The following is a 248,206-nucleotide window of genomic DNA, read 5'->3' as shown; positions in this document are numbered from 1 at the left end:
CCTTTCATCTACTAACTAAGCTTTCTAGTTAATTAGTTTCTTTGCATTACATTGCCAAATATATTTAGAGTGATATGAAGTATGTACCTCCAAATATTCTAATGTTTTCTAGAAGAGTGTGAGCATCATATTTCCATTACTTGCTGACACATATCTAAGTTTCCAAACATTTCACCGGCCCGAGTGGCCGAGCAGTTCTAGGCGCTACAGTCTGGAGCTGCGCAACCGATGCGGTCGCAGGTTCTAATTTTGCCTCAGGCATGGATGTGTGTGATGTCCTTAGGTTAGTTAGGTTTAAGTAGTTCTGAGTTCTAGGGGACTGATGACCTCAGAAGTTAAGTCCCATAGTGCTCAGAGTCATTTGAACCACTTTTTTTCCAAACCTTTCGTCACTTCTGATGTCCCTCCTTCTGAAAGAAATTTACTGCAAAAAAAAAGAAAGAAAATAGATGGTAGAGTCCAGCATTATGTTCTCTCAGTACACAGAAAAGAAAAAAAGAAAAAACGCTAGATAATACAACAAACTGAACTGTCTCTCATGGCTTTCATAAGTTCATGACATAAACTCAATTAAACCAGGTTCGTGTAGGGAAAACCAGCAGTGACAGTGAAACTGTGAATGAATGGCAATGGGAAATTGTCATTTTTATTGTAATCTGGTTATCAACAATTCTGAAAATACAGTAAATTGCATCAGGTTGAAAATATAGGAAGTGTATCTATAAATGTAATTACTCTTTCCATTTACATAACTGACTAAGCAACAAAAACAGTAAAAACTATGCATTTAAAAAAATCCTGATTCAACTCTTATAGCTCTAAAACAGTTCATCCAACTTAAAATATGCACAAAATCGTTTTATTGTAGGATTTTACGAGGAATACTGTTGTAGTTCTTCTGAAAATGAAGTATTTTGTACAACAGTTTAAAAAATGGAAGAAACTGACTTTTGGTAGGGGAAAAGATTGATGGACCTTCCTTTTGGGGTGGGGACTTTTTTGTTTCTTACTGCTACAAAGCATATATTTTCCAGAAGTTTCAAATTTTTTAAAATTATTTCCCACATTTGTTGTTTTTCACTAATTTGCCTCGGATAGTTGGAAATATAAGTACATGTGCAAAGTTGAACAGGAAAAAAGCATTGTGTGGACTACAGAACACCAAATTATAAGAGGTGGCAGGACCATGTTAAGGCACCTGTAAACGAGCAAACCTATTTCTTAAACTTGCTTTGTCTAGTTGTGGATTTGTCAAACAAACACATACATGTACAAACAAAATTTGTCAATTTAACCTCATCTTGAAGCAGATGCTGTTCATGTTCATATTTTGACAGTAGTGAGAATGGTCACAAATACAGACAAAGCAGTCATGGCATTGAATTTGGCACTTATTTATTCATTCATCCAAAAACGTTTCCAGACTGTGGCACATAGAACAAACAAAAACAAAACAGTAACATAATCAACACAGTAAAAATACAGTATTATTGCAGCAGATACATAAATTTTAGCTTTATCCACAAAAGAGCTTAGCTGCTTGCAGTAGCTGCGCTGCCTTGTTTCAAATCTCTTGTATCTCTAATGTTCTAAAACTTCTGCTATTGAATAGAAGCAATGTCCAATAACAATGCTCTTAGAGTTTTACAAAATAGTGTGAATGATGATGTGATTTTTATCTTATTTGGAAGACTATCGTAAATCTGTATATCACTGATTACTGTGGGAGCTTTGTAGGCTGATGTTCTTATTGACTGGACATTAAGCTTTTCCTTTTGTCTTGCATCATGCTCATATCTATTAAAATTTTCATTTAGGGTTTTTAATTTTTTCTAACATACTTACAGATTTCTAGTATGTACATACAGGAAAGTGGGAGGCCTGATGACTTTTGAAAGAGGGGTTTGCAAGAATATGTTTGTTGAGCATCTTACATTGCTCTTACAGACATTTTCTGGTTACAAAAATGTATGAACTTGACTGTGTATTATGCCAGAACATAATTCCATAAAGTAATGAAATAGAGCATAGTAGGCAATTTGGACAGTACTAAAACTTGCTTTAACTGAGAGTAATTGTGCACTACAGCATACTTTATTTAGTGTTCCATATTGTGTATGTTATTTGATGTTGTTTTGAATCCATATACCTAAAAATTTTGTTTCTTGAAAATATGAAGTTTTGTTGGAATTTATTGTCACATTGGAGTTGCATGCATCACCTTTTAAACAGAAATTTAGGAATATTGTTTATTTGGTGTTTATCAGTGCTTATTCACTTCAAACTATCTATTTAGCTGTGCTGCAGTTTTATTTACAGCTGATTGTAGCTGACTTGGGATATTTCATGTAATAATGATGCTTGAATCATCTGCAAAACAGCATTTGTTTGAGACTCAATGTTAAAAGTCTAAATCGTTTAAATATTGGAGATAGAGGTTTGGGCCGAGAATGGATCCCTGAGGGACTCCTTTTATTATTTTTTTTTAATTTCTGCATCTGAAAAAGATATCGCAATATTTCTCTTTAGATCATGTTTTATTTGTATCTTCAGTTTCCTTTTTGACAAAGACAATGTGAACCATTTTAGTGCCTCTAATGCCATATGCTTTTAGCTTGTGCAACAGTATGTTGAGGAGTAATATGTAAAAGCTTTACTTACACCTACAAAATGCCAGTGGCATTTTGCTTTTTGTCCATTGTCTGCAGGGCACTGTGCATAAAATCGTAGATGGCACTAGTTGTTGATTTATTTTTCTTAAATCCAAGCTGACTATCAGTGAGAATTTTCTTCTTCTCTAAAAATGTCATTAATTTATTAAAAATTACTTTTTCTATGATTTTACTAAAGCCTGATAATAAGGCAATTGGTCTATAGTTTTTCGTATTTTATTTGTCTCCTTTCTTATGTATTGGGACCATTGTAGCAACTGTTAAACAGTCTGGAAATGTGCCTGTCAGTAAAGATGAATTGACTGTATCTGCAACAGGCAGCAAAATATTTGTACTTTATGATGTAGTCAGAAATTCATCATTCTCTGATGAAATTTTATTAAGAGTCGATGCAACAGAAATGATTTCATCTGGAGTTATTTCACAAACATAGAATGAAAAGGAGCATGATTGCCCTTTGTTTTTCTGTTTCTTTCTAGTATCTTATCACTGATTATGCAATTATTTGTGATATCTGCATAATAATGCCTCAAAAGATTTGCGATGTGTTGGGGATCAGTTACATTCTTGTTCTCATTGTTCTGTAGGCGACTTGCCTACAACAAATAATTGCATAGCCATCCGGTATAATATGTTAATGGAAAAATATTTATTCGCAAAAACTCACAATGAGAAGAAACTAAAAAAACAACAGAGAAGTAACAATAACTAGGAGACTCTATAGTCTTACGTCACAGATAAAAAACAACACATGACAGAAAAAAACTCTCGCGCACTTTTGATATCACTTTGCACCAGACATGAAAAATATCACTGATGCACAACCCCCCATTAAAGTGCGGAGCCCCAGGGATATCTTGATACTTGAATTTTAATCGACGTCCAGCTCTGGTATGCATTGGGTGTCTCAGGGGTGGTGACGTTGTTGTTTGTGGTGGTGATTCACCTGTCTCGGACGATGTACTGAGCGGTGTTTCGGTATGCTCTGTGTCCGTCATGTGTTCATGCACAGGCATGGTGTCAGAGGTCGGAGAGGCTAAAATCCATGCGGGCTTGACACATTCAATCAATACCTTTGTCGGAACACCATTGTACATTATGTCCCCGGTATGCTTATTTCTACTCAGCACCTGAAATGAGCTCATATATGGTGGTTGTAAAGGCGATTTGACTGAGTCTGCCCGCAACATTATGTGAGAGCAATCGTATAAGTCTTTGTGTCCCAACACCATACGGTTGCCATGGCGAGAAGGTGGCGGGCAACGTATATTTGTGCAGTGACGTTTTAGCTGTTGCACCCAGTGTGTGAGGCCCTCTGATCCAGGTAGTGAGGTCTGTACTAAATAATCTGCGGGAATCCATAGCGGCTCGCCGTAAACCATCTCGGCAACTGACGCTTCAATATCGGGTTTGTGAGCTGTCCGCAGGCCTAACAACACTAATGGTAATGCCTCCGTCCATCTCTCTTGATAACACATCAGTGCTGCTTTGAGTGTTCTGTGCCATTGTTCGACCATACCATTGCTGGCAGGGTGATAGGTAGTTGTGTAGTGGCGTTGGAAACCGCACATTTTGGATAGCTCGAGGAACAACGTAGATTCGAACTGACGTCCTTGGTCAGTTGTGACATGAAGGGGGCATCCAAAATGGGCAACCCACGTACACAGAAACGTCTTCGAAGTAGTTTCGGCTGAAATATCGACTATTAGAGTTGCTTCTGCCCACCTTGTGCACCTATCTATGGCTGTAAACAAATATCTGTAACCCTCTGACTGTGGGAGAGGTCCAACCAGGTCCACGTGAACGTGTGCGAATCTAACAGAGGTACCTTGAAAATCTCCAATATCAGCACGCACATGTCGTCCTACTTTAATTTGTTGACAAGGAATGCAGGAACGTACCCAAAGGCGCGCGTCTCTTTTGATAGAAGGCCACACATAGCGGTCTGTCAGCAGCTTGATTGTAGCGTTGGCTCCTGGTTGCGACAGTGTGTGGACACTGTCGAATGCCGTCTTGCGCAATATTTCTGAAATGAATGGTCTTGGTCTGCCTTGAGAAATGTCGCACCACAGCTTCAGCTTGGAGTTAGGCACCAGAATTTCCTCGAACTTCAGACCTGTAGACGGATCGTTTAACAGCTGTCGAAGCTCTGCATCCTTGGTCTGTTCCACTGCAAGATGATCATAGTCTATAATTTCTGAAATCCCGCAAATACGTGAAAAATAGTCAGCCACTAAATTTTCTGCGCCTCTTAAATGGCGTATATCTGTCGTGAAATGACTTATGAACTCAATATAACGGAACTGTCTTGGTGAGCACTTATCACTGGTTTATCAGTAAACTCTTCCGGGCTAAGTTGCCGTGGTCGCTTTCACTTATCACTGGTGTTTTTAAAAGCCGATGTTATGGGTTTGTGGTCTGTAAACACAGTCACTGGTCTAGCCTCTATTTGTGGGCGGAAGTATCGAATTGCTTCGTAGGTCGCGAACAATTCTCTGTCATACGCCCTCCACTTCTGTTGTACAGTCTGTAACTTTTTAGAGAAAATCCGTAGTGGCTGCCATTGCCCTTCTACACGCTGGTGCAGCGCCGCCCTTATTGCTGACTGGCTCGCGTCTACAACAACAGCTATCTGTGCGTAGTGAACTGGGTGAGCGAGCAACACTGCTTTGCTGATGCTTGCTTGAAGATCATTAAATGCTTTGTCTATTTCTTGTGTCCATTTAATTATTCGTGGACCTTTGGCGTCGCGTCCCTTGACTGCATCAGTGAGTGGTGCTTGCACCGTAGCCGTTGCTGCAGATGACGTCTATAAAAATTTATTACTCCCATGTATCGTCGTAGCTCTTTGTAGTTTGTCGGTTTCGGAAGGGCCTGATATTCTCTGGCAGAGGCAATATATCTTCTGATGACACAGTATGGCCGAGGAAAGTGACTTGGTTCTTGTGCATGCCGCATTTATTTTCGTTTAAAACGACTCTGTAGTCGGATAGACGCTTGCGAAGTTGACACAGATGCTGTTCATGTGTTTGACTATCCGGAGAGAAAACCATGATGTCATCAAGATAAGCAAAGCAAAATGTTAATTCCTTTATTATTTCGTCGATAAAACGCTGCCAAATCTGTGCTGCGTTCTTAAGGCGAAAAAGGCATAAATAAAAACTCGAATAATCCAAATGGTGTAATCACTGCTGTCTTCTGAACATCTCATGGAACCATCGGGATCTGGTTGTATGCTTTCTTGCAATCGAAGACGCTAAAAATTTTCGCGCCGGCCAAAGCACATGTGAAGTCCTGTATATTAGGTACTGGGTATCTATCTGGAATGGTTCTTGAGTTTAATGCTCGCTAATCCCCACACGGTCTCCATGATCCATCTTTCTTACGTACTAAGTGTAGGAGTGAAGACCACGGACTGTCTGACCTGCGAATTATTCCCGACTGTAACATTTCCTCGAATATCGCCTTTGTTTCTGTCAATCGCTCTGGTGCGATTCTACATGCTCGTCGTGAAAGTGGTTGTCCTGGCCTGGTACGAATATAGTGAACCATACTATGTTTAACTTCTTTTGTCTGTCTTTCAGAACATCTCCGATTCTTCTCTTCGTCATGAAGGCCTAGCTCATCGGCTACAGAGTTGCCAATCGCCTGTAGCTCTCACAAGTTGTATGCCCTTTAGTGCTTGATATTGCTCTGTTGCCTGTCAGATTTAACATACGTATTCCTTGTAAATCGACCGCCAACTCTAAATGTGCCAGAAAATCAGCGCCCAAAACAGGTTCTGATATACCAGCTATCACAAAAGACCAGGTAAACTGTTTGGAAAAACCCACATCAGTCTTGCACACTTTACATCCGTACGTGTTAATCACCGAGTTATTCACTACCTTCAAACGTGGCTGTATGTCTTTTTCGTTGTGTGGTGCATGGCTGACAGGATGCGAACTAATGTCTGACCCGGTATCCACCAAAAACCTTGTACCCGTAAGTACGTCTGATACATACAATCTTTTCGAAGCAGGAGACATATGTATTGACGATTGCTGTCGCTGACATGAAAACACTGCACTGTTTCTGTACATACCTTGGTTGTCTGAGTAGGCGCACGGTGATGTACATCTTGTAGCATCTCTCCCAACACGTTTATGGTACCAACACACCTTACGCTCGTCCTCTTGTTGACTTCGTGTTTCACGCCCAGCCCAGTCTCTCTTGCGCGTAAAGATAACTTGTGGTCGCTGTAGCGTGCGTAGCTGCGTTCGCAAATCCTCTATTGCAGTTTTTAAATCTCTAATTTCGTTTCAACTTTTTGTTGTTTGTCGCGTTGCGACCGCGGCACAGTTTACTGTTATATCGTCAGTTTGGTCTTGTTGGTAATGGTAGTCATCGTATGTGGCATCTGTCGACGTCATTGCGACTGTTGCAGTAGGCTCGTGCGTCTCGTAGATTCTGTCTGCAGCGAGCAGCAGTTTGTCAACTGATCTTTCGTCGTAGGTAGCTAGTGTAGTTCTTACTTGCGTTGGTAGCTGTTGTTGCCATACGTGGAGTAACAGTCTATCAGAGACTGTCGAAATATCTACCAGGCTGCGTAAATGACGCCAGTATTCTGACAGGGTCCTATGTCCCCTTTCTCTTGGTACAGTACTTGTTTGACTCTGATGTCGACTGACTTCACACACCGAGAAATTAATTCTTCTTTCTGTCTACAGTATGCTCCTTCTGTAGGCGGGTTGACTATAATGTCAGATATCAAAGCTGAGGTCTGATGGTCCAAATTACTTATCATCAAGGTCAACTTCTCGTGACCACGGACTATTCTTTGTTGTAAAAATATATTTTCCATTACCGCGAACCATGTGTGTGGCTGAGAAGGCATGAATGGGGGCGCTCGTAATTGTAACCGTTGAGTTGGTGAAGCGTTGAAACCAGCGGGTAGTTCCATTGCTGTTACTTGCTGTGGTTGTCCTGCAGTATTCCCAGTTTCCAATGATGTTGCCTTGCTGGTGTGTGCCATGATTGTTGAACCAACGTCATTCCTTTGGTCCGGTATATGTTTGAAGTTCATATCTTTAGAAATATGCAACTGTGAAGTTTCTATCTCATTCTGAAACCTATGAATTTCTTCTGTTATCGAACCGTATCGTTTGGCGTCGGCGTTCATTGCTTTTGCAGTTAGTGTTCGACTTAGCTAACGAAAGGTTTACTGTTCCTTAATCGGAGGTCACCAATTATGTAGGCAACTTGCCTACAACAAATAATTACATAGCCGTCCGGTATAATGTGTTAACGAAAAAATATTTATTCACAAAAACTCACAATGAGAAGAAACTAAAAAAACAACAGAGCAGTAACAACAACTAGGAGACTCTATAGTCTTATGGCAAATATAAAAAAAACACCACATGACCAGAAAAAAACTCTCGTGCACTTTTGATATCACTTTGCACCAGACATGAAAAATATCACTGCCACAGTTCCAAGTTATATTTTCTATTTAGGGGGACACATTATCTGGGTAATTCTCTTCTCCTCGCACTTGAGATTTTGATACCTGTTATTATCAATCTCCTTTTTTTAGTTCTGCCTTTTATTACTCGTGTTTTGAGATGGAGTGTAATTTCAAAGTAATCGCTGAAGATGCTAGAGAACTTCTCGAACTTTTTGTTATGTCATCTATTGCTTCCCACCTTTCTACTAATAATAGGGAATTGAATGTTTCGGTATTATGTTTATTGAAACTTCTTGTTGTTACAATTCTTTTGTAGTTCTGGGTGGATAGCAAGTAGCTGTAGAAGGTAACAACTTGAGCTTCATAATCACAAAGCCTTGTACTCATACATTTTGCATTACACTTTCTGTTCACAAATATCTGATCTAGGGTAGTGGCAGTAGTTTTTGTGTCTGTTGATGGGGTTGCTACAATCTGTTTTAAGTTAAAGTACCTGTGAGGCTGAACAGTAGTTCTTTTCTTTTACTGGTTCCAAGAAAATCAGTGTAGAAGTCCTCACACAGCACTATTTACTTCTTGTCTAGATGGTGCCTGTTTCATATATATTTAAGCTTATTTTGGAATGACTCAAAATTTCCATTTGGGGAGTGATAAATACTTGCTACCACTGTATTTGCCTCACTGTCTTCATTAAGTGGCAGCTCAAAGTCCTTTTCTGTATTGAGACGTTGAAACTTATTAATAGATTCATATTTTAGACCTTGCTTGATGAAAATTACTGTACTTCTATTTTTATAACTTTTTATAAAGATATAATTTGCTAGTTTGTTCCCTGGTATAGAAAAGAGACAATTTGGTCAATATACAGAACGTAGATAAAGTGGAGTTCTGCATCTAGTAAAATCTATACATCTCTCTTTGATATTGAATGAATATTTTGATGACAAACCGAAGGATTTCTGTTGCTGCGATTGATTTTACTACCAGTACTGATTTTTGCATTAACATTCAAGTTCACTAAGGGCATTTTTGTTACATCACTAACCTCATTCTTGCTTGGTAAAGATTTGCCGATAAAAAAATCACCTGTATAGAAGCCTGGAGCCATCTTCTCAGTTGTTGTAGTCCGAATCTTTTCTTGCAATGAGATGCAGACCACTTGTGCATAAGACAGAGATGGTTGATGTTTTGGTGAAGAGAGAAGATGTGGAGATGGATCTGTTTTCTTTGATATTGTGTGCGTCAGCTACGATTTCTTGACGACACATCTGCTTATTTTTTCCACCACAAGCTGCTTCCCTAGTCCATTTTAGCACAGTAAGTGTGTAGTATGGAATCTACACCCTATATCACTGAGATCAACAACTTCTACATTTTCATACTGTATGCATATTTTCATGACTAATAAGTTTGCAGCAAACTTTAAAGTAGCATCAGTATATTATTATTATTTTCGATAATTCCCTCTTGAGAGAGCGATTGAACTTGAGTAGTCATGGTTTCTTTTTCTTTCTTCATATATATATATATACGTTCACTGTGTTCTCTCTTGCGTTCTTCCGACCATCTTTTTCCCATTCTGTTCTCCATATGTTCTTGTTTAAGTGTGAGTTTGTTTATGATGTTTGTAAACTGTTCTCTATTGTTTATGTTGTATTGTGTGATCCCCAGTTCTTTAATCTCTTCTTCTGCTTCAGTTATCCTCTTTGTCTTGTTTTTACTCTTGTTTACTATCTCAAAGATTTGTTTTGTGAGCCTGCTTTTATTCATCCTGCTGATATGTCCATAAAATTTTATCCTTCCCTTTCTAATGGTGTCGGTTATTGTTTCTAAGTCTTTGTAATCTCTCTAGTTGCCTTCTTCATCCAAATTCCTTCCCAAACCACAGGTCCATATACTTTCTTCAGAATTTTTCTTTCCTGCTTCTCAATCTCTCTCATCTTCGTATGACCATGAATCACTGTAGTTTCTGCAGCATAAAGTGCTTCTAGTGGTACTAATGTGTTGGAATGCCTTAGTTTCGCATTGACAGAAATATATTTCTTATTATAGTGATTCTAAGTGAGCTTATATGCTTTTTGTAATCTGGAGATTCTATCTTTATTGGCTATTGAGTTCAGTCCTGATGGTTGGTTTATCTCTCCCAGATATCTGAAGTGGGACTAATATGTTTGGAGCAAATTTTAACAGTAGCATCAGTATATATATATATATATACATATATATATATGTTGGAATTATGTAATACATTTATATCGGATATGAGAAAGTTCCAGAACATCGTTCTAGAATAAGTTATATCGAGTATGTTCGAGAAGTATCGATTGTGGTGACAGCTATATTTGTGTATATATGCGTGAGTGATGAGGCGCAATAGATAGTCTTCGTGTGTCTTTTGTAAAGTGAACATATGTATATTTTAATAAAGTATTTTATAAGTAAAAGTGTGAACGTGATTCAAAACATGGTAGCAGAGCGTGGTTATTGAAAAGAAAAGTAGAAGTTAAATATTATATTGTGGCCGTCGCGTGTTATTCAGAAAGTTCGACATGGCTGATATAACTATTCCTGTATTTGATGGCGAGGACTATGGGAACTGGAAGCAGCGGATAATCATGTACCTAAAAATGAAGAAATGCCATACAGTGACTACGAGGGCAAAAGTGAGCTCAGACAACGAAACGTGGGATGAAGAGGACTTGAAGGCTATCAACTATATTTATGGTGCAATCACAAATAAGCAACTAGAATTCGTGAGTGACAGAGAAAGTGCTTTCGAGATCATGAAGAAATTTGATGAATTATATTCGAAAGAGTCTACAGCCCTTGAAATATTATGCAGAAACAAGTTGGACAAATTGAGGTTAAGTGATTACAGTGATAGGGGGACATTTTTCAGTGCATTTGAAAAAACTGTAAATGAGCTGAAATCTGCAGGCGCTAAAGTAACGGAAAAGGAGAAGTTAAATTATTTGCTGCGAACGTTACCAGAGTCAATGAGCTATATTGGGGACTTAGTGGACGTCTTGAAGGAAGAGGACCAGACAGTTGAATACGTTAAAAGTAAGATTCAATTATTGAATGCAAAAACTGGAAATGAAGAGGTAAAATCAAATGCATTTCACACAGAAAGAAAATTGAATTCAAGAAATCAGGAGCAAGTATGTTATCGATGCGGCAAAGCAGGTCACTTCAAACGTGATTGTAACCAGGGAAGAACAAGTAACAGAGACACATGGCATCGTGAGTACATTTTCAAAGTAGCGACAGAGGTAATGGAAATATGCAGCGTGGAGGCTATAGCAATGTACAGCGTGGAAATTACGGCAACATGCAGTGTGGAGGTTATGGCAGCAGACATCGTGGTCGAGGAGAGCAGCATGGTTTTAGCAGCGGTCGGCATCACAGCAAGCAAGGTTACCATCAGAGTGATCATGGTATGAGTAGTTTTATAACAGAGGTTAATTCTATGATAGGTCCAAATAGAACAGTAGAGTCAAGTAACAACAATCAAATTCAAATCAATTGGTTATTAGACAGTGGCTGTACTGATCATGTTGTTAATAATGAGGAATATTTTTCTAAGAGTGTAACCTTAAAACAACCTATAAATGTAAAAATTGCTGATGGAAAAATTTTGCAAGCTACTAAAGTTGGTAATGTAATTAGTAATTTTCCTGTCTATGATCAAATGGTTCCAATTAATATGCGAGATGTTTTCTTTGTAAAAGACATAGACAAAAACTTGATCAGTTATGCCAAAACTACAGATAATCACAAAATTGTATCGGTAGGGAATAATGCTAAAATTTTTGATAAAGCTAATGGATTGATTGCGATTGCATGGAAAGAGAGTCGGTTGTATAAAATGAGTAGTACTATTAATAAAGGAGAAGTTAATGTTAATGTTATGAGTAAAGACAATAATATGACAACAAAGGAAAAATGGCACCGCATTTTGGGACATGTTAATTTCAATTATCTAAATACTTTATGTAAACATCAATTGTTAGATGGGGTTCCTTCAGAATTAGAATCAGAATTTATGAAATGTAAAATCTGTATCGAAAACAAAATGCATAATGTTCCTTTTAAAAATAATAGAACCAAAGCAAAAGAAATCTTAGAAATTGTTCACACAGATCTAAATGGGCCTCACTCAACTACTGGAATGCATGGGGAAAGATATTTTCTTTCTTTCATTGATGATTACAGCAAGGCAGCTCGTGTTTACACCATAAAATCTAAAGATCAAGTATACAATTGTTTTGTAGAATATATTAATGAAGTTGCGAATCTCACTGGGAAAACTGTTAAAAAGATAGGATGTGACAATGGGAAGGAATATTTAAATGAAAATGTCTATGAATTTGTGAGACAAAAAGGAATTGTATTGAATGCTTGTCCACCTTATGTGCATGAGCTTAATGGTACTGCTGAAAGGTATAACAGATCCAGCATGGACATGTCTCAGTGTCTGCTAGCCGAAGAGCGAGTAGACACGAGATTTTGGCCTGAAGTGGTTTGTGTAGCAGCGTACCTCAAAAACAGAACTTTAGCTAACACCATTGAAAAGAAAACTCCTTATGAGATATTACTGGGGAGAAGAGCTAATGTTAATCATTTGAAGTTGTATGGGAGTAGAGTATTTGTAAGAGTACCTGAGCAACTGAGGAAGTCGAAATGGTCTAGGAAAGGCGATTTGGGGGTTTTAATGGGTTATTGTGAAGTAGGCTACAGAGTGCTAATAAATACTAAGATAGTTGTTGCTCGACATGTGGACATTGTTGAAAGTGGTGTTAAATGTATTGGGTTTAAAGATTATGATTCAGTAAGTGAATATTCTAGTGATTCTGAACACGAAAGTATAGAAAATGAAACTGAACTAATAGAAAAACAGAAGGAAATTGAGAAAAATGAAAAGCTTTCTGATAATCATGAACCAGAGAAAGTACTTGAGTTGAGGAGATCATCTAGAGAAAGAAAACCAAAAATATTAAATGATTATGTTTACAGCAATTTTATTTATGTAAACTTTTGCAGTGCAAATATTCCGGAAAGCTTTGAGGAGGCGATTAACAGCGCCGAATCAAATTATTGGGAAAAAGCGATGAATAAGGAAATTGATTGTTTGAACAAAAACAAAACATGGGAATTAGTAGATAAACCAGTTGATAAAGAAGCCATTGATGTAAAGTGGGTTTTCACAAAGAAATCAGAAAGTGTTTACAAAGCAAGATTAGTTGTCAGGGGGTTTCAACAAAAAGAAGTCGTTGAGGATATTTATTCTCCAGTAACCAATATGCAAACATTAAAGATTTTGTTGTCATACTGTTGTCAAGAAGGTTTGGTTATAGAACAAATGGACGTGGAGACTGCGTTTCTAAATTGTAAAGTTTTATCTGAAGTTTATGTAAAGCAGCCAAGAGGATATGATGATGGTACGGATAGAGTCTGTAAATTGTATAAAGCATTGTATGGTTTGCGAGAAAGCTCACGAGCTTGGTACAATTGTCTTGACGAGTTTTTAAGAAGTCTAGGTTTTAAAAGGAGTAAATATGATTATTGTCTTTATGTATTGCGAGATGGAGATGTCTTGATTTATTTGATTATTTTTGTCGACGATTTGCTCATTTGCTGTGTGAGAAAAGAAAAAATTGTTAAGATTAAGAACTTATTGTCAAAACGATTTAATATGAAAGATTTAGGTGAGGTAAAAAGATATCTTGGCATCGATATTAATTATGATTGTGAAACAAGAGTTATGAGTTTGAGTCAAGAAAAATATATTGATTCGTTAGCTGCGAAATATAAAATCGAAGATTCGATCTTGTACAAAACTCCAATTGAAGTAAATTTAATGTTAGAACCACCGTATGAAGATTGTAATGTCGTTAGATATAGAAACTTGATAGGTGCACTCTTGTACGTAAGTTCGGGTACTAGACCAGATATTAGCTATAGTGTGAATTACTTGAGCAGATTCCAAAGTTGTTACAGTAGTACTCATTTTAAATATGCTTTGAGAATTTTGAAATATTTATATTTAACTAAAGATTTGAAATTAAACTATTGTAGGAGTGAAAGTGCTGAGATATTAGATTGTTTTGTGGATTCAGATTGGGCAGGTGATAGTATGGATAGAAAGTCAACTTCTGGTTATGTAATTAGATTATTTGGTAATGTTGTATTTTGGAAGTCCAGAAAACAAGCGAGTGTTACAAAGGCTTCAACTTTCGCAGAATATGTAGCATTGTCTGAAGCTGTAAGCGAGGTGAAACTTGTACATGATATTTTAGACATTTTTAATGTTAAATTTGAAAAACATATTGTCATATATGAAGATAATTCAGGAGCATTAAATATAGCGAAGTTTGGTAATTTTACAAAGAATTTAAAATACATAGAAGTGCATTACCATTTCGTGAATGAGTATTATTTACAGGGACTCATTGATATTGTTAAAGCAGATTCAAATGAAAATGTTGCAGATATATTCACAAAGTCGTTATGTAAAGAAAAATTCATTAAAATTAGGAATATGTTAAACATCGCGATATAAATGTAAGGAGGTGTGTTGGAATTATGTAATACATTTATATCGGATATGAGAAAGTTCCAGAACATCGTTCTAGAATAAGTTATATCGAGTATGTTCGAGAAGTATCGATTGTGGTGACAGCTATGTTTGTGTATATATGCGTGAGTGATGAGGCGCAATAGGTAGTCTTCGTGTGTCTTTTGTAAAGTGAATATATGTATATTTTAATAAAGTATTTTATAAGTAAAAGTGTGAACGTGATTCAAAACAATAGATATATGAAAAAATTATCTAATTAAAAACTAACTGCACTGCATTGCTAAATGGAGAATATCATGAACATAATACAAAAAGAAAAAAATGACTATCATAGAGATTTAGTTTGATTTTACCAGGGATGCAAAAACAACATTGGTCATGCTCCCCGCTGCCCACACCAAAACAGAGTTTATTGTGCCATAACGTTCCCTGTGTCTCTAGTAAAGCCAACCAATGCCTGTGAACAGTCCAAGGAGATCCTTTACCAGTGCTCTGCTAGACACAATTTCTTCAGGTCTGGTTGACCTGAATATTCTGTGTCTTTTAATCTCCAATGCCTCACATTTGAAGATCAAATGCTATGCGGTTTCCTTGTCCACATCACACATCCCACATTTGGGGTCTTGCCCCCATTGTATGCAGGTGTTTTTTGAAATTCCCTCGGCCTGTCAGTAGTCCAACCATGACTTTCATTTCTCTCCTGTTCAGTTCCAGGATTGAGAGACTTCTCTTAGAAGATAACTTTGGCATCGATGCCTTGCCATGTTCTTGCTTTTGGACCCTAGCCCAATATTCTACATGCTGTCTCCTTGTTCAGTCTCATAGTTTTATTTTGATCATCGCCTTGGTGATTGTGAGAACAGGTTCTGGTCCAATAAATGGTGTCATCGCCCCTATCCTGGACAACCTATCAGCTTGCTCATTACCACTAATCCCTGAGTGACCCACAACAGGATTACCCTATTGATTTTCCCTAGCTCCACAAGGACTCTGTAGCATTCTGCCTCGATCTTTGACCTTGTTGCAGCGGCTGCCAGTGCTTTCAGGGCTGTGTGACTGTCTGAATAAATGCAAATGCTATGTTCTCTGTAGCACCTCCACCAATTCTCCTCCACGCACACCCTGATAGCAGATATTTGTGCTTGAAATACAGTGGCCATCTTCCCTAGGGAGATTGCACTCTCCAGCCTTGGCTGCACTCCGGATACCCTGGCCCCAACACCTCGCTCTGTTTTCGAACCAGACTATGTCCCCTGTATGGTGTCGAAATTTGTTCTCCCAGAGCTATCTACTTCCAATTACTACATTGAAAGGCTTATTGAAGCAGCTGGGAGTTATTATATAGTCGGTCGGCATTTCCCTAACCATATCTACGTCTACCTCACTCAATATTCTAGTGTGAGATTCTGGATACCCCAGTGAGTTCCAGTTTTCGCCAGTCTTTAACCTGTGTGCTCCATCTGCTGCCTCCATCTTTACCCACAGGTGTAATGGGGGCAGGTCCAGCATGGTTTCCATCCCAGCAGAGGGTGTGCTGCTTATTCAGCCTGTAATGGCTAAGCAGGCCAATCTGCACATTATCAAGCTCCTTAGCAGCTACCTGCTTTTCTGCCTTTTTCCACTACACTGTAACCCCATAAGTGATCATAAGTCTTACTACCGCTGTGTATATCCCGTACATATTGTTTGAGTTAAGCCCCAGTTTTTACCACAAGCTCTTCTGTTACTAATTAGCGTACCTTTCGACTTGGAACAGGTGCTCCTTATGTGAGGGGTCCACGATAGTTTCTCATCCAGGGACACACCTAGATATTCCGCTATCGACTTCAGTGGTAGAGTTTCATTGAGAAGCTTGAGATTCCAATATGTGTGTTGGATCTGCTTCCTCGTAACAGTCTGACCCTTAGATCCTGTTTCCTTCACCAATTTTTCACAATGTTCAATGCTCCTTGTGCCATAGCTCTGACTGTATTTGAAAATTTGCCAAGTATTATCATGACAAGAGTGTCTGCGTATCCCTGGCAAAAGTACTACAATGAGTTCATTCATCACAACGCTCCACAGTAGTGGGGACAGAACCCCTTCTTGTGGACAGACTCTGGTGGTGTTGATTTCCACATTTTCTTGCATCTTCAGGAGGACAGACTAATTGGTCTCATATACTTGGCCTTGGCATGATCAATTCTCCCTGGCTTTGCAATGAAGACAACCTTCGCTGCCCTCCAAACGTTATGAATGATTCCTGCTACTAGGGTAATCCCAAATAACCTGCATAGGAATCTTATTAAGTTCACTCCTACTTGTTGCAGGAGCACTGGAAAAATTCCATCTGGGCCAGGTAACCTGAATGGTTGGAATGTTCCCGCCACCCATTGGATTTTACTATGTTCAACACATTCTCTGACAGATTCCTAGTTCTCCCTTTGAATACCTGAAAACCGATATCCCACAGGAATCTCGTCCTGGTCTATGTTGTCTGTCAGAGTACACTGAGTAAAATGAATCTTGAGGAGTAGTTCCAGTGTTTCATGTGCTGTCCTTGTATGATCCCCATTCTGTTTCCTTAAAGTTCCTCCTGGATTAGGTGGTATCCTAGTGAGGAGTTAGTGAAGTTTGGGCTGAACACCTGTATGCCTCTACCTCCTCACAGAATACCTTCCAGGACGCCTGCTTTGCTTGCTCAGTTGCAAGATTGTATTTGACAAGGGCCTCCCAATATTCTGCCCATTGTCCTTTCTTTCTCGCAAGGTTAAACAGTCTTCGTACCTGTTTCCTCTGTGATTCCATGTTGTTGCTCCACCAAGACACATTCCTATTCATGCACTTCTTGGTGACTGATCAGTTGTCATGGTATGAGGTCGTGATGGCAGAGGTCACTGGCTCTGCTACCTCCTCAAACTCCACTGGATTCCTTGTTGAGGTACTGACTTCTGATAGGTTTGAGTCGAGGTCCCTCCTATATGCCTCCCAATCTGTTTTCCTGGAATTCCTATGGGACGTGGTCTGTCTAATGCCCATTTCAATCTCGAACTTAATATACTTCGTAACTTAATATACATGTGGTCTGGTGAGGATGGCTCTAAAGTCACATGCCATTGTTTAACATAACTTCCCATCAAAGTGGAACCGCAGATAAAGTCAATTACCTCTTCCCTTCTTATATTCCCAAATGAAGGTTCTTTGCCCCTATCAGGTAGAGGGTATTCTAGAAGGTTCTCACCTCTACTGTTGGTGTCGGTGATGCCCCACACTAAACTGTGGGCATTAGCATTGCAACCAACCAATAGTTGGTCGCTCAGTTGTGCACAGACTTCTGTCAGTCTCCTCACCTCTTGAAAAGGAGGAGCACTCTCCTCATAAGGCAGGTATGCCAAGGCCATTACAAACTCCCTTGTGATACCATACTTACGTTGCCACATCCTGATGTACACTAAGTCCCTAGAATAAAAGTCCGCCATCGGCATGTAAGGGATTCCATTTTTTACATAAATGAATGTTCTGGAGTTTCTTATATTTCTAGTATATACCAGCTTACCTCCAGTGCCACTGAGACCTGATGCACCCCCTTTATATTAATAGGGTTCCTGAGTCAGGCCACGTCCACTTCTTGTCTTCCAAGAAGACGACACAGGACAGCAGTGGCCCCTTTACTGTGTTGCAGATTTATCTGCAGTATATTCAGTCTCCATCTTGCCACCATTGTCGCTTCCGATGTCTTTTATTACCCTGACGGCAACCTGTGTGAACTCCAAGAATAGTCTCAGGTCCTTCAGGCACTTCTCTCTGACTTCCACAACAAGGGTTTGGCTGTTTGGTACAACCTTCAGATTGATTACCTTCCAATCCTCTGTCGAGACTTTCCGGTTTTGAGGCGCTATTTTCTCACTCAGAGTCTCTGGAGAATCCTTTAGGAATTTTGGCACCCAGATTAATATCTTTGCGGTCTTGAAAAGCTCAGCCACTGTCTTTAACAGCAGCTTTGCATCCTCCTATGGTGATATTAGCGGCACCTTTTTCTTAAGCCAGTCCACTGTACCCACTCTCTCACTGACAAGGATGAGAGCTCCGTGATCCAGGTTGACTCTCTGGAATTTTGGTTTTGGACCAGTGTCCCCCCAATCTTACCAAAGAGAGCGATCTGCACGAGCTCCTCCTGCTGTGAGGTGATCTTGACCAGTGCATAGACTGCAGTACTATAGGTCTGTTTCCCTATTTACTGCCTTGGCTTTTTCTGCTTAAGCTCATACTGAGAAATGGGAGACATAGATTCCTCCGTTGTTCTCTTACTGCCTGCCCTCGATGTAGAAGGGGTTTGTACAATCCCTTCGCCATGGAACAGTCTTTTATTGGAGGTCTTGGGCTCAAGCCCTTTTAATTCCCTCCACTTTTGCTTAGGAAGTCATTCTTTTCCTTCCTTTAGCTTTTATTTTCTAAGAAGTTTCCTCCTCTGATCCAAGACAAATCTTTGATCTTAATCTGGTCCAACACCTTAATAACCATTCCCACTTCTTGAACAGCTCTGTTCAGCTGAGGGAATGTTTTCCATTGGTTCCAGCCCCAATGTTTGAGTGTCTCATATCTCAACTTGCTCCTTAGTATTGCTATTTTCTTTAGTGTCCATTTTGGTCTCACGAGAGTTGGAGATCTAATCGGTCAACACGACTGAAACCACATGCAGTGCAAGACTAATTACCCAGGAAGGTCGCCCGGTATCCCTGAAGCTCCATTCGTGACACATCTTTCCATGTGCCACACACCCATCAGCATGGGTCACATCACAATTTGGGTTGGGTACTGAGGAGTTGGGAAAAAACAAGGACTGCATGTAGGATGAAACGTCGTTGTGAAACACACTAAGTCAGGTCCATCTGCCAAGACCTTACTGACCATAGATTCCCACAGTTGGTATAGCCCTGAACTTCACACAAACGCACAAGCCTCCCCATCCACACTCACAGTGCTACTTCAAGGTGGTGTCCTGTGCAGAGGATAATAGAGAAAGAAGTGGACTAAAATTAACGGACAAAGAACCTATAAATGCTGGATGCATACTGTACAACAGTTTATCACAGTGTATAAAGATGAAAGAAAGTATGTCCCTTTTTAAAAGAAAATTAAAAAGCCATGTGATGAATATTTGTCCTTACAGTGTTAAAGAATATCTTCAAATAAAAAGTGTTCAAATGGTTCAAATGGCTCTGAGCACAATGGGACTTAACATCTGAGGTCATCAGTCCCCTAGAACTTAGAACTACTTAAACCTAACTAACCTAATGACATCACAAACATCCATACCCGAAGCAGGATTCGAACCTGCGACCGTAGTAGTCGCGCAGTTCCGGACTGAAGCGCCTAGAACCGCTTGGCCACCGCGGCCGGCTAAAAAGTGTAATAGCATGTCAATATACATTGCAAAGAGAAACTGCAGCAAATTTAAAAATGTATATAGAATGACTTTCAGTATATAGGGCATACAAAGTAATATTTCATGTCAGAACGTTGATGCTGCTGTCCTCTACTTTTTCTCTGTTTTTCTTGGCAGTGATGAGTGAAGACCAAGGAATTACAGAAAAATATTGGCTCCTTTTATAATGTACTTTATAATGTACTTTTATAATGTACTTTCAGTGACATTTTCTGTGAAAATTCTGTAATATATTACTCACAGATACACACACACATATATATATATATATATATATATATATATATATATTAGTTTTTTGTAACTAGGAAATATAAGTAACACTCAGATTTTATATATATATATATATATATATATATATATATATATATATCACTGTATTTTTGCTATTTGTATGTAAGCTTTATGCAAACATGAAGTAGCCAGTCTCATTATAAGAAATGATCCATGGACAAATAAAGAACAAGACCGAGAATGTATCTCTTTGTTTACACCCAATCACAAAGTTAAGTCACATTGGTGTGGAATAGCCATCAACAGGACATTTGTACGAGTTAGGTGTCCTTTTTTAATTCGCCAATGGCTTTAGAGGTATCTTTTTAAATACATCATTTGCTCCTCAAGATAACACAATAAAACCATTATGACTTAAATTACTGACCTCAGACAAGTGGGCGAGTTTCTCTATTTCAGACATTGGAGTACCAGGCTTCACAAATACTGTTGCTATTCCAACTGCTGATCCGAGTAGTAATTCCAAGTCCATGACTGTCAGCAAGGACAATAAATATTCTCTTAATATTTCATATTCTGACACATTGAGACAGTACATTGTTATGACTTTCAGAATATAAGGCAGATATCTGTGAATCTTCATTAAAAATTGTAGAATGGCATTTTTGTATGTCCTTTTTTTTGACCGATTTTAAAGTTCAATATTTTTCATAGTATTAAAAAATATATCCTGTTTTCTTTTTTCTCATCACTGTATATTTGAATTCTTTTTCTTACCGGAGCTATTTTCGAGATTAGTAACAGTACTGTTCATCTTGCCTGCTGAAATTACACTGCAATTTGTTGGGCTTTCTTGGTGAATAGTGTGCCTTTTTGGACAGTTGCGACTTTTCAGATTTCTCTTTCCACATTTGTACAGCTGTGTTTAAAGAAGAAGAAGAAGTAAGATTTGTTAAGGCCCTCGTAAAAGAGTAAACTTGTCTGTCAGTTTCACTATAGATGGATCAAGCATGCGGTAATTGCACCAAGAAAGCATGTCATTTTAACTTTACTTCGACGTTTTTCATGTATTATGTGTCTTGGAAGTAGGAGGAATTGCTACAAATGCAGGTAAAGCATTTCTAACATTGCTCCTGGCACTGTGTTTAAAGAAGAACAAAATGAAGAAAACAAGATGCTTTGCCAGGTTATTGTTTAAAATGAGAATGAAACATACACATGTTAGATTAATGGAAATGTTAAATTTACAATCTGATCGTTACATCAACGTTCTGTGGATGGGGAGTGAAACGTTTAAGAACTTATGCAAAGGTTTTTTTAATGTAAAGGTTTTCAAACCGAATAAATCAGCTATAGCGAAACATATAAATGAAACAGGACACAGTGTTACAATAGACAACGATCTCAAAGTACTACATAATTTAGAAAAGAGCTGGAAAATGAACATCTTGGAAGAAATGGAAATATTCATCTATGGCCATATGGGGAATAACGACATCCTGAATGAAATGACAGACTTCAAAAATTCACATTTCTTTTCCAATTTCACTACAGTACTCCTAGAATAAAAGATATATAACATGAAAGTCGTTTGACTCGGGCCCCAGCAATAGCTTAGAAGTATGTAAAATAAGTAGTTTATATCATGATGTGTTCAATAATATTGTAACAGGTGCTCAATTTGGAATGTATTTCGTCGACCTACACCTGTAACACGATAAAAAGACATGCAGAAGACTTGCAAACATCTGACACCACATAAACCACTTTGCCCTATAAAGGAAAAATCAGTGTTATTACCAGCAGAAGAACCAGTGTTGTCACCTCCAGAAGAAGAAGTTGTGACATCACCAGCTGAAGAAGAAGCACCACCTTCAGAGATCCTGCAGCCAAGATATGGGAGAGGAGAGAGAAGAAAGAAACAGCTAAAGGACCAGGATTTTGTATACAATGAAGCCAGCAGCAGCCGACCAATTCACAAGAGGCAACCACCTGCGAGAAGTCAGGATTTTTGTTGGCCCCAGATCAGCAACAGCACACCATAACAGACATGGGGATCAACAATCTGACAAGCACACCACTCGTAGGTAATGTAAAAAATATAAACTGTGATTCAAAGTCAAACTGTATCCAGATAAACAAAAAGGGAGATAATATGCTGACATTACTTCAAGTTAATATTTGTTGTATTAGAAATAAGATGTTAGAATTGGAACATTTCTGTAAGATTAAGAATGTTGATGTAATATGTGTATGTGAGCATTGGTTAGTTGCAAATGAGGTAGATATGTTTGTACCTCAAGGATACGTCACTGCAGACATAATGTGCAGAAAGCAGAGGCGAAATGGTGGGGCTGGGATCTTTATCAGAGATAATTTCAACTTTACAAAAATAGATGTATCATCTTACTGTACAGAGTTAGATGCAGAATTTAGTTGTATAAAAATGACTGATGAAAATCTAATAATTGTAAGCCTATACAGATCTCCCAATGGCAACATTGATACATTTTTTGAAAGATTTGAACTACTGGTTAGAAAAATACTAATGCATAAAACAAAGATTGCCATATGTGGTGATCTTAATATAGAAATGGTAAACACAAGTAATGAGCCCTCAAGAACTTTTCTTAATTTATTAAGGTCCCTTAATCTGTACTGTACCATCCAGTGTCCAACACGTAAAAATTCATGCATAGACAATATTATTGTGAATTTTCCCCGTGGCAGCTACACTGTTAGCCTTGCAAATGGGTGCTTTGCAGACCACGACCCATTGCTTCTCAATCTCTTTAGTAAGCAACCAAATTCCACTAGTGTGCACAATATGACATGGGTAAGAAGACAAAAAGAAGAATACATTATGTCATTTATTCGTATACTAGAGGATGCAAGTTGGGACTTTGTCTATAAGTGTTCATCTGAGAGGTCTGATGTTGAAACTACCTTTGAAAACTTCCTTAAAAATTATACAGAATTATGGTATTCATGCTCACCACTCATTAAAACCAACTCTTCTGGAACATATAAAAATAAAAAGCTGGAATGGTACACAGACGAACTGGTCCAGATAAGAAAAAACATGCTCGTACTATACACAGCATATAAAAATGCATGTAAACAAAGATCAGAGCAGGAGGGCACCTTTTATGCAGCATACCAAAAATGTAAAAAATTCTACAAACTTAAGCTGATACAGACAAAAAAGGCTGCTTATGAAGGGTACATAGAAGGTGCAACAAACAAGTGCAAGGCAGCATGGCAGATTGTAGCACAAGAAAATCCCACACGTCACACACATGAAACTCAGCTCACTCCAAGGGAACTAAATGACTACTTCATTAGCTCAATTAAAGAAATTGAAAGTAAGATAGAAAAAACAGATACATCTGCAAGCGATTTACTTAATGCCCTTCCACCAGTAGATCATGTCTTTAACTGGTATAGTATCACACCTGCTCAGATTAAAAGAACAGTCACAAAATTTTCAAATTCTAAAAGTATGGACTGCTACTGGCTCTCCAATTACATAGTAAAAAAAACTGTAGACTCGATCGCTAAACCATTGGCATTCATATTTAATAAATGTTTACAGTCAGGAGTGTTTCCCGACTCCCTCAAAATTTCCAAAGTTATTCCAGTGTTTAAAAAGGGTGACAAACATCTTCCTAAAAGTTATCGCCCAATCTCAATTGTGCCAATATTTTCTAAAGTATTTGAGTCACTTATGTACACTCAATTAAGTAGCTATTTTGAGACACACAACCTTTTGAGCAATAGTCAGTTCGGATTCCGACAGGGCAGAAATACCACTGCGGCCATCCTGGAAATTGTTGACCAGACATTAACAGCCTTTGAAGACCGGAATATGGTGTCACTGGTCTTGTGTGATCTGAGCAAAGCTTTTGACTGCATTCCCTTTGGCACCCTGGTTGCAAAACTAGAATTTTATGGTGTATGTAACCCAGCATTAGCAGTAATAGAGTCATATCTTCATAATAGAAGACAGTTCGTCTCAGTTAAAAATAATTACTCCCCTGTAGCAGCAGTTAGTACTGGTGTACCACAGGGCTCGGTTCTGGGACCCTTCTTCTTCATCATAGCCATCAATGACCTACCTCATCACATAAATAGTACTACCATATGCTATGCAGATGACACAACCCTCCTCACCTCACATCAGAACATCTCAGCTTTGGACAATAACACACAGGAATCACTCAAATCAGCCATCCACTGGTTCACATCCAATAAATTACTGTGTAACTCAGAGAAAACACAACAGCTTCTCTTAGGGTTACCCAAAACCATAGAAAACAAAACTGTAAAACTATTAGGAATGCATATTGATTCCAAACTTAATTGGGAAGAACACGTAAATCAGGTTTGCAAAAAGCTTTCAAGAGTCTCCTATCTCCTTTGGAAACTTAGGGACATGATTAGCATGAACTTTCTGAGAACAATGTACTGTGGACTCTTCCAGTCACATATTACATATGGCCTTCTCATATGGGGGCACAGCTCTCACAGTAACAAAATTTTGTTGATGCAGAAAAGAATGCTGCGCATAATGTGTAAAGTCGGTCCCACGGAGCACTGTCGTCCTCTCTTTATAAGGCTAAGACTGTTGACCATTGTAAACTTGTATATTTATATCTGTGTGTTACACATTAAAAACAATGGTATGGAAGGTGTTGTCAGGGAAGAAATTCATAACTACAACACTAGAAGGAAGGCAGATTATGATATACCAAGACACAGACTAACAAAAAGTAGTAACTCACACAAAGTGAATACCTTAAAAATATTCAACAAACTACCGCAATCTGCTCGGGACATGCCCACAAAAATTCTTAAACAAAATTTGTACAATTGGTTATCTGACAATCCATTTTATTCTATGCAAGAATATTATGATCTGAGTAGCACAGAGATAAACCTGTAATTGCATAATTAACTTAATTAACTACTATATATACTGTTACAAAATATTTCATATCTAATACCTTTGTATTTCAACTGTGTTAGGTAACTACTTTATTTGCCAGTGTTATGATGTGTTACGTAACTACTGTGTTTGCTACTACAATGTAACTCATTTTTGGTACCTTTGTATGTATCTGAAACAAGAATATGTATTAAGCATTGTAGTCACCTGCTTAAGGTTTATGTTATTTGTAAGTTACTCATATGCTAATTATATCTATGCCTTATATATAGTGTCTGGAATATTAATATTATTTTATGTACTGACGAAGCCTATTTCATCTTGCATGATCAATGGCTAAAGCCCGGTCCACACGCAACGATCTGTCTGCGCAGACATCGGCGCAGATGTCTGTACATGCAAAAGATCGCTGCAAATGTGGTGTGTTCACACGACACAAACCCCAATATACTACTCGCCCGCCATCTGTCGGTGTAGAAAAGAAATATCAGTGGCAAGCGACTACGCTTCCCGAAAACGTCAAAATTTAATTCAGTTAATTTGAAAAATAGAAATGGAGGAAGTTCTGTTGTGGTCTGTGTTCGCAACTTGTGTTGCAAAAAACATTCAGACCAACCGCAGGAAACAGAGAAAGCGGTCAAAATGGTGCAGACAGTGGCTGCTAAAGCGAAAGCAGTTTTGTCACGTAAATTTACTGCGAGAGTTGCAGGGCGAACCTGTTTTGTTTTACATAACCTCGTGTTCCATTTCCTCGCACATTGGCACTCCAATTTCATCTTCAGTTGTACTCCTGCTTGGTCTTGGCGTTTCTTGATCACTAAGAAAGCCAAGTAGATCAAAATACCATAACGTTGGCTGGTATACTTGATCTACTCCTACACCAGATCTTCTAGATTTCTGAACTTTGGATAACTCTTTTCGGTAAACAGTTCGCTGACAGACTAATTTACTTGACTTGCCTTCATGAACTCATCTTTCAGGAAAGCGTAAATAGCTTCACATGTGTTGGGTATTATTTCACTCAATGCTTGTTTCGATATTGCAGATGAAAATTCCAAATCATTGTAGCTCCTTCCTGTTGCTAGGAATCTTAATGTTACTGCCAGGCGTTCATGAGGAGAAATTTCCCTTCTCATACAAGTATTTTTCTCATAATATGAGGGGTTACATGCTTTAAGAGATAATTATAAGTTTCGACATCCATCCGCAAATAATTTCGCCAGTTCGCAACGAAATTATTTTTTTATTACCGTTTCTCTGTTCGCCGAGGCGCCAACTGCCCGCAATTTTTCAATTACAGCATTGTATGCTGCTGTCTTTTTGTCTCGGTCACTATATTCTTTACTTTTAATCTTCCACAAACATGGGTGGTTTCTGTATATTTTAATGAATTCACTTACAAACTCTCGAGAACACTGACGAGTATCAGCCATTTTAATGCCCTGTGTACACAAATACAAACACTAGACTGAGCAAACTGCTGTTTCGCGCCAGATTTGCGACGATCTCCTGTCCACACGCTCCAACTTGTCTGCGCAGATGTGATTTGAACCGACAGATTTGAGAGGTTTCGCTCAAACCTCCAACTCCAACTTCCAGGTTTGCACACACCTCAGGTTGGTGCAAATCTTCTGTTCACACGCAACGATCTGTCTGCGCAGATGTGATGTGCGCAGACATTTGCGCAGACAGATCGTTGCGTGTGGACGGGCTTTAATAAAGAATGACAATGAAAGATAGACAAATCGATAGTCAAATCGAAACCAGCTGTATTTCGACTGCCATCTTGTCCAGTGTCCACTGCACTACAGAACTGTTTGTGATCGTGTTTGAAAGTTACTGCTATGTTAGTGACAATTTGTGAACAGTGACCAAGAGAGCTACGGAAATGGAAACACCACAACACATCACAACGAGACTGCCACGCCAGAAGAACAAAGATGACCAAAGCATTTACGAAAAGACTATGTAACATCAGTATGACCTTATTGTAAAGTTGTTTTTGTAATTCTATTTAGCCTGAAACATGTCGCTAAATAAATAACACTAAAAAAACTTTACATGCTGCTTAAGACAGTCACGGTCTAAAAATAGTCAAAATGGTTTCAAATTCGTTTAATAACTTGTTTAGAGAGTCTTCGCCCTAACATTGAAAAATGAAATACAAGTATCTGAACACTTATTCTCTTCTTCTTGTCCCTCTAATGACACTTCATTAAAATACCACAATAATGGAACATATAGCCCACATCATCTGTAGAAAAACCAGAGAACTTGGATTTTTATTTCATTGCATTCCTTCTTGTATGTCATGCACAAAATATTGATTTTGTTAATAATTTCTTCCTGCATAATATACAGCTGGGAAAGATGCGATACTTTTACCGTTTTGATAATCGTCAGCGCTATTTTGTTTTTATCCTTGATCATAGTTGCAGAAATTCATCATATAGTAAAATAAATTGTAATAAAACAATTTTTCACTATATAGATATATATATGTGGCGAAACATCGACACAAACGACTTCCAACATTGTCAGAGATAATGAAAGGAATTTCTGAGTTGTCTCAACTTCGAATGAACAACTCTGTCGTAGAGTACAGCAATTAATTTATTAAGGATCTACACACTAGTGAGGAGCACAGATACATATACACTCAGCACACGCTGAAGGAAACTATCAGTACCTCTCAAAGAAGTTCATACAAAGTCATGTCACTGGAGTCACTTGATTAGTCGATATTGTGGTCATCTCAGCAGCTCCCCTCCCTTGAAATGCTGTAGAGGCTGCTGCTTGGGTCGCTGCTGCGTTGTGCCTCATCAGACTTCTGTCCTTGACGAGGGGTGTGACCAAAGTTGGCACACAGGAAGGCAGTGCTGTTAGAGTTTCAGAGAATGATGCCATCTCACTCCCTCCTTTTGCTGTGCACATGATAGCCTGATGCACTAGGAATCTCTGGGAATTTGTCTGACAGTTCAAGTGAGAAGTGGCGCAGCAGGTAGCAGGAGAGGGGTGTCTGCATCCCCCAACAGTGACGTTCCTTTAGATGAATCGGAGAGGGGTGTGACCACAAGGTGGTGTGGCATTGATGTCAGTACTGGTGGGTTGCACAGTAGTTCATATTGGGGAGGAGTGGTGAAGGCAGGTTTGAGTCTTTCTATTGATACAGTCTCAGCGCCCTCTCCCTTGCAGCTGATGAAATTGTTAGGTGCCCTCGAGAGCACTTCGTATGGACCACAGTATGGGGAAGTGAGAGGCAGCCAAATCACGTCATCATGCAGCCATACACGTGTTGAAGCGTGTAGTTCCTTGAAGATGAGCTGATCACTTAGATTATGGCATTGTGAGTTGCATTGGTGTAGATGACTGGCATGTTGCTCCAAATTTTTAAGAAAGTTCAGCTGGTCCCTAGGAATATGTGCTGGTGAAGGTGCGATATAGTCACAGGGCACCTGCAGTTGTTCACTGGAGACCTGTTGTGGTGGAGAGCAGGACAAATTTTATTTTAGTGCTGTCTGGAGGCCAAGCAGCGCCCACAGCAAAGCATTATTCCATGACTCTTTGTGGCACAGGACGATGGATTTGAGTGTTCTATGCATGCTTTCAACCATGTCATTGCTTGCAGGGTGATAACTTGTACTATGAAGATGAGTAGGTGGTTGGATAGCGATGCTTCAAACTGACAGCTGTGGCCAGTTGTGAAGGTGAGAGGAATTCCATGGCGAGAAAACCATAAGTTGGTCAGTACTGTGGCAATAGATTCAGTTGTGATGTCGGCACGAGGTGTGGTCTCAGGCCACCTCTTCTAACGATCAAAAATGCTTAGGCGGTAATGTTGAATGTCAATGTATGGTTTTGGGCCTCCCAGATGTAAGTGGATACAGACAAAGCACGTCGATGGTAGTGGCATGCACGGCATACACATGCTATGAGATTTTGTTTCATTGGCTTGCAAGGCAGGAATGGGCCCATGTACGACTGTTCATTTTGACCCCAGGCCAGACGACCTTGCTCATCACTAATTTGACCATTGCCTTCACACTGAAATGTGACATGTCGTGAATTTTGTTGAGGATCTCTCGATTGTGTTTCTGTGGCTTGAGCAAATGTAATTGGTTGCGACCATTGTCATACGACATGTCATATGAGCAACCATGAATCAGTAAACGCGCCAGACAAGGTGAGGCATAGTTTGCGCTGCAGACGTCTGATGAATTATAAGATGTCAGTGCACTGGCTATCTGCAATCTGTCGCCTGTCCACCATAGTAATACTTGCCACCACTCATGAGATGCAGCAAGTGACAGTGTTATTTTTGCCTTTGATGTGACAAATGTCAGTTGTGACTTGAGTCACGTAGTCTGCACGTCTAACTTGACATGGTGAGGCATGTTCCACTGGCTGCTGGAGAATGGACGTGAGAGGCTGATGATTAGCAAACACTCTAAAGTGTAGACCTTCTAATATAGGTCGGAAGTGTTTAACAGCATGGTGCATGGCCGGCAGTTCTCTGTCTGTTGCACTCCATTCTGTCTGTGCTTCTTTCAGACGCTTGGAGAAGAATTCTGAGGGTTGCCATGAACCACGTACTTATTGTAGTAACGCTGCACCAAATGATGTCTGACTGGCATCAACAAAGAGCACGATCAGCTCCCCAGGCTTTGGATGTGCGAGCAGTGAAGACTTTGATAGTGCAATTTTTAGATTTTCAAATTCTGCAGCTGCTTCTGCATTCCATGGAACCTTCCTGTTGCCAGAGTTATTTTTACTCAAGAGAAGTCGATCAAGAAGCTGTTGTGTAACTACATTTGGTAGATGACAAAGATAATAATTTATCATTCTGATGAATCGTCAAAGTTCTTTGCATGTTGTGAGGTGTGGCATATCTTCACTGGTAGGAACCTTTTCATGTAGTGGGAAAACTTGTATCCCAAAAAGGAAACTTCAGGTTTGGCGAATACACACTTATCGGTATTGATGACAATAGCACAGTCCTCAAGACATTGAAAGAGCTGATGAAGATTTTGAAAATGATCTTGCAGTGATTTGGAAAAAATCAAAATATCATCGACATAGCAGAAGATGGTTGACAGACAACATTAAAAATCTTGTGTAAAACATTGCCCTGCTTGTGTGCCATTACGTACTCCAAGTTGTACTGGCATAGTCCAAACGGTATTATGATGTCTATTTTCTTAATATTCTCTTTGGCCACCAGAATTTGGGAGAGTGGCTTGCCACAATCAATTACACTGAATACTGGCACATCACAAAGCGCATAGTTGGGGAATGCGTAATGGTCCTGCATGGTATGGAACTTAGAACTCGGTGGTCGCCACATAGCCTCCATCTACCATCTTTCTTTTTTTGCCATATGGAGTGGAGACCCCCATTCACCGTCTGACATGGATACAAGACTCTCTGCTAACATTTTGTTCCTTGCCTGTTGTGCTGCTCTGAATTTATCTGGTGGCAGGCGACGTGAATGGGAGACAATAGGTTGTCCAGGCATTGTTTTGATGAGATGCTGAGTGGTGTGTGAACGTTTTTCACATGCTTTGGCAGGGTCTGTCTGAGTGGGGAATTCACGCAATAACTGAGAACACTGGACATGGCATAGAGCTCATTGCCTCTCACAGACAGGGTATTGGAAGGAACAGTTTGCTTCTCACACTCCGCACATGTGTATGGTCTGAATTTAGTGCAGCAGAACATGGAGATCTTTGAGTTAGCCAAAGTGGGCTTAACACACTCATTACGAACCAGGGCAAGCGACGCGACAGGTGGAAAATTGCCAGTGTGCACTCTCACTAGACAGCCATCGAGTAAGTCCAGAATCGCCTTGTAAAAAAGTAGGAAATTATCGCCAATGATTGGACCACAACCATCAGCAAGAATGAACTTCCACGATGGACAAAAATCTAGGGAAATTTCTCGTTCACCATATGTGTTGATGCAGGTATTACTTGCTGCAGACGACATATGAGGAGTGGCTGAAGTTGGTTCAGAGCTCTGATGCCATGGGAAAACACTAATTTCTGAGGCAGAGTTGACTAGAAATATGTAACCAGTGATCCTGTCCTTGATAAAAAGTCTTCTGGAATGTTGTAGCCCTGCGACCACTGCATTGCTGCAATGTAGGGCACTGGCTGTGGTCAGGCGTGTTTTGTTTGGATGACGAGTGGGAACACCCACTAATGCACGTCGCTCACGTTTGGTTAAGAACACAGTGGAGAACATTTTTTGCATTAGCCCCAAACTTTTTGTGAAACAAACACCACATGGAAGAATCATCTGGTTATATTGAGCTCTTTGTGTCCCAGAAATTTGTTGGAGGACGTGAATTGATGTTGAATTTTATCACAGGTTCAAAAATGGTTCAAATGGCTCTGAGCACTATGGGACTTAACATCTATGGTCATCAGTCCCCTAGAACTTAGAACTACTTAAACCTAACTAACCTAAGGACGTCACACAACACCCAGTCATCACGAGCCAGAGAAAATTCCTGACCCCGCCAGGAATCGAACCCGGGAATCTGGGCGTGGGAAGCGAGAACGCTACCGCACGACGACGAGCTGCGGACTTATCACAGGTATCACTTGGTTGTTGTGCACATATTGTGGGCATCATGCGTCAGAGCTAGCTTTGTCTGTTCTCGTCATTCATGTTACAGGGCCACTAGTCTTTACACTGCAGATTATGCGCGGTCCAGTGCTCTCGGATGCACGCGATAATTGATCCAACGTACCTGTCTTCAAGGTAAGTAGCCATAGAGACCGCATTCTTAGCTCACTCTGAAAGTGGTGGATTGGTTTCAGCAGCTAATCCAGAGCATAACTTTACAGAAAGCTTGTTGAGCCATATGGGGTATAAAGCAGTCTCAATCAACAAGACTTTGTGTGCAAATGAATGTAATTCAAGTATCAGTTCTGAAGGCGTCAAATGCACATAGGTTTGGAATGAGAGCAAGTTTTTAAACCGTTCATGGAACAGTAGAGAATGATGTTCCATTTGCACCTGTTTCAGGTCAGCATAAGATTGTTGTTGTAGGATATGCTACACATTTTTGGAGCAATTAGGGTATAGTTGAGCTAACACTAATGCATACTTGTCAAACTCACTGTGCACTCAGTGTTTCATAAAATATTGCTTTCACTTGAATAAACCACAATTCACTGTTTGTCGACCAAAATGGCAGCACTTTCACATTATCAATCTTTGGCAGAGACGAAGCATGATGCAGGTACATGTTAGCGTGATTACTTATTTGCCCAGCTGTGGTCGAAATAGAAACTGTTGGCGTAAAAACTGGTGTATGTTCTTGCTTTACTGATGCCAGAAACAGCTCAAAAGTACCGATAGGATGCAACAGTAATGGATCTGACTCTGCTGTCACTGGTTTATCCATGTTCTAGTCGGTGGTCACCAATGTAGGAGTTAATGAAAGGAAGTTCTGAGTTATCTCAACTACGAATGAACAAACATAGCACAGAAAAAAAATTTATTAAGCTTCTAAAACACTTGTGAAGAGCAGAGATAAATTTAAAATTGAAATTTGTGTTAAGTTCCTATGGGACCCAACTACTGAAGTCATCGGTCCCTAGGCATACACACTACATAATCCTACTTAAACTAACTTAAGCTACGGGCAACACACACACATCCACGGCCAAGGGAGGCCTCAAACCTGCAACGTGGACAGCTGTGCAAACTGTGGCAAGGAGCCTCAGACGGCTCAGCTATCCCGTGCAGAGAGCACAGATACATATACACTCAAAACATCTTGAAGAAGCGATCAATACCTCTCAAAGAAGGTCATACACAGTCTTTTCACTGGGGTTTCGCAATCAGTCGATACTGTGCTCACCACACAATCTTGTCGAAATTTACGTCAATCAAAATTTTCACAAATACTTTAAAAACAGCCTATGCTTGACAAATACGTCAAACAGCACTGCACACTGTCAAATATTTGGCAAGCACAGTTAAGTTTGCCAAACTGCTTGCTTGTTTACTGGAGCCTTTACAATACAAAAACACATTACGGCAGTAGCGCTCTTAATGGTCTGACAGTGAACTTTGGGTATGAGAAAATATGGCATGAAAATGCGTATTCTTGCTTTGCAAAATAGCTGTATTAGACGGTAATATTTTTCTCTTGTATTTATGAGTAGTCTGGTGGTAAAGTGTGTGCCCAGAAGCGTTTTTGTGACCTTACAAAGAAATATACTCGAGAAACCGCAATGAAAATATAAGATTAACTTAGCACAGCTGGGGTACACAGTACATAAAATTTTGTAAATAACATTACAAGCGCCTACTGACTACAAAATTATTTATTTGCCAAATCCAAAATTGTAATTTGGACCGTTTAGCCATTACCAATTGAAGATAATTGCAATTTATCACTTGTCGAAATCTGAAAATCATCTGTAATTACATGACACAAAAGCTGGTTACATTGTATTGCATTGTAAGTATATTTCATATGCTGTGTTACTTTTGTTCACATCCGTTTTTGGTACTTTCTTACAATTAAAGGTGGCGATTGAAAATTCATTGAAGTGAGAGGATGTACTATTTAGTAGTAGTACTAGTAGAAGTAGTAGTTTTATTCATCTGTAGATCTCTTTTTACAAGGATATAGAACATGTCAAAGTATTTACAAGTTAAGACCAATTTAAAATAACCTAATTCGTATTCATATACAGTTACAAACTTTTAGTTAGAGACAATCATTAGATTTACTCCTGGTATCAATGCCTTTTTTTAAAAAAAACTTATTAAATAATGTAATGCCACAGTGTTCACTCATATCTCACTATCAGTCACTGCACACACTGTACACAAATAATGTAATGCCACAGTGTTCACTCATATCTCACTATCAGTCACTGCACACACTGTACACACATTGTTTCATAACACTTCACTCCCTACATGTACAAACACACACACACTGATGATCTCTGGGCCATTTTCTGTACCGCAACTTCCCATTTGCAATCCTGAAAAACTGAGTCAGCATCCCTCTACAATGAGAGAGATATTGAGTAAGGAAGAGGAAGAGTTGTTAGTGTTGTGCTATGCATAGCTTGGGGGTAAGTATTTCTAGAAAACGAAAAATGAAGGAAAAAACAGAGTGTGAAAGGTATTATGTGTAATGTTGCAAGTTTTATAACCATTATTGATATTTATTTGTATAACTTTTTTACCAAACCCCTACTCTGTTTTATCTAAGTAAACCATCACTGTATAAAATGTATAGCATAACAGGTACTATTTAGCTGCCTTTTTAAATAAGTGTATTTGTTTGCAATTTCTTTAATCTCTTTTGGTAATTTATTGTACAGTTTTATTCCCCTGTAGAAAATGCTGTTTTGAGTTTTATTTTTATTTTTTCTTGGTAATTGTAAGTTGAGTTTAGCTCATGACAGAATTTCATATTCACGTTGGTTCCCTTATACCCTTCATCCAAGATTTGTTTTGCTAGTTGTTTTGAAAAATCTTTTATTTTGATTTCTGATAGACATCGTTTGTATGCTTGTAGTTTAGGGACTGATTTGATGCCTGATTTTACTGTTGCTATTTGACAGAGATGGTCTAATAGTTCGAGATCTTTTACAGCTACATCACATTTTCCCCTGTCCATATTTGTGGCCACATGGTCAATTACTGATCCAGTCATTGTAGTAACCCTTGTTGCACTATTGACCAATAGGGATATGCTAAAACTTTGAAGGATATTTATGAGGGTGCTGCTGGATTCATTTATGATATTAGTGTTGACATTAATGTCCCCACATAGAATTATGTTGACCGTTGTATTTGAGACTTTAACTAGAACTTCTGTTAATTTATTGAAAAAAGTGTCCAAACTACCACTGGGAGATCTATACACACACAAAATGATTAATTTCTTGTTGATATCAAGCCCTGTTAATTCAATAGCTGATATTTCAAAGAGTTTGTCTTCACTTACTGTACTGTGGTTATGTCTTTATTTGGACGGTGTTCCATTTCTGATATAAATGCATGATCCTCCACCCCTTGCAGCAGTTCTACAGTAAGAGTATGCCCTTTTGTACAGTGATAATACTACATGTTGGATTTGTGTGTCTTTAGACTAGTGCTCAGTAACACAAACCAAGTGCAGTTCAGATATTGGAGCTCAACGTCTAATTGTTGTATTTTATTTTTTATTGATTGTATGTTTTGATGGAGAATTGTTAAGTCGGTGAAATGCCCCATGTTATTCTTCCCAGTTGTTTGTTTTTCTTTGTGACATCTTAGTCCATGAAACTGTCAGAAAAAAAGCCTGAACCTTGCAAAAGGTGGGGTAGAAGATTTTATTTTTTTAACTCATTCATATTGTTGGAAAGGTTAGAAAACCAAGTTATGCCAACAAAATTTCTCTCGGGAAAACTTTCTGCAGTCAAAAAACTTCGAAAATTTCGGACTTTTTTCAGTTTTTTCAAAATATCTCAGTTTCATTTGCTCCTATCGCTTTGACGTATGTTTTCTTTTTTAAAGAGCACAAAATTCTCTACAAACTTGATTCTTGCCATTTTTTTCTACTCCCAGTATCTAAGGCGCTACAGTGCGTCAAAAAATACCAATTTTTCAAATTTCGAGCAAAGGATAGTTGGTGACAATTTCCACGATGTAAAGTTCCGTAGAAAAGATAAAGTTGTGACTCTCCTTTCTATGTTCGATTCTGTAAAAGCTGGGAGCACTAAAATTACTCCTGTTGATCCTTTAACTCTTTTCCAAAGGATTTGTTTAATGAAACAAAATGAAGAAGAGTTAAAAGCCTTTCTGAAATATGAACTTGCTCCTTACCCAATGTCCCTATTCTCAGAAAAAGGCATGCAAAAAGGAACAAAATCTTCATTCTACAATGCCTTCGTTCCAGTGGAAGATGTGAAGTCAGGTGGACCGAGTAAATTTTTTGTCATTGATGGAGGGTACGTTATCCACAAAGTGACTTGGACTCGAAATGTTTGCTTCAAGTCAATTGCCCAAAGCTATGTTTCTTACCTGCAACGTCATTTTGGATCTCAATTTGCTATTGTATTTGATGGGTATCCATGTGAGGGAGACAAATGTAGCACAAAGAGTGCTGAGAGGCTTCGTAGGTCCAAACAACATTCCTCAGTTGACGTTGTGGTTGAATCAGAGATGGTGAACCAAGTCCCTGAGGACAAGTTCTTGTACAACGAACGAAACAAGATGCGTTTGATCACAATTTTTAAAATGGAATTTCTGGAGTGTAGCATTGAAGTGCACCAGACACAAGAAGATGCTGACATTATAATTGTAACATCTGCCATTTCAAGAACCAAAGATTTTGGAAGTGTTGTCATTGTAGAAGATGTTGACCTGCTTGTGCTCATGACCGGTTTGGGGCAAGGCATTGAAAACTTATTTTTCTTAAAACCAGAAAGTGGAAATGCAAAAGACAAGTGCTTTTCCACTGCATCTTACAAGTTTGACAGTGAATATATTCTGTTCACTCACGCCTTTAGCGGATGTGATACAACATCTGCTTTTTTTGTCAAGGAAAAATTAAGTGCTGCAATATTGTTGCGAAAAATGAACACCTAACCTCAGCGCTTTGCACGTTCAATAAACCACATGCTACCTGTGAAGAAATAATAACTGCAGGAGAACAGGTTACTATCGCATTGTGTAGTGGAGGTGTTAGCAGTTCCCACACTCTAGACCATTTGCGGTACCAGCTATTCGCCAAGTCTGCCACAAAAAGCAAACTGAATCTTGCATGGTTGCCACCTACACAAGATGCTGCCCAACATCATTCGTTGCGGACTTACCAACAAGTCCAAAGTTGGATGGGAAACTGGGAACCTCCTGAGAAATGGGGCTGGAATCACTGTGACAATGGTCCATTATCCGTTATAATGCGCCAAGATCCAGCACCTGAAGCACTTCTTCACATTGTTTCATGCTCATGCAAGCTGAACTGTGGCGGAGCGTGCTCCTGCAGAAAAGTGGGTTTGAAATATTCTTTAATTTGCAAGAAATGTATTGGGGTCAACTCTGAAAACGTGCCAAAATTTTTATATGAAGACAGTGAAGAAGATGTTATGGAGGATGTTGAGGAAACCGCTGACGAAACCAACGAACTTGCTGAGGCTGACTCGCTGTTTAAAGAAGAGGTCAATCTGGGATCAACTCTATGTACAGACCCTGAATCCGTAACTCAAGGCATTTCTGGTGACACTGAGGAACCTTGCCCATCAAAACGTTGGAAGTGATGCTCATATCTGTCTCAAGTGCGCTTAAGTGCAATATTACAAGTATTACACACCCAGAACTGTCAACATCTTTTAGTAACTGACAATGCATTTTAATTGTAATAAAGCTACTTATTTTTAATGTCAACTGTGTGGCTTTTATACACAAGAATAATTACCTACCTAATTAGGTTGCCTATTGCAGCTAATAATAGTTCAGTTTCCTGAGACAATTTATTTTGTATGCGTGTGTGTATGTGTGTGTGTGTGTGTTTATGTCTCTTAATGATGCATTTTTATATTTATAGTTTTACAAATACCAGGGCTGAGGTGGCCCATAGTGAACTTCAGGTAGTGATGTAAGAATCACAATAGTTGGGTGCCCAGCAATCCTCATGCTGCACACAGAGAAATTGAATACCTGAAAGTGAGGTGGTAAATTCCAACTTATAACATGATTTATAATGTATTTATACTACACAAACAGAAACTGAAAAAATAGTGTTCAAAAATAAGGTATCTTGCCACTATGCTCAAAATTTGAAAAATTGGTATTTTTTGAGGCGCTGTAGCGCCTTAGATATTGGGAGTAGAAAAAAATGGCAAGAATCAATTTTGTAGAGAATTTTGTGCTCTTTAAAAAGAAAATAGACGTTAAAGCGATAGGAGCAAATGAAACTGAGATATTTTGAAAAAACTGTAAAAAGTCCGAAATGGTCGAAGTTTTTTGACTGCAGAAAGTTTTCCCAAGCGAAATTTTGTTGGCAAAACTCGGTTTTCTAATCTTTCCAACCATATGAACGAGTTGAAAAAATAAACTCTTCTACCCCACCTTTTGCAAGGTATATCTACTATTTGACTGGACTATCTGGTATGTGTGATATCTGAAGTGTTGAAATCTGTCTTGTGAGTGACTGTTTCAGTATTTTTTAAACTGCTCGAGATACTCTTTAGGCAGGGGAATCTGTTGTCTGCATTTTTCCTTAAAAAGGCCTACTTTTCCTACCTACGACAACAGTTATTTGACCACGTGTGGCCCGAGATTCACCCACTATACTTTCATGAGTCAGCTGAATTTCGGGGAAATTTGGTCGCCGAGGGCAAGTACTTATTGCATTTGACACCACCTTGGGCGACTTACACGTCGGATGGGGATGAAATGATGATGAGGGCAACACAACACCGAGTCCCTGAGCAGAGAAAATCTCCTGCCTCAGCTGGGAATAGACTCCGGGCTCCTCGGCGTGGCATTCCGCTGCGATGACTGCTCAGCTAATGGGGGCGGACAGAATCATTCTGTAAGAAAATGTAATAAAACTGACTGCCAATTCTGCCAAAAGTTACTAACATAGTGCTCTCTATTACATGCGAGAAAGTGTGGAAAAAGGATGCAAACAAAATAAAGTAGAATAAAACCATTATATTTACAATGCATTTAATTCGAGCAGTTCAACATGGACACATAAGGGGCAACAAACATACATAAGTCCTAGAACACCATGCAATGAAACCAGCTTTTATTTTATATGAAATAAAGACAAATTTGGAAACATTTACTTCAACCAGTATCACAGATGCGAGACGAAATCAAGTAAAATCATCATCATCATCATCAGTTTTCTGCTATATTAGCAGGTCGTTTGCCTCTCCATTTTCTGTCATCGACTGCCTCCTTCTTAAGGCTGCTGTATGTTGTACCGTCCTTCACATCATCCAGCATCTGAGATCTCTTCCTTCCTTACTTTCTTTTCCCTTCAACATAACCTTCTAAAACTTCGTTCTTAATATATACCCAATCTAATTTCGTTTTCTTATTTTATTACATCTAGTAATCTCTCCCACTCTTCTCAGTACCTCTTCATTTTTTACTCTGTCCATCCAACTTATTCTTTCCATCCTCTGCCACGTCCACATCTCAGAAGCCTCCAGCCTTTTTCTATCTTTCTTCCCCAAAGTCCATGTTTCAGCGCCATAGAGAAGAACACTCCACACAAAACATTTTATGAGTCTTTTCCTGAGTTCTCTGTCCAGACTGCTGCAGAATATTCTCCTCTTCTTATAATATTCCCCTTTTGCCATTGCTATCCTTGTTTTAATTTCTATGCAGCACTTCCAGTCAGTGTCTATACCGCTTCCAAGATACTTAAAATTTTGCACCTGTTCTAATATTTCTCCATTCAACATAATTTTTATTTCTTTATTTCCTCCTAGTGCCAGTACTTTTGTTTTCTTTGTGTTAATTTTCATTCCACAATTTTTTCTGTTAAGTTCAATGGTGTCCACTAAATCCTGTAATTCTATTTCCCCTGTGGCTAGAAGGACTATGTCATCACCAAATCTCAAACACCCTACTTTTCTTCCTCTAATTTCTACTCCTTTGTCATCTAATGAGCATTGGTCAATCATATTTTCCAAGTAGAGGTTGAAAAGTATAGGTGATAGACAGCATCCTTGTCTTCCTCCTTTTCCTAGTCTGATCCAGTTTGTACTTTCTCCTTTCACTTTAACTGAGGCTTTCTAATTAAGATATAATGAGTTTACAAGTCTTCTGGTTTTCCAGTCCGCTCTCTTTTCCCTCATTATAGTCGCCAGCTTGTCCCAAGTGATATTGTCAAACGCCTTTTCTAGATCGATGGAGCACATATAGTGGTCTCTTCCTCTTTCAATAAACCTTTCTCCCAAGATTCGTAAGAGCCCTATTGCATCTCTGGTGCCCGTATTCCATCTAAAGCCAAACTGCTCCTCTCCAAGATTCTCCTCCATTACTTTTTCAAGTCTCTTATTAATTATTCTTAATATCACTTTGACTGCTTGTGAAATGACGCCGATTGTCCTGTGCACACTGCATTTCTTGGCTCCTTGTTTTTTCGCTAATGGAATCATTACTGTTATCAAAAAGTCCTCAGGCCATTCACCACTGTCATATATTTTATTACATAACCTCAATATTTCTCTTATTCCATCTTGGTTCAAGTATTTTAATATTTCTCCCGGTACATGAGCACGATATAGGTAAGGGGCGTTCAAAAAGTTTCTTTCCAAACGCAGTACAGTCCAAAATCAGTATACTAGCCAGGCAAAATAGCCTTGAGCATTGAAGCAAACATCTCACCATCGCACCAAGTTGAAGATACCTGTTTGTCTTAACAATGTGACCTGCTGTGTCAAGAAGTCTATTATTGTCTGTTGCACATAGTCGCGCGACAGGAATCGTCCACCCTTCAAGGCGTGTTTTTGGGAGCAGAGTTGTGATAATTCCATGTGGAATCTCGAGCGTCTCCCACTGGAGTTGGCGTAATTTCGATGTTATGATACTTGCAATCGACCAACATCTTATGTCGAACTGCAACTATCACAATACTTGGTGCACCATTCGTTTCTGACAGACATGCTACCCTATAGACTTTCTATATTCTCCGACTGGTGTCTACCAGTGTTTATTCTTCAGCAGACAAGAAAAAATAACAGGACTTTGGCTCTGTTTGGTCGCATTTAGTAATTATGTCTCCATAGTTCACGTTTCCGCATTTACCGCACGTACATTGGAAAGACACAAATGCCACAGTGGTGCCTTGCCTACATATTGGTGCATGTATACCTACATCAGAGTCGTTCCACGTGGCATATACACCTGCAGCAACAGCCTCAAACACTAACTTTTTGATTGCTCCTTATATTTACAGTGCAGTCCAAAGAGTACAGTACATACAACAAGTCACAATCAGAAACACAACTGAATGAAACTAACTGATGTTTACTACAAAACAAAATATGGAAGACTTCAAATCACCCAATAAGAAAACGGAGGATGAAAGAGTGATAAACCTGCAGTGCTCCTAGCGTCCCGGCAGCGAACCAGGGTCTCATTACCAGAAGTCCCTACATGAGTCTCACCCCTGCGCGGTAGTTGCACCATAAACTGCGTTTACATTGAGTTTAAAAACGTTTTTATGTTCACAACATTGTAGCATCAAAGTCAGCAACATCTTGGCAACAATATTCGTCATTCACTTTCCCATCTGCACTAGCAACAAACGTTTATCCTTCTGCATTTGCACTGTCTGCTATGCTGGATTGGCAGCAAACATTTGAGATTGTGTCTTAGCACTAAGAGCTATACTACGACAAATGAAGACAAATAATTAATTATATGTATTGCTGCATTAATAATACTCGACGACATAAGCAAATTGTAAAGGGTAAAGTTGAGAACGAGACTTATAATGAGCAGTTAAAATGCTAATGCAGAGGCGCTGCTTCCACAATCAAAGCTTCTGTGAGTCGATGGGTGGGGATGTCGCGTTCCAATTTAGGTTGATCAACCTATTGCTGGTTACGCCATGCGTCAGCCATTGACCCTGCTCCATATGCTTTGACGTCATCCTGGAACTCTGCTTTTCTGCAGCAGTCAGCACAGCCAGCAGAATTTAAACCCATGGGACTATTCCATCATCATTTGACATAGCTGGGCCATCTGACTACACACAGCATGCAACAGTCGTAAATGCACCTATGATGCTGCCGCTATGAACCATCACCCGCTGTATGAGTGCCTGAACCCTGGCACCCATGTTCAGCTGCTGCCACCATCATTCAGCCTGTGGTTCTATGTTCATAACACGAGCGGTCCCAGCGAGCAAGGCTGTCTGGTCCTGGCTACCGGTCGTCTCACTGGCGCTCCTCTATCCAGCCTCCCACTGCAGGTTCCCAGTGCTACACTGTGGTGGTAGCAGGGCCACCTGCAACCCTCTACAAGGAACACCTGCATGCTACATCCACAACAGCACGCTCAGACCTGAGGATCATCTCCTACTATCCACAGTCTGTCTGCTTCAGATGCACTGAACTGTGTCTGACTCTGATTGTCAATAAAGTGTTTTATCAACTGACTGACTGGATTCAACATCCACTCCTCCACCAACTTTCAGCAGGAAGCCAATCACTGACACCTTCCAGCAACAATACACTACAAGATGAGCTATAGTTGTTGTTCACAGACAAAAACATATGATATAAGATGTGGTGGGAATGAGATGCTAACTGACCTGAGTTTAGAAAACAGAGCTGGTTTTACTAGCTTCACTAGGATGTAAATTCTGATTTTGAAATTAAAATTCCTATTTCAAGGAAAGACACAAATTTCAATGAAAGACACAAGTTTTAGAAAAGCGATTCCTGGGAAGCAAAATCTTGCTGGTACTCATCATTTTATGGCAACAGGAGATTCTTATCAAAGCCATCTATATTAATATCTCACTACAAAATCAGCGATATCTGAAATATATCCTGCAGTTTGTGAAGCTTTGATTGAATGATTGTTGTTGTTGTTGTGGTCTTCAGTCCAGAGACTGGTTTGATGCAGCTCTCCATGCTACTCTATCCTGTGCAAGCTTCTTCATCTCCCAGTACCTACTGCAACCTACATCCTTTTGAATCTGTTTAGTGTATTCATCTCTTGGTCTCCCTCTACGATTTTTACCCCCCACGCTGCCCTCCAATACTAAATTGGTGATCCCTTGATGCTTCAGAATATGCCCTAGCAACCGATCCCTTCTTCTAGTCAAGTTGTGCCACAAATTTCTCTTCTCTCCAATTCTATTCAATATCTCCTCATTAGTTATGTGATCTACTCATCTAATCTTCAGCATTCTTCTGTAGCACCACATTTCGAAAGCTTCTATTCTCTTCTCGTCTAAACTATTTATAGTCCACTTTTGACACCCATACATTGCTACACTCCATACAAATATTTTCAGAAACAATTTCCTGACACTTAAATCTATATTCAATGACAACAAATTTCTCTTCTTCAGAAATGCATTCCTTGCCATTGCCAGTCTACATTTTATATCCTCTCTACTTCGACCATCATTAGCTATTTTGCTCCCCAAACAGCAAAACTCATTTACTGATTTAAGCATCCCATTTCCTAATCTGATTCCCTCAGCATCACCTGATTTAATTAGACTACATTCCATTATCCTCATTTTGCTTTTGTTGTGTTCATCTTACATCCTCCTTTCAAGACACTGTCCATTCCGTTCAGCTGTTCTTCTAGGTCCTTTGCTGTCTCCGACAGAATTACAATGTCATCGGCGAATCTTAAAGTTTTTATTTCTTCTCCATGGATTTTAATTCCTACTCCTAATTTTCTTTTGAATCCTTTACTGTTTGCTCAATACACAGATTGAATAACATTGGGGAGAGGCTACAACCCTGTCTCACTCCCTTCCCAACTACTGCTTCCCATTCATGCTCCTCGACTCTTATAACTGCCATCTGGTTTCTGTACAAATTGTAAATAGCCTTTCGCTCCCTGTATTTTACCCCTGCCACCTTCAGAACGTGAAAGAGAGTATTCCAGTCAACATTGTCAAACGCTTTCTCTAAGTCTACAAATGCTAGAAACGTAAGTTTGCCTTACCTTAATCTATTTTCTAAGATAAGTCGTAGGGTCAGTATTGCTTCACGTGTTACAACATTTCTATGGAATCCAAATTGATCTTCCACGAGGTCGCCTTCTACCAGTTTTTCCATTCATCTGTAAAGAATTCGTGTTAGTAATTTGCAGCCATGGCTTATTAAACTGATAATTTGGTAATTTTCACATCTGTCAACATCTGCTTTCATTGGGATTGGAATTATTGTATTCTTCTTGAAGTCTGAGGGTATTTCGCCTGTCTCATACATCTTGCTCAATAGATGCTAGACTTTCGTTAGGACTGGCTCTCCCAAGGCTGTCAGTAGTTCCAATGGAATGTTATCTACTCCCGGGGCCTTGCTTCGACTTAGGTCTTTCATTGCTCTGTCAAACTCTTCATGCAGTATCATATCTCTTATTTCGTCTTCATCTACACTCTCTTCCATTTCCATAATATTGTCCTCAAGAACATCGCCCTTGTGTAGACATTCTATATACTCCTTCCGCCTTTCTGCTTTCCTTTCTTTGCTTAAAACTGGGTTTCTATCTGAGCTCTTGATATTCATGCAAGTGGTTCTCTTTTCTCCAATTTTCCTCTGGGCAGTACCTATCTTACCCCTAGTGATATATGCCTCCACATCTTTACATACATGCTCTAGACATCCCTGCTTAGCTATTTTTCATTTCTCGTCTATCTCATTTTTGAGACGTTTGTATACCTTTGTACCTGCCTCATTTTTGTATTTTCTCCTTTCATCAATTAAATTCAATATCTCTTCTGTTACCCAAGGATTTCTATTAGCCTTCGTCTTTTTATCTGCTTGATCCTCTGCTACCTTCACTATTTCATCTCTCAAAGCTACCCATTCTTCTTCTACTGTATTTCTTTCCCCCATTCTTGTCAATCGTTCCCTAATAGTCTCCCTGAAACTCTCTACAGCCTCTGGTTCTTTCAGTTTATCCAGATCACATCTCTTCAAATTGCCCCCTTTTTGCAGAGATTGTGGTCGGAGTCCACATCTGGCCCTGGAAATGTCTTGCAATTTAAAACCTGGTTCCTAAATCTCTGACTTACCATTATATAATCCATCTGAAACCTTCCAGTATCTCCAGGCTACTTCCATGTATACAACCTTCTTTCATGATTGTTGAACCAAGTGTTAGCTATGATTAAGTTATGCTCTGTGTAAAATTCTACCAGGTGGCTTCCTCTTTTATTCCTTACTCCCATTCCATATTCACCTACTACGTTTCCTTCTCTTCCTTTTTCTACTATCGAATTCCAGTCACCCATGACTATTCAATTTTCGTCTCCCTTCACTATCTGAATAATTTCTTTTATCTCATCATACATTTCATCAATCTCGTCGTCATCTGCGGAGCTAGTTGACATATAAACGTGTACAACTGTGGTAGGTGTGGGCTTCGTATCTATCTTGGACACAATAATGCGTTCATTATGCTGTTTGTAGTAGCTTACCCGCATTCCTATTTTCCTATTCATTATTAAACCTACTCCTGCATTACCTCTGTATTCACCTCGCTAGAAGTCTTGTTCCTCTTGCCATCGAACTTCACTAATTCGCACTATATCTAACTTTAACCCATCCACTTTCCTTTTTAAATTTTCTAACCTACCTGCCTGATTAAGGGATCTGACATTCCATGTTCTGCTCCGTACAACGCTAGTTTTCTTTCTCCTGAGTAGTGCCCACCCGGAGATCCAAATGGGGGACTATTTTACCTCCAGAATATTTTACCCAAGAGGACGGCATCATCATTTAACTATACAGTAAAGCTGCATGGTCTTGGGAAAAATTACGGCTGTAGTTTCCCCTTGCTTTCAGCCGTTCACAGTACCAGCACAGCAAGGCCATTTTCGTTAGTGCTACAAGGCCAGATCAGTCAATCATCCAGACTGTTGCCCCTGCAACTACTGAAAAGGCTGCTGCCCCTCTTCAGGAACCACACGTTTGTTTGGCTTCGCAAAAGATACCCCTCCATTGTGGTTGCACCTACGGTATGGCTATCTGTATCGCTGAGGCACGCAAGCCTCCCCACCAACGGCAAGGTCCATGGTTCATGCAAAGGTAATTCAGTTACGTTAATAACACTGAAACGTATGTTTTATTGCCATAGATTTATTTTTATATATAGATTTCAATTATTCCAAATAATCATCGTTTTTAACAAACACTCCGATGTCACTAGCATTTCCAGCTAATGTGTCAAGGGAATTTGCACCTGATAATCTGCCTGCCACATCCAAGTTCATTACTGACTCTTCCTTTCTGTCAAAATTCACCTCTGCCTCAAATAGACAGTCATAATCTTTTTTTGTGACTGTCATGTAGTAGGGGGACAGTTCAAGCAATTTGCTGGTTATATATTTACCAAAGCCGCTTCATAAATCTTGTTGTCATTGCTGAGAAATATTCTGAACCATTTCTACTTCCTCGTTTACAGGGTTTATTTCACGGAGGCTTTGGGTGTAGAGTGCAGAGTCACATCGCTCCCAAAAAAGAATAAAATAAACAGTGCATCATGTAAGAAGTTCCAAAAACGTGTATTTAAAGGAATTCTGTGCCTTAAATTCAACCTTTGGTCACATGAAAAGTGTACCAAAGTATGTCTGAAATTCATTAGTGACAATATACAGTGGTCGTGTGCTGACTGTTTAGAACAAGAAATCGCGTGTTTGTCATCGGCAGTGAAGTCGAAAGATGATATTATAAAAGTGCTGGTAGGTGATATAGACGCTCTGAAAAGTGAAATACGACTACTGACAAAAGAAAACAAAGACCTGAAGCGTCAAGAAAATTGTGGTTGTACGAAAACACCAGTTGTTGTGGAGCATACACAAGAAAATGAACGAAACATGAATAATGGACAAAATCGCGAAAATTGAGTGATACACTTCCACAATCCTCAAAACAATGTGTAACAGTTTTGGAACAAGCCGAAGACATTAAATCAAGGAATAAACATAAATGGACAAAAGTGACATACAGCAAAAGAGTACACAAGCAGCACAGTAGTGAAATGAATCCTCTCAAAGAAGAGTTCATCGTTATTGGCAACAAAATGCTGAAAAACATCGAAGCACAAAAATTTATGTACATCCAGGAATCAAGCCTCAGCAAATGAATAAACATCTGAATAACTTATTAATCTCAGAAGAAACTTAAAGAGGCGAATCCAGTGGGAACTACAAAACTGTTCTCCTACATGTGGGGACAAATTCTCTTCGAAGCAGCAGCGAGGAAGAAATTGTTGGTGAGACAAGAAACATGATTTGAACGGTAAGAGACCTCTATGAAGCTTCTAGGATTGTAATAAGTGGCATAATATGCAGAAGGTCAGCGATCGAAATATACACAGCAAGAATAAATTCTTGTATTAAAGAGCATTGGAACAGGTTAAGAGCTGTATTTATAGATCCTAATAAATTATTGAGTAATAAATGTTTGGAGAAAGGTGGTTTACATCTTAACAGACTGGGTTCCAAAACACTCAGCAAAGTGTCTGCTGATACCTGTCAAATCAGAAGAAGCCAGGGAAACTAACAAGTGCTGGTGTGTACGACTTCCAACCAATAGTAAACATAAAATTATAAATAGAACTGAGTGTACATATATTATGCACTATAATGTAAATGGATTAAACACGGAATACTCTGGTGACACAGCTCTAAAATAGATGAGATTGAAATTTTTTTGACTCAGTTTAAAAATGTTAAAGGAATTTGATTAAATGAACACTGGCTTAGTGAAGGTACAATAAAAATCTTATGTAAAATTGAAAACTGTGGTATTTTAGAATCTATGCCTCCCTGGTGTGTGAATATCTTTTGTGTTGCTATGGGCAACTATGGACGCTATGATTTGTTTTATTCCATGTACTGAGCTCTTTATGTGTGCAAGTCATGTAGCTTGTTTAATGTAGTAATAAATTGTTCCAATCAGAAACCGCCAGTAAATTACTCTGCTAACAGGTTATGGTCCCAGAATTGTAAATCGGCGTAGTTTGTAAAAAAATTACGAGATCACCGACTCGGGAAAATTAGCAGTAGCTCGCGATAATTTGGAACGACGTAATCGCTAAAATCATGGTGCCAGTAAATACCAATTCATTGCCTACGATCGAAAAACTGATGGGAAGAGAAAACTACAGTACCTGGAAGTTCGCTATGCGAACATATTTAGAACACGAACAATTGTGGGGATGCGTCAGTGGCGAAGTACAAAATGCAACTAAAGTTTGTGCAGGAAGAGCCAAAATTATACTGTCCATCCATCCGTCGATATACGTTCACTTGCAAGACACATCTACAGCAAAAGAAGGGTGGGACAAGATAAAGCAAGTCTACAAAGATTCTGGTCTCTTCAGAAGGATAGTGTCATTAAAAACGTTACTGTCAGCCAGACTGGAGTATTGTTTGTCAGTAGAGGAATATGTGTCAAAGATAATTTCCACGTCACAAAAATTAAATGGATTGAATTTTTAAGTCAAAGAAGAATTAATTGGGTGTATTCTGCTTGCAGGATTACCAGACGAATATAAGCCTCTGGTTATGAGCTTAGAAAATTCAAATGTGCCGTTCACAGGAGACTTCACAAAAAATTATTTACAAGAAATAATCGATGAAGCTTGTAATAAACAATCGATTAGCAATGCTACTCTGCAAGTCAACAAGAAAAAGAGCGATGTAATATTCAAAAAGTGTACCAGGTGCTGTAACTGCAACAAGTACGGGCATCTGGCTAAAAACTGTCACAGCAAGAAGAAAAACGACGAAAAAACCTCGGCCAAGACAGCCACCTACCAGACGTTTCTCGCAACAGCAGATGAAGGTAAAGATACACGCACAGAATGGTACATAGACTCAGGTGCATCAGCGCACATTTTTAAATGTCCTTGTAATGAAAATAGTGTTAAAGCATTGACAGACTCGCGAGTTTTAATAGCAAATAATGAAAACTTACCAATAAAAGGTTGTAAGAGGTCCATGACTGAGGAAGTTACTGCTAGTGCACTCGCGCAGATGTAACTTCGATGGATTGCTCACGCGCCGCCTGCCATATGTAAGCTACAATAGAATCGCATACCAGAGAGCAGTATTGGCAGCAGTAGTAATAGTAGCAGCTCGCAGTCAGGCGGTTGGGTCAGGTCGCTCTTACAGAGCAGTTGTAGCTCACAGAGAGCACTTGTATCCTGTATGGAATTACCAAGGCCGGTCGTGGAGAACGATAGCGGTGCCTGAGTGATGTAGTATAAGGTAAAAACAAAAATTATTATTATTTATTGCCGTGCACATATGTAATTTGCAACAACTCATTTTCTACTATTGTTATATCAAAGTCACAAGTAAATAATTTTCAATAATTTTTCAATAATAATCTTTCTTATAAAGATAATTTTTGACAATCATTCGTCTGAATTTAAAGTTTTGACTAATTTCTCCTATCCATAGTCATACCAACTATCGTAAAGAAAAATCTGTTGTTTTTTTATACATAAAAACATACATGGCCAGCATTGCACTGGGCTGTGCTAGAAAAATTTCTTACAGGAGCAGAAATATACGCGTTATCTGGCGACATAATTGAGGTAAGAATCTTTGGTTTATTCAGAATGACTTTTCAGTGCCATGATGCAGCATTACTGATGTCTAGATTTTCCCATTGACATTCACAGTCAGTTAATTATTGAAAGGTTATATATGAGTCATATTTTCACTGGAAGGTTAGTCAGATTATTATTGCGAGGTTACCGAATTTATCTGTTGGATGTTACACTTGGCGACAGCCAGCCAGGATCGTATTTTTTGTGAATTTCTGAGAAGTAGTCAGTTATATATCTGCTCTTATTTACCTAATGGTAAATGTAGTTTGCATCTGGTCCAACTCAATAACTGATTTGTCATTCCATCTTTCACAGATCATCGGCAATTTATTGCTCTTTTTTGTTAATGTATTTGCCTTTTTTTGATTTTGTGCCTACCTATGACTTGTGAAAATGCCGCGAAAAACTGCCAACAGTACATCGTGATGCATAATGAGTGAAAAAGCCGAGTTGAATAATTTGATAACACTAGCGACACTCAGTGACATAATGATAATCGTCCAATTATAGATAATCAGTGTGTGCCGACCACCAGTAATGATTCTAATCTAAATTATGATCAAACAAATTCAGTTCTGTTCACAGTAAATTTAACTACAATTGATGACACGGCACGTTCTGTTACAATGAACGCTGCCTAGTTTGTCACACCTGATTTGCAATATTTACACAGTGTACAGATAAATGTTTCTAACGAAGATGAACAATGTAGTCAAAATACGTCAGATTTATTTGATTCCTATGTAGTGACCAACAGTGCACATTCAATTAGCAAACCTTTTCATGAATCAGACACTGATCAAATGGTTACAACAAACATGACACATGCAGATACATCATCACACAGCACAGAGAATAGAGTCGCTAATTTTGGCATGGATCAAGTTGTGGCGTTATTGCTACAACTTAGTGAAAAACAAGACAACCATTATAGACAACTTAATGAAAAACAAGACAGATCAATCAAACAATCTGATGAAAATTTCAAAGAGTTGAACGAAAAACACGACAGCCTTAATGAATCGAACAAAAAACTTAATGAAAGTCTCAAACAGTCGAATGAAAAACACAACAGGTCGATCAAACACATTAATGAGAACTTTAAACAGATTAATGAGCAGATTACAGCCGTTTCCGTGCAATGTCATGGTACCAAAGAACAGTTACGTGAAGAAATTAAGGCTTTTGCTAGGAATAGTAGTGAAGAAATTCGATCCGTTGCGTAAGAATTATGTAATACCCATGCAGCCACGACAAAATTACTTAGAAATGAAATCAGTGCAGTCGCTAAACAATGTTCAGAAAACGCAACTCAGTTACGTGACGAGTTTAAATTAATGTCAACAGAAATTTAATGCACTCTGGATGCGAAAGTATACAAGAAATTTGAACAACAGAACAGCCAAATTGACGAACGTTTTAATCACCATCTACAAAACAGTGAAACGCGTTACTGTAAATTCATACAGGAACACAACAAAGTAAAGAAACAAGTAACAGAAACAATTACTACACAGAGACAAGGAGACAAGCATAATGTCGCTAGGCAATGAAAACCTCGTAACTCAAATTGGTCAAATTTTACAGGAGAAACATAAAACTAATTATAGAAATCGCATGGGGACCTGATTAGTCAAGTGTAGTGGTTCATGCTACACAATATGGGTCTGGTCATTGGTAAATAAGACTTTATTATGCACTTCAAATTGTCTGCCGGTTTTTGGAGTTACAAGGTTTTCACAGTTATTTTTTTGGTAGTGTTGGAGACAAGGGGCATGTAACGAGTGCACAGTTAAGAATTGATTTGAATGAATGTTTAATTTGAATTAAAAAATACATACATTTTGCATTATTTCTGTATTATGAAACATCTGTAAGGATACATTGCTACAGATATAAAGTGAAACGAATAATTTTATATCGATCAAAATATTGGAATCTGGTTGTTAACAAATTACAATGTTAAAAAAACATAAAAACAATGTTGTTAGCTTTAGTTAAACTTTTATTACTGTAAAGATTATTGCAGTTTATTAACATTTATTATTGTTACTATTACTGCTACTATTACAATTACAGTCATAGGTGGCTGTTAACAAGTTTATTTTGGCTGCATTTTTTTAGGCACGGACATGTTCTCTCATTACAGATGTGAGGCAGTGTGTTATAAAATGAATGCACATCCTTAGGATTCTTTAGTTGTTGGAAATGCGTAAACTTTTCTGCACTGATCTTTAGTGGTAAACTGTAGAGAGGGGGCATTCTAAATGAGCTGGGTATGTTTGACATCTTTCTTGGAAGTGGTTCCCATGTATCGCTGAATTTCAATTAATATTCCATTTTTCCAGAGGGATCATACTTAAGACACCGGATATCAGTCACTGTTGGATCACCAGTTTTGGATCCTGGCCGACTAGACGAATACAATGAGAGTTTATCATAGGACTTGAAAAACGTGTGGTCCAAATAATTGACAACATAAGGTAGTACAAACTTCTACATAGCCAGCAGGAGTATAAATGTGTCTGTTTTTTAACTTCCTATCTATGGTGGAGTGCATTAGACTTGGCCACTGTTTCTATGTTTTGATACAGTGTATCGATACATGGAACTGTTTCAGTGTTTCGGAACGGCTGTGGTTCACTGTTTCGAAACAGTGGTGTTTCATTCCGCCCCTGTCTCGGATAACCGCACCAGATTCGATCTCGAGCCAGACACAGAAACTGTATCGTTGTTTCAAAATAAGGCTGTTTCAGTCCACCTGTGCTTGGAACGGACTAATTGTATCGAAACAGTGATGTTTCATTCTGCTCTGTGTCGTACGAGATTCGGGCCCGGCACAGGTACTGAAACACAACATAACAATTCATGAAACACTTTCAAGAGTGTCGAAATCTTTTTGACAAGCAATAGCATGAAGCTTAAGATATCCAAAAATAAAGCTTCGTTTCTAGCTGACTGTCCTATTACGAAATGGCGTAATATCTGCTTTATAAACACTAACCAAACAATAAAACAATGCATACTATTCACATTCAAAATAATAAATATGTGAAAATCATTCGATTAAATTACACTTTTTTTATAACATACGGTTCTCTTTTCATCTACAGTAATCATATTAAGAAACGCAAGTAAGTCTACAACATTTTGAATAAAAAAAGGCGCAGAGTGACAGTTATTAGGCATATACATAAATTTGATTTAGGTATAATTGCAAGCAATCTGTTTGACATATCACTGATAGTGTAATGGTGAACGGGAAGGGCTGGGAAGCATGGTGAATTTATAGTAACGGTTCGAAACACCTTGAAAGATAAAATTTTTTCTATTATATTTTGTTATTTATTCGAATTATTTGGCGTTATTTGTAAGTCTATAGTCACTCTGCCTATTATCCACAATGATTCGCTTTGTGTGCATGTAAATTAGCAGGATGGGTATATTACCCATACTAACAGAATGTGGGAATCCCAGTAGCGTATCCGTTGTTTCTGCAGTTTGCTCCCACCTCCAGTTCCGTTCGTGGTGGTTGTTCTGTCTTCAGCTATGGCTGTCCTCAGCCAATTGAAAAGTACGAAAGTCACACAACACGAAAGCACCGCATTTGCTGCAGGAAATACGAAACCGCCAAGACGCCCAAGTGTAGAGCTCTCGCACCTCATTTGTATTTATATGGACATACTTATACAGTAGAGATTCAAGATGATAAAATGTGCAGGTTTATTAGATTACAAACTGTTTCACTGTTTCGAAACAGCGTATCGAAACATTACATCATACTGTTTCATTTGTTTCGAAACAGTTACGTGTTTCAGTTTGCCCGTCTCTAGAGTGCATAGAATCACACTCCACTTGAGTGTGACCTTTCTCCACAAATTTTTGCACTATTGTAATGCCTTTCTGGTTGGTGAGATAAGCCAATGCATACTCATGACTGAGTTTCGATTTTGGTGCGTGCATCCGTCGCTATAGAAAATAGATTCTGAATCATTTTGGATGTAAGTTTCTATAAAATGCACGAGTATTTTTGCAAATTCCGAAGCTGTTAATCCACCTTCACTCTCGTGCCGAATGTAACAATAACCATCGTTACTTTTTAAATCATAGATGGTAAATTTGTGGACCTTTAGATTGCTTTTATAGTACAGTGCAGATGCTTTTAGTCTGGGAGAAAGCAGAAGTGCTTGAGGGTCCATAGTAAACACTCTAGCTGGTCCTAATTTATCACCATTTTTCGCTTCCCTTGCCTCAGTTTTTCGGGCCATATGCAAAGAGTATTCATTGTCTGAGAGATTGCCTGTCTGGTGATTACAACAAAGTTCGCACTGGTCCTTTTTAGGCGAAAATAAGTTAAGATTATTTTCGTTGAATACCTCACAGAACTGTTTATAAACAGCTGGGATTTGTCCTCTTTTCTTGCAAAATTCTATATATTCCCTATGTCGTTCTGATTTACTCAGCTAGTTAGATTCCAAGTAGAGTTTTGTGGAAGAACGACGGCAATAATGCAATTCCAGTTTCAGCAACTCTGCGAAAAAATATGATGCTGATTGTCCTCCACCTGAAACTTTCGTTGGGGTCTCCTGCATTTGAGGCCCTTCTGCAAGCGTTCTTCGTGATGCACTAGATGCCCATGTTCTGACGCTCCATTCACCTAAGCACAAAGTATTCAGAAACATAGTCTTGCAGATACTTTTTATCTGTCCTTCTACTACAAAATTGTAATATAGTGTGTTAGGTTGGTGAGATTTATTAGATTCTGAATTATTTCTGCATCTTTTAAATGGAACGTATTAGACATGGCTTCTAACAAACAATTTTCTTTCACCCCAAGACATATCCTGCCAGAAACAATTAAATATTAGCTGTCTCTGTTCTTCTGTAATATCCTTGCATTACCTGTTCCGATTTAAAGAAGAATGTTTACAAAAACATCGTGGTCTCATTTTCCTCCTACTTCTGCTCATTATTGGTTTCTTTTTTGCCTAACTCATCTTTTGGCATTCCTAAACAATCCTGTCCCCTCATATGTTTTTCTTTCTGCAAACTTTGAAGTGACTGATTGCTTTTCCTTTTATGGCGCTGCTCAGTACTTTTTACTACCACATCAACTTCATCATCATCGTCTTCCGTGCTGTTGTTACAGCTATGATCATTTTTGTTTTTATCTGGATCATACACATCACTACTGCCACTGGAGATATCATCCTCGATGCTGTGTTCGAAAACACTTTCAAACTCAGAAGTGGAATTCGCCTTTGTATTGGCTTCTTTTTCCGCATTATCTGTTGTGTAAACAATAATGTCATCAATAGTATTTAAATAATTTAATCACCTCAACTTTCAAGAAGGATCTTACTTGAAGTTACAACAATATACACTGTATGATAGCAAACTTGACTAATTACTTTTCTTTCTGACGCAATTGTGGCGGACTGTTGAGTGGAGCTATGTATGTTAATTTTAGTGATGAAGTGTGCTAGAAGTAAGAAACTTAGTAATATATGAAATGATGATGCTGATGAATGATGCTGATAAATAAAATAACGAATAATGAACTATTTTGCAGAGGATAATAAATGATGGTGTCTAGTTTTATGCAGAAAATGGTTATGAATAATGAAGTTTTTTTTTATTTTTTGCAGATGAGGATAATGACGAAGTTTAGGTAGTTATTTAAGTATTTGTTGTAGTTCTATTTGACAGTATGTCGTATATTGCATAGTATAATGACTGAATGTTTTGGAAATGGGCAGCTAGAGTAGATGCATGTTAAGCAGATATGTCATTACCTGTTAATTAGAAGTTTACCACTTTCCAGCATAATATACATTTCTTCTTGCAGCGCAACAATCCACTTTGTATTTTTTTCAAGGAGAAGCTTTTCATGACATTAAACTGATTTCTGAAATATGTCATTATGTTATATGCTACAAGCAGTTAGTTATGAAACTGTTCTAGTACTTGCATTTTTTTGCTACCCAGTTGTCTCTGTCATTGACGAATGTGATCACATATACTGTACTTGTTTGATAACCTTGCTACAGCTTACTCATGACGAATGATGTTAATAATCCTTATTTCCAGCTATAAGTCAAAAGCAAATATTTTCATGCCCCAGAAATTGAATATTGACCCCTACACAATGCGTTACTAACACAAAAAAGTATTTATTACTAGTCCCAATTACTACCGGTATACAACTAAATAATGCTACCAGTTTAAGATATATTTCTTGTGCTAAATATAATGCAAAATTTTCTGAGTTATTGATTCCATTATGTCTATGTATTATTGGACTAAACACCTTGAGTGCTAGTTCCAATGTCTTACATTTTAAATATGTCTTATGTCACTTGCTTGATATAAAATATAGTCTCTAGCAGCTTGTAGCTACACGCAGTATCCCCTGTTTTGCATGATGACTTGTGAATAATACTGAATAATGTTTTGTAAAACTACATAAGTGCTTTGTAAGTGGCCAATGAGTGCCAAAAATTAATGCAATGAGATGACTTCCGAATAATGTTTTGTAATACTCCATACGTGCTTTGTAACTGGCCAATGAGTGCCAACAATTACTGCAATGAGATGACTTCTTAATAATGTTCTGTAATACTCCATAAATGTTTTGTAACTAGCCAATAAGTGCCAATAATTGTTCAAATCAGATGACTCACTAGTGTAATTCTGAATGATGACTAGCATAAGACTTAATGTATCCTTCACCTTCTGACCTAGTTACCACTAATTACTGCGATATCCATATGTCCTGTCCATCCTCATGATCATGGAGCACGCTATTTGGTTTTTTTGCACTAGTTGTACATTGGTGTAAGAGTATGGATTCTACAAGAATGTGGTGTTGATATCAAGCAGTCCACCATCTTCAACGACAGAGATGTTATTATGGACCTACTGTTTGGTGTACCTAATGTACTACCAAAATGATAACATACAATATTAATACAACATTTCAGTGTCTTAGCTACACTGATAAATACTTCAAGGAAGAGAACTGCAGATTTTTTCACTTGGTGTTGTGCTTCTGTAGAAAGATATGAACTTTCAGTGCAGCTATGTGCAACCCATTGTGCTACAACCATGACACTATCCTTCCCATTCCTTTCCTAGTTCTTGTAAAAATGCTTAAGACTTATACAGTGTGTATGCAGTTTATTTCATATCTTAATGTGATCAGTTCATGTAAAGACGCTAAAGACTTCTACAGTGTGTGTGCACTTTACTTCACTTCTTAATATGTTCAGTTCTAGTAAAATTGCTAAAGACTTATACAGTGCGTATGCACTTCATTTCATCTCTTAATGTGATCAGTTCATGTAAAGATGCTAAAGCCTTCTACAGTGTGTGTGCACTTTATTTCATTCCTCAATGTGTTCAGTTCTTGTAAACTGCTAAAGACTTATACAGTGCGTGTGATATTTATTTCATTTCTTAATATATATATATATATATATATATATATATATACTCACCCTATATATATAGGGTGAGTCACCTAACGTTACCGCTGGATATATTTCGTAAACCACATCAAATACCGACGAATCGATTCCACAGACCGAACGTGAGGAGAGGGGCTAGTGTAATTGGTTAATACAAACCATAAAAAAATGCACGGAAGTATGTTTTTTAACACAAACCTACGTTTTTTTAAATGGAACCCCGTTAGTTTTGTTAGCACATCTGAACATATAAACAAATACGTAATCAGTGCCGTTTGTTGCATTGTAAAATGTTAATTACATCCGGAGATATTGTAACCTAAAATTGACGCTTGAAACCTCTGACGTTCAGTTGCGTGTTGTAACAAACACGGGCGACGGTCGGCGAGCAGCATCTGCAGGGACATGTTGACGATGACGACCGTGTTTACGAGTGTGGTTGTAGTGCACTGTAGTGGTTTGGTCTAGCTGTCGCAGTGTCCGCATGTAGCGCTTGCTGCTATTGTTATTCTGCATTCATCTCCGCACGCAGACCAACTGTAGTACACCGTGTTACCAGACGTCTGTGATAGTGTAGTGTTGTAGGAACTGTGACCATGGTGTATTCGAACTCTGAAAAGGCGGAGATGATACTCATCTATGGCGAGTGTCGACGAAATGCAGCTGAAGCCTGCAGGGTGTATGCAGAACGGTACCCGGACAGAGAGCATCCAACGTGCCGCACATTGCAAAACATCTACCGCCAACTGTATGCAACAGGTATGGTCGTAGCACGCAAACGGGTCCGTAACAGGCCCGTCACAGGAGAAGTGGCTGCAGTTGGTGTGTTAGCTGCTGTTGCCATGAACCCACACATGAGTGCACAGGACATTGCAAGAGCCGGCGGACTGAGTCAAAGTAGTGTCATGCGCATACTGCATCCTCACCGCTTTCACCCGTTTCGTGTGTCGCTACATCAGCAATTACAGGGTGATGACTTTAATCATCGAGTGCAATTCTATCAATAGACATTAACAGAGAATGCGTTGCAGCTCTACCTGTTTACCGATGAAGCGGGTTTCACAAACCACGGGGCAGTGAATCTACGGAACATGCATTACTGGTCCGTGGATAATCCTCGCTGGCTCAGACAGGTAGAGCGACAGCGACCGTGGTCTGTAAATGTATGGTGCGGAATCATTGGCGACCACCTCATTGGTCCTCACTTCATTGCAGGGGCCCAAACAGCTGCAACATACATCGCGTTTCTACAGAATGGTCAGCCAACGTTGCTCGTAAATGTCCCACTGGCAACGCGTCGACGTATGTGGTATCAGCATGATGGTGCACCTGCACATTCCGCAATTAACACTAGGCTGACCCTTGACAGGATGTTCGACGGGCGTTTCATAGAACGTGAAGGACGCATAAATTGGCCAGCCCGTTCTCCTGATCTTACACCTCTGGACTTATTTCTGTGGGATACGTTAAAGGAGAATGTGTACCGTGATGTGCCTACAACCCCAGAGGATATGAAACAACGTATTGTGGCAGCCTGCGGCGACATTACACCAGATGTACAGCGGCGTGTACGACATTCATTACGCCAGAGACTGCAATTGTGTGCAGCAAATGATGGCCACCACATTGAACATCAATTGGCCTGACATGTCGGGACACACTCTATTCCACTCCGTGATTGAAAACAGAAACCACGTGTGTACGTGTACCTCACCCCTAATGGTAATGTACATGTGCGTCAGTGAAAAAGACCAATAAAAAGTTGTTAGCATGTGGACGTAATGTGCTGTTCCAGTCTCTTCTGTACCTAAGATCCATCACCCTTCCCTTTGGATCCCTACGTAATTCGGTGCTCTCCGATACACACGATCGAACAGCGGAGGAGTGGTACTCAAGCGTCAACTTTAGGTTACAGTATCTCCGGATGTAATTAACATTTTACAATGCAACAAACGGCACTGATTACGTATTTGTTTATATGTTCAGATGTGCTAACAAACCTAACGTGGTTCCATTTAAAAAAACGTAGGTTTGTGTTAAAAAACATACTTCCGTGCATTTTTTTATGGTTTGTATTAACCAATTACAGTAGCCCGTCTCCTACCGTTCGGTCTGTGGAATCGATTCGTCGGTATTTGATGTGGTTTACGAAATATATCCAGCGGTAATGTTAGGTGACTCACCCTGTATATATATATATATATATATATATATATATATATGGAAGAGGTCCATGACTAAGGAATTTATTGCTAGCGCACTCGAGCAGATGTAACTTCGATGGACTGCACACGCGCTGCCTGCCATATGTAATTTCGCAGACCAGAGAGCAGTGTCAGCAGCAGTTGTGGTAGTAGCTCACAGTCGGGTGGTTGGGTCAGATCGCTCTTAAAGAGCAGTTGTCTAGTTGTATAGCTCACAGAGAGCACTTGTGTCCGGTATGGAATTACCCAGGCCAGTCGTGGAGAATGATGGCGGTGCCTGAGCGATGTAGTATAAGATAAAAGCAAAAATTATTATTATTTATTGCCATGCGCATATGTAATTTCCAACAACTCATTTTGTACTATTGTTTGATCAAAGTCACATGTAAATAATTTTCAATATTTTTTCAACAATAATCTTTCTTATAAAGATATTTTTGGCAATCATCCATCTGAATTTAAAGTTTTTACTAATTTCTCCTATCCATACTCATGCCAATTATCGTAAAGAAAAATGTAGTGGCCAGCATTGCACTGGATTCTGTATGTGCCTCACCTAAGCACAAATCTACTGTCTGTTAGTAAAATAGTAGAAAAAGGTCATTCGGTTTTATTTGACAAACAAGGTTGTCACATGCAAAAATACGGTTGCTAGTGCGTCATTAACAAGTGGAATGTACCGACTAGACCAAGCATATGATCGAAATTTTGAAGCAAAATCCGTATTGCACACAAATAGTCCATATTTGTGGCATAAAAGACTAGGTCATCTGCATTCTGAAGCTATGGATGCACTTTGTAACGGACTGGCTCGTGGAATACCATATAAGGGAACAATAAATACTCCCTGTGCAATTTGCTTAGAGGGAAAACAAACAAGACTTCCTTTTCCACAATCCGGCTCAAGAGCCACAGAAATTCTCGAGCTAGTTCACTGAGATTTGTGTGGGCCGATGGAAACTAGATCAATTGGAGGAGCCAAATACTTCCTTACTCTAATTGATGATTATTCCAGGAAAGTATTTGTATATTTCCTCAGAAAGAAACACCAAGTAGCACAACTGATACAAGACTTCAAAAATCTAGTAGAAAGGCAAACTGTAAAAAGGATCTGCACTCTACACACCGATAATGACACAGAATATGTGAATGATAATCTGATAACATTTTTCAGAAAGGAAGGAATCCGACATCAGACTACAGCGCCGCATACATCAGAACAAAACAGAGTGGATGAGCGTTACAACCATACAATAGTAAAAAAAGGAAGACGCCTGCTCTTTGAAGCAAATATGCCAAATAAATTCTGGGCAGAAGCAGTCTCCACTGCAGTTTATTTAATTAACAGACCCTCGACAAATGCAATAAAGAACAAGACCCCAGAGGAAGCTTGGACAAACAGAAGCCGAATCTTAAGCACCTTAGAATATTTGGAAGTAAGGTATATGCTCACGTTCCAAGAGCCAACAGACGGAAATGGGACAAAAAAGTGTTGAGTGTATTTTGGTAGGATACTGCGAAGGTTCAAAAGTGCACAGACTTTTTAACCTAACTGTCAGAGAATCATAAAAACGAGAGATGAGATTTTTGATGAAGATACTTCGAAACAGTGTAAAGAGGAACTGACTCAAAGGTAGGGTGACCAGCTGCAATTGTTTAAAAAGGAGGACATACAGCTTCAAAAAGGAGGAGAAAGGAAGAAAAAAGAGGACACATCAATGGGTCAACTGCAGATGAGGATACCACCCATCAGCTTTGGACATGACTGCCAGGAATTACCGGTCGAAGTATTACTTAATTGATACTGGTGGTCTGGTGGTGATTCCCAGAGAATATTTTTTTATTTTTAATTAAAAGCATTGATTGTGGTGACAGTGTGGCGTCAATTGTTTTGATATGTCAACAACACGGAATTGTTTACAAAGCGAGAAACGTAAGACCATTCACCTCCCTTCATTCGACGCATCACTACCAACATCTACAATTCAAGCAGCAGCTGACGAAATGTAAATTGCACTTTAACCTTCCGAATACAAATAAATTGAATGACTATGAAAAAATGAAATAAAACCATGACAGTTAATCTGTCGAGTTATTTCTTACCTTTATTGGCCACTGAGACGTACGTTCCAGCTCCACATATCTTACATTCCACTTTAAATTCATTTCTCCCTTTCTTGAAAGCCGGATATTTGCTGGAAAGGACATCAGAAAATGTACATTTTCGTTTAGGCATAGCCAAATATTTTATGTAACTCACTCGGTAAAAAATTATAGTCACAAATCACACGTGCATTACAGGAAGCCAAACCAACACAAAGCGAAGATACGAAACGAAAATTTTAAATAATGGATATTTTCATTCGCTTATAGGTCGATCAACGATAATATCGACGATCCTGGTGCCACCTACTAACACCGCCTTCGTGCATGTTCATCACGAAGGCTGTGGCAATAGTTAAAGTATTTAAGAAAACAGCAATAGAACAGGACGAATTGTAAATTTAACTGTATTACGCTCAACCTTGGGAAAAGCCGGACACTGTAAAAATCCGCCTGGAGCCCGGACAAAGAGCTAAAAAGTAGGACATGTCCGGATTAATCCGGACGTCTGGTCACCCTACTCAGAGGAACCAAGTCGACTGTTTCTGCTACTGACAGAGAAGAAACAAATGATGTAACTACAACTGAATTAGAAGAAATTGAACCTGAACCTGAGAGTGTAACATCAAGTAGTAGTTAAATACTAGCAGCATAACAAAGAAGTCCAAACGATCCAATTAATGATAATGAGCAATTACAGCAAATACAAAGGTCATTGAGAATTCCAAAGCCAAAGAAACTGCATGACTTAGTCACTTATCAGTCTAAAGAGTCAACTGACTCCGACCCTTTGACAGTAGAAGAAGCGATGATGTCAGACAACTCTGCAAACTGGCTGAAGGCAATACAAGATGAGTTACAATATCACAAAGAGAACAACACGTGGGAGTCCACATCTACATTATTACTCTGCAATTCACATTTAAGTGCTTGGCAGAGGGTTCATCGAACCACAATCACACTATCTCTCTACCATTCCACACCCGAACAGCGCGCGGGAAAAACAAACACCTAAACCTTTTTGTTCGAGTTTTGATTTCTCTTATTTTATTTTGATGATCATTCCTACCTATGTAGGTTGGGCTCAACAAAATATTTTCGCGTTCGGAAGAGAAAGTTGGTGACTGAAATATCGTAAATAGATCTCGCCGCGACGAAAAACGTCTTTGCTTTAATGACTTCCATCCCAACTCGCATATCATATCTGCCACACTCTCTCCCCTATTACGTGATAATACAAAACGAGCTGCCCTTTTTTGCACCCTTTCGACGTCCTCCGTCAATCCCACCTGGTAAGGATCCCACACCGCAAAGCAATATTCTAACAGAGGACGAACGAGTGTAGTGTAAGCTGTCTTTTTAGTGGACTTGTTGCATCTTCTAAGTGTCCTGCCAATTAAACGCAACCTTTGGCTCGCCTTCCCCACAATATTATCTAAGTGGTCTTTCCAACTGAAGTTGTTCATAATTTTAACACCCAGGTACTTAGTTGAATTGACAGCCTTGAGAATTGTACTATTTATCGAATTCCAACGGATTTCTTTTGGAACTCATGTGGATCACTTCACACTTTTCGTTATTTAGCGTCAACTGCCACCTGCCACACCATACAGTAATCTTTTCTAAATCGCTTTGCAACTGATACTGGTCTTCGGATGACTTTACTAGACGGTAAATTACAGCATCATCTGCGAACAACCTAAGAGAACTGCTCAGATTGTCACCCAGGTCATTTATATAGATCAGGAACAGCAGAGGTCCCAGGACGCTTCCCTGGGGAACACCTGATAGCACTTCAGTTTTACTCGATGATTTGCCGTCTATTACTACGAACTGCGACCTTCCTGACAGGAAATCACGAATCCAGTCGCAGAACTGAGACGATACCCCATAGGCCTGCAGCTTGATTAGAAGTCGCTTGTGAGGAATGGTGTCAAAATCTTTCCGGAAATCTAGAAATATGGAATCAACTTGAGATCCCCTGTCGATAGCGGTCATTACTTCATGCGAATAAAGAGCTAGCTGCGTTGCACAAGAACTATGTTTTCTGAAACCATGCTGATTACGTATCAATAGATCGTTCCCTTCGAGGTGATTCATAATGTTTGAATACAGTATATGCTCCAAAACCCTACTGCAAACCGACGTCAATGATATAGGTCTGTAGTTCGATGGATTACTCCTACTACCCTTCTTTAACGCTGGTATAGGTACAGATATATCGGTGAGCGAGCGCTTGTATATGATTGCTAAGTAGGGAGCTATTGTATCAGCGTAATCTGAAAGGAACCTAATCGGTATACAATCTGGACCTGAAGACTTGCCCATATCAAGCGATTTGAGTTGCTTCACAACCCCTAAGATATCTACTTCTAAGAAACTCATGCTAGCAGCTGTTCGTGTTTCAAATTCTGGAATATTCCATTCGTCTTCCCTGGTGAAGGAATTTCGGAAAACTCCGCTTTAGCGGCACAGTCGTCGGTAACAGTACCATCGGCACTGCGCAGCGAAGGTATTGACTGCGTCTTGCCGCTTGTGTACTTTACATACGACCAGAATTTCTTCAGATTTTCTGTCAAATTTCGAGACAATGTTTTGTTGTGGAACCTATTAAAGGCATCTCACATTGAAATCTGTGCCAAATTTCGCGCGTCGGTAAGTTTTAGCCAATCTTCAGGATTTCGCGTTCTTCTGAACTTTGCATGCTTTTTCCGTTGCCTCTGCAACAGCGTTCGGACCTGTTTTGTGTACCATGGGGGTTCAGTTCCATCTCTTACCAATTTATGAGGTATGAATCTCACAATTGCTGTTGCTACTATATCTTTGAATTTAAGCCACATCTCGTCTACATTTGCATAGTCAGTTCGGAAGGAATGGAGACTGTCTCTTAGGAAGGCTTCTAGTGACACTTTATCCGCTTTTGTAAACAAAATTATTTTGCGTTTGTTTCTGGTGGATTTGGAAGGAACAGTATTGAGCCGAGCTACAACGACCTTGTGATCACTAGTCCCTGTATCACTCATGATGCTCTCTATTAGCTCTGGATTGTTTGTGGCTAAGAGGTCAAGTGTGTTTTCGCAACCGTTTACAATTTGCGTGGGCTTGTGTACTAACTGCTCGAAATAATTTTCGGAGAAAGCATTTAGGACAATCCTGGAAGATGTTTTCTGCCTACCACCGGTTTGAACAAGTATTCTTGCCAACATATCGAGGGAAGGTTGAAGTCCCCACCAACTATAACAGTATGAGTGGGGTATTTATTTGTTACGAGACTCAAATTTTCTCTGAACTGTTCAGCAACTATATCATGAGAGTCTGGGGGTCGGTAGAAGGAGCCAATTATTAACTTAGTTCGGCTGTTAAGTATAACCTCCAACCATACCAATTTGCATGGAGTATCTACTTCGACTTCACTACAAGCTAAACCACTACTGACAGACACAAACACTCCAGCACCAATTCTGCCCAATCTATCCTTCCTGAACACCGTCTGAGACTTCGTAAAAATTTCTGCAGAACTTATTTCAGGCTTTAGCCAGTATTCTGTACCTACACTCCTGGAAATTGAAATAAGAACACCGTGAATTCACTGTCCCAGGAAGGGGAAACTTTATTGACACATTCCTGGGGTCAGATACATCACATGATCACACTGACAGAACCACAGGCACATAGACACAGGCAACAGAGCATGCACAATGTCGGCACTAGTACAGTGTATATCCACCTTTCGCAGCAATGCAGGCTGCTATTCTCCCATGGAGACGATCGTAGAGATGCTGGATGTAGTCCTGTGGAACGGCTTGCCATGCCATTTCCACCTGGCGCCTCAGTTGGACCAGCGTTCGTGCTGGACGTGCAGATCGCGTGAGACGACACTTCATCCAGTCCCAAACATGCTCAATGGGGGACAGATCCGGAGATCTTGCTGGCCAGGGTAGTTGACTTACACCTTCTAGAGCACGTTGGGTGGCACGGGATACATGCGGACGTGCATTGTCCTGTTGGAACAGCAAGTTCCCTTGCCGGTCTAGGAATGGTAGAACGATGGGTTCGATGACGGTTTGGATGTACCGTGCACTATTCAGTGTCCCCTCTACGATCACCAGTGGTGTACAGCCAGTGTAGGAGATCGCTCCCCACACCATGATGCCGGGTGTTGGCCCTGTGTGCCTCGGTCGTATGCAGTCCTGATTGTGGCGCTCACCTGCACGGCGCCAAACACGCATACGACCATCATTGGCACCAAGGCAGAAGCGACTCTCATCGCTGAAGACGACACGTCTCCATTCGTCCCTCCATTCACGCCTGTCGCGACACCACTAGAGGCAGGCTGCTCGATGTTGGGGCGTGAGCGGAAGACGGCCTAACGGTGTGCGGGACCGTAGCCCAGCTTCATGGAGACGGTTGCGAATGGTCCTCGCCGATACCCCAGGAGCAACAGTGTCCCTAATTTGCTGGGAAGTGGCGGTGCGGTCCCCTACGGCACTGCGTAGGATCCTACGGTCTTGGCGTGCATCCGTGCGTCGCTGCGGTCCGGTCCCAGGTCGACGGGCACGTGCACCTTCCGCCGACCACTGGCGACAACATCGATGTACTGTGGAGACCTCACGCCCCACGTGTTGAGCAATTCGGCGGTACGTCCACCCAGCCTCCCGCATGCCCACTATACGCCCTCGCTCAAAGTCCGTCAACTGCACATACGGTTCACGTCCACGCTGTCGCGGCATGCTACCAGTGTTAAAGACTGCGATGGAGCTCCGTATGCCATGGCAAACTGGCTGACACTGACGGCGGCAGTGCACAAATGCTGCGCAGCTAGCGCCATTCGACGGCCAACACCGCGGTTCCTGGTGTGTCCGCTGTGCCGTGCGTGTGATCATTGCTTGTACAGCCCTCTCGCAGTGTCCGGAGCAAGTATGGTGGGTCTGACACACTGGTGTCAATGTGTTCTTTTTTCCATTTCCAGGAGTGTATATCGATTTCAGCTTTTGTGCTTTCTATTAGCACTTGAAGCTCAGGGACTTTCCCAGCACAACTACAACAATTTACAACTACAATTCCGACTGTTCCTTGATCCAAGTATGTCCTGTATTTGCCATGCACCCTTTGAGATTGCAGCCCACCCCGTACTTTCCCGAGGCCTTCTAACCTAAAAAACCGCCCAGTCCACGTCACACAACCTCCGCTACCCGTGTAGCAGCCAGCTGAGTGTAGTGAACACCTGACCTATTCAGCGGAACCCGAAACCCCACCACCCTATGGCGCAAGTCAAGGAACCTGCAGCCAACACGGTCGCAAAACCGTCTGAGCCTCTGATTCAGACCCTCCACCCAGCTCTACACCGAAGGTCCGCAGTCGGTTCTTTCAACGATGCTGCACATCGTGAGCTCTGCCTTCATCTCGTAAGCAAGACCGGCAGCCTTCACCAAATCAGATAGCCGCTGGAATCCAGAGAGAATTTCCTCAGATCCAAAGCGACACACGTCATTAGTGCCGACATGTGCCACCACCTGCAGCTGGCTGCACCCTGTGCTCTTCATGGTATCCGGAAGGACCCTTTCCACATCAGGAATGATTCCACCCAGAATACACATGGAGTGCACACTGGATTTCTTCCCCTCCTTAGCCGCCATATCCCTAAGGGGCCCCATTACACGCCTAACATTGGAGCTCCCAATTGCCAATAAGTCCACCCTCTGTGATTGCCCGGACCTTGAAGGCTGAGAATCATCCTTTGAAACAGGGCAGGCAGCTGCGTCTATCTCAGCTAGAGACAGTACGTGAAACCTTTTTGTCAGACGCACTGGGGAGGCTTTCTGATCAGCCTCCGGGGACGTCTTTCGCTGCCTGCCACGCCTCGGAACGACCTCCCAATCAACCACAGGCGAGGGCTCAGCCCCACTGCGGGCAATCTGCTGATTTACCTTCAGATAAAAAGTCATTCAAAGCAAAATGGGTATTTAAAATAAATAAAGATATGAAAGGTCTCATTGTACACTACAACGCATGGCTAGTGATAGAAGGTTGTGCTCAGAAGCAAGGCCTGGACTATAATGAGACATATGCACCAGTCATAAGATATAACTCATTAAGGTATTTATTTACTATGGCTGCTGAATATGATCTTGACATTGATCACTTAGATGTTGTCACAGCTTTCTTACAAGTTGACATACATTATAAGATTCATGTGAAAATTCCAGAAGTGGATCCAGTTACAAAGACAGTGAAAGATACAGGTGTAAAAAGACTGAAAAAGGCAGTATATGGATTGAAGCAGGGTGGTTGCTACTGGAACTTGAAATTAGATGGTACATTTTTTAATCTCAACTTCAAAACGTCAACAGCTGATCCTTGTGTCTATTATAAAAACCAAGGTTCAGACATTTTAATAGTTGCTGATTATGTGGATGATATTTTCATTTTTACTAACAATTCACAAGACAGATTTGTTTTTAAAAACAAACTCAGACAAAAATTTAACCTGAAAGATCTTGGTGAAGTTACAAACTGTTTAGGCACCCGAATTACTAGGAACTGCAAAGAAGGTTATTTGTGGATGGGTCAGACACACTATGTGGACAAATTCTCAACAGATTTAATATGAAAGAGAGTATCCAATATGTACACCATTGGACAGTAATTAGATGCTTACTCACGATATGTGTCCGAAAACAGAACAAGAGCAAGAAGCTATGAAGAACATACACTATCCTGAAGCAATAGATAGTTTAATGTATGTTCAATTAGGAACAAAGCTGGACCTAGCCTTTCTGATATGAATTGTTAGCCGTTTTTGTAATAATCGAGGCATACCGCACTGGCAAGCAGTCAAAAGAATCTTCAGATGTCTAAAAGGTACTAAGGATATGAAACTTTTGTTTTCTAAATCAGAGGACTGCCACATAGTAGGTTACTGTAATGCAGATTGGGCCAGAGATTCTGAAGACAGAAAGTCAACAACTGGATATCTCTTTAAATCTCAAGGAGCAGTGATATCTCAGCAGAGTAAGAAACAGTCAACAGTGGCCTTATCTACAAGTGAGGCAGAATATATGACTCTGACCTCAGCATGTCAGGAGGCTCTATGGCTTCAAAGGCTACACAATGAAATATCACCAAACCCCAAAAGAGACTCTAACAAACTATTATGTGACAACAAGGCAGCAATTGATCTGTCTAAGACTAGTGGCTATAAGGTTTCAACCAAACATACAGATACAAGACACCACTTCACAAGGGAAAAAATAGAGTCAGCTCAAATTACTGTAGAGCACATACCTTCAGACCAAATGCTGGCAGATATGACAAAATCTCTGATGAAGGCATGCCATCATCTGCTGCTGCTGCAAGATTTTTGACTGAGAAAGTAGTTTTTTGTTGTGTGTGTGTGTGTGTATCTTTTTTTCAGTCGTAATTCTAGTGGGGATGTGGGATTTTAGAATCTATGCCTCCCTGGTGTGTGAATATCTTTTGTGTTGCTATGGGCAACCATGGACACTATGATTTGTTTTATTCCATGTATTGAGCTCTTTATGTGTGTAATTCATGTAGCTTGTTTAATGTATTAACAAATTGTTCCAGTCAGGAACCACCCATAAATTACCTTGCTAACAGAAACTTTAAGGTAGCTACCAGCTTTTGTAGGAAAAGAAAGTCACATGGAACTTCATGCATACTTATTCATTCAGATTTGGATTGCCATGTAAGAAGTAACTTTAAGTTTGAATGAAGAGTGTAGTTTTGAGGGTAGCTGTGTCGATTTAAGGAACCTATACGTTACTATAATCTCGATTTACAGAATCCCAGGGAAAGTCATAACTGAGCATTTCCTATTGAAGTTATTGCTAGAAGACCTTAGTTGATAAAAAGAAGAAAATTGTAATTGCTGCTGATTTCATCATCAGTGTGTTGAGTGGAAATGGAGAAGCATCACAATTCATTGACTCAATAAAAAAATTACGGTTTCAAATTAAATTTTTCAGAATGAACGAGGGAAAATGCTGTCAGGTACATGTATTGACAGTATTTGAATGAATTATATTTTTGAAGATGTACATCAATTTTGTTTAGATTTAGGCATTTCTGATCATTCACCACTATTCATTGAGTTGCCCAGATCAAGTAAGGAAGTTCTGTGTAAAAAGGTCAATGTAAAACAAAACTTTAATAAGGAAAACATGATTTCATTTCAACACAAGCTGAATGAGACAGAATGGCACTTTGACAAAAAATTTCAAGCACTGCAAGCTTTGAAGCATTCTTAAAAGTTTTTTAAATATTTTAGATCAAACATTTCCAACTAAAACTTGTTTTAATAAGGCGACAACAAAATTGAAATGGATCACTGTAGGTATAGAAATCTCCAGTGCTAAGAAAAGGCAGTACATAATGAACTGAGATATAATAAAAGTACTGATTTTTGCCATGGCAGCACAGCAAATGGCAAATAATAGTTTAATGAGAATAAATCGAAGGCAGTGTGGTTAGTTGTGAAATCTGAAGTAAGTAAGTTGTTTGGTTTCCAGAAAGGTTTTTCAACAGAAAATGCCATATATGCTTTCACCAGTCAAATTTTGAATGATCTGAATAACCGAACACCACCCATTGGGATTTTTTGTGATCTCTCAAAGGCTTTTGATTGTGTAAATCATGAAATTCTGCTAGACAAGCTCAAGTATTGTGGCATGAGTGGGACAGTGCACAAATGGTTTAATTCATACCTAACTGGAAGAGTGCAGAAAGTTGAAATAAGTAGTTCTCGTAACATGCAAAGATCAGCACATTCCTCAAACTGGGGAACTATCAAGAATGGGGTTCCACAAGGGTCAGTCTTGGGTCCTTTGTTGTTCTTATTATATATTAATGACTTGCCATTCTATATTCATGAAGAGGCAAAGTTAGTTCTCTTCGCTGATGATACAAGTATAGTAATCACACCTGAGAAACAAGAATTAACTGATGAAATTGTCAATACTGTCTTTCAGAAAATTACTAAGTGGTTCCTTGTAAACAGACTCTCACTGAATTTTGATAAGACACAGTACATACAGTTCCGTACAGTGAATGCTATGACGCCATTAATAAATATAGACCTTAATCAGAAGCATATAGCTAAGGTAGAATATTCCAAATTTTTAGGTATGTCCATTGATGAGAGAGTAAATTGGAAGAAACACATTGATGATCTGCTGAAACGTTTGAGTTCAGCTACTTATGCAATAAGGGTCATTGCAAATTTTGGTGATAAACATCTTAGTAAATTAGCTTACTACGCCTATTTTCACTCATTGCTTTCATATGGCATCATATTTTGGGGTAATTCATCACTGAGGAATAAAGTATTTATTGCACAAAAGCGTGTAATCAGAATAATAGCTAGAGTCCACCCAAGATCATCCTGCAGACATTTATTTAAGGATCTAGGGATATTCACAGTAGCTTCTCAGTATATATACTCTCTTATGAAATTTGTTATTAACAACCAAACCCAATTCAAAAGTAATAGCAGTGTGCATAACTACAATACTAGGAGAAAGGACGATTTTCACTATTCAAGATTAAACCTAACTTTGGCACAGAAAGGGGTGAATTATACTGGCACTAAAGTCTTTGGTCACTTACCAAGTAATATCAAAAGTCTGACAGATAACCAACAAGTATTTAAGAAGAAATTAAAAGAATTTCTGAATGACGACTCCTTCTACTCCATAGAGGAATTTTTAGATTTAAATTAAGAAAAAAAGAAAAAAACAAAAATATTAAAAAAATAAAGAAAACAAAAAACACAAAAATAAAGTTGTTATATTAACTTAAGTATGTTGTTAAATTAACCTAATTATGTCATGTATTGGAAAATTCGACTCGTTCCACATCATTACGAAATATCGTATTCATGATCCATGGAATTAGTATTAATCTAATCTAATCTCTAATCTAATCTATTAAAGCATCTAGTCATGAAATTTGCAAAATCAAGCTCGAAGATAAGGTATTGTGAATCCAGCTCAAATTTCAGAATGCTTCAATGGAATCGTCATTAATGTAGCGAAATCTGATGTCAGTGTTGCAGACTATGACAACAAAGTATATCCTTCCGGAATGCTTCACAAAAGTTAAAGCTGTGTCAGCAACAGAAGTAGAAAACTTTATTTTAACACTGGAAAACAAAAATTCTTCAGGTTGGGATGGGATAACTGCAAAAGTTCTCAAATTTGTGCGTAAAATAATAGGACACCCACTATATTTAATAATAAACCAGTCTTTTGATCTTGGATGTTTTCCAGAGGTGTTAACGTATGCAGAAGTAAAGCTGCTGTACAAAAAAGGGCCAAGAGAAGATATGAGAAATTATCGTCCCATATCTCTTCTCCCAGTCCTGTCAAAAGTATTCGAAAAAGCTGATGCCATTCGGATTCAAAGTTTTATTGAAAGATATGAGATTTTTTTGAAAACTCAGTTTGGCTTCCAACACGGAAAAAGCACTACATGTGCAATAAATAAGTTTGTTGATAAGATTTGCACGTCATTAGCCAACAAGAATAAAGTTGCAGGCATCTTTTGTGATGTGACAAAAGCTTTTGACTCAGTAAATCATGCACTTCATATCCACAAACTTGACAAGTATGAAATCAGGGGAAGTGCTTTACAGTGACTTACTTCATATCTGTGCAATAGGAGACACAGAATGGCTGTCTCTACAAATGCAGCGAATTACTTTTCCAAATGGAAGACAATAACACAAGGTGACCCTCAAGATTCTATCCTAGTACCTGTTTCGTTTCTATTCTACATTAATGACCTATGAATCAATAGAAATGCCCCATTTGTCTTATTTGCAGATGACATGACTGTGTGAATTGAAGAACAGGAGCCAGAAGCTATTCCTATCAGCATCATCAGTACAATAGATCACTTAGAAGCTTGGTTTCATCTCAATGGATTAACCCTAAGTATCCTAAAAGCCCATATGGTCCAGTTCTGAACAAAACAGTCAACACCATAGGAAATTAAAATAAATCACAAAAATCAAAATCTTGAAGAAGTGGATCCTGTGAAATTTTTAGAGTTGAATGCAGACAAGAATTTAAATTGGAATAAACATGCTGAATATCTATTAAGCGAGCTATGTAGCTAATGCCACTGACATGGACACAAGGAAAATTGCGTACCATAGCAACTTCCAGTCAGTTATAAGGTATAAGGTATGGTATTGGTTTTTGGGGAAATTTAAGCAACTTAATGTGCACGCTGAAATTAACAGAAAACAATTGTTAGAAACATGTGCACTGTACATCCAAGAAAATTATGTAGCCAATTATTTAAAAATCTGAAATTATTAACAGTGTCTTCCCTATATAACTGTGATATAATATAACAATTTAAAATTATGCCAGGAGAACTGCTTTGATCACACTTACAATAGTAGCAATAAAGAAAGTTTTATGCTGCCTGCTCATCGTATAAAATTATATGCTCAAACTCCCCAATATACGGGAATTAAAATTTTACAACACATTAAAAGCCAAGAACATTCTGATTATGAACCTACATCCACTGTAAAGAAAGCTGCACGAACTCTGCTTCGGCGATGCTACTACTCAGTTGAAGAATTCATGAATGATGAACTGAGTATTTGAGCAGGATGTAGTTTATCAGTTGTATTATTTTGTAAATATGTGACGATGTCTTTACACAAAAGTTACATTAAAATTTCAATCATTTTATCAACCATAGTTTTATATCAGTGAAACTGTATAAACCATATATTCACGTGTCTGCTGTACTTGTACTCTAATCAAATGAGTGGCTTATGTATGCTATGCTATGAGACGAATAAATTACAATTCACAGTTCACAATCTTCCACACCGCCTTTACCTCTATTTTTTGTGGAGGAGGCATATTTGCTGTTTCATCGGGGCGTGTAGCATCTTCTGTATTAAAAAAAAGGGTATCTTTCGCCACACCCAAAGTAAATTTACTTGTTTCAGATGCCGGCAACTGGATGCTCTATCTTCACCAAATCCTATCCTACTTTGTAAATGTTTTACAAATTTATATCTTATTACTGTGAAGTATGACATATGTCGAATACTACGTGTACGAACAAATAATTTTTGCTCGACATCGCTGCTGGTGCCAAGTAATGCACCTATATTTTCAAGGGGGTCATGCTCCAGTTTAGAATTATAATGACTGGAAAAGAGAACGCTTTACTGGCACGCCTCTGCCACACAGTGTGTGACAAGTTTGTAAATTTTGTTTCTTGTCCAAGGAACACGCACGCAACTGAAAACAATACGCAACACTACACAAAGTAAGACTGAGCATAAAAACAAACACAAACATTGCGGCGAATTGATATGTAGATTTTCCGAAAGCAGTGATTGACGGTGAAGTGTTGTTCTCTGTTGACGTCCATTGTGAATATGCCCGTCCTTTTTAGAGTATTTATTATTTATATTGCGTTTTAGACTACTGTTTCTAGTTCATTCCATTTAACACGTTCACTGCCACTGTAATTGGCCTTGCTTTGCCACGTAACCAATATTTTTCTTAATAGAATCTGAAAATATATTGCTAAAAGTAATATAACATGTATTTATTTTATAAGTACACAATCAAATTTACTCTCGTGAATCAAAGTTGTTTTGGGGCGCACTAAGGCGTCAGTGGCATATCAGGCCATATTCTGTAGCGGGTGGCCGTGGACGCGCCAATGCGTCTAGTGTATTGTTCCTGGTTAGTGTGACAGTTTAGGTTACTACAATTTCATTTTATATTCATAAATGAAACGAAACATCCTACTGACAAACGACATATTTATTGGACAAAAAATATAGTAGAAACATTCAAATACAAACACAAGATCTCGAAGAAACTTCTGAAATAAAATGTATGTCAAATCTAAGAAAAATACAATCTAGAGCTTTATCCATTACACTCTCAAACAAATAAAATAAATACAAAGTTTACGAATAGTACCGACACATAACTGTCGAAAAATAAATGAGCAACGAAAGTGCTATCTGCCTTTAGAGGTGGTGAATAACACAACAATTCAAACAATATCCTGCTTTATTTGGGCAATCTAGGCACTCGTAAATCGTGTCTGTTCGTTGTCCACGGCTGGCGCATGATCTGCACTTTTTTCGCGGTGTTTTTGATTTTCCATTTGATTCTCGTTTTACCACAACATGTTGGGGATTTCTGACTGGCCGTTCTACCTGCTTTCGTGGCAATAGTGCTCTTATAATACTGAGTCTAAATTCTTGGAGGGGCATTTTTGTGCCACAATATTTATTGTGTAGGGCATGTGCGTTTGTCAGTATCATTTCCACAACGTGGATAAAAAGTTTCTTGTACCAGCGTATGGTTTTGCGTTCCGAGAGGTAATATGATAACATCTGATCGTGCCGATCAACTCCCGCCATAAATTTATTGTAGTTTACAATGGCCAAGGGCTTAGATTTCTTCTCCTTTCGTTTGGTTTCAACCTCAACCATTTCATTTGTAAATGCATTAGAAATGTAGCAAACCTCCCTCTTATCACGCCACTTACCTATCATAACTCCTTCCGCAAATCTGGCAACGGCTTCACCTTTTCGTAGTTTTGCTTCCTGTATTTCCTTGGGTGTATCCTTCCTATTCGCCCTCAGAGTTCCCGTGCAGTGGGTCTTCTTATCCAGGAGCAGCTTTGCCAATGCGAAGCTGTTATAGTAATTGTCCATGTACACATGGTGACCAGCATTCAACTTTTCATCTAGTAAATGAAGAACAATTTTTTGCGCATGGCCTCTTCCTCCTAAATCGTCCAGCATGCCAGTGTATACCGCGAATTTTAGGACCATTCCAGTGGGAGTTGTCAAAATATATAGCTTTATGCCATATTTGTGCTTTTTGTTTTTGATGTATTGGCGGAAAAGTAATCGTCCACGCCAAAGGATCATTGATTCGTCCAGAGACAGTTCCCGTCCAGGGTAGTAAACTTGGCACATCCTTTCATTGAAAAAATTGATAACGGGACGTATTTTATACAACCTGTCGGATGGTGTTGGTTTGCCCTGTTTTGGATTTTCAGAAAAGTGTAATGCACGTAGTATTAGCAGAAAACGATTTCGTGAAATACTATCGGCAATTCCTTTCACGTTGAATAAAGCGTCCTTTTTCCAATAGTCCTGCAAATTCCTCATCTTTACATTTCCCATGTGCAGGAAAACTCCCAAGAACACTAACAATTCGCCAACAGTCACATCTTTCCAACAGTTTATTCGTGATTGTCCTTTGGTTCCCGCAGAAAGGAATAATTCAATCGCGTTTCGATTTGTTTCTTCTACAACTGTCAATAGAAATTCGTCCGTCAGCAAAAGACGAAAATAATCTAAGGGAGTGTTTTCCGTCGGTTGAATAAGCAGTCCCTCATTTTTTATAAATGGGCAATTTATCATTCCAACTGGCTCTCTTTCCCACGCAACAGTTGTATCAGCTGCGTTATCTCTTGTTACCACTCCTTCTGCCATTTCCCTGTCGCTAGGATTCACAGCCATTTCTACAGTCTCATCTAAAACAAACTCGGCTCCGTCAGACTCTTCACTGGATTCCACGCCGTCCTCCTCACTGGCCAGTTCCGTTTCCGAATCGCTTTCTTCTAATATTCGTAATAATTCCGCATCCGTTAGTTTTTGTACGTTTCTTGTGTCCTGTGTTTTACGTTTCTTAGGTTCTGAAGGGCCCGCCGTGTCACGATTGTCTTCCATTTTCAGTCCCACAACAGAGAAAAACTGTAGGGAAAACACACGAACCGCACCCGCAAAAATTGAAAACAATACGTTCTTAGAGTGCCTGCGCAATGAACCACACCGAATGGCTGTGCCCGACTAAACTGTGGCGCTGAGAAACAGCTGAGTGTCTCGCCGCGCAGGCGCGTCGACGGCATATGCACTAGTATCGGCCGGACGCGCTGGTGCGCCGATGGCAGTGAACGTGTTAAGAAACTTAAGAAATGAAATGGACAATATGTTATTAAATTTAATGCTCGTCGATTTTATTTCAACATGTGGATATTTCAGACTTGAGTAACAGGAAGCGGCAATTTTGTGAATAACAGGAAGGGGCAATTTTGTTTCGTAACAATTGTTGTTCCTGATTAGATAGGTGATGCTGAGAAGAAAGATAATGTAACGCTGTTCTGTGTGGTATTGTAGTGCCGTTGTATAGTGGTGTCGAAGATGTCTTGTGGAGGTGTGTACGAATATGTGGCTTGAATCAGCCTTCCTCTAGAATGTCTCACTAAATGGTACATATTCTTACTTCAGATTCACCTGGCGATGAACAGCGATGGGTTATACAAAATATGAACAGAACACATTCAGCATTTGATAATGGTAAGATCCATTTTCTAGAAGAAAGTAAATGTATCGGAAAACAATCCACGATCATCGTTTTGTTGTTCGTTTCTATGGCTTTTATAATTAAATTCGACCGTTCTTATTACAGAGAAATCGTAGTTATTTAGTCAATGGGTATTGTCGTCCAAGACTGTAAAAGACATTCATACAACAATCGCAAATAGTCCTATAAGGTCTGTATTAGCAGTAGGATCCGCATGGAAATTGTATTTCCCTATAAAATTAAATTTGAATAACATAGTCGAAAAAATTTCAGTAACGCTCTGCTGTGGCACGAAATCGTCACAATCAAGAAAAGTCATACTCCACTTAGGCATTTAAAGATTTTAACATGTAGTTTATCCTGTTGGCGAGGATCGCATTTAACGTCTTATGTCTCCATCTGTGCCATTACCACATTTGTGTATCGTAGGGACGTGGAAAAAATCGGTTGCAGGAAATAAGTTACAAAATAAGTGTTGTGCATCAGTGCCTGCATGAGTGCAGAGTAAATTTTCCGTACACCATAGGTAACCATAAATTCTCTGGGATGAAATAATTTTTTTGTTTCACCTATCAAATTTTATTATTGTGGCATTACTCGTCCCAAAAATGGGCAAGCAGTTTTATAAACCAATTGGTAATTACATAATCTTGCCCCCACCTCTCACTTCCTCATTAATCCCTGAATGTATTCCTGCAGATGCCCAGTCTTTAATTTTTTTGTTAATTTAATATTTTATAAATATCATGTATGGCAGATGTTTGACAATATTTTAGAGTACTGAGACAACTATTCTAGTTTGTTGTCCATATACTAACAAACTGTAAAAACAATTCTTTAATAAAGGATTTAACAGAGGTTTTGAATGTGTTTACATGATTGGTGCTCTTACCAATTTGTGTCAGATTATTGTAGAATGCTACACATGGATGATAAACACCCTTTTGACACAGAATTATGCTGAAAGAGTTTACATGAATATTTATCCATAAAGTAATATGGTACTCATGCACAGCAGTGTTCGGGGTGAAGATATTTTCCTTCATCATGTTTTTCATACAAGCAGCACAATTTCTAAATTGGAAATGCAGGTATGAGCAAGAATATTTAAATATCTAAAAAAGCCATCATGAACTTCTGTTGTTTGCTTTTTTTTTTTTTTTAGTATTCTGATTAGAGATTATGTGTAGTTTCCTGAATTTTGTTAAGGCATAAAGAGAGAGGCCCCAAAAGATAATAGCATGTCTTAACAGTGAATGTATCCAAGAAAATTATAGTTCCAGGAGCTGCATTGCTGGGTAGCACCCTGATTACATATGTTAGAAAGTTCTGAATTTAAGGGGTGATACGATATGTGAGAGTTTCATTTTAGATTTTCTCGTAGGGGTCTAGAAACTGTGACATTTTCTGTTTGCTGGTGGTTAATGTGAATTACTGGATTTTTACTTTTGGCTGGGTCTGAAAGTGTAAAGAAAAGGATTTTTGTAGATTTGAAATGAACCGGTTTCGATAGGGCCATCAGGAAACTTCATCTGTGATGAAACTGCAGAAGTGACAATATATTTTTTTTTCTTCAGTAAGCCAACTGGTATCTGGAAATAATACTGATTCTGTATTCTTTACACATGAGAGCATGTCAGTAATGTACACTAGAAAAAGGAATAGCCCTAAGACAGAGCTCAGTGGTGTACTAAGTGTCAGTAAGGATGGTTCTAAAAGGTAGTCTGTGCAGTGTTAGCATGCTTGTGTTTGACCTCTGTAATCTGTGATTGATTACTTAAGTAAGATTAAGTAAATTGTTTGGCACATCTCGCACATTATAATTGTCATGTTTGTTTAAGAGCACTGGATGATCTAAATCATCAAGAGCCTTTGTCACAAAATATCTGAAATTTAGCTATCAAACACTGGAAACTCCAGGATGGAATAACAATAATACTATGAAAAGGGTAGATTACTACTCACCACATAGAGGCATTGAGTTTGACAGGTACAATGAAAAGGGTACTAATCATTTAAAGCTTTTGGCCAAAAGGCCTTCTTTGGAAATAGAAAGGACACACACATTCACACAAGCACAACTCGCATGATGTGACGCCGCTGCCTCTGCCTCAGGTTGCTGTGGCCACAGCAGCTGGCAGCTGGACACAATGGGGGGGGGGGGCCTTGTGTGTGTGTGGGGGGGGGGGGGGGGGAGAAACAGAGAGAGAGAGCAAAAATGTCAACATCCAACCCAACTTAGACTTCGGGCTATGCTGCAGATCAGTCTGTCACCGCAATTTACATTTTAAAAACTTATGTAGACAGAAATGAAAAGGTTGTCAGGTTCTGTTCCCTTTCTGTTTGTGCGCATAAGACGGCTTTTGGCACGTTATGATAACATTACTGGGGAAGCTGACATAGGTGACCTTTGTGATTTAGTGAAGTCAATGAATGTGAATACAAAATAATTGTTATGATAGCAGATTTATATTTACCATAGACTGAGGTCTGTGCTTGGTATTGGTAATATTTGCTCCATATGTTCTGCATATCATTTTGAATATGTATGAATTCTGCTTTTTAATTGGTTCAGCAATGTTTAATTTCAGTATGATTTGTCATAGTTAACATTTGCTTCATGTTTAACTTTTCTTTATAAATAAAAAAATAACACATATTATAAAAATATGTTATGCATCATATTTGAAAAATGTAAGTGGGGCAAGGCGGGGGCAGCTCTTGCCCTATGTATGGCATATAGTAGTAGCCAACTCATTAAAAGCATGTCAAATAAACACTTGTAATGAAAATCAACCCCCTGCGGGTCCGGGAGTTAGAATAGGCCCAAGGTATTCCTGCCTGTTGTAAGAAGTGACTAAAAGGAGTCTCTCACATTTCGGCCTTTATGTGATGGTCCCCAGTAGGGTTTGACCTCCATTTTTCAAAATTTTTACTGAAGAGCGAGCCAATTGGGGAAAGGTGCTTTACACGGTGCATTGTGTCCATCATGCGCTGAGACCTGTCGCATCCTTCGTCGATGTGGATCTGCACGTCTGCTCATTCTCCAACTGTTGGGTGAGGCCACCCTCCAGGGTGCGTGTTTTTCCATCAACTGTGCAGTATCATTTTCTATGCTGACGATGATAATGGACTGCTTGGTTGCATCTGATAATCCAGCACGGTCCCTAGTCCATTGTGGTGGGGCTGCCATGTACCCTGTTGGTTGTAGCCCCCTGACCACACACGGATCACTCTGCTGATGCCTGTGCTGTTAACTCCCCACGTATGCTGAGGAGTAGATGCCCATCACCCTGGGACATCAGGACTCTCGGCAATGGCCATCCTGCCAGGTGGCCTTCGCTGCGGCTGGGTGGCGCCCATGGGGAGAGCCCCTGGTCGGAGTGGGTGGAATCAGGATGGATGACACGCGATGAAGCATAGTACATCATCTCTTGCTGGTGGTCAAACACCAGCAGTCTCTTAAGTGTTCACGGGCTCAGTTCAACGCACAGAAGTGTGACCCCAAATCGTTACCCTCCCTGGCCACACTATGGGAGGCTAAGGATGGCAGCGGCTCTTACTCACCCTGGTTCCTTATATATTCTAGAGCTGATGGGGAATCTTTCATGACGATCAAGCCTCTGTTTTTTGTTGAGCATTTAGAGGACAAGTTTGGGGAGATGGAGGGCTTGTCCAAAATGAGATCTGGGTCAGTCTTGATCAAAACAGCATCCTCTGCCCAGTCACGGGTGTTATTTGCGTGTGACAAGCTGGGGGATGTTTCTGTAATCATCACGCCCCATAGGAGCTTAAATGTGTTCCATGATATATTTCACAGGGACCTTCTTTTGCAGTCTGACAATGAACTGCATGCCAATTTAGATCAGCGAGGTGTACATTTCGTTTGGTGTGTCCACCGGGGTTTAAGGGATAATCAGCTTGCCACCGGTGCTTTCATCTTGGCCTTCAAGAGTGATACATTACCGAGATGGTCAAGGTGATGGTCTACTGCTGTGATGTAAAGCCCTATATCCCTCCCCCAATGCGGTGCTTTAAATGCTGGAACTTTGGCCATATGTCTTCCTGCTGTACTTCCAGCGTCACATGTCAAGATTGCGGATGCCCATCACATCCCAATACTCCATGTGCCCCACCTCCCATCTATATCAACTGTGGAGAGCACCATTCACCTTGCTCACCTGACTGCAGGATTCTCCAAAAAGAAAGGAAAATCATAAGAGTACAAGACCCTGGACCGACAGACCTACACTGAGGCTAAGGGTAAATTTGAACGCCTACATCCTGTATGTATGACATCGTCTTACGCCCCCGCTACAACAGTTCTAGCCCCATCTGCTCCGCCAACCCCAGTGACCTCTCAGAGCCGGAAGACTACACCTGCCCTCTTGATGGTGGGGGCACTTCCCTCCCTGTCGCTCTTTCACCACCTACTTTGGGAGCAACACCCCCCCCCCCCCCCAACCATCGGGGATATCAGTCCCCACTTTTGTGCTGGAGAAGCAAGTCTTCTCCGGCTCCTCTCGCTAGGAATGGGTCCCTTGGTTCACTCCCTTCCCAGGTTTCTGCTCGTGGGAAAGATGACACCTGCCAGTGGCTGAAGGGCCCCAAAAGCAGCTGGTCGCAGGGCTTCATGCTCATCCTCAGTCCTGAAAACTGAATCAGTGAAGTTCTCCCAGCCAGGGAAACCCAAGGGGCAGTGAGAGAAATCCAAAAAGATCCTCAAGACTGAGGGAATTGTGGTGGCACCCACACCACTGCTACCTACAAGCTCTGCGTCTGCGGGTGATGAGGAGATTATGGCGTCCACTGAGGACCTAGATCTTGCCGGGCCCTCAGACACAATGGATATAGACTGATCAGACAGTAAGTCGGTGGCAGCAGGTGACCCTGAGGCGTAAACTGCCTCATTGAATGTTCCATGCCTTCCCAGTCTCACAATGATGTCATCCTCCAGGGGAATTGCGGCAGTTTTTCCTGCCACCTGGCTGAGCTAAAGCAACTGTTGAGCTTCACACCTGCTTTCTGCATTGCCATCCAGGAAATCTGGTTCCTGGCAATAATCGAGTGTCATATGGAGTTTACGTTTATGTCCTAAACTCAGTTTCTAGTGAAACTGTGCCCCTTCAAACCCCTCTTGAAGCTGTGGCTGTCAGAATAAGGACGATGCAGGAAAGAACTGTCTGCGATGTATATCTTCTTCCAGATGGTGCAGTACCCCTGAATGTATTGGCTGCACTGATTGATCAACTCCCTAAACCTTTCCTACTTTTGGGAGATTTTAACGCCCATAACCCCTTGTGGGGTGGCACCGTGCTTACTGGCTGAGGCAGAGATGTCGAAACTTTCCTGTTTCAGTTCGACCTCTGCCTCTTAAATATTGGGGCCGTCACACATTTCAGTGTGGCTCATGGTAGTTACTCGGCCATTGATTTATCATTTTGCAGCCCAGAACGTCTCCCATCTATCCACTGGAGAGCACATGACGATCTTTGTGGTAGTGACCAATTCCCCATCTTCCTGTCACTGCCCCGGTGTCAGGCACACAGACGCCTGCCTAGATGGGCTTTAAACAAGGCGGACTGGGAAACTTTCAACTCAGCTGTCACCGTTGAATCTCCCCCACACGAGAACATCGATTTGGTTGTTGAGGAGGTGACAGCAACGATCCTTTCTGCAGCAGAAAACGTGATCCCTTGCTCTTTAGGGTGCCCCCGATGAAAGGCAGTCTCTTGATGGTCGCTGGAAGTCGCTGAAGCATTTAAGGAGCTTCAGCGAGCTCTACAGCGGCATAAGCGGCACCCGTCCCTGGAGCACCTCGTAGCCTTTAAATGGCTCCTTGCCTGCATTCACCAACTTACCAAACAACAGAAGCAGGAGTGTTGGGAGAGATACGTCTCGACCATTGGGTGCCATACATCATCTCCCCAAGCCTGGGCAAGGATCAAACATGTTTTCTGGTACTAGATCCCAACAATTGTTCCTGGTGCTAACATAAATGGCGTGTTATCTACTGATGTCTTTCCATCGCAGTGGTGGGAGAGCATCATCATTCTGGTGCTCAAACCCGGTAAAAAAACGCTTGATTTGGATAGCTATCAGTCCATCAGCCTCACCAATATTCTTTGTAAGCTGCTGAAACGTATGGTGTGTTGACGGTTGGTTTGGGTCCTGGAGTCAACATGGCCTACTGGCTCCATGTGAGGGCGGCTTCCGCCAGGGTCACTGTACCACTGATAATCTTGTGTCCCTCGAATCTGCCATCTGAATAGCCTTTTTCAGATGCCAGCACCCGGTTGCTGTCTTTTTTGATTTATGAAAAGCATATGGCGCGACCTGGTGACATCATATCCTTGCCACTTTATACGAGTGGGGTCTCAGAGGCGTGCTCCTGATTTTTATCCAAAATTTCCTGTTGCTTTGTACTTTCCGTGTCCAAGTAGGTGCCTCCCATGGTTCCCCCCCCTCCCCCCTCCCCATATCCAGGAGAATGGGGTCCGACAGGGCTCTGTATTGAGTGTATCGCTATTTTTAGTGGCCATTAATGGTCTAGCAGCAACTGTAGTGCCGTCCGTCTCACCTTTTCTGTATGCAGACGACTTCCGGATTTCGTACTACTCCACCAGTACTGGTGTTGATGAGCGGCGCGCACAGGGAGTCATCCACAAGACGCAGTCATGGGCGCTAGCCCACGGCTTTCAGTTTTTGGCCACAAAGTCGTGTGTTATGCACTTCTGTCGGCGTCGTACTGTTCATCCGGAACCAGAACTTTACCTTAATGATGATCCACTCACTGTAGTGGAGACCTGTCGATTCTTTGGACTGGTTTTCGACACCCGATTGACTTGGCTTCCTCACCTTCGTCAGCTTAAGCGTAAGAGCTGGCAGCACCTCAGTGCCCTCCGCTGCCTGAGCAACACCAACTAGGGTGCAGATTGCTCTACGGTGCTGCAGCTATGCAGAGCCCTTATTCAATCCTGCATTGACTATGGGAGTCTGGTTTATGGTTCGGTGGTGCCCTCAGCATTGCATTTACTCGAGCCAGTATACCACTGTGGCGTTTGCTTAGCGACGGGAGCTTTTAGGACAAGTCCGGTGACCAGCGTCCTGGTGTAGGCTGGAGTCCCTCCATTGCAGTTTAGGCATGCACAACTGCTGGCCAGTTACATTGCACACGTTTGTAGTACTCCTGCACATCCGAATTACCGTCTCCTTTTCCCACCCACGGCAGTTCACCTTCCACATCAGTGGCCCAGGTCAGGGCTTCCAGTAGCAGTTCGTGTCCGATCCCTTCTTTCTGAACTGGAGTCCTTGCCTTTACCAGCTATACTTGAGGTCCATTCACGTACACCTCCATGGTGTACACCCAGGCCGCGGCTTCACCTGGACCTTTCACATGGCCCTAAGGACCCAGCTAAACCTGCGGTTCTCCACTGCAACTTCCTCTCGATTCTTGACATATACCGAGGCCATGAAGTGGTTTACACTGATGGCTCGATGGCTGATGATCACGTCGGCTTCGCATATGTCCACGGATTACATATTGAACAGCATTCCTTGCCCGCTGGCTCCAGTGTTTTCACTGCATAGCTTGTGGCCCTATCTTGTGCACTTCAGTACATCCGTTCCTGTTCTGGTGAGTTGTTTCTTCTCTGTTCTGACTCACTGAGCTGCTTACAAGCTATCGACCAGTGCTACCCTCACCATCCTTTGATAGTGAACATCAATGAGTCTATCTGTGCCCTGGAACTGTCTGGCCGTTCAGTTTTGTTTGTGTGAACCCCAGGACTCGTTGGAATCCCAGGCAACGAACTTGCTGACAGGCTGGCCAAACAGGCTACATGGAAACTGCTCCTGGAGGTGGGCATCTCTGAAACTGAACTCCGTTCTGTCTTAAGCCGCAAGGTTTTTCGGCTTTGGGAGACGAAGTGGCATAACAGTATGCACAACAAACTGTGTGTCCTTAAGGAGATTGCGAATGTGTGGAAGTCTTCCCTGTGGGCTTCTCAGGGAATCAGTTGTCCTTTGTCGGCTCCGCATTGGCCATACATGGCTGACACATGGTTACTCCTCCATCGCGAAGACCCACCTCAGTGTCGCTGTGACTCCCAAATGACAGTCATCCACCTCTTGCTGGAGTGCCCACTTTTAGCTGCCATGCGGTGGACTTTTAACTTTCCCAGCACCATACCTTCGGTGTTGGGTGACAATGCCTCAACAGCAGCTTTAGTTTTATGTTTTATTCTTGAGGGTGGGTTTTATCATTTGATCTGAGTTTTAGCGTATGTTCTTTGTCCCTCTGTGTCCTCCACTCTAGGGCTTTTAGGGTGGAGGTTTCAATGTGTTGCAGAGTGGCTGGCTCCTCGTTTTTTATTCTCATGGTCAGCCAGCCATGGTACCCTGCTTTCTTTTTTTTAATCTCTTCTCCCTGTTTCTTGCATCTCTCTGTGGTTTTCTTGTCCTGTTTTGTCCATTGTAGTGTGTGTTGTCCTTCTTCCGTTCTTCTGTTTCTTCCTTTCTCCAGTTATTGTGCCGTACATCTTCTTTGTTTTCTTCTTTCCCTTGGGTAATTGTTCTACTGGGAGAAATGGACTGATGACCGCGCAGTTTGGTCTCGTTCCCCCCTTTTAAACCAACCGACCATGAGACTTGTACTCTCAGAGATTTGAATACTTGTTCAGGGCTGAAGTACATGGGTTATAGATATGAGCCCAGTCCTTGCATAGTCAACAGGGTGTTTTTATGCTTTTCTGCGGGTGCACGTTAGGCTGAACAATAGACAGTCCACTGTCAGTTGTGCGGCTTGAGTTATGTCGTAGTGTAAATTGTCATTGTGCTCTTCTGGGGAAAGTTTATGTAGTCACATGTAATTTGTTGGGTCAGTATGTGTTCTTTTTCAGTAAATGGTTCACAATTCTAGGTATGTTTTGTTGTGTCTTAAACAAATGTTCACTGGTGGTTTTTTTTTCTCTCTCCCCCCAATTAGTGTACTCTTTGTACATACCAGTGGTTCAGTACATTTCCTTTTCACTTTCTCAACACTTGTTAGTTGTGGAAGCGCACTAATCAAGTTAATACAATTTTGTGCTGTGCTTTTGCAAATTAAACTACTTTACATACTCATGACCTCTACACTGAAAAATGTCTCTGTTGCAGAGCACTACCTAGTAAGCTGTTCTGTAGACTTTTTCAGCATTTTAGGTATACAGCTTTAGGTATTTAGCTTTCAAAAAGATAATTTATGGGAGACCTCACTTGGTCTGCATACCAGTGATGGAGGAGGATATCATTTAGTTGGTGAAAATCTTGGAACTAGTGTGTGATGATTACTAGCTGTGGACAACAAGAGTCGTCCTCTTGTCTGAGTAGAACTTCATGAACAGTTTTTGTGTCTACCATCTTCAGTATCTCCAGGCTCTGCTGCCAAAAGACTGATATGGCAGATTGCAGTTTTGTCAATACCTCTTGCAAAAGTGTTGTGCAGGGTAACTCCTGCTTGGACTACAAGCAACTGAGCGTAACATCTTCACTTTTAATGGGTGTGTCACAAGCTATGCTATCTGGACCCTTCCCTTCACCACTAACTTCTCTGAACTATGCATATGGGAGTTATCCTTGCAGCACATCCTTTCTCCCGTTATCACCCATCCAGTCTCTAGTAACCCACTAGCCCATCGCCCTTCACCCAAGAGTCCCCATTCTCTGTTGTATCACCCTTTTCCTATTCACGTCCCCATGTCACCTTCAGCAGGCACTGCTCCACATCAGCTGCAACAATGGAGGAGGAGGAGGAGATTAGTGTTTAACGTTCCGTCGATAATGAGGTCATTAGAGACGGAGCGCAAGCTCGGGTGAGGGAAGGATGGGGAAGGAAATCGGCCATGCCCTTTCAAAGGAACCATCCCGGCATTTGCCTGAAGTGATTTAGGGAAATCATGGAAAACCTAAATCAGGATGGCCGTCCGACAATGTATTGTAGTTATGTACCTTACTGTTCAGCACATTATATTCTGGATTTAGTCACAAACATGATTGCTTGCAGGATGGTCGTAGAGTAGATGGTAAGTATTTTATATTTTTTGAAGACTTCTCTGCAAGACTCTCTCTTGTTTAACTTAACTACAACTTTTACTGCCACTTATGTAGTCTAAAAAGTCTGTCTGCATAGACTGCTGGTGCCATCCCTGGTCTTAATGTATTGGGTTGCTGCGTAAGTTTAATAAATACAGCAGATACACATAACAGAGACCTTAGTCATCAATAATATATTCTTCTTCACTATTTACAACAGTCTGTCAATGCTGGGATAACTTTTCTATCCCACAACTGTAGAAATCACTTGGCTTTGAAGCAAAGAACTTTTCAAACTGTGTTTGGAATGCTTTTAATCTGGAAAGAAAGTTCCTTATAGATTATTTGATAGAGAGTGGAACAGGTGAAAATGCAATGGCACAAGATCAGGAGAATAAGATGGGTGCAGAATGACTTCTCAACGCAACTTCTGCATAGTGTTTTTTGTCAGTTTAGCAGAATGCAGGTGGGCTTTATTGTGGCATAGTGTCACTTCACACGGTCTTCCTGGTTGTTGTTCTTGCATGAATCTACAAAATGTCCCAGCTGTTGACAGTAAATGCCAACAATTGTGGTTACATCTCAGAGAAGCAATTTGTAGTAAATTAAACCATTGCTGTTCCAGCAGATGTGTAACATTATCTTTTGTAGATCCCTACAGATCTTCGTATAGGGAATTGCTTGTTTGTTTGCGCTCAACTATTCCTTTCTTTTCCTTATGTTAGCGTAAAAGGCAACATTTCTAGTCACCAGCAATGATACAGGGTAGGAAAGGATGGTGTTGTCCATGATGATGAGCAAGCAGAGATGCACACATGGCCACCTGCTAATTTTTGTGTTTTTGGCGTAGAGCATGTGGTACCAACGCATCTGATTGTTGTGCCTTCCCTATTGCATGCAAATGTCGCATGATAGTGTGGAAAAATCATAGTTCATCACATTTACCAGTTCTTGAGTATATTGATGTGGATCATTGTGGATTAATTTGTTTAAACAATCTTCATCGAACACCGAAGGTCTTCCGGAACACGGGGACTCACTAATGTCAAAATGATCCTCCTTAATATGAGAGAACTATTTTCTTGCCGAGCCCTGTCCAATGGCATTATCCTCATATGTGGTGCAAATGTTTCTGGCTGCCTTTGCAGTTGTCACACCTCTATTGAACTCAAACAGAAGAATGTGTCGGAAATGTTCACATATCTGCACATGACTCTCCATTTTCAAGCATCCAGAGCTCCACTTACTATCTCCAAATGACAATATGTAAACTCAAATAGCAACAGTGAACTGCAAATATAAAGTGACAATTGATAAATAAACCCATAGCACGTGGAATAGCAACATGCAAAACAAAAGCTCTACCAACTTCGGCACCAACCTAATACTGTACTGAGATGTGGATTTATCAGTCCAAAATACACACTAATGGAAAAAAAAGTTGCGACACAAAGAAGGAGTTGTGCGACATGAACAGAAGTTGTTCGGCATATTTGTACATATGAAAGATGATATCTATAAATATCCTGCCAGTTGCATAAGAGTGGCACTTATAGTGTCTCTGTGGGGATGCAAATCAGATTTACTTTAAGTACAGGGTGTTCGGAAATTCCCATTATAAACTGTAGGACTTGTAGAGGGGAGTGAGTACATAATATTTTGAATAGGAACCCATGTCCAGCAATGGCAATGTACCATTTCTGTTCTATGCCTACAGTTACCATGACCACTGTGTCCAGTTGGTGCAGTGGTCAGCGCATCTGCCCAGTAAACAGGATGCCCAGTTTCAAATCCCAATCCAGCACAAATTTTCAACTTTCCTCATTGATTTAAATCAGTGCCCACTAGCAGCTAATGTCAGTCATTTATTTAGGTGGTGAGTAGTTGTAAGGCTACTCCTCTCATCATGTATTCTTCCCATTTATGCAGTAAAATGATATGATTGGTAATACCAAAACTATACTCATACCCAGAAAAGTGCCTGTTACTTTCTCCTTTTTTTCTGTTTGTTTAATATTTCATGTAAGAGAGTTGCTACTGTTGTTATGGTAGACTTTCTTTTTCCAAACCCATGCTAACAGATTATGTCTGCTGAAATATGCCTCGATGTGAATTAATATTACTTTCTCTAGCAGTTTGCCAAGATCTGAAGTTAGTGATATTTGTATGTAGGTTTTTTATGCTGGTAGAATTTCAGTGATTTTTCTCCATAGCAGAGGGAGGTAAGTATTAGGTGCATCATTGTTTTCTGCATTCCTTTAGCAGTTTAGGTGAACTGTCATCCCAGCTGTAAGACACTTTAGCTTGAAGATTTGATATGATTTTGTGGAGGTCTGTCTCATTACTGCCATGGATGAAAAGAGATTGGGTAGTGTTACTAATTTTAAAATTGGGTGCCCATTGTGAAATTTGGGTCATTTACTATATTATGGTTCTTTTATATGCTATTGTATTCACAGTATTATTATTTCCAACACCCTTTGTACAGCATTTCTTTTGCTGTTTTACTAACACAACTGGAGTTGCTTATTTGGCAGACTGATGTCGTGTTTTCTGCTGTTAGCCTGTGATTTTAGCCACAAATATAAAAATGATGTCAATAATACATTAGATTAGTTTCAAGTGACGTGGAGCAATACACATAACACTGGGTGACAAGACGAGGAGGGATACAAAGTTAAAATTTTACGAAGTAATGGCTACCCCTGATGTGAGAATTAAAACTCCCGGCGTACATATTGTTCCATGAAATTTTGGGCGAACTGCCGGATGTTTGTGACTTCCTGCCTCAATATTTTGGCGCAGAGTCTTCTGGCCATCTTCAGGTGGTACTGGCGAAAATGCACTGAGCTCTGGTATTTAACGCCCTGCTGGCACATGCGTGGTTGATTCACTTGGCGTTGCAGGTGCGCTACTTGAGCGCGTTCGACTCTGCTGTGCCGCATGCCCTCTGTGGTGAAAACTAGCCGCATCGATATCAATTTGATTGTGTTCCCGCAGTTCCATCACAGAACTACGCTGGGTACAGAGGTGACGAAATTTTTCAACGATTGGATTCCATGCCGAATTCAATTGAAATCCACTGACTCGATTAATAAGAGACTCCTTGTCAGACAGTCATATTTCCACGAATACATTAACAACAGAACTCCATAAGTTAGACATATGGGCCACAATTTTGGTCTCACATAATTCATTACATGACCAGTGGAAATACAGTGTTCGGCGATGGCAGATTTACAGGGCTGAAAGAACGAGTATGCCACTAATGTTCTACAATGCGATCCTACGCTGCAGGAAGGCAAAAGATTGCTTTCACTTTAAATTTTCTTAGTATTCTGCCTATTTGTGCTGAGATATTACCAATATATGGTAAATAGGCAGTCATTTTAAAGGCCTCTTCCTCTTCTTTGCTCTGTCACTTACAGGTCTGCAGTACAAGCTGCTAGTTGCCACCATCCGGCACAAACGATGGGTGTTTTGCCAATGGCAGATTTACAGGGCTGAAAGAACGAGTATGCCATTAATGTTCTACAATGCGATCCTATGCTGCAGGAAGGCAAAAGATTGCTTTCACTTTAAATTTTCTTAGTATTCTGCCTATTTGTGCTGAGATATTACCAATATATGGTAAATAGGCAGTCATTTTAAAGGCCTCTTCCTCTTCTTTGCTCTGTCACTTACAGGTCTGAAGTACAAGCTGCTAGTTGCCACCATCCGGCACAAACGATGGGTGTTTTGAAGACCTTAATTCACTGAGCCCACGTCATCTCTGACACCAATAGCTTGCAAATGGAACTGGAGCACCTGCAGAGTGATTCTGAAGAATGGGTATTCGTCCCGGCAAGTGGAGAGAGCAACATATTATACCTTTTAATTTATAACTATAAAGGTGCATAAATGGAAACAACATATCAATAGAGTGGGGAAAAAGACATTAATTAAACAATTAATCTATTGTAAACCAACAAGAAAAAGAGATGTTGGACTACTGGGGCATATATGGCTTCAGTCAAGATGGAACATGCTGTAAGCCTGCTCCATGGAAGTGAAAAAGGAGAAGAAGATTAACTTGTTTGAGTCATCAAGTATGTATTGAAGTTTTTAACAGTCCTTTGAAGTCATTGTGAGTGTCAGTAATGTTGGTTAAGAATAGGAATGGACCCAGTACTGAACTCAGTGTTCCTTGATTTGTATTTTATTTTTATGCTGTAATGCATTTGTTGAGTACGAGCTTGGTGACCTTGGGGTTCATGAGCTGGGTGCTGGTAAGCCCTGACAGTCCCCTTGTGACCATAAGCTTTGTGCACGCTTCAGTGACCACAATGCGGTGCGGCAGTGGAACATTGTGTGTCACAGGAAACAAGGATCTTGGCTTGACTGTCTGGATCACACAGATGGAATAAATCCCATAAAAAAAACCTCAATCTCAAGGTGTGCTGTGTGCTAATGAGATGTAGGGCTGTTGAGGTAGAACAGTCGTTAGTGGGCAACCTCAGGGGAACCTGCCGCACCTCAGTTGTATAAGGCTTACTCAGGCATACGGGGATCAGAGTGGACCCTTATTTCCCTAGCTGCCTTTGGGACCAAAGTAGATACTCCCAAATTTTTTCTCCTCCCAGCGGAAAGGGTGGGCCGCTGGAAGGTACTAACGCCCATTGTCACAAGAGGGCTCGTGTAGCCAGTTCTAACTTAGGAGTTCATTCCAGAAGTAGAGTAGTAACAGGATGCATGCTGGTCATCAGAATGTGTTTTTAGTAGTGAAATGAAAGGAGGGTAATTTTGAGAAGGTTTTGCTGTTCTATATACAAAAGTGTTGATAGGGAATCTGTGGATCCGTAAAATCAGTAAAGCGTTTGCGCAGTGGACACTGCTAGTGGAAACTTCAGATTCTGAGCAAGCCACTAACCTACAAAAAGCTAAATGCCTTGCGGAGTATGCAATAGACACTGAACTGCACAGTTTCGTGAAGTATAGCAAAGGTGTTGTGACATGCAGGAATCTAGTTGACATTTCCAAGGAGGAACTGCAATGTGAGTGGGCGCCAGAATGTGTAGTCGACGTGCAGAACAACATGAAGGTGGTGGATGGGTGACCATATCAAATACAACTCCTTTATATTGACATTCAGTAGCACGAGACTTCCTGAGCATGTTAAGGCAGGTTTACATTGTCTCAATGTGTGGCCTTATGTCCCCAATCCAATGTGCTGTTTCAAATGCCAGAGCTTTGGGCGTACCACTCTCTGATGTAATGGAGAAGCCACTTGCTGCAAAAGTCGAAAAGCCACCCAAGAAGGAGTTGGTTACTCATCTGTAGTGGAGTGTGTCAACTGCTCCAGGGTTCACCCTGTGTGGAGTAGGGACTGCAGCATCTTTCTTGAAGAAAGGGAGATGCAGGAAATAAAATCAACTAAACATATCTCATATGGAGAGGCCAAAAAGATCTATAAGGCCATGCAGCCCCCGACGTTTGCTATGCCCTTTGCATCTGTTCTTGAACAGCTGGTCCCTAAACCTCCACACAGGACTTCAGACAAGGCTGTGGTTGCCACTGTTGTGAAGCTCCCTGCCCCTCCAAAGGTTCAGCCTGGTCCGCCATCCAGTGCTGCTACTACCACGGCCGCAGTTGTGGCCCCAGAGCCCACTCAGGGCAAAAAATCGAAAACAAAGCGTCAACCACTGACAGAGTCAGGAAGTCAACTGTCCAATGGTCGAACTCAACCTCTCTTATGTCTCTCTTGATTCTAATTGACCTAATGGAACTTGATGTTGGACTGGCGCAGTCATGTCGCCCCAAAGTTAAGGCTCCTCTTAAGGTATGCTTCACTCCCAGACAGAAAGACAGGGTGAAAGTGCAACCCGTTTGATAAATGGCTCCCACTTTCCAGTGGAATCTTAATGGGTTCTGGACATTCGTGGAGGAATGGAAGCTCCTAGCCCAGGAATGCTTAGTATGCATGTTTTTGCAGGCAACACTTGAAAGTGTCTGGTGCCCCTATCCTGCAGTGCTATATGCTCTGTTGCAAAGATGGCTTGACAGGGGAAAGTGCCAAGGGTGGCATGTCTATGTTTGTAAACAATGCATACCACTCTTCTGCTCTCCCCCTAGCTACTGACCTGCAAGCAGTTGCAATTGAAATTCTAACGTGTCAGAGGATCACAGTCTGCTTGCTTTATTTACTTCCGTCTGATGCAGGAGACTCTTGAGACTCTCACAGATCTTATGGATCAACTCCCCTGCCCATATCTCCTCTCGGGAGACCCCAGTGCTCATCATGTCTTGTGGGGATCAACATCCATTTGCTCCCAGTGTCAGGTTCTGCAGGGTGTCATGACTTCTCAAGAGTTGTGCATCCTCAACACTGGTACTCCCACTCATTTCTGTGCTGCTACTGGGTCATTGTCAGCCATCACTACCCCCCCCCCCCCTCACTCTCTCTCTCTCTGTGTGTGTGTGTGTGTGTGTGTGTGTGTGTGTGTGTGTGTGCGTGTGCGTGTGTGCGCGCGCCTGCCTGCTTTCCAGCCCTTGCAGCCTCTGTTCTGTGGGAAGTCATTGATGACCTTCATCCCAGTGACCACGTCCCACTCTGCATTAATCTATTGGATAAAAGATTGCTTCAACAGAACTCATCAGAATGGATGGTCAGCAGGGCTAACTGAATGCTGTTCAGCCAGCTTTGAACATTGCGACAGTTTCCAGGAATGGAGGGACCACATCACATGAGTAATCCATCATGCTGCTGACTTGTCCATCCCTAAGTCCTCGGGTCATATTGGGAGGTGTCCTGTACCTTGGTCAACAGATGAGTGCTGTTCAGCAGTCTGGGACAGTGATGCATCTCTTCAACGATTTAAATGCTGTGCTACAGCAGCCTTTAGAGTCGCAAGAACCGAGGCTCAGCACTTAATTAAGGAGAGCAAGAAAAGATCAGTGCAATGTTCCTGCACTCTGTAAACTGTTCCACTTGTCCTATGAAAGTATGAGAAACTATCTGAAGGATTTCTGGTAAACACGGTCATTTACCAATAGCAGCAGTAGCGAAACAGGGGTGTCACCAAACAGTACCTGGAGATATTGCTCAGACGCTGGCACAGCATTTTGCAAAACTACTGCCAATGCCAGCCAGGATCCAGTATTTCATTGCTGTCATGCAACTGTAGAGAGGGGAAAACTGGACTTCAGATCCAACAACTCTGAGACAGCTACCCTTTTTCCATGTGGGAGCTGAAAATGGCGTTGTGTGAGACTCGTGATACTACAGCCGGTCACAACCAAATCAGGTACTGCACGCTTTGACATTTGCCTGCAGTATTGAAGGAAATCCTTCTCAAATGTTTTAATCTTATACGGCAGACAAGGAACTTCCCCAACTCCTGGAGAGAGACACTTTTGATTCCTCTTCTCAAACCAGGAAAGGGCCACACATGTCCCAGTAGTTATCGGAGTATCGCCTTAACGAACTGTGTAGGAAAGACCCTGGAGCAAATGGTTAACCGTCATGTGGTCTGGTTTTTAGAGACTAGGCAACTTCTCAGCCACTCTCGGCATGCATTCTGATTTTAGTCCACTATTGACAACCTGATCCTGCCAGAAATGGCTATTCAACAGGCATTGCTACGTAAACATCACTGTCTTGCCATATTCTTAGATATCAGTAAGGTGTATGATATTCTTTGGAGACACATTGCGGACAGGGCACATTTGCTCCAGTTTTATGGGGCTTCCGAGCATTCGCAGCTGGACTAGGGGTGCATGGTGTAAGGACTGGTGAGGCCACCTTATTTGAAGATCATTGACAGCTGGCCATGGGTGCTTATAGGACCAGTCCCATTCCCAGTCTCTGTGCTGAGGCTGGAGAACTGCCACTCACCAGCCGGCAACAGTTCCTCCAGCTCCTGCTTCACCTGGATACCATACGATTACTTGATGGCCTGCTTAACGCCTTTCCTCCAACTATCCATGAGCCACAATGCTGTTTGAGATCCGTGTGTAGTGTGTGCTGGAGTCACTCGGTGAGGAGCAAGAACAACCCCAAAATCAGGGTTTTAACCGTTTGCCGCCATGGTTATTGCAGAGGCCCAACGTCACTTTAGATTTAGTACAGTACAGGAGAGATTGCACTCCTGCTTCTGTTTTTAATGTGATATTTTCTGACATTTAATATGAGCACTGCAACTATGTAGCCGTTTTTACGGATGGGCCTAAACTGGTGGGACTCTGTTTTTTTTTTTGCTCTGTAGTTTGCCCGGATTTTGTCCTCAAGGTCTGACTGTGTCAAGAATTTATTGTCTTCAATGCAGAATTATATGCAATTCTTGTGGTCAGTGGAGCAGATGAGACTTTCTTGCAGTGTTAAATTTTCGTGTCTGTTCAGATCCTCTGAGTGCCGTTCAGTCTCTCCATTTGTACCCACCAGATAAAGTAATCCAGGATGCCCTCCTCCAACTACAACTACTGGGAAGGAGTGTCTTTCTGTTGGGTACCATGGCTCATGCGTATTGTAGGAAACGAAAGGGGTTGATCTAGCAGCCAAGGAGGTGTGTTGTGATGAGTAGGTATTTCGGAGTGCCATCTCCCTGCACGCTATCACCTCGCTGTTGAGGTACAAAGTCATGCATTGATGGGAAGGCGAGTGGCCGTAAATGACCGACAATAAGCTCCGTGTAGTTAAGTCCACAACTCGGCCATGGTGTACCTCCTTCCAGCCAGCGGGACGAGGTCCTTCTTACTCATCTTCGCATAGGCCACAGCCGTATGACACATGGCTTCTTACTTCAGCAAAATGACCCTCCAATATGTTGTGCTTGTGGCGTACAGATGACTGTACACCACATTTTATTGGACTGTGTTTTATTTTGCGATAGATCGGCCATGGTGGATTTGCCGATGTATCTGCCCTCCTGTTTAAGTAATGTTCAAACAAGTGTGGTTCAAGTTTTAAAGTTTAGTTAATTTTCCAGTATCTTTCTCAAGATTTTAGGGAGATGGTTTTAATTTGTTAATAGGGTGACTGGCTCACCCATATTTTTTGTAAGTAGTATGCCAGTGATGTTAACCTGTGCCTTTCTTATAGCTCCTTCCTCATTTTACTTGTGTTTTAATATCGTGTATAGTCAATTTTACTTTTTCGCCATTGTTTTAGCTCATGTGAGATAATGATTTTGTGGTCGATTCAAGTGCATGAGTGTGGACCAATTTTCGAGGTTTTTAGCCACATTCCTTTGTTTTGCAGTTGAGTGCCCATAAGCTCGAAAAACACACACACACACACACACACACACACACACACACACACACAAATCCACACAAGAGGAGTACTAGTTGAGTTTACCATGTAAGAATGTACGATACACACATTATTTAGTGGCTGTGGCAAGGTCACAGAATGTACTTGAAAATAATTCTTGTTTATCTCCGGCTTTAGTTCATATATACCTTTCCTGTTCATATATGCCTTTGTGGTAGCCAAACTGGGAGACAGTCTCCAAGTTTGGCTAAGAAAACTGAGCGCTTATTCTGTTGTGCAACGAACCGCAAAAAATTGGAAGAAGTGACATGGTTCTGCAATAAGAAATAAGTGGGTTAAGGATGGAAAAGGCCTGTTGCAGTTTAATAACAAATTCAGAAAATTCTGAGAAAATGGATTGTTGCAGTCTCAGTTGAAAGTAATGCCAAAATGTTGACAGGCAAAAGTTAGTAGAAATTCATATTGCTATATAAAAAGATCAACGAGTGAAACATCCTATAACCTTCAGTCATATTTTGGCAAAAGATTTTATCAAGAGATATAGAAAATTATAGTCCTATGTAAAATCACTGAATTGAAGGCTTAGACCAGCCTGTTGTGGCATTAGAAGAGAGAAAAAGGAAAGCTGAAGCTTTAACTCTCTCATTTAAAAAATCATTCACTCAGGAGTATTGTACAGACATACCATCGTTTGACCGCTGCACAAACTCCTGTGTGGGGAACATGGAAATAGGCATCCCTGGTTTTGAAAAGTAGCTGAAAGAGTTGAAAATAAATAAGTCATCAGGTCCGGATGGAATCCCAGTTTGGTTTTACAGAGTACTTCTAGGCATTGGTCCCAAACTTAGCTTTCATTTATTGTGAATCTGTTGCCTAGTGGAGTCCCAAGCAACTGAAAAAAAGTGCAGGTGACTCCTGTATGTAAGAAGAGCAAAGGAACAGATCTGAAAAAATTACAGATCAATATCTGTAAGATCGATTTGCAATACAATTCTTGAGCATATTGTAAGTTTGCTTAAGGGAGAATAGCTTGTATCCACAAATCTGGAAGAAAGGATAACAGACAAAAACAATATTCCTAGATCTCTGGAAAGTGTTTGACTCTTATTCTCAGATATTAGAGTGGCTCAAAGACATTTTAAAGAGTCCAGTATGTTGTGTATGATGAGTGTTCACAGGATGTAAAGTTATTGTTCAAGAGTGCCCCAGGGAAATGCAGTAGAGCTATACTTGTTTCCTGTACACTTAAACCATTCAACAGATAGTAAAGTCATATGACAAGAATGGCTGGGAGATCCCGAAGGGCAGATTCATCCTCCTAATTGGAAAGGTTTTTCCTGTCCTCTGCACCAACAGGCACCTCTCCTTCATGAAGTATGAGAGCTATGTGTGTAAGTTCATCTGTTAAGTGCAGATGACTAATAGTGTGTGTGTGTGTGTGTGTGTGTGTGTGTGTGTGTGTGTGTGGAGGGGGGGGGGCAGGTTGAAGATGATGAGAGGAGGGAGAGGGTGAAACCCAGTGTCAGCACATGTCCTCCTCCTCTTGAGGAGCACCAAGGGAGCTGCCGAGCATAATGTCCCCATCTGACGGATGGACCACCATCAACAGTGTTGCATGCCCTCACCCCATGAAAGACTGTGGAGAGGTTTAGAATTTAATCCAGGACATTGGCGCAAAGACTGATAATCAGAAACTTTGACTCCCCACCCCCACCCCCTTTCCCCTCTGTCATAAAGGTAAAGAGAAATTGTCAACAGTGTATCCAGACAGTCACCCATCCAAGTTTTGATCATGCTTGAAGCTTAATTTTGGTGGTCTGATGGGTACTGGTGTATCCACCTTGGCACAACCATTGACAAAGATAGGTGAGCTGGCCCTTCTGCTTACCAGGAATTCAACAAAATGGAACAGACGCAGTAGTTCCAAGTTAACACTAGGCTAGCATAAATTAGACTTCAGTTATAAATTAACAGACAGAAGCAGTCCTTGCAGGCCACTTTTGTAAAATGTGCTAATAAGTCATGACAAACCTACCCTGAGAAGTGTGGGAAATAATTTTATATTAATCTACATATGTATATTAGGACCAAAATAACTACTTTAAAAAATAAAAAACCACTGCTCCTCCTCTTATACAATGCTCTAGGAGCTAATGCAGCGCCTTTCAGTATGTTTGCCTTGGCTGGTTCAAATTCACCTGATTGACCTGAGGTTTAATGGCACACAGTGGCAGGTATGCGCAAATTTGCAGTTTTCCTAGACACAGTCCCACATCATGAAACATCTATGAACTCATAACGCCTAAAACAAATTCTAGTCCTAAATAAGAAGAAAAAAATTTGCCTAAAATCTAATACACTTGTACCAAAAAATACTGCCCCAATGGTTTAATTTTTAAACCACTCTTAAAAGCAGTAGTGCAAACTCAAGTTTACATCACAATAACTTTAGTTATACTTCATTCACTGTCAAAGATCTCCTCAATATAGTCACTATATTAAAAAAAAAAAAAAAATAAATAAATAAAAAGAAGTCACAATCTGTAGAAGTACCACTAGGTATCTCTGTCTTGCGGCATCATTGGTGGTTTCATGCTAAAGGCACTGGTACTTAAATAATAATAATAAAATGGTGGTTTCAGGCAAAAAATGCTGGTACTGAAAGGATTAGGTAATCTTAATTGTTTGTCAATACTGGGAGTGCTAATGTCGGTATGTCTCATTTGTGAGTCGGTACAGTAGTGAAACGTTCGTGTGGCAGTATTGTCATGCATAAATACATTTTTAAATGCAGAATTTCTATCTGCTGTTTTTTCACAAGCACCTGACTGATCCACAAAATATTGAATGGAAAACTGATCGTTTATTGACTTTACATATGACCACAATTTCCTAAGATTTTCTGATATATCTTTCACCAGGATATGACTGAAAATTATTGTAGACTTCATGTATGACCTTTCTTACAGAAGCACAAGTTGCTATTAAGTTATGTATAACAGTTTCGTTACAGTCTCTTTTATAGCAGGTGTTTGGAAGTCTCCGTTGTTGCAGCTTCTCTGAAACGTATTGTTAAAAAAGGGTGGAACCTTGACACATTGTATTACTTTATGTGGTACATACTTACCTAGACTGTAGTGTGTAATATCCTTCAGCTTTAACCAAGACTGTCCCACACTTGCCAATTCTGAACTAAAAGTTTCAGTTCTTCCTTTAATCAAGTTGGTGATAACTGTATATCAATTTGACCAAAAACAAATACTCCTAGGTTTCTTGGTGACCTGTCTGCCTTTGATAACCATTGTTCCTGTAACAGCATCCTGATTACTAATCCTCCCTCATTGGTGAAACCCTCTCAAAAATATTGAGTCTGTAACCAGGACATCTAAAATCATACCTGTGGGGCTTGTCGGACTAGTTGTTTGAAGCAGTTGTCAGACAATGTACAGGGTATCCCACTCAGACCTCCCTAATTTCAAAGACCCAGGAATAAGAACCACAAAAAACAAAACACAGTAGATACTACAATGAAATTCACCACATTCTAGAGAATCCCAAAGAATTTATTTATCATCAATACACCTCTACATGTGAACCTAGCACTTAGAATATTGAGTCTATATTCAATTTCTTGCCAAGTTCTTTGTAACATTTCCTCTGTTATTGTTGCAGTCTCATTACACATTAGTGATATGATGTCGCAGAATAGGAATATCATCCACTTTGGTCACATACATGTGCTCCTTCACGAATCCCCACATGAAGAAATCAAGCGGCATAATGTCGGGTGAACGTGGTAGTCAGGCAATGGGTCCTCCGTGTCCGATCCAATGACTGGGAAATTTCCTATCCAGGAACTTGCGAACAGCAGTTGACAAATGCGGCGGAGCCCCATCTTGTTGAAAAATGTTGTTGGGTTGCAAGTCTTGTCCAACAACCCTGTCTTGCATTAGCCCAGACCAGACATTTAGTTTAGGGCTATCATGAACATGTTCAATGACAACATGCAGATTTTGCGAACCCCAAATCTGAACATTGTGCCTATTAACCTTTCCTGATAGATGAAAGGTTGCCGCATCTGAAAATAAACATCTTTCCAGGAAGCTGGCATCCATATCAATACGTTGCAGCATATCCGCAGCAAATTGTTGTCGGCATGGTTTGTCGTTCGGCGTCAGATGTTGCAGAATTTACACTTTGTAAGCACACATACAAAGACGCTGGTGAACTACACAATGCATTGTTGATTGAGGTACATCAAGTTGCCTAAATGCTTGACAAGTTAACTGATGTAGGCTTCTGAGAAACGTTTGTCTGATGCTTCTGAGGAACGTTTGTCTGATGTCCTCCACTGCCTCTTCTGAAGCTCCGTAAGGTGCACTGCCAGAATGTTTCAGAACACTTCCTGTTGCCAGAAACTTCCTATACCATTTCTCAATTGTTTTCACATTGGGTGGACCACATTCATACACACGGTGATAATTTCTTTGCACAATAATCGGCGATTTTGTTTCTGCAAACCACACTGCTGCTTGTATGCGCTGCTTACTAGTGTTAAACATAATGCCGCAGAATGTTCCATCCGCACCCCCCCCCCCCCCCCCCCCCCACCCCCCACCCCCCGAACCTCAGGCTGCAAGGCGACTAACAAGGCGTTTTAGCTATTTGTCCATTCAGATAACCTCTGTGTTGCCGCACTTCGTAGGAACAATGTGTCGCTCTTGCATGGGCAGTGATCTTCTCTACATGGGGACAAACTCCATGAAATTAAACACCTCCCAATAGCTTGGACAACTTCCTCTAGCCCCTCTCATTGCAAGGAGATACTTTTAGCTAGGTTACATATTGGGCACTGTTGTTTGTCACCATGATTTGTTAAATGGAGACCCTGCACCACACTGTGCTTACTGCAACCAGTCGTTGACAGTGCACCATTTTCTGACCCAATGCCAATTTTATAACCGTTTACGCTTTAATGTATGTTTCCGATCTGAATTGTCAGAGATTCTAGTAGATACAACTCAAGCTGTAGATCACGTTTCATTTTTTATTCGACATAGTAATAAGGTGAAGGGAATTCAATTTTCAGATGTCTGATCAGTCTCCACAAAGGGGAAGTGATCGTTTTTAGGTGTTCCTCTACTCCTGTCGATTAGGCTCTGAGTGTTATCGCCTTCAAATTCATTCAGTGATTGACAGCTTTAAATTATGACACAGGCACTTATGACCTCAGCAGCAGCAACATCTACCTTGATGCCCCTTTCAAAAGACTCGCATTCGGGAGGACGACGGTTCAATCCCGCGTCTGGCCATCCTTATATACGTTTTCCGTGATTTCCCTAAATCGCTCCAGGCAAATGCTGGAATGGTTCCTTTGAAAGGGCACGTCCGACTTCCTTCCCTAATCTGATGAGGCTGATGACCTCGCTGTTTGGTCTCTTCCCCCAAACAACCCAACCCCCCCCCCCCCCCCCTTTCAAACTCTGTCTGGTGCTGGTTACACTGTATCATGTACAGAATGTCTCCATGACCTTCACAGTAGACACTCAACATCTGATGCTGTTCACATTCCTTATATACCCTACCAGGCCTGGTAACAACACTTAACATGAACAACACTAATAATTCATGGTGGCCATTCTCACAGAGGTTTGCAACCTTCTGATGGTGTGTTTGTGGGGGGGGGGGGGGGGGGTTGCACATGCGCCTGCACGCTTGGGTGTGGGCATGTTATATAGGTGCTGTTTATCTGCTACTAGCAGCTTAATGTTTACATGATTAAAGTTGCGTTTTTTAAAGGAAATGTCTGTTGCTGAATAAGGTGTGTTTTTATTTTCTTCTGAATTGGTACGGATTCCCAGTTTCTTGCTTCCTGTTTATGGAAGCTCACTGTTTATCTTACCATCAGTAAGTAAGTAAGTAAGTAAGCACAATGGGAGATGTTTCCAAGGGCATAACATGCTAAACTGATCTTGGTTAATTTATCCGTATGTTGACTACATTTTAATTTTTTATTCGGCTGGATCACAAGGAATTCAACACACTGGTTCATTCATTATATTACCATTAATGTCTACTTCAGGGTCTAAAAGGTTATTATTACTTTATTGAAATTGTGTAATAGAAGTCTCTGTGAGACCTAAAGCTGTTAGTTGTGAACCACTCTTGGGCGTGCTCAGTTATCATTGAGCTGTCTCTGCTAGGATTGAGTTTAAACCATCGATTAGTATGCTTGTATCATCAGCAAAATTACAGTCTTTGAATTTCGAGCCCAGTACTGATCCCTGTAACATTCGACATGTTATGTTCCCCCATTCTGAGGTGCTTTTCGTGTATGATACTGTCCGTTAATGAGATCCTATGTGCGCTCTCTCTCTCTCTCTCTCTCTCTCTCTCTCTCTCTCTCTCTCTCTCTTATGGAGGTAAGATTCCATCCATGCAAGAGGAATGCCATAATACTCTGTTCGCAAAGTAGAATTTTGTGATCCACACAACCAAAGGCTATGGTAATGTCACAGATTATACTAGCAAGATAATATTTCTTGTCTGCTCTGCTAGAATTTCATTTGTGAGGTCTTGTATTGCTCCCTGTTTGGAAAATACAATATGAAAGCCAAATTAAGATACAGTTAACAAGTTTTCTCAAATAATTTTGAAAAGAGTGGAAGGAGTGATACAGGTCTGTAATTAGAGATGTTTTGCTTACCTCTAGTTTTGTAGATGTGTGTTATTAAAGCATATTTAATATGCCCTCACTCCTTGATTACAAGAATAGTTTAACAGTAATTCTACCGATAGAGCAGAATAATTTAATTTTATGCTAGAAAGACCATCATAACCATCAGAATTACTACTTTTTTTATATAATTTCTTTACAAATTTTGTTTTTGAAAGTAATACTATCACTGGGGCTCGCAATGTTTGTGCAATTAAATGTAACACTTTCTATTTCTATCACAAGATACTGTAATCCCAGGAGTTATCCACCCATTAACTTTGCTTCTGTTCAGTTTTGCTCTTAAGAGTCTGTTATTCAGTAACACACATTTCATTTAATTTCCCAACAAACCTAATAAGTTTAGCCACTATCAAAGTACAGTTTAAGAAGAATGTTTAGGATCTTTTGGTAAACTCCACCAACAAATTTATTAGCATTATTGATTAGTATTTATATTTTTAAAAACAAAGATGATGTGACTTACCATACGAAAGCGCTGGCAGGTCGATAGAAAGACAAACAGACACATACATACACACAAAATTCAAGCTTTCGCAACAAACTGTTGCCTCATCAGGAAAGAGGGAAGGAGAGGGAAAGACGAAAGGAAGTGGGTTTTAAGGGAGAGGGTAAGGAGTCATTCCAATCCCGGGAGCGGAAAGACTTACCTTGGGAGGAAAAAAGGACGGGTATACACTCGCACACACACACATATCCATCCACACATATACAGACACAAGCAGACTGTTATTTCAAGTCAGTTATTCATTAAGGCATAATTTTTTGGGAAAATTCCACTAATACCAAAAGGGTACTATGTTTGCAAAAGAAAGTGATTAAGAACATGTGTATCACCAAACAAATGATATTGTTTGATCCACTGTTAAAAAAATGAAGTTACTATCTATTCCTTTCCTATACTTCTATGTGGTCTTAACGATCTGATATAAAAGCAAAGATAATTTTAAACTTCCCACACATTGTTTAATACTCTATGGCCAAATACTAGAGTATATTGGGTTAAAAATGTACAATAAACCAGAGACAGGAATATATTTCATGTGGAATGACTACTCTTTACTCTTAAAATCGAAAAGTACTATTACTGTATTGAACAAGTCGAAAAATGATGCAGTTCTCAGTTTGACCAAGGAAGTTTTGTAGAATGTGAAAACTATAGTGAGTATTGTGTAACTGTATCACAGTAGTGTATGTAAAATAATGTAAAACTTATGTATATCTTGACATGTCTCCTGTACAACAGACCAAATGTTTTTGAAAATTGTAAATAATGAGATGAATGAATCACAGTTCACATGTAATGTGAGTTCGATGTAATATTCAGTTTTTGCTTATCTTCAGTGCAGTAAAGTAAATGCAAGCAAACTTTGTAAACTTTTAGTTTTGTACTGATTAGATCTAATAGTCTATGAATTACTTAATATTACAAAGATTATTCATGTGTTAGTACCAGAGTTAGCTCAAACATTGACTGCTTCATCGTGAGATATTTGGGACAATGAAAATGTGGGAGCAAGAGACTGACCAGTGAAGTGCGTTGTTGCATGGAAGGTGCAGATAATCTTTTACAAACCATTTGTGGCAAGATGCTACAGCTGCAACAAGAGATTGAAGTATTAGAACAGTCGACGCTGAGAAATATGAGAAATGACAGTAAGACGGACACAACGAGATCACAAACTCCAGTGATAATTGCAGCACCACAAGCGCACACCCATGCCAAAAATTTTCTTGTGCTAATTCATTCGTGCCAACTGCACTGTGCCTGCAATTGGGGGCACCTTCATTCGGCATATGGTTTACGATCTTGGAAAACATTTTCTCACAACAACAGATCATAGAAGACCGTGAACAATTTACACTGTTTGGACCAAAAAGCGATGACAATACTTTCTGATGTGATTCTACATCCACCCCATCAACAAGCATACCTCACCCTGAAGACTTTGCTAATTACTCACTGCATAAAGTTACCTGACCAGAGGCTCTCACAAGTGCTGTATCTCTGGAGGCTTTTGCAAGCGATAGTGGACTCTAGCGTAATACTCCTCAGGGGCGCAGCATTTTTTTGCCGAGTACGGGCTGGGTGATCCCAGGGTTTCTGAGCTGGGGACTGGTAAGTGCCGCCAGCCCTCTGTCACCATAAGCTCTGGGCATGCTTCAATGACCACCCTGTGGTGCAGCAGTGGAGTGATATGTGTTTTGGAGAATAGGGCTCTTGGCTTCACCACGTGGAAGGTACACAGCTCTATAAAAACCTCTCAACCTCAGGGTGTGCTGTGTGCTGATGAGGTGAATGGCTGTTGAGGTAAAACACTCTTGCGGGCAACCTCTGGGACACTTGCAGCCTCCCCCCCCCCCTCCCCAATTGTATAAGGCTTGCTCAGGCATGCAGGGCTGTGCCTGGGTTGACAGTTGTTTTCCTAACGTCTTGTGGGATCCCTGTGGAATGGTCTCGTCAAACTACTACTCCTGACGGGACGGATGTACCGTAAGGTAGTACTTACACCCACTCATCAAAGAGAGCTCAGTTGGTCATTCCTCCCGAGAAGTCTCCAAATCATAGTAGTAACAGGGAATTAGTGTGCCATAACACTTTCATTGCAATCAAGCAAACATGGGGAACGTTTGAGGTCTCCCCTTTCTATATTCACAAGGCATTTGAAGGTATTGTTGGGTATCTAAAAAGTGTCGAACAACTTCGTAATGGAACACTTCTAGTTGAAACTGCTAATTCAACCAAAATATCTAAGCTCCTGGGATGTAAGGCCTTAGGTGACTACCCAGTCTAGTCTGCATAGCATAACACCCTTAACTTTAGTAAGGGCATGTTTACCTGCTCTGATATAATGAGGTGGACCCCACAGAGTTAAGTGAAGAATGGAAAAAGTGGGTGTTGAGAAGGAAGTGCAGAACTATATGAGGAGAGTCAATGGCAAATTGGAAAAATCTGCAACATTTATTCTAATGTTTAGTACCTCGGAATTACCTGAACATATTCTTGCAGGCTATATCCATCTTAAGGTTTGCCAGTTTGTTCCTAACCCAATGCGATGCTACAAATGTCAAAGATTTGGCCGTCCCACTACGGGATGTAATGGGAGGACTACGTGTGGCAATTGTGGAGGCTCAGCTCACGAATCAGGCAATTCTTGTACACTTTCTTTGAAATGTGTGAACTGCTCTGGAGATCAACCAATGTGGAGCAGAAAGTGTGAGGTTTACAACGAGGAAAGGAAAATTCGGGAGTTGAAAGTCAAGAGATGCATACCCTGTGGTGAAGCTAAAAAAAGCATTCAAAGCTATGCAACCTCTGGTTTTTGTTACTTCTTTTGCATCTGCCCTTAAGATACCAGTCGCCAAGTGTAATGCCTCCATACAAACTCAGACTACAGATTCAAGTATGAGCACATGCACTTGTTTGTGTACCTGTGGGGGAAATACTCCACTTGAAACTGAAGTTGTTTGGAAGCCGTCAGCAATGGGCTTACCACCTAAGCCACATACCACTACCCACCATCAGAAGCCACCCCCACAACCCACCTCCTCCCAGCAGTAAAGAAACAGTCCTTCGAAAAGTAGTTCCAAGTCCAAGAAAGTGGTAGTTAAACCTTCAGATCGGTGAGCTCTCTCCCTCTCTGATGGGGACTATGCTTTGGAGGATATGGAATTCAAATTGGAGAAACTAGAGAGATGGGAAATGGCTAACATTCCCCCTGACCTCCTCGGTAAATCACCGCCTTCGAGGGAGAAAGCAAAGAACAACCATTGCTAAACAGTGGCTTTCACAGGGACTTTTGTATTGCAGTGGAATTTAGATGGATGTCATTCGCATTTGGAAGAATTACAGCTCCTGGTCTAGGAGAAACTGTTTTGCATCTGCTTGCAAGAAACGCGTCTTAAAGTCACTTACACACCTGCATTAAGGAGTTATCACCCATACAGAAAGGATGACACTTCTGGAGGCAGCGCTTTGGTGGAGGGGCTGTTTTCATTGATGACAAATGCCACTCCTCTCCTGTTCCTCTTACCAAGGCGATGCAAGCAATTACTGTGAAAGTTCTTGCACCCTTTAATGTCACAGTGTGTTCTTTTTACCTTCCACCTAATGATGCTTTGGATGCAGACACACTGGCAGAACTCTTCTGGGCACTCCCATGCCCTTCCCTCCTTGTGGCAGATTTCAGTGCACACTATGTGCTGTGCGGCTCGGCTACTACTTGCTCCAGGGCGCGGATGATCGAGCGACTCGTACATTCTGAGAATATCTGAGGGTCAGACGGCACACTTTTCCACAGCTGCGTGGTCTTTTTCAGCCATTGACCTTTGTTTTTGTTCCGCAGCTATTGCAGACTCAGTTCAGTAGGAAGTGGCTCCAGATTTACATTCTAGTGACCACTTCCCAGTGTGGATCCATCTGCCGACTAGGCTGGTGGCTGACAGGAGACTACGCAGGTGGATGATACAAAAGACAAAGTTGTTGTAGTACAGTCGACAAGCTATGTTTGAACAAAAGGCTTGTGCACAGGAGGCGGTGGCCCATATCACTTGTAAGATCCAACAGGTTGCTGCAGAGTCCATCCTCCGGTGTCATACGACGGCCTGTACCTGGATGGAATGATGACTGTCGATTGGCAATCTAGGACAGAAGAACAGCTCTGTGGAACTTCAAATACTGTCCAACTACAGAAAACCTTCATGCTTCGGTTCTGCGAGAGCACATGCGAGGCGAGTGATAAAAAGAATGGAAGAGGGCTTCCTGAAGGGAATTCACGACTTCCCATTAATCGGTCCACTTCCACTGTACAAGTTGTTGTTGTTGTGGTCTTCAGTCCGGAGACTGGTTTGATGCACCTCTCCATGCTACTATCCTGTGCAAGCTTCTTCATCTCCCAGTAACTACTGCAACCTACATCCTTCTGAATCTGTTTAGTGTATTCATCTCTTGGTCTCCCTCTACAATTTTTACCCTCCACACTGCCCTCCAATACTAAATTGGTGATCCCTTGATGCCTCAGAATATGTCCTACTGACCGATCCCTTCTTCTAGTCAAGTTGTGCGACAAATTTCTCTTCTCCCCAATTCAATTGAATACCTCCTCATTAGTTATGTGATGTACCCATTTGTCTAAACTATTTATTGTCCACGTTTCACTTCCACACATGGCTACACTCCATACAACCATACAGATACTTTCAGAAAAGACTTCCTCACACTTAAATCTATATTCGAGGTTAACAAATTTCTCTTCTTCAGAAACTCTTTCCTTGCCATTGCCAGTCTACATTTTATATCCTCTCTACTTTGACCATCATCAGTTATTTTGCTCCCCAAGTAGCAAAACTCATTTACTACTTTAAGCATCTCATTTCCTAATCTAATTCCCTCAGCTTCACCCGATTTAATTCGACTACATTCCATTATCCTCGTTTTGCTTTTGTTGATGTTCATCTTATATCCTCCTTTCAAGACACTGTACATTTCGTTCAACTTCTCTTCCAAGTCCTTTGCTGTCTCTGACAGAATTACAATGTCGTCGGCGAACCTGAAAGTTTTTATTTCTTCTCCATGGATTTTGATTCCTACTCCAAATTTCTCTTTAGTTTCCTTTACTGCTTGCTCAATATAGAGATTGAATAACATCGGGGAGAAACTACAACTCTGTCTCACTCCCTTCCCAACTACTGCTTCCCATTCGTGCTCCTCGACTCTTATAACTGCCATCTAGTTTCTGTACAAATTATAAATAGCCTTTCGCTCCCTGTATTTTACCCCTGTCACCTTCAGAATTTGAAAGAGAGTATTCCAGTCAACATTGTAGACTTAGAGAAAGCTTTTGACAAATGCTAGAAACGTAGGTTTGCCTTTCCTTGATCTTTCTTCTAAGGTAAGTCGTAGGGTCAGTATTGACTCACGTGTTCCAATATTTCTATGGAATCCAAACTGATCTTCCCCCAGGTTGGCTTCTACTAGTTTTTCCATTCATCTGTAAAGAATTCGCGTTAGTATTTTGCAGCTGTGGCTTATTAAACTGATTGTTCGGTAATTTTCACATCTGTCAACACCTGCTTTCTTTGGGATTGGAATTATTATATTCTTCTTGAAGTCTGAGGATATTTCACCTGTCTCATACATCTTGCTCACCAGATCATATAGTTTTGTCAGGGCTTGCTCTCACAAGGCTATCAGTAGTTCTAATTGGATGTTGTCTACTCCCGTGGCCTTGTTTCGACTTAGGTCTTTCAGTGCTCTGTCAAACTCTTCACGCAGTACCGTATCTCCCATTTCATCTTCATCTACATCCTCATCCATTTCCATAATATTGTCCTCAAGAACATCGCCCTTGTATAGACCCTCTATATACTCCTTCCACCTTTCTGCTTTCCCTTCTTTGCTTAGAACTGGGTTTCCATCTGAACTTTTGATATTCAAGCAAGTGGTTCTCTTTTCTCCAAAGCTCTACTTAATTTTCCTGTAGGCAGTATCTATCTTACCCCTAGTTATATATGCCTCTATATCCTTACATATGTCCTCTAGCCATCCCTGCTTAGCTATTTTGCATTTCCTGTCTATCTCATTTTTGAGACGTTTGTATTCCTTTTTGCCTGCTTCGTTTACTGCATTTTTGTATTTTCTCCTTTCATCAATTAAATTCAATATATCTTCTGTTGCCCAAGGATTTCTATTAGCCCTCGTCTTTTTACCTACTCGATCCTCTGCTGCCTTCACTATTTCATCTGTCAAAGCTACCCATTCTTCTTCTACTGTATTTCTTTCCCCCATTCTTGTCAATTGTTCCCTAATGCTCTCTCTGAAACACTCTACAACCTCTGGTTCTGTCAGTTTATGCAAGTCCCATCTCCTTAAATTCCCACCTTTTTGCAGTTTCTTCAGTTTTAATCTACAGTTCATAACCAATAGATTGTGGTCAGAGTCCACATCTGGCCCTGGAAAAGTGTTACTGTTTAAAACCTGGTTCCTAAATCTCTGTCTTACCATTATATAATCTATCTGAAACCTTCCAGTGTCTCCAGGCTTCTTCCATGCATACAACCTTCTTTCATGATTCTTGAACCAATTGTTGGCTATGATTAAGTTATGCTCTGCGCAAAATTCTACCAGGTGGCTGCCTCTTTGATTCCTTGCCCCCATTCCGTATTCACCTACTATGTTTCCTTCTCTACCTTTTCCTAATATCAAATTCCAGTCACCCATGACTATAAAATTTTCATCTCCCTTCACTATCTGAATAATTTCTTTTATCTCATCATACATTTCATCAATCTCTTTGTCATCTGCGGAGCTAGTTGGCATATAAACTTGTACTACTGTGGTAGCTGTACAAGTTAGGGAATCAATAAGACAGATTTCAGGCAAGGGCAGTACATGTCCCAATACGGCCTTTTGAGTAGTGGGGTCTTGGTGCACACACCAGAAGACATGGCTTGGGTCTCAGCAGAACACTTCTTTACTGTTACATTCAGACAAGCTCCTACTTTTCAGGTGTTCTATAGAACTGCAGAGATGAGGAAGCTCAGTTTCTTCTCATGTAATGAGGAAATCTACAACCTTCTGTTCTTCATGTAGGAACTGGAATCAGCTTTGTCTACAGCCAGAGACACTTCTCCAGGACCTGATGAGATCCATTATGTCATGCTTTGTCATCTGTGCCAGGAATCAAAAGGACAGCTCCTCTCTTTTTTCAGTCAGATCTGGTTTGATGGACAGTACCCCACGACTTGGAAGAAGGCAATATTAATTCAGTTTTGGAAACAAGGCAAGGACCATAGTGCCCCTGACAGTTACTGGAGTGTAGCCCTTACCAGTTGTATGGATAAGACTCTTGAACGCATTGTCAACTGCAGCCTTGTCTGGCTGCTCGAATCCCAAAGTCACCTGAGCCACTTCCAGTTCGGTTTCAGGCACTACCATTCCACCCTTGACAACCTAATTCTACTGGAAATCATGATACAGGACTCCTCCTTACACCGGAACTGTTAGGCTTGTGTGCTTTTTGACCACGAAAAAGGATATGACACTACTTGGAGATACAACATCCTTTGCCAACTTCATAAATTGGGACTATGTGGATGCCTGCCACTTCTGATCCAATCCTTTCTTAAGGACCGGCGTTTTCGATATGTTGGCGATGCCTTGTCTGACTTATGTTCAAGAGAATGGGGTCCCCCAAGGCAGTGTCACATTGTCTGCCATTGCTATCAAAAGCATTTCCTCTACTGCCAGGAGCCCGTTAAAATGTTCTTTGTTTGTGGATGACTTTGCAAGCTTCTACTTTTTGAGCTTATAATGATGATGAGGCAGCTACAGCTGACCATTAGGAGGCTGGAAACCTGGGCCAGGAAAACTGGTTTTCGGTTCTCACCAGGGAAGACTACATGTGGCAGTTTTAACCATGCTCGGCAAAGTTTTAACCAACCAGTGTTCACAGTGGGGGAAAATATTTTATGTTTTCAAAAAACTGTGCGCTTTTTGGGTTTATTATTTGACTTGAAATTAACTTGGTTCCCACAACTGAAACACCTATGAAGAAAGGGCTTCCAGTCATTGAATATTTTGAAATGCCTTAGCGGAAAAATATGGGGAGCTGACAGTTACTTCCTCCTGCAGTTTTATAGGGTGTTTGTTTGATCCCTTTTAGATTATGGCAGCGTGGTATTATACGGATCAGCCCATCCTTCCTACCTCAAGATGTTAGATGCTGTCCACCATGAGGATATTCGAATATTGAGTGAAGCCTTTTGGACACAGCCCAGTTCCGAGTCTGTGCGCAGAGGCTGGTGAACCACCACTCTGGATATGACAATGTGTCATTTAGGCTCGACAAGCACTGAAAATCTCAGTGTCACCTCAGTCATTGACATTTAGTTTAGTGGTCTAAGCCACCTTTGAATGACTGTTCAGGAATCGGTCCCATGCGACCAAGCCATTTGGGATACATGCTACAGCATATTGTGGCAATGTGTGTCCTTGATTTAGGGCAACCCTCAGTCTTGATGGAGATCTGTCCACCATCCTTGCAGGTACTGATTCCAGTGTAACAAAGGTGGTGAAATTTTGTGAATTGTTAGGGCTCGTCCCTACATAGTTGGAGAATGGGGACAGACTTTAATAAGTTAGAAATTGCTCCACATGTGGGGACAGCCTTTGTCCCCACCCATGCGTGTAGTATGCTGACTTTTCGTCAGGGCACTGATGACCATGACGTCGAGTGCCCCTCACCTCAATATCATCATCATCTTGCATAATAACTAATGAGTTGTTGCTACATATCTGGCGACAACAGCTTCCGTCTCAAGTGGAGTTGACATTAATAGCATATGAAGGACAACTGTTGGATAAATTCGTGCAAGTAGCTGATAGAGCATATGCCACATTGGAGTCAACCACTGTGACATGCACAGCAGTGACGAATACGAGCGTCACGACAGGAGGTGACAAACACACATCGCAGTTTTTGGAGGAGCCAATGCTGAATTGTGCTGCCATATCTGGTTGACAATCACCTGACATTGCTGGGGAACACCGCGAATTAAGGACCTTATTGGGAAAAATTGTCACAGAGTTACAAAACTTGGAGTTATGTATGGACTCGGATAAGAGGATGCGGTCACCTCATTCATCCAACCTTCAGCCGTTAGACACCATTCAAGCTCAAACTACTATCGAAGGTATCTGCTGGTACCACAGACGTTTTGGTGCCCGTGCTACAAAGTGCACGAAACCATGTGAGTACCCAAATGCCAAGGGGAGTCTGAATTAAATGCCATGGGCTGTTGCACTCACAAATGATGTGCTGATGTAAGAAGAGTCGTATTGCAGCAACTTGCAAATGGACACATAGCAAAGGTAAAGCCCATGATGGCATGCTTACTACTATTCCAATGAGTCACGGCACAACATCGCATCGGTTGCACGTGATTGATAAGATTTCAGGCTTAAGATTTTTAGTAGACATTGGTTCAGAGGTCGGCACCCTTCAAGTCACGGACAGAGTTAAGACGACAATCCAGGACCCTTTAGCTGTGAATAACTCAGCATCAAAACATGTGGGCGCAAAGATATGATGGTAGACATGGGTTTTCCTACTCCATACAATTGGAGCTTCATCATGGTAGACATTATGCAATCTATATTAGGTGCTGATTTTCTGTCACACTTTGCGCTGGCTGTAGCTTTCGCAAATTCCTGCCTTATAAGTGGGACACACTATGACAGAGTAAAGGTAATTCAGAGAGGATCTGTGGACAATGTAATAGGAGTAATTAATGATGCAAGCAAACAGTCGATTCCTCATACGTCAGTGCAGCCAAGCAGTGTTAAGCATAATACGGTGCATTATATACCCATGACAACCAGTCCACCGGTTTCAGAATTCGTCCGTAGAATAGCTCCAGAAAGATTGGCTGAGACTAAGGTGATATTTGAAGATATTCTCCGTGCTGATATTATACGAAGGTCAGACAGCCCGTGGTCATCCCCGTTACACCTCGTACGCAAACAGGACAGCACATGGTGTCCCTGTGACGATTACTGTGGGCTGAACACATGAACTGTCCCAGATAAGTATCTGATACCTAAGACTCAGTGTTGCATGCCCACCCTGTTCTGAATGCACCATTGAATATTGTGGTTGACACCAGCCAGGTCGCAATTGGAGCAGCACTACACCAGGAGGTGAATGGACATTGGCAGGCTTTGAGCTTTTTCTAAGAAGCTACAGACAGACAGACAGAATGGAATGCTTACGATAGGGACTTACTGGTGATATATGAGAGAGTGAGACATTTTTGCCCTTGCATTGAAGCCCAATCAGTGACGATTTTCACAGATCATAAACCTGATAGGGACTTACTGGTGATATATGAGAGAGTGGGACATTTTGCCCTTGCATTGAAGCCCAATCAGTGACAATTTTCACAGATCATAAACCTATCATTTCAGCATTCCACAACATCAATGACAAAATGTTCGCCACAGTAGTTCTGACACACACACACACACACACACACACACACACACACACACACACACAGAGTTCGTCAGTCAATTCACTACAGACATACAACATATTAGAGGTGCAGAGAACATAGTTGCCAATTATTTTTCTCGGGCATGCAGCGTAGTCGGCATCTTAAATTATGATGACCTAGCCAAAGAACAAGACAGAGATAAAGAGTTGCAAGACTTACTAACAGATCAGCACACAGGATTGCCACTGGAACAAATAGAAGTACCAGGAAGCAAGATCAAAATATGGTGCAACTTATCACAACAGAGGCCACAGCCCTACATTATGCAGCAATTCCGCAAAGTTGTTTTTGACAGTGTCTACAACTAGCATACCCAGGTGCATACACCATTATCAAACTGCTAACGGAGCAGTTTGTGTAGCCATCGATTAAAAAGGATGCCAGGAATTGGAGTTGCTCATGCTTCCAATGCCAGCGTTGTAAAGTAGGTCGACACGTTCAAGCAGTGGTCGGAAATTCGGAAATTTTTCTGGTTTGCCGGCAAGGTTTGCTCACATTCACCTCAACATAGTGGGTCCACTACTGCCCTCAGAGGGTTATAAATATTGCTCATGGCAGTAGACAGATGCACAAGATGGGCAGAGGCTATACCAGTGACAGATGTAGCAGCCGAGACAGTAGCAAAGGCTTTTTGTTGCACATTGGTTAGCATGTTTTGGATGCCCCCTACATATTACAATAGATCAGGGTAGACAGTTCAAATCTAATCTGTTCAATGAACTGGCTAGATTGTGTGGATTCCAGCATCACTACACAACCAGTTATCACCCGGCAAGCAACGGGCTGGTGGAAAGGTGATACAGAACACTGAGGGCAGCCTTTATTTGTAACCAAGAGTGTTGAACAGTGGCGCTACTGCTAGTACTAGGGTTAAGGGCTACGTATAAGGTGGATATACGTGCTTCAGTGACGGAGATGGTGTACGGATAACCATTGCGAATTCCTGCAAACTATCTCACAGCTGTACCCCTAAAACCACAAACGGAGCTACTGCTGCCGGTACAGTGTATTCGTGACCATGGTTCATGGATGAGAGGGCCACCAGCATCTCGCCATGGTGAACATCCAGTGTTCGTGCACAAAGCATTGGCAGACTGCTCGCGTGTCATGTCATGCACAGACACCGTACGGGCTCCCCTACAACCTCCTTATACTGGGCCCTACCAAGTACTGCACCATAATGCCCATACTGTAGACGTCTCTACTATAGAAGAAATAAAAACTTGGAGGTTCGCTGATGACATTGTAATTCTGTCAGAGACGGCAAAGGACCTGGAAGAGCAGCTGAACTGAATGGACAGTGTCTTGAAAGGAGGATATAAGATGAACACCAACAAAAGTAAAATGAGGATAATGGAATGTAGTCGAATTAAGTCAAGTGATGGTGAGGGAATTAGATTAGGAAATGAGACACTTAAAGTACTAAATGAGTTTTGCGATTTGGGGAACAAAATAACCGATGATGGTCGAAGTAGAGAGGATATAAAATGTTGACTGGCAATGGCAAGGAAAGCGTTTCTGAAGAGAAATTTGTTAACATCGAGTATAGATCTAAGTGTCATGAAGTCGTTTCCGAAAGTTTTTATATGGAGTGTAGCCACGTATGGAAGTGAATCGTGGACGATAAATAGATTAGATGAGAAGAGAATAGAAGCTTTCGAAATGTGGTGCTACAGAAGAATGCTGAAGATTAGATGGGTAGATCACATAACTAATGAGGAGGTATTGAATAGAACTGGAGAGAAGAGAAATTTGTGGTACAACTTGACTAGAAGAAGGGATCGGTTGGTAGGGCATATTCTGAGGCATCAAGGGATCACCAATTTAGTATTGGAGGGCAGCGCGGAGGGTAAAAATCGTAGAGGGAGACCAAGAGATGAATACACTAAACAGATTCAGAAGGATGTAGGTTGCAGTAGGTACTGGGAGATGATGAACCTTTCACAGGATAGAATAGCGTGGAGAGCTGTACAAACCAGTCTCTGGACTGAAGACCGCACAACAACATAGACGTCTCGCAAAATGTAAAAACTGTCAGGGTACCCATTGAAAGGGTGAAATCAGCATGGATCTTACCATTGCCTAAGCACAAAAGGACTCCTCCAGTTCAGGATGATCAAGGGTCAGGCAAGCCAACACCCAGTCGAACTGAAGAGACAATGCCAAGATGCCAGAGGACTGCGTAACAACCAGTCACACTGACACAACAACTGGTCGTCCATACAAGAGCTGGATGAGAAGTCAAATTCATGTACCCCTAAATCCCATTTGCTCCACACTTTAAAGGGGGTAGGGGTCTGTGTGGGAACAAGAGACCAACCAGTGAAGTGCATTGTTTATTCCTTCGAAGAGTAGTTGATTTTGATGTTTATTCTTTGTTTTTGTTTTTTTGTTTAGATCTTTACTTCTGACTGTAATCCAAGTAAATAAATGTCTCTAAGTATATGTTGGTTTGATTTCTGGATTACAAAAACATTATAAGTAAGCTCACATTGGTAATACAGGTATTTCCAAGCCTTGTTATTATTGTTGAAGGGTATTGAGAAAGTTACAGCTTATTACATAACAGCCAAGACTAAATTTTGTACAGAAACATTAAAAGCTTTTAATGGGATGTTCCCAAACTGGAATCAACCCATGATGGACCTCTGCTAGGATTGTTGGCTAAGAACAATCGGGTCTTTTTGAGGACATTCCTACTGAGACTGGAACGTGTGATCATCATATAGTTAGTAACAATGATTATCAAGTCAAAAAGGTGTACTGAGACGAGTAGAATTGTCAACATGTTCACTGGAATGTATAGGATAGAAAAAAATGTAAGCAGTGAAACGGTCATTTGAAACATTTCTGCCAAGGGTTATGTTCAGGATGTATGGGTCAAGTTCAGATAACAGTTAAAGTCCTAGGAAGATATGTATGTGGTAGAATAATTAGAAGATACACATTTACACAATAAAGGAAACTTTTTGACACATATTGCCGATTGCTGCACAGCAAAGCTTAGAAATGCAGATAAACAAATGGTAATTGGAACATACTGGCTAACAAAGGGCTTATGAACAAAACTGTATGTCACTTTGTGTCAGAAGTGTTAACTATGATAAAATTTCTTAAGGCTATAATTGACAGAAAAATTAGTGACTATACATCTGTTAACAACATACAAACTGAAAAAGTAAAAGTAAAAAACTAATGGTAAGCAACTACATTCTATTTGTTTACCAAGGAAAATTGCCAGACAGCCGTATGTTTTGAGAAGCTATTTGATTTAGACAACCAATTTCGGCATCTCATTAATGCCATCATAGTTCCCTATGCACTCCATATATAGGCAATTAGCTCTACCGATACTTGCATAAATTCGTTTTAGGAGTGTTTACTTCAAAGACTTGACCACCAATGTGGTCAAACCTTCATAGTAAACAGTCCTAAAATGAATTCACGGAATCCGGATACTGATGGCTCCATTTATGCAAATATCATTACTTTTGATTGTCTATACCTGGAGTGCATAGGGGCCTGAAGATGGCATTATTGAGATGCTGAAAATGGTTGTCTAAATAAAATAACTTCTCAAAAAATGTGGCTATTTGGTGTTTTTCCTTGGTAAATATTTGATTAGCTGCTGTCCCTTATTCACAATTGATTAACGGAGACTTTACATTTGATCCCAATATGACTTTGTTAACAGTCAAAACCATAGTCCCACCTTAGATGTAATTCATTGTAAAAAAAATTATAATTGATGTATATAAATGGACAGTGTTTGCCTTAGAGGCAAAACATAGTTATTGTGTGCCTGTATGTATTAGTTTCTGATAAAAACTTACAATCCCATTGTAAAGTGGTATTAACTTTTAACACAAATAGCAAAATATAAATTCAGCTTTCAAAAATTTCTTCACAAAGAAAAATATTCCTCTCATCAGTACCAATCGTGTTGATCAATCCTGTGAGTTTGTTAAAATATCACAAGACCTTGTATTCAGCTCTATATTCAATTTATTAATAACACAACATTTTTGTGTTACTGGTACATTTCAGTCAGATAATTCATAATTTTTTTCCTAATTTCAAACAGAATGAACTACTTTGAAATAAATGGCCTATCCCACAACAATTGATGTGTATTATGTCTTCCTTCGCATGCTGTGTTGTTCTTTAGTGGATACAGGAGTGAAGAACTAACGCTGTGCATTACTTCGTTGCTGAAGTCGCAATGTCGGTTGCTAATAGTAGATCTGAAAGTAGAAATATGTACACATACATAAGATTTATGTATCTGTCACTTTTCAGTACAATGTCTATTCAGAAGATGATGAGCCGTGTCCACTATGAAATTCTGTAAATGTTATTCAACTGGCAAGCACACAAAATGGGGCCAGTGAATGAATGTTTGGACTTATGTACACTTGCTGCTGGAGCTTTGGAGAAGGCTTGCTTGCATCTCATTGAGAGTGGTATAACTGTTCGTGGCAGTGCCCTCATGCTGGGGTGATGGCTGTAGGAGATGCAGCAGCATAATTGATGGCGCACGTATTTGAAAGTGCCGCTGGCCTGATTGTGGCCAATATCGCAGTATGGATTTAATGAATACTGATCAGAGGGGGGAGGGCAAGCCCACACACATAAAATCTTAACATCAACAGTTGTTGCTGCTAAAACATGTTAATGAAATAGCAGCCATGTCAGAGGTAGTCAGTTTGAATCCTGGCTGTTGGAAGCAGTTCTTATCACTAGAATTAAGAGAAAGAGGGAAGAACTTGTGACTGGCAGTTCATGATCTCTGTGATGTGTAAAGAAAAAGACTCAATTTTTTAGATGCAGTATAGTGATGCCTCATGTAACAGCAGCTGTAAGTATCCCTCCAAAAAGTCTATTTGAATAACATTGTCGTATCACCGATTTTGAAAGTAATTCTCCATATTGGGCATAACAACTGTTAGTAGACTCAGTCGTAAAAATGGGAGTGACAAAATTGTTGCTTTAGTTCTTTATATACTTCACTGATTCAAAGCTGTGGCTGTCTTGGTTACATTTTTAATGAATAGATTTGTACGAAGAAATGACTGCAATTATTTCAGAACATAAGGGGTTGGAAAAGGCGAGGTCTAAACGTTCTACTTGAGGGTTGTGTCATAAGCCATCAATCCATAATGCCTTGAGTAGCAAGACAAGAAATTTCATGTTTTGCTGCACTTCATATTGTATAATGATTGTATTGACCTATGTCAGTGGTTCCCAACATTTCTGAGGCCATTCCCTATGAACAAGACTTGAGGTCAGCCTATATCCACAGCAATGCTTAGCATCTCAAATTTGTATTGGATGTGTCAAGCATCATTGTCAATTCGAAGAGCATCGAAACATCCTTTACAGCAATCCTGTGTTGGTAAAGTTCCACTTTGCATAGAAAATTGTCAACCTTATCTTGTATATAAAAACATTTGCAATCTGCCCTTGCAAGGTGAGGATAAGTTTATTTCTTCAAGAAAATCCACATAATATTCAAGTTGGGAAATAAATAAATAATCTGCTATTTTGGCTTGGTTGACAACTGAACAACAACCTGGTGAACAATGAGTGCCAACTGAGGTGATCGTTAGGTCAAACCAGTGGACATTTGGTGTCAAGGAGCTGGTTGCAGCATGATATGGTCATCTGTCGCTGCACATGTATCCCAAATAATATCTCATTGATTTGTTATTCAATTTGTGGCTTGTGCTGCATTGCTTCACCTAATGCTCTTATTTGAAATGTCTAGATATTTATTGGTTACTTATCTAATAATATTAATATATTAAAGAAGTAATGATAATAGAGACAATTGTTCAGAAAGAATTTTATTTTTTGATTAAATCATAGTAAACACTTTTTGTTTTTACCACTTAGAAAATTTAGCATTGCCCTCAGGTTGGGACTTACTAGTACGGATAGTTCATGTACCCTAGAAGTTATCATGTGGTATCCTCTAGCTATTGTGAATGTGGTTCTGAGGTGTTGCAGTAAGCCAAAATGTCTATCGGTGGCTAGGTATCGCTTGATGCCTCATGTAACAGCAGCTGTAAGTATCCCTCCAAAAAGTCTATTTTTGAATAACATTGTCGTCACACCAATTTTGAAAGTAATTCTTCATATTGGGCATTATATCAGTCCGAGACTGTGACTTTTATCATCCTCTTGAAATATTCAGAAATATAAAAGGTTCCATTTGGTTGTCAGCTGACGAGAACTGAGCTGTTGAACTATTCCATATACTTGTAAATAATGTAGTTTGCTTTAAGTGCAACTTTTACAGAGAATGCAATATTTTGGTTCCTTTGTAACTTTGGGTTCCCATGCAGTTTTAACATTACACTTGCTGTGTGGTTGAGACTCAAGCTATGTCTGAGGTAAAGATTCCACAAGATTGCTGGTAGTGTCAAAACCATTACATGGAATGGTTTCTGATATTAGCCCCCCCCCCCCCCCCCCCAAAAAAAAAAAAAAAAAAAAAAAAAAAGTTTGAATGCATCCCTATTTAGTATATTCTGTGATCTATTCCAGTACACCACTGTTAATGTAAGCCAATGCCTAGTAGCTGCTTATTGTGCTCTGTTGCAAAAACAGCTTTAATCTGTGGGTCATGTGTGCCTTCAGATGTCAAGAATGTTTGTTATGGCTCTAAATGCATGCTATGAAACATGGCATAAATCTATAAATTAATAAGTGCTACAGACACTTCCTTGTGTGTTGGAAACTCAGTTCCTTGGCTATGGATATATAACACCATAAACAAATGCTTATTCTGTGATTACAGAATAGATTGCATTTCCTGAATATTGTGGATTTCTGTAGGTATATGTGTATTGTTCGCACTATGATATGCTACCATAAAATGACTGCTTTCCAAACATTGCACAACATGTAGTTAAATACAAGCATTCACATTTTTCGTGTGACGCGAAGAAATTCATATAAGATTTTGTCCTTTATTTGGAACATGGAACCTTCTGAGGCAGATCTGGCAGGGAGCTTTTAATCAAGTTAATTTTTGTGGCATAGTCGTTTCATCATCTTCTTTCTAAGCTATTTTGTATCTCTGAACTATTGCCAGTTGGCCATCATGTGAAGGATTTGGAAACTTGTGACTGAGGAGAAGGGGCCGCTTGATATACTTTCATCACTTCTGTGTAGCAACATCTACACTGAAGCGCCAAAGAAACAGGTATAGACTTGCATATTGAAATACAGAGATATGGAAACAGGCAGAATATGGCACTGCAGTTGGCAGCACCTATTTAAGACAAGAACTATCTGACACAGTTGTTAGATTGGTTACTGTTGTTACAATGGCAGGTTATCAAGATTTAAGTGAGTTTGAACATGACTTTATAGTTGGTGCACTAGTGGCGGTACACAGCATCTTCGAGGTAGTGATGAAGTGGAGATTTTCCCACACGATCATTTCACGAGCGTACCATGAATATCAGGAATCTGGTAAAACATCAAATCTCTGACATTAGTGCGGCTAGAAAAAGATCCTGCAAGAACGGGACCAGTGATGACTGAAGAGAATCGTGCAATGTGACAGAAGTGCAACACTTCCACAAATTGCTGAAGATTTTGATGCTGGGCCATCAAGTGTCAGCTTGCAAACCATTCAATGAAACATCATCGATACGGGCTTTTGGAGCCGAAGGCCCACTCGTGTACCCCTGATGACTGCCCGACAGAAAGCTGTGTGTCTTGCCTGGGCCCATCAATGCGGACATTGGTCTGTTGATGACTGGAAACATGTTGTCTGGTCTGATGAGTCTCATTTCAAATTGTATTGAATTTGTACAGATATGGAGACAACCTCACGAATCTGTGGACCCTGTATGGCAATGGGGGACTGTTCAAGCTGGCGGAGGCTCTGTAATAGTGTGAGGCGTGTGCAGTTGGAGTGATGTGGGACCCCTGATATGTCTAGATACGACGCTGGCAGGTGACACAAATGTAAGCATCATACCTGATCACCTGCATCCATTCATGTCCATTATGCATTCCGAAGGACTTGGACAGTTGCAGCAGGACAATGCGACACCCCAAACATCCAGAATTGTTACAGAGTGGCTCCAGGAACACTCTTCTGAGTTTAAGTACATCTTTTGGCCACCCAACACCCCAGATATGAACATTGTTGAGCTTATCTGGGAAGCCTTAAATGTGCTGTTCAGAAGAGATCTCCACCCACTCGTACTCTTATGGATTTATAGACAGCCCTGCAGGCTTCATGGTGTCAATTCCTTCCAGCACTAATTCAGACATTAGTTGAGTCCATGCATTGTCTTGTAGTGGCACTTTTGCGTGCTCATGGGGGCTCTACATGATATTAGGCAGGTGTACCAATTTCTTTGGCTCTTCAGTGTATAACTGAGTAGATGTTGTAGTCATATTGCAAGGAGTGTAATGGTGCAGCATTAGCATTGCTGGCTGGCATGCCGAGTGTCTCCAGATTAAGACTAACAATCTGCAATTGTTTGTCATATAGTAACATCAGTTTTGGAACATTGATGAATTGCTTATGTTATTAATGTTTGTGTATTTTGGAAAATGTTATACTTCATTGACAACCCCGCTTTTGGCTGGTGACAGTATTTGGTGGCGACGGCTGGTGTTTCAGAAATCTACATCATGACTCCGACTAGGCAAATTGTTGAGCCTCCCAGTTTCCTGTCCAAAAGACAGCATCTGATTGCCTGGATTATGTCGTGATGACACTGTGGAAATGGCACAAACTGAGGTGGTGCTGTCTGTGTCCATAGCCCACATTTGCACACTCTATCCAGCATTGCTTGTTGTGCTGTCACTTGTGTCAGATGGTAAAGTACTAAAAGTCTTGCTCTGTGCTCTTTCTTTATCAAGTCTATCCTTCCATGCATTGTTAAATGTTTAGCTGGTGTCTCTATTGAAGTTTTCATCACAGCCTAATTTCCACTGCCCCTCTAAATCTCAGAATCCCAATAGTTCAAAATGTGGGCCAGAATTCTTGTGTGTTCAAACGTCTAATATTTATTTAATCGGCTGTGTTCAGCCACTACCAACTTTGCAGAATTCTTGTACATCAGATGATGGTAATGTTCAGCACAGCAGTTGGCAACAGTGTGTATAGATTGCCACACATAACTGCTGCCATACGTAACTGCTGCCACACTTGCAAGGAATTTTCTAAATCCCTGACACTGTCTGGCCAAGAATATCTTTAACTTGTTACAACGTTTCCTTTATTTTTCCTGGGTGGGTGGAACACTGTTCTGATTCCTTCTCTGAACAGGATTCTGCCTATCTTACTAGTTGTTGCACCACAGTACGGAAGCTGCACTGTGTGTTGGTCCTCGTGACTTTTTTGAACAGCTATACTGAACACCCTAATACATAGAGACAAGACTTTTTTGGATGAGGAGGGCCTTGGCTCTGAGATAAATGACCTGACAATAGTGTTCAGAAGGAATGGGTATACAGTTTGTGATATTAGCTCAAAGCTGCCAGGAGAACCAAGACTGAATGGTGTTCAACAAAACCTTGAGGACCATCACATAATGCAGCTTCCATTCTGCGGTGGAGCAACTAGTAAGGTAGGGATGGTCCTAAACAGGCAACCTCCGAGGAAAATTTAGGAAATGTTGTGACCTGTTAAAGATAATCATGTCCTGAGAGTGCTAGGGATTTATTATATTCCTTGCTAGTGTGGCAGTAGTTACATGGGGTAGTCTATATGGGCTGTTGCTGAATACTGCACTGAACATCAGTATCACCTGAAGTACAGAAATTTGGAAAAATCAGCGGTTGCTGAGCACGGCGTATTAAATAAATACAAGATTATATTTGAACCTATGGGAATTATGGCCCGCAAATTAAACTATAGAGATTCCTTGATTATAGAAGCAGTGGAAATTAGACTTTGTGATAAAAACTTATAGAGACACTGGCTATGCACTTAGCAAGGCACGTAAGTGTGGATTTGATAAAGAAAGGGCACAGAACAGAACTTCTCATTGTTTACGCCTCTAAACAAATGATGGAGCTGCAAGCAATGCTGGACAGAGTGCAAACATGATCTATGCACTTGGAGGGCTCCACCTCAGTTTGTGTCATTTCTGTGATATGATGACATATCCAGATGTCATCTGGGCATTAAAAGTGGGAGCCTAGCCAATTTCACGACAATTAGAAATAGCCACTGATGATCATGGTGGTGGTGGTGGTGGTGGTGGAAGTAACTATCAGAAGCCTGCAATTTTTTCCGAATTTGACACAAAAGTTTACCAAGAACTTTTTGTACAAGGGCTGTGTTGAAAAAGACTTACCAGCCATATTAATTTCTAGGAGGAGGATATAGCATGCAGTGACTGTCAGCTGGAGAAACTATGCATGATGCAGTCACACCTGCTAAGAAATCTGGCTTGTCTACAATGCTGTCATACCAAAGTTCGCAGCCATCAAACACCATATAAAAACTGTTGCAGTGTACAGAATTTTACAGAAGATGACTCATATGGCATTAAGGGACCATACATGCGAAGTACAAACTTGATGCCAACACTCGTTCCTTGTATGTTTGCCATATGTTTATGTCAATAGCTCTCTCACCATTGGACTGGAAATGGTTATATGTGACTTTGTCTGCACATCAACGAGCTAATTTGAGCAAGACAACAACAAAACAGTCAAATAAATTTGAGTGTCTTAACCAAGAACAAGGAGCTGTTGGGTCCAGCAGTATTCACCATAGTGTCATCAACTTCTCCAACAAGGAACAGGACGAAGCCGCCAACTCAGTACTGAGTAATGCCTGAATTTTGCTGCAGCTCCATGATTATTACTAATTGCCAATAATATCAGCAGAGTGGAACAAGCAGTGCAGCATCTTCCTCAGGAAGCAGCAGATGAGATAAGGCTTACTATTAGCCAGATTTTAGCAACAGCTAGACTACTTAGGTCCAACATTGACAGGGTGGAGAGACAAGGACTGAAACTCTTGGAGAGAGATGAATAATTAGTTGCCTTACTGACTGACAAGGAGAATGTTACAGTTACCCTCAACACAGTTGATTATCATAACAAAATGTGTGTATTGTGGGATGACCTCAGTGACCATATTCTTAAATTAGATGCAACATTGGCACTGAGCAGGAAGACAGGAGAGATATTAATGGATTCTTGTCTCTCTGAATAATTTGTGAAGAACTGGAGGCCAAGAGTATCCAGCCCACCCATGTAGTATGGTCTGACTAAAATACACGACAATTGTGTACCACTTTGAACAGTCATGAGTGCTCCTCTATGTACAGGGTGGCAAAGTACTTATCTAAATTAAGAGCACCAATAGTCAGCCACTGCAGACACAATATTAAAAATTCTCAAACGTGTGTAGATGTCATCAGGCAGATGAGAATATGCCCAAGTGAAATTGTGGTCAGCCTTGATGTGGTCTTCCTGGTTATGAAAGTAGCAGAAGAAACATTATGACTATTGGCTGCTCACTCCTCACCTGAAATCTTAGATAACATTATGCTGACACACCCTGATGACCAAGTATTTTTTGATCAGTGGAAATTATTATGAAATGACTGATAGAACAGTTACGGGTTCACCATTGTCACCAGCCATAGCACATTATTTCATGGGGTTTTTTGAAGAACAAGCATTGAATAGTGACCACCTCCATCCATTCTTCTTCTTCTTCACATATGTCGATGATACGTTTTTTAATCTCGCTACATGACTGTGAGGTGCTGCAGCATTTTACTGATCAGAGAAGTGAAATGCATCCATACATAAGAGTTGTGGCAGAGATGGGAAAGGACAGGAAGTTGTCCTTCTTAGATGTGTTGTTTGCATGGAAAGCAGATGGACAACTTGACCATTCAGTGTACCTAAAACTGATGCATACAGACATGTATCTCAATGGGAGCAGCTTTCACCATCCAGTTCTGAAGAGAGCTATGCTGGACACCATAATACACAGAACCAGGAATATTTTGGACAAGGAACACCTCAGCTCACAAATAAATCATATGACAATGGTTTTCAGAAGGAACGGGTATTCAGTCTGTGATATTAGGTCATCACGATCAAGAAAACTGAAATGCAATGCCGTTCAACAAAGCCGTGAGGACCAACACATAGCATGACTTCCATTCTACAGTGCAACAAATATTAAGATAGGGAGAGTCTTAAACAGGCAAGGAACCAGACTGGTCTTTTGCACATCCAGGAAAATAAAGGAAATGTTGCTACCTGTTGAAGATAATCTCAGTTTGAGAGTGCCAGGGATTTAGAATATTCCTCGAGGATGTGGCAGCAGTGACATGGGGCAGTCTGAACTGTTGCTGGTTGCAGTGTTGAACAGCAGCATCACCTTAAGTACAGGAATTTGGCAAAATCAGTTGCTGAGCACAGCCTGTTATACAAACACAAGATTATGTCTGAACATACAGGAATTCTGACAAGTGCTTTGGACTATTGGGATTCTGTGGTTGGAGAAGCAACAGAAATTAGACATTGCGATAAAAAATTAAATAGAGGACTTGGCTATGCACTTAGTAATGCATGGAAGTGTGCACTTGATTAAAAAACCACAGAGGGAAACTTCTTGTATTTTATGTGTGTATACAAGTGATGGAGGTGCAAGCAATGCTCGATAGTGTGGAAAACACAATCTATGGACATAGAGGGCACTACCTCAGTTCACGCCATTTCTGTGATGTCATCATGTAATAATCCAGCCAATCAGATGCCGTCCTTTGGGCGTAAAAGTGAAGGCCTCTGCAATTTCACGACAGTTGGATATAGTCCCTGATGATGATGGAGGTAGTAATCAGAAGCTTGGCATTTTATCCAAATTTGACACAGCGAATTTGATGAGAACTTCTCATCTGAGGACTTTGCCATGAAAGGCTTCAAAGCCGTACAAGGGAACTGTCAGTGACAGAACTCAGACCTTTGAATTTGTATCTTAAGCAGAATGTAGTTAACATTTTTCTCAGATGGGACTTCTTGCAGGCACCACAGACTGACATAGACTGTGGAAGGTCAGAGCTACAGGATGACTGACAAAGCTATTTCAACGAATACATATAACAAAGATTGCTTTGGGTGGTTATTTGCTGTTGCAGATGGTGTCCTGGCGAAATCAACGAGATGAATTTGTTGTCAATCTATATGTTCAGTTAAACTGTGAAACTTTTATCAGTTACAAAAAGCTCTCAGATTCACAAAAGAAATCTATATACCATTGGCAACAATAAACGTGTGGGTCAGGAGAACATTGAACTACTTACTGTCACGAGCAGCCACATATCATCCCTCAAAGTACTTGTGTAGGGTTAGCCGAACCAGTCCAGAAAGAGCATATCACTGCCATCAACAAAGAATTGTGCTCCACAACCACTGCAGACAACGCAATGGAGGAAGCTGCTATCCAACTGTCAACAGGATCTGACTTGGCTGAAGAACAACTTTAGTGAGTGTTAGCAGTTGTATACCAATTTTTGAATGCTTTCAGATCAGGAATGGCTAAAAGGCAGACGAAGAAGCCCATGGTAAAACACCATATCAACACTGTAGAACACCGAGCGAGATTGCACACTGGTTAGCACATTGGTTTCAAAACCATGTCTGGCCATCCTGATTTAGGCTTTCCTTGATTTCTGTAAATCGCTTTAGGCAAATGCTGGGATGGTTCCTCTGACAGGGCACAGTTTCCTTCTCCATCCTTCCCTAATCTGATGGGACCAATGACCTTGCTGTTTAGTCCCCTCCCCCAAATCAACCAACCAACCACTGTAGATCATCCACCTATTAGTGAGCACTCATATAGATGCCATTGGCAGAACAACGCATCATTCGAGAGGAAGTTGAGAAAAGGCTGCAAAATGATGACATTGAACCTGCAGAAAGTCCTTGGTTCTCATCTGTGGTCATTGTGAAAAAGAAGGATGGCACATGGTGTTTTGTCAACTACTGATGACAGAACAAAGTCATTTAGAAAGATGTCTAACTGTTGCCATGCAGTGGTGACACCCTATACGGTGCTGGAAAGGCACAAAGTATTTCTCTACTGTGGACATGAAGACAGGCTATTGGTAAATTGAGGTTGATAAAACTGACTGGGAAAATATAGCCCTTGCAACTCCTGATGGCATCTATGAGTTCAAAGTTCTGCCATTTGGACTATGTAACACCCCAGCCGCATCTAAGTGTACAATAGTCAACCTGCTTCAACAGCTTTCTGTCTGGATAACAGTGTCTTCTTCTTTTTTTTGTTTTTTTACATATACATTTGGAGAAGATCTGAGCTGCTTAACAATTATGGTGCAGTGTGTTCAGACCACAGGTCTCAACCAGAATCCAAAATATTGCTTCTCTGCTGCCCAAGAAATAAAAATATTTAATGCTGCTGGAGTTTGTCACAATTCAGAGACAACAGAAGCAGTCACAAATTTTCCAACTGCTCATCACATTCGTGATGTGAAAAGTGTGTTCAGAATGTGCTCGTACAACTGGAAAAAGCACATCCCTTGCAAGTACTGTGGCAGGGGGATGTAAGATTTTCTGGAATGAGGTATAAGAAAGATATTTCCTTGTTGTTGAGAAGGAGTTAATGTCTTTGTATAATTAAAATACTGCAACAGAACTTCATATCAACACTAGCAGTTACTGGATGGTGCAGTTGTAGTAAAATTCGGGAAGGTGCTGAAAATATGGTAGCTTATACCTCTAGAACACTCTTGAAGTCCAAGAACAACTAGTTGACAACTAAGAGAGGGTACCTTGGAGTTGTCTGAGTATCAACATGTTCCAGCCATATTTATTTGGCAAACAATTCACCATTGTAGTGAATCGTGATATTCTGTGCTGGCCTACTAGCCTGAAACATCCATTGGGTCAGCTGTCGAGATGAGCACTGAAGTTTCAGAAATATGAAATCACAGTGGTATACAAAAATGGATGTAAACACAAGGACACCAACTGCCTTTCTAGGAATGCCTTAGTGGAACACAACAATATGAATGAAATGTTAATCATCACTGCATAAATAACACTGTTGCTGAAAAGAGGTAAGATCCAATTGCCAAAAACCATAGAAGCCTCGAAGAATGAGGAGCAGACCAAAGGAGAATTCCATTTAATAAATGGAGCATTGTGGCATTGTGTAAGAGAGACTATGATCCAATGCGGTGGAAATGATTGTTCGTCATCCCAGCTCATTTGTGGCCAGGTATCCTGAAGTTCTTCCATGGCACTCCAACATCTGGTCACCTGGGATTTGTGAAGACTGTGGACAGAATCAGACACAGGTCCATTGGACAAGTCTCTACTGATCTGTTAGACCCTGTGTGAGCCACTGTAAGGAATGTCAGTGAAGAAGGCATTTGCCACAATTGCGTCTGGGGCATCTGGTAACAATTCTGCCTGCAGCAGTGCCATTCATCAAATTGGGATCTGACTCATGGGGAGGTTCCTGAAGTCATAAACTGGAATGTGTGCTGACTACCTTACTCGCTGTGCTATCACCGAAGCTGTGCCCATTGCTGAAATGAAAAAATGAGTGTATGGCATTAGTGGCCGGGAGTTCCCAGACGGGAAATTCAGCCACCAAGTGCAAGTCTTATTGAGTGCGACACCACATTGGGCAACTTGCGTGCCGACAATGGGGATGAAATGATGATGAGGACAGCACAACATCCAGTCCCTGAGGGGAGAAAATCTCCCTGCCCAGCCAGGAATTGAACCCGGGCCCCCGTGCGTGGCATTCCAACGCGCTGACCATTCAGCTATGCCCATTGCTGAAACTTTGGAAATTGTAAGGTTACTTGTCCAAAACATCATTTTTAAGCATGAAGCATCGTATGTGGTGATCTCTGATCATGGAAAAGTTTTCCGGTTGAAACTGTTATCAGAGATAATGTCAATGCTGTGACATCACCAACAGAATAACTGCCTACCACCTACAGAATGCTTTAATAAGATGTTGGGAGATATGCTCTCGAAGTACATAGATGTCAAACAGGGAGACTGGGATACAACAATGCTCATTGTGACATTTGCATACAACACAGCAAAGAAAGAGAGTACAGGGTTCATGCTGTTTTTTATGCTCGATGATCATGTGGACAAAACAACAGTGGATGATCTGTTTCCATTTCAACTGGATGATTGTCATGATGACTACACAAAACACCTCTTCATCAAGATTGTAGAAACAAGACATGTGGCTGGCATACAGATCCTGGATGCCCAGAAAAGACAGAGAGCACTAACACCAAGAACCAACCAATGAAGTACAGAATGGGGGACATCGTATGGGTGTTTTTTGCGTGTGTGAAAAGTGGGACCTTCACAAAAGTTATTAAAGCACTAATTTGGGTTGTATTATATCCTTTGTCACATATTGTATGTCATAAACAAAGTTGACAATGAAAATAGTCAATTACTGATGAAATTATTTAATATCCAATTAAGCAATATCCAAAAGGCAAAAGCACACACACATCATCCATGTCCTCCATAAGAAGCAGTACTACAGTACTGAGGTACAGATCAACAATGAAGACTTCTTGTTCAAGGAAACTGCATACTCACTTGGCAGTTATGATGCTTTTATGAGTGGGGCTACCTTTGTTGCTCATCATAGGCGATGTGACAACGTGACCAGAAAGCTAAGACCAGCCAGTGCTGTTATACAGAGAACCATTGACAAGATCAATATCAAGGACGAGGTAATTGGCTCCAGTGAGAACTTGTGAAGCAGCAGGTTCCTGTTCCTCCAGAAGGGGAAGCAATGCCATGAGCTGTGCTGCATGCAAGATGACCCAGTGGTTAGCGTCACTGGGTGGCGACCATCCACAATTGTTTATCATTTAGTTTTTATAGTTCTGGAAGATTCTTGAAATTTATTATGTTTGTATATTCTGGAAAACTCTTTGTCTATAAAAATAGCTGCACTGTCCATCCAAGAGTTCAGTTCTGTCCTGGCTGTATGTTGGTGTTCATAACAAACATGCTTCTAGTGCTAATTGTTACGCTTTTATTGCTAATTGTTATACTTCATTTGCAACCCTTCTTTCGGGTTTGGACTAGATTCTGGTTGCAGCGTGGCAGTAGGAATACACATGTACATGTATAGTAGTATAGTATAAAATGTGGTGGTGTTTCTCTTTTGAAAATTTCTGGGCAACAGAGCGGTGACTTGCAGCTTGGACTAGCGAGGGATATATCATGATGGGATGACGTACTAGGAGACATGTCACTTCAGGACAGCATACAGAGCGCTTGTTGACAACCACCACAGAAATTAACATCAGGAAATATCTTGGGAATTATGTTATAAGATGGCAGCTTTGCTTTAGTGCTCCCTGTGGAATCCATGACAGGGTGGCAAATCATAATGTCAGCATACTACATATAACACCCTAGTTTATGACATGCAAATCCGCATTCTCTGCTGTGGCCTTGTAACTCAGCTCCATACAGACTGCAAGGTTGACTGTCTTCTTTAGTTTACTGGATAATAAGGTGTGCATCTGCTATATAGACCTTTTAACTCAAACACTTACTAACTTTTCATCTGTTGCTATGAATTATGAAAAAGCTGGCAGAACTTATCTGTAGTCATTGGGTCTGGACTGTGTTGAAATGTTATTCAGCCTTCTCATCTGGAACTTGGGAGTGCACTCAGAGGTCATGAGATTTGCACGATGGTCTGTTTCTGTGGGAATGGCTGAAAGGTTTAAAATAAATTATTGTTCTTATCTTTCATAGTGCTGATCTCCAAGTTGAAAATTGTTGTGTATTTCCTCGACCCTCTGAAATGTTGTGTAGAGTATGTTCAGTATTCTCAGTTCCCCGTCAAATAAGAATAATACCTGTAAAATTTGTTGTATTTATTAACTGTTTGACTAATCTCCACTCAGTGTAATATATTGCACAATATCCGGTAGTATTGTAAAATAATTGTATGTACAGAGCATTTGACAATGATGCCCGTACATTAATACATCCACATTGCAAGTGACTTTTGCCTCAGAAATGCCCGAGGTCACCCATGTAACTACTACAATGTGACATCCTTAAACAGGTGCTAATCAGAAGCCAATGTTAGTGTTAAAATAGATCAGATGTTAATAATTCTTATGAACATATTATTCTTGTCTTGTGGATTTCAGTGTAGATTCATGTTTTTATAGTTTCAATCATTAGTAGTACAGATAATCTGACCAGAAAGTAGTTTTGGCACTTGCTAGGTGAAAGAATATTTGTAAGCTAGTTTTCTTAAAAATGTGGCTTTTTGAATGCTGTACAATTAATTTAACAGTGGAAATGTGAGTAGAATTTTGGCTTTAACCATGATACAAATCGGTTGTGTTGTGAAGTTAAAAATTAAGACACTATTTAAATATTACATGTTGCAATAAATTCTCAGTCCAGCAAGTTTGACAAAATGTGGAATGTTTTCCAGATTCTCCATTACCTAAACTTTCTAGTGAGATCTAAATTCTTATAAAGGTAAATACTTTTTAAAAAATTTTGTAAATTGTAAGTTTCATGAATTTCGATGTTGCTTTCATTATGTGATAATTTTGGAGTTATTTACAATTTGTGGTCAGTAATAGACTAGATTGAGAACTATTGTGTTATAAATTGCCTCACTATTTATTATTTTTGGATAATTGCATATGTTCAAACATGGTAGTAGTTTTGGCTTGTAAACTAACATTGCTATTGGAAGAAAATAATTCAGATGTAATGCAATTGAGTAAATATAAATATCCCAGGTAGTAGATTAGTAATTTTATTTCAATGGTAAGTGTTATTCGCTGAACTAGAATGTAAAAATATCTACTGAATGTACCGATTTCCATCACCTTGTGGTTTGGTCCTTGACAACAGACCCCTTTACAATGCGAATTGACCAATGCAAGGTGTAAAGTGTTACAGTGCAAAGCCATAGAATCTTCTTGGCCAGGAACTCCTTAAAGTTCTTTATTTACTTTCTGTGCTGTTGAGAAAGTAGCTGCATCTGCTGAATGAGCTGGTCAATGGCATCGGACAGTGACCGTTCCACGTTCACCCTGAGACACACATTAGTACCACAATTTCCATTGTATAAAGCTATGATGGACATTTGTGAGTCACTGATTCACCAATGCAATGAGGGATCCTGCAGCATCCTTTTGATGAACTATTTCCAGTCTTTTGACCAGCTATGACTATGTCATTAAATATTGTGTATGAATAATTCATGAAGATTTATTTTCGCATTTAGTTGTATATCATATCGTGATCTACGTTCAGTAACTAGTTTCAATCAGCACCAAACAAATATAACATTGCAACTGAACAAAAAAGTGCTGTGGGCCTGAAGGAACCTGTGCAGCCATCCAGTGACCCCGGTGTAAGATCCCAAAGGAGAACCCAGCAGAGGGATCGAGCATCATAGAATTTTGAAGAGAAATATGATGTGACCTAATGAATCAGGAGGTTTTACCACCAATGACAAGTCACAAAACCCTTCAGTCTTACAGAGAAGAAAAATGTTTATAGCACTGGGTGTCTCTCATGTATTTTTCCATTGTGGCTGTAACAGACACAGTGAAATGTAAACTCCGTAAACATTTTATAGACACATTGGAATAATTATTCTTTTGTTTTTAGTTGTTTAGCATTTCCATTGCAGCTGAAATTAAAAATTGTGTGTGCATTCATGGTAGTTGCATTTGTATGTTACTAAATAAATAATTATTTTTACTAGAACCCGCAACTGGTGATCCCGATGTGATCGTGAGTACACAAGAATCTCTCCAATCATTATTCAAATTTTACTGCAGTAATTTAGTTTTTTCATTGCAAACTTACCAGTAATGCCACTGGTATTGAAACATTGTGCATGGTGGTGGAAATGCCATGTTTGTGGTGAAAAATGTAAAGACGTGCTTTTTGTAAGTGGAGTCGCGATTTACTACCAAAAATATTAGCAACAAGGTGAAAAAGTATCATTGTTTTGGGGTATAACAATGTTATGAAAAGGAAAGTTGCTACCCACCATACAGCGGAGACACTGAGTCGCAGAGAGGCACATCGAAAAGACTGTCACAAATAAAACGATTGGCCAGCAAGGCCTTCATCAAAAATGGATGACAAACACACACTCATGCAAACGCAACTCACACACAAATGGCTGCAGTTTTTGGCATTTGAAGCCACACATCTGTGGCTTCAGATTTCATGTCCAAACCATTATCAGCTTCCCCATATAGACTTCAAAACATATCTTACCACAGAATTTGAAAAACCAGAGTCACGCGAAGTTAAAACATTACTAACTTAAGTGGAACTAGGAGACAAAAAGCCTTCTGCTTTGCTCCGAGAGAGCACTTGCGCAAGTAACTGTTGATATTTTTAAGAGCTTTCTTCAACAACTATGTACCAATGTGTGTTCTATACTAGTAGCTACTCAAAATGTAAATCTCAAAGCAGTGGCTTCTATGGCTGACAAAATCCTAGAGATCATGACCTCAGTCACTTTGTATATAGTGCTGAAACTGTTTTCCCCTTCTAGAAAGACAGCCTTCAGAACTAATGACAGAGATTAAGAAATTATGAACTGGAACATAATCGAGAAGCAGATGAAAATCACCACAGCAGCACAGAAACATCCCATGTGCTGCTATCATTATAAGTTCAAACAGAATGTCAAAAAATGTACACAACTATGTTCATTTATTTCTCAAAGGTCTGCTAACATGCTAACACACAAATGAAAAACTAGTATGCTATTTCATTTGGTATGGTGCAGAGTGAGGAGGTTGAATCATCTCAGATTGCAACACATAGCTTATATATTTATTGTGTCTATCAACATATCAGTGCATTCTCGTTTGGTAAGTTACAGCATCTTTGTTTAAACAAAGATTCTGTAACTTACCAAACAAAAGCATTGGAACGTTGATAGAAACAATAACAAACACAAACACACACACAAATTTCAAGCTTTCGCAACCCATGGTTGCTTCATCAGGAAAGAGGGAAGGAGAGGGAAAGACGAAAGGATGTGGGTTTTAAGGGAGAGGGTAAGGAGTCATTCCAATCCCGGGAGCAGAAAGACTTACCTTGGGGGGAAAAAGGGACAGGTATACACTTGCACACACACACACATATCCACCCGTGCATAACAGACACAAGCAGACATATGTAAAGGCAAAGGGTTTGGGTAGAGATGTCAGTCGAGGCGGAAGTACAGAGGCAAAGATGTTATTGAATGACAGGTGAGGTATGAGCGGCGGCAACTTGAAATTAGTGGAGGTTGAGGCCTGGTGGATAATGGTAAGAGAGGATATATTGAAGGGCAAGTTCCCATCTCCGGAGTTCTGATAGGTTGGTGTCAGTGGGAAGTATCCAGATAACCCGGACGGTGTAACACTGTGCCAAGATGTGCTGGCCGTGCACCAAGGCATGTTTAGCCACAGGGTGATCCTCATTACCAACAAACACTGTCTGCCTGTGTCCGTTCATGTGAATGGACAGTTTGTTGCTGGTCATTCCCACATAGAAAGCTTCACAGTGTAGGCATGTCAGTTGGTAAATCACGTGGGTGCTTTCACACGTGGCTCTGCCTTTGACCATGTACACCTTCCGGGTTACAGGACTGGAGTAGGTGGTGGTGGGAGGGTGCATGGGACAGGTTTTACACCGGGGGCAGTTACAAGGGTAGGAGCCAGAGAGTAGGGAAGGTAGTTTGGGGATTTCATAGGGATGAACCAAGAGGTTACGAAGGTTAGGTGGACGGCGGAAAGACACTCTTGGTGAAGTGGGGAGGATTTCGTGAAGAATGGATCTCATTTCAGGGCAGGATTTGAGGAAGTTGTATCCCTGCTGGAGAGCCACATTCAGAGTCTGATCCAGTCCCGGAAAGTATCCTGTCACAAGTGGGGCACTTTTGGGATTCTTCTGTGGGAGGTTCTGGGTTTGGGGGGATGACGAAGTGGCTCTGGTTATTTGCTTCTGTACCAGGTCGGGAGGGTAGTTGCGGGATGCGAAAGCTGTTTTCAGGTTGTTGGTGTAATGGCTCAGGGGTTCAGGACTGGAGCAGATTCGTTTGCCACGAAGACCTAGGCTGTAGGGAAGGGACCGTTTGATATTGAATGGGTGGCAGCTGTCATAATGGAGGTACTGTTGCTTGTTGGTGGGTTTGATGTGAACGGATGTGTGAAGCTGGCCATTGGACAGATGGAGGTCAACGTCGGGGAAAGTGGCATGGGATTTGGAGTAGGACCAGGTGAATCTGATGGAACCAAAGGAGTTGAGGTTGGAGAGGAAATTCTGGAGTTCTTCTTCACCGTGAGTCAAAAATCACAAAATCTTTCATAAATGGCAGCTGTATGCAGCGAATGGTTCTGTAATACAGGAATATAGTGAACTGACTGCTGCTTGATGTTAAGTTAAAAAGTTACTTTAATCACTAGTACAGTTTCTGCAGACATACCTATTGGCAATATAGTGTTTTTGATTGACCCTAACACAAATATCGAGCCATGCTAAAGAGATATATCAAACACTCTCACAACGAAACTTAATTAATTTTTCCCTAATATGCATCACTCTATCACAACAATGGTACTTTCAGTGCACGCTTGAGCCAGATACTTGTCACCAGAAAAGTTAATACAAGTAAAACTTCAGTTTCAAGGGATGATCAACCTTGACATATGTCATCCCTCTAAAAGCCACTGAATTCTAAAGGAAGACGGAACTTGGCATTCCTGTCGAGATTATAGAGCTTTAAATGCTGCCACAGTGCCAGACCACTATCAAATGCTTGATTTACAAGTTTTCAACTACCAACCCTCCGACAGAAAGATATTCATTAAATTGATTTTCCAAATTTTAACAACATTCTCTGACTTCTACCGTAATACATGCTATTTATAAGTTTTTGCAGGAAACATAAAACAATCTGCACTGTAAAGTATGAATGTATGATTACAGACATGTGACCAACAAAGATGAAACTTGCAGCTTTGATGTTTTAAAAAAAGCCTTTGATAGGTGACTTGTTTCCCTCCTTTAGCCCTCTTCCATACTGCAATATCTTTCACTTACACAAACAGAGGATATCAGCTGCTCTTGCTTCTTCCTGTTCACTAATGTACTGCAGTGTTGCCCCAGTCATATTGAGCCCTTCCATATGTGGGATGATATTTCTCCTGTCATCTAAGTTTATGTCTTCCTCTTGTGTTACATCCCTCTGCATCATCCTTTCCACAATATTATCATCATTTTGTTCATCAACTTCATTATTTGCCATCCATTCTGCATTGATAGCTTCACAGCCTGGTACTTTTTTGAGCAACAAAATGATATTGTTTCCACCTTTGACTTTGGTTTCTCACATGGATTAAAAGTTAAAATGTCCACCTTCATTGTCTAAAAGAATTTTCCAAGATCTGACATGTGATAAGTTCGGAATCTCTTCCCACAATTTGGCCAACCACCTTTTGACATCCAGCATGTCAATCCTCTTCAGAATGCTTACACGCTTACACAGTCTTCATTATTATCAAATGCTGATACCAATGCACTGAGAAGATGGCAGTGATACTTCTTCTTTAGCATTTCAAAGATGCCTTGGTCCATTGGCTGCCAAAGAGCAGTCACATCTGGTGGTAAACATAATGCTTTAGTATCTCTATTTATGAGTTTGTCACTGGCAAGATGTAAAGGCACGCCATCAAGAAGCAGTAGAGCTTTCCTCAGTAGATCATGATCTTTCAAATATTTCTCTGCAACGACTACGAAATTATTTTGCAACCAGGTTTGAAAGATTTCTGAATTCTTTCTTTTGATGAGTGTAATGTAGGGTACAGATTCCTTATTTTTCAGGTTTTTGAAAGCTCCAAGGTTCCATGATTTTTGTGTTAATGTAAACCAAACCTTGTGGTTTGCCAGTCGCATTATTGAAAGCCAACTCGTTCCTTGCTTTTCTTATATCCAGTAGCCCAGCTTCCTTTTTTGAAGCAAGCACTTTCATAAGAAGCATCTTGTAAGAGTAACCACTCTCACTGTAACCCTAAAACTGTTCACCGGAAATGTTGTCTTCATCGATGAACTGATAAAGATAGTTTTTAGACAATGGCACAGCCTCTTTGCGAGCAGATAAAGCCTCTCCTCTAATGTAATCTAGTGAATACTGAACTGTTTTTTTCACCAGTCCATCCATCAGTCACTAGCAGTAAATTCTAAATCTTCGTTTATTTGCCACTGACATTGCAATACTTTTTCCTGCTGTATTGGCCCAGTAATGGGCTAACCTTTTACTCTTAAATGTCCATGCCACAAAAAAAAAAAAGTTTCTTCAACTTCTTTATGCTTACCTTTCAACATCGCGTTATGTACTTTTATTCCAGCCCTCAAGTTGGGAAGAACACTGCTTGTCAATTTCTGCTTGATTTTTCTTCCAATCTGAAACAGTACTTTTTCCAATGGTTAACCCTAAAGCAATAGTTTTGGCTGTTACGCCAGAACCCAGTTATATTATGGCACATAATTTCTGACCCATGGTCATTACAAGGTTTTTTCATCTATCACCGATTTTGGACTCTTTAATTAAAACAGAAAGGACAGCATGAAAAAATGAACTTTTTGTTTGAAATGGAAAGGACTGCACAGAATAAAAGTTTAACAATGAACACACTTTGGATGTCTGATATGCAACTGTAGAAACAAAAAACACAGGGTTGCCAACAGAGCTGCTGTTTGCATGTGTCCATTGTTCTTTGTGAGTGCTTCCAAGTATAGGTTGTGGAAGAGTAGTTCCAGTACTTTATTCAGTAGTAACAATACAGTATGCACCTTATAATTGTGACCCAGACACACAAAACATTTTGAATGGTCACACAGCATTAGAGCCAGCTCTCGTTTGCTAAAACCTAGGAAAAGTACAGCATATACAATAAATTAATATTTATTTTATCATGGAGAAGCATTATTATGGTATTAGTTAAGTAGGATGGTTAGTACAGAGGCCAGATAGTCAAGAGCTGGATTGTTGAGCGTCTAATGTATGTGGTAGTCTCCTTTGCATGGTGCTAAATAAATAATTATATTTAGTAGAGCCCACACTGTCAACACAGACCTAACAATACATTTTGCAAACATTCCTCACAGATGACAATATGTTACAATTGTGCACACACTATCTGATCAGTAGGACTGATTGGATTACTACAAGTATTAAAGTGTCTTCAGAAAGAAAAAGAAAACTGTATGAGACAGCAAGAACTAGTAAAGATCCGGAAGTAGTTTTACACAATAAAAATTATTGTAACATACTGAGAAAAGTTGTAGGGAAATCAAGAAATATGTTAGAGAAGAAATTAACAACTCCAGTAATTTACAGAATTACAACACTGTCAGAATGAAACATAGCTATGCACTTTTAATTAATTTATCATATACAAAATACCTGATCTTGACTGTTGTAACAAAGTGCTGTCAAAACTGAAATCTAACAGACATATTTACTTAAGCTGGTCTAACAGTCCCTGTTAAGATGTTCATCCTGCTTTCCTGTGGTAAATGGATTATCTGACCATGATGCACAACTCATTAACTTACAAAACCTAACAGGGCGTACACTTCAGAAACCTTTAAGTGAAAGTGTGAGGGTGCTCAACCTGGTATCTATAGATCACTTCAGAGAAAGTTCAGGAAATGTAAACTGGGAAGATATATATAATGGGCCAAATGCTAATGATAAATGCAGCATATTCCCTTTTTCAATATTGTTTTCCAAAGATTATTACTAAATGTAACACCACAAACTTTTCGAAGAAACCTAGGATTACTACAGGTATTAAAAGTGTCTTCAGAAAGAAAAAGAAAACTGTATAAGACAGCAAGAACTAGTAAAGATCCAGAAGTAGTTTTACACTATAAAAATTATTGTAACATACTGAGAGAAGTTGTAAGGAAATCAAGAAATATGTATGTTAGAGAAGAAATTAACAACTCTAGCAATAAAATCAAATAAAAATGGAATGTTGTTAGAAGGGAGACAGAAAAAGTAACCACTGGGGTAGGTAGTATTACTGTTAAGGAGAATGAGACCATCTTAACCAACAGTACACAGGTAGCCAATGTATGTAACAATCACTTCTTAAGTGCAGGAGAAAAAATTGGTGAGAATAGTTCAAAAGTAAAGCCAGGCAGTACATGGAAGAGTCAGTTTTGATAAATTTTAGTCAGATTAAGTTTCATCTAACAACCTCTTGTGAAATAAGGAAAATTATTAAAGCTTTGAAAAATAAATGTTCTGTTGGAGTAGATGACATCTTTAACAAGTTATTAAAACAATGTGGAGCAATTACAGCTGATGTTTTAAGTGACATATGTAATGCATCACTGATGCAGAGTATTTTTCCAGACAGGTTAAAATATGCCATTGTCAGGCCCCTCTACAAAAAGGGGGAAACCACAGATGTCAATAGTTACCCGATGGGATACTTAGTAAATCACAGTTCAAATTTCAGAAATGCTGTTCCACTGAGACAGCAATATACAATTTCACTGTCCACATAATAGAGTCTTTAAATAGTAAAATGTCACCAGTAGGAATATTCTGTGACTCATCCAAAGCATTTGATTGTGTGAACCATGACATTATGTTAGAGAAATTACAATTCTGTGGTATAAATGGAACAGCAATTGAGTGGTTTAAGTCATATCTACAGAACAGGAAGCAAAAAGTCTCTACTAAAAAAAGAAACACGGAATGATACAGACAACTATGAGGACACATGTAAAAAGTTTGACATGTTCATGGAAATATTCTCCCATTATTTCAATATTTCTTTTCCAGTTAAAAACCAAACATTAAAAACTAGAAAAAGAAATGTTACATGGCTGACGAAAGGCATTAAAATATCATGTGCTGAAAAGAGGAGACTTTATGAAATCTCAAAAACACAACATGTTACAGAAGAATTTCTGGCGTATTTCAAGAATTATAAGAGAGTGCTTCACAAAGTCATAAAAGAAGCTAAAAAAACAACAAATGATCACCATATAAAAATTGCCAGGAACAACATGAAAGCCATGTGGAAGATAGTCAGAGAACAAGTAGGAAATGAGACCTCCCAAAATGTAAATCTCCAGGTAATCCAAGATGGCAAAAAAATTACAAATCCAGAAGAAGTAGCCAATGCTTTTAATACATACTTTGCAAATATTAGTGAAAAATTACTCTCTGACATAAAATCTTCAAATAAAAATCCTGCTACACCACCATCAAATCAAAATAGAAACTGCAACTCCCTATTTCTCACTCCAACCAACCGTAAGGAAATTATACTATCAATTAGAGAGTTAAAAACAAAATTTTCAACAGGTGTGGATGAGATTCCAGATTATGTCATTAAAAATGTGGGTGACCTCATTGCAATACCATTAGCCCACATTTTCAACAGTTCATTAACAAATGGAGTCTTTCCTTCCTGCTTAAAGACAGTGAAACTGAAACCACTGTTTGAAAAGGGTAAGAAAGAAGACATAGCCAATTATAGACCTATTGCCTTGCTATCTACATTTTTGAAAATACTAGAAAAATTTTTTCATAAGAGGTTGCTAGATTTTCTAGAAAAGTGCAAAATATTATCCACAACCCAACATGGCTTCCGGAAAGGCCGATCAACAGAAACAGCAATATATGAATTTCTGGGTGAAGTATTCGAAAAAATTGATAATGGACAAAAAGTAATTGGCATATGCCTTGTTCTGTCTAAGGCTTTTGACATCATGGACCACACTCTATTGCTGCAAAAGCTTGAAAGAATTGGTATCAGAGGTATGCCTAACAACTGGCTTAGATCATATCTTACTGACCGCAAGCAAGTAGTAGAAATACATTTTCACAAAGAAAATAAATCAACAAGACACTATTCTGATTATAAAGCAGTAAAATATGGAGTAACGCAGGGCTCGGTACTGGGCCCCATCCTATTTTTGATATATATATAAATGACCTAACATCAACCAACCAGTACCATAGCACTATCCAGTTTGCAGATGACACAAGCATATTAGCCAGTGGGAAGACTGCAGATATACTACAGACAAGACTGTCTGAGGCATTAACAAGTGTTGTAAACTGGTTCAACCAAAACAAACTAATAATAAATAAAAGTAAAACAGTAGCATTAAATTTTCATAATGTCAAGAGAAACACTGAAGAGGATATAAGAATTCAGATGTCAGACACAGATATTGCAAGTGTGCCTAATACAAAATTTCTGGGGGTCTGGCTACAGGATAATCTTAGATGGAAAACTCACATTGACAACATATTAAAGAAGCCAAGTACCATGTGTTATTTAATGAGAGTGCTAGAAAACTGCTGTCATAAGGACTGTCTAATGACAGTTTACTATTATAATATACATTCTGTCCTAAAATATGGGATCACTTTCTGGGGTAACTCGCTATCCTGCCTAAAACTCTTCAGGATGCAAAAAAGAATAGTGAGAATCATGGCTGGAATAAAAAGGAACAAACCATGTAGACCATTATTTAAAAGGATGGAGATTCTTCCCCTTCCATGTATTTTCCTATTTGAAAGTGCAATGTTTATAAAGAAATATACAATAACAAATCCTATTATCCTCCCCAAAAATGAAAATGTTCATCATCATAATACAAGACAGAAAACTGACTTTCATGTACTCCATACAAAAACCAGTTTGTGCCAAAAAGGAACATTACACCATGGAAAAATTATCTACAATAAATTGCCAAGAGAAATTAAAGTAAAGAATGATGTAAAAAATTTTAAAGCAACATTAAAAGAATATCTGTTGACACATTGCTTTTATAGCGTGGAAGAGTTTCTCCAAAATCCTTGAGAGTCTAAGTGATGATTATGCAAATACTGTAACCATTAATACTGGCCTATAAATACATTCAGATGTAATTCTCAAGTTTCTTATGGGGTTCAAGTATAAGTTGTATACCGACTTGCCCAGTGTATGAAGTAAAATTCTGTGAATGTAATTCTCTAGTGTACATGTCAATTCATAGTGTAGAAGAGTTCCTCAAAAATCCTTAGAGCTTAAGTGAGGATCATGCAAATACTGAAATCGTTAATATTGGCTTATACATGTATTCAGTTGTAAACTTCAAGTTTCTAATGTGGTTTAATTATAACTTACACATTGACTTGCCCAGTATATGAAGTGCTGTAAAATTTTGTGAACATAATTTTCTAGTTTCCAAAGTGTTTTAATTGTAACATCACTTTGACCTGTCCAATATCTGATGTGCTATACTGTACATGTAAGATTTACTGGACCAATAAATACAATACAATACAATACAATACCATATGCTTCAAGTAATTCAAAGGAGTTTGCCACTTCATCTAACTGGGGTGAAATTACATTAGGTGTTCCACAAGGTTCGATCATGGGTCCCCTCCTGCTCTTGATATATGTGAATGACCTCCCTCCTTATTTGAAACAAGATGCTGAACTGACACTGTTTGCTGATGATACAAGCATAATTATTAATCCAGTAAAAAAAAGTCCGATAGGAAATGATACAAATAACATCTTTGGAAAAGTTATTAATTGGTTTTCTGCGAATGGGCTTGCTCTGAACTTTGGAAAAACACAGTACATCCAATTTTCTGCTGCAAAAAGTATAATTCCTTCAATAAACATAACACATCAAAAGAAGTCAGTAGCCAGTGTAGAGCATACTAAGTTTTTGGGTGTACATATGGATGAGAATCTTAATTGGAAAAGCTATATTTTGGATCTCCTAAAACGACTAGGTTCAGTAACTTTTGCAATCAGAATAATTGCCAATTTTGGGGTTGTAGAAATTAGTAAGCTACCATACTTTGCATACTTCCACTCTCTGATGTCATACGGAATAATATTCTGGGGCAACTCAACACTTAGGCAAAAGATTTTCACTGCTCAAAAGAAAGCAGTTAGAATAATGTTTGAGGTTCATAGTCGCACATCTTGTAGGCATCTGTTTAGAAGGTTAGGAATTCTTACAACTGCTTCACAGTACATTTACTCAGTAATGAAATTTTTTCTCAACAACATGGACCAGTTTAGAATCAACAACGACATTCATGATTACAATACCAGAAAAAAGAAAGACCTACACTATCCTTTACTTAACCTATCTTTGGCACAGAAAGGGGTAAAATATACTGCTATAAAACTTTTTGATAAATTACTAGATGAGATAAAATGTGTGACAGACAGCAGTAATAGATTCAAAAACAAACTGAAATCATACCTCCTTGAAAACGCCTTCTATACCATAGATGAATTCTGGGATAGATAATAGAAATATTTAGGTATACACTATAAAAAAAAAAAAACTTGTTTCCTGTGCGCATTTTTGTACATCTGACACATTCCACATCATAACAGTTTTTCCGTGCTATTGATCAATGGAACACATAACTAACTAATTAACATCTATAGTGTAGAAGGAGTTGTCTACCAAAAAGTCTTTCTAACTCTGTTTAACTGTGCTTTATCAGAAACAAAGTTTTTAATGGTTACTGGCAATTTATTGAAAATTTTTGTTCCTGAATATTGGGCCCCTTTTTGGACCAAGTTAAGTGATTTTAGGTCTTTATGTAGGTTGTTCTTATTCCTAGTATTGATACTATGTATTGACCTATTGGTTAGAAATGCAACAAAGTTGATTAAGGAATAAATATACTGAGAAGCAGTGGTTAGAATACAAATTCGTTGAACGGTTTTCTAGATTATCTTAAATTTATTATCACAGATGAGTCTTATTACACGGTTTTGCATGCTAAACATTTTTCCTTGGTTTGACAAGTTATCCCAGAATATGATGCCGTATGACATAACAGAATGAAAGTAAGCAAAGTATGCAAGTTTTTTTATATATATATTTCCTACATCCGTCATCATTCTCACCGCTAACACTGACTTGTTTAGGCAATTCTGTGGTATGCCCTTCCCCAACTGAATCTATTATCAAATTGTAATCCCAGAAATTTTACACTGTCAACCTCTTCTATCTGCAGTCTTCATATGTTATACACATGCAGGAAAAAAATCTCTTACAGGTTTTGAACTGCATATAGTGGGTTGTTTCCAGATTTAATGACAGTGAATTAGCTTTAAACCATTTATTCAGATTCTTTATTAGTCTTTCAGCATTATTATGTGCAATAGCCTTTGTCAGTTCACTTAACCTTAATGTCAGTAAAAATTTGATTACCAGCCATTTCTAAGTCTGAACCGGTTACCGTGAGAGCTGTCGGGCATGGCCGGCACTTGGATGGGTCACCATCCAGGCCGCCATGTGCTGTTGCCATTTTTCGGGGTGCACTCAGTCTCGTGATGCCAACTGAGAAGCTACTCGATCGAATAGTGGCGGCTCCGGTCAAAGAAAACCATCGTAACAACCGGGAGAGCGGTGTGCTGACCACACGCCCCTCCTACCCGCATCCTCAACTGAAGATGACACGATGGTCGGATGGTCCCGATGGGCCACTTGTGGCCTGATGATGGAGTGCTTATGCTTCTAAGTCTGTACTTAACTTGCATCATCTCCAAACAAAACAAACTTAGCATCTGGTAATGTAACAGATGAAGGTCATTAATGTGCACAATAAAAAAACAACGGACACAAGATGGAACCTTGAGGGACACTACATGCCATTAATTCCCAATCAGATGAAGACTGACTGCTTACTGCACAGGTATTTCGCAACACTCTTTGTTTCCTGTTAGGTAAGTCTCAAACAATTTTGTAGCACTCCTGGTGACACTATAAAATTCTAATTTACTTAAGAGAACACTGTGATTCATGTGGTCAAAGGCTTTTGACAGGTCACAGAAAATGCCAGTAACCTCTAATTTGTTATCTAATGAATTAAATGTGTGGTGCCAATGAAATCGACACCAGCATCGATGCATCCATCTTTGAACTAAGCTAAGATTATCTTTGGCCTCTTCTGCCATGTTCAGTTCTTTGTGAGCCTTTGTATTTGGGTGACTAAATGAACCACTGCTATATGGGGTTGTTTGGTGTAACTAACCTGAACATCCTCCTCACTGGTGACCCCAACGTGATTTGAACATGCAACCTTCTGATGTGGAGTCAAAGTCAGGGTTGTAATTTTCGCCGTTTTACTGCCATGTTCAGTTCTTTGTGAGCCTTTGTATTTGGGTGACTAAATGAACCACTGCTATATGGGGTTGTTTGGTGTAACTAACCCGAACATCCTCCTCACTGGTGACCCCAACGTGATTTGAACATGCAACCTTCTGATGTGGAGTCAAAGTCAGGGTTGTAATTTTCGCCGTTTTACTGTGTCCGTGACGTCTGCATCAGTTATTTTTGTGTGTATTACATTGACACAGCATTCGAACAATGACTTCGGCCCAGCACCTAACACTGGATTTTGTGATTGACATGAATTGTGTTGCGGGTGATGTACACCTGCCAGGACTGCAACACGATCCCTCTCACTTGATGATTACGCCGATTTCGCTGGACGTTTTCGAGCCTGCAATGATAAGTGAGGTTAGGAGTGTGCATGACTCCGGCTATCAAACGCCTTTGTTCCCACCACATGTGCCCTCCCTCATCGACTGTGCAGTTACCTCTTACGGATCTCTGTGCAGTGCGAGACCAATGCCGATTTCTGCAAATGCTTCTTTGGACAACCTACCACCGCCACGACGATTTGCCATGCCGCATCTGTGCAGTACCACGCGGATACCTGCCACGTGGCCAGAACTGCTTCGTTCACAGGTCAACTTCCTCAGCATCTGACCACGCCTGCGCCTGCCTTGGTTCAGCATCAGCACATGCCTTCCTACTTCGATACCTCAGCCTGCAACAGAACCAATAACTTGTTATCTGTGCCTTACCTCCACCTTCGTCCCACTGCTACGCCTCAGTGTTTTGTGCCACGACATTCACCTTATCTACAAACTGTTTTGAGTGGAGTGACTATGAACAGTGAACATTCACACATTCCCTCCCACGTTCGACATAATTCCCCACACTGTGCTTCTGGACGGCCTGCACCTCCGCAGCCTCCATGCAACATAGGTGGCCCCGGCTCTGATCATACATCGAGCTTTCCGCGGACTAACATGCATTCTCAAGCTTTGAACTTTTTCTCACCTGTCGCCCCCGCGCCGGCTCCAGTTGAGCTTCCGCTACCGTTCTTGGCACATCTTGGTGCCTCATCCGTATCGGTCTTCCGCGACGCATCAATCTGAACACACCCGCAATGTGTTGAGCTTCCGCAACCGCAATTGACACTTTACGGTGTCTCACCTGGGCCGGCGTTCCACGTTGCGATGGATCGCGCTCAACCATAACGTGACACCTTCACGCTGCCACCCGAACAGCCGTCGTTGCCACATCCCCTGGAGGCACACTCTCCTGGAATACTACATCAACAACAGCTCATTTCAGGCAGTGCCCCGACGAACTCAGCTCAACCTGTTCTTCTGAACATTCTACAACGCTTACCGACGCTGCCGCCATTTAATCCCGACAGTGCTACAACCTGGTTCAAAATTGCGGACGAAGTGTTCGACCATTAAAAATTCGACGAGTCAACCAGGCTTCTGTGCCTTATCACCCACCTGCACGACCAGGAGGACTTGATTACTGACCTGGTCGACGCCCTGGATTCATCTAACCGGTACACTCTAGCTAAAAAGACAGAACTACGTCGGCTTGCATGCTCAACTGAGGCAGCAACACGGCAAGTGCTCCACGTTGAGCAACTAGGCAACGACAAACCATCCCAGCTGTGGAGATGGCTACGTGCCCTGGTCAGTGCCGATCTACTCTCTGACACAGCTCTCCTCGCCATCTGGTCAGATAAACTATCTCCTCACATCCGCTTTGGTCTGGCTAAGAAGTCTCCCGAACCTGTTGAGCTAAGAATGACAATTGCTGACAAGCTATATGATGCATCACTGCTCTATTTCGCCAGCCACTGCCTACCTGACAAGTCTCAGGTTCAGGCTCATCGCCCTGCGACCGGACGTGGCTGGGGCCGCACTGTGCCAACCATTCCGCTCATTCTGGGAAGCAGTAAACAAGCTACTTGGATGTCACCGTCTCCGCCCATGGTCACACCCCCTCCTGCAACCGAGCCTGCTGCGGCCACCGAACCTCGGCCACCGCCACTGGCAATGAATGTTCTGCAGGAAATGCAACCGCACTACCCATACTGTTACTTCCACACACGATTTGGTGAGGCGGCATGGAACTGCAAACCACCCTGCTACTTCCCAAACACCAATCGCAGGTACATCCAAGTGCCGCCCCCTGTGCACAACATGACAGGCACCCCCCAGTGCTCTATTCTGTCTGGGAACAACCGGATAATTGTGGACGACTTTACATTAAAGACATTTCGTTGGGATACCTTTTCCTAGTGGACACAGGCGCCGATGTTTCTCTGCTGCCTACGTCCTTAGCGTCGTCGAACATCCGCTTTCATCATACTTCACTGCAGGCCATGAATTCCACTAAACTACAATGCTCGGGTTCAACTTCCCACATCGTCTCACTCTCCGCAAACTGCAAACTCGAATGGACTTATTTAGTGTGCGAAATTGATGAACCTACACTAGGCATTTACTTCTTGTGACAACACAAACTTTCACCGGACCTAGTGTGAAACACCGTGTTTCATCACCCATCCAAGACTCACTTCCCCTCTGCTCCGATGAGGAAACTCCCCCGTGACACATTGGTCCGGGCTCATCTCATCCGTACACGCTCGTCTCCGTCCCTGAGAAAGTACAAACAATACTAAACCTACCCAGACCTTCGTCATTCAAAGAGCTTCCGACATCTACCTTGGGCTGCAGAGATTCAGGCTCCACTGACGGATGCCTTGCCAGGCACCAACACTTCTGGATCTCGACCCGTTCCATGGACCCCTGCTATGACTGACTCTTTCACTGCCCTCAAAAATTATCTTGCCGAGGCCTGCACCATCGCGCATCCTCATCCCAATGTGCAGCTTTTCATCACCACAGACACGAGCGATACTGCCATCGGAACTGTCCTTAGCCAGACAATCAACGGCCAAACTTCGCCTCTGTAGTTCTTCTCGTGCAAGCTCACCAATGCACAACGGAAATATTCCGTGTTTGACAGGGAGTTACTCGCGCTCTACAGAGTGATTAAGCATTTTAAGACTGACATTGAGGGACGCTCTTTCAATGTTTTAACAGATCACAAACCCCTGGCTGGGGCCATTAGAAACCCGCCAGCTAACCCGCCTCCTCACCGCTTTAGATACATGGACTTCATATCTCAGTTCACCACTGATGTCAGACACATAGAGGGTGCTGACAATATAGTTGCTGATTTCCTTTTACGAGTTGACGCCATCCATTAGCTGTTAGACCTCTCTGAATTGCCTAACCTCCAACCAGCTGACGAGAAAACACAAAACCTGATTTCAGACTCTACCTCTTCACTACACTTCGTCCGCACCACCTTCCCTGGCATTTCTGGCGAGATCTGGTGCGACGACAGTATGGGCATGTTACGCCCCCTCATCCCAACCACACTCCGTTGAGCTGTATTCAACGCATTGCATAATTTAGCCCACCCCGGTGTTCGTGCATCCGCCCGCCTCGTAGCGGAGTGCTTTGTGTTGAGAAATGTCAACAAGGACTACCAGCAATGGGCATGCTCCTGCGTCGTGTGCCAACGCTGCGAAGTACACAAGCACACTTCACCCCCCTTCGGCGCCTTTTTGATGCCTCCTGGGCGTTTCCAGCATATTCATATTGAAATTGTCAAGCCTCTCTCCCCCTCTAACGGCTTTTGTTATGTTCTCTCGTCTATCAACCAAACAACTCGCTGGGTCGAGGCTGTCCCCCTCCTCAATATTACAGCAGAAACTGGTGCTCGACCTTTCGTCGAGTCATGGGTATCGCGTTTCGGATGTCCTGCTATCATCACGACTGACCAGGGCAGACAATTTGAGTCAGTCTCTGTTCAACGGGATTTGTAACATTTGCGACATCTGGCGCATCCATACCACAGCATATTACCCGCAAAGTAACGGGCTAGTTGAGTGCTGGCACCGCATTTTCAAGGTGGCTCTTCAGTGCCACGACTCTCTCTGGACGGAGGCCCTTCCCCTTGTGCTATTCGGTGTTCGTGCGATCTATAAGGAAGGCCTCAAAGGCACAATAGCTGAGTTCGTATACGGCCAGAACATTGTTCTCCCTGCCGAACCTGTGAGCCCTTCTGCTTCTCTCCCTCAGTCTGACTTACCTTCCTTCGTGGACCGCATCGAATGCCACTTCTTCACCCTCCATACCCTCCGCCTGCCAGCCATTCTCGCCCTAAGGTTCACATCCCGAAATCTCTGGACAATTGTGAGTACGTCATGCTCCGAGGTGACACTGTCCGTGCTCCCTTTGAACCTCCATATACTGGCCTGTACCAAGTTCTCCGGCTCTCAGCCAACATCTATGACATCCAGATGAAATATTCAGCTGTTACTGTCTCTCTTAACAGACTTAAGCCTGCTCATATCGAGCCTTCTTCTACCCCCTTTCAGACCACGACCATGACACTCACTGTCGTGGCTCACGACGCTCCAACCACTCCCTCCACGTCGGACTGACACACTCGATTGAGTGACTTCCAGCTCTAATCATCAAGCTCTCCTCCGACCTCAACCTCTACTCTGGTTTCACGCACTCCGTTGAGTGACCACGTGCTCCCCACGTCGAGCTTACCTACGGTCACGCCCTCGCCGCCAGCACCTTCGCCGGTCCCTTCGACCTCTCCGCCGTCACCTGCCTCGCCCTGTCAAGGTTACTCATGCCCCCCCATCTTGAACGTGCCCTCACTCGAGGTGTTTGTGCCTGTCCCCCCCGGACATAATCCACATCTCAATACTACTGCGCGATTATACACTGTTAGTCCTGTGTTTCCCTTCATCCAGTGCTCATGACACAACCTCTGCCGTTCCCTACCACCGAGTGAAATGTGTTTCCCTCCCACCCGACGTCGACCTGGACAAGCTTTGTGTGTTCGCCACGCCCTCCAGAGACACTCGTGTGTTCACCACGCCCTCCGGAGACATAGTCATCATTGCTCTGTTCCACCCACAAACCGCCGGCTTACCTGTTGCCACACGACCAGCATGCCCAGTACGACGCCCGGCTTGCTTCAACGACTTCCAGGTTCGGTGGCCGAAGCTTCCTTCATGACATCTACCCACACAGCTCCCCAACGACGCTGTTGGGCTGACTGTGGTCCGGCTCCTGCGGACCACCCTTGCCGACACCTTAGTCGCGCCCCGCCCCCCCCCCCCACCCCAGCCTCTTAAGAGTACTCCGTACTGGGGCGGGGGGGGGGGGGGGAGGGGGGGGCAGCTATGTGGTGCCGATGAGGTCGACACCAGCATCGATATGCGTTCGTTTTTGGACTCTGAGCATCATCTTTGGACTCTGAGCATTGTCTTTGGGCTGTTCCGTCATGTTCAGTTCTTTGTGAGCCTTGCATGTGTTTAGGTGAATAAATGAACTACTGCAAAATGGGTGTTTTTTAGTGTAACCAAAGTGAACAATATCCTTTGCCCGGGCTATGATTACCTATTATATCCAGAAATGAGGGACATGCTACCCCAGATCCTGCCCACCCACTTTAAAGTGGTGTTTCGTCATTTCCTCAACCTCCACAACATTCTAATCCAGCCCCATGCCACTCCCAGTCCCAACCCCTTGCCACAAGAATCATTTCCTTATGGAAGACCCAGGTGCAAGGCCTGCCCAATCCATCCACCCAGTACTTCCAATTACAGTCCTTTCACATGCTTATCCTACCCCATCAGAGACCGGGCCAATTGTGAGAGCAGCCATATGTATACCACCTCTGCAGCAATCATTGTACAACTCTTTACCAATCAGCAGTTCACCAGGATGAATGGCCACTGCCAAACTGTGACCAAAAACAAAGTAGTTCACTACCTGTGCCATCTGGATCCTCTCCTCCACTACCAGCTTTTGTGAACTGCACAGATGGGAGTTATCCTTACAACAAATTCTCTGCTCCCGAAATTATCCTGGCCTCAACCTATGGTAACATACTGTCCCCACACCTTCTCCCCAACAGTTTCCAACCTTTCTGTCCTGCCACCTCCTCCCTATTCTCACCCCTCACCATCTTTGTGTGCCACTCTCTGCCAATGCACCTCACCTTTTTTAATTCTGTCCCCAACCCCCTTCCCCACCTCCCTGTCCAACAGCCTCCCAACACTTTGCCTGTTGGCAGTCTAGTCCCTGCACACTCTGCCATACAGTTGCATTCTGGTTCAAGCTGCCAGAGATGACAATCGTGTGTGTGTGTGTGTGTGTGTGTGTGTGTGTGTGTGTGTGCGTGTGTGGGTGAGGTGTGCTTGCTTGTGTGAATGAATGTGTGTGTGTGTTTCTCTTTCTTCATTATTACGAAAGGTCGCATTCATGATCTATCGAACAAGGATTAATGTATGTATGTATGAACGCTGTGGCTAAAAGCTAATGTGTAAGTGTCTTTGAATTGTGCCTGTCTGCAACTGAATGTGTCATCTTTACGGTAAGTAGCAGTCTATCTTTTCCTTTCATTCTTGATAGTCCAGCCTAAACTTTCCATTGTTTGATTTTGTAAATAAAGTATTTATGTGGTACAAGTGAGCAGTAATATTGTTGTGTACAGTAGATAACCACACGTGTTGCAGAGTCCCCTTTAAGGATTTTGCAATTCTTACACTAAAGTCTCAGCACATTTACTCCTTAATGATTTTTGTCACTGGTCATAAATATCAGTTTCAATTGAATTGTCAGGAGTGCCCAGTGTGATGGGACCACTGTTATTTGCTATATACATAAATGATCCGGCAGACAGTCTGTGCCTTTTTGCTGATGATGCTGTGGTGTATGGGAAGGTATCAAAATTTTGTGACTGTAGGAGGATACAGGATGAGGTAGACAAAATTTCTAGTTAGTGTGATGAATGGCAGCTATCTCTAAATGTAGAAAAATGTTGGTTAATGCAGATGAAAACAAACCTGTAATGTTAGGATACTGTATTAATAGTGTGCTGCCTGATGCAGTAGCGTTGATTAAATATCTAGGCGTAACATTGCAAAGCCATATGAAATAGATTGAGCATGTCAGGATTGTAGTAGGGAAGCCAAATTGTCAATTTCAGTTTATTGGGAAAATTTTAGGAAAGTGTGGTTAATCTGTAAATGAGACTGCTTATAGGACACTAGTGCAACACATTTTTGAGGACTATGCACAATGGATTAAAGGAAGACACTGAAGTAATTCAGAGATGGGAAACAACATGCAAGTAGTATGGAGATGCTTTGGGAATTAAAATTGGAATCATGGGAGGGAACGCAATGTTCTTTTCGAGGAACACTATTGAGAAATTTATAGAACTGGCATTTGACACTGACTGCAGACTGAATCTACTGTTGCCAGTATACACTTTGCGTAAGGACTGGGAAGATAAGATTAGAGAACTTGTATGGAGACACATAGACAGTTGTTTTTCCCTAGCTCTGTTTGTGAGTAGAGCAGGAAAGGAAATGACTTATAATGGTATAGGTTACCCTCTGCCGCACACCATACACTGGCTTAGAAGTATCTAGTAGATGTAGATGTAGATGAATTTTGGTTTGCACAGTGGTAATACAAGAACAAATAATTTTCTTGTAGACTTTGTTTCTTTGTTACACTTCAGAAGGAAGTTACATACTTTAGCACAAAGCTATTCAACAAGCTCCTATCTAACAAAGTGCAGGAAATTGGTAATCCTTACCAGTTTAAATAAAAGTTAAAAAAATATGTACATTATTTGTTATTCCTACAAATTGTATTGTTATTTAGATTCAAGGACTGGCTATTCCTGTTAGCTGCATGGCAAATAACAGTGCTCATTGCAGAGTTGCATGGTAAGCAATAGTGTACTGTAAACAGGCCTAAGTCGATGTACAGCATGTTTCACAATTCATGTTACACACTTCTAGAGGTTGTAGAGGGGCTTAGTAGATCAAGTTTTATGTAGGAACCCATTTTTCTTATGCAGTTTGCCTGTTATGCAGGCTAACCACATTCATGAATGATATGGTGACACAGTGTCAAGCGGTATCCTCTGTTTCCATCTGCTTTGTTTTCATGCTTCCTGATGATGCATCAGGTGACATTATGGTGACTAGTACTGCAGTAACATGGTGCCTGAGTACACATTCACAGAGTACAACAATACTTTGTTAATTTACCATGTTTGTCAGAGTAGAACAAAGGCTGCAGGAAAGTGGGAAATTCCCAAGTGATAGAGCAAAAATTGTGGTGCTCCAAGAACACAGTGCACTGTTGTATTGGAAGAGGAAGTGCTTCATCAAGTTGAAGGGAACTCGTTGATGAGTACTAGAGCCATTGCATGTCACTTAGATGTGTCTCACTCGTCTTTCTGTCATGTTCTGCATGAACGGCAGCTCCACCTATATTACCCTCAGAAGGTACACACTATGCTCCAGGCGGATTTTGTGCCATGTGTCAATTTCTGTACTTGGTTTTTACACCATTGTGTGGATTTTCTTCAGTTTCCAAGGCAAATTTTGTTTATTGATGAAGTGCATTTCAACAGGGAAGGTATTTTGAATGCTTGAAATAGCCATGTTTGTGATTAGAAGAACCCCAAAGTCACGTGTACGTAAAGATTTCAGCACACCTTCAGCATCAATGTCTGTGCAGGTATCTGCGATGATTGTGTGATTGGGCCATACATCCTTCCTCCCCCCATAAAGCGTGCCAAGTACTTGACATTCGTGCAACAAATGCTGGTGGAGTTTTTTGAAAATGTGCCGTTGGACATTCATTTTGAATTGTGGTTACAGCATGATGGTGCGGCAGTACATTTTTCAGTTCACATTCAAAACCATTGAATGTAGTGTACAGCGACAGGTGGATCGATCAAGGTGAGCATGCTTGGCCACCAAGATCCACAGACTTAACCCCTTTGGCAGCTGTTGTAATATCACCATAAATAGGAGGGAAATCTGTACATCTTAATTCCTTGTAACTTGGAAACTAACCATTTCCGGACGTGGGTTCGTATGTAAAACTTAATCTACTATGTCCCCCCTACAGCCTATAGAAGTGTGTAACATGAATTGTGGAACACCTTGCAGGTATGGATAAATATTTTCTTCAGAAGATACCAGTGTAATCAAGTAAATATAAGATACCAACTGAAGATAAAAATCAGCTATTGAATGCAATTGCACCAATTTTTTTTCAATATTGTGTCTTTTCTTTCGATTTACTAGCTTATGTTTAGCTGGCATAAGCACAAATAGTATTAAGTAGTGTAGTTATTATTTACATAATGTTCAGATTAAATTTTGAAGAGTTGTTTTGCGTTTGTTAATATATTAGTTGACTTATCCTTTTGCCTAGAAATTTCATCATCATCATCTTCTTCTTCTTCTTCTTCTTCTTCTTTCAGAGGTGTTAAATTTGGAATTCATGAGATATAGTTTTCATTTCAGATGGCGAGAAGACTTGGAAAGGACCATACTATTTCATTCAGACTGCTGATATTCAGTTTGGGCTGATTGACCGTTACATTTTGAAACTAACAAATCCAGGTTGGGAGAAAGAAATTGAATTAGCTGAAAAATCAGTAGAAAAAATCAATAGTCTGACACCTAAGCCAAAATTTGTTGTTATGTGTGGAGATTTGTGTGATGCTGTGCCAGGTATGTTTTAAGTATTTTTTGATAAACAGGAATTTATTTCTTGTTTCTTGAGTTTGGTTTTCTATCTGAGAGTAACATAAATTCAGTCAGAACTTATGAAGCCATATATAATTGTTTGAAACATTTTTTTTTTCTGTTTTCAATGTTCTGGGTGCAATGTACCTTCTGTTCATCAGAGTCCCATTAATGTATATGCAGGGTCTTCACAACTATTGTAAGAGAAGGAAGTATAATAGAAAAAAAACCGTGAACTGTACCATAAAATCTTCTCGGATTGACAGCCAAGTCAAGTGTTATTCTCTGGCAAAGTTTCAGTAAGTTTCTTACTTGCCATCTTCAGGCGAAGAAGATGGCAAGTAAGAAACTTGCTGAAACATTGCTGGAGAGAAATGCATTGACTCGAATGTCAGCCCGAGAAGATTTTATCATCAAGATTCGCTGAGAAAGTCTGCATTCCCATGAACTGCACATGGTTCACTGGATGACATGCATGGACATAAAGAAAGAAATTAAAAAATATTATTTTAATGGTTATAAAGTTAGCACAGTGTTAAAAAAACATGGTAAGACATGCGGACACACCAATAAGAATAAGGTCACTTTTAAATGGAAATGCAGTTAAGATAAAGTAAATTCTTTCTTTGGGCAATGATGAAAGAGATTAAACAAATGGTATTGTTGGAGACAATAAAAATAAGTTCATGTTTTCTTACTGCTATAGGGCCCGTCTGGCCGAGGGTGGGACTTAGTGGTGGGTTGGTGGGGCCCAGTGACAGACTGGTTGCTGAGAAGACACTTTATTGCTTTTAATTGCATTTGTTCATAATCAGTGAGAGTCGGACATCCCCATAATGATACGGCCGTCCAATGATGGTAAGCAGGCAGCTGGCCCCCACCCCAGACGGATGGCACTTGTGACGGCACCCGATGATGCTCACGTTGGCTCTAGGAAATGAGTCAGTGGTCTGTCAGTTGGCTGAGGCTCGTGACAGTGGCTTACTGCTTCTCCGCACTGTGTCAGTCCTCTGATGTTGAACACCTGTGCCCAAATGTGGTTCATGTCTTCCACAGTGATGAGGGATGACTGCTGTGCATGGTGCATGACGTGTTACCTCCTGACAGATGTCTGGCAGCAAGTGGTGTAGATGCAGGCCTGCTGTGCTGTAGCACCAAGCTCTCAGGGTTTACTTAGTGTGACAGGCTGCTGCCCTCTCCTGAACATGAACCCACGACTGCAAGTGGCGGAGCCCATTCGTCTGGTCATCTAGCGTCATCCAGGTGTTGTGGTAGTACTACTGGGCTCTGAATGCATCTGTCTCGAAATTCACAGTTATATATACTGCTCCGTAGAGCATTTGTTGCACTGTCGCCCGGCTCCCAGTCACATAGCTTGTAACATAGTTCTAGCCCTGATGTGGTGACACCGTCCTGCCCACTTTACTGCTGCACAGTGCTGGTTTTGCAGAGCACGGCTAGCCTATCTTGCAATCCTTTTGCACGCATTTTGCTGTAATGTACACATCACCACACTGTGCTTACCAGCCATCGATAGCTAACTCAACGCTCCATGGCAGCTTCTTACAAATTTAACGTGAGACTAGTTAGTGGCACTAGATGACCTGGTAATTATAAGAAATAGGAACAAGTCCAAATTAGTGCTTGATTAGATAGATAAAAAAGGGTCTCATATTTAATGAGGATGAGAAAATGGAGAACTTGTAGGCTTACCTTGAATACATGGAAAGCAACTTGCCGTCCATATGTTAGAGAAGGAGAATAAGATAAGCTTTGCTAGTCAATATATTACAAGAAAAGATAGAATGTTGATTGAGAAAGCGAGTAAGCTGGCCATAGTTTATAGTCCTAGCAAATGAAACAACTATGTGGAGTGTTACATAATATGTTCTGATGATAAGAATGGTTGAAAACAGACCTCCAGAAACAGAAAAAATTATTTTTTATGTGAGAAAGCGCAGAAATGTGTCTGCCTGGAAGTAAATGATTATTTTTATTCAAAAATGGAGTTACATTAGATCAGTACACTTTGTCCAACAGTTTTTTCTGGTGAGCAGATTCTATCTTAAAATGTGATTATGGGAAGTCTGCAGAATGCTTACCTACAGCTGTTAGAACCTGTTCATTGGACCCAAAACTTTTTCTATCAACAAATTTCTTCACTTGTGAGAATTAATCGAGATAAAAAGATCCCACATCTTGACTCAAGGGTGGATGTTCTGGTAATACATTCTTCATACTTGAAATCAAATCTGTATATGGAATATTTTGTCCAGGAGTTCCCTTTTGGAGAGTTTGGCTGCCTGGTGCAAGTTTTTGGTGACTTGAATATCAATGATGTACTGGACAACTCACAATCTGCAAGCGGAGAAAATCTCTGCCTCAGCAGGGAGTCTAACCTGGGCCCCTCGCATGGTTCTCAGGCATGTTGACCACTCAGCTGCAGAGGCGGGCACTTCATACCTAATAATTCATACTTAATTTCTAAGTTTTCCCATTACTATGATACATTTGTGGCTAGGTGCATTGTCCTGATGACATTTCAGTGTATTCCCATGTTCTTTTCCTTTTCATCACATTTGTTCCAGAGACTTACGTAGCATCTGTCACATATTACTTTGCCGTTTGCAGTGTATTCAGTAAGAAGAATCTTTTTGCATCTTGTAAAGTACTAACATAAAATTTCTAGCTGATAAAGATGACTTTGCTCCTTTTGGTGCAAGGCCACTAGCCACTAGCTTCCCTTCATTGCTTTATTGTTGTTTTATTCCTGGGACCAAGCAAAGGGGTGTATTGGTTAATACATTTCACTGGCATTTGGGAGTACATTGGTTCAAATCCCAGTATGAGCTCTCAGTTTTTGGCTTTCCATGATTTCCCTAAATTGCAGATGTCAAGATTGTTTCCTGTAAAAAACAAATCTGATTTTTACCTTTAGGGTAAGTCTTTAATGGCCATGAGATCAATGTGACATTAAAGTCTAATCTTTTTTTTTTTTTTTTTTTTTCATTTCTGGTGTGTAGTGGTGAACCCACTGCCTTACTCACAGCAAGAAATTGCTGAACAAAATCAGTTTGTTTCCAAAATGTTTATTTCGAAACTATCTGAACATTGCTGAGAGATTCAGTTTCACACTTTCTGTTGCTTATCGTTCAACAAATGAGCCGCAGATTTTTCATTAATATTTCTCATAGTTATTCTTTGTGTAAAATATATCACATGCTTTCTTTTGATGTGCCTTTATCATAAGCTGTTTCAGCCATTGTTTATTGCCAGTCGTCCAATACTGTGTTGTGTAGTGCGTTTTTCGGGTGTTTTCCTTCATGGTTGCAGTTTTGGTATGTTCTATACATGAATTAACTTCAAGAGAAGTATACCCATTTTTGAACTCTATGTACCCATTTCTTATCAGGTGAAAATGAAAGAACCTTGTAGGAGCTTATATTTGTGATAATCTTCCCAAAACAGAATTTTACTGTGGCACAGTATTCTGTTGAATCCGTTTGAATGAAACACACAACACAGTGTGAAAACAAAACTCTTCTGGAATTAAAGTTGACACTTCTGAATGATTTTCATGCAACAATATAACTACAAAAATCATTGATGTCAGTGCCATCTGTGTACCAGAAAGACATTTTCTTCTTGATCCTATTTATTTACTGTGTCAAGTGCATTGTATTTCCAGATGATCTCATCTGTGGTTTATAGATTAATGCAAAACAGACACTGAATTAGAAGGCAGAAGTTGTGCACATTTGAAAAGGGTTATGATAGAAATTTGATCACAGAGCTTCATTACCTCTCCCATTGAGCAGGCTGGTTGACACGAGATGTCTGTGTAAGAATTTACTTGTACAAATTTAGTTTATATTAAATAAATTCATTAAACTGACAGTATCTGCATCTATGATTGAACAGACTATGTATCAAACAATGGAGAGTCCAGGATGGAATTGTAATAATAATAATAATAATAATAATAATAATAATAATATGAAACAGATAGATTGCTACTCACCATATAAAGGAGATGCTACATCAAACACAGGCACAACAAAAAGAACGGCTGTACACTTTAGCCTGTGTGACTCTGTGTGCGTTTTCTATTCCAGAAGAAGGCCTTTTGGCCAAAAACTGAAATATACAGCAGTCTTTTTCATCGTGCCTGTCTGCGACTCTGTGTTTCCTCTTTGGTGAACAGCAATCTATCCTTTACATAATACAGCCTGTGTACCGTGTAAGAAGGCACTGAGTACGAGACAGGCACATTTAAAACTAGAGTGGGAAGCAGACTAAGCTGTAGGAAAATGTCTTTCTTCATATTTAGAAAAACACACACATACATACACACACAAAAATCACCTCTGTTGTCTCTGGGTACTGAGATCGAACTGCAGTGAGTAGCAGCCATGGCCGCATTGGGTTAGTGGCAGGTGCAGGAGAGATGTGGGGCATGGAGAGAGAAAGGATAGCAGGGAAAGGGTGGAGAAAAATGCTGTATTGCTGACTGCAGCAGTATGCATGGGATTTGGTGGGTGCAGCATCGGGAGGCTGTTGAGGGGGGGAGTGGAAAGGACTATGCAGGTGAGATTGTGTAGTTTAACTTTTGCCTTCAGAGCCAGTAGATATGAAGAAACAGTAATAGGTGTACACAGTGGGAGAAAAGAAAAAATGAAGAGAACTGTTGGAATAATATTGTCGATTTTTGTGACTGAATATGTCTTCTAATTAAAAGTGATATTTATTTAAGTAAGAGTACCATCCAGAAAGTTGTATTCATTTCCAAGAAAGGAACATAATAAATAATCTATGTTAACAGAAATTAATATTACACATTTGCATACATTGTTCAATACCTATATTTTGACAAGTATGCTAATTTTCTATTTGTGTGTATTCATATTTGCAGTTTTTGTATCTGGCTAACTTATTTATATTTGATGTTGTTATGGTTTTCATGCAACTAATTTATGTAGGTGGTGATCCTGATGTATACAAAAGGCAAATTGCAACCTTCAAAAGAATATTCAGCAAGCTGAACCCTGAAATACCTATGGTTTGTGTTTGTGGGAATCATGATGTTGGTGACCATCCTACTAAAGAAACAATGAAAATGTGAGTGTTATGTCATCACATGAATTCTAATGGCTATGTTTCATATAATGGAAAAAAGGTCTAATTTTATTTCCATTCACTGGAAACCATATTATGCAATGTGAAGCAACCACAAGCTGCAGTTATATCATGACACTTAATCAGAGTTATTGAAGGTATACCATGGGGTTGTTTTGTATTGTTTCTCTCAACATTTTTTTCTTCAGATTGCAGGTGCAGTGACCGTTTCTATAAAAAGGCTGCAAACTTGAAAAAATTATTAATTTTTCATCATTGTGATGTAAAATTCAGTCATCATTACTTCTGCTGATATAAATTTGTATTTTCCTTCACCAATATTACATTTCACTAAATGCAGCTAACTAAAAGGTGAACATACCTTTCCTGTAAAAACTTAAATAAATGAAACATGAAGGAAGCCGTTATTAAGACACAAGGAGCAGCTGCTGTGTGGCATCTTGAAGTGAATCTTCTTACATTCCTTGGCAGGCATAATAGTGACCAGCTTTGTGAGCCATAGCAGATGAACTTCAGATGGCTGCAGCACATACACGCTTCATATGAGAATAAACAACACCATCCCAGAAGCAATCCTTATAAAAGTAAAAATTAAATACATTAATAACTGCAGTGCATTAAAATACAAAACATGACATACATATTAACATTTTCTTTCCTTCATCATTACAAACTCTAGCAATGGACAGGACAAAGCAACAAAAGAACAGTTAAATGCAACTCAGATATTCTCTTTGTATGATGAGTAGCCATTTGGCCAGAGATGCATAAATCCAGCACATATTGTCATATCAGTCTTTGTGTGTATCTTAACTGCTATCAAAAGTTCAAATGATGTTTTCAGAATACTTCTGCGGTATGTTGACTGTCTGACACATTGAACTGATGGTACTACTTTATACCATTTGGTAGGGTTGTCAATACCAAGCATAGTGATGATTGTGGCTGGAATAGAGTTGATCCTCTCAATCTGTCCATTGGCTCTAGGGAATCCTTTGTTATTAAAATATTTTCACTTTTTTTCTGTCCTGCAGTACTCCTCAAATTCACGAAAATTAAAGCAAGTCTGTCTATTGGTAATTACTTGGACTGAATTTCTAAAATTAGGTTACTGTTACCCCAACTTACTAACTGCTTCTGCTGATTTTGTTGTCTTTACAGGATACCACCAGGTAAACGTGTTAAATGCAACAGTGATATTTACAATGTGGTTGTATCATTTGTGAGTTGATCAAAGGGGTCCAATGAAATCTTTATGATAAGTATTCTTCTGATCAAAAGTTTCTAGACACCTATTGGTGGAATTAAATATGGAGTATGTCTGTCCTTTGCTTTTATCACAGCTTGAACTCTGGTGGGGACACTTTCAGTGAGGAGTTTGAATGTCTGTGGAGGAATGGCAGCCCATTCGTTCTCAAGATCCAAAACGAGATGATGTTGCAAGCCGAGGTATGGAATGAAGCTGACATTCTGAAACATCCCAAAGATGTTCCGTTGGCTTTGAGTTGGGACTTTGGGTGGGCCAGTCTATTTGAGAAATGTTGTTGTCCACAAACCATTGTCTCACTGAAGCTACTTCATGACTGTGTTCATTTTCAAGCTGGTTCAAGCATTCATCATATATGATCTGTTTTATTACTGTACACAGTACACAATGCTGTAAAATGTGTTCACCTCCTTCTGCATTCAGTGTTTTCCCAAGTGCAATAAGAAGGCTGCACCCTAATCTTGAAAAACACATCAATACTGTGACACCATCTCCTCCTTACTTCAATATTGATGCCACACATGACGGCAGGTAATATTCTCCAGACATTAAACCCAAACCCTTCCATCAGATTACCTCAGATCGTAGAGTGATTCATCACTCTAAAACTCATTTTCAGTCATCCACCATCTAGTGGCATTGCTCTTTACACAATCTCAAGCACCGCTATAGAGTAGTGTGGCTTATGAGGAACGGCTTGACCTTTGTACCTCTTTTTTACTCCCAATGTACAGTCAGTGTGTTAGCTGAACTGTTGGTAGAACTTTGGAACTCACAAGTGATTACTTCCACTGATTTAATGTGATTTTTTTACAACCAACCTCTGTGATGCTGGACAGTCCTGTCTGCCAGGTCTTATGTTTACTGTGAGTGCTCCTTTGAATTTCCACTTCATAATCACATCACCAACCGTCGACCTGGACAGCTTTTGAAAGGTTGAAATGCCCCTGATGGGTTTGTTACTCAGGTTACATCCAATGACTTGCTGTTCAGGTTTCTCTACTGACCACGCAATGCACCATGCCTGCTTTTATCCACCTCTCTTGACATCTGGTGGTCAGTTCTGCATTACATAGGGGTGTCCAGATACTTTTGATCAGATAGTGTATATAATGACCTTCTTTCTTTGAATAAGAGGTGAACAAAACTTTCCTTCTTTCCTGATTTCTTACTCAAATTTAAACATTGTACACAATTGGAGATTACACTTTTCACCTTGTCAGTCAAATCTGCTATTTAAAAATTTGTTTTACATCCTCTTGACTTTGTTTAAGTCCTTTCTCATGTGCAAATTTGATGATTTCACATTGCAGAGTGCGTGGAACAGCTAAGTCTATTTTCCGTCATTGAATCTATGGTTTTATACACAATACTCTGCAAACAATGGACAATAAACAAAGTACCACTGGCATTCTTTTTAGACTTAAGTAAGGCGTTTGACAAACATAATGTTGGACAAGCTCAAAGTATATGGCATTAGAGGCACTGCACTAAAATGGTTCACATTGTACTTGACAAAAGGAAACAGAAAATACAAATAAAACATGAACTAATAGAAAACTTGAGGATAGATTTTTGCTCCAATCATCTTTCTCCTGTACATAAATGATTTGGACCTAAACATTGAATCAAATACAAATACTTTGCTTGCAGGTGACACAAGCATCCTAATTACAGGAAACATCCCAAATCAGCTACAAGCATCTGTAAATAAATCTACAGCATAGCTAAAAAGATGGTTTGAGGGGAATAAACTACCAATAAACACCAAAAACAACATTCCTAAATTTCTGTTTAAAAGGTGACAATGAATTCCAACAAAATTTCATGTTCTTTAGAAACAATGTTTTTAGGCATATGGCCTCAAAATTACTTCAAATGGCATACACATACAAACAAAATAATTGAAACACTGAATAAAATATGTTACAGTCTAAAATTGCTATCTGTTAAACCAAGTTTTAACACTGACCGAAGTGCCTACTTTGCTCAGTTCTGTAGCATCCTACTGTATGGAATTGTATTCTGGGGTACACTTAGTTCAGTCATTTTCCTAAACCAGAACAGAACTATATGAGCAGTGCAACATGCTGTAAGTATGTTAGACAGAAATTAAAACTTCCACAGTAAACATTGGTTTGTAAATTTACAGTACTTCCACATAAGGTAAAAATAATACCATCATTCACACTGTTTTGTAAAACCCTAAGGACATTCATATTAGATTACTGTTTCTATTCAGCAACAGAATTTTTAGAACATTTGAGATACAAGAGATTTGAAACAAGACAGTGCAGCTACTGCAAATAGTAAAAGCTCTTTTGTAGATACGGCTAAAATTTATGTATCTACTGAAAGAATACTGTGTTTTTACTGTGTTGTGTTACTGTTTTGTTTTGTGTTTGTTCTTTCAATCAGGAAAGGTTTTTTGCATGAATAAATAAATAAATAAACTTGGAAAGACTTCCATATCGCATTAAAAAGTTTTCATAAGGTCATTCTCTGAGAAGGATCTCGATTGCCGTGAAACCATAGTGCTTCTCTATTCTTGGACCTTCCTCATTCTAGCTATTAAACTATCAGCAAAAGCATGCAGGTGATTTACACAGTGTTTTACAGCATCTGTATGTTTTATCTGAGAACCAGATAGGTGTTTAGTGGTGTAGGAATACTGTCTGGGACTAAAGCCCACCTTACTGTTCTTAGCGACAGGTGTTTCTTATCCATGTTCTTTTGCAATGCAGCACAGACTGTTACAATTTTAAAATGTATTCCTAATAAATACACTGATAATTTCATTAAAGCATTAACAATAGCCAAGGCTTCAAGCTCATAACTACTGCATTTCTTGTCTTGAGATGGTGTTTTCTCCTCATGTAAGAGACTATGTGGAACTTGTCATCGTGTGGAGATTTTCTAATGACACAGTTCCACTGCTTTATTTGCTTACATGTATGTAGTTCAGTTTGAATGTTCACCTCTGCTCTTCCTAAAACTTATATTCCTGATTATTCCTCAGGAAATCACTCAGAGGTGTGGCAGTTATATAGAGTAATTTGAGATAATCTTTCTAAAATATCCTGTTAGTTACAGGAAACTTTGTTGTGCTGCAATATGGAAAATTTTGAACAGATTGAAGGTTTATCTGCGAAGTATTACTCTAGCATTGTGGTAGTGAATTCTATAATTCATCTCTAATATGAACCACACTGTACATAAGAATTTTGTTCCTTTGCTTAGCTCTTTGCAGTAAACAGTCCACAATGATTTTTGTTTATTTATTACTGTTTCCCCATTTGCCACAGGGAGAACTGCTCATTTTTTCTTTATTGAAGAATTTTAAGCAGCTGCCTTCTCATATCAATCGCTGTACTCCTTGGCTCTTACAAATTTTAATAAATTCAGCAGTGAACTCTCTAGAGCACTGGTGTGTGTCTGCCATTTTAAAATTTATTGTGCACAACAGATGAGAAATGTTAGACTAAACAAACAGGTGACTCAAACACATTTTGCATACCAGATTTGCAGTGATCTCCTGCCCACTTCCTACAATTTGTGTGTGCAGATGTGGTTTGTGCCCATAGAGTTGAGCAATTTTACCCAAATCTCCGAATCCAATTTACAGGTTTTCGTACATCTGATATCTGCAAAAAATCTCCTGTCCACATGCAATGATCTGTCTGCACAGATGTGATGATCACAGGCAGATTGTTGTTTGTGGATGGGCCTTAATTGTTCATTTCATATCTTGAAGTTCTTCATGCCAGACAAATGCATACTGGTCTACTGCACTGCTTAACAGCAATGAAAAGTTTCCTAATCTCTCTACAGCTTTGATAAAGCTCGGTGAAAGGATTTTATCTGTGCTGTCATAATTGTCCGTTTTTACGTAATCCTCTTCTTCTTGAGATAACAGGTTGTAATGGGAAGCCATTATAATAAGTGGTTCTCTGCTGCCATACATAGCATCATGATCATGCAGATGTCTTCATTGGTATGGCTCCCCATTTACATCTTCATCAAAAGTTCTCTCTCTTTGCTAATATAGTTCTGCCTACACAAACCACTTGCATTTCCTATCATTGCAATGTAGGTCCTTGACACACTGTTAAAAGACTAACTTAGCTGTAGATAGGCATGATAAATTAGAGTTCAGCAATAAAAACTTCAGTGGGCTAATTTATTAATCATAGACTGATCAGATTTAATCATTGACTTGGCGCAGTTTTTTTTAATGATTATTTGGATGTGCTCAATACCCTGATATCAGCTCTCCCATCTCTACATACATACGCACCTTAACAAAGCAGTTACTAACTTTACTTCCCTAAGAATTCTACTAAAATTACACAATATTGCTGTTAGACATCATCCATTGAGTTTTGCTTACACTCATTCATCACAATTCAGTATCAATGGAAAAAAATTACAGAAAGTGTTCTCATTATAATATTAATATGCCATTGCAGAACTGTTGTCCAGAAGTGATATACATTATTTGAAAAATTACTGTGCTTGTAATGCACATCACAATTTTTTGCAAAAAATGAAAATTTAAAAAAAGAAGTGATCCATTAATAAATAATATGTGGGGCACCATGATAGTATGTCACTTAAATGTCCATTCACTTTGACTTCCACACCTGGTCTTCGTGCAGTATAAACAAGCCAATGTGTAGTGTAGCAATGTGGGGCTCTTGCCTACAGGTATGAAACTTTGTTATGTAATAGAGGAAAGTAAACTCATGATTAATTAAATCACTTTTCAAATTAAATTTATACAAATCCTTGCTCTTACACAGAGTTTGTTTAGTTGACTGCAAATGGCATCCGTGAGTACTTCAGTGCAACATAGTGTGACTCTTTGGAACTATGTGCAATATTACCAATGTTTTTGGTACAAGGAACAGACAATAATTACAAATATTTATGGACTTTTTCAAGGCATGTAAGACAATAACATTACATTTGCAATACAAATCTATAACTCACTTCACTGAACCCTAACAGTAATTTTTGATCAAATATATATTATGCAAACTTGCTATTGATATAGCACTGTCAGTGAACATGAACTGGAGAGGTTTGTGAATTACCATGAAAGTAAATCAGCTGTCAGTAGGGGACCTAATGGAAACACTACAAACCAGAAAATAGCCAACAGATGTCACAGTATAACTATCACAGTATAACTATCACTACCATGTCTCATCTCTTTTTCAATTGTATTATTAGCTCTTATAGCATTTAAATCTGTGAACTTACATTTTATAAACATAGCCTGATTTGCAGCTGAGATGGAGAGAGAGTATCTGCAATATTCCAGCCAATCTGGTACTTTAGATGGGTGAAAACTGGTGAACTGATCTGTATTGCTAAATTACTAACATAGTGAATGTGCACATGATAAATAAGTAGATTTATTCATCTCATAACATACAACATCAAATCATTTTTGATTTGATGTATTGGAGACATATCAGGATTTTTGCATTATTTTATATACATTTCTGAGATACTGCTACACAGTTAGATACTACAAAATTCAGTATACAAAAGTAAGCATAAAATTTCCTTGTTCAAACTGTAAAATTGTCCTCAAAGGATTCTTCAATAGAATAATAACATTTTTCCACTAGACAGGTATAGACTAATATTTTCAGTGAATCTAACTCCATGTTAAATATATTACTGCCTTCTATTTTATTGTAAATTTTTAATCTCACATACTGTGGTGTTTGGGTGTAGAGTTTTAAATGGTGTTTTGGGACTTCAAAATTCTCTCTGTAGCGAGTGCTGTAGTTGTGGTCAAAACGGAGAGTTAACTGTATGTTGATTATTTTATATGAGAACAACAGTACCTCATATATGTAAAGGGAAGCAGGAGAAACTATTTTTAGATTTTTTAACAGTGGTTGACATGATTCCCATTGTTTGTAAACAAACATGTTTGTAATTTTTTTGTAATATGTTCTCCAGAAGATCCTGCATACTGATTAACTGATTCAGAGCAAAAGTGATAGACTGTCTTTCTGATTTCTGCTTGTGCCACCTGACAAAATATACACTTCAAAAGCTAGGCTGTTAAGTTTGTTTGCTAAGCAGTCTACGTGCACCTTCCAGTTTAAATTTGTATTGGTATTTTGGCCTATGCACTACACATGGTTTGCTTCTGTGACATCCTGATCATTGCATGTTACCTTTATTTCTCTTTGTTCTAACAATTTGGCTTCAAATTGCATCATTTTTGGTTTTACTTACAAGTTTCACTCCATTTTGATGGAAACAAGATTAAAGTTTCTCTAAAGAATGTATGACGCTTTCCGGAATTCTTTCAGGCTCCTCATTTTCATTTACACTGGGATGACAAAAGTCATGGGATAGTGATATGCACATGTGCAAATGGCATTAGTATTGTGTACATAAGGTATAAAAGGGTGCTGCGGTGGGGGAGCTATCATTTGTGTTCAGGTGTTTCAAGTAAAAAGGTTTCCGACTAGATTATGGCCGTACGATGGGAATGAACAAACTTTGAACGTGGAATGGTAGTTAGAGATAGGTGCATGGAACATTACATTTCAAAAATAATTAGGGAATTCAATATTTCATGATCCACAGTGTCAAGAGTGTTCCAAATATACCACATTTCAGGCATTACTTCTCACACGGTCAATGCAGTGGCTGACGGCCTTCCCTTAACAACCAAGAGCAGCGGTGTTTGTGTAGAGTTGTCAGTGCTAACAGTCAACCAGCACTGTGTGCTGTGTGAAATAACCACAGAAACCAAAGTGGAACATGTGACGAACATATCCATTAGGGCAATGCGATGAAATTGGCTGTTAATGGGCTATGGTAGCAGACGACTGATGCGAGTGCCTTTGCTAACAGCATGACATCACCTGCAGCACCTCTCCTCGGCATTTGATCATAGCGGTCAGACCCTAGACATCCAGAAACCTGTGGCCTGGTCAGATGAGTCCCAGTTTCAGTTAGTAAGAGCTGACAGTATTTGAGTGTGGTGCAGACCCCACAGAGCCATGGAGCATAGTTGTCAACAAGGCACTGTGCAAGCTGGTAGTGGCTCCATAATGGTGTGGGCTGTGTTTACATGGGTCCTCTGGATGTTGGGCTGCTTGGAGACTATTTATGGCCATTCATGGACTTCATGTTCTCAAACAACAGTGGAATTTTTATGGATGACAATGTTCTATGTCACTGGGCCACAATTAGTAGTGAGTGGTTCAAGAACATTCAGCAGGGGACAGGAAAAGACACCAGGTGCACTCAGTGTGTATGTTTGGGGGCCCCATTCAACATGTTGAAAAGGCTATTCTGGCAGGCATTGAGGGGACAGGATTCTGGCAGGCATTGAGGGGACAGGATGCAACCAGCTACAGATTGCGGTGCACGATGGAACAAATGATGCCTGTTGTCTGGGCTCCTAGATCATAGTTGAGTTATTCCAGTGACTGTCAGAGAAGATTGAGGCCAGCTTTGTGCATGGAGTTTCAACAAAGCTCACAAATTGCAGCGTTGTCCCCAGAACTGGTCGTGGCCTTTATTCTGAGTGGAATGGAAGGACTGAACCAGAGACTTCGAAGATTCTGTGACAAACTAGGCTGCTACTTCCCGGACTTGCCCAATAGGCTTGAGAACTGTAGGGTTCCCCGAAATAGGTCAGGTATGCACTACACTACTCAACTAGCAGACAGTGTGTTGGGTGCACACAAGAGTTTTTTAGATTAGGCAACTCTCCACTCAATCCAGATAATGATAGCTGTAGGAAAAGCGAAAGAAATGCCTTCCACAGGTGAGAGTATTAAAATCCTAATGGCATACTGCTGAAGCATTCACAACAAAGTGCCAGAGCTTGAAGTGCTCATGAAAAACGATGATGCTCACATAATACTAGTTACAGAAAGCTGGTTGAAACCTGAAATTGATAATAGTGAGAGTTTTGGGGAAAATTTAAGTGTACATTGAAAGGAGAGGCAAATGGGAAATGGAGGTGGTGTATTTGTCACAGTAGACAAGAAACTCAAATCCACTGAAGTAGAAATTGAAGCTGCATGAGAGCTTGTTTGGCCAAGATTCAGTACGAGGGGTGGGCATAAACTGATAGTTGGATTCTTCTATTGCCCACCAGACTCATCTCCTGATGTAACCGAAAACTTTAGAGAAAGTCTCAGTTCACTTGTACCTAAGTTCTTCAATCATACTTTAATCATTAGTGGAGACCGAAATCATCCAGCAATTACTGGGGAAAATTACAGTTTTGTTAGTGTGGGCGTGATAAGATATCCCGTGAAATCCCGTGAAACTTTACTAAATGCCTTCTCGGAAAACTATCTAGAATAGATAGTTAGGAACCCCACTCATATATTGGATCTAATGGCAACAAACAGATCTGATCTTTTTGAGGATGTCAACATCAAAACTGGTATCAGTGGCCATGACATGGTTGTGGCAACAATGATTACCAAAGTACAAAGGACAACTAAGCCAGTCAGAAAGATATATATGTTCAGTAACCTAGATAAGAAATAAATAGCGTTGAATCTCAATAAGGAACTTGAAACTTTCAGCACAGGACAGGAGCATGTAGAGGAACTCTGGCTCAGGTTTAAAAGAATAGTTGACCGTGCACTGGATAGTTATGTACCCAGTGGAACACTTCATAATGGTAGGGAATCTCCACGGTACACAGTCACTGTAAAGAAACTTCTAAAGACAGAGATTATTGCGTAATAGGTATAAAACAAAACTTAGTGCTATAGATAGAGAGATGCTGAATGAAATGCATATGGCTGTCAAGAGAGCAATGCGTGATGCCTTCAATGACTGTTGTAGCAGAATATTGTCAAGTATTTTTTCACAGAACCCAAAGAAATTCTGCTTGCATGTAAAGCCTGTTAGTGGCACCAAAGTTAGTGCCCAGTCCCTGTGAATGAGACAGGATCTGAAATTGAGGTAGAAAAGTAAAAGCTGGAATGTTCAACTCCATTTTCAAATGTTCCTTTGCAAAGGAAAACCCAGGAAAAGTGTCCTAATTTAATCCTCGTACCACTGAAAAGATGACTGAAATAAGTATTAGTGTCAGTGGTGTTGAGAAACAGCTGAAACTGTTAAAATTGAATCAAGTTTCAGGCCCTGATGGAATCCTTGTCAGATTCTATACTGAGTTTTCGGCTGAGTTAGCCCCTCTTCTAACTATAATCTGTCATAGATCCATCTAAAAAAAAAAAAAAAAAAAACTACGCCAGTTTTTGGAACAAGGCACAGGTCTTACCCGCCTACAAGAAGAGTAGTAGAAGTGACTCACAAAACTACTGTCCAATATCATTGACATTGATTTGTTGCAGAATTCTAGAACATATTCTGAGCTCAGACATAATGAAGTGTCTTGAACAGAATGACCTTCTCAATGCCAACCAGCATACAATACAATACAATTCGCATTTTTCTCACATGACACACTGAAAGCTTTGGATCAAGGCAACCAGGTAGATGCAGTATTTCTTGATTTCCGAAAAGCATTTGACTCAGTACCACACCTACACTTATTGCCAAAAGTACAATCATATGGGGTACCAAGTGAAATTTGTGACTGGATTGGGGACTTTTTGGTAGGAGGACACACATGTTATCTTGGATGGGGAGTTATTGTCAGATGTAGAGGTAACTTTGTGTGTGCCCCAGGGAAGCATATTAGTACCCTTGTTCATGTTGTATGTTATTAACCTTGCAGACAATATTAACAGTGAAATCAGGTTTTTTGCAGACGATGCAGTTATCTGTAATGAAGCACTATCTTAATGAAACTCCGTAAATATTCAGTCAGATCTTGATTAAATTTAAAAGTGGCACAAAGACTGGCAACTTGCTTTAAATGTTCAGAAATGTAAAGTTTTGTGCTTCACAAAACGAAAAAATTTCATATCCTCTGACTATAATGTCAGTGAGTCACTGTTTGAATCAGCCAACTCACACAAAAACTGGGGTGTAACACTTTGTAGGGATATGAAATGGAATGATCACTTAGATTCGGTTGTGGGTAAGGCATATGGTAGACTTTGATTTATTGGAAGAATACTGGGGAAGTGCAATCAGTCTACAAAGGAGATTGCTTACAGATCACACGTGTGACCATTTCTAGAATATTGTTCAAATGTATGGTACCCGTACCATGTACCAAATAGGACTAACGGGGCATATTGAACACATACAGAGAACGGCAGCATGAACAGTCACAGGTTTGTTTAATCCATGGAAGAATGTCACAGAGATGCTGAAGGAACTTTACTGGAACACTCTTGATGATAGACGTAAACTACCCTGAGAAAGTCTCTTAACAAAGTTTCAAGAACCAGCTTTAAATGGTTACTCTAGGAATATACTACGATCTTCTATGTATTGCTCACATAGGGATCATGAGGATAAGATTAGAATAATTACTGCATGCACAGAGGCATTCAATCAGTCATTCTACCTGCGCTCCATACATGAATGGAACAAGAGGAAACCCTAATAACTGGTACAGTGGAACGTACCCTCTGCCATGCACCTCGCGGTGTTTTGCAGAGTATAGATGTAGAGGAGCAGCATGGCCCAGTATTTCTGCTGGGGACTTCCAATGACTTGTTGAGTCCATGCCACACTGTGTTGCTGCACTTCTTTACAACATGATATTAGGAGGTATCCCATGACTTTTATCACCTCAGTGTAGAACTGATGTATCATCAGCAAATAAAACTGAATCAGCATTAGTAACAAATGGTAGGTTGTTTATGTACATAACTAATAGGTAGGGGATCAATATTGAACCATGCGGGTCTCCTTGACTAATTGTTTTCCAGTTTGAGGAGTAATTTCTTGATTTTGAATATATAATTACTCTTCGTTTCCTATCTGGTAAGTAAGAGGTGAACTGTTGTAAAGTAGTGCCTCTGATTTTGTGTGTATGGTATTTGAGTCGAAGTAAGGAATGGTTCATTAAATCGAAAGCTTTTGTCAGATCACAGAATATTCCTGTGGCCTTGCTATCTTTATGTATTGAGGAGTCTATCTTTTGAATAAACTAATTGATTACATTTACAGTGCTTTTTCCTTGTTTGAATCCAAATGGTTTTAAAAAAAAATTCATTTACACTAAGAAATTTTTGAATTTGTGGAGCTGCAATATTTTCAAACACTTTAGAAAATACTGGTAGAAGAGAAATAGGTTGGTAATTCCCATATCTTCTGTCGATCCATTTTGGAATTGTGGTTTTATCTCAGCATATATTAACACATTTGGAAAACATCCCTGCTCAAAAGATTGGTTTATGATAACTGACAGTGTTTGTCAGATGATATTATACATTATCTTGATTACAGATCTGGGTATTTCATCCCACCCTGATGAGGCTTTGTTTTTTAAAGACAAAATTTCATTTTCCACATCCCTTTGGGTGGTTTTTTAAAGATGTGTTTGGATTGTTTTCCAAGCTACATTTAAGAATAATTCATTGAAACAGTTTGACATCTGAGCAGCGTTTACTGCAGTGTCATTTTCAAATCTAATGTTCGAAATCTCTCTTTTAACTTTGGCTACTAATTCTGACCAAACAACTGACCACATTGCTTTTGACATGTTACTGTGTTGGAGGATGAAAGTATTGTAGGCCATATTTTTAGCTGCAGCTTTGAATTTCCTGCAACTTTATAGCATTTAGACATACATAACAGAATCTGGATTACTGTTAGATTTTAACCCATTGTGGAGTTTCCTTTTGCTGGCACTAGAAATTTTTATTCTTAGGATAATCCACTTAAGTTTACTGCTTACTTTCTTTTGACAAGATCTAGAGATCCCAGTTACAGGTTGCCTATGTAATGGCCTCCAGGGGCAACAAATATTTGATTTTCAGTTTTTCATGTAATTATTCGCCAAACTTAAAAATTTAAAATGCTGTCATAATCTGCTCATTGAGAAGTATACTCCTATGTTAAAGGTTTGACATGGTAAGACAAGTACTGCAGTTAGAGTCTTGAGGCAGTGTAACTCACTGTGAGCAAAAACCTGACTATATTCATCCAGTATTTGAGAATGAGAGCACATGGTAACTTCCAACAAACTTCAGACCTTTATGATACTTTTTCTCACTGACACCTCATGCAAAATGGTGAAAGGAAAAAAAATTGCCCCATATTACATTTTCACTGTTCATGCAGGTAAACTGCTACGTCAGACATAACGTTTTAATTTACTAGATTAGATTAGATGTACTTTTCGTTCCAATTGGTCCATAGCAAGGAGATCCACTGGGATGTGGAACATGTCAGAAAACAAGAATACACAATAAATATTTACAAAATAAAATATGATGCGCAGTTCAGGAGATATGATGTCATAAACATTGAGATGTGTGAAAAACTATCTTTTACACAATTTAGCCAGACTATACCATCCAGTGTATCGTAATGTGAATACATAATGACTTCCACAAACTTTAAACATAATTTCAAACCTTTTCTAGACATTTTCTCACTTATATGCTGAACACCAAATATTTAACACATTAACTCATTTGTAAAATAATCACAACTTCAAAGCTGTTTCATACAAGGAAGTTTGATTCTTTAAGGAACTGGAGTTTACTGGTGTTGACTAACTGTCATAAAATGCTTTCAGTGTTGTCAAAACTGACTTGCAGTTCTCCATCTTTGACACTAGAAGCAGTAAGGTATGGAGTAAAATGACTGTCAGCTTTGTGTGAGTAATATTTGTGTTTTTTATTTCTCAAGTTTGTATCAGTTGGTTGATAAGTTCATTGTTTTGGACTGCAGAGATAAGATTAGACTAATTGCAGGGTGCACAGAGGCATTTAAGCAGTCATTCTTCCCATGCTCCATACCTCATTGGAACAGGCAGGGACCATAACATGTGGTACAATGATAAATACCCTCTGCCATGCACTTCACAATGGTTTGCAGATTATTTGTGTAGATGTAGAGTAACAGATCTTTTTATACTGATACTAGTGACCCAACCCAGGTTTGCATGAGTATCAGTAAACATCTACGGCAGGAACAACTTGTCTTGTGTAGCGGTAACTTTGTTTATGGGCCACTGCATAAAATTATGATTCAGATTCAGATAACATCATTAGGTGACTGAATTCATCACATTCATATTTAAGTAGCACATGAAAGGACAGTTCTCAGGAGACATCAATGTTATCTGTTTCATATTTCATTAGAGTGACATCTTGTGGCAATGATGGGACCTGCGGGCTACCGCACTGCCCTGTCTGTCCACCTACAGCTCCAGTTCAGTGCAAGTTACAGCCCTGACACCATTGCTAGTGATACATTTCCTATGAGACCTTTTGCCGCACTTCACTACACACCTCTTAAACAATAACTTTACACAAAAAAGCTGTTTTTATCAGCTTAATATCTGATATGTCCCTCATCACAAAATCATTGAGGAAGTCAACAGTAACATGCACCAGCCTACTGGTAGCAGTACTTTGCACTGGCGTGATGCTGCAGCTGGATGGATCAAGGCATCTTATATACTCCAGAATCCAGAACAGTGGTACTTCCTGAGGCAAATGGTAGATCCTATAAAAATCCAACATGTGCCCTCTGCATTTGATTGCATGTTGCATTTAGAGAAGAAAACTGTGCTGACAATGGCAAGGGTGCTCTGTGGGCTCAGAGACAGCCATAAAGCTGCCCAGCTGCAGTGCCAAGTTGGCACAAGCTACCGCTACTGGGAAGCACAGCCTGTGCAGATTTCAAGTTCTGCCATTCACTGCTAGATGACAATAGCATAGTTTTTGCAGCAGCAGGAGACTTTAAATCATCATAGCTCAACAAATTTGCATGAAATATTTGGAAATGTATACACAAACCTCCCTCATGGATCAGTTTATCTATTAATGAGAACCATGTCAAAATTGTGTAGTTCTTGAGATTAGGCCAGACTTACAGACAGAAACCGTAGGGGGACTTCAATCTATACAAGGGCGAACTTAAAGGTAATGCCTCTGAATTTTTTATTTAAAAATCCTTTAAACCTTTTTAAATGAAACAGACATTATTGACATTCTACATCTTTATTGTGCATGCCTGCCTGTTTATTTCTCAATGTAGTCAACCTGGCAATGAACACATTTCTCCCAATGAGAGAACAATTTGTTGATACCGTCACTGTAGGGTGTTTGACGTTGTTATGGCTTGCACTGCTTCATCACTGTCAAAATGAAGTCCTTGAAGGTTTTCCTTAAGTTTTGGAAACAGATAAAAATCAGATGGGGCCAGGTCAGGACAGTATGGAGTATGATTTTGGACAGTGAACCCAAGGCATCGGATTGTTGCAGATTTGCTGTGCGTGTGTATGGTCAGGCACTGATATGCTGAACGAGAGGGTGCTCCATGTGTGCACAAACTCTTCAGATTCAAAACCTGATTACAGCTCACTGTTTCTCATGCACTGACATAGTTACGTTACACACTGCCGTGTTACACTCCACAGTTTTGAGCTCTCTATTGGCAGACGGCTGCAACTATGTAGGCATGAAGAATAAAGATGTAGAGTGTTAATAAAGTTTGTGTTATTTAAAAAAGCTTTTGCAATCTTTAACAATGTGTAGAAAGTCAGTCTGACCCAAGAAGCCTGAGACAGCGCTCGCACTTATGTGAGGTATGTTTGCTTGTGTGAATGCTTGTATGTTTTTCTTTACTGATGAAGGCTTTGGCCAAAAGCTTCATGTGTAAGTCTTTTTGTTGTGCCTGTCTGCAGCCCAATGTTTCATTTTTATGGTGAGTAGCAATATATCTTTTCCACAATTGATATTTCAACCTGACTCTCCCTCCTCAAAAATGTTCCATTAGATATTCATACAGTGACTCACTACAGGCACATCCTTTCTGATTGCATGGTCCCTGCCTATCCTTTATATACACTGTACTTTCCCATTTGTCTGCTTGAAGGAGTGAGATAAATAAATGGATGCATCAAAACATTATGCCCACCTGTTTAATAATGTGTTCATTTACCTTTGAAACATGATACAGCAGCAATTCTGCATGATGTAATGAAACAACCTTAAATTTTGTAAGGGAGTAAATGATACATAATCTTTAGTGAATTACTCAATACATTATATCTGTTTTTACTATGTCATCATATATTTACATTTGTGCTTATTCCTTTCACATTTATTATTCATTACCTAACACTATTTAGAATAATTGATATGCTAGAAACTACAATCATAGTTATACTATTTCATTTGCAAGATTGTGATAATTTGAAATTTTGTGTATACACATTCCCCTTCTATTAAAACAATGATATCTAATCCAGGAAGATAATAATTCACTAATGTAATACAGTTTTTCTATGAAATAAACAAAAGTATTGAATACAAAGTTCTAGAAAAACATTACATTGTGTCACGTGTAATTTTTCAAATTGTGAATCGTTTATTGGATAATAATCTTTAACAATGTTTACAAAATAGTTGGTTGTAAAAAAATATGTAACTTTAGCATTTAAACCTCAGTAAATGGCAGTAATCATAATGATTAAGCACTTTAGTAACAATTTCCATATTTTGAAAGAAATTGTTCAAAACCAATACTTTATAAAAGAAGACGTATTGGCTCAAATTTTCCTTTCAGGATTGTAAAACTTACTATCACACTAAAGTTTTTGTGAATATGTAATTTCTCATTATAACTTTACAAAATTATTTATACTAATAATGAACTTGTCATCATGGATTGTCACTTTTTTATATAAGGACCCATGTTAGACCTAAATAGTTAGTTACTATTGTTGATTTGTTGTGGTAAGCGGTGGATGTAAGAAGTTGCAGTTTGAAAAAAAGTATCAGAATACTTGTGTTGGATTTTTATTTCAAAAAGTAAAATTAGGAGATTTGCTAAAGAATGCAGCATAATCCAAATAGTACGGAACCTAGGACATCTGAAGCAAACAAATAAGCTCAGCAATCATTGTCACCCTCTGATCCTTTGAAATAAGTATTCTTAATAAAAGTCTTGTTTCCTGCTTGCAAAACACATGTCCAAAAGAACAGACACAATTTTGATCCAGCAGCCACTATTAATCAATACCAAAGGAATTACAGACATTGGCTGCAAGTAGGCACTAATTTAAATCAATGGGGAAACCTAAAAATTTTTGCCCAACTGGGATTTGAACCCAGGTCTCTTGCTTATTGGGCAGATGCTCTTGACCACTAAGCCATCTAGACACAGTGGTCATTGCAACTGCCTGGACTACCCTAGCACGCCTCCCATCAGACCCCAATTCTCAACTTATCCACACACTACTAATGTAGTGCCCCTTGCCTATTATGAGAATTGTGTCCATTGTTGTGGACATGTCCGAAAGAACAGACACCACATTTATATAATTTAGGTGAGGATGGCCGGTGGTCTCTTCAGTCTGGATGCACACCTCAGTGAACCCTTACAGGAATTGGCAAAATGCCACAAGTAATGAGGATGATGGGCCAGGGGCACTACATCAGCAGTGTGTGTGGATAAGTTGGGAATTTGGATCTGATGGGAGGCTTACTAAGGTAGTCTACGCAGTTGTGATTGTGATGACCACTGTGTCCGGATGGCTTAGTGGTCAGAGCATCTGCCTAGTAAGCAGGAGACCTAGGTTCGAATCCCTGTCCGGCTTATTTTCAACTTTGCCCACTGGTTTAAATTAGTGCCCACTTGCAGCCAGTGTCTCAAATTCCTTTAGTCTTAATTCATAGTGGCTGCTGGGTCAAAATGGCATCTGTTCTTTCACACTTGTCTGAAAGAACAGACACCACACAAATGAGACATTTTGCAAGTCATGAAAGTAGAGCAGGAAACGAAACTTTTATTAAGAATACTTATCTTGAAGGATGAGTGTATGTGATTGCTGTTGGGAAAGATGTCAAGTGTGAAGGAATGCAGATGGTTCGCAATAGTGTTTACATAGTCCAAAGCTCCGTGGTGTCTTTGATTACTACCATAGGTCCCATGGAAACCCAAGTGAATGTCCCCCCCCCCCCCATATCATAATACTTACACCATTGGCTTGCATCCAAAGCACAGTGGATATTTCGAGCATCTGTTTGCCTGGATGACATCATATCCAGACATGACCATTGGCTTGAGTGAACAAGAAACATGACTCATCTAACCATGTGACCTGCTTCCATTGATCTCAGTCCAATATAAGTGATCCTCTGGTCACTGCAATCTTAACTGTTGATAAGGGTTGTCTGCTGCAGACCTCGACATTCAACAGTGTGCACTGTACAGTGTTCTCTGAAACACTTGTGCCTGCACCATAATTGTATTCTGTCATCAGATGTGCTACAGACATTGACTATCACGCTTTAAAGGACAAGCAAGACTCCGATCTCTGTGTTCAGTCATGAGCTGTGGTTATCCAGCACCTTGCTGTGTACTCATTGGTTCACTATCCTTCAACCACTCTTCATTGATGTTCATGACAGTAGCACACAAACAGCTGACCAACTTCACTGTTTCCTAGATGCTCGTTCCTAGATGTTGGGTCGTAACATTGCGCCTTTTGTCAAAGTTGTGATCTGCATCATCACTAGAATGATTTATCATTCATGTCTGCTCTGGTTACATACTTTCCTTGCCATGTTATGTGACTGAAATACTACCAGATGTTATTCAGTTCCACATTTGTGGGAGCGGCCATAATATTTTGACTCATCAGTGTCTATATTTATGGAAAGTTCTGTTGGAACAGTAACAACTCACCAAACAGTAGAGGTGCTGAGCCATTTAAAGATACATAAACTAGGATGGGACATGTGCTAGCTGTCAGACAAACACTTTTTCAGAGCTGGAGGATGTGTGTATGTGTATGTCTGCTCCTTAAAATGAGATAGAATTCATCCATAATGAAGAAACATTGTGTTCAGGAAGATGAAAAGAGGTTAGCATTTTCTGTCACAGAAGTTGTTCATACACTGTTTCAGTAATGTGCATTGCACTCTAAAAGTATGTTGTGAAATGAGGTTTTATTTTTGCAGATTCTACCCCTAATTTGTGTTGTTTAAATAGTGCTTTATTGTGTAATGTATATTATTTAAGAGGTAAGTTCTATCATCCTTCTTAAAAGTATTGGATCCAGTTATCATTTTCATTTCAGTGGGCAATTTTTTTTTTTACAGTTTTTAATTCCGTAATAAAAAATACTGTTTTGAGATTTATGTTTAATTTTTAATGTAACATTTAACTGAATTTGGGTCCTTGTTCTATGACCATAACTAGAGCTATAATGAATAAAGTTTTTCTTAAGGTGCATTGTTATAGGTTCTCAGATGGCACAGCTATAATTCCCAACTCTTTAAGCAGATTTTTACAATGAAGCCAATTATTAGTTTTTAGTTATTATTCTTTTTTCTGTAGTTCAGATATAGTGGTGAAATTTCGCACACTTGATTCCCAAACTCATATTACCAACTAGGGACTGTAAGTACTTGCTGTTACATACTGATAATCATAACAAAATTATATCAGAATCCATTAGAGACACAGCAAATATCAAAACATAAAATTAAACAAACTTTCAGAGAAAATGTCACTCCATGGAAAAAATAAGAGTGGTCTAGAATTAATTGAATTAAACACTTTAAATCAAAAATATTGGCGAGATAATATCAGCATATACATGACATTAAAATTTTTGTAAAAAAAGAGAACCAAGAACTAGTGAAGTACCAAAGAAAACAAAATTAAAATAGGTGTCATGCCCCATAGTCAAGTTATTTGAATAGTGATACATTGTCAGAAATAGTGGACAAAATTCTTTAAAATGCAGAAAAAAGAAAAGCAACTCAGGTAGACTGAATAATAATGACATTGTGGAGGACCGCTCAGCTGCGCAAATGTAAGCTGAAATTGTGGATTTAAGCCAGCACTGAGATCCACAACTGCCTTACTGCAGTGATTTAACCATCAGTAACTTTCATCCTCCCAGAAGAATAGGTTGCAAATCAGTGTTTTCAAATTGATAGAAGAGCTCTTCATTTCCAGGGCATCACAGAACTGATCCTGTTGCAATATAGATAAACTTGTTTACTCAAAAACTGTTATAGTCAGCTCTCTTCTTGCTACATTTCATATATTATTTTAGATATAAGAATGTTTGACTACATCAGTTTGACGATTTTTAAAATTTTTGTTTTTGTGAGAATTTAACTGCTATGATTACAGATTTATAAGTTCACGCTGAAAATATATATTATGGGAATTCAACATTTCATTGTTTGTAATGTATTACAGGTTCCACTCAAACTGGGGCGATGATTACTTCTCCTTCTGGTGTGCTGGTATCCTGTACATTTCCTTGAACAGCCAGTATTACTATGATCCTTCTGGTGTCCCTGAAGAAGCCAAGGCACAAGAAGTGTGGCTTGACAAAGTTTTATCTGGTGTGAAGCCAGGCAGAGCCGTTGTCTTCATGCACATTCCACCATTTATAAACAGTCCTGATGAAACAGACATTGGGTACTTCTCACTTGCACCAGAACCACGCAAGAAGCTTCTGGATAAACTTATGTCTGCAGGTTAGTAAGGCAAAATTAAACCGTCACATTTTATAGTATAGTCACTAGGCACCAATGACTCTGTTAATGAGCACAAGTTAGTCATGTTGCCAGCTTAAGTGTATGCCACAGTTTCGAGTTAGAAATGCTGTCAGAGGAGTTTGATTATCAGAGGAGGTATTGATGCTGAGATATGATTAATTATCATAAAAACTAGTTTAATTATAACTTTTGAATATACAACTTTGCAGACAAGATTGAGGAGAGCTGTCGATTGGCACACATGCTTTATTGAGATTATTATAATCTGTCTGCTAAGAGAACAAAATTATAAAATGTACTAATTAATCACTTTACAAATAATTAACATAAAACACAGTTCATGGAACAGCAATTTTTAGTATTAAGTTTGATTTATCACTCTGTGAAATATTATGTCTTAAAATGATTGGTGAGGAATGAGAGTGTTTAATGTTAATTACTGTAAGTAATGTCGTCATTTGAATATGACTAAAGTTAGTTAGTTAGTTTCATGTTACATTGATCATTTGAATGATAAAACTTAATGATGTGGAACTTTGTGGATGGGATGAGAAGGCAAAAGTGATTGTTGGAGATTGCACCAGACAAGATTTGAAAACCTGAGAGCATAAAGGTGGAATGTAGGGACATATGCATGACAGAGATTACTGTAGTTCAATTCTTTTATCTTGGCGGTTTGCGCATGTCCGCCCAGACGCGGGAGATTGCTGCATTGCCAGTTGCACGCGCCAAGCAAACTTACGTTTAGAGGGGAGCACGCAGTTTATGAAGTAAAGCCACCACGGCCGCATTAACCCTTTCACTGCTACAGAGACGTGCTCCCCGCATTCTGCGCTGTGCGCGATTTTGTCATCATTGTACTGCTCGCCTGTGGAGACACTGGTGTTCCGACTGCTTTGACACACTTATCATTCGATTTCACAAAAACTATTTGGCCCAAAAATTTGATTTTTACACATCTTCTTGACTGATACCTTCCCCCCATAAATGACTTAATTTTGTTTCGATGTTCAACGCAGTTATTGTGCAGCATTAAATGTAGTAAACCACTGCACGAAATTTTGAAGATTTTGCAGAGGTAAAAGTCCATAGCGTATACTTTCCGTATGGTTGATTTCAGATGACACTAGAAATTTCAAAAAATTACATTCAAATGAATAAAATTCATAAAGTATGACACTTCGATATTGTTTTTAAATAAAGAAAGTATTAAGCACAGAACAAGGTTTGAACTCGGAACCTTTCGCTTAGCAGCCAAACGCATTAACCATTATGCTAACGCAGCTCATAATTCAATATAGCTCCTGGAGGACCTTAAACTGGGACGCAAAATACCGACAAACACTGTTGGTATGACTATGAATTACTCACGTTTCGTCGAAGTACAATAGGAATAAACAATTACTGCTGTTCTTTATAGCGAAAAAGCGGTTAGTGAGGATGATACAAACACCTTTCCTTGCTATCGTCTGAATTAGGGGGCTTATTGTTTGTTTGGTTTAATTAATTAATAGAATATGAAGCAATTGGTATAAAGAATGTTTTTCCAAACTTTCTATAAAAGAAATTCTGCTATCAAGGCATTGATTTCGTTCAGTTACTTTATTTATGACTGAACGTTTCTAAAACTGAAGACACTCGTCCCTGCCCTGTACTGCAGTCAAGCTCTGGCAATGTCGTTCTCTGTTCATTGGCTGACTGTGTTTTGTGACATCAGAACGAACCTAAACTCGGCCGCCGTCATAAATGACGTGCACTTTAACAAAATATTGTACATGAGTTAATACGAGTGGAAAGCTATTCTACATTGTATGTGGTAGAGGTGGGGGGGAGTGGGAAAAAATAGATAGGTCAGTAAATAAAAGATATAGAAAACGAGACAGGAATGGGGAAAGGAATAGTTACTGAGAAGAAATGCTGAGACCTAAGAAATTAACATAATTAAGACCAAGGACATGATGTAACACCTGTTCCCACATGTGGAGTTCTGGGGAGTGAATCTGGTGGCATGTGTGCTGAAACAGGCAGTAAGGTCACGTAACACACACACACACACACACACACACACACACACACACACACACACACACACACACACACACAAACTATTCATCAGTTACACTGACAGACGGTAAGTTTGTTTTGTTTTTAAATGTTAAAAACTGTAATAAATAGCGAGTGCAGTATTGTTTCAAACCTTGTTGGTGAAGAAACTGTTGAGGAAATTGATAACAATGAGTTGTCTACAAATCATTTATTAAATATGAAAAAAATCATTTGAACTCTTTCTGTCAGCAGAGTTAATTTGGAATTGGAATGGCTGCTTATGTCGAGTGCAGGGTACCATATTTGTGTGGTCCCTGTTAATCCCGTCAGTAGATGAGTTTATATTAGGTATGGCTTTCAGCTCAATAGGAAAGGGCGTGCTAATAGCAGAAAATTGAAGGGGGATGCACTGTCAGGAGTGATAAAATACTCATGGTTACATGTGTCAGAGCAGTGCCTTTTTTAGAGAAGAGAGGACAGAAAGAAGTCAAGTTTTAAGAGAGGTTAGGATTGAAATTAACCCTGAGTTAGTGAAAGAAACCCAACAACATCATTCTGGCTTATTTCACTATCACAAACAGATGAAAGTTAAAAATTTTCAGCAATCACTGGAAATTTTATTTCCACCCAATTTTATCTCAGCCATTCTGAAATGCCAGCTTTCTTTATTATATCAAAATATTGGAGGATTAAACTAAAATTAATGAACTACTTATATGCATTGATTAATTAGTCATCAAAGCCAGTTGATATAATCTGCCTCTTTAAACATCATATGAATACTGGTGTAGATGTGTAAGTGTTGCAGGATTTAGGATAGCATCTCACATTTGTAGAGCAGAAATGGAGAAAGGAGCAGTTCCCATATTCATTAGGAAGTGTCATAAATTTAAGAACATGGATATTCATAAGTTTTCCTAGAGCAGCACGTGGAAGCATGTGCAATGGAAGCAGAATTTTGTAATAAATCCTTCATATTAAGAAATGTATAATGAGCACCTGCAGGGAAGTTTAATCTGTTCATAATTCATCTTGAAGTTCCACTGGCCTATTTAACAGCAAAAAACAAGGAAATAGTGGTTGCTGGTGACTTTAATGCAGATTCTCTTAACAATTCCTCCAATAAGAATTTATTACAGTAAGTAATATTATCATTGAACTTAATTCCTGCTGTAAACTTTCCAACTAGAGTTACTCACTGCTCACAAAGAGCCTGTCGGAATGTTAGCATCTCTGGCCAGAGAAAACTACTTGCGGTCTTATCTCTGATGGTTGGTGGTAGGAGTGCAGTTCACTCTATGACTTGAGTGTGTTATGTCATGTATTCTGATATTTATCAAGTTCCTATAAAATAAAGTGTGTTGTGTTCTCCATACCTCTGTGTCATCTATCGTTAGCTATCACTGTGTACTGGAGTTCCATATTCGTGACCCCATACTTTGAATGAATGCTAAAATAGTGCAAATTTGTGCCACCACAATGTGGCTATCACATCCGCATTGTATTACACTGACCGCAAATTTGGTCAAACTCTTGCATCCGTCACTATTGACTGTCATGAACAGTGCTCTGTAAGTTGCCCAAGTGATTAAAAGTGACAGTGATACTTCTCAAGTTGCAGCCTAGTCACACATCGTAGGGGCACAACGATACAATGCAATTGACAATCTACATATTGACTTTGTTATGGACTCTACCAGTGTAACATCTACCTCTGCATTCTGTCAACATTTTCACGCTTTGGACTATGATCCATGCCAACTGCATCGTGGCCATTATCGCACGCATCAGACACATGTCCACCTGATAGATATACCGTCTCATCCTCACCATGTGGCAGGCTATATATCCTCCAGTTCGTGGAGCCAGCTGCATTACCAACCATTGCCCACACGCAGTTCTCTCCATATTCCAACCACATCACTGAGTTGAACAGTCGACTGCTTAATGGCTCACACTACTGCCATTCCAAATGGACAACCTGTGGTGTCACCGCCAGACACCACACTTACTAGGTGGTAGCCTTTAAATCGGCCGCGGTCCAGTAGTATACGTCGGACCCGCGTGTCGCCACTGTCAGTGATTGCAGACCGAGCGCCGCCACACAGCAGGTCTAGAGAGACTTCCTAGCACTCTCCCCCAGTTGTACAGCAGACTTTGCTAGCGATTATATACTGACAAATACACTCTCATTTGCCGAGACGATAGTTAGCATAGCCTTCAGCTACGTCATTTGCTACGACCTAGCAAGGCGCCATTACCAGTTTATATTGAGATTGTAATTATGTATCATCAAGAGCGATGTTCTCCAATTATGGATTAAAGTTAAGTATTCCAAGAACTACGTTCTTTTCTTATTAGACTCAACTCCTTTAATTGTTCCAGGCCTCACGCCAGTCTGCGTGAGCTTAAACGCGTGCATTTCGGCCTCCTCTAGCTGCAAGGTGTTGGTTCTTCTGCCAACACATCACAACCCACACCTGTGGTTTGCGATTGTCGAAAGTATGTTCACCTCCAATGCCATCGTCACGGACAGCACAAAGTACGTCACTCGACTCAGCCAGCTTGGCACCCACGCTGACATTTTCTACATCATCCTGGCACCGCCACTTACAGACAATAATAGGACTGCCAGAACAATGCTCTTACGAGGCCTCTCCCAGACTCCTGAAGAGCAACTACACCAGGTACTTTACAGGGAACACTTACAGGATGGGACCCCGTCTGAATTGTGGTGGCATCTTCGCAGCAAAATAGACCTGTATGTCATGCCTGACAAAGTGCTGTGGACGATCTGGGTTGTTAAGTTCCCATCCCAGGTGCAGTTGACTTTACTTGCCACTAGTGACCAGTCTCCCGATGCCCGCATTTTCCTGACTGACTGCATTCTCGCCATTTCTCGACATAAGCACAGCATCAACAAATCTCCCAACAATGGTATCGATACACACGCTGCATTGCAATGTGCGCAACCTTCTGCAGACACCAAGCACTCCTGGCCCCTCTGATGCTGATGTCACAGCTGCTACCAACACCTACGTTTACAAAAAACTCTGCCCCAGCTGTCACTTCCAGTACATTGGCAGACATGCACACACAGTCTCACCTCTGTCGTTGTCAACCTTGTGACTACCCGAACTCCCCTCATAGACCACAAGAGTTGCCTCAAGCTGTGAACAATGTGTAAGGCATCTCAACATACATAAAGTCCCACCTGGCTGCTGGCTTCCAACGTTGCTCCAAACAACTGTCTGTACATCCTTGAGCACATCCTTGAGCACCTCCATAACCATGGACTAAGGTAGGCACTTTGAGTCCTCACTGTTTGCTGAACTCAGTAAACTATGTGGCATTACCCATTACAGAACAACTGCCTAAAACCCTCAAGCTAATAGGCTTTTTGAGACGTGGCATCAGGCCATAAAGTCTACTCTTATGAGTCGTGGGAGTGAGTACTTCCATGGGTTCTGTTGGGTGACAGCACAGTGCATAAACAAGACCTCAAAGCCTCTGTAGCTGAGATTTTATATGGTGAGAGACTATCTATCCCCAGTGACCTTGTCTCTTCTGACCGCCCCACCTCACTTCCCACCATGGTTAACAGCGTCTGGTGTCACATTGCTAACCTTCATGCGTCCCCGCTCCTCCCCCCCCCCCCCCCCCCCTCCATCCATACCCCTCCTAAAATTTTTGTTTCCAAGGACATAGTCGTGTGCGACTACATAATTCCGCATGACGATGCTGTCCATAACACAGTCTGTCTGCCATTCTTGGACCCTCATAGTGTTCTCCAATATGGCTCCAACACCTGTGACGCTTTGCTTAATGGGAAGCCACTCCTGGTTCCTGTCAGCTGACTGAAACCTGCCTGATATCTCATCAACAAGCCCCCTGATAAAGACTTTACCCTCATGATGGATTTCCCCCCAACTCCCGACCCTCCTCCCCCTGCGACTGCATTCCCTCATTTCCAGACGCTACTCGACGTCTGTTGCTTATGCCATGAGGATCTTAGTCTCCAGTTACAGACAAGGAGCTGGCAGTCCCAGGGGTCCACAATGACTGCACAGTCTCACCTGAGGTCCCAGTACACCATTTACGGGAAGTTCTCACCTTACCTGGTAAAGTCAACTCCACAACCCTACTTGCACATTTCATTGATGATGGCTCTCTGGCCATCTCCACTACTTGCCCACGCCCTCCGGACAGTGAGCTCTTCACGGACCCATCGTACACACATATCCTGGGGGTACATCTTCCCCACCTCCCCCTCCCATGCCCACCCGTGCAGGCTGTACCATCCACGCATCTGCCCATTTCCGTGACTATCATCTCTGCACACAGCACCCAGACCACCCTTGCCCGCACTTCTTCTCTCCCCCTCCCCTATCTCCCCCAGATGTTGCCTCCAGCCCATGCTCCACATTACTGGGAGAGATTGGGGGGGGGGGGGGGGATGCACTCTGTTGGAACGTTAGGATTGCTGGCCAGAGAAAATGACTTGTGGTCTTGTCTCTGATGGTTGACGGTAGCAGTGTAGTTCACTCCATGACTCAAGTGTGTTACGTTGTGTATTCTTCTATGTATTGATAAAAGTGTGTTGCATATTCTGTGCCACTGTCTCATCTATTATTTGGTATCACTTTGTATCAGATTTCACAAGCCACTGATAATATCCTTATAGAAAACTGTAATGAATAAAATTATATTACAAAGCCAGTAGTAAGTGGCATGTCAGCCCATGACAAGCACTTCCTTTTGTTAAATATTAATAATGAACAGGTCATAAAACCAATAAATCTGCATTGAAGGGGGTAGTCAGCAAGCCAAAAATTAATTATATTAGGACACTCCTCAGAGACAGAAACTGGAGTGATGTATACAGTGTTCATGGAATCAATGAAAAATGCAACGCATTTATGAATAAAGTCCTTACCTCTTGTGAATACTGTTTCCTGTTTGTTGCCCTTCATGGCAAGCCATCCTGTTTGCCTTCGTGCTTTCCAAACCCTAGCTTGGCCAGCAATGTCAATGAATCTCTCCCCAGTTGAGAACATTTGGGGCATTATTGGCAGGTGCCTCCAACCAGCTCAGGATTCTGATGATCTAATGCTCCATTTGGACAGAATTTGGTATGATATCCCTTATGAGGACATCCAGTAACTCTGTCAATGAACGACAAGCTGAATAACTGCTTGCAAAAGTGCCAGAGGTGGACCAACACATAATTGACTTGCTCAATTTGTGAAGCTATTCCTTTGAATAAACCTTCCAGTTCTTCTGAAGTTGCAATTATTTGTTCATCTGCACATGTATATCACATTACCCAATTTCTGTCCTATTTGGATAATTCCTTTGTAATGCATCATTCTTTTATTTTTAATTTATTTTATTTTCTTCTTTTCCTTAGAGTGTAATACTTTTGCTGTTTCCCCAGAGTACTAATCCGCTTCTTAATGGAAAAACAGGTGTTTTTCCATATTCTAAAGTTACATAAGGCAGCTGTGTGGGTGTATTCTTAATAACTTATTGTTTTTGTACTTGACATGACAGTTCACATGTATCTTCTGTGTACTGTTAATTTCTAATAGGATGAACTACATATTCGGATTATTCTTTTCATTTAATATTAAACCATTGCCTTAAGCCAAGATGCTGAATTTTCTTCCACCAAATTAATATTGTTCATAAAGTCCCCCAATACAGAATTTGTTGCTGTGGTCTGCAGTCTGAAGACTGGTTTGATGCAGCTCTCCATGCTACTCCATCCTGCGCAGGCTTCTACATCTCCAAATAACTACTGCAACTTACATCCTCCTGATCAGCTATATAGTTCATAACCAGTAAATCCCCCCCCCCCCCTAAAGAACCATGGACCTTGCCGTTGGTGGGGAGGCTTTTGTGCCTCAGCAATACAGATAACTGTGCCGTAGGTGCAACCACAACGTAGGGGTATCTGTTGAGATGCCAGACAAATGTGTGGTTCCTCAAGAGGGGCAGCAGCCTTTTCAGTAGTTGCAGGGGCAACAGTCTGGATGATTGACTGATCTGGCCTTGTAACACTAACAAAAAAGGCCTTGCTGTGCTGGTACTGCGAACGGCTGAAAGCAAGGGGAAACTACAGCCGTAATTTTTCCCAAGGGCATGCAGCTTAACTGTATGGTTAAATGATGATGGCGTCCTCTTGGGTAAAATATTCGGACTACTCAGGAGGATGTCGTTATCAGGAGAAAGAAAACTGACATTCTATGGATCGGAGTGTGGAATGTCAGATCCATTAATCGGGCAGGTAGGTTAGAAAATTTAAAAAGGGAAAAGGATAGCTTAAAATTAGATATAGTGGGAATTAGTGAAGTTTGATGGCAGGAGGACTAAGACTTCTGGTCAGTTGAATACAGGGTTATAAATACAAAATCAAATAGGCGTAATGCAGGAGTAGGTTTAATAATGGGTAAGCTACTATGAACAGCATAGTGAACGCATTATTGTAGCCAAGATAGACACAAAGCCTATGTCAACCACAACAGTACAAGTTTATATGCCGTCTAGCTCTGCATATGACAAAGAGATTGAAGAAATGTATGATGAGATAAAAGAAATTATTCAGATAGTGAAGGGAGATGAAAATTTAATAGCCATGGGGGACTGGAATTGATAGTAGGAAAAGGAAAAGAAGGAAACATAGTAGGTGAATATGGAGTGGGGGTAAGGAATGAAAGAGGAAGGTGCCTGGTAGAATTTTGCACAGAGAATAATTTAATCATAGCTAATACGTGGTTCAAGAATCATGAAAGAAGGACGTATATGTGGAAGAGGCCTGGAGACACTGGAAAGTTTTGGCTAGATTATATAATGGTAAATGGAAAATCTCATATAAAGATGTGAAACAAATACTAACAAAGAGATAGAGGGGCTGGCCAATACTTACCTCAGCTCAGTACAGCCGATAGATACACAAAAAACAGAACCGAAAATTTACGTTCCTAGCTTTTGGAACAAATGTTCCTTCATCAGGGAGGAGAGAGGGGAAAGAAAGGGAAGAAGGGAAAGTGGATTCAGTTACTCACAACCCAGGTTATGAAGCAACAGGGAAGGAAAACAGGGAGGGTAGCAAGAATGGAGGCATGGTTGTCAGAGGGAAGCCAAAGATATTCTACTGTAAGTACTGTGCCAGCTTCAAACCAAAGAGGATGCAACAGAAGTAAAGAGGTATACAGTATAAAGATAAACACAACTATGTAGGATGAATAGATGCGTGAATGGCTAAAGAGGAAAGGGAAACAGGAGAAGACTGAAGAGTGAATGGGAGTGAGGTTGTTTAACGTAGGTTCAGTCCTGGGGGATGGCGGGATGAAAGGATGTGTTGGAGTGCAAGTTCCCATCTCCGCAGTTCAGAGGGACTGGTGTTGGGTGGGAGAAGCCAAATGGCACATACGGTGTAGCAGGTTCCTAGGTCCCTAGAATTATGCTGGAGGGCATGCTCCGCTACTGGGTATTGGACATCTCCTAGGCGGACAGTTCGTCTGTGTCCGTTCATGTGCTCAGCCAGTTTAGTTGTTGTCATACCGATGTAAAAGGCTGTGCAGTGCAGGCATGTCAGCTGATAAATGACATGTGTAGTTTCACACGTGGCCCTGCCTTGAATTGTGTGTGTTTTACCAGTAGCGGGGCTGGAGTAGGTGGTTGTCGGGGGATGCATGGGGCAGGTTTTGCAGTGGGGTCGGTTACAGGGGTAGGAACCGCTGGGTAGAGAAGGTAGTCTGGGAATATTGCAGGGTTTAACAAGGATTTTACAGAGGTTAGGGGGGTGACGAAAGGCAACTCTGGGTGGTGTGGGGAGAATTTTGTCAAGGGATGATCTCATTTCAGGGGTTGACTTGAGAAAGTCATATCCCTGGCGGAGTAATTTGTTGATGTATTCGAGGCCAGGATAATATTGGGTGACAAGGGGGATGCTTCTGTGTGGTCTGGGGATAGGAACATTGTTGTTGGACAGGGAGGAATGTATTGCTCGGGAGATCTGTTTGTGGACAAGGTCTGCAGGATAGTTGCGGGAGAGGAAAGCACTGGTCAGGTTATTGGTGTAATTGTTGAGGGATTCATCACTGGAGCAGATACGTTTGCCACGAATACCTAGGCTGTAGGGAAGGGAACGTTTGATGTGGAATGGATGGCAGCTATCAAAGTGAAGGTACTGTTGTTTGTTTGTGGGTTTGATATGGAGAGAGGTGTGGATGTGAGCATCAACAAGATGAAGGTCAACATCCAGGAAGGTGGCTTGGGTTTTGGAGAAGGACCAGGTGAAATTCAGATTCGAAAAGGAGTTGAGGTTATGGAGGAAATTAAGGAGTGTTTCTTCACCATGAGTCCAGACCACAAAGATGTCATCTATAAACCTATACCAGGCCAGGGGAAGCAGCTGTTGGGTCTTCAGGAAAGCCTCCTCCATGCGGCCCATGAAGAGGTTGGCATAGGACTGAGCTATCCTGGTTCCCATGGCCGTTCCCCTGATTTGTTTGTAGGTCTGGCCTTCAAAGGTGAAGTAATTATGGGTTAGAATGAAGTTGGTAAGTGTGATAAGGAACGAGGTTTTTGGAAGATCTTCGGGTGGGCGTTGGGAGAGATAATGCTCAAGAGCAGAGAGACCATGGGTATGTGGGATGTTTGTGTAAAGGGATGTAGCATCTATGGTGACAAGAAAGGTTTCAGGTGGGAGAGCAGTGGGAATGGATTTGAGGCGTTCTAGGAAGTGGTTTGTGTCTTTGATGTAGGATGGGAGTGTGCGGGTGATAGGTTGGAGATGTTGGTCTACCAGAGCTGAGATACGTTCTGTTGGGGCTTTGAAGCCTGCCACAATGGGACGGCCAGGATGGTTCTCTTTGTGGATTTTGGGTAATAGGTAGAAGGTAGGAGTACGGGGCTCAGGTGGAGTGAGTAAGTCTATGGGAGCCGTTGTGAGGCCTTGTGAGGGACCTTGGATTTTTAGGATTTTCTGCAGCTCAGTCTGGATGGAGGGAATGGGATTCTGGGTAACAGCTTTGTAGGTTGAGGTGTCGGAGAGTTGACGCAGTCCTTCTGCCACATACTCCACACGGTCAAGTACCACAGTTGTGGAGCCTTTATCCGCCGGGAGGATGACAATAGAGAGGTCTGTTTTCAGCTCCTTAATGGCACGGGATTCAGCTGGGGTGATGTTGGGGGTTGTCGGGATGTTCTTCAAGAAGGACTGGGAGGCAACACTGGATGTGAGGAATTCCTGAAATGAAATGTCTGCAAGGGATGGTTTTGGGGGAGGGGAGGAGGATCCCTTTGAGAAGTCGGTCGGAACTGTTCCAGACAGGGTTCAACACTGGGTCTAGTATTTTGGGGCTGTGTTTGGGTAGCGAAGTGATATTTCCAGTTGAGGTTCCGGGTGAATGAGAGGAGATCTTTAACCAGGGCAGTGTGGTTGAATTTAGGCGTGGGGCTAAAGGTTAAGCCTTTTGATAGAACAGATGTCTCTGGAGGAGAGAGGGATCTGGATGAGAGGTTTAGAACTGAACTGGGACTGGTGATATGTGGCATTTGACTGTGGTTATAGTTGAGATTTGGTCTGTGTGGGGTATGTGCTGGGATGGGGAGATTGAGTAGGGTGGCTAGGCTAGGTTTGTTGGCTATGAGGGGGGTTTGTTGAAGGTTCTGTTGTGGTTGGTGTTTGTGAGGGATAGGGAGAGGGACCGCACTTCTTAGGTGTTGCACTAGCACTGTGGATAGTTTTTTCAGGTGGTGTGTGGCATGGAACTCAAGTTTGCAGCTGGCTTCTAGGATGATGTTCATGAGTGTGTTCTCCAAGCAAGGGTTTGAGAGGTGGAGGACTTTGAAGAGAGATAGGCGCTGTTGTGAGTGGTGGTTACATGAAGTAGTGTAGAGATTCAGGACAAGTTGGGTAAGGGCTAACGATTGAAGGTTCTGGAACTCCAGGAGAGACTGGTGGAAGGAGGAATTGCACCCAGAGATGGGAATTTTTAAGGTAAGTCCTTTAGGGGTAATTCCAAAGGTTAAGCAGGACCGGAGGAAAAGTATGTGGGATTGCAGTTTGGCTACGGTGAATGCATGTTTCCGGAATGAATGTACACTCCTGGAAATGGAAAAAAGAACACATTGACACCGGTGTGTCAGACCCACCATACTTGCTCCGGACACTGCGAGAGGGCTGTACAAGCAATGATCACACGCACGGCACAGCGGACACACCAGGAACCGCGGTGTTGGCCGTCGAATGGCGCTAGCTGCGCAGCATTTGTGCACCGCCGCCGTCAGTGTCAGCCAGTTTGCCGTGGCATACGGAGCTCCATCGCAGTCTTTAACACTGGTAGCATGCTGCGACAGCGTGGACGTGAACCGTATGTGCAGTTGACGGACTTTGAGCGAGGGCGTATAGTGGGCATGCGGGAGGCCGGGTGGACGTACCGCCGAATTACTCAACACATGGGGCGTGAGGTCTCCACAGTACATCGATGTCGTCGCCAGTGGTCGGCGGAAGGTGCACGTGCCCGTCGACCTGGGACCGGACCGCAGCGACGCACGGATGCACGCCAAGACCGTAGGATCCTACGCAGTGCCGTAGGGGACCGCACCGCCACTTCCCAGCAAATTAGGGACACTGTTGCTCCTGGGGTATCGGCGAGGACCATTCGCAACCGTCTCCATGAAGCTGGGCTACGGTCCCGCACACCGTTAGGCCGTCTTCCACTGACACCCCAACATCGTGCAGCCCGCCTCCAGTGGTGTCGCGACAGGCGTGAATGGAGGGACGAATGGAGACATGTCGTCTTCAGCGATGAGAGTCGCTTCTGCCTTGGTGCCAATGATGGTCGTATGCGTGTTTGGCGCCGTGCAGGTGAGCGCCACAATCAGGACTGCATACGACCGAGGCACACAGGGCCAACACCCGGCACCATGGTGTGGGGAGCGATCTCCTACACTGGCCGTACACCACTGGTGATCGTCGAGGGGACACTGAATAGTGCACGGTACATCCAAACCGTCATCGAACCCATCGTTCTTCCATTCCTAGACCGGCAAGGGAAGTTGCTGTTCCAACAGGACAATGCACGTCCGCATGTATCCCGTGCCACCCAATGTGCTCTAGAAGGTGTAAGTCAACTACCCTGGCCAGCAAGATCTCCGGATCTGTCCCCCATTGAGCATGTTTGGGACTGGATGAAGTGTTGCCTCACGCGGTCTGCACGTCCAGCACGAACGCTGGTCCAACTGAGGCGCCAGGTGGAAATGGCATGGCAAGCCGTTCCACAGGACTACATCCAGCATCTCTACGATCGTCTCCATGGGAGAATAGCAGCCTGCATTGCTGCGAAAGGTGGATATACGCTGTACTAGTGCCGACATTGTGCATGCTCTGTTGCCTGTGTCTATGTGCCTGTGGTTCTGTCAGTGTGATCATGTGATGTATCTGACCCCAGGAATGTGTCAATAAAGTTTCCCCTTCCTGGGACAATGAATTCACGGTGTTCTTATTTCAATTTCCAGGAGTGTAAATAATGTGGTATAGGATTAGGGTACGTAATGGGTAACTGGTGGGTAGGGAAATTAAATAACTAAAGTTAAAATAGTAATCATAAGAAGGAATAAAACACGGAGGGAAGGACGAGAAAGAAAGAAATTGTGTTGGTAATGTTCAATACCAAAGGAAGACCACTAAATAAGAAAAATACGGAAAAAGTTGACCAGACCAAGCAAGTATGTCCAGATCAGGGGAAAAGAACACACGTTGCTCAAAAACTGAGATAGCGAGTGGCGAAAAAAAGATCGCGCATGCAGCAAAAAAGATCGTGCGTGCCGCAAAAAAGATCGCACGTGCCGCAAAAAATTCACGGGTGGTACAGAAATGTCCCAAAAAAAAAATTTTCCTGTGGCAGAGAAAGATAGCTAATGACACAAAATTATCGCCAGCAACACGGAATCGACGGAAATGGATGATACTGGTAGGTGTGGAAGAGATTGTTGGCAGTGATTGTTGGCTGGAGAACAGCGAATAACGAACGTTAAATCTGTGGAATGTTAAATAAATAAAACAATAAATAAAAAAGGAGAAGTGGACTATAAATGGAACAAGATAATAGGAGGAAAATGAAACTAGCACAGTTGGTGACGAAACTATTTATTTATGTATATATAAAACACTGAAGAAGAGAAAGTGTTTAGATGACAGATGTAAGTGATAGCTAACAAAAGGGACAAAACAATGAAGGATGTGGACCATATAGGTGATCTAAATGCCTCAGCTCAGTACAGCCGATAGATACACAAAAAACAGAACCGAAAATTTACGTTTCTAGCTTTCGGAACAAATGTTCCTTCATCAGGGAGGAGAGAGGGGAATGAAAGGGAAGAAGGGAAAGTGGATTCAGTTACTCACAACCCAGGTTATGAAGCAACAGGGAAGAAAAACAGGGAGGGTAGCAAGGATGGAGGCATGGTTGTCAGAGGGAAGCCAAAGATATTCTACTGTAAGTACTGTGCCAGCTTCAAACCAAAGAGGATGCAACAGAAGTAAAGAGGTATACAGTATAAAGATAAAAACAACTATGTAGGATGAATAGATGCGTGAATGGCTAAAGAGGAAAGGGAAACAGGAGAAGACTGAAGAGTGAATGGGAGTGAGGTTGTTTAACGTAGGTTCAGTCCTGGGGGATGGCGGGATGAAAGGATGTGGTGGAGTGCAAGTTCCCATCTCTGCAGTTCAGAGGGACAGGTGTTGGGTGGGAGAAGCCAAATGGCACTTCATCCAGACTGAGCTGCAGAAAATCAAAGGTTCCAAATGATTGGAAAAGAGCACAGGTAGTTCCAGTTTTTGAGAAGGGTCGTTGAGCAGATGCGCAAAACTATAGGCCTATATCTCTGACATCGATCTGTTGTAGAATTTTAGAACATGTTTTTTGCTCGCGTATCATGTCGTTTCTGGAAACCCAGAATCTACTCTCTAGAAATCAACATGGATTCCGGAAACAGCGATCGTGTGAGACTCAACTCGCTTTATTTGTTCATGAGACCCAGAAAATATTAGATACAGGCTCCCAGGTAGATGCTATTTTCCTTGACTTCCGGAAGGCGTTCGATACAGTTCCGCACTGTCGCCTGATAAACAAAGTAAGAGCCTACGGAATATCAGACCAGCTGCATGTCTAGATGAAGAGTTTTTAGCAAACAGAACACAGCATGTTGTTCTCAATGGAGAGACATCTGCAGACATTAAAGTAACCTCTGGCATGTCACAGGGGAGTGTTATGGGACCATTGCTTTTCACAGTATATATAAAAGACCTATTAGATAGTGTTGGAAGTTCCATGTGGTTTTTGGCGGATGATGCAGAAGTTGCAGCATTAGAAAATTGCAGCAAAATGCAGGAAGATCTGCAGCGGATAGGCACTTGGTGCAGGGAGTGGCAACTGACCCTTAACATACACAAATGTAATGTATTGCTAATACATAGAAAGAAGGATCCTTTATTATATGATTATATGATAGCCGAACAAACACTGGTAGCAGTTACTTCTGTAAAATATCTTGGAGTATGCGTACGGAACAATTTGAAGTGGAATGATAATATAAAATTAATTGTTGATAAGGCGGGTGCCAGGTTGAGATTCATTGGGAGAGTCCTTAGAAAATTTAGTCCATCAATAAAGGAGGTGACTTACAAAACACTCGCCCGACCTATACTTGAGTATTGCTCATCAGTGTGAGATCCGTACCAGGTCGGGTTGATAGAGGAGATAGAGAAGATCCAAAGAAGAGCGGCGCGTTTCGTCACAGGGTTATTTGGTAAGCGTGATAGCATTACAGAGATGTTTAGCAAACTCAAGTGGCAGACTCTGCAAGAGAGGTGCTCTGCATCGCGGTGTAGCTTGCTGTCCAGTTTTTGAGAGGGTGCATTTCCGGATGAGGTATAGAATATATTGCTTCCCCCTACTTATACCTCCTGAGGAGATCACAAATGTAAAACTAGAGAGATTCGAGCGTGCATGGAGGCTTTCCGGCAGTCGTTCTTCCCGCAAACCATACGCAACTGGAACAGGAAAGGGAGGTAATGACAGTGGCATGTAAAGTGCCCTCTGCCACACACTGTTGGGTGGCTTGCAGAGTGTAAATGTAGATGTGGAATCTGATAACAATCTATTGGTTATGAACTGTAGATTAAATCTGAAGAAATTGCAAAAAGGTGGGAATTTAAGGAGATGGGACCTGGATAAACTGACTAAACCAGAGGTTGTACAGAGTTTCAGAGAGAGCATTAGGGAACGATTGACAAGAACAGGGCAAAGAAATACAGTGGAAGAAGAATGGGTAGCTTTGAAGGATGAAATAGTAAAGGCAGCAGAGGATCAAGTTGGTAAAAAGACGAGGGCAATTAGAAATCCTTGGGTAACAGAAGAGATATTGAATTTAATTGACAAAAGGAGAAAATATAAAAATGCAGTAAATAAAGCAGGCAAAAAGGAATACAAACATCTCAAAAATGAGATCGACAGGAAGTGAAAATGGCTAAGCAGGGATGGCTGGAGGACAAATGTAAGGATGTAGAGGCATATTTCATTAGGGTTAAGATAGATAGTGCTTACAAGAAAATTAAAGAGACATTTGAAGAAAAGAGAACCACTTGCATGAATATCAAGAGCTCAAATGGAAACCCAGTTCTAAGCAAAGAAGGGAAAGCGGAAAGGTGGAAAGAATATATAGTGGGTCTATACAAGAGCAATGTGCTTGAGGACAATATTATGGAAATGGGAGGGTGTAGATGAAGATGAAATGGGAAGTATGATACTGCATGTACAATTTCACAGAGCACTGAAAGACCTCAGTCAAAACAAGGCCCCAAGAGTAGACAGCATTCCATTAGAACTACTGATAGTGTTGGGAGAGCCAGCCCTGACAAATCTCTACCATCTAGTGAGTAAGATGTATGCGACAGGTGAAATACCCTCAGACTTCAAAAAGAATATAATAATTCCAATCCCAAAGAAAGCAGATGTTGACAGGTGTCAAAATTACCACACTATCAGCTTAATAAGTCACAGATCAAAATACTAACATGAATTCTTTACAGACGAATGGAAAAATTGGTAGAAGCCGACTTCAGGGAGGATCGGTTTGGTTTCTGTAGAAATGCTGGAAGACATGAGGCAATACTGACCCTACAACTTACCTTAGAAAATAGATTAAGGAAAGGCAAACCTATGTTTCTAGCATTTGTAGACGCAGAGAAAGCTTTTGACAAATTTGACTGGAATACTCTCTTTCAAATTCTGAATGTGGCAGGGGTCAAACACAGTGAGTGAAAGGTTATTTACAATTTATACAGAAACCAGATGGCAGTTATAAGAGTCGAGGGACATGAAAGGGAAGCAGTAATTGGGAAGGGAGTGAAACAGGGTTGTAGCCTATCCCTGATGCTATTCAGTATGTATATTGAACAAGCAGTAAAGGAAACAAAAGAAAAATTCGGAGTCGGAATTAAAATCCATCGAGAAGAAATAAAACTTTGAGGTTTGCTGATGACATTGAAATTCTGTCAGAGGCAGAAAAGGACCTGGAAGAGCAGTTGAATGGAATGGACAGTGTCTTGAAAGGAGGGTATTAGATGAACATCAACAAAAGCAAAACAAGGATAATAGAATGTAGTCGAATTAAGTCGGATGATACTGAGGGAATTAGATTAGGAAATGAGACACTTAAAGTGGTGAAGGAGTTTTGCTATTTGGGGAGCAAAATAACTGATGATGGTCAAAGTAGAGAGGATATAAAATGTAGACTGGCAATGGCAAGGAAAGCGTTTCTGAAGAAGAGAAACTTGTTAACATTGAATATAGATTTAAGTGTCAGGAAGCCATTTCTGAAAGTATTTGTATGGAGTGTAGCCAGGTATGGAAGTGAAACATGGACGATAAATAGTTTGGACAAGAAGAGAGTAGAAGCTTGTGCTGGTACAGAAGAATGCCGAAGATTAGATGGGTAGATCACATAACTAATGAGGAGGTGTTGAATAGAATTGGGGAGAAGAGGAGTTTGTGGCACAACTTGACTAGAAGAAGGGATCGTTTGGTAGGACATGTTATGAGGCATCAAGGAATCGTCGATTTAGTATTGAAGGGAAGAGTGGAGGGTAAAAATCATAGAGGGAGACCAAGAGATGACTACACTAAGCAGATTCTGAAGAATGTAGGTTGCAGTAGGTACTTGGAGATGGTAAGCTTGCACAGGATAGAGTAGCATGGAGAGCTGCATCAAACCAGTCTCTGGACTGAACACCACAACAACAACAGTGATTAGTTCATTAACAACTTGCACAGTGCTTCGGCCCTTCCTAAATACATACTGATTGTGAAGAATAATGTTATGTTTTTTGTTATATTTTTCTAGTTGGTTACACACTACTCACTCAACTATTTTGGAAATAATTGGTAGTATTGATACTGGGTGAAAATTTCCTATCTTGTCTGCCCTTTTTGTGGATAGATGGAACTTTCGCATACTTCAGCCTGTCCGGAAAGCAGCCCTCATCCAATGACTGATTCATTATGTGACAGAGTTGTGGTGTGATATTATCACATCATGCCTTTGTTATTTTAGCTGGAACTTCATCCCAGCTCACTGATTCAAGATTTTTTGAGGATTTTATAATTTTAGCCACTTGATAGCAGGATACGTGTGTAAATTTGAATTCTCCTCACCTGTGCCGCATCATATTAGCACTTATGTTTGGAGAAGGGAGATCATAAATCTTGTCAGAATTTATAAAATACCTGTTGAATTCTTCGCATGTATGTCTGGAGTTTGTAATCATTTCCCAACTATTTCTAATTTATGATTAAAACTTTTTTGTTTTTTCAGCATCTATTTCACTCTTGAGAATCTACCATACAGCTTTTGATTTATTTGTGGCATCTGATATGTATTTATTGTTTGCCATTTGTTTTGCCTTTTTTAACTACTCTACCAAATATTCTTTTGTATATGTTTACATAGCTGATGAACTCTGCATCGTGGTTGCTCTTTGCTTCCATGTGCAGTTTCCTCTTTCTAATACTAGAGATCCTGATGTCTTCAGTTATCCATGAGTTCTTTTACAGTTTGTGTTATGTGCTGTTATGAAGGGGAAACATTCATTGAAAACTCCCATGAATTTTGATACAAAAGCATTGTAATTTGTGTTTACTGTGTACCGGTTGCTGAATGACCAGGTTTCATTTAGTCTTGAGACAAATGTATTCACATTTTGTTGGCTGAAGTTCCTGACTCATTTCACTGTTACACTTTTTATCTAAATTTGGCAATGAGATAAAAAGGGCTGAATGGTCCGATATACCTAATTCCATGATGAACTTTTCTGTAGCGCCATAGTTGATACTGCTCACTACGTTATCTATACATGTTGCAGAAGATGCTGTTATTCTAGTGTACTCACTAAAGTTTAATGTTAAGCCATTTGTAGATAACATGACCTTCAGGGAAACAGCAAACCTGTGATCAACTCTTACATTTATGTTGAAGTCAGTACAAATTATGACCTTTTTACATAACTTTTCTACCTGCAACCTACACAGCAAGGTTTCAGATTTGTCCAGAAATGCACAAGTAGCTGAATAGTCAGGGATATGACATATGCTAATAATTAAGATGCCATATTCTAAAAGTTCAATTCAGCAGCTTTCAAATAATAGCACCTCGTTCAAGCAATTAAAAGTCTGCCTGACTTCAAAACTTCATTGATTCTTCTACTAGAATGTATGATCCTCCAAAACTGTTTTTTCCACAAAAACTTGCTGCTAAATTATAACCTGAAAGTGAGTTTATCAAGTTTATAAATTCACTTTTAAGCCACTGTTTGTTTGAGCATATAGCTTTAACAGAACTTGTGTTCTCCAGCAGTACTTCTAGTTCATATAATTTGTTCGTCACTCCTACTGATAGACGGCTTATATTAAGGTGCGTTACGAAATTATTAGAAACTAAATGAAACAGAGAATCATTTAATTGGTCATCAAATGTGGCACCTGCCTGGGTCTTTAATTCTAAATTTCATTCCGTTATTTTGTTTCTTGTGGACCAAATTCCATGGGAATTGGTCCACTAGTTTTCCTGTGAAGGGTCACCCAGCACAATAACAGACTTATTTCTACTTTTGTTGTTGAGAGACATCTCTTCAAGAGCATTGCTTATGTTGGAAGCTAGCATCCTTTTAGTGTATTACCATTACAGTTGTATATTCATAAAAGTAATATTACTTGCGAAAGCAATAAACTAAAATTTAAACTGTCACCTACTCCATCTTAATACCAGACAAAAATTAAGATACCATATAAGTAGCCACAGAATAGTATTACATGAGAAAGATGCATTTAATGCTGAGCTGAAGCTAGCCAATACCCTACCTGATATCTCTCATCCCTTCCCATTAGCAATGAAAAGACCAACTAAAAATAATTTTACTTTGAAGTTCATTTTATTCCATAGGTGAGTTCATTATCTTTATGGAAAGTAGTTTTAGGTAATTCACAGCCAATCTAATAATAAAAAAGTTGTAACACTTTTTCTTATATATTAACAAATGAGAAATGTATTAAAATGTACAATTTATTGTAAAACAAAAAATTAGTTTCTAAATTATAAATTGATAAATTATGAGGCCCCAAATTGTTTTATATCTTCGGATTGTTTCCGAAATATTATGAAAAGGATAAATTGCTACTCACTATATAGTTGGCCCAGTTATGGAGTGCAATTGTACTTTTTTCTGACGTGCTTGCTTTCTTTTCCTTCCAAAACCTCTTCATCTTCTCACAGCGGTTTTTCTTACATTCTTCTGTCCATGTTCTCTTAGCTGTAACACTTGGTTTAGCTACAATCTGATGCTCGACAAATAAAATTTTGAATGCAGCTCTATCCTGTAGAATTTTGTTTGTAATGTCTATTTCCTGAAGATCTTTTTCAGATTGAAGTATGGTATCTAATTCTTTTTAACTTTCATTGAGAGGGCTAGGTAGAGAATTTTTGGTGAGTCTATTGTAATTCGTTCTGAGAAAGTGGCATCAAAATTCAATCTCCTTTTCCTAAAAGGATCCAAGATTTACTCTAAATTTTGATTTAACTCATTAGTCTTCTATCTCATACAGACTCCCTCAACACAGATTGGACCAAAAATTTGCCTTAGTATTTTTCATTCTGCTTTTCTGTGTCTTTAATTACTGATCTACCTCCAATGATTAGAATCTCTTTTTCATTTGGAAAATTGCTCCTAGGTATTTAAATTTGGACACCTGAAATATTTTACCAAACTATGTAAACATGGTTTGTCCATGTAGGTACCGAGGAAAACCTTCCATGTATTGAATTTTTTCGTAAGGCATTTTCAGTCCACTTTTAGCTGCTGTTTCATGGAGGTTTTTAAGTCAGTTAATTGCCTCTTCTCCATTGTTTGAAAAGATCACTAGACTGTCTGCATAAACTAGAAATCATAAATAAATATCAACAATTATGAAAAGAATAGATAGCTATTCATTGTGAAGATGACACTCTGAGCTGCAGACAGGCATAACAAAAAGACTGTTACACACTTAGTTTTCGGCCAAAGCCTTCTTTAAAAAAGAAAGGAAAACACACAGAACACACACACACACACACACACACACACACACACACACACACACACACAAGTAGGCACACCTCACACACATGACCGCTATATCTAGCCACTTTAGCTGGCCTGAGATAATGATCATATGTGCCTGAGGTGTGCCTACTTCAGAAACAGAGAAGGAAATGTTGAGCATGGGTGTAATCATTCTCCATGACAGCAGCCGCCCACATATCATCCATCAAACTGTCACTCTCCATGAAACGTTTTAGAAGAACATAAACATGCACCTAAGTGTGGATCTGGCACCCACTGACTACCATCTGTTGAAAGAACAGTTGGCCAGAATGCGATTCAACTCTAATGATGAGGTGAAAGATTAGGTTTAGTGCTTTCTCAAGGATATGATAGTGAGCTGGTATGACATGGCAATACAAAAACAATCATAGTGTCTACAAAAATGTGCCAACCAAAATGGTGATTACATGGAGAGATAGATAAATGTACAGCTTTTAAAATGACATAAATTAAATATTATGGAAAACAATTTCTTTAATTTATAAAAAAAGAGTTCTTACTTTGGTATTATCCTCACATATTACAAAATTGGTGATTCTAACATGGAATGCTAACGTTTAAAATAGTGCTGTATCTTTCTTATAGTTGTACATTCTTCACCGTGAGCTTTTAACATATAATAACTGGAATCTTAATTTTACAGGTGTTAAGAAGGTGTTCTGTGGTCATTTACATCGCAATGCTGGAGGATTCTACAAGGATATGGAAATAATTGTAACTTCTGCAATGGGAGGACAACTGGGTACTGATTTACCTGGATTCAGAGTTGTTAATGTCAAAAATGATGCTATCACCCATACTTATTTTGATCTTGATAATGTTCCAAAAGAAGTCACAGTGTAGCACAGTGTCAGTCTTAATGATAAGCTGTGTGAAGAGTTTGGATGAGACACACATTGCAGTGCATTTTGTGGCAACCTTTCTCCAAAGGCTTTGTCAATATATGTTGGAACATTTGCTTCTTTCTTTCTTTAAATAAGGTGAATTATTTTGATGTTGACAAATGTAATCCTTGTATGTCACTATAAAAAAGAAAAAAGTAAAGATTATAGGGGGGAAAAGTAAAACATATACATTAGAGAAAAATTTAAATTTTTTACGAAAAAGCAAAGTTTAAACATAATGTTAATGTAAACATTCTGTGATTTACTATTCTATGCACAACTTTTAACTTCTTAATAAGTTCATACAAACTGTTATCAAGGTAGTCTTAGTTTTATGTGATATCATTTCATTCATGTAAAGCTTCACTAGTGAACACCACAGTGTTATTGATCAGCAAAATACCTTACTTTCATCCTTTACACTTATGATCTAGATCTTCAAGCAAATTATATCTTACATTTTATTTTGATAACATTATGAATTAAAGTATGTGTTGCAATGGGAAGTGATGTAAATGCATTTTACAAAGGAAGTAATCACTGACCATGAAACCATGTGTTTTATCATGCATTATAATGCCATTACATACAGATCCTGTAGGCAAAAAATAAAAAGTACTATTTTATTTGTTAATTTATGCTTTGCAAGTTACTAGTTAATTTACACATTACATATTCATACAGCATATTCTTTCTCGTCTTTCACTGTGTGATTCTAAGGTGTAGGGAAGGGTACAGTAAATGGGCTGGAATGATAGCAAAATCTTTAAAGGGAGGGGGTGGGGGTTGGGTGGGGGGGGGGGGGGGCACTGAAACTCATGGAAGTGCTTCTTTTTTAGACTAATGATTCAGCATTGACTGAAATTAAGCTTAACGAGATGTCAGACAGGCAGGTACTAAAGATGTTAAAGTATTACAAGATTCTCGTAAAAGCACAATGAAAAATAATGTTCGTATATTGCATCAGAATATCAGGGGATTAAAAAACAAAGTAGATGAGCTTCTTGTTTGTTTAGAAGATGTAGAAACAGGATGGAATAGGAGTACTATACCTGTCTGAACATCGTATAGTCGCAGTTATGGAAAAGGTGAATGTAGGTGAGTATAAGCTTTCAGCACACTATGGAGAGAAAGAGGAGCTGCCATATAGGTTAAAATTTATCATAGTGCGAAAAATAAAGAAATCAAAAAATTTTGTGTAGCTCAACATATAGAAGCATGTGCATGTGAGCTTAAACTAAGTAATGGTACTTTTATAATTGTAGCTGTGTGTAGGACCCCATTGGGAAACCTTCAGCTATTTTTGAAAAATTTAGATTATTTGTCATGTTATATATCAGACAGATGGCAGCAAATGTTTGTGGGGATTTCAGCATTGATTTTCTGAAAGAGTCTGATAGTAAGCTTGACCTTGAAGTATTACTTGTTTCTCTCACTTTGATGTCATTAGTTTTTCTACTCAGGTACTACAGGAAACCAGTATGCTATAGATAATGTTTTTATAGACCAACATAAATTTAATCAAGTAAAAACTTTTCCTGTTAAGAATGGCCTTTCTGGTCATGATGCATAGCTAGTTATTACAGAGCTCCATACAGTAATGCAAAACAATCCTCCAAAATAGTTTGATCAATTACCTATTTAAGAACTGTAAATTTTAGGGAAAGCTTGCAACAGTTCGACTGGGATGAGGCATACATGAAACATGATGCTAATTTAAAAATTAACCTATTTCATGATACCTTTGGGAGTATATTTGAGAACTGTTTCCCTAAGAAAACAGTGAAACATTATAAGGATCCATCTGAGAAGCTGTGGATTACTAGAGGGATAAAAAATCTTTAAACAGAACAAACATTATAAAAACTAATGCACTGTATTAAGAAAAGTTGTTAGAAAGTCCAGAAGTATGTACATTATGTTTGAGATTAACACCTCCGATAAAAGATTAAAACAATTTGAAATATTATTAAAAGAGAAACAGAGCAACCAAGAGCACAGGAAGACTATGTCTGAGAGCTTAAAGGTGGGAGACAGGGTAATATGCAAGACAGAGATTATTACTAAAATGATGTTTTAGTTTAAGTAGTAATCTCTGTCTTGGATTTTACCCTGTCTTCAATCTTTGAGCTCTCAGATATTCAAATCTCATTCGATGCAGTTCCCAACGATCAGTCTTTCCTTCTCATCCCGTATGGTAAGTCTCACCTGGCCTGCTGTTCTGCGGCAACCTTTAAAATCAGCAGTGGCAGAACATTGCATTTCCATGGAACAATGGAATACAATAACACCAAAATTTTAGCACAGGTTTTCAGCTTCTGGGACTTTGTAATTAAAGAATCCATAGAAATGTGTCTTGCTGATAATTTAATGAATCGTGATAACGGCTTCCAGCTAGATAAAAATTGTAACCCAATTATTAAAATTATGCAGTCACAATGGAATTGACATGCTCAGTCAATACTCAGCAATTCGTTTGTTCTTACTTCAACCCCTGAGGGCAGCACACACAACCTGGCTGCCTCGTTCATGTCACCTCCTAACACATGGGCCGTAAACCACCAATATGATTTGCATGCACGGAATTCGCTATAAATACCAATGACTGCATCAGGTCTCTTGAGTACTTCGTCTATGCACCTGAGGATGGCTGGATGTCTCTGGGCCGAAATGTCGTGGCAGAATGTTGATGGGATCCAGCTGCAAACCTGAAAATTACTGGAAGAGGATCTAGCTGTTCATTAGAAAATGCAAGGCTGTGTATGGAAGGGAAAATACCTTATGCAATTTGATAAATTGAGATTGAACCCACCTCTCTTACTGAAATTAGGAAAATAATAAATTCACACAAAAGCAAAATCTATGGCATTTCCAACAGAGTGCTGAAAGCTTGTTTCCAACATATAAGTAAGATTCTCAGCCACATATGTAGTAGCTCCCTGAAATAGGGCATTTTTCCAGATAGACCGAAATATGCTATTGTTAAATCATTGCATAAAAAAGGGGATATGTCTGATGCTAACAATTACCATCCAGTCTCACTTCTGATACCTTTATCCAAAGTTCTTGAAAAAGTAATGTATTGAAGAGTAGCTTCACATATTCGTGTAAATGAAGTACTAGCAAAATGCCAGTCTGGTTTTCAGAAAGGCTTTTAAGCACAAAATGCTATATATGCTTTCAGTGATCAAATATTACATTCTCTGAATAATCTAAGATCACACATTGGTGTATTTTGTGATATCTCAAAGGCTTTTGACTGTGTGAATCGTTCTAGATAAGTGTAAGTGTTGTGGTATGAGTGGGACAGTGCGCTAATAGTTTAATTCATATTTAGCTAGAATAATGCAGAAGATTGAAACTAACAGTACAGATAGTCTGCAAAAATCAGCAGCAAAGTTACTTCTTTTTGCTGATGATACAAGTATAGTAATCACACCCAACAAACAAGAATTAGCTGAGGAAATTGTAAGTGATGCCTTTCAGAAAATTATTAAATTGTTCTCTGCTAATGGACTCTCACTAAATTTTGAGAAAACACAGTATATACAGTTCTGTGTAGTAAATGGCATAACACCATTGATAAATATATAATTTGAACAGAACTTTGTTGCTAAGGCAGAATATTCAAAATTTCTGGGTGTGTGCATTGATGAGAAATTGGAAGAAAGAAATTAATGATCTGCCGAAATTGTTAGATTCAGCTACTTACGTTATTAGGGTTATTGCAAATTTTGATAATAAACATATTAGTAAATTAGCCTGCCATTCCTATTTTAACTCACTGCTTTCATATGGCATCATATTTTGGGGCAATTCAACATTCAGAGAAAATATTCATTGCACAAAAGCCTGTAATCAGAATAATAGCTGGAGCCCACCTAGGATCACCTCACAGATATTTATTTAATGAACTCGGGATATTCACAGTACCTTTGCAATGCATATGTTACTTATGAATTTGTTATTAATAACCCATCCCAACTCAAAAATAATAGCCAACTGCATAGTTGCAGCACTAGATGAAAGAATGATCTTCACTGTTCTGGGTTAAATCTGGCTTTGGCACAGAAAGGGGTGAATCTTTGGTCATTTGCCAAACAGCATTAAATGTCTGACAGACAGCCGACCAGCATTTAAAAACAAATTAAAAGAATGTCTGAATGACAATTCCTTCTACTCAATAGATGAATTTTTAGATATGAAGTAGTAACTGTAAGAGAGAGAGAGAGAGAGAGAGAGAGAGAGAGAGAGGGTATGAAGAAAACTTATGTTAAACTGACATGTTCCCACTATGAAATGTCATATTCATTATCTATGGAACAAGTATTAATGTAATGTAATGTAGTGAAAAGGAAGGGAATAGTGTCTAGACTCCTCCACATAGAATTTCTCTTGGTATCACTTTCATTATTAATCTTCATTCTAATTGTATAAATAATACAACATTTGCACAGGTAACGAGAGAATAAAGTAAAGAACCAAGTAAAGTCTTAGAGGAGTACCGTATTTACTCGAATCTAAGCCGCACCTGAAAAATGAGACTCGAAATAAAGGAAAAAAATTTCCCGAATCTAAGCCGCACGTGAAATTTGAGACTTGAAATTCAAGGGGAGAAAAGTTTTAGGCCGCACCTCCAAATCGAAACAAAGTTGGTCCATTGTAATACGAGACACAATTTAGGTCGAATGAATGACGATGCAGCTACAGTAGTTTGGTTCGAGTCGTAAGCTTAGCAGTTAAGCTTTACCAGGTAGCCATTGCTATGCGTCAGGCGCTCCGTCCGTATTTATACGGGTACCCTTCCTTTCTCACGTGCTTCGTCTGGTTTGAATCAATTGCTTATTTTGCTTTGATCTGATAAGTGCCGTTTTCTTTGTGATAGGTGTTTACGTCACTCTAAGCTGAAAATGCATTACTGTACTGTGTCATGCATTGTTTGTCGCATTCTGATAGTGCGTGTTTACGGCCTGTCGCCGCTCGCGGCATGGCTTGCTTTTGTGCGCGCTACCGCCGCTTACAATTAAAAAAAAGAGAGAGATCGTCTCATTAGCGAAACAATGGCAAGAGATTGCTATTTGTTGTTACTTACACTGCTGCTTTCTTTGATAATAATTAATAAGAACCAAATAATAGACTGCGTATGATAGAACATGTTCTGAACGAGAGTTGGGCGAAAATTGTTCTCCGTTTGAAAATCTTTGCGGCCGCTTCTTTAGTACATCAAATTCTGCACAGAAATTAGAGTCATCTTAGATTTAAAAATCTAGTCAGTTGCCGTGCTTCATTTATGACTGTATCACTATTGGCCATAAGAATAATACAAATATAAACATGACACGATATTTTTATTTATTTATTTATTTTGTATATTCTTCCGCGTTTGCTGTTGTCTCACTCTAGTTTCGTAGTTTATCAGGCAGACAAGATTTAAATGAGATAGCAGCAAACACGAAATAATACATGGCAAAATGTTTATATCCGTATTCTTTCTTATGGTGAAGAGAATATTGCAAGTGATTCACATTTCGTCAGGTTCCTATTAGCAACCATCTCTTCTCACAGCTAGGAAAAAATTCAGAACGTAGAGTTGGCCATATTGACAAACATCCCAAACAGTCTTGCTTGTCGGATTTTCGTAGTACATTAAAATTCTGCTACATTCGAAGATGAACAATACGGAATTTGTATTTACTTCGTTGGATAATGTATGAAAATGCAGTGGTCGAAACTCAGGGCGGAAAAAAAGCTCGTCTTCCATCTTTTTTTTAAATTTATTTACTGACGCAGAGGTTTTGGCGCCAGTATTTATCTTTGTGCCTACAAACCATGCCTGTGTAGCGCTACATATATTCGACGGCAGAAGTTAGTTGCGGCGGCACCTACCAACATTTTTTAGAACTTCCGCATGCTTTGTACTCGATTCTAAGCCGCAGGCGATTTTTTGGATTACAAAAACCGGAAAAAAGGTGCGGCTTAGATTCGAGTAAATACGGTATACGAGGCTACTTTGGCTGTGGTACTGGGTCATGGTAGCCGTGTCTGTCTGTGGTTTGTTTTTTTGTTAGCTTCAAAAAAGGACATAATCCAAAAGCTTAGCAATTAATTCAATCTTGTATAGTTGCCTGCTGAATACCAAAAACTTTGGTTGTGTGGTGAGTGGTTACTTTTATTTCTTCTGTGATGATGCATATAATAAAAATGTATGTATGTATGTTTCACCGGATCCCGTCAGATCACCGAAGTCAAGCGCTGTCGTGCTGGGGTAGCACTTTGAGGGGTGACCATCCGGTCTGTCCAGCGCTGTTGGCAAGCAGGGTGCACTCAGCCATTGTGAGGCAAACTGAGGAGCCACTTGATTGACAAGTAGCGGCTCCGGTCATGAAAACTGACAATGGCTGGGAGAGAAGTGTGCTGACCACATGCCCTCCATATCTGCATCCAGTGATGCCTGTGGGCTGATGATGACACGGTGACCGGTCAGTACCGTTGGGCCTTCACGGCCTGTTCGGACAAAGTTTAGTAGTTAGTTATGTATGTTTCACTTCTCCTTTTAAATCACTTGACCGAATGCAACCAAACTTGGTACACACTTGCCTTACTGTCAGGCAAGAATCACTGTTGGGGTAAGAACCACCTACCTGTCATAGTTCAGGAGATCTGATGTCATAAACAGTGAGATGAGTGAAAACTGCCACATCGTGTCTGACGTTTAAATTTATTACTTCTGTGCTACTAACTATTCACAATAAATTTTGCATCCAGTATCCACATATGCTGCTAAATGCACATATAAAATTATATCATGGTACCACATACAGTTCAGGAGATATGATGTCATAAACACTGAGATGCATGAAAAACTGGCACTTTGGCCATGATGTTTAAGTTTATTACTTCTTTGCTACAAACTTTATTCACATTATATTTCAAAGACGGTATCCACATATGCCGCTTACTGTATCTGCACAAACATATCATTGTAAGGCATGTACTTATAGAGGTATGACCTCATAAACACAGAGATGCGTGAAAAAAGGTCGCATCATGCATAAAGTTTTAATACATTTGTTCTTTACTACTAAGGTACTCCTACAGTCAAGTCAACTTAAAGAAACCCCTGATACCTGGCAGTGCCTTTGACACCTTTCACATGTGAAGTGCAAATGGCTGTAGGCGAACTCAATAGCTGTCTATAGAGCTCTTGATATTTGCAATTCGTATAGTATTGAAAAAGATATAGAACTGTCAGGTGTAGAGCTTACAGATCTAAATGTTTATATAATAGCACTTTACAGGTCACCTTCTGGCAACATAGGGACTTTCTACAAAAATCTAGCACCAGTAATAGAAAATCTAAGTAAAAGAAAATCATATAGTGTTCTCATATGTGGTGACTATAATATAGATTTTCTCTCAGAAAACTCTAGCTATCTAAGCATTAAAATTTTTATGAACAGCTACAACCTAGACCTAATGGTTAACACTCCAACCAGGATAACAAATCACATTACCACTTGTCTGTATCAAGTAGCAAGCAGTATAAATTGTACTGTATCCTCCGTCAAACTAGGATTTTCAGACCACAATGCATTAATTATGCAGGTCTGGTTGCAAAATAACAGTCACGAACACAATAAAATCACTGTACAGAGGAGAAACTTCAATAAAACCCAAATGCATACTTTCCTCTTTGATATACAAAATGAAAACTGGCAAAATGTATATGACGCTCAAACAGTAGACAGCAAATATGAAGCATTCTTGGATATTTTCTGTTATTATTTTAATTGCCACTTTCCCTTACAAACAAAATGTATCAACAAAGATAAAAAACTCTCCAGCTGGATCACCCCAGGAATCATTAGATCATCACAAAGAAAAAGAGAACTTTTTTATATTAGCAAATCCAAACTAAGCAGTAGTGAAGCATTTAAGTCATACTTTACTCTATACAAAAAGATATTAAGGAACATAGTAAATGCAGCCAAAAAGCTACAGAATGATAACTACCTCAAATTGTCATCAAATAAGAGCAAAAGCATGTGGCAACTTATTAATATGAATTCTAATAGAGGAAAACAACTATAAATTGATATTAGCTTAAAAATAAATGGAAAATTAGTCTCCAGTGGGAAAGAAACAGCAGAGGAATTCAATAACCACTTTACAGAAACAGTAGAAAACCTGGCTAACCATCTTAAAAATAGCTGTCCCTTACAACTAGAACCAAACTTAGGCTTTGAGACTCTATTTTTAAGGCCTACATCTGAAATTGAAATAGAAAAGATACTTCACAGCAAAATTTTAAAAAAATCTTCTGCTGGACAAGATCAAATTCCATGCTTCCTCCTTCATAATTGCAGTAACTTTATCAGTAAACCCCTAGCCCACATAATAAACTTCTCATTCCTGGATGGTGCATTTCCTGGTATGCTCAAAATTGCAAAAATTATACCTGTCCACAAAAAAGGAAGCAAAGAGGATCCCAGTAATTATCGACCCATTGCACTGCTTTCAACTTTTAGTAAAGTATTTGAATATATAATGGCCACCAGAATCATGTCCTTTCTAGACAAAGAAAATATCCTGTCACCTGCTCAGTTCGGCTTCCAAAGCAAGAAAGCAACAATATGAGTAACAGACAACAGTTAAATTATCTTACTAAGTAGAAATATCTACAAGTTAATATACAGCTTATTACAAGTAATTAAAATATTGTGGTACATAGTTCACACAGCAGAATACATAGGCCTATATGAGATACAGACAGAATATAGATAAGATACAATATTAAATTATCTTACTAAGTAGAAACATCTACAACTGAATAAACAGCTTATTGTAAGTAATTAAAATTTTGTTTCAAGAAATTCATGTATGGAATAGAAACAGTGATTTAGGAGCAATTCCTTTAATTTAGTTCTCATTATTTTTGGGTTTTTGCTTGTTTTTATGTCTGTTGGGAGGTGGTTGTATATTTTAATGCCCATACATTTTAACCCCATTCACATATAATTTTGTGTTGTGGGCTATAATTTGTAACTGTGTTTTGTTCCTTGTGTCGTGTGTGGCGGTCTGCATTTCTGTCGAGGGTGTCCAAGTGCTGTACTGTAAAACAAGCTAGTTCCAATATGTAGAGGCATGGCAGTGGCAGGATTTTTAACTGTTGAAATAGTGGTTTACAGTGTTCAGTTCTGTTTTTACATTTCATTATTCTTACTACTTGTTTTTGTAACTTGAAAATTGTGAGAGTATCAGAGCTCTTTCCCCAGAAGATTAGGCCATAGCTCAAGACAGACTCAAACAGGGCATGGTACACCAGCTTCAAGGTATCTACACTGGCTGTGTCTTTTAGTGATCGTAATAGATAGCAGGTTTTACTAAGCTTTTGTGACAATGCCTCAATATGTGGTTTCCAATTTAGTGTGTTACTGATGGTAAGTCCAAGAAATTTGGTGTCCTGCTTGTACGTAATGTCATCTTTGCCGATAACTATAACTGCATTGAAGGGGGTTAGATTTTGTCTAGTATGGAAGTTCATGCTTACAGTTTTTTGAGTATTTATGAGTAGTCTATTTGCTACAAACCACGATTGTAAATGACAAGTAGTTTCATTAACTGCATCTTGCAATGTGTCACCTCTACTGGTTATCAGGATGTTTGTGTCGTCCGCATACAGAAAGGAGCTGGCATTTGGTATGTGTTCTGGGAGATCATTTATGAACAATATGAAAAGAACAGGGCCAAGGACAGATCCCTGAGGGACGCCATTTGTTGTATGTGGTATATCTGACCTGCAGTGCCTGAATGTCTCTGATTTTCTTATTTCTACATATTGCTTTCTTTGACTAAGGTAGCTATGGAACCAGTCATGGGCTGCACCTCTAATCCCATACTTAAGGAGTTTCATAAGCAGCAGCTTGTGGTCGACCATGTCAAAGGCCTTGGACTGATCAAGAAATATACCGACAGCAGGTTGTTTATGGTCAAAAAAACGTGAGCATTTTTCTAGAAATGCATACAGAGCATGTGTGGTGGACCTATTTTTCCGAAATCCATATTGGGAAGATGTGATTATGTTGTTAGAATTTAGACACATTTCTAATCTAGTTAACATACAGTATTCAAATATTTTTGAGAAGGCAGATAGTATAGCAATTGGCCTATAGTTTGTCATGTCCGTTTTCTCTCCCATCTTGTAGAGAGGTATAATTTTAGCAAGTTTTAGCTGGTTTGGAAATGTTCCCTCTAGAAATGAGGTATTTATGGTATTTGACAGGGGTCCACTGATTTAATTTGAACACTTATGAAGTAAGAAGCAGGGTATCACATCATGCCCCGCAGAATAAATCTTTTTGACCCTTTTTTTTAATAATATCTTCAATTTCATATGGTGTTGTAGGAGATAGGAAAAAGGAGTTCAGAGGAGTATTATTTTTGAGACAAGAGTGTGCAGTGTTTGGAGAGTCAGTCAGGAGATTTGTGGGAGGAGAGTGAATAGTATTTGAAGACTTGGTTAGGAGATTTGTGGAAATTTCTGAAAAATAGCTGTTGAATTTATTGGCAATTTTATGTGCATTTTCAGTCTTTTGTCCTTCTATATTTAGTGTGATTTTATCCTCTATCCTTAACTTTCTACCAGTCTGTTCATTTACTATACCCCAGATGGTCTTACATTTGTTGGAAGAGCACCTAATTGTTTTATCATTATGAGCTTTTTTAGCCCATTTGATAACTCTCTTGTATGTGTTTTTGTAATTTTTATAGTATACCTTGAACTCTGGATTTGCCACTGTCCAGTTTGCTAAGTCTGTGCAGCAGCCTCATCTTTTCTTCTGAATGGAGTTAAATGTATGGGCATTAAAATATACAACCACCTCCCAACAGACATAAAAACAAGCAAAAATCCAAAAATAATGAGAACTAAATTAAAGGAATTGTTACTAAATCACTGTTTCTATTCCATACATGAATTTCTTGAAACAAAATTTTAATTACTTGCAATAAGCTGTTTATTCAGTTGTAGATGTTTCTACTTAGTAAGATAATTTAATTATTGTATCTTATCTATATTCTGTCTGTATCTCATATAGGACTATATATTCTGCTATGTGAACTATGTACCACAATATTTTAATTACTTGTAATAAGCTGTATATTCACTTGTAGATATTTCTACTTAGTAAGATAATTTAACTGTTGTCTGTTACTCATATTCTGTCTGTATCTCATATAGGCCTATGTATTCTGCTATGTGAACTATGTACCACAATATTTTAATTACTTGTAATAAGCTGTATATTCACTGGTAGATATTTCTACTTAGTAAGATAATTTAATTATTGTTTGTTACTCCTATTCTGTCTGTATCTCTTATATGTATTCTGCTATGTGCAGTGCACACCACTGTCATCTCTCATCACACACCACCTTTTTTATATTTTGTCTATATATCCTGTATGTATTCTGCTATGTGAGTTATGTACCACTACTGTCATCTCACATCATATACCATCTTAACATAATTTTCAAATTGACTTGTCCTATATCATGATGTGCTTTGCTGTACAAATTGTATGATCTACAGGACCAATAATAAATCAAATCAAACTGATGCAATACAAGAATTTCTAGATCATGCACTGGAGCTTGTGGACAAAAAACTCCCAGCCATAGGTATCTTCCTAGATCTAACAAAGGCCTTCGACATGCTTAATCATGGCATACTTTTGCAAAAGATGCATTCCTATGGAATAAGAGGAAATGCCTATGACTGGTTTAAAAGCTATCTGGAAGATCGACAGCAGTATGTCGAATTAAATGAAACTAAGCTCTCAGGTACAGCTAGCACTGTACATTCCTCCATTCATACCATAAAGCAAGGCGTTCCCCAAGGCTCCGTCATGGGCCCCTTGCTGTTCTCACTTGACATAAATGACCTTCCTCACAGCCTACCAGACACGAAAACCCTTTTGTTTGCTGATGACACCTCTGTACTCATATCTGCGCCCGAACAAATTCTCCAATACGTCGATGGCTTCAAAGTAACAGGCTGCTTCTTAATGCAAAAAAGACAATTGGAATAACCTTCCACACTGCCCAAAACAGAAATCCATTACTACCAACTATATCACTGGAAAAAAATAATGTTAAACTTGAAAATGAAATAAAATTTTTGGGGGTCACTATTACTGATACGCTCACATGGAAAAGGCACATTGACGTTACCAGCACAAAACTTAGTAAAGTATGCTTCATGATTAGATCAATAAGGAACATCACTAACACAAGTACCCTAACCACAATGTACCATGCACTCTTTCACTCTGTACTTAACTACGGAATCATCTTCTGGGGCCAAAATTCTGAATCAATTAAGATATTCAAACTGCAAAAGAAGGTAGTCAGAACAATTATGTTAAAAAAACAGAGACACTTGTAAACCATTATTTAAGAAACTAAATATTTTGCCCCTCCCATGCCAATACACACTAGAATTATTATTCTTTACCAAAAAAAGTATCAACAAAATTAGCAAAAATATGGATTACCATGATTATGACACAAGATCAAAAACCTCTCTAAGAATACTTCCCCACTCAACAAAACTGTACAGTGATGGTGTCAAGTGCATGGGAATAAAATTATATAACCATCTTCCAACTTTTATACAAGAAATCCAAGAAATAAATAAATTCAAACAGACAGTGAAATCTCTTTTAATAAAAGACTGCGTTTATACCATCCAGGAATATTTGGAATCAAAATTGTCTTTGTGCACGATAATGTATCAAAGCTGAATGTTGTTAAGTCAATTTTGTCACATTATGTAACAATTCTCTGTAAAGCTGTAACTTTAAGTAACATAATTTGTAGGTAATGTAAAATAATCATTCTTCTGTGTTCTTGTTTACTGTTTTAGACTCCTGTAAATTGTATATTTGTATTGACTTATCCCATATCAGTTGTACAAGCCATTGTACTGAATTGATGTATGGGACAAATAAATAATAAATAAATAAAGCTATGAAGAGATGTTGCCGTAGAGACATGACTAAAATTGTGTTGTAGACATGTGAAGCAGACGCGCCCAGTATGCAGAACTATCCGGGATCATCTCATACCAAATGTACTGCAGGAGTATATATAAAGTTTCATTTCTAATATATAATTGGCAAAATGAATATCTCGGCAGTGTGGTCACAAAACTTCTACTATACAAACACAACAGGAAACTCACAACACATATTTTCCAACATTGCCATCATATCACAGTAGAGTTGTTACAGTCACTTGTCCATTACTACTTTTGAATTTTGTTGAACCTGTCTAGAAATACTGAGCCAGCTATGATTTCATTTATTTATTAAAATGACAAAGAAGAAGAAAAAAATTAATAGTGGCATAACAGGATATAAATCTTATAAGACATTAGCTTTTTAGTAAGACATGGAAGTTAAGTTTATCACTAAAATCTCAAAGACAATATGATAGTTAAATGTTTATTCAGGAATAAATAACCCGTACTAAGTATTGAAAGAAAAGCTGAAATGTGGAAGGAATATATAGAGAGGCTATAAAGGTAAATGAGCTTGGAGAAATCATAGAAAGGGAAGAAGAAATATATGAAGAGGAGATGGGCAATATTACTGCAAGCAGAATTTGACAGAGCACTGAAAGACCTAAGTTGAAACAAGTCCTTTGGAGTAGACGATATTTCCTCAGAACTGCTGATATCCTTGGGATGGCCAGCCATGACATAACCTTTCCATCTGGTGTGCAAGATGTATGAGACAACGGGAGTGCCCTCTGATTTCAAGAAGAATGTAATTCCAGTTCCAAAGAAAGCAAATGCTGACATTTGTGAATGTTACCAAAATGTCAGATTAATATGTCATGGTTGCAAGATAGCAGGACAAATTATTTACAAAATAATTGAAATACTGCTACAAACTCTCCCCAGGGAAGATCAATTTGGGTTCCAGACTAACGTTTGAACCTGTAAGACGGTGCTGATGCTCTGACATGAAAGTTTTGGTAATGTTGACTGGAATACAATCTTTAAATTTCTGCAGGTAGCAGGGACGAAATATAGGGAGTGAAAGACTATTTACAACTTGTACAGAAACGAGATACCAGTTATAAGAGACGGATGGAAGCAGTGGTTGAGAAAGAAGTGAGACAGCATTGTAGCCTATTCCCAGCACTATTCAATCTGTACATTGGGCAAACTGTGAAAGAAAGCAAGGGGAAATTTGGAAAGGAAATTAAAGTTCAGAAAGGAAATTAAAGTTAAGAGAGAAGAACTGTTTGGTTTGCCAGTGACTTTTTAATTCTGTTGAAGATAGCAAATGACTTGGAAGTGCAATTGATTGAAATGCGTACTTTCCTGAAAGTAGGGTATAAGATGAACATCAACAAAAGCAAAACAAGTGAAAAGAAATGTAGTTGAATTAAATGAGGTAATGCTGAAGGAATTAGATTAGAAAATGGGGCACTAAAAGTAGTAGATGAGTTATGCTATTTGGGCAATAAACTAATTTCTGATGGCAAAAGTAGAGAGGGTATGAAATGTAGAATGGCAGTGACAAGACAAGTGTTTCTGGAGAAGAGAAATTTGGTGCCACCACTCAGCCAACCTGATATAAGTTTTCTGTGATTTCCCAAAATTACTTCAGACAAATTGCAGGATGATTCCTATTATAATGCCACGGCAGACTATCTGTCCCATCCTCCTCAAACTGGATGTGTAAGTATGTAAATTCATGTATGAAGAAATATGTACAAAGTAAAGCTGTGAGTGCTGGTTGTGAGTTGTATCATTATAACTCATTTTTGGTAGAGAAATTTGCCCACAAAAGTCAAGAGGTTCCAATTTTGAGTCCCAGCTCGGTACACAGATTTAATCTGCCTGGAAGTTTCAGTTCTATGTTATGCAATCTTTATATTGAGCAAGCAGAAAAGGAAAGCAAGGAAAAATTTTTGAAGTGTTATTTAAGTCCAGTGAGAAGAAATAAAAACTTTATGGTTTGTCAGTGGCTGGTGCAATTCTGACAGAGATGGCACGTACTGTATAAATGAGAAATGTTGTTAGTAAAAAGCTTGAAAAGTTCTTGAACAATTTTACTCAAATCTTACTCAATGATCTAATAAACATTCAGATGGACATAGACTGCCTATTTTAGTATATATGGTGCGTAAATACCCGGGACATAGTAAAAAATTTGAAATGTCTGTGACCAATTTACTTCAAATTTTTGAACAATACTCTAATAAATGTTTATATGGACATAGACTACATATCTTTTAATACATGTGGTATATAAACATCCATATACTATATAAAGGGTGTAAGTTGTTGACAAAAATCTCAAAAAGTTTGTGAGCTATTTACTTCACATTTTTACATGACACTATAACAAAAATTTGGACACACATAGGCTATATCCTTTTTAATATAAGTAATTTACTAATATATACATCATATAATGGAGAAACATTGTTAGCAAAAATCTTGAGAAGTTCTTGACCAATTTACTTCAAATTTTTACACTATTCTCTATTACATTCAGACAGACATAGGCTACATATTTTTGTAAATTTATGCAATATATAAATATATGTATGTATAATATATAAAGGAGAACCTTTGTTAGCAAAGCTCTTGAAAGTTCTTGACTGATGTACTTCAAATTTTTATACATTACTCTAATAAGTATTTGGATGGGTGTAGGCTATAAATTTATTTAATCAACATGGTACAGTTTTCTGTTACAACTGACAGTGAGAGAAAATGATGCTGTGGTGTGAAAATGTGTGGTTTAATTTTCTTTCTTACAGTCAATTTTAGCTACGATATTGGGGTTTTTAAACCATTAGACAAATTGTTTCTCCTATATTACTCCTTATATAAAATATTAAACAAGATTTGTATACACAACAATGTGCTGTTCCATTGTCCTTTTTATTCCTCACCATTGGTTTTAATAGAAAACAGGAAAGTGGTGTTTATGGCTTATCTGCTTATCATTAGAATACTGCTATGGAATCTGAGTCATCTGAATGCTACTTGTTCACAGATTAAAACCATGTGAAATACTGTCATTGAAGCTACTATCCTGACAGAGCCAACACCTGGAGAGGTCTCTCTATACACCAAGTACCAATGATACCAAACTATTTACCCTTTCATTTTAAGACACTTCAGTTCTCAGTCAAGGTTTACTTCGCAACACCAATGAACAAGGCTCAAACTCCATGAAAAGATTGAGGTGGACAGATAGGGGGGGGGGGGGGGGGGAGGGGAAGAAATGCAGATAGAGTGTGAGAAGGAGGAGATGGACAGAGAAAGAGAGGAAGGAAGAGAATGACAGAGAGAGTGAGGAGGAAGAGGAGATGGACAAAGAGAGAGGGAGATGGAGATTAGGACACACATCCAATTCCTATAATTATTTAGCCATTTGTGAAGCATTGCTGTGTTCAATAGTAGGTTATAAGATGAATATCAACAAATGTAAAACAAGAGTAATTAAATGTACTCAAATTAACTAGGGTTATACTGAAGGAATTACATTAGGAAATGAGATGCTATAGATACTACACAAGTTTGCTATTTGGGCGGCAAATAACTGATGATGGACAAAGTAGAGAGAATATATGTACTGGCAACAGCTAGAAAAACATTTCTGAAAAAGACACATATGATAATGAATACAGATTTAAGTTTTTGGAATTTTTTCCTGAAAGTATTTGTCTGCAGTGAACCATTATATCAAAACTAAATGTGAACAGTAAACAATACAGGCAAGAAGAAAATAGAAGATTTAGAAATGTGGTGCTACAGAAGAATTCTGAAGATCCAATAGGCAGACAAATAACTAATGAAGAGGTGCGGTATCGAAACAGGGTGAAAATAGATTTATGGCACTTCTTAAGTAAAAGAAGGAAGACAGTGATGGGACACATCCTGAGGCATCATAAATAGATAATTTGGTAATAGAGCAATGTTGTGTTCTAAATTTCTTTTTTTCATGATTTGGTTCAGTGCCTCTTCGTTGGTTATCTGATCTATCCAACTAATCTTCAGCATTTTTCTATAGCACCTCATTTCAAAACCTTCTGTTCTCTTCTTGTCGGTAATGTTAATCACCCATGTTTCACTTGTGTACACTCCATAAAAATACTTTCAGAAATGACTTCCTGACATTTAAATCTATACTCGATGTTAACAAATTTTTCTTCTTCAGAAACGCTTTCCTTGCCATTGCCAGTCTACATTTTATATCCTCTCTACTTCGACCATCATCAGTTATTTTGCTCCCTAAATAACAAAACTCCTTTACTACTTTAAGTGTCTCATTTCCTAATCTAATTCCCTCAGCATCACCCGATTTAATTCGACTACATTCCATTATGCTCCTTTTGCTTTTGTTGATGTTCATCTTATACCCTCCTTACAAGACACTGTCCATTCCGTTCAACTGCTCTTCCAAGTCCTTTGCTGTCTCTGACAGAATTACAATGTCATCAGCGAACCTCAAAGTTTTTATTTCTTCTCCATGGATTTTAATACCTACTCCGAACTTTTCTTTTGTTTCCTTTATTGCTTGCTAAATATACAGATTGAATAACATCGGGGATAGGCTACAACCCTGTCTCACTCCCTTCCCAACAACTGCTTCCTTTTCATACCCCTCGACTCTTATAACTGCCATCTGGTTTCTGTACAAATTGTAAATAGCCTTTCACTCTCTGTATTTTACCCCTGCCACCTTTAGAATTTGAAAGAGAGTATTCCAATCAACACTGTCAAAAGCTTTCCCTAAGTCTACAAATGCTAGAAACGTAGGTTTGCCTTTTCTTAATCTTTCTTCTAAGATAAGTCGTAGGGTCAGTATTGCCTCACGTGTTCCAACATCACTACGGAATCCAAACTGATCTTCCTTGAGGTTGGCTTCTATCAGTTTTTCCATTCGTCTGTAAAGAATTCGCGTTAGTATTTTGCAGCTGTGACTTATTAAACTGATAGTTCGGTAATTTTCACATCTGTCAACACCTGCTTTCTTTGGGATTGGAATTATTATATTCTTCTTGAAGTCTCAGGGTATTTCGCCTGTCTCATACATCTTGCTCACCAGATGGTAGAGTTTTGTCATGACTGGCTCTCCGAAGGCCGTCAGTAGTTCTAATGGAATGTTGTCTATTCCCGGGGCCTTGTTTCAACTCAGGTCTTTCAGTGCTCTATCAAACTCTTCACGCAGTATTGTATCTCCCATTTCATCTTTATCTACATCCTCTTCCATATCCATAATATTGTCCTCAAGTACATCGCCCTTGTATAGGCCCTCTATATACTCCTTCCACCTTTCTGCTTTCCCTTCTTCGCTTAGGACTGGGTTCCCATCAAAGCTCTTGATATTCATGCAAGTGGTTCTCCTTTCTCCAAAGGTCTCTTTAATTTTCCTGTAGGCAGTATCTATCTTACCCCTAGTGAGATAAGCCTCTACATCCTTACAATTGTCCTCTAGCCATCCCTGCTTAGCCATTTTGCACTTCCTGTTGATATCATTTTTGAGACGTTTGTATTCCTTTTTGCCTGCTTCATTTACTGCATTTTTATACTTTCTCCTTTCATCAATTAAATTCAATATTTCTTCTGTTACCCAAGGGTTTCTACTAGCCATCGTCTTTTTACCTATTTGATCCTCTGCTGCCTTCACTATTTCATCCCTCAAAGCTTCTACTGTATTTCTTTCCCCCATCCCTGTCAATTGTTCCCTTATGCTCTCCCTGAAACTCTGTACAATCTCTGGTTCTTTCAGTTTATCCAGGTCCCATCTCCTTAAATTCCCACCTTTTTGCAGTTTCTTCAGTTTTAATCTACAGTTCATAACCAATAGATTGTGGTCAGAGTCCACATCTGCCCCTGGAAATGTCTAACAATTTAAAACCTGTTTCCTAAATCTCTGTCTTACCATTATATAATCTATCTGATACCTTTTAGTATCTCCAGGGTTCTTCCATGTATACAAACTTCTTTCATGATTCTTAAACCAAGTATTAGCTATGATTAAGTTATGCTCTGTGCAAAATTCTACCAGGCAGCTTCCTCTTTCATTTCTTAGCCCCAATCCATATTGACCTACTATGTTTCCTTCTCTCCCTTTTCCTACTGACGAATTCCAGTCACCCATGACTATTAAATTTTCATCTCCCTTCACTACCTGAATAATTTCTTTTATCTCATCATACATTTCATCAATTTCTTCGTCATCTGCAGAGCTAGTTGGCATATAAACTTGTACTACTGTAGTAGGCGTGGGCTTCGTGTCTATCTTGGCCACAATAATGCGTTCACTATGATGTTTGTAGTAGCTTACCCGTACACCTATTTTTTTATTCATTATTAAACCTACTCCTGCATTACCCCTATTTGATTTTGTATTTATAACCCTGTATTCACCTGACCAGAAGTCTTGTTCCTCCTGCCACCGAACTTCACTAATTCCCACTATATCTAACTTTAACCTATCCATTTCCCTTTTTAAATTTTCTAACCTACCTGCCCGATTAAGGGATCTGACATTCCATGCTCCGATCCTTAGAACGCCAGTTTTATTTCTCTTGATAACGAGGTCCTCTTGAGTAGTCCCCGCCTGGAGATCCGAATGGGGGACTATTTTACCTCCGGAATATTTTACCCAAGAGGACGCCATCATCATTTATATTAGATGTTAATATATTTATCTTTTCCAGAGTATCAAACAATGGAAACTCCAGGTAGGAATATCAACAATGTAGGAAAAGACAGATTGCTACTTACTGTAAAGAAGACACATCAGGTCGCAGCATGGCACAATTAACAGACACTCGCGTAAAACTTTCGGCCACAGCCTTCATTAGTAACACACATGCGCGCTCTCTCTCTCTCTCTCTCTCTCTCTCTCTCACACACACACACACACACACACACACACACGACTGTAAGCTCCAGCATCTCGGGCCAGAATGCAACTATAACATGGGATGCAAGCAGCAATCTGGCGGGGGTGGGGAAAGAGAAGGATAGTGTACGGATGGGGAGAAAGACGAACGGTGTCTGGTGGAATGGAGCGTGCAGGGACTAGACTGCCAACAGGTGCAGTGTCAGGAGGTTGTGGGGCAGGGAGGTGGAGAAAAAAGGAGAAGAGTAGGGAGAAATGGGTGGATGTATTGGTAGAGAGCTGCAAATAAAAAGGATGGGGATGAGAAGGGGGAGGAGATGACAAGACAGAGGAGGTGGAGAGTGTGGGAACAGCATTTTACCTTAAGTTGAGGGTGGTATAATTATGGAAGTGGAGAATGTGTTGCAAGGATAACTCCCATCTGTGCTGTTCAGAAAAGCTGACGGTGGAGGGAAGGATTCAGATGCTCAAGTAGTGAAGCAGCCATTGAAATCAACTGTGTTATTTTCATCTGCATGTTGTGCCACAGGGTTGTCTACTTTGCTCTTGGGCACAGTTTGGCAGTGGATGTTCATCCTGGTGGACAGCTGGTTGGTAGTCATACCAGTGTAAAAAGCTGTGCAATGATTGCAGCAGAGCTGGTAAATGATGTAGCTGCTTTCACAGTTGGCCTGGCCCCTGATGGGGTAGGATAAAACTGACAGGATTGGAATAGGAAGTGCTGGGTACGTGATTGGGCTGGTTTTGCACCTGGGTCTTCCACAGGGATACAATCCTAGTGGCAAGTGGTTGGAACTGGGAGTGGCATATGGGTGGACTAGGAAGTTGTGGAGGTTGGGTGGGCAATAGAACACCACTTTAGGAGGCTGGGAAGTATCTTGGGTAGGACATCTCTCATTTCAGGGCATGATGATAAGTAATCAAAGCCCTGGTGAAGAATGAGGTTGAGTTGTTCCAGTCCAGAGTGATATTGGGTGATGAAGGGGACACTCCTTTGTGGCTGGTTCTTGAGGGTGGTGGGAGGATTGAGGGTGTGAAGTATAATGGCATGGGAGAGCCATTTGCCTACTAGGGCTGGGGGATAATGCCTGTCTGTGAAGGACTTCTTGAGACCCTCAGTGCAGTCCCCGGCTGGCCAGGATGTATGGGAGGGATTTTTTGGTGTGAATGGGTACTGTTGGTGGTTTTAATGTGGACAGAGGTATTACGGAGCCTTCAGAGAGGAGGAGGAGGAGGAGGAGGTCAACATCTAGGAATGTGGCACACTGGGTTGAGGAGGACCACGTGAAGTGGATGGGAGAGAAGGTGTTGAGGTTGTGATGGAACAAAGACAGGGTGTCTTGGCCCTGAGTCCAGATCATGAAGATATCATCAATGAAACTGAACCAGACTAGGAGTATGGTTTTGGAAGGCTAGGAAGGTCTCCTCTAGATGGCCTAAAAAAGGTTGGCATAGGAGGGTTCCATTCTGGTGCCCAAGGCTGTGCTGCGGATATATACTTTCCCTTCATATGAGAAGCTGTTGTGGGTTAGGATGAAGTTAATAAGATGTATAAAGAATGATGTAGTGGATTTGGAGTCTGAAGGATGTTGGGAAAGGTAATGTTCAATAGCAGTAAAACCATGGGCATGAGGAGTGTTGGAGTAGAGGGAGGTGGTGTCAAGAGTGATGAGCAGGGGTCCAGGAGGTAAAGGGGCAGGGATGGTGGAGAGTCGAAGAGGGAAGTGGTTGGTGTCTTTGATGTGGGAGGATAGATTATGAGCAATTGGTTGGCGATGATGGGCAATGACGGCCGAAATTCTTTCAGTGCGGTACAATAACCAGGCACAAGGTAGTGTCCAGGATTGTTAGATTTGTGGATTTTGGGGAGCATGTAGAAGGTAGGTGTGCGGGGTGCCGTAGGGGTGAGGAGTGAAATGGATTTATGGGAGAGGTTCAGGGAAGGGCCTAAGGCTTTAAGCAGGGATAGGAGTTTGTGTTTTACTTCTAGAATGGGATCGCTCTGGCAGAGTTTATAGGCTGAGGAGTCAGATAATTGGCAGAGGCCTTCTGCCAGATAGTCGCTGCAATTCATAACAAGACTGGTGGAACCTTAGTCTACAGGTAGGATGATTAAGTCAGAATTTGTATTGAGGTTGTGTATGGCTGCTCTTTCTTCTGCGGAAAGGTTGGTGTTTTTAGGAAGGGACCTGAGAAAGGATGGAGGGGCTATGTTGGAGGTAAAGAATTCGTGGAAGGTGACTAGCAGGTGATTAGGTGGGAGAGGAGGAGAATCACGATTGGATGGCGGTAGGAACTGGAAGGGGCAGGATTCAATGTTGGAATGTTTTTGGTTGGAGGTACTGGCAGCAAAGAAGTGCTTCCATTGCAGGGATCGGGAGAAGAAGAGTAGGTCTTTGACTAGTTCAGCCTGGTGAAATTTGAGTATAGGGCTAAAGGTGAGGTCTGTGGATAGGACTGAATCTTCTGTGGGACTGAGGGTTTTGGTGGAAAGGTTAATAACAGTGTTACATGAATGTTTTTACTCTGTGTTTGGTGAAGAGTTGGTAGGGAGTTTTGGAGGTGTGTGGCAAGTTGAAGAAGTCAGTTTGACAGGGTTTAGCTGCTATGAGGGTGGACAAGAGGAACACTGTGGGTATGATATGGGTTACAGGGTTTGTACACTTTTTAAAAGTGCTTTATTTTTATACTGTGCAATAAAAGTCCTTATAAGTGTTTATTTCAATCTTTTTTTTTAAATCATTGTCCTTATAAGTCCTTATTTTTGTCTTGGCAATTATATTCAAACTTAAAAAAACGATTATTTTGTTGAAGTTAAAAAAGTGAATAAAAAAGGACTGCATGTATAGGTTGAAGGCCGAAGCAGTTATGAGCTTCACTCAGCTGTGTGACATGTAGGGCAAGAGGGATAAGGCTATCCTTGCATCAGGAATGTAGAATTGAGAGGGGGTATGATTACATCTACATCTACATCTACATCTATACTCCGCGAGCCACCTTACGGTGTGTGGCGGAGGGTACTTATTGTACCACTATCTGATCCCCCCTTCCCTGTTCCATTCACGAATTGTGCGTGGGAAGAACGACTGCTTGTAAGTCTCCGTATTTGCTCTAATTTCTCGGATCTTTTCGTTGTGATCATTACGCGAGATATATGTGGGCGGTAGTAATATGTTGCCCATCTCTTCCCGGAATGTGCTCTCTCGTAATTTCGATAATAAACCTCTCCGTATTGCGTAACACTTTTCTTGAAGTGTCCGCCACTGGAGCTTGTTCAGCATCTCCGTAACGCTCTCGCGCTGACTAAATGTCCCCATGACGAATCGCGCCGCTTTTCGCTGGATCATGTCTATCTCTTCTATTAATCCAACCTGGTAAGGGTCCCATACTGATGAGCAATACTCAAGAATCGGACGAACAAGCGTTTTGTAAGCTACTTCTTTCGTTGATGAGTCACATTTTCTTAGAATTCTTCCTATGAATCTCAACCTGGCGCCTGCTTTTCCCACTATTTGTTTTATGTGATCATTCCACTTCAGATCGCTCCGGATAGTAACTCCTAAGTATTTTACGGTCGTTACCGCTTCCAATGATTTACCACCTATGGCATAATCGTACTGGAATGGATTTCTGCCCCTATGTATGCGCATTATATTACATTTATCTACGTTTAGGGAAAGCTGCCAGCTGTCGCACCATGCATTAATCCTCTGCAGGTCCTCCTGGAGTATGTACGAGTCTTCTGATGTTGCTACTTTCTTGTAGACAACCGTGTCATCTGCAAATAGCCTCACGGAGCTACCGATGTTGTCAACTAAGTCATTTATGTATATTGTAAACAATAAAGGTCCTATCACGCTTCCCTGCGGTACTCCCGAAATTACCTCTACATCTGCAGATTTTGAACCGTTAAGAATGACATGTTGTGTTCTTTCTTCTAGGAAATCCTGAATCCAATCACAAACCTGGTCCGATATTCCGTAAGCTCGTATTTTTTTCACTAAACGTAAGTGCGGAACCGTATCAAATGCCTTCCTGAAGTCCAGGAATACGGCATCAATCTGCTCGCCAGTGTCTACGGCACTGTGAATTTCTTGGGCAAATAGGGCGAGCTGAGTTTCACATGATCTCTGTTTGCGGAATCCATGTTGGTTATGATGAAGGAGATTTGTATTATCTAAGAACGTCATAATACGAGAACACAAAACATGTTCCATTATTCTACAACAGATTGACGTAAGCGAAATAGGCCTATAATTATTCACATCTGATTTATGACCCTTCTTGAAAATGGGAACGACCTGCGCTTTCTTCCAGTCGCTAGGTACTTTACGTTCTTCCAGCGATCTATGATAAATTGCTGATAGAAAGGGGGCAAGTTCTTTAGCATAATCACTGTAGAATCTTAAGGGTATCTCGTCTGGTCCGGATGCTTTTCCGCTACTAAGTGATAGCAGTTGTTTTTCAATTCCGATATCGTTTATTTCAATATTTTCCATTTTGGCGTCCGTGCGACGGCTGAAGTCAGGGACCGTGTTACGATTTTCCGCAGTGAAACAGTTTCGAAACACTGAATTCAGTATTTCTGCCTTTCTTCGGTCGTCCTCTGTTTCGGTGCCATCGTGGTTAACGAGTGACTGAATAGGGGATTTAGATCCGCTTACCGATTTTACATATGACCAAAACTTTTTAGGGTTCTTGTTTAGATTGTTTGCCAATGTTTTATGTTCGAATTCGTTGAATGCTTCTCTCATTGCTCTCTTTACGCTCTTTTTCGCTTCGTTCAGCTTTTCCTTATCAGCTATGATTCGACTACTCTTAAACCTATGATGAAGCTTTCTTTGTTTCCGTAGTACCTTTCGTACATGATTGTTATACCACGGTGGATCTTTCCCCTCGCTTTGGACCTTAGTCGGTACGAACTTATCTAAGGCGTACTGGACGATGTTTCTGAATTTTTTCCATTTTTGTTCCACATCCTCTTCCTCAGAAATGAACGTTTGATGGTGGTCACTCAGATATTCTGCGATTTGTGCCCTATCACTCTTGTTAAGCAAATATATTTTCCTTCCTTTCTTGGCATTTCTTATTACACTTGTAGTCATTGATGCAACCACTGACTTATGATCACTGATACCCTCTTCTACATTCACGGAGTCGAAAAGTTCCGGTCTATTTGTTGCTATGAGGTCTAAAACGTTAGCTTCACGAGTTGGTTCTCTAACTATCTGCTCGAAGTAATTCTCGGACAAGGCAGTCAGGATAATGTCACAAGAGTCTCTGTCCCTGGCTCCAGTTCTGATTGTGTGACTATCCCATTCTATACCTGGTAGATTGAAGTCTCCCCCTATTACAATAGTATGATCACGAAACTTCTTCACGACGTTCTGCAGGTTCTCTCTGAGGCGCTCAACTACTACGGTTGCTGATGCAGGTGGTCTATAGAAGCATCCGACTATCATATCTGACCCACCTTTGATACTTAACTTAACCCAGATTATTTCACATTCGCATTCGCTAATAACTTCACTGGATATTATTGAATTCTTTACTGCTATAAATACTCCTCCACCATTGGCGTTTATCCTATCCTTGCGGTATATATTCCATTCTGTGTCTAGGATTTCGTTACTGTTCACTTCCGGTTTTAACCAACTTTCCGTTCCTAATACTATATGCGCACTATTTCCTTCAATAAGAGATACTAATTCAGGAACCTTGCCCTGGATACTCCTGCAGTTTACCAATATTACGTTAACTTTTCCTGTTTTTAGTCTCTGAGGACGGACGTTCTTTATCAACGATGATAATGTCCTCTCTGGTAAGCCGTCAGGTATTTTATCGTTTCGCCCAAGGGGGGGTCCCTCTAACCTAAAAAACCCCCGTGTGCACGCCACACGTACTCTGCTACCCTAGTAGCTGCTTCCGGTGTGTAGTGCACGCCTGACCTGTCTAGGGGGGCCCTACAGTTCTCCACCCAATAACGGAGGTCGATGAATTTGCAACCATTATAGTCGCAGAGTCGTCTGAGCCTCTGGTTTAGACCCTCCACACGGCTCCAAACCAGAGGACCGCGATCGACTCTGGGCACTATGCTGCAGATATTAAGCTCAGCTTGCACTCCGCGTGCGATGCTGGTTGTCTTCACCAAATCAGCCAGCCGCCGGAAGGAACCAAGGATGGCCTCAGAACCCAAGCGGCAGGCGTCATTCGTTCCGACATGTGCTACTATCTGCAGCCGGTCACACCCAGTGCGTTCAATAGCTGCTGGAAGGGCCTCCTCCACATTACGGACGAGACCCCCCGGCAAGCACACCGAGTGCACACTGGCATTCTTCCCCGACCTACCCGCTATTTTCCTGAGGGGCTCCATAACCCGCCTAACGTTGGAGCTCCCTATAACTAATAGGCCCGCCCTCTGTGACTGTCGGGAACTTGCCGGAGAATCGGCCACTGGCCCAACAGGCGAGGCATCCTGTGGTGGCTCGGAAACGATGTCATCACCACTAGGAAGCACCCCGTACCTGTTGGAAAGGGGTAAGGCAGCTTCCACGCGGCCAGATCCCACCTTCGCCTTTCGGCCAGGCACGCGCGAGCCCACCACTGTCCGCCATTCACCCTGGAGTGATGGCTGACCGGTAAGATGCTCACTGCCGGAAGACGCAGCGACATCAGGGGTTCCATGTGATTCCAAGGCCACCGAAGTAGGCATAGGTCTCACCACAGTTGCCCCAACGCCACTACGAGCCGACGCCTGCGCCTCGAGCTCGATGAGCCTAACAGACAAAGCCTCCACCTGCCCCCGAAGAGTGGCCAATTCTCCTTGCGTCCGCTCACAACAACCACAGTCCCTACACATGACTATGTTTACCCTACTCTATACGGTGACAAATTCCCAAGATAATCTTCTGATGAGCTACTCTGATAATCAAGAAACACTCACTGAAATACGAGACGCGAAAACTATGCTAGGTTTTCCCAGAAAAACTATTTAAAAGCTAAGCGCAGCAAATAAGTACAAAAACGCTTTATACAAACAGTACTCGCTGCTGCTGGTGCTCTCGCACACACAGTACTGGCAACTGACATTGTTTCATGTATGTAAATTCATTACTGCAATGCTGGTAGTGGGAGATACTATATGTTGGCAGCAATGGCAAGGGAAACTTAACTAAATAATACACCTGTGACAAGAAAATAACGTTGGCAAAGTATCAGTCTCTGATTTATTGGTCATCCCTACTTGTAAGACATGTCTGATGAAAACACTACAGAACAGGTATATTTTTAAAATAGTGATTAAAAAGCCTGGAAACTGTGTGTTTAGCCAACTGTGGCCACAACAAGAAGAGTATAAACACTGGCTAGTGCTACTGCAAGACATTCACAAAGGGAAGTGTAAGATTTGCATAAAGGACATTGGTAAAGTGATGATGGGGGAAGCAGCATTAAAAGTGTAAATGAAAGCTAAGTGCTATTTCATGTTTTATGTAACTTGATTTGAATGACTTGACTTGATGGGCTTAAATACACATGTTATACATTAAATCGTGAATGAGTTGTTAACACACTTCATCTGTACCTTCAGGGATGATAACATATTATGAAAATGGTTAAAAGTATTCTTGAAAAATCTCCATTGCAATAGTCCTTTGTTCATAATTCAGCCTGTCTTGATCCAAAAGTTATTCTTGAAAATAGAGACACTTGCAAGAAAAAGATGAAATTAATAATGAATAGTCTGATTGAAAGTGGCCATGATTTGGTGGGAAATCACGATTCCCTCCTAGTGGTGTTTGGAGATTTTGTACAGCAAACTGCATATCAAGAATGTAGAGATTTTGACATTAAAATTTCAGTATTAGATGACATTCTGTACAAGAATATGTATTCAAGAGGTTTCAAAAAAATCTGGAAGGTTCGCAAGGAGATTTCAATGTACTGACATGGTCAGGGCAACCTCAGAGAATGGATTCTCAATCAACTAGGCTGTAGAAGTAAGGAAATTGAAAAAAAAAGCTCCTCTGTTTTCCGTGTGGTAAGTTAAAGACCACCTTAAAAATTTTGCAGGGGAGTGCAAAATATACAAATTACTAAGGGTTTGTTGGAGCCTGCATCTTCTGCAAGAAAAAAATACATGGCTTATCGTGAGGAATAAAAACAAGTGTAGAAGACCAAGACACAACCAGAAAGGAACTGCAAATTGCAGAGCAATTGGAAGGTTTAAAGCAGAAAATTTGCATCTCAATTCTGACATTTCTTCATTACACAAATCAGTTGATGACCTTTCAGAGGTTGCAGAAAAGACAATGATCTCTCTTACTGCCCATAATCTAATGCACTAAGGAAAAAGGGTCATAAAAAGAAAGACGTTCAAGCATTAGGAAGCCAGATTAAGGGAAAAGTTGATGGAACTTACTGTTTTTTATCTATACTGTCACTTTTTTAATTAATTAATTTATTTTTAGAGCTTATAAGTTTTTCTTATCGACAATTCGTTCACAGCTTCATTAAAATTTGTACACTTGAAATTACTTTTATGTTTGATTGTATGATAGAAACTGCAGAGAGGACTATAAAATGTTACACACTTACTTTAACTACATTAATAAGATAAAAGTTTATCGAAGATCAAGCAGCCGTGCAATGAAGAATATTGTTGGTAAGTTTTTAAAGAATTTGCCTTATTTCTGTTGAATTTTATTGTAGTGATACTACGTTGAAGTTATCATCTATTTATGCATGTTATTTTATTCTTGACCTCACTACAGAAATGAGTGCAACTATTGTCAGTAAAGAAAAGGTGCTGAAAAGTCTTTATTTTTTATTGTGTGAATTTAGTACAAACCCTGGGTAGGATAGCAGTGACCCGAGGTGGCAGTAGGATGTCAGCAGATTGGATAACATATGGAGATGGTGTCTGACATGCTCCTGCAGGCAGTCGTCAGTTTATATCCTCTCAGTTTCTGCCATCATCAGTTCTTTTGCTACCCAAATATACAAACTTGTCTAGTACTTTTACTGTATCATTTCCTAATCTAATTCCCTCACTACCAACTGATTTATTCAACCAACTCCATTACTCTTGTTATACTTCTGTTGATGGTCACTTTCCATTCATTCAACTGATCTTCCAAATCCTTGGACTTTAATAATCTATCCATATTTCTCTTTGGTTTCCTTTATTGCTTGTTCAGTGCACAAATTGATAAACATGTGGGGTAGGCAACAGCTCTGTCTCCCTCCATTCTTGACTACTGCTTTCCTTTTGTGTCCTCTGATTACAATAAAAGTGTAATAATACCTGATATAACATTACAGTACAAAACGGAAACAAAAAGTTAATTTGAAAATATGAATATCCTTGTTAAAATATAAACTGCTAATGATATGTATATCTTAATTATCTAAATTTTTCTCTTATTTAAATCATTTTTCCTCATTTTAGTAATTGTAATATTACCTACATTATTTTAAAAAAAGCATTCTTACCTACATTATTTTTAAAAAATCATTCATTGCCATTAATTTTTTATTGATATCACTTTCAATCCAGATAACCATTCTTGACTCATTTTGTAAACCATCAGCATACTTCCACTCCCCCCTCCCCTTGTCACTTCAGTTTCAGAGGTACTAGATACATTAGGGTGTCTGTGCAGACATCATGGTAATTCGATACCATTGAGCTACATTTTCAACTGAATCCATAAGTGTTTCATTTCTAAGATGTTCAACACATGTGGTTGATTTTTAACAAAGGTTGCATTGCCCTGTATGCATATATAATTTTCTTATCTATTGGAAACTACATGCTGTCACTCTAAATCTAATTACTGGTTCTGATAAGTCTCACCTTTTGTATCCCGCCTGGAAGGCTGTGTGTGGGTCTGCTCCTGAAATCGGTAACATGGGCCGAATGTAGGAAGCAAGTAGGAGCAGATGAGGTAAAGCTTTTGGTACTGCAAATACAGATAAAGCACCTTTACTAGTGTATAAGCATATGCAAACATATTAAATAACTTAGGTGATGAGTATGTAGGTGCGACGTTGTAGACCCAAAGTAACTGATGCAGAGTCTCTATAGCAAGCTAAGCTCATTGAGCTCCACAGTGTCAGCCAGAGGGCACTGTGGTTGGCGTCGATCATCTGCTCTCGTAGTGCCAAATTAGCACCTACACTGCGCCGGCGTAGCTATCGATACCACATCACCAAAGTGCTTATTTACCATTTTTATTCATTTGTTAAAAAGTTTATATTATTTTTCCCATCTTTCGCAGATGATTACTGTTGAATAAACTCAAACCTGTATGTATTGTATGTAATATACAACTTGTCAAAAAGCAGCATTCTACACTGGTCTTCAGCTGTTCAATAAGTTCCACACAAGTATAAGTCTACAGAATACAATACACAGTTTTGTAAGCTATGAAGTCTTATTGGGTGTGTTATTGTTTTTACTGTACAAAAGAGCAGAACAGTAAATCTGCTGGTTATAATTAAGTGAAGCACTGAACTGTTCTGTACTGAAACAACAAATCTTATATAAACTTATTGTGATGCATCGTAAACCACAACCTAGCCAATGCATTTTTTTTTCGTTGAACTTCTGAGGCACACTGTATAATGCCAGATAACATGGACCACATAAATTAATGTTGAAAGGTTCATCAAGCAGTTTGTTGACTCATGCTTTGATATTAGCCATTTCTATCAGGGCCATTCATAAGATGCCATATGTAACTCCACAGTCCACATTCACCAATTCTAGGCCTTAGGAGCTACGAGGGCTATCCACAAAGTACATTACGTTTTGGAATTAAAAATAAATAAAGTATTGGAATTTTTTTTTATTATATACAGATGAAAGCCACACTTAAATACTTCTTTTCTACATAGTTGCCATTTAAATTAAGGCACTTATCATAGCAATGGACGAGCTTGGAAACTCCTTCATCGTAAAATTCGGCCGCTGCGCCTTCAACCACGTGGTTACTTCTTCTTGAAGCTGTGCATAGCCAACCACTTCTTAATTGCTGGGAATAAGTGGAAGTCGCTCTGTGCCAGGTCGGGACTGTACGGCAGATGAGGAAACAACTCCCACTTAAAAGATTCGAGAACTTCACGAGTGGCATTTGCCGTGTGGGCCCGGGCGTTGTCGTGAATCAGCAAGATCTTTGAGCCCAACTTTCCCCCACGCTTGTTTTGTGTTGCTCTTCTGAGGTTGTGCAGAGTTTGGCAATACCTTTGAGAGTTTATTGTAGTGCCTCTTTCCAGGAAATCCACAAAAATCACACCTTTTCTGTTCCAAAAGACAGTCGCCACGTGGTTGAAGGCGCAGGTGGCCCAATTTTACGACGAAGGAATTTCCAGGCTTGTCCATCGCTACGATAAGTGCCTTAATTTTAATGGCAACTATGTAGAAAAGTAGTATTTAAGTGTGGCTTTCATCTGTATATAATAAAAAAAAATTCCAATACTTTATTTATTTTTAATTCCAAAACGTAATGTACTTTGTGGATAGCCCTCGTATATTGAATCTGTCTCATATTTTGCATTGAATTCCTAGTTTTGATAACAATGATGAAGGATTCAGTTTTCTTTTTGGGATCTGTTTACTAATATATTTCTTATTGATAAGTATTATGCCTTTCAATGACGTGCATAGATGGTGTTGTACCTCCCAGCTCAGCACATTGGATCAGTAGCCTCAGTGTGACCTTGGAAGTAAATACATAATAAGTTTTAAATTATGCCACCGTAGCATGCTATGATGGAGAAATGTATAGATGTTCTCCACTATTTCAAAAAAAAAAATGGTTGTATCTTGATTAGCTTCGATAGCATCTTTAAGGAATAAATTTAAATAGTGACTTGTATAATGGACAAGTGTATGCTGACCATTTCATGCCCAGAGCCACCAATAATGCATAGTGTGGGGCAGTAGCAGGCAGTGGAGTGAAAAGTATGCAGCTTACTTTTCAGGAAGTTCATGGGCCAGAATTAGCAACACACAAATTAAGTGACTTATGTTTGTAGTCTTTCATACTGATTACAATGTAAATGGCCAAAAGTGTTCTGTTTGTCAGAGAAATCACCTGTGTGACTTCTTTCATACTGTTCTCCTCCCTACACAATTGTTTGCAAGAAATTCCATGGACTGTGTTTTCTTCTGGGGCAGACAACCATAGCTTAGCAGTCTATGTACACCTGACCTTTTCCTTCCATTAATGGATGGAGTATTGGTGGCCATCAAGCACCTGACGTATATCTGTCAGCAGCTGTGAGCAGTTAGCACAATCTGAATGGATCAAAATCCATTTGGCGTGTTTTAAGAGAACTACTTCTGGATAAAGGTACTGATCACCAACACAGTTAAGGATATTTCTAAACATACACTGATGCATGCCACATATTCCACTTTTCTTTCCCATTTTAATTACAACTTCTTTACTTGTCTTTCATTTGGGTGCCAGAAGATCCTTATCCTTGGGGTATTGCAAAGGTTGCCTCGGCCTAGTTACACCTCTGCTTGATTTGAACATTCTGAAAATCTGGTCTTATAGTTTCTGAAAGTAAACAAAAATGACATGCAATTCCAAACAAAGAAAATTTATTAGAACATATTAAGAAATAATGTAAAGTTACATCAGTAACTTACAAACCCAAGATGTAAGGGCTAATGTGACTTTTTTATCTAATGAAAAAGCTAATGATAAGGAATCCTTTGATTCTTCATATTTCAATACTTCTATTGATGTTCAGACATGGTGACTCAAAAAAAGTTTGTAGTGTAATGCTGTTTCCTTATGGTGGGATAACAAGAGGGACTCTGTTATTGATTAGCTGAGATGGGTGGAAAAGGGTGATAGTTTTCAACTTTATGCATGTTACACATTTGAATAATGGCATCACTTTTGAAGTTTTTAATCTTTGGTGAAACACCTCAAATTGGTTGATTTACAATATGTGCCTAGGTCTTCACAATTTTTATTAAAAATTATACTGGAACTTCATATACACCAGATGTCATTTTGAATTTTTAGTGCTTCATTTGCCCTTACTACTGCATGTTTACTGGTTGGAACTGTCCTCATTGCTGTATGCATCTGGTCAGCTCCTTTGGAAAATGCCTTTTCAAAATTTTTCTAGAGAGCAAAAAGAAAGTATTGTAAGCATCTATAGTAGTTGTTTGTGGTAACATTACTGATAATAATTCATTACTTCTTTGACTATTGATAAAGTTGCACAGTTTTTCACAGAGAAATTTGCTTTCTAGGTAAGAAGTGTCTGTATCACTGTAAAAGTGTGAATAGTGAAATTAGTACAGTGTGGTCAGATACTCCTAATAATTCTGTTTTGTGGTATCTAAATTTGAAAAGATCTTGTATATAAAACTTCCCGTTGTATTGTATCAAAAGCAAAATTCACTCAAGGGGAGGGGGAGGAAGACAGAAAGGTAGGGTGACGGGGTAATACTTTCCTACAGGAGGTGAAATATTTAGTACTGTTGACAGACACACATAACAAACCACTTTAACTTTCACTACAATTTATCATTTTTGAGGAAGGTTAAAAAGGATGAGCAGGTCACTCAAACCCAGAGATGAAAGGAAACCACCAACGGTGAGGACAAGGAGAGACCTGCATAAAGATTCCTCTCTCAAAATCGCATGGCGGAGAGGAATCTTTATGCTGTTTTCAGCACAGTTTTGTACCCTCACTCCCACAACTTAGTCTTGGAGGACAATTGCCGTGACATATTTTCATTATTTGCTGTGATGAAAAAATGTTAACAAAGAATTTGATGCACAAAGAATGACCCATGTGATGAAGATGGTGATAATTAAAGTGACAATTTCACCATCATATGTTATTTTGCGGTGTGTGGTGAAGCTGAAAATTACCAGAATTACCTAAGAATGAACACTGAAATATATGACGGTTTACTGAAAGTGGTTGCTCTTCAACACAACAAAACAGGAGACTTGTGTGAGAGAACTTGTTCCACTAGATGAGAGACGGACTGTGACTTTATGTTTAATAAAATCTTATTTATAGAGTGTAAGCATCTCTTAACGTACAAAGGTATAGAATTAATCTTCTTTACAACAACCTTTCTGGTTCTCATATCAGTGTGTGGGTGAGTATTACGCTGTTTGAACAACACGTCATCTTCGTGTTGCAAGAATGGCAAGAAAACAGGTCTAACAACATTCTGCACGTACTGGCTGCTGGTTAGCATCCTCTCCAGAAACACCAAAGGTGAACAAGAGTTGTAGCTTATTGAACACCAGACCATAAGGCTTGGGATGGGGCCAGCGTGCCTTGGATGGATGCACTCTATGAGACAGCGTTCACCAAATGTAAATCGTACATGTACACGACTCGCACTTGTATGCAGGCATAATCTGCTGTCATTGGTGAAGACCATACTGCACCATTCCATCTTCAAAGTGATCCTCTGATAGCACCAGTCGAGCCATGCACGTTGAGTGGAAGATGGTCTAGAGATGTGCATGCCCATAGTCTCGCTACTAATGATCGGTTCACAGTGTTGACACATATGGGCTCACAAGCCCTTTTATCTGCACTGTGATAGCTGTACGATCTGCCACTGTCGCCCTTAGAATACAACAATCCTGGTGGGCATTTACTGGTGTGAGAATGTTCACATGACTGGTACGAGCATTGTTTCACAAATGATACGGTATGTTCAACTTGTGTGGCAGTTCTCCGAAAGGATCAATCCTGACACAGGAATGGCCACAGTTTGCCCCCATTCAAACTTGTGCAGTTGGCTGTAAGAAGCACGAGTGCTTCTCTGTGGCATGGTTGCCTGCTTGCTTCACATGTTTGCAACACATTGACCTTTCTGGCTGTGAGCATTCCCTATGAAAAGGTAGTCACATATGGCGCACTGGTAGCTACGCACCTACACTATCTGTTAGCAGAAGACACTGAAACCATTATCAGTACATCTACTATCCTCCAGGTGGCATATGCTGCCGTCGGATGAAAATCGATGTCATCTTTCCAGATGTACTATTTTTTTTTTTCTGGCAGTGCGTTTAGGAGGATGGCAGTTCACATTCCCATTCAGACACCCAGATTTACTTTTTTCTTAGTTACCATACCCTAAATTGATTTAGACAAATGTGGTGGAATAATTCATTTGAAAAGAACACAGCTAATTTTCTTCCACAACTTAAGCCTATGCTCAGTCTCTAATGACCGCATCATTGTCATGGGGCTAACTTAACCTTCCTTCCTTTTTGATCTCAACAGAACATTTGTATAGAATTGCAATATTAATTTTCTGGCCATGTCAGTTGAACATCATGCTTCAGAACATAACCATTTTATTTAAAAGAACATCACACGATATAAAAACTAAACCCTAGTAAAATACTGGACTGAAAATCAAGTGAATGAACTGCGTAAGAAAGAGTGTCTAATTTGACACATGTCTATAATCTTTTGCTTTCAGTTAATAGAATAACAAAGTCATTTGACTGCAACACTGGCAGTAGCAAACAACACACTGTTTGCTTGTAGATATTGTAGTCGGAGTAACTGGTACCACTAAAAAACATTTCTTTAAGTATGAATTAGGTAAGCAGAGTAGGAGACACAGTAACTGCAAGCAATTTTCATCTTCACGCTTAAGTGTATTCTATAAATGAACAGAGTTCTTCACACATCTGCTTTATTTATTTATTATTATTTTTCTTTTAGCAAATGTATCTCATAATCAGTAGGATTTGAAGTTATTCCTTGTCTAACAGATTATTTAGAATGTATTTTCACTCATCACATAAACATTATTAATACAGGCAGGAGTAAAGGGTGATATAATTATTGCTGTAATTTTTTCTGATTGATGCAATAAAAAAAGTCTCGCTGTTTGTTGCTGTGCAGTAAACAGTATGTAATTTATTCACACATAGCTTTAAGTCTTTTCTGCTACCTCGAATCCACTCACCTTTACACGTCTCACCGAGCACTTTACATATAATCATATACATCTCATTCAGAAAATAAATGGTTAAAAATAGAAATGAGTGTTTGGCGTGATTGACCGGGAGGCCCCTTGCAGTGCAGGTCAGGCTGCCTTGGTGCAGGTCTTATTACAGTCAACGCCATATAGGGCGACCTGCATGCCAGACGGGGATGAAATGGTGATGAAGACAGCACAACACCCAGTCCCTGAGTGGAGAAAATCCCCGACCCAGCCGGGAATCGAACCCAGGCCCGCAGGATGGCAATCCATCACGCTGACCACTCAGCTATCGGGGCGGACGGAAAGTAAATGGCTTCATGTGAATTAATAGTGAAGGCTGTAATAATGGCATTACAATAATAAAAAGGCATGAGAAAATAAGGCAGCTACTGATACCTTCAAATGTCTCAGTAGAGATACTGGTATATACTATGGTGTTAGAATTTTTTGATTCCATAACATGGTCAAGCATACAGGATTTTTTTTTTTTTTTTTTTTTTTTTTTTTTTTTTTTTTTTTTTTTTCCAAAACTGTGTACTTGGCAATTACACCATAGACTCAACAAGCATTATTTACAATAACATACTCATATCTGTCTCTCTCTCGCTGTGTGTGTGTGTGTGTGTGTGTGTGTGTGTGTGTGTGTAATGGTTGATTTGGGAGGAGGGGACCAAACAGTGAGGTCATCGATCCCATCGGATTAGGAAGGAAATCTGCCGTGCCCTTTCAAAGGAACTAGCCCGGCATTTGCCTGAAGCAATTTAGGGAAATCATGGAAAACCCTAAATCAGGATGGCCGGATGTGGGTTTCATCGTCCTGAATGGGAATCCAGTATGCTAACCACTGTGCCACCTCACCTCGGTGTGTGTGTGTGTGTGTGTGTGTGTGTGTGTGTGTGTGTGTGTGTGTGTGTGTGTTGTATTGATTAATTTGTTTAGAACTGTAAACTGTTGGAAAGTTGTTTCGTGTGTGCGTGTACATTGGCCCTGATGAATGTTCACATCCCCAAGGTGGGATGATGACAGCAGTTTCACTAAGTATTCCAGTGCTGCGCAGTGGCTCGCAGAAGCAGGGTGTGCCATGACAATAGTGCTTGCATCAGAGAAGAAAAAAATGAGATTCATTCTGTTGTAGGGATTGTACAGAACTGCTATTGATGAACATTTTACATGATTAATGTCAGATAGATGTATGTTCACAAATAGTAAATGAAGTGTTACTTCTTACATGATATTGTATCCAGAAAAGCAATGTGACTGTATATACTAGAAGAGCTTTCCATTACTTTGGTAGAGACAGAGAGAGAGATATATGAGAATTGCTTATAGCTTCCAGTTTTCAGCATAGGAATAGTTGAAGTGAAGAAGTAGTCCACGTCAAGAACAACTACATCATTTTATCTGAACAGAATTTTGAGAGGTAGCAGTTCAGCATTTGAGAGTAACAGCACTTAATGGTGTCTTATTTCTTAGGTTGTTTGCAGATGATGCTGTAATTTACCATCTAGTAAGGTCATTTGAAGACCAGTATCAGTTGCAAAGCGATTTAGAAAAGATTGCTATATGGTGTGGCAGGTGGCAGTTGACGCTAAATAATGAAAAGTGTGAGGTGATCCACATGAGTTCCAAAAGAAATCCGTTGGAATTCGATAAATAGTACAATTCTCAAGGCTGTCAATTCAACTAAGTACCTGGGTGTTAAAATTACGAACAACTTCAGTTGGAAAGACCACATAGGTAATATTGTGGGAAAGGTGAGGCAAAGGTTGCGTTTCATTGGCAGGACACTTAGAAGATGCAACAAGTCTACTAAAGAGACAGCTTACACTACACTCATTCGTCCTCTGTTAGAATACTGCTGCTTGGTGTGGGATCCTTACCAGGTGGGATTGACGGAGGACATCGAAAGGGTGCAAAAAAGGGCAGCTCATTTTGTATTATCACGTAATAGGGGAGAGAGTATGGCAGATATGTTACGCGAGTTGGGATGGAAGTAATTAAAGCAAAGACGTTTTTCGTCGCGGAGAGATCTATTTACGAGGTTTCAGTCACCAACTTTCTCTTCCGAATGTGAAAATATTTTGTTGAGCCCAACCTACATACATAGGCATGACCATCAAAATAAAATAAGAGAAATCAGAGCTCGAACAGAAAGGTTTAGGTGTTCGTTTTTCCCGCACGCTGTTCGGGAGTGGAATGGTAGAGAGATAGTATGATTGTGGTTTGATGAACCCTCTGCCAAGCACTTAAATGTGAATTGCAGAGTAATCATGTACATGTAGATGTAGAGGAGCTAGCATGCTGTAATAAACATGGGCACAAATTTGCAAGGGGCTAAAATGTAAGATTGGGTTTATTGAAAGTAATTTTGCACATTGCATTGTAGGATAACAGCACCTTAACATGAAACCCTGAGTTATCTAATTTTTGTTATTTTGACAGAAACTTAAAATCGTGAGTACACTCAGGCAACTTATGAACAGGCCTTAGAAAATAATAAAAAGCCCCTTATATGCATTTTGGCACTGATAGTTAAGTGTTGAGCCACTAGAGAGCATCTGGTACTACATTTGTAACCTGGCTGACTTATTTTGGTTGAGGTGGTTGCCACTAGATTTCGTCTTTACTGTGTGCAGTCATCGATACTTGGCAACAAAATGCACCCTTTCAGCCTCTCCTCTATTCTTCTTTACACAGTGGTTTCAAAAAAGGATGGCTATAGTGATTCTCAGTTTGACACTGGATTTAGTTGCTTAGAAAATGAAAAAGAATGTGATGTTACTTCATTACAGACAAAGTGATGACAATTCATCAGCTGAGTTACAGTTTCTTGCCAGTGGTGTAAGATAAATACATTCACTGTGCTTTAGCCAGCTGCTCCAAGATTTATGTTCACTGGAGACAGTTGTAAAACACATGGTTAGACTTCATACCTACACAGAAACTAAAAAAGGACTTCAAGTTTCAAGATTTTTACACGAAGTCCAGTGAACGAATATACTGGCAATTTTATTATCAGTGATCTTCAAAATTTTGTAACTCATTATTTTGAGCTTTTAATGGTCTCTTTATATGTCTATATATGTAATGTGGCTCATTACAGGATGTTTTTCATTAATAAAAAAATGTTTTTTGGAACATAATTTGAAGAAAAATACTATGTTACAGGGTTAAACAAGAATTATAAGCATATCAATGTACATAAAGACTTTAAAATTAACATTTGATATATTTGGATTAATCCATTATTCCAAAACAAAACAACCATCTACATTACTAAACAGCTGAAATGGTCACCAGTCCCCGTTGTAGGTTTAATGGATCCCCCAGGCAACAAAAATTTTATTTTCCATGTGTCATGTAATAATTGATCAATGCTGTCATAATCTGCTCTTTAGTAGGTATAATCTTACATTAAGGGTTTAACACAATAAATCAAGTACTAAAGCTAAAAACTGCACATCTATCTTAAGGCAGTGTAACTCACGATGAGCAAATCACCCACACTACATTCATCCAGTATTGATAGTGAGAGCACTTTGTGACTTCAAAGAAATTTTTCTATATTAACAAAAAACAAAATAAAAATATTATCACTTACTACATTTTCACTGTTCATCCAGTAAAAACTTCAGCATCACGCATGTTGTTTTATTATGCTACTTATTTACTACTAACAGTATTCACAAAACATTTTGCAGTTTCCACACATACCACCATACAGTTTAGGAGCTAAGACATCATAAAAATTGAGATGCAAGAAAAAATTAGTTTTTCTTAAAATGAAACACAAATTGCCCAGAGTCTGTACTCATCCAGTGTTTGATAACATGTGTACTAAGCAACTTATCAAACTAAACATAATCTGAAGCTGTTTTACACATAGGAGTTCGATTCTTCGTAGAATTGGAGATGGAGATATTGGTTAAAAGTATCACTCCCCAAATTTTGCAAAACATATGATATGGCAACAATTTATTGGTAAATTACAATATGAGGAAAATATGCAATAACTGTGGAATTAAGACTCAAAACCCGTGAATAAAGTGGACAACTTCAAACTGTCTGGTTTGACTGAATTGACAAAAATTAAAATCTTATTATGGGACACTGTATTTACAATGACGAGGAAAAACTGAAAGTAAATACTGTCAAGTGACAGTGAGGAAAAGCCTAAAAGCGCACAAAATAACCAATATTTTGGATTTTTTTTGCAATTTTCAAAGAACTTATTTTATAACAAGAAAGTGGCAGAAAAGTAAATGTTGTGAAGTGCCAAACAGTGTTTTAGGAGTAACACAAGTTGCACTCCTCTCAATTTCAAGTAGAGCAATTTTTCCCTCTTAACCATGTCCATACATCTTTTCCATGACTTCTGACCATTTTTTATCTGTTCCTTCCCGTACACACACAGTGACAAAAGAGTTTTGGCATTTAGTAAGCAGATATTCCTCTTAAGTTTTTATTCACTTTCACTTTGCTGTCATTTCCCAAGTAGAAAATTCAACAACTGTCAGAAGTTTGAATGGTCCAAATGATATTACCTTCAATTAAGCTCTGACTATAAGTGGACGACAGGTAGCAACAACACAGTTATGGAGTACATATACTAAATTAGGACCAATCACAGTCACATTTCAAAATATCTTTATTTTATGACAGTTTTGGAATTAAAAAAAACCTTATGTGTATCAATTGTAATTATACATAAAAATTTGTAATAGTTAATACATAACAATACAAATTACATAATTAATTATTACCACTACTATGCCAGCTGATACATGCTTCCAGGTGATGCACGTAATGATCTAAAACGAAATTGTTATTCCAAAACTGGTAATGAAATAAAGATGTTTTGGAATGTGGATGTGGTCTTTACTTGTAATGCAGTATACCTACTTTGCAATGACATTGAACTCGAATATGATGATTAATAAATTATTTCAACAATGGATATTTTTCAAATGCTTAACAATGAAAACAATGTCACATATTGGAAAAGGGAGTGCATGATATGAAATGAAAAATCATGTCAGCTGTATGGAATAAAAAAGAACAAACAAATCCAAACTTAAAACACACTTTTGAGGAAGAAAACTATTTCCGTGAAGTTCATTACTCTTGTCCATTATCATCAACACTGCTGATTGATCACAAAAGCCTCTTAACAGTCTGTCTCCATGTTTTCTGATCTTGTAGCTCGCCCATGTTTGGTTTGCCTTCCCCTTTAACTGGTCCATCCATCGACTATGTGGTCTTCCTGCCATATTTTCCTTTTGACTTTGCCTTGAATGACCATCTTTCCCAAGTTATTCTCTCGTTACCAAGCTGTGTGTCCAAAGAACTGCAGGATCCCCGAGTTCTTGAGGGACTGATTTGTTGGTTTGGTCATCCATCCATGATATTCTCAGCAGCCTTCTGTATTTCCACATCACAAAAGCATCATTTCTTCTTCAGTTATTGTCCACATTTCAGCACCATAAAAGAGAACTGGAAACACTACAGATTTCAGCACTCTCAATTTAGTGTGTCTGGTTGGTGGCTCAGTCCTTCCAAGTCACTGTCAGCTTTGGTGCAACATCCCAACCAAGAACAATTCTACATCATATTTCCTGAGTAGTGCTGCTCTCTTTCAGAACCACTGAGCCCAGGTAGACAAACTGATCAACTTCTTCATACACCGACAATACATCAGTAGCTGGTACTGACTCATGAGCTTGACCTTTTTCTTACTAACTTATAATCCAAGTTTCTCATAATCTGTGTTTGCTCTATCTAGTAGTTCCTTCATTTCCCCTTTGATTCTACCGAAATCTTAAATTAGATTCTTTGTCCTCCAATTTGGATACCACCAGTCCAACCATGAAGACTTTTTCTCATAACATATTCTCAGCAGAAGTTAAATATAACTAGTGACAGAATGTATGCCTGTTGAACTCCTTTACATGGCTCAAAGAGACTTGAAAGTCTTACCTAGGTTGATTAGTGTCTTGATATCAGAACAGAGATTTCTGATAAGGGTAAGATGATAAGGAAAGTCCATTTCTCCTAGTACGCTATTTCCATCAGAAACAGTCAAATGCCTTGCTACACTTTACGAATCAAAGAACTAAAGTGGTACTGAATTATATACGTTTTCAGTTAGCTGTCTCACATTGAGAATCTGCTCTAGTGTTCTTTCTTTATGCACAAATCCAGCTTGCTCTGGCGGTATTTATTTATCTTAGTAGGTTCTCAGGCATTCATGGATGACATTCAGCTCAATCTTGCTGGCATGTGAAATCAAGGAAATGGCTCTGTAGTTCCCACAATGCTGTGTGTTTTCTTTCTTATGAAAGTGAATCATTACTGACATGGTAACGCAATGATTTCCTAACTCAGATCTCCAGATGCTTTGATAATTTCGGCATTAATAAGGTCAATCCAGATGCTTTTTTGTTTTTCAATTTACCTATAGCTTTTCAGATTTATTCTTTTCCTAAGATATTATGTTCCTTCTCTACTGGAGTGTATTCATTACCAAGTTTTCCATTTTTATTCATGTAGTATGTTCTCCACTGGTCAGCAGCTAGTTCTATATCAGTCAGTGTGTGCCATCTTCAGAATCTACAACCCATGTCCTTGGTTTGAAGGATCTTGTTAGTTTCTCTATTTCATTGAACATGCACCTGGTCTTAGAGCGATCCTGGAACTTCTCAGTTCTATCACATGTTTCACTCGTGTAATTATTCTGGTCTCTTCAGTAACTTCTCTGTATTAACACTGCTAAGTTGTCACACAGTGGAGTTCCCTGTAATTCTCTCATCTTCACTACTTTTCTGTCCTTAATGATTTATGTGGTCTCATTAATAAGCCAATTACATTTATTCTTCACTTTTTTGCTATCCTTGACTACTTCCTCAACTGTTTTGACTAAAGTCTTCTTCAGGAAATTCCATTTTTCTGCGGATGTCACATTAACTGAGTGACCCGTCAAAAGTATTTTGTGGACTTGATTCCTAAAAATTTCAATTTCAGCCTTTTGCTTTTGGAGAGGACCATTTACATTCCAACAGTTTCATTCTCAGTTCAAGATATAGAAGCTGATGGTCAGAACCACAGTCAGCATCATGAAGAGACCTGATGTTTTTAAAGGATGATCTCCATCTTAACCCAGTCAGAGAATTGTCAATCTGATAATGGTAAGTTCCAGGAGTAAAGTCTTTGTGGATGATGCTGGAAGCAGGTGTTGATAATAACAAACCTATTTTCCTGACAGACTTGAATCATTTGATATCTGTGATCATTTTGTTTTTGTCCAAACCATGACAACCAAGTACTGCATTTGACAAGTCTCATTCCCCTACCTTAGCACTCAAATCTCCTTGGACTATGGTAACTTACTTTTTATAATATTCTTCTAACTCTTCATTACCAGCTGCTGAAGTTGCTGAATATGTATGTATAGCATTTAACTTGAAAGGTCTAATGTTGAATTTCACTGTATTAATTGGTCACTGATAGACTTGCATTCAATCAATGCGACATTCCATCCCTTGTGTACTCCCATTGCCAAGTAAAAAGCCCCCTACCAACAGTGATAGTGAAAATGGTCCCATTAAATTGAAAAATTGACAAAACCAGTAAATATTACTTGCTGAATAACACATGTTACTTAGCTATTACACAAGGGCAGTGACATGCTGATGGGAACTATTCAATAAGTTGGTGTATTCAGTCATTTTTCAACAGTGCGATGCTGGTGAAAAAGATCTTATTTTAGAACTGACAAGCATTTAAAATATAAAATTCTAATGGAAATCATGCTCTAATAATT

At 39.9% G+C, this 248,206-nt stretch overlaps 1 protein-coding gene and 2 non-coding genes across 4 annotated transcripts; 2 read left to right on the top strand and 1 right to left on the bottom strand.

Moving 5' to 3' along the window:
• Positions 1 to 76,427: 76,427 nt before the first annotated feature.
• Positions 76,428 to 205,072, top strand: LOC124619759 (serine/threonine-protein phosphatase CPPED1-like). 2 transcript variants are annotated; one of them, XM_047146341.1, is made up of 6 exons: positions 76,428 to 76,638; positions 76,713 to 76,781; positions 155,536 to 155,745; positions 160,740 to 160,878; positions 181,493 to 181,776; positions 204,198 to 205,072. In XM_047146341.1, exons 1-6 carry the CDS (start codon positions 76,626 to 76,628, stop codon positions 204,395 to 204,397), a joined length of 915 nt encoding a protein of 304 aa, XP_047002297.1. In that variant the 5' UTR covers positions 76,428 to 76,625; the 3' UTR covers positions 204,398 to 205,072. The 2 variants fall into 2 exon arrangements, with proteins under 2 accessions (XP_047002297.1, XP_047002296.1); XM_047146340.1 differs by lacking the exon at positions 76,428 to 76,638 and having other exon boundaries at positions 76,645 to 76,781.
• Positions 178,362 to 178,435, bottom strand: Trnai-aau. Its single transcript has one exon. It is a non-coding gene; the product is annotated as a tRNA-Ile (tRNA).
• Trnat-agu lies at positions 178,800 to 178,871 on the top strand. The gene has a single exon. It is a non-coding gene; the product is annotated as a tRNA-Thr (tRNA).
• Positions 205,073 to 248,206: the final 43,134 nt, after the last annotated feature.

Source organism: Schistocerca americana, chromosome 6 (genome assembly GCF_021461395.2).
Source record: "Schistocerca americana isolate TAMUIC-IGC-003095 chromosome 6, iqSchAmer2.1, whole genome shotgun sequence".
Lineage (NCBI taxonomy): Eukaryota > Metazoa > Arthropoda > Insecta > Orthoptera > Acrididae > Schistocerca > Schistocerca americana.
This window is presented reverse-complemented; position numbering and strand designations above follow the sequence as displayed.

Excerpts from the sequence above, each read along its gene's own strand:
- LOC124619759 (XM_047146340.1), top strand. The coding sequence starts at position 76,691 with ATGGTACATATTCTTACTTCAGATTCACCTGGCGATGAACAGCGATGG. Across the intron at positions 76,782-155,535 it reads ACATTCAGCATTTGATAATG|ATGGCGAGAAGACTTGGAAA; the intron begins GTAAGATCCATT and ends TTTTCATTTCAG. Across the intron at positions 181,777-204,197 it reads GGATAAACTTATGTCTGCAG|GTGTTAAGAAGGTGTTCTGT; the intron begins GTTAGTAAGGCA and ends TTAATTTTACAG.